General features: G+C 38.5%; 8 protein-coding genes and 1 non-coding gene across 19 annotated transcripts; 5 read left to right on the top strand and 4 right to left on the bottom strand.

The window, feature by feature from the left end:
* Nucleotides 1–28,024: 28,024 nt before the first annotated feature.
* Nucleotides 28,025–35,764, bottom strand: PRDM13 (PR/SET domain 13). The gene is made up of 4 exons (NM_001193010.1): nucleotides 35,621–35,764; nucleotides 33,958–34,089; nucleotides 33,578–33,698; nucleotides 28,025–29,751 (listed from the first exon to the last, which is right to left on the bottom strand). Exons 1-4 carry the CDS (start codon nucleotides 35,762–35,764, stop codon nucleotides 28,025–28,027), a joined length of 2,124 nt encoding a protein of 707 aa, NP_001179939.1.
* A 24,357-nt stretch (nucleotides 35,765–60,121) lies between these two features.
* LOC132346172 (cytochrome c oxidase subunit 7A2, mitochondrial-like) lies at nucleotides 60,122–60,703 on the bottom strand. The gene has a single exon (XM_059890021.1). The coding sequence runs from the start codon at nucleotides 60,552–60,554 to the stop codon at nucleotides 60,303–60,305; it is 252 nt and encodes an 83-aa protein (XP_059746004.1). The 5' UTR covers nucleotides 60,555–60,703; the 3' UTR covers nucleotides 60,122–60,302.
* Nucleotides 60,704–61,989: 1,286 nt separating this feature from the next.
* Nucleotides 61,990–62,093, bottom strand: LOC112448197 (U6 spliceosomal RNA). The gene has a single exon (XR_003036585.1). It is a non-coding gene; the product is annotated as a U6 spliceosomal RNA (small nuclear RNA).
* Nucleotides 62,094–74,668: 12,575 nt separating this feature from the next.
* Nucleotides 74,669–100,439, top strand: CCNC (cyclin C). 2 transcript variants are annotated; one of them, XM_005210847.5, is made up of 12 exons: nucleotides 74,669–74,836; nucleotides 81,492–81,598; nucleotides 82,410–82,494; nucleotides 82,684–82,753; nucleotides 84,763–84,814; nucleotides 90,241–90,296; nucleotides 91,019–91,054; nucleotides 91,762–91,853; nucleotides 92,519–92,586; nucleotides 96,528–96,607; nucleotides 97,676–97,794; nucleotides 98,621–99,065. In XM_005210847.5, exons 1-12 carry the CDS (start codon nucleotides 74,805–74,807, stop codon nucleotides 98,673–98,675), a joined length of 852 nt encoding a protein of 283 aa, XP_005210904.1. In that variant the 5' UTR covers nucleotides 74,669–74,804; the 3' UTR covers nucleotides 98,676–99,065.
* TSTD3 (thiosulfate sulfurtransferase like domain containing 3) lies at nucleotides 76,555–108,635 on the bottom strand. 3 transcript variants are annotated; one of them, XM_059889859.1, is made up of 5 exons: nucleotides 108,525–108,635; nucleotides 105,986–106,159; nucleotides 105,729–105,888; nucleotides 88,598–88,687; nucleotides 76,555–82,829 (listed from the first exon to the last, which is right to left on the bottom strand). In XM_059889859.1, exons 1-5 carry the CDS (start codon nucleotides 108,595–108,597, stop codon nucleotides 82,826–82,828), a joined length of 501 nt encoding a protein of 166 aa, XP_059745842.1. In that variant the 5' UTR covers nucleotides 108,598–108,635; the 3' UTR covers nucleotides 76,555–82,825.
* A 4,586-nt stretch (nucleotides 108,636–113,221) lies between these two features.
* Nucleotides 113,222–186,227, top strand: USP45 (ubiquitin specific peptidase 45). 7 transcript variants are annotated; one of them, XM_059889818.1, is made up of 19 exons: nucleotides 113,222–113,253; nucleotides 117,835–117,944; nucleotides 121,302–121,474; nucleotides 123,573–123,676; nucleotides 124,683–124,783; nucleotides 137,197–137,339; nucleotides 137,955–138,050; nucleotides 140,471–140,601; nucleotides 141,876–141,963; nucleotides 151,389–151,470; nucleotides 153,356–153,447; nucleotides 155,223–155,279; nucleotides 155,611–155,754; nucleotides 157,056–157,728; nucleotides 159,518–159,615; nucleotides 162,837–162,923; nucleotides 166,644–166,797; nucleotides 167,650–176,996; nucleotides 186,147–186,227. In XM_059889818.1, exons 2-18 carry the CDS (start codon nucleotides 117,845–117,847, stop codon nucleotides 167,778–167,780), a joined length of 2,454 nt encoding a protein of 817 aa, XP_059745801.1. In that variant the 5' UTR covers nucleotides 113,222–113,253; nucleotides 117,835–117,844; the 3' UTR covers nucleotides 167,781–176,996; nucleotides 186,147–186,227. The 7 variants fall into 7 exon arrangements, with proteins under 7 accessions (XP_059745801.1, XP_024852573.1, XP_024852574.1 ...); XM_024996805.2 differs by having other exon boundaries at nucleotides 121,305–121,474; XM_024996806.2 differs by lacking the exons at nucleotides 167,650–176,996; nucleotides 186,147–186,227 and adding an exon at nucleotides 166,905–167,641.
* SFRS18 (arginine/serine-rich protein PNISR) lies at nucleotides 176,896–193,550 on the top strand. 2 transcript variants are annotated; one of them, XM_059889872.1, is made up of 6 exons: nucleotides 176,896–176,996; nucleotides 186,147–186,227; nucleotides 188,370–188,488; nucleotides 190,136–190,324; nucleotides 191,683–191,906; nucleotides 193,437–193,550. In XM_059889872.1, the coding sequence occupies exons 3-6, from the start codon at nucleotides 188,401–188,403 to the stop codon at nucleotides 193,527–193,529; spliced, it is 594 nt and encodes a 197-aa protein (XP_059745855.1). In that variant the 5' UTR covers nucleotides 176,896–176,996; nucleotides 186,147–186,227; nucleotides 188,370–188,400; the 3' UTR covers nucleotides 193,530–193,550. The 2 variants fall into 2 exon arrangements, with proteins under 2 accessions (XP_059745855.1, XP_024852736.1); XM_024996968.2 differs by lacking the exon at nucleotides 193,437–193,550 and having other exon boundaries at nucleotides 190,556–192,248.
* Nucleotides 193,551–200,587: 7,037 nt separating this feature from the next.
* Nucleotides 200,588–205,739, top strand: PNISR (PNN interacting serine and arginine rich protein). Its single transcript, NM_001078097.1, is given in 2 exon segments — nucleotides 200,588–200,883; nucleotides 202,154–205,739. Coding segments are annotated over 2 exon segments (1,299 nt in total). The 5' UTR covers nucleotides 200,588–200,675; the 3' UTR covers nucleotides 203,245–205,739.
* A 2,166-nt stretch (nucleotides 205,740–207,905) lies between these two features.
* Nucleotides 207,906–231,955, top strand: COQ3 (coenzyme Q3, methyltransferase). The gene is given in 7 exon segments (NM_001076210.2): nucleotides 207,906–208,031; nucleotides 217,771–217,897; nucleotides 219,436–219,588; nucleotides 221,885–221,984; nucleotides 226,728–226,970; nucleotides 230,166–230,325; nucleotides 231,602–231,955. Coding segments are annotated over 7 exon segments (1,113 nt in total). The 5' UTR covers nucleotides 207,906–207,922; the 3' UTR covers nucleotides 231,823–231,955.
* Nucleotides 231,956–244,328: the final 12,373 nt, after the last annotated feature.

The following is a 244,328-nucleotide window of genomic DNA, read 5'->3' on the forward strand; positions in this document are numbered from 1 at the left end:
TCCCTGAGCTGTTAAAAGATGTTCCTGAAAGAAATGGCTCCATGATCAAAAAAAAAAAAAAAAATTGGAAAATGATGCTACTCCTTCCTCTTAGAAAGTCATATTTCAAGTAAGAATTCTATTTAACTAAGTTTAATTCAGTGTTTCCCAAAAATATTTAACCATGTAAACATTTTTTTTTCAAATAACACCTATTAACATCCCATGAAATCTTGGATATACAGACTAAACCAATTTCCCCTTCTTTTAGTAAATGACAAAGGTTAAATGACCTTTGTCACTTACTAAATTCTGTTTTAAGTCTGTAAAGCACAATTCAAGTAAGGAGCTATGTGCAAATAATTGAGTCACCAGAGTTAGGGGGGAAAAAATTATAGACCTAACTCAAAACTTATTCACCAGGTCAAGGCACTCAGGGAAATTGACTTAGCTGCTGAATAAGCCAGTGAAACACCAGGTCAAATTGTGAGAGGCAGAAGGGAATCTAGACCCCAGGTAACATTTGTGAAGAGAAAAATGCACAGCTGACCTCAAGTGACTCTCCTTGTACCTTGGATAATAATTAGGTCAGATACGAAGGAATTTCCAAGCCTGAAAGACCACTGATGCCAAAAGGACAACAGGGCCCCTGTCACCAGGCTAAGCTTTAATGCTGAATTACAATTCTACACGGGAAATCATGGTACTCATTAGAAATCATGATCCACACTGGGTAAAAGAGAACTTCATCTAAAAGGCAAAATTGGCACTCAAAACTCATGCCTAGGATACCAAGTCATAACGATGATCAGCAAAGTAGTCACTCCAGGAAGGTGGCTCAGTTCTAATCTTCACAGAAGGTCATGGCCACGTTGTTGACTGACATTCCTCGTCTCTGGGAGAACAAGCTCAAGTGATTAAGACACAGTATAAAACCGAGAGGCATCAGTGGTCCTAGCTCTGAGAACACCAAAAGGCAGAAGCAAGAAAAATGAAGTACAGGCTGATATCTTTGAGATGTCACTCATTTCTTAGAAAGAAAAGGGGGGAAAGTTGCTATGATTCAGAAAAGATTGACAACCCTGTTCTTTTCTTCTTTTCTTTCTAAACCATTTCTATTCTTCCATCTCTGTTGTTCCCATTCTGCTCTCAGAAGACAATGAAAATGTGAACTAAAACATAACCTTCTCCCAAATTATCCATACAAGGGGATAAAACATCCCAGAGGCAGTCTGGCATGTGTCATTCTAGTAGAAAACCTATTCTGTAGAATCACTGGCCTCTCATGCTTACCAGGTCACCACTCTCTTTCATTTAATTTAGAAGTCATTTATTGGCTGCTTACCATGACCCCAGCACTGTAAAAGGCAAAAAAAGGAGAACCAAGGCAAATGTAGGCTCTGGAAATGTAGAGACTAGTTAGAGTCAAGAATTTATGAAAGATAACATACAATCAAGTCCTAAAACGTCTCATTATCATTAACTGTGAAGAGGTGAGGAACTCCTTCCTATGAAGTAAACATATTAATAGAAACCATAGAAGTTACACTGAAAACCCATTTATCTTCTGCTGGTACACCTAGTTTTATGAAAACATTGATATGTTTCTCCACATTCTATAATCCAGGTTGCAAATGTGGAAGAAATTCAAAAAGCAGACAATAAGTCTAAGCTGGAACAATAGGAAAGAGCTTCAAAAAAGGTATTATTTGAGCTAAGAGCAGAAGACATTCCTGTGTGGCAGGTGCAAGGGAGAGAGAAGATAATAGCAGAGGTTTCATTTGAGGGATCATGAAGACAATAGTGTGTACTGTGCTTAGTCCCTCAGTGGTGTCCGACTCTGCAACACCATGGACTCTAGCCCGCCAGGCTGTATGTCCATGGGGATTCTCCAAGCAGGAATCCTGGAGTGGGTTGCCATGCCCTCCTCCAGGGGACCTTCCCAACCCAGAGATTGAACCCAGGTCTCCCAGGTGGATTCTCTACCATCTGAGCCAGCAGGGAAGCCCAAGAATACTAGAGTGAGTAGCCTATCCCTTCTCCAGGGGAACTTCCTGGCCCAGGAATCAAACCAGGGTCTCCTACATTGCAGGCAGATTCTTTACCAGCTGAGCTATCAGGGAAGCCCAGAAACAATAGATGAGACTAAATTAGGAAGAAACAGGCATAGGAGAATGGGATGTTGGGAAGTAAGAGGCAGTACAATCATAAGTTCTTAAGGATAAACTCACAGAACCATTGAATTAGGGAACCTCAGGGTTATAAAGGACTTCAGAAATCATCTAATATAATTTTCTTTTTTTTTAATTTTTTTATTTTTAATTGGAAGATAATTGCTTTACAACGTGGTGCTGATTTCTGCCATACAACAATGTGAATTAACCATAAGTATACATATGTCCCTTCCCTCCTGAACCTCACTCCCACCCTCTACTCCATTACACTCCTTCTAAGTTGTTATAGAGCTCCAGATTGAACACCCTGTGTTATACAGCCATTTCCCGCTAGCTATCTACTTTACCTATGGTACTTTGGCCACCTCATGTGAAGAGTTGACTCATTGGAAAAGACTCTGGTGCTGGGAGGGATTGGGGGCAGGAGGAGAAGGGGATGACAGAGGATGAGATGGCTGGATGGCATCACTGACTCGATGGATGTGAGTCTGAGTGAACTCCGGGAGTTGGTGATGGACAGGGAGGCCTGGCGTGCTGCGATTCATGGGGTTGCAAAGAGTCGGACACGACTGAGCAACTGAACTGAACTGAACTGAATGCATGTTTCGGTGCTACTCTCTCAATTCATCCCGCCCTCTCCTTCCCCCACTTAACACAATTTTCAACTCAGTGCAACAATAAAATTCATATGTGATCATATAGCCACTGCCAGGTAATTTCTAGTGAGAGAAACCAAATTCTCCATCTCTGAAGAGAAAGAGCTTGTAAAGCAATTATCCTCCAATTAAAAAAGAGAAAGAGAGTTCAAACTGTTAGAAATGTCTTCTTTATGGAGTTACCATTGTTCTCTTAAGTTGATCTATGAAGATACATAAATATTTTTAAATATGTCATCCATTTTCTCATGCCTGGAAAGTTGCCGAGAATTAGTTGATGTTTATGGCACTGGTCAGCAGAATATATTGGATAGTGACTGTCAGTTCCAAAGCGATCTTAGCACTTATCTCCAGCTCCTCCTCCGTCCAAAAGACCTCTAGAAATTGGATCTATTCATACAAACTCATCATTATTATCATGAAATAAATTCATATCTGAACCTCTCCAAGTTGCTCAGAATTAGACTGAGTTTGGTATCACACAAACTATTAGCATTTTCCCCAAATAGACTCTAATCTCAAGAAGTAAAAGATGCAAGCAGTCTTTGGTCAAAATATATTTAGTTACAACAGTCATGGACCATGTGATTTCTCCCTGCTGATGGAAGAATGTAGATCTATTAAGGAATTTTTGGTGATTCTGAAGCATGTCAGAGGTTAGCATATTGCTTCCATTACACTTCTACAACAGTAGACAAATAAACTAGTTCCTAGTCTACAGAACAGGGTTTTTTTTTTTTTTTTTTTCCATTTTTATTCTTTATTTCTTATCTATGAAGAATTCCCATAACAGGGCAGGAAAAAAATCCATTCTCTTTGTAATTCCAATTTTCCCACTGAATCAACTATTTTCCAAACCATATGCATATTAGACTGTTAAGGAAGGAAAGGATTAACTATGCCACAGTAGTCCCTTCATAATCATACGGAGTACAATTTCTCAGCCATGGCACTATCAACATTTGGGGCCAAATAGTTCTTCGTTGCGGAGAAGGCAATGGCACCCCACTCCAGTACTCTTGCCTGGAAAATCCCATGGATGAAGAAGCCTGGAAGGCTGCAGTCCATGGGGTCGCTGAGGGTCTGACACGACTGAGCAACTTCCCTTTCACTTTTCACTTTCATGCATTGGAGACGGAAATGGCAACCCACTCCAGTGTTCTTGCCTGGAGAATCCCAGGGACGGGGGAGCCTGGTGGGCTGCCGTCTATGGGGTCGCACAGAGTTGGACATGACTGAAGCGACTTAGCAGTAGCAGCAATTCTTCGTTGTGAAGGATTGCCCCACACATTGCAGGATGCTTAGCAACACCCCTTACCCCTGCCTACTGAATGCTTGTAGCACCTTTCCTCTCTAGTCATGAAAATCACGGGTATCACCAAGCCTTGCCAAATATCCTCTGGGAGTCAAAACTGTCCCTGGTTGAGAAGCACTAAGATAAAGATATGGTTTTGGTTAAAACCTATTCTGGGCTCCACATTCCAGACACATTTCGAAAGTGATGGTGGCTGCCATTCTTGGCTCACATCCACCATCCACATAAAATCTGCTGTTTATTTCAACCCCTTCATGGAAGAGTGTGAACACTCTGTTTCTTGACAAATGACTTTGATTATTAGATTGTGCTACAATGTGCATCGAAGTACAAGGACAGAGCTTCAGCTCCGCTGTCAAGACAACCGCCGCCTCTTCAAGTAAAAGCAAAATCAAAGACTTGTAGAATGCCAGTTGAGTCAGAACCTTGAGCCAAAGTGCGATGGCCACGAGTGAGCACCTGGCACTTCCCTATGAGAGCTGAATACTCAAGAAAATTGAGCCTTCAAATGAGCTTCCACCTAACAAGCTGCAATTTTTATTTCATTGAGGGGAGAATCGGGGATGAGTTAGAGGAAGAAACCTGAGGAAAATTCAACATGACAGTCCATTTGCTAATTCAGTGAGGAGGAGTCCAAGACAAGCTTCAGAATTCAACAAGACAAAAGCATGATTATCTATAATTACTGCTTACCAGTAGCATGGACTGATAACAAGCTTCCTCCGCCAATCTTATTCTGCCATTATGAGAAGAGGCGATTAAACTAATTAACAAATCAACTTTTCTGTGCAACAGTGGGTTCAATAGCAGAAAATAATGAGAAAAAGCTAGTTATTTGAAGGGATGAAATGACATAGAAATCTGAAGTTAACAACAATATGGATAGGGAGCTTGAATAATGGACAAATGTATACATTTTGACATTAGAAAATCTGATTGCACATTAGGAAATATTGGACTATTAGTTTAAATCCACAGTTTAAATAGTGCTTTATTTGAACACGAAAAGTATTAATTATTACAATCATGCACAGCCCTGTAAATGTGACATGTACAAATATAAAATAATACCTCACTATTAAGAAGTCAGACTGTCAGGAACCTCAGTCATCTTGGTCATGGATAACAACTAAGTCAAAAAGAATCCAAAAAGTACTTTCAGCTATAAAGTCACACTAATGTATAGGAAGAGACAAAGAAGGTACTCTCAGACCATTACTGTAATTTGTACTCCTCTCAACTCCCTCACAGGCAGGCAAGAGCACCATGTCGTATAGCCTGTCTCTAGCCTTTTAAATGCCACAAGGGCTCCGTAAGCATCCTAAGCCATGTTGACCTATCTGACAGTACAACCACATATGGTTACTGAGTCCCTGAAATATGGCTAATGAGACTGAAGAACTGAATTTTCACTTTTTAAAACTAATTTTGATTTAAAAACTGATAATTAATTTGCCCATTGGGAAACTTTTAAATATGTTTGTTTGAATTACTATAAATTTTATGAAATCTAAGTAAAGAACAAGTATCTAATAAAAATTTAGCATTGGAATTGAGATGCACTATGATGGTTAGATGGCATCACCAACTCGATGGACATGAGTTTGAGCAAGCTCCAAGAGTTGGTGATGGACAGGGAAGCCTGGTGTCCTGCAGTCCATGGGGTCACAAAGAGTCGGACATGACTGAGCGACTGAACTGAACTGAAAAGAGTAAAATATACACCAGATTTCAAAGATCTGGTATTTAAAAACTAATATAAAAAACACCATAATATTTGTGTATTGATTACAGGTTGAAATGATCATATTTTTTATATTGTGTTAAACAAAATAAATCACTAGAGATAATTTCACCTGCTTCTTTTTACTTTCTTTAACATGACTATTAGAAAATTTTAAATTACATATTTGGCTACTGGATAGAACTAGTCTATAGAGTGAATGAATGATATATAACATACAGCAGCACAGCAGAAGCAGTAAGAGAGCACTGACAGCAACCAAAAATGACATCTACAACTAGAGGGAGACCAAAAAATCAACACAGCACAGTTACCTGGAGCCATTTAAAGCTTGATATATATTTCAACCTATTTCAGAGATTCCTAAGGGTATCACAGTTATTTATTTTAACTCAACCACAAAAGGTGGGGGGGACTCTTACTGCCTACTGTGTTTAAGAAGACATGATGATTCATCTTGTAAATATTTTAATATTTAACAATAAGCTTCATTTATCTATTTCATCACAAACATTTAATAACTCATTTCATTCCCCACAAAAACCTTATGAGATAGGTATTATTATCAACTTTCTCATTTTGTGGGTAACAAAACTGGGATTTAGGGTAAGTCACTTGTCAAGGTTATATATGTTTACTACAATATTCTATTATCTCTATTAAAATTATTTCCCAATATTTACATATTTATGTGATTGACCAAAGTGCTGTTCCCCTCTATCTTCGTCTATTGTCATCCTTTACGGCCTGGGGAGGTTTAGCCAAATCAACCCTGGGGATGAAATTTCTGCCAGATGTCTCATGTAGACCTCCATCACATCCTTAAACATTACTAAATTAATTCCTATTGATGGAGCGTTCATAAAGAGACTGCCTTATAAAGCCTCTCTCTTAATTTCTGGCTAAGAGTTGCAAAATTTCTAAAATTCTCTGTGCTTCTTCCACACTGAGAATAATATCCTAGCAAAGACTTAACAACGACCCATGAAATTTGTGAATGTAATAGTATTCATATTGCATTACCTGGTGATGATATACCAATTTTTTTTTCAGTTAAGTAGAAACTATCCTTAATCTCTGTGGCTTCAGCTAAAGGTTCCACTCAATAAAAGGTTAGTGAGAAGAATTAAGATGTGTCGCGTATATGCCAAGTTGCTTCAGTCATATACAACTCTCCGTGACCCTATGGACTGTAACCCGCCAGGTTCCTCTGTCCAGGGAATTCTCTGTCCTTGGAATTCTCTAGGCAGGAATACTGGAATAGGTTGTCATTTCCTACTTCAGGGGACCTTCCCAAACCAAAGATTGAACCCAGATTTCCTGCACTGCAGGCAGATTCTTTACCATTTGAGCCACCAGGGAAGCCCTTCTTTTTCTAAACAAAAACAAATCAATATATTCAGAGTTCAGTAATACAATTTCAAGACATGAAAATTAAGCATTTGGAATCAAGATCCTCAGTTTTCATAAAAGGCACATCAGAGCATCGTCTTTTATTCAATGGCTATTTTTAACCTATTTGGCAATATGAAGACTGGGAAGAGTTATTCAAAATGTTTGTGGACTACTGAATAACCAGGATTCTGTAGACTACTGAAAAGCTAGGATTCTGCCTTTTTCTATTGAGTGCCTTGGGAAACATTATACTACATATCTTTAATTTTCTTCTGATAACTTCAGGATCACTTCTGGGGAATGAGCCTTTGTCAGGAGGGAGAAAGGAATCAAATTTCCCTTTAATCTCATTAGGTCCCCACAGTGCAGGCAGACTTTCCCAGAAACTGTTTAGTGATTTTTACTTGCTGTATTTTTCCACCAGGAGATGCTTTAAAGGAAAGGTGCAGCGGTAGCCGATCAATTCTGGACACTCCACCACAAGTTTATCCTGCCATGAGTTCATCACGGGAGTTTATCCAGCTTGCTCTGCAGGGCAAGAAACCTAACAAAAGTCACAAAAAGACACATCTGAGAGTCCAGCAAACACCGTGACCCAGAGCAAAACCTAGTATGAACAACAACTCATGCTCTTGACATAAAAGGCAGGAATCAGAAATAATTACTTTATAGGAAATTTACTGTAAAGGACTTTTAAGCCTTTAACTGAAATTTTCTTATCTCAAAATGGTATATTTCTGAAGGTTCTTTTTATTACATAACTGTCACAGATCTCCTTATGGTTTAGTCCCCTAGGAAATAACAAGTATCTTTAATATTGTATTATTTTTTCAAATCTGTTGGGTTTAAATTCAAAGAACAAGTTATTAAAGACTCATGACAGCAAATGTAATTCCAAACAACCTTAACAAAATAAATCCACATTTAGAGATACGTTTGCATTTGATTATATTCTAACTCCTTTTCATCTCGTTTCCTTTAAATTAGCTTTTGGACCTTCAAAGAGAATATACTTCTTTTGCATTCATTTGAACATCTTTTCTGGTTTAGAACTTGCCTCAAGGGAAAGCCTTGAAAGAAAATTAAAACTTCATTTTTAAAGCCCACATCAATTTATTAATATTTTAAAGCTTTTCAACACAGTTGTATTCACAAATTGGATTTGCACTGTTTGATATACAACAATTGTTTTATCCCCACTTCAAGTGCTCCACTGTTTTCAAGCTTGTTAATTAAATGTTTTATTAAAAAAAACTGCACAAGTTTCTCAAAACTTCATCTGCACCTGCTCCATAAATGAAAAGACGTCCTTGGAACAACTCCAGTTTATTAAGTGGGAAGCCATTTATTTCACACTAGAATTCAGTCTTTTACCTGTAAGCTTTGACATGAGTTACTATGAATTGTTATCTTTCACCTTTTATCTGCTGTCAATTAATACAAGCATTTTCAGTGTATAGAGGGGGGAAAAGACATGTCATTTGGAATGTCACTTCCATTGCCTGATGCTCCTATGTGTGTGCTCAACTGACATCTCTGTAAAGCTATTTGGTGGTTTTATCTTTCAGTCTGCCCCTTTTGGTCTTTCCCATCATCCTCTTCCCAACAAAATTGTGAAGTGTGATCTGAGGAGATGAAATATATGGTGGAGCAGATCTACTGCTCCAACTTCCTAGAAATTTTCACAGCAAAGCCCAAATTAATAAACTACTTTTAATAGCATAGAAAAGTAATGAGAAAGCTGGCATAATTTCTTTACAGATTGGACCTAGGGCTTGAGAGAAAGAAAGGCATTAAGGATAGCCCCCCAGTATAGACTTGAGTAACTGAAAGAAACGTCTTTTACTAAGGAAAAACACAAGAGGAGGAGCACCTTTGAGGGGAGAAAATCAGGACTTTTGGAAAGGAGAGAGAAAAGAAATGAAACACAGAGAATCCTATAGGACCACTAAGACTTTATTCATTCTTGCCACAAGCATTTGAAATTAGTAAGATTAAACACCACTAAAGGCAAGTCCTCAGGGAATGGATTCTGGTCACAGGTCAATTTAAGATGCCTGAGTATCACAATTTCAATACCCATCTACCTTTACTTAGCAAAGAAAGTTCATAGCTTCTGCTAAAAGAACTGCCAGGACTCAAAAATATCAGCAATATACAATTGCCCCTTGGTGTCTATGAAGGATTGGTTCCAAATCCCTTATAGAAAATGATAAAATATTTGTGTATAAATTGTGACCATTCCCCCCATACGCTGTAACCTCTAGATTACTTATAATACCTAATACAATGTAAATAACTGGCAGTGTGCAGAAAATTCAGGTTTTGCTTTTTGAAACTTTCTAGAATTTTTTTTCAAATACTTTTTATCTTAGGTTTTTAAATCCACAGATGTGAAACCCTCAGAAACAGAGGGCTCAACACTATTGTCAAGTTTTTACAAAGTAGATTACAAAATTACATGATGTCTATTTTTATGTAAAAAACCACATTTGTCCATATACATGAACAGAGAAGAGTCAGGAAAGCAATAGATCAAAGCATTAACATCGTTTTTCACCAGGTAAAGTGACACTATGGGCATTTTTAAATTTTTTCTTTTTGCTTGTTTGAACTTTCTGGGTTTTCTGCAATGAATATGTACTTCATTTCTGACTTAAAAGAATGAATTTTTCAAAAATATTTTTAAAGATGTTTTAGATTGTTTTATATGGAATACAAGCAGTAAATAGTAGGAAAAAAGTTTTCTATATCATTAACTGAATCAGTAAAATAAATCAAGGAATATTTTAGAAGATATGTATAGTATTTAATAAATATCTTAAAGATATTTGATAATCATAAGAAACTGTATTATAAAGTTTTTAAGGATATGAAAATATCCATATCTCAGGTATTTTCCTTTTTTTCTGATGTCATAAGCAACTGACATTGTTTTAAAACTAACTTTTTTTTATACATAACTTGCTAAGCTAGACACCTGAGGACTTCCTTGGTGGCTCAGTGGTAAAAAATCCACCTGCCTATTTTTCAGAGAACAAGAACAAATAATTTCACAATTTGTATGTAAATACAAAAAAAAACCTCAAATAGCCAAAGCAATCTTGAGAAAGAAGAATGGAACTGGAGGAATCAACCTGCCTGACTTCAGACTATACTACAAAGCTACAGTCATCAAAACAGTATGGTACTGGCACAAAGACAGAAATATAGATCAATGGAACAAAATAGAAAGCCCAGAGATAAATCCATGCACCTACGGACACCTTACCTTTGACAAAGGAAGCAAGAATATATACAATGGAGAAAAGATAATCTCTTTAACAAGTGGTGCTGGGAAAACTGGTCAACCACTTGTAAAAGAATGAAACTAGAATACTTTCTAACACCATACACAAAAATAAACTCAAAATGGATTAAAGACCTAAATGTAAAAGCAGAAACTATAAAACTCCTAGAGGAAAACATAGGCAAAACAGTCTCTAATGTAAATCATAGCAGGATCCTCTATGACCCACCTCCCAGAGTAATGGAAATAAAAGCAAAAATAAACAAATGGGACCTAATTAAACTTAAAAGCTTTTCACAACGAAGGAAACTATAAGAAGGTGAAAAGACAGCCTACAGAATGGGAGAAAATAATATCAAACGAAGCAACTGACAAAGAATTAATCTCAAAAATAGACAAGTAGCTCATGTAGCTCAATTCCAGAAAAATAAGCAACCCAATCAAAAAATAGGCCAAAGAACTAAACAGACATTTCTCCAATGAAGACATACAGATGGCTAACAAACACATGAAAAGATGCTCACCATTACTCATTATCAGAGAAACACACATCAAAACCACAATGAGGTACTATCTCATGCCAGTCAGAATGGCTGCTATCAAAAAGTTTACAAATAATAATGCTGGAGAGGGTGCGGAGAAAAGGGAACCCTCTTACACTGTTGATGGGAATGCAAACTAGTACAGCCACTATGGAGAACAGTGTGGAGATTCCTTAAAAAACTGGAAATAGAACTGCCATATGACCCAGAAATCCCATTGCTGGGCATACACTCTGAGGAAACCAGAATTGAAAGAGACACATGTACCCCAATGTTCATCATAGCACTGTTTACAATAGCTAGAACATGGAAGCAACCTAGATATCCATCATAGACGAATGGATAAGAAAGCTGTGGTACATATTCACAATGGAATATTACTCAGCTGTTAAAAAGAATGCATTTGAATCAGTTCTAATGAGGTAGATGAAACTGGAGCCTATTATACAGAGTGAAGCAAGTCAGAAAGAAAAACACCAATACAGTATATTAACGCATATATATGGAATTTAGAAAGATGGCAATGATGACCCTATATGCAAGATAGCAAAAGAGACACAGATGTAAAGAACAGACTTTGGACTCTGTGGGAGAAGGCGAGGGTGGGATGATTTGAGAGAATAGCATTGAAACATGTATATTACCATATGGGAAATATATTGCCAGTCCAGGTTTGATGCATGAGACTGGGCACTCAAGGCCGGTGCACTGGGATGACCCTGAGGGATGGGATGGGGAGGGAGGTGGGAGGAGGGTTCAGGATGGGGGACACATGTACACCCAGGGCTGATTCACATGATTTGATTCACAAAAACCTTACATGTGTAATTAGCCTCCAATTAAAATAAATAATTTGCAAAAAAAAAAAAAAGAATCCACCTGCCAATGCAGGAGACCCCAGGTTCAATCCCTGGGATGGGAAGATCCCCTGAAGAAGAAAATGGCAACCCACTGCAGTATTCTTCCCTGAGAAATCCCGTGGACAGAGGAGCTTGGGGGGCTGCAGTCCACTTGGTCACAAAAGAGTTGGATACGACTTAGTAACTAACAACAACAATCCAGACATTTGAATCCACCCTGGACTCCCTAATATCTCTTCATTTTCTCTACCATTACATACTGTTTTTAAAAAAAAATCATTAAGGTATAGTTGCTTTACAGTGCTGTGCTAGTTTTTGAAGCTGGTAGGTATGGGCTGCTCTAACTCCCAAGCACTGTCAAGCCTGCTGGACCTCTGGGATCCATCCTGCCATCTGATACACATGGAACAAGTAAAAGCTCCCCTCATCTCACTCTGAAAGTAAATCATCATCAACTTTGAGTTAAAAACTGGTTAATCACGCCTTCTCTTGGATTCCCATGGGACTTCGTATTTCTGAAATCCTTGTTTACCTGCCTGAATCCTTTCCCAAACTGTGTACCCCTTAACAGCCTCCCACATAGCCTTTCTGATTTCACTCTTGCCTCATTCCACAATACTTTCTCCACTTATCAGCCAAAGTGGTCTTTTGACCATCCACATGTTTGTAGCCTTTGTGACTGCATAGCATCTGGCATTAACCAGGCATTCAATAAATATTTCAGGAACAAGTGAATCAAAGAGTGAACAAAAGAACCCACAAATGAATGAATGCTGGACTTTATAATACAAGTACACGTTTTTGGTTTTTATAAATAATATATATGCAAAGATATTTTAATCTATATAATATCCCACATATCAATATTATTTCACATGAAGAGTTAGAAAATACTAAAAAGCATTTTCAATAGATATTATATGATATCTGAACATACTCAATAAAAAATAAATTATGTTAGCTATCCAGCTATAGATAAAAAATCTATGAAAGAAGAAAAAGCTGTAAGTTTACTTTTAATTAGAAGGAAAATGATTATTCTATTATTGCTCTTGCGATGTATAGACAGCAGACATAAAACCACTTGATACCATCACTAAACAGAAAAAAAAAAACTGCTTTATTTTGTGTCTTCTACCTTGCTTTCATAGGACAAAGCCAAAGTTCATGGGAAAAAATGTACATGTTCATACAGGATGTATTATTACCTGCCAGTCAGAGGAGTTGCAGGTAATTAGTTGTTGGCTTAAAGATACCGTTTGTTTTATTTTTTGTTTGTTGGTTTGGTTTGTTTTCGCACAGGGTTTTTTTTTTTTCCTCGTTTTTATTTGTATAAAGACACCATGTTTTTTGATCAAGAGCCACTTCCCCCATATAGATTTCCACTGGTTTGCCCATATTCTGTTTTCCTGCTCTAGGTCTGAAGGGCAGAGAACACAGGCAGCTGGTTTCCAGAGCACTGTGCTCCCCATCTGAGGAAGGCCTGGGCGACGACATGTCACAGAACAGCTGCCTCTAGTCTCCCCAACCAGCCAGGAGTAAGCTGAGCAGAACAAACCCAGGAAAAAAAAAACCTCGACTTTTCATGCAAGGACAAAAGGTGGTTATTAGGCATACCAGGAAGCTTCTTTTATAGCTGGTAATTACATATAAATTGGGGACATATAACAAGAAAAAATCATTTCCCTCTTCATTTACTTAAAAATGTGATTTCTGCAGTCATTATATAATTACTGGTATTTTTCAGTAACATTATTAGGAATAAACGGGCTACTGTTTCTGAAATTATCATAAAGATAAAAATACTGAAACTTCCTTATGAAAACTGGTTGTTGAGTAGGTGGAAAGCAGAAAATGGTCCAGTTCTCTAAAACAGAAAACTGAACTTTCTTCTATGACAAAAGGGATCAATCTGCCATTTTTCATCTTTAAAAAAGCAATTCCTCCTATTTCTCACATATTCACCCAAGCCCTCCATCTTGCCTAATTCCACCCACAAACTTCCTATTCTCTTTTACTGCTGATCTGTTAGAAAAACTTCCCTAGGCCTTAGCATCCCTCTGTTTCATGCTTTCTGGACTACATGGTAGTCAAGAAAATAGGAAACAGGGCTTCCCTAGTGGCTCAGTGGTAAAGAATCCGCCTATCAATGAGGGAGACGTAGGTTTGGTCCCTGGTCCAGGAAGGCCACAGAGCAAGTAAGCCCATGTGCCACAACTACCAAGTCTGTGCTCTAGAGCCCAGGAACCACAATTGAATGCACGTGCCGCAACTACTGAAGCCCCCGCACCCTAGAGCCTGTGCTTCACAACAAGAAAAGCCACAGAAACGAGAAGCCCATGCATAACTAGAGAACAGTATACCTCCTCCCTTGCTGGAGGTATCAGACACTAAGGCCAGAAAAGGGGAGAATATTTTCATTGAGTCAACCTTTCAGCTCTTCTCAAATCACACCACACAAACATAAAAAGTATGCCAAGGCATAAAGCATGACACTGTTTATAGCTGTCATTACTTCAAAAGTTTACAGCTTTCCAGGAGAAAGGAAGAAGGGGGGAAATCTCCCTCTGGGTCCAGGCTATTTCTCAAAGCAGAATCAGGATTACAACAGCCAGCTTACAGCTGTGCCAAGAATTAAGCCATAGCTCCTAGGAGAAGTGTGAGTGAATTGACTAATGCTACAGAGACCAGAGGTTGAAAAGGTAACACAACAAATACCAAATGCAGAAGTAACGATAGAACTAGAAAACCACAATTCTGCACCCCCAATGAAGGAACAGATCTAAGCAAGTTTCATCAATGGCTGCTAAAACCATTAGCTGAGATGACCACATCTAAATCCAATCATCAATTTTCACATCACTAGAAATGGGACACACATACTCCACAATTCCTTAATAAAATAAGATGTAGCATCACCTATGAATTATTCTTGCTCCCTTCCCCAAATAAAAACCCTGAGCCCTAATCTAATCATTCCTCTAGCTGTAACCTCCAGAAAATGTGAAGGGTAAAGGAATGTGTTAAATCACATCGTGGGGAAACAATCTGAAGAAGGCAAATTGAGAATGTGGGCAAAGGACAAATGACCTGATTTCTTCAACAAATGAAAGTGGTAGGGTGGGTGTGAGAAAGAGAGAGGGAGAGCTGTTATAATAGGACTTTAAAAACATACGTCAGTGCAATGAGTAGACCTGTTCAGATCCCAGTTCAAATATTGGTTTTCATTGTTAAGTCTTTAAGTAGTGTCTGACTCTTTTGTGACCCATGGACTAGGGGATACTCCTCACCCAGGAATCAAACCCACATCGTCTGCATTGGCAAGTGGATTCTTTACCACTGGGAAGCCCAATTCAAACATACTCAAATATATTCAACCTTAAAAAGACATCTTTCAGAAAACTTGATAAATTTGAACATGGACTGGGTATTAGATGATACTATGGGAAAACTGAAAATTCTGGTGGGTGCTGAGTATTAATGGGCTTTCTAGATGGCGCTAGTGGTAAAAAAAATCCACCTGCCAATGCAGGAGACCCAGTAGACACGCATTCAGTTCATGGGTTGGGAGGATCCCTTGGAGAAGGAAATGGCAACCCACTCCAGTATTCTTGCCTGGAAAATCCCATAGAGAGAGGAGCCTAGCGGGCTATAGCCCATGAGGTCAAAAAAGTGTCGGACACGACTGAGCGACTAAACAACAATGACAGAGTATTAACAGGTGAGATGACACAATGCTTGGAATTTAAAATAGTAAAAGCAAAAGCAAATGAAACAAGGTTGGTAAAACACTGGTGGGGGGTGCTCAATTTTCTGTTCTCTCAACTTTGGGAATATTTAGAAAACTTCCATAGTAAAATGTTTTTTGGTTGTTTGGTGTTTTTTAAGTTAATGAGCATTCATGTACAGTAGTCATAATAGGTAGTCGTATCCCTCCTCCTCATTTTTTTAAGGCCTGATTTAATTCAGAAGATCCAGATAAGCAAAGGAAGAGACAGTTCTTTGCACAAATCATAAAGAAGGTAAATTGGCAGCTCAGCCAGGTGTTTAGAAGCCAGCAGCAGCAAGCAGAATAGGGAGGGTTGTGTGAAACTTTGGGATCTTCCACAACTGGCTTGACAAAGACAATGTTCCCAAGTTCCCCACCCTGAGCACAGACCTGCTGGCCGGTTTCCCACTCCTCAATGCCAGCTGGCTGCAAGGGTCTCAGAGCCTGTGCCCCCGGCTCCCAGGAGCAGAGGGCAGGAAAAAAGAGGCGGCTCTACTTGCAGATGGAGTCGACCATCTCTGAGCCAGCTGGCCTCCTCCTAGAGCTCCACACAGAGAGGCCCTAGGGGCTGATGCTCCTCACCCCAAGCCCGCCAGCCTGCAGACACTCACTGCCACGGTACCAGGGGCCTGGGACCCAGCCACTCTCCGCCCACAGTGAACAATTCTACGGAATGGAGCAGACTGATCAAGTTATTTATTCCTAAAAAAGAAAATGTAAATTGGGAAAATGAATGTGTCTAAGTACTAGATATTAAGGAATAGTTAAATTTGCTTGATATGATAGTACAACTATGGAGGAAAATAATCTTGGTGCCCACTAAACTATGAAGGGGTAATATGTCATGATAACTCTAATGGACTTTAAAATACTTCAGCAATGAAAAATGCCAACATGTTAACAATTACTAAATATTAATAACATCATAGAACTAGACTTAAAGTAAAATTATGAAAGGCAGCATGGTGCATGTGAGAATATGCGAAAGCCTACCACAACTACTTTCACATTTTATGTATTACTTCCAGTCTTTAATCTAAAAAAATGTATATTCTGGAATAACTGCAATCATAATTGTATTCAGCTTTTTCCAGTTAATATTTTCATAGAGTTTTCCACTGTGTTATCTTAATAATTATTTTTAACATCACTTCATAATGTGCCATAATACTGATATTCCCCTAAATAAAACTATACCTTGTTTACGGCCATATCACCCTGAACCTGCCAGGTCTCATCTAAATAGCCATATCTTAATTTTTAATACTTCACTGTTTTTTTCTATAGGATTTATTGCTGCAGTGAAAAACCATGTGCATACAGCTTTATGCTTTTGTTAAAATGTTTCTCTAGAATAAATCCTCAGAAATGTGAGTTCTGAGCCTATATATATATATAGCCCTGGAAAATTATCCATGTTGCTGGACAGATGACTTTAGACCATTCGGCAAAATGTATTTGCATCGATTTCAGAAGATTACTATTGTTTTCTTAAATTTAAGGATCTTTTCATGTGCATGTCTTTGATTTCTATGAAAAAGAATATGTTCGTACATCTCTGTTTACCAGAAGCTTGGTTAATATATGCCATTTAGCCATTGGAACCATGAAGCTTTCTCATAAATTTCAATGAGCTATTTATATACTGCTATTACCCTTTGTTATTGGGAAAACTAATATCTTCCTTGGATGACAGCTGTGTTCTTTATTTAATTTTGATATTCAAATGCATCAGGCTTTATTTCTCAACAAAACAGAGTATCTCTAAGATCATCTTGACCTAAACTGCATTTGCCAAAAGCCCACTGACAGTGTGATACTACTGAACACTTTGTAACTGACCTACCAGGAGTACACTTGACTCTCACTCTTGCTTACAAAATCCTCCCAATGGTACCTCCTAACTATTCAACGCGATCCTCTCCTCTCCATCCCTGTAACCAAAGTACCACATCATATGTCACCTGAAATGTTGACTACAACTGCCTCCTAGCTGGTCTCTCTGCCTCCAACACAAATAAATGTCTTGCAATACAAACTGTTTGTCCACATGGCTTACATCTTCCAGAGACCCTCCCTTTATGGCCCCTGCACAACTGTTGGATCTCTCAAAAACAATTAGTAAATATTCTTTGAATATTTACCCGTGCTAAGCACTTTGCAAACAGTACTTCAATTAACATTCACAAGAATGCCTTAAATACAATACCATTGTTCCCATTTTACAGATGAGTATGCCAAGGCATATAGAAGTAACATCATTTGACTAAGTTCCCACAATTGGGAAGATGCAGAGCCAGTATTATAAACGGTGGTGGTGGTGGAGGTCAGTCGCTCAGTTGTGTCCTGCTCTTGGCGACCCCATGGACAGCAGCACACCAAGTTTCCCTGTCCTTCACCAACTCCCGGAGTTTACTCAAACTCATGTTCATTGAGTCGGTGATGTCATCCAACCATCTTGCCCTCTGTCATCCCCTTCTCCTCCTGCCTTCAATCTTTCCCAGCATCAGGGTCTTTTCTAGAGTCTGCTCTTCGCTGACTCATATGCTGAGACATATAGAAGTGACATCATTTGACCAAGTTTGCACAACTGGGAAGATGCAGAGCCAGGATTATAAACATAGCTCTGCCTAACTCCCAAGCCCAGAAATATCGTCTTAACCACTGTGCCACACTTCCTCAGAGATAGATCCTCACCTTTCAGCAGACTGTGTGCTTGCCACTCTGCCCACCAGCAGCACAGAACTGCCTCGAATTTCTCTCATACATCTGTGCTGCTTCTCCACTCAGTCTCTTCCCTCAAGCTATCCTGTCTGCTGGAAATGTCCTTCCATCTCTCTTGACACTTGCCCTGTATGACTCCTACCCATCTTTTAAGACTCAGTTCAGATGTCACCTCCTCTGAGCAGCTTTTCCCTATTTTAACTCCTTCCCCACCCTTCCCCTCTTCTTTATCTGACCAAAGAGGTATCCTTCTTCTGTGCTTATCTCCATCATTACACCCAGCACATTGTGTTGTCAATATCTGTTCCCATGTTTGCTTCCTCCACTAGACCACAAGCAGCTGGAGACCATCTGAACCATCCTGCGACCCCAGCCAGTACAATGCCCGGCATGTAGCAGGCCCTCGGTGCTTCAGCACAGTGTCCAGAAGACTGAGAAATTCAAAGAGCATTTAATCAATTAGTTCTTGAATTCTTGCTGAATATCTAAGTATTGTACCAGGGATATTATAAATGCAAATAACATATTTCATGTGCAATATGACAAAATAACTAAGTGACCAAAAAGTCCCACAAACTATCTGCTGTGGAAATTCAAGGAGGAAAAGACCACCTTGGGAGGGGACAGTCAGAGAAAACTACAGAGAACAAGAGAGATTTTAAATGAGGGCTGAAAGATGAATGAGGCTCAGAAAGCAAAGCCACAGAGCAATCATCTAAGTCTAATGTTTGAGGAAATGTCTAGGCTGAGGACCATGGCAAGCGATGAGAGTCAAAGATGAGTAGATGCTCTTCTTCCTCTTGATCTTGTAAATTCATCTTTGTAAATTCAGCCATTCCCTTATCTAAGTGCAAGATGCCAGATTTAAGTTTTATTCCCAAGCACTTAGCCTTCCAATGATAAGCATCTCAGAACTCTCGGATTACATCCTAGGACAGAAAATCATGGAAATGTTTCTATATAAATTAAAAACCTAGAGACTGTTAGATCATGAAATGCATAATAATGATAAAATGTCAGAAACATGTGCAATCCCAGGTAATGAATTCAATGACTATCCTAAGGTCACAGAGGTCTTCCTACAAAATTCATGTCATTCTGTTTACATCAAACACAGAAAACTCATTTACAAGTGAATGTCATTTTTATCTTTGTTCCATGGCCAAGTGCATCTCATTTGCATTCGTTTGTTTCCTTGCTGGAGTGCCTGCCACTGTTCCACAGCTGGTACGGGTTGTGCTCTGTACCTGCTACTTACCATAGACCCACACTCCAATCACCCAGTTACAGATCTGAGTCATAATCCCAAAGCTGGTTCTGCATAAGGTATTTTTAAGTAATACATATCATAGGGAAATCAAAACTTGATGTAGTATAGATAGAAAAGAACTTTAAAGATTCAAATACATGCACCCACAAACATATGCTTCCATGTTAGTCTAGGATTAGGATTTCCCTGTTGCCTGGCCTAAAGAAGTACAGTCCTATAGCTGAGTCTCCCTAAGGATTCTTTGCCAAGTTCCCAAGAGAACACAAGAATGGGGTGGAGGCCCCATTTTTATCTCCCTTTGCACAATATGGTCAAGAGGTAAAAGTGCTCTGAGTTTTCTAACCACAGAGAAAGGGAACAAGCTGAGCAGTCAGCCAGTCATCCATATCCTAGTGGTTGGTCTGGTTCAGATACTATCCTGGCCAGCTCAGTCTTCACTGACGGCCTCCCCACTATAATCAGAGTAGTGACACCTTCTGAAAAATAATCTGGTCCCACCTACAGAATCACTTAGTACAAGTTATTCATTGAATCATTCTTTATAGAAAACAACGCATTTGTCCATCAACAGAACAACGGTTAAATAATCTATGTATGTTTACATTCTAGAATACTACACAGTAGAAAAGGAAAGAGAATGAGGAAGCTCTCTTTGGACTGTTATGGAACTACATCCAGAGTATATTCTTAGAGGAAAAAAAAATCCAAAAGGTACACGGGAAAAAACTCCAGCTTAAGAAAGGGAGGAAAATAAAAATACATCCATTTTTGGGTGTTTATATTTATAAAATAAACACTGGAAGTATACAAGAAACTAAAATAAATGTTTATGTAGTAAAGATCCAGAATTTGTACTTTCTGAAACTCACAGTCTTTTTTTTTTTTTTTTGTCGGGGGACCACTTTAAGAAAAGACAAAATTAGATACAAGTCTTAGAACAAGCTTGCTCCAGGGAGCTTCATAATAAATCTTCCCCTGAAATGACTTCTAGAACTGGAGTGTACAGAAATGAGGGAGGACTAAGAGGTCTAAATATAAACCTGTTTATACCTATTTATCTTTGAACATGTGAACATATCATCCATTTAAAAAGCAAAATTAACATTTTAAAAAATACCTATATCCAGGCTTCAGTCATTCAAAGTCTCACTCCTTCTTCACCTCCTTCATTATTTCCCAATCTTCTTGTTCTAGTTTGGCTTCATTGTGCTGCCTTGCATCTACTGAGATTCTGCCTCAGCCTGGCCCTTTCCAGATGGTAACGTACCTGGCATTCTATTTTGATTGCGCCCTTGTGTTTCTCTCTTTCTGATCACCCTTGGCTCTACCATCAGTAGAGCAGCTTCAAGGAAGCCCAGTTCCACCCCTGCACCCTGCATGGTGGCCCAAACTCCCAGGAATCCAGCCTGCTGCTCATGAAAAGAGTTTGAAAATTGACTGAACTACACCACAGGTAATCAGTCCCAAGGGATGCTATGACACTGGGGGAAATTTTTAGGTATTTACTCAGGAATTGGGTGCTTCTCTGGCAGTACACAATTTGTCCTGAAATACTCAACAGAATAAACTATCATATCTTCCTTTTTAGGGTCCTCAGGATAACAGGTGGGCCACTCTACACTCATCCCTAGACACACATCTTTGTGTTTAATAAGACAAAGTCAGGCTAGACTAAACTGAGCCCAGACTTATATTTGCCAAAATTCAAATAATTTCAAGTATATAATGAGGCAAAGATGGTCACTAACTTAACTCTGGTTCCAGCTTAAAAAGTCTAGGAACCATTGTTCTTTCAGTCCACCTCATCACTGTCCTGTAAAACATTCACTTGATCCAGTTATAAAGTATTCAGACTGAATTTCTGAACACTTCCTATGGCAGATGATAGTGTTTTAAAGAGGATATATAGTATGTTAAGAGTCAGGCTTGGATTTGACAAGCCTAGGAATGAATTCTGGAACTATTTCTAGCTGGCTAGCTGGCTGAGCAACATAAACTTCATTTCCCTTATCTGTAAAGTAGGTTGTTACAAAGATTAGATGAGACAGTGAAGATTTAATAAACTGAGTTATGTCCCAAAAATACACTCAAGGCAAAGCTAATTTTTTTCTCACTTTATAAGAACATTGGCCAGTATGTGTAACAGGACGTTCCAAACTATCAAGTTACATCAATATCAGTAATATACACTTTGATTTTGGAAACAAACCCAAGATGCAATATATATACAAGCACCTATAGATGCAAAGTTAGTACCCTGAATTCATGCTGAATTCACATTTCAGCATGTTAGCTTTAAATAATTAAGAAAGCCTACCCTATGAAACCCCTCATGGATTTTCTTTTCTCTGTGTCTTCTTGGTTGTTAGGGCCTTTCTTTCTCCAGCTTTCTGAAAATCACAAATAAACTTATAAAATACGACATCCTGTATTGACTCATTTCTCATTGGACTGACTTTTAGCATACCTGAAAGCATTTTGTTGCTCACAGATGTGTTCTGCTATGGTTCAATGCACTCAAGTAAGCTTAAACCTGACCTGGTCATGTCTCATTTTACCTTAAGGTGATAATTCAGGAATCAACTGCTCAGTGTCAAGTACAGAATCTTATCTTTCTGCCTGTTGTCAGGGATATTAAAAAAAAAAAAGATTAAAAATTATCTTTGACCTTCACCATGTTTTTATGTAAAGCCATCTGCTATTGCATCTCTCCTCACTGTATCTCCTGTCACATAAAACATTTCCACCTAAGGCTTTCTACTCAAATCACTGGAATTGAGTGCCTCCCATTCAAATACAACTTGCCATGGAACATTGGATCTTATATCATTCTCTACTTAAACTAACCTCCAGGAACATTACTGTACTGCCAACATCAAAAATAGGAAATAGTATAGGAAACCATCTCCTACAATACTGAATTATGCACAAGTGTATGTGGATAACAAAAAGAGAGAGAGAGAGAATATTCATGATATTTAGATATTGACTATATTTTATTTTTAATAAAGTTTCCTCTATGTGAAAACGTTCCTTTCAATCTATTTCATTCGAATCACCAAAAAAAAAAAAAAACAAAACCCTCTTTTATGCTATCACATATTCTTTAACCAATTTGTGCTTTAATTTTTATTTACATGAAACGCTTAAAACGGAAATCATTAAAACATATTAAAATAAAATCGGTGTCTTTAAAAGGTTTACACGCATACACAGAATCTACCCCCTCTTGATCCCTTTTTGAAGGGCCCTCGTATCGTTTGCAAGCCAAAGGCATTGACAAGTTGTCTGTCGTACAACGGTTACACCTAATTTGAATTAAACTACAGTCGCAGATGACAGAAGCGCTCCTTTCATCTTTTGTAGGAAGGTCACCCAGCGCAGAACGAGCGCCACGCTCCTTCTGGAACTAAACACGTTGGCCCCGCCGTCTGTTGAGTCCTCCCTTCACAACCCACACCTGGGTGGCCAAGGGTCACGTCTGACCTCCCAATGGCGCCAACGCCTCTGCACTCTTCCCTTTGAGGAAGCAGCAGATGGCAAGGGCGCGCAGCGCTGGTGCCGCAGCTCTCAGCCACAGCGGGCCAGGACCACCGAAACAAGGACTAGTCCGGCGCCTGGAACTCTCTCGGTCGCCTGCTGGATGCCACGGGGGTGCCTCATCTCTCTGGCTTCCGGGCTCTCGAAATGTACACCGAAACGTGGCGAGACTCCCACACTTCTGCCCGGAACCCAGCCCCGGAAACCCTCGTTTCCAGGGAAAACTAAGCTGCAAGCAACACACGCAGAATGACGCCTCGACACTCACCCAAGTGATACGGTCCCTGGGCCTGGGGTTCTCGCGAGGCAGCCCCTACCCCGAGCTTCGCGCGCGATCAGCCCGCCACCAATAGCGACCCCAGCTCCAAGGGATGAGCCAATGGGAGCGCTCGAACTCAACGGGAGTAGCCAATCACCGCCCTCTCGGCTCTGGAACCCCGCAGCCAGTTCTACTACTGTTCCTCCAGCTCCCCGGAACTGCAGTTCTAAACTGGAAGACCACCGCCGTCCACCTTCCTCCATCAGAGTCTGCTGCTGCTGCTGCTAAGTCGCTTCAGGCGTGCCCGACTCTGTGCGACCCCATAGACGGCAGCCCACCAGGATCCCCCGTCCCTGGGATTCTCCAGGCAAGAACACTGGAGTGGATTGCCATTTCCTTCTCCTCCATCAGAGTCTAGTCAGTAAATAAACTTTCCCTAGAGTAGGGCCTTAGGAAGTTGCAGCTCCTGCTGTATGCTCCGTATAGGCAGGACCTCATCTCTTGTGCATTCTTCTGCTAAAATTCATGGCTCACCTCAAGCACAACCAAGCTTTCCAAAAATTAGTGAAAAATGAGCATTCTTCTTCCCGTTCACGTAACCGCTATGAACCATTTAAACCGGTGTCTGAATTCAAAATAGAAAGATGAATTAATAAGGAGCTTGAAGAAATTTCTCTTCAGCAAAAGTGTGAAAGGCCTTTATTTACTGAAGTTGGCAAGTATTTGTCTGGGGCTAGAAGTGAACCCAAGAGAGCGAGTGCCCTGCAGAAAAATGCTGATGAAAGGGCGTCTCCCCTTATCTCATTCGTTGATGTCTTCGAAATGAAACCACGAAGAGTTGTTGCTGCTGCTGCTGCTAAGTCACTTCAGTCGTGTCCGACTCTGTGCAACCCCATAGATGGCTAGAGGTTTGTCAATACTGTTTGAGAGCTCACTGCGTGTCAGCCTTGATTCTAAAAGCAGTTTACCTAAATTAACTCTCATTCAGTCTTCACAACGACTTTATTGCTTATTTCAACCTGTTTTACAGATGAGGAAATTGAGAAAGATTGGCCCAAGATGTCCAGCAAGTGAGAAGCGGCAGCAAGCCTACAACCTATGTATGGATGATTTATTCAGTTAGCAAAACATTTTAATGTCCAAATTAACTAGGCCTAAACAACCCAGAGTCTTTCACTTCTAAGAGGTATGAATTCTATTTTAAAAAATCTTTTGGTACAAAACATTCAGTTAAAATCTCAGAAACTTCCAGTGTCCTTAGTGTAATTTTCACAGTTAGCTGCGGTCATCAGGATGAGGATTGAGGGTTGGGGTGGTGAGAGTGGAGAGAAAGAGATAAAAGACTGAAAGAAGTAACCTGAGAAACACTAAGACGACTAAGCCACTTAAAATTAGTAGTGGCTTTACTGATTGGATGTCACCAATTTGATTTCATCATTAAAATAAATAATTGCATTAATTATGTATGATAGTGTGCACACATATGGACAGATATATAGGTTATCTGAGGTAACCTATGGAGAATTACGAATGATCTATGATTAAGAGTTTTTTTAATCTATGTTCAATTTTCATTTTTATATTGGAATTTATTTTAATAACATCAGTTAGTAAAGAGGAAAGTGGAAGTCTGGAAATTGTTTTATTAAATATTTATCAATTCTAAAATGTGTTTCCTTTCCAAACTATTTTTTTTAAGGCTATTTCACACAGAACAAGTTGTAGAACTTAGTAATGAGCTAGGTAATTGGTGAAGGAAACATGGCTTTTATAGCAGATAAAAATTCCTATGTCTCAAATCTGGGCAACCTTTCTCAATTTCCTTGAGGACTTACACAACCTGATTTCAGAAAATTTTGCAGTATTTCTGTATAAGTGTGGATTTGGTTTTAAGCTTTGCTTCAGAGGGCAGGACCACCAAGTAGGCAGTGATAAGCAGATGAACTAGCAGATGCTTGGGTTCACTTCCAGTTCTGTGTGGCAGGGCCATCACTAAACCTGGTAGCTCTGCAGAAAAGAAAGAATTTGCAAATAGCATAAGAATCCTTAATAAATAGTAGTATCATTGCCACCATATGTAAATGTTAATCCACGCATTTTTTTGGTTCCTCTTTGGGCTTTCTTTTACAAAGCAAAACATTTTCAGGTCAGCTGACACTTAAGTGAGATAGTGTGAAACTTAAGTGAAAATCACTTAAGTGAAAGTCACTTAAGCTGACACTTAAGTGAAAGTTCAGTGTGTCTGACTCTGTGACCTCATGGACTATACAGACTATGGCATTCTCTAGGCCAGAATACTGGAGTGGGTAGCCTTTCCCTTCTCCAGGGGATCTTCCCAACCCAGGGATTGAACCCAGGTCTCCCACATTGTGGCAGATTCTATACCATCTGAGCCATAAGGGAAGCCCAAGAATATTGGAGTGGGTAGCCTATCCCTTCTCCAGCGGATCTTTTTGACCCAGGGATTGAACCAGGGTTTCCTGCATTGCAGGCAGATTCTTTACCAACTGAGCTATCAGGGAAGCCCAGCTGACACTAAAAAAAAGCTTGTAATTCGAAGCATAAATTTTCCCATAGAAGAATTTTTTTTTGCTGATCACAACGCGCAGAACTTATATGCCCTTCATCTCCCAGCCATGCCTCCTGCTGTGATGGGTTAGAAAAAGTCCCTGCCAGCCACCCAGTGATTGAGGCTGCGTTCCCAAATGGAAGACTGCAGGTTGAAGACTGCCAAAGTACTAGGATGCAGAAAATAAAGCACATTTTTAACTGAGTTAAATCATCAAGGTCATATCCAAGACCCTTTGGTGACCCACTAGAATTTTCCTGCCAATCTCAGGGAGGAGCGCTGCAGACCGGGGCTCTTAGGGTACCTACCCTTAGCCAAGGGGTGTGACTAATCCTCCTCTTCCTACATAACTGCAGTGAAACCCCAGAGAGCATGTGGAGAAAGGAATGGGAGGTAGGGGAGAAGGTGTTTTCCAGTTTTAGCCCACAAAATTATATTCTTTATGATATCCTTCCATTAGTTAGCATTAATTTTGTATAACCATAAATAAAGTCACTGCTCCAAGTTTGCCTAATTATGGGCCTCCCAGTAGTGACCTTGAAGAGTATTATTTCCTCTTCTGTAAAATGGGACCCATTCAGACAGCAGGAGATTGTTGAAAGATGTACTTCGGATAGGGGGAACCTGGGAACCTACATAAAACAAATAGATCAGCCCTTCCAATAAAATAGATCCTTCTTTAATATTTGTTGAATGAATATGAAAATGTACGAATCATAAAAAGCACTATTCAAGTTTCCTTTTTTTGCTTTTGAGGTTCTGTCAAAATGGTACATAACAAAAAATAGTGATTCTAAGGTTGCACAGTTCTTTTTGATGAGGAATATTGTGTGTGGGTGTGTTTTTTCTTGAAGGTCATTAGCTTCTTTCCATAAAGATGAAAACACAGCATGATTAACAATGGTTTCAGCAAACAATTATTTTGCCTGCTATCTGGGAGCCTGTGAAATGCACGTATTGAAAATGATGTTTCCCTATTATAACAGTACTTATAATTTATTTCATGAATAATCAAAGTATTCATGTCCCCTGATTTATTGTATTATGGAGTCGCCTCAAAAACCACTTTCAAATTAAATTATTTCATTAAAAGATCTGCTGAACCTGCCAAGTGAACAAACTCTTGTTTTTAATCTTTATTTTTATTAAAGATTGCACAAACTGGAACCAAGACCAAAATACTGAATCCACTTTACATCATTCATTATAAAACAACATACATCACATTTGTTCTCTACCAAATAGGGCATTTTCTTTAAAATTATATATTGCGTGCTCTCAAGACTCATGCTTTAGATATTTTACATTTGTCATCATTCTCTTATAAATAATTGCAACTTGACCAATTTGTACACCTGCTACCACTATATATTCATTGCGTCAAGGCGGAGTCTTTGACACGAGAACAGATGAAATGGAAACAAGTGTTTGGATGTCACATCTACCGAATTGCGGCTACTATTTTGCCTATGCAGTGAAATGCTAATGTAAAATACACACAAAAAAACGTCGTTTCAAAAGGCACAATTTTCTTCACAAAAAAAGAACAATTTAAAAATACGCGGCAGTTAAAATCGACGCCCTCGAGGGCGCTGTGGCTTCCCATTCATGTGATCTTAAACCTGGAGAGCCAACCACCTGGGTTGGCGAAAGGGTAGCCTATTCGCGGTGCTCAGGGGCCTGGAGTGTGCTGGAACCCGCCGCCCTGGGGATGCTCGAAAGGCAAAATTTCTTTAAGACGCCTCTAAACCTTTGCTCAGACTTTCAGCTTCTGACCTGGGACCGCTCACTGTTCCAAATCTGGCGGGCGACCAAAACCAAACCGGTTTTGTCCGCCGGGTCTTTCTCACCACCAGCAGCTCCTCTTCTCCCACAGCAGAAGCCCCTCTTCTCTCTGTCCACGCCCCCACACTCCCCGCCTTCCCTGAAAGACACGTTACTAGTCGCGCTCGCCACCGCCCCCGGCCTCGGGGTCGCTCTGGTCGTCGGTGAAGCAGACGTCCACGTCGCTGTCGTTGTCGCTCTTGGGCTCTCCCGGCTCCGGGGGATAGTGAGGCTCGGCGCCCGGGCCGTCGGACGCCTTGGGGAGCAGGTTCTGGCCGGGGTGGCGAGACTTGACGTGGCGCTCCAGGTCCCGGCGGCGCACCAGCACCTTGCCGCAGAACTCGCAGCGGTATGGCGTGTTGCCCTCGGCATGCAGCCGGATGTGCTTGTTGAGATTGCTGGGGTCGCCGAAGGGCCGCAGGCACACTTTGCACTTGAGCGGCTTGTAGCCCGTGTGCGTCCGCATGTGGATCTTGAGCCCGTACTTGCGCGAGTACAGCTTGCCGCAGTAGAGGCACAGGTGACCCGTCTTGGGCTTGCCCGCGCCGCTGCCGCCCCCGCTGCCGCCTCCCCCGGCGCCGCCAGCGGCCACGACGGCCGGGGGCAGCGTCCCCGCGTCCAGGCGGCTGCGGCCTTTCCCGGCTGCCATCTCCGACAACTGCTGCGTGTGCATGGCGATCTCTCGGTCAATGCTAGCCAGGGAGCCCAGCTCGGCCGGGCTCAGAGCGGCCGCCGCCGCGGGCCCACTGAAGTAAGAGATGGACTCCGGATACTTGAGCAGCCCGCCGAAGTGCAGTTTGAGCGGGTAATAAGCGGCGGCGGCTGGTGAGCCGTACAGGAGCTCCCCGTTGTAGACGGTAAAGGCCGGCATGACGGCCGGCAGGTGGCTGCACTCGCCACCCGGGTAGCCTTTGAGGCCGCCCGCGTCGAGGGGTGGCAGCGAGCAGCGCTCGAGGGGCAGCCCGGCTGCCGGGGGCAGCTGCGCGTAACGCACTCCTGGTACGTCGGCGGCGGCGGGCGGGGCGCGCTCCACGTGCTTGAAGGCGGACGCCTCTTCCGGGGGCCCGGAGAGCAGAGGGAAGCCGCGCAGAGCGCCAGAGCAGGGCAGGCCAGGAGGCGGCGGCGGGTCCCCCGCGAGTAGGCACTTGGGATGGTGATGGTGGTGCGCATGGTGGTGATGGTGGTGGCCAGCGCCGCCAGCCGCCGGGTTCTCCCCGCTTCTCGGGTGTCCGCCTGCCCGTCCCCCACCCAGCAGCCTGCTTAAAGCCAGGCCGGCCCCGGGTTTGCCGCCGCCCTCGTCCCGGTAGGGGTCGCCGTGCGCGGCGGCGGCTGCCCTGGCCAAGCCAGTAGGCTTGAAAGCCGAGCGCACGCCCGGGTAGAAAGCGAGGCCGCCGCCCCCCGCTGGGGAACCGCCCACGATGCCAAGGAAGTGGCCGTGTCCTCGGGCGGGACCACTCATGTCCAGAGCGCGGTCCGGCTGCTCCTTTCCCTTCTTGGACGGCCCCCACTTGGCCAGGGTCGGTGACGTGGCGGAGGGCGCGGAGGAGGCCTCGCGCTTGATGCTCTCCCGCGCTCCGCAAGCCTGAGGGGCCGGTGGGACCTGCGGGTGCGGTCGAAGAGTGCTCGCCGGGGCGGCCGCAGCGAAATCTGATGCCGGGGGTTTCGGGGAAAGGCGAAGGCCATCCGCGGCCGGGGCAGCGCCTTGGCGAGCCGCGTGCTCGTGGTGCAGGTAGGCGCGGCCCCCGCCGCTGCTGAGCACGCAGTGGAAACGTAGATGTGCTTTAAGGCTGTTGGGATATCTAAACGTCCTCCAGCAGTACCAGCAAATGTAGCGCTCCTCCCCTGGGCGAGAAACAGTGAAAAGGAGACCCGGTGAGAAGCAAACAAGCGAGAGAAAGAAAGCGCCAGCGCGCCGAAGGCAGAGCCCAGGTTTTGACCAGAGGTATGGGGTGAAGCATAAGTTTTCTTGGGTACCGGCGAATAAGTGAGTTCGGTAGACCCATTGTAGCAAGGACGCCGAGAAGCCCCAAAAGGCCAACTTTGTCAGCATCTGCATTCTCTGGGACTACTCAGAGACCGAGAGGTGTGACCTGGGCCTTTCCAACGAAGACTTTCTCCGGGCCATCCGAGCATATCTTCATTGGAAGGGCAGTGCTCAGGGAGGCTGGCTTGAAAGAGCCGGGGAAGAGCCGAGAGCAGCTGTTGCTTTAAATCAAGTGTGGGGCTGTGCTTTGCCTGCGCCCATCTGTTGGTGTTTGCAGAATAGGTGGCGTATGTCAAGGAGTTTGGATAAACTGAACAAAGGCCAATCTAATGGTCGTGAGCGCCTCATTACCAGGCGAGACAATATCCTGTATGTATGGGCCATATGTAATCATTCCTTTTCACAGAACAATGTCTTTTATGTCCACTACCCACCCTCCCCAACGCCTCCCAGTCTTAAACACTTTGCTTGAGATTTTCCTGGAGCGTGACCAACTGAAGGACCACATCGGGACTATGATTTGCTATTCTTCAAAATTATTTGCATCTTTATTTCCTCTTTAACCCCATTTAATTTGATGGGAGAAAAGAAAAAGTCTTAGGTCTTCATATTCTAAAAACAGAAGGATTATATGCATTGTCTTGTCATTTGTTCCACCTGGTTATTAATTAACTCTTAGATAGCTGCACAAATCCAAGCTTAGTAAAATTCTTGGAAAATATCAATGTATGTGCGTGTGTGTGTGTGTGTGAGAGAGAGAGAATAATATAGATACTCAGCTTTCGAAAAGTACACGGTTCTCTGTCAGGGACTACACACATGCTTTTGGCATCAAACCTTGTGTGTTTAATACTATTAACATTAGTTGTTTAATTTTGCTAGGGTCTGGGAACACAGTCAAAAGACATGTGTATGAAACAGATTTTGATCACATGGTAGAAGTTAATTTTCACTTTAAAACGTCATGTTATATCGCTTCCGAGAAAGCAAGCTTGTAGTGGGGTTTCTTCTTAAATGTTGTGGTTGATTGATAATACTTGGATTATTGATTATTGGTTTATTAATAACCAATTATTATTGATAATAATTGGTTGATTGAAGGGAAGGATGTCCATAAGAAAGAAGTTAGTTGAGCCACAAGAAAGTGTACAAAGTAAACATCAGTTTCATTAAATGTAATGGGAAAGTTAAATTTTTCCTCCTTGCACACCAGCAGCTTAAACTTCTGAAACATTACTACAGAAACAACAATGGGAGAAATTTTCAGATATGCCTCTCTTCATGTATTTCACTCCTGAATCTGGATAAAGCAAGTCATCCTTCCTTCCAGATAACTAAGGTGGAAGTTCAAGGAGCAGATTATTGTAGCTGAAGTTAAGGTACAGCAGAAAGAAAACGGAGAAAGGAAGATGATTTGCCTATGTGACCTATCCTCATTGTTTATGGAAGACAGATAAAAGTCATTCCAATGATTTCAATGATAAAAATCATGTCTGTTGTACTGAACAGCCATGTAAAATAAGTCTTCATAGAGAGGGAAGACTTTCTCAGTTCTCTTGGTGGGTGTGTTGATTTAATATCTTAAGTAACCTCCTTTCTGCTAAGTTCAGAACCTCCCTCTCGTCACCCCTTTTTAAAGAGGGCGTTTTCAGAGGCTACCCCAAAGTGACTCAGCTCTGTTCCTAAAACAAAGAGTCAGTATTTTCCTTAATCTTACTATGGAATTGAAACCCACTAGGGTTAGCCAATATTGGAAGAATTGCAGCCATCTCTACTTATTTCTTCCTCTTTTCAGGGTTTAAGCCAATGTATGTTTTGTTTCATTATGTGTTTTTAGTTTATCCTAATGAGTTGATCTGTTCTCTTGATTCTGAAATCCAACCTGTGCCAAACATATCAACACACCTTGTAAGTGATTTTGCCTCCTCTCTCAGATGCATCTCCAAGGTTATCAAGATTTCAAGCATCTGAAAGCTGGAGAAATCAGGGTTCAAAATAACCTACAGATTCCCCAAAAGGGAAATGGTGTCTGTTCTGACATCTGTGACCATATGATGTTTATAGGCTCTATTGACTGAAATGAAAACATGAGGGCCACCACTCAAACAAATTGCTTTTGTACTATTTGAGAGTGTCTAAGAAAGGGTGTCCTTTGCAAAAATTCCTGGCCCCCAAAGGCCAGTAGTCCTTGGAATTGTTCTATAGTGACAGATTTGAGAGTTCTCCACTATGGGGCTTTTGTCATGTTTCTCTCTTACTGGAAGAAGTTGACAAGAGAATGTAATATAATGTGATAGAAGGAAAAATCTAGGGAAACTTTTATGAATACTGTACATACAGGCGATGGCACCCCCACTCCAGTACTCTTGCCTGGAAAATCCCATGGACTGAGGAGCTTGGTGGGCTGCAGTCCATGGGGTCGCTAAGAATCGGACACGACTGAGCGACTTCACTTTCACTTTTCACTTTCATGCATTGGAGAAGGAAATGGCAACCCACTCCAGTGTTCTTGCCTGGAGAATCCCAGGGACGGGGGAGCCTGGTGGGCTGCCATCTATGGAGTCGCACAGAGTTGGACACAACTGAAGCGACTTAGCAGCAGACTTAGCAGCAACAGTACATACAGGTCTACCCACAAAATCAATAGAATTAATTTACAGAGGACAAGGATACTCTGAAGTGAAGTGATTCATCATTTTGAATTAATTTCATTCTGTCTTATTCATGAAGTGTTTCTTAAATCCCACACTTGTATTAAGTTCTTTAACTCTGTTTCTAAAGGAATGAGATTAAGCAGGTGATTCAGGAGAATGTGTCAAAATATTTCACAGCATCTGTGATGTTGACTTTAAATATAACTATGTCTTTAGAAGAAATTACAAACTAAAACAACTGGTGAAGAAAAAAGAAAATCACAGAAGCATTGTGCAATAAAAGGGAGTCTGGAGATCTTAACTATTTTAGCACCTTCCAGCTTTTTTCCACAGAAAGTGTTTCTCAGTGTCCTAGAGGAGGTTTGAAACTGTTTCTTTCTTTAGTTACTTGCTGCACCTTAATTTGCATGAATCCTCTCTGGGCTTTGGAAGGGATCAAATAAATCTGAGAAGAAACTGGGATACATCCCAGTTTCGATTCAAGTAGGGAGAGGGAAATGAATAAATACCATTTAAACGGAAGGGCCTCAGTACCTGCCAACTGACCAGCTGTAAGTACCATAATGCTTCTAAAACTCTGTAGAAATACATTACTCTCCTCCAAACCCGATGAAGAGATCCCCATCACCTTCTAAAAGCATTCCAGGTTTGAGTTACATTTTTTGGAGCTCATGATGTAGTTACCCTTATAATATGTTAAGGCATCTTTATGGATTCTTAAGTAAGTAAATAATTGTCTCTTTGGATATGCTATCGGAAAGGACGACCCGCATGAAATTTATGAGTATTTTTTCCCTGACATCAAGAGCGAGATTACTATGGTCTGTTAGCATTTACTGTTGATTTAAAGGCAGTAGTGGTGACGTCGCCTCTGCCCATTCCGACTGGGAGTATGAATTCAGTTTTACACAGAGCAAGAAAAAGGCCTTTCAGGTCTAGGGTTGCCCGCCCCCCCGCCCAAAGACCAGAGGAGGAGGACTGGACTCTCACCCACCCGCGCTGGCCCTGGGGGCTCTCTTAGCGGCGGTACCTTTCTCGTCGTGCGTTGGAGTAGCAATGATGGGTATGTCGAACCACTGCGCCAAGGAGTTGGAATACCACACGGTCAGCTCCTCCCCTGGCTGGACGTCTCGCAGTGCTCGATAGAAGATCTGGGACGCAAGGAACAGGACAGCTTGCAGTCATTTCCTGGGTAACTGGTCAAAAAACAACTGAGAAGAAAGACTGCATTCCCAGCCCCGACGCTGTGTGACGCTGGAAAAACTATTATGGGGAAAATAATAGTATCTACCTTATAGGGTTGTTGGGATGTTTAAACGAGACCTCTAGCTGAAGTGCTTTGCTCTTAACATCAGTGACAGTTTGGTAGATAGAATTGGCGGTGGGGTGGGGGGGGGGAGCCCACAGTACCTGTCCTCCGGGTAAGTCTGCAATAGCTTCCAGAGTCTGTTCCTGGGGGTTCCTGGCTGCTCGGATTAACCCTATCCACTCCAGGGGGGAGCCCCCCGACTCGTCCACCAGCTCCCCTCTCACCATGCGCACCTGCAACACAAGCAGTGGTCGTTCTCCCCGGTGCCACGGCCGGACCCGCAACTGGAGGGAAAGGGTATCCCCCCACCACCCGACGTAGGAATGGTTGCGTTCGCTTTGGCCAGACCGCCGTGCACTGCTGGGAGGAGGGTTAAGTCCTTAGGACCCTTGCTTGGGGGAGGGAGGAAAAGGGGAGGCTGGCTAGTATAGCAGTTCCCCGTCTTGTTCCACCTTGACAGCGCGAGTGAAAGCATTCCGCCCGAGCGAGTCACATATACCCTGGGCGCACCTCGTACCCAGAAGTTTCTCACCCCGACCCTAGCTCTACTGAGAGCAGTCCTGATGCCAGGCAAGAGACGTTTCACAATCAATCCCTGGACACAGGGCATCCCGGGCCTCCTTTCGTGTCTCCTCATTCCCGCGGCACCGCACCCAAGTGCGGAGATGCCTGCAAGCCCCGCGGCGAAAGTGTCTGAACAAAGCGGCCGCGGGCTGACTGGTCATTTAAAAGCAATTAAAGCGCGTTTAAAGCAGAAGGCGTGGTTGGCGACGAGCTAGGCTTTACTCCGCCGGGAAGAGGATGATTGCGAGAAGAACCAGGTACTGGTCCGGCCGGCGAGCCCCCGAGCAGCGCCCTTCAAGAAAGCTGTAGTCCCGGGTCCTCTTCCCAGTTCCCCCTCCCCAAGTCACCGGACTTCTGTCTTCATTCCCGGTCGCAGTTGACCGACCGTCCCGCTGGGACGCCTCAGGGCGGCCGGCCGGGCGGGAGCCTGTTAGTACCCCTCTCAGGTCAGGGGTCGCGACGCTGTTTGGGAAGTCGGAGCTGGCAGGTTGACCCTGAAGCCTCCCATCTGCGATCCTAGCCCCTCCGAGCCCGGCTACAATCGCCGGGCCCAGGTGACCCCTGGGTGGACGTTCCTGGTCCTCGGAACCGGCGTCAGAGTCACTGCCTGGCGCATCCTCTCTCTACCCGCCCCAAATCCACAAGCAGACATCCGCAGAAGGAAACACCTGGGGAGGTTCTAGGAACTAAGAGTGTCCAAGGATAAAATTTTCGGAGACGATGAGATTAAATTATCTGAAGCTAAATTTAAGCCTCAAATTAGCTTATTGAAGGGCAGAAGATTAAAAAAAGAAAAAGTCCTCAACGCATGTGTGTTGTATAAAAGAGAAAAGGCACGTTTGCCAAGAGAGGCTGGATAGGGCGGGGAGGAGGGTTGGGGGGGTTGCGCCTCTGCGACAGAGACCCCAGCGCTCCGGGGAAATCGGGAGTTCCTAGTGGTCCCAGCACGTAAAGACCCTACTGCACCCCACCCAGGGGCTGTCCCCTCTCAGCCATATCTTCTCCCCTAGCCTGGCCCAAGTCCAGCTCTTGGTTAACGCGACTTGTGGGAAATGATCGGAGTCCCCTTCCACCTGGCAGAATTGGCAGGTAACGGCTCAGTCACCCGTTTCCTCCCCTAACCCTATCCACCCCTTTCCTAGGCTGGAAAGAAGGGGAGACGAACGAGCGGCAGAGAGCGGAGGTCGGACTGGCTAATACCTTTTTCTTGGGCCCGGGTTCCCTGCGATCTGACAGGTACTTGCCCAGCTTGAAGGTTCCGGGCACCGGCCCGAGGCGCAGGCCGGCTGGGATGCAGCAGTCGGCACTCACGCTGGTGGCCGGAGCGCGGGCAGCTCCGTGCATTGCTGCCGCCGCCCCCAGGCAGGCGCTCGGGTGCGCGGGGTCCTCGGCAGGGCACGAGTGACAGAGCCGGAGCCGCGCGCGAGCGGGCGAGCTGCGCCCCGACGTGCGTCCTGCACCCGCAGAGTGACGCGGCCGGGCATGCACTGCGCCTTTTCAATCTGGGCGTGCGCCTTTTGGCACCGCGAGCGGAAGGGCGCGGAGTTTGGTGAGAGAGTTGCGCTGCGGAGCAGCTGCAGAGTCCCACCCGAGAGGGTCACATGGAGTGGTTCCCTCAGCCCCCTGCATAATCGAGGCCTCTGAATGGCTGGCGCACAATGGTCCAGGCGACCTTCCCATTCCTAAAAATCCAATTTGTCAAGGGCGAAGAAAAGGCGCTGGTGAATCAAAGGTCCGGCGGGACCATTAATCCTCAGCATGGGGTATTGTCCTCGAGACAGTTACGATATTTTAAGTGACAAATCCACTGTATAATTTCTCCATAAATTTTACTTCCTTTTATTGTTCGCCGACAAACCAGTTTTGGGAAATAAGTGACTACTTTAAGTCTACTTGGCTGATTCCTTTGAGCCTTGGTCTACTTCAAAGATTTTTAATTCTCTACCCTTTGGCTTTATTGTAAAGGAGATTAAACAAAGAGATGGGGACTGTTTGGAGGACTTGTTAACTTCTATTGATTTCTGGCGTGTGCCATACAGAAATTAGGCAGGTACTTGATGGGAAAACACCAGAAAATACCTACACTTTTTAAATAACGGCCATATTACCATTTCAGGGGATTGGGTTCAGGCCAGTCGTCTATTTAGAACCACTTTATCGTTCCCTCTGTCCAGTTTGAAGAGTCCGAACTAGTTTTGGGAGACGACGTCAGTTGCACCTTTGCTCCCCGGTGGCCCCCAGGCTTGCCCTTTCTCTGGAGAATGGGAAGAGGCCGTGGGACTAGACGTGGGGATCGCGTGCCCTGACTACACCCGAGGATTGAAGAAGGGTTCTGCTGGCTGGGTTTTTAATCATTTCTCCCCTGCAGGCCAAACGAAGACTCAAGCCCTGAACGCTTTTAAGTTTAAAACGAGGACGAATTTCTTGGGGCGAATTTCCCCAGAACCAACAAGCCAGACATTTCTTTTAAAGGCACTCTAGCAAAGGTCACAGGAAAGGGGCGCGAGGTGGGCGTTAATAACAGTGCATGCGGGCTCAGTCGCTTGGTCGTGTCTGACTCTTTGCAATCCCATGGACCATAGCCTCCAACCCACCCCCAACCCAGGCTCCTCTGTCCATGGAATTCTCCAGGCAAGAATACTGGAGTAGATAGCCATTCACTTCTCCAGGAGATCTTCCTCACCCAGGGATCGAACCCGCCTCTCCTGCATTACTTCGCAGTTCAACCAGAATGTTCCTCCTTTTCTTTTAGAGAAGCCTCCGATTTGTGTGGGGACAATTACCGTATTATTGTCGAATGATAGCCGAGTGATTGAGCTCATTAGATATTTGTGACAGTTCTGCCGGCACCTGCGGGGTGCTAATCATCCTGAGCACTGCTCCCCGAACGCAATGCCCAGGAGTCGGTATTCCAAAGAGGAACCTGAGTGACTCTGTGCTCCGGCCTGCTGTTGGAGGCCCAACCTCTGCGCAGATGCAGGAGGACTCCCCGCTGTCGCCACGCCGAAATCTCCACTCGGCTCTGCCGGCCGAACATGTGTTTCTTAGGCCACTGGTGGGGATATTTGTGATTAACAGCAGCAGCAGGACGCAAGGTGGCGACACCTGTAACTTAGCAGTTCGTCCCACCAGGCCCTACCTGCGGGACCCTTCGTTGGAGATCTGCGTTCGCAGTACTGGACAAGGTCAAGAGACTCAGGCTCATGCAGTCTGTGCTCCGTCACTCAAGGTTCGAGGAAACTTCGGGAAGTTGCTTCAGAGCCTCAGTCTCGTAATCCGTAAAATGGGAATAATGATGCAGCCTCTTGGTTTCCATTCTGCAATTCACTAGGGTTTATGTGAAGGTCAACAGCAGTGATCTGTAGAGTGAATAAATTTAGGGCGTTCCAAAATTCGCGGCTCCAAGCCAAGTCAAGGGTCTTAAGTGTAAGTATCACAAGTCTGGAGAGGTGGTGAAACACGGATGACCGCTAGGTGGCAACCCCAAGGCCAGTGTAGACGCTGCAGCTGGGACGGAAAAGAGGCAGTAGGCGGATCCGAGCGACCATACGCTGCGGTTCCTCTATCCCTGCAGCCACACGGTGCCCAGGGCTCCTTTCTAAGGGAACTGCCGCTGATTTTTTATTCTTAACCCTCCAATTGCCCCCTCTTCGGGCCGCGAAGGCTGGCCGCGACAGAGAGGAGGGAGCCTTTGATCCAGGGGCCCATGAATGGCAAAAGTCAGGGGAGGGGAGGAGAAGAGGAAGCGGCTCCGAAGAGCGGAGGGCAATAAATTTAAGCCATGAACATGTCCCTCTAACCTCTGGCCTGGCGACTCCGGGATGACACCCAGTTTAAATTACCAGTACTGTGAGCGGGAAGGGGCGAGCGCGGGGCCTGGGTTCGGGGCTCCTCCCCGGCCCTCCTTAATGAGTGAAAAAGCGTGAACGACACGCGAACAATTTTATCAATAGAACCATGTAAAGGCCGACTGTGAGGAAAGTTATTTATTAATATAGCCAATTGTGGCTGGTTCCCAGCCCCGCGAGAAGAAAGAGACTGCGCCAGAGGCATTCAAACCCGCTCGCCCAGTTTTATTCTGTCCTGTGGCTCAGAGTTGAAGTTCCCCAAGTGAAATAAATTGTCCACAAAGGAGGAAAGGAACACATTTTCTTTTATTTTTCCTCCCCTAAAAAGCAAGGGTGAAACCAATCTAATGTGCCCAGTGGAGCAAGATGGGCCGTGAAAGGCTGGGTGTTAAAAGTAAAAGCGGGCTGTGCAGCAAATGGGATGGAAAATTAAATGAAATTAAATAGCTTGAACGGCCGTATTGTCCCTTATTAAAAAGACACATTAATTACATGGTCTCAGCCTTATTCAAAGACAATGTTGAGACTCAATCAAAACATTCCACTCGGCTTTTTTATGGACTGAAAATGGGCGTCCAGAGGCCCCGTTAAAGCGAAATTCCTTCTACGCCGAGGTGCGGGACCAGGCAGGTTTGTGGGCGGCCCCGCTCGCTGCCCACCGCGGAACTGCGCGGCCAACACCTTAGTCCCGGTAACAGGTTGCCCCTAATCAGGCGTGGGCGCCGGAGAGCAGCGGCCCTCCAGCCACGGCACCAGCCCACCCCGAACCGAGCCCCACCGCGCCGCGGTGCTCTGCCGGGCAGCACTAGGGGGCGGCCCCGCCCGCGCCTGGTGGCGTCGGAGCGCCGGGCTGGATACGCTGCCCGCGCCGCGCACGTGTAACCCGGCTCCACTCCGCTTCTAGGGAAAGAGCCCCAGCAAGACTTCGCGCTGAGCTGGGGTCTCCGCAGCTCAAAGCCCTGGTGCCTCAGATCCTAGTGGGGCCCAGGTGGCTACTCCCCGTTCACCGCGGGCCTTGACCTTGAGGCCCCGGGTGGTGGGGAGTCACCAACGCCACCACCCTTTCGGTGCGCAGAGTCCCGAAACCCCGGGATGGAGGGAGGGGCGCGGGGTCCAGGATCGCTGGCGAGACCGCGGCGAGGCAGAGGCCTGGGGACTCCGCCGAGCTGGGGCCAGAGGTGACACGGGGCGCGGCCCCCGAGGGTGTCCGCACCGGCCGGGTGGGCGGGTCAGTGCGGACCAGCTGCGCTGCCCCCGAGGCGCGGGTGGGACATTAAGGCCGGGTCTGAATAGCGCGGCGGAGACGGGCTCTGGGAACGCCACCAGATGACACGCCAGCGACTGGGCCATTTTCCCCTAATTGCGAGGCCGGTGGGTGCGCAGCGGCCGGAGACTCCAAACGCGCGCCGAGGACGCAGCCCGGACGCCGCTGGTGGGTTTTGTGGTGCCTTTTTTGTTGTGTTTTAAGTCCTTCATTGGAAGCGGCTCAATAAAAGTATTCAGAGTTCCTCTCAAGTTGCCTTTTAACCGGAGTTCCCCCAACTTATTTCTTGGTTCTTTCGGTTGACATGGTGCAAAGAAAAGTCAGCGAGCGTGTTGCTGAATTGCAATGTCTCGGGGCACCTCCACATTCAACGCTCCTCTGCCGGCCGCTGCCGAATGAGCCCGCACTCAATTCGATTTTCCTTGCTGTTGGACACATTTAGGAGCGCCTCTATTTGTGAAGTTCATTTCTAGGCAAATGTATTCAAGAGCTGATGGGAATGAATAGGACCGTGTGTCAGCCGCCCCTAATTGGGATTAAAGCACTTAGGAGCATATGCAGAGAGTGACAGAAATTCTCAGGTTGCATTGTGTTCAGACTTCCACCCGCTTGGACACTCCTCCTCCAAGGGAGATTTATAAAGCTTGCAGGGAGAAACTGAGGAAAGAAAAGCGAAACGGAAAAGAGACGGGCTAATGGCTCAGGATGGGGCTGTGGTTCAGCAAGTGGTGGTGACAGCTTCTGAGAAAAGATGTTGGGGATAATTGAACGCGGGCGGGGGAGCGGGTCTGAACTCTTTAATCAGAAAGGCGGAGAGTTAAAAGGCGAAATAAAGATGTTCTTGAGATTCCCAGACGGTTTTTCTCCCCCTCCCCACCCCCCTTGAAGAGCTCGGCTTTCTTTCTCTTAATTTCTGCCTCCCATCCCCACCGCCAAAGAACATACCCTCTCTTGGGGCAATAACAAGAACAATTTGGTATTTGAATTGGGGAGAAAAAGTCAAAAGAAACAAAAGTATCTTCTTGTGTATGTTAAAGAGAACTTCACACCCAAATAACTTCACACACACTCCTTCCCTGAGGAGCAGGGAAGCCAGAAATGACATATGAAAACTGAAGAATAGTAAGGGGAACACAGATTATCTGGATTTCCTTGTTTGTTTCTAAGCTTGGGGCCAAATGGAGACGTCTCACTTTTGGTGTCATTTTGGTACCATAAGAATGTATTTCCCACCTCCCTTCAATTGGAATGTATTTTGAGATTTAATTCTGTTTTAAAATCTACATGCAGCAAGAGAAAAAAGAGGAAGAGAAAAGGCAGTTGATGTGTGGATCTGGAGAAGGAATAATATAACCAGTGTTTTTTGTAGTAAATTTCTATTCAAAATTGGTTCCCAGACTGAGTGTATCTAGAGACACTTCCCCCTCCTTGCCTGATGGGAAGGTGAGTTCTCCAATGACAAGGAGGATTTTAGGTCAGAGAAGATGACCATGTGACAGATGGACAATCCCCATTGGTGAGCCATGAGTCAAACATTTTTTTCTCTCTTCAGTTCCTCCACGGGCCTAAAGCCTTCCTTTCTTCCCAATCAAGCCTACCTCCTGAAGAAAAAAACATGTAAATCTATATTCAGGAAGCACAGAATTTTCCTTTAACCCATGATCCAGTTGTGCATATGGGGCGGGGCGGGGGTGGGGGGAGGGGGGAAGCTGCATAGCAGGCACTGTGTAATTCCTAGGACAACCTGTGAGCATGGAAGTTCATTAAATGGCCATTATGATAGCAATAGAAATAGAACAATTAAAAAAGAAACACCCAGCTGAATGTCACAACTAAGAATCAAGTTCAGGTTCATAACCAGCATCTCTGAATAACAATTAGTAGATTCACTAGTAGGAGTAGCATCCTGTGTACTCTCCTAATTCACCAGTAGGTATGTGTTTGTCCAGTTGAAAAGTCAATTTCATCACTCATCTTATTCATGCTTGTGCTATTATGTCCATGACCAAATGATGATATGTTTTAGCTTCCTGAAAGCATGTTTGAATTTTATAGTAGGGACTTTACATTCAGAAAAGCTTTCCAAATAGATATATGATCACAACATAAAAAATTAGGTGCAGTTACAAAAGTACGTTTTTATACATACATACACAATATTTTCTTAAACAGTTTTATTGAGGTATAATTTACTTACCATACAATTCACCCATTTTAAACTGTACAATTCAATGTTGATAGGTTTTATTTATTTATTTTTAGTATATTCACAGGATTTTGCAGCCATCACCAACAGTCTGATTTTAGAATATTTTTATCTCCTTTCCCCAGAAGAAAGCCTATACCCACTTGCTATCACTCCCCATATGTTCCCAAACTCCCTAGTTATAGGCAAGCATCAGTGCATTTTCTATCTCTAAAAGTTTGCTTACACTGCACATTATATATAGATTGAACCATACAATACATGGTCTTTTGCAACTGAATTCTTTCACTTAGCATAATTTATCAAGGTTCATCCATGCTGTAGCATATGTCAGTATCTCATTTATTATTGTGGATGGATAATCTTTTATTGCATAGATATCATATTTTGTTTATCCATTTATCAGCTAATAGACCTTTAGTTTGCTTCTACCTTGCTATTATGTATAATGCCACTGGGAACATTTGCACACAACTTTCTGTGTGCATATATATTTTCACTTATTTTGGATGCATACTCATGAGTGAAATTGCTGGGTCTGTATTAAACTGTTTGAACAACAGTCAAACTGCTTTCCAAAGTGCTGCACCATTTTACATCCTACCAGTGGTTTACGAGTGTTTAAGTTTCTTCATTTCCTCCAACATTTCTTATTATCTGCCTTTTTTTCTTCGTTTTTTACTATACCCATCTTAGCAGGGGTGAGAATCTCATTGTAATCTTATCTACATTTATCTAATGACTAAATGGCTAATGCCCAAGCATCTTTTCCTGCCCTTCCTGCAATTTGTTTATCTTCTTTGGAGAAATGTTTATTCAAATCTTTTCCACATTGTTAACTTTCCTGTCTTTTTATTATTGAGCACAGATACATTTTTATAACTTTTAAAATACTCAACAAAAAAACAAGCTATTAAGTTTAACCATCATAACACCACTATGAGGTAGATTTTATTATTTATCTTTTACCAATGAGAAATGTTCAGAGGGGTTAGTAAGCTTGCTTAGAGTCACACAGCAAATAATAGAATTCCTCTCACACCTTCTGAGAACCAAGCCCAGGCTATTTTCACCTGACCACATTATATTCAGAACTTTTAACTGACTTCACATATCTTCACATGCTCCTTTTGTGAGATGTCCTAGTGGTTGAGAGAGTGGGCTCTAGAGGCAGACTGCCTGGATTCAAATCCTACCTCTGATAGTTACTACCCATGTGACCTTTAGCAAAGGTAACCTTTCTATTCTTCAGTTTCTTCATCTGTAAAATATGCATAATAAGCAGACCTTCTTCATAGGATTGTTGAGAGGATTATGAGATGTTGATGAAAAGTGTTTAGCATTAGAACTCAGGACAGAGGATATACTCAAGAATGTGAGTTATTAATATTTTTGATACCTATGCTTACCATTCACTGAGTCCTATGATAATGTATTGTACTACTAGGCTGGAAATTGTACATGATAAGTTAAATGGAGCAGGATTTTTGACACCAAGGACCACTTGCTAAGGCAGTCACATAAGATATAGTCATGTGTGTCTCAGAGCAACAAATAATTCATGAGGGGAAGCCTCATTTTATAGACACATTCTAGCTAACAAATGAAGGAAGAGTTCAAGAATTCAAATATTATGGCAACCCTTCATAGAATAATAGATGAAGTCAGTGATCTTCAGTGATGACTAGCATCACAAAGAGCAAGCCTCTGAATGGAAATACACAACACTGCCCATGAAATAGACTTGTCAAAACAAGCAAGCAAACAAAACTGAACCTGAATCTGATTCCTCCGATAATAGGAAATAGGACAGATGAACTTGATAAACAAACCCATGAGGATACAGTCAGAGAAACAGACAGACTGTGGAACCCTCTACTGGACAAACAACCTGTGTCACAAGTAGGTTGCAGGGGGGAGTAGGAAAGAGAGGGGAAAGCAAAAGATTTAAAGAGGCTTAAAGGATGTCGTGGTTTTAAAATATGTGCACAGATTCTTTGACAATCCTCCCCTCTAAAGGTGGAGCCTTGAGTGTGAGTCAGACTTAGTGATTGGTCACGAAGTTGCAAATGTGTGATTTTTGAGACTAGGCCATAAAAGGCATCGAAGAGTCCACCCTGATAATTCTAGAACTGATTAGATATTTAATGATAATTAAATAATGTTAACTACAAGAGGAATAATTGTGATTATTAATAATATAATTGTAATTGTAGTATAATTTTTAATCCTTATCTTTCAGAAATACACGCTGAAATATTTAAAGATTTAACACGACGTCTAGGGTTTGCTTCAAGTAATTCTAAGGTGGGGGGCCGCGGGTACAGGTATAGATCAGGGTTTCTCAGCCTCAGAGCTATTGACCTTCTACATGACAATTCTTTGCTGTGGGAGCCATCCTGTGCATTGTAGGACATTTAGCATCATCCCTGACCTCTACCCACTAGACGACCAATAGAACCCCTCCCCTAATTATGACACCAGACATTGCCAAAATGTCTGACAATGTCTAAGGGTAAAAATCACCTCCAGTGGAGAACCACTGAGTATGTTGAAACAAAATTGGCCATAAACTGATAGTTGTTGGATTTGAGTGATAGAAGCATGGAGTTGATTACACTATTCTCTCTACTTTTCTATGTGCTGAAAATTTACCAAATGTTATTTTAAAATAAGACTAGGACTTCCCTGGTGGTCCAGTGGTTAAGACTCCGCACTTCCATTGCAGGTTTGATCCCTGATTAGAGAACTAAGATCCCACATGTCGCCTGGCTCAGCCAAAAAATAAGCAAATAAATGAGTAATAAAATAAGATTTAACTTTTAAAAAATAGTAGGGCAGAATAGATCTGAAGCAAGCAATAGGTATGAATATGTTGCTTATATCCCACTGAAATGCATGAAAAAAAAATAGATTCTTCTGTGACTTTTCAAGAAGCTATATGAGGCTTGCTTCTTCTTAAAAGGTCACAGAACAAAGAACCTTTTTTTTTTTTTCATGGATTTCAGTGGGATATAACAAAGGATGGAGAAGGCAATGGCACCCCACTCCAGTACTCTTGCCTGGAAAATCCCGTGGATGGAGGAGCCTGGTAGGCTGCAGTCCATGGGGTCTCTAAGAGTCGGACACGACTGAGCGACTTCACTTTCACTTTTCACTTTCATGCATTGGAGAAGGAAATGGCAACCCACTCCAGTGTTCTTGCCTGGAGAATCCCAGGGACGGCAGAGCCTGGTGGGCTCACATCTATGGGGTCACACAGAGTCGGACACGACTGAAGTGAGTTAGCATAGCATAGCATAGCATAACAAGGGATGGGGCTTCCCTGGTGGCTCAGACAGTAAAGAATCCACCTGCAATCTGGGAGAGCTGGATTCAGTCCCTGGGTTGGCAAGATCCCATGGAGGAGGGCATGACAACCCACTCCCGTATTCTTGCCTGGAGAATCCCCATAGACAGAGGAGCCTGGTGGGCTAGCTACAGTCCATGGGATCGCAAAGAGTCAGACACGACTAAGCAACTAAGCACAGCACAGCACAAGGGACATGTCAGAGGGAATGTGTTGAGTTACAGAGTCTGTGATCTAAACGGCCATTTGGAATCTTCACAGCTACAGTGGTACCCCACCAGGCCTAAGGAGTCCACAGGCACAGCGTCCAAAGCTCTCACAATCAGAAATGCTAATCCGGTGGCATTAAATAAAGCTTGCTCTCCTTTTCTCAGTTGTAAACAGAAACCACCAAACATGCTCTGCTCTTAAGTCAGTTATAAATGGCCTACATTTATTGCATTTGTACAAATAGCTTCCTTTAAAAGAAATCAGTAAAGTTAGTCTACATCCATCCTTGACATTTCAAATCCTGCAGTTCTGTTTTGGAGACCAATAGAAGAGGAGGCAGCAGTGAGGAGCAGAGTCTTCTGTATTACTGCTGAGTTTGGGGTTCTGTGCCCCTGACTTGATGCCCCTGACTTAAGACATACATTCCTCAGGGAGGGTTCTTATGTATTGTTATGTGTTAAATTGTGCCTGTCAAAGTTCATACATTGAAGTTCTAACCCCTAGTACCTTATCTGGAGATAGGGAATTTACAGAAATAATCAAGTTAAAATGAGGCCATTAGGGTGGGCTCTAACCCAATATGACTAGTGTCCTTATAAGAAAATGAAATTTGGTCACAGACAGAAATATAGGGAAAACATATGAACATAAAGACAACTGTCTATTAACACAAGCCAAAGAATTAAGACCTGAAAAAAGAATGGAGCCACAAAGTAGGATATTCCCATCACAGGTCTTAATAGATTCTGGTAGCCAAAAATTGTAATAATAATATGCAATTTCACTATATTACCTTATTTATTGTAGTAAAGTTTCCTATTTGCCTCCCAAGTATCAATTTTCTCCATCTTCTAACAGAACTCTAATTATATCACATTTCAGTTGGTTACATTGCTATGGCAGCAAGGCTGTGTATCCCAGCTTTTTTGTAGCTGCTGCTGCTGCTGCTAAGTCACTTCAGTCGTGTCCGACTCTGTGTAACCCCATAGACGGTAGCCCACTAGGCTCCCCCATCTCTGGGATTCTCCAGGCAAGAACACTAGAGTGGGTTGCCAGTTCCTTCTCCAATGCGTGAAGGTGAAAAGTGAAAGTGAAGTCGCTCAGTCGTGTCCGACTCTTTGACACCCCATGGACTGCAGCCTACCAGGCTCCTCTGTCCATGGGATTTTCCAGGCAAGAGTACTGGAGTAGGGTGCCATTGCCTTCTCCGTTTTTGTAGCTAGATCTGGTTAATGTGATACAAGCAGAGTGCTGTCTGAGACTAAGAAGACAACTCAGTTCCCTTTGCCTTTCTCCATTCCTGAGTGCAGACGCGATGGCTGGCACTACAATAGGCTTTTTGTCTATGAAATGACCCTGGGTATGGAAGCCATATTAAAAAGCAAAGACATCACTTTGCGGACAACAGTTCATTTAGTCAAAGCTATGGTTTTTGCAGTAGTCATGCAGGGATGTGAGTTAGACCATAAGATGACCGATTGCCAAATTGATGCTTTCCAACTGTGGTGCTGGAGAAAACTCTTGAGAATCTCTTGGACAGCAAGAAGATCAAACCAGTCAATCTTAAAGGAAATCAACCCTGAATATTCATTGGAAGGACTGATGCTGAAGTTGAGGCTCCAATACTTCGGCCACCTGATGCCAAGAGCTGCCTCACTGGAAAAGACCCTGATGCTGGGAAAGACTGAATGCAAGAGGAGAAGTGGGTGGCAGAGGATGAGATGGTTAGAAAGCATCACTGGACATGAATTTGGGCAAACTCTGGGAGATAATGAAGGACAGGGAAGCCTGGTGTGCTGAAGTTCATGGGGATGCAAAGAGTTGGACACAACTTAGCAATTGGACAACAATGGCAACTTTTAGTTTTTTAAGAAACCTCCGTACTGATTTTCATAGTGGCTGCACCAATGTTGATTCCCACCAACAGTGGAGGAGGGTTCCCTTTTATCTGCACCCTCTCCAGCATTTATTGTTTGTAGACTTTTTAATGATGGCCACTCTGATTGGTGTGAAGTGGTACCTCATGGTAGTTTTGAACTGCATTTCTCTAATAATTAGTGATCTTGAGCATATTTTCATGTGCCTATTGATCATCTGTATGTCTTCTCTGGAGAAATATCTATTTAGGTCTTCTGACCTTTTTCATTGGGTTGTTTGTTTTTTGTGTATTGAGTTGTATGTGCTGTTTGAAGATTCTGGCGATTAAGCCCTTGTCAGTTGCATTGTTTGTAAATATTTTCTCCCAGTCCCTATGTTGTCCTTTCTTTTTGTTTAGTTTCCTTTCTGTGCAAACACTTGTCAGTTTGATTAGGCCCAATTTGTTTCTTTTTGCTTTTATTTCTATTGCCTTGTGAGACCCAGTGGTCAAGTTCTTTGGAGAATGCTAATCCCTCCAAATCCCAGGAACTGGAATTTGTTTATACCAAATCTTTATGTGAGTCGAGATTAGCTTAAAACAAATATGAGAGTTTGTTTTCTCTTACTGGGATTGGTTTAGAACTGTGCATGTGAAACAATTCTGGCCAAAATTACATGAGGGTAAGTTTTCTAGAGATATACAGGAAAGGTTTATATTGATCTCGGAAAGGGTGTACAAAAGGAAAGTAAGAGTGAGAATGTTAGTTGCTCAGTCGTGTCTGACTTTTGTCACCCCATGGACTGTAGGTTGCCAGGCTCCTCTGTCTATGGGATTTCCCAGGCAAGAATACTGGAGTGGGTTGCAATTTCCTTCTCCAGGGGATCTTCCTGACCCAGGCACTGAACCCAGGTCTGCACTGCAGGCAGACTCTTCACCATCTGAGCCACTAGGGAAGCCCCCCATTAATTCTGTCTTTGAATATGCAAGGATGAGATTCTCACATATTCTAGATTGTTACTAGAATAGTAACAATCAATCATGAGGAACAAACCAGAGGACAGAAATCAACATACTAATGAGACTAGACACTTGTCATTGAGCCATTCTGAGGCATTGAATTAACCAATCTTACAGTGGCTCAGATAGTAAAAAATCTGCTGGCAGTGCAGAAGACCCGGGTTCAATCCCTGGGTCAAGAAGATTACATGGAAAAGGGAATGGTAACCCACTCCAGTATTCTTGCCTGGAGAATGTCATGGACAGAAGAGCCTGGCAGGCTACAGTCTATGGTGTCACAAAGAGTTGGACACAACTGAACAACTAACACTTTCACTTTCACAGCAGTTCTGTCTTTAGATAAATAAATCATATCTGAAATTATAAGTGCTATGAAAGAAAATAAAGCAAAGCAAATGGTAAAAAGATTTATGAAGGAAGATGCTGCTGCTGTGTTGCTTCAGTCGTGTCCGACTCTGTGCAACCCCATAGATGGCAGCCCACCAGGCTCCCCGTCCCTGGGATTCTCCAGGCAAGAACACTGGAGTGGGTTGCCATTTCTTTCTCCAATGCATGAAAGTGAAAAGTGAAAGTGAAGTCGCTCACTTGTGTCCAACCCTTAGCGACCGCATGGACTGCAGCCCACCAGGCTCCTCCGTCCATGGGATTTTCCAGGCAAGATAATGGAGTGGAGTGCCATTGCCTTCTCCAAGGAAGATGCTAGTTTATATGAAATGGCTAGGAAAGGTCTGTCGGATAAGATGATTTTTGAGACTCAAAGGAAGTAACAGAGAAGGCCATGTGAGATATCTGGGGGATGTGCAAAGGCCCTGAGGTAGAGGTGTGCCTAGTAATCTGTAGGTACAGTGAGGAGGGCAGCGTGACTGGAACACAGTGTGTGAGGAGAAGGTGGTAGGAGATGAGATTAGAGAGAAAATAATGGGGCCTATTCATCGAGGGCCTTTTGAATCATTTTAAGGACTGTGTTTTTTTTCCTTCTGATGATATGGGTAATCATTATAGAATTTTGAACAGGGGTGTGACACAATTGGAATTTTACTTTAGAAGAATCACACTGGCTACAATATGGACAACAAAGTAAAGGGGAAAAGGTAAAGTAGAGACCATTTATGAGACTAACAATATCCGGGGAGAGATGATGGTGGTTTGGACCGGGATGGTAGTGATGATAAGGAAAGGCAAACTTAGGGAGATGTTTCCAAGGCACAGCCACCCAGATTGGATTGGGATGTGAAAGAAAAAGAAATCAAGGGTATCTCCTAGGTTTGGGGCATAATCAAATGGTTAGGATGGATTTGTTATTTACTAAGATGACAAAGACTGAAGAAGCAGCAACTAGGGGAAACACAAGTTTGTATTAAATTTGAGACATCTATTAGCATCCAAATGGAGAAATTCATAAGAAAGTTGAAATATATGAATTTACAATTTAGAGAAGCAGTCAAGCTGGAGATGTAAATTGGGAAGTCATCAGTATATGTATGTATACATGTATGTATACTCTGTCATGACTATATATATAGCCATGATAATGGACGAGCTTATTAAAGGAATGAGTATATACAGAGATGAAAATCCAAAGACTGATCAATGGGGCATTTCAACTTCAGAAGTCAAAGAGGTGAGGAGGAAACAGCAGAGAAAACTGAAGGAGCAACCCATGAAATAGGAGAACTAAAAGAGAAGTGTCCTGGAAGTCAAGTGAAGTTTCTAGAAAATGGAATTATGATCTCTGTCAAATACTGCTGAGAGATCAGGTAAGCTAAGGATTTAGAAGTTGACCACTAGATGTGGCAACATGGTGGTCAGTGCTGACTTTTCCAGGAAAAGTTTCCATTGGACTGATGAGGGTGAAAATCTGATGGGGTGGGGTTCAAAAAAGGATGGGAGAAGAGGAAGTAGGGACAGCAACTATAAGCTACTTTTAGAATGATTCTTGCTATAAAGGGAATCAGAGAAATATGGTAGTAACTGGAAGAGAATATGGGATCAAAGACTTTTTAATGGTTGGAAGATACTAGAGTCGGAGAAGGCAATGGCACCCCACTCCAGTACTCTTGCCTGGAAAATCCCATGGATGGAGGAGCCTGGTGGGCTGCAGTCCATGGGGTCGCTAAGGGTTGGACACGACTGAACGACTTCACTTTCACTTTTCACTTTCATGCATTGGAGAAGGAAATGGCAACCCACTCCAGTGTTCTTGCCTGAAGAATCCCAGGGACAGGGGAGCCTGGTGGGCTGCCATCTATGGGGTCACACAGAGTCGGACATGACTGAAGTGACTTAGCAGCAGTAGCAGCAGATACGATGCTAATAATTTGCAAATGAGGAAATATTAATGGTGCAAGAAAAAGGAGGGGACAACTGCTGAGTTAATTGAGTTAAATCAGAATGGTTGATAATATATCCCTGAAAACTTGTAGTGTATTGGGAGATAGGCTCAACAATTCAATCTCTAATGCTATTCTACCTCACCAGGCTTCTTTTTATGCTTGTGCTCAGTTGCTCAGTCTTGTCTGATTCTTTGTGTCCCTGTGGACTATAGCTCATCAGGCTCCACTGTCCATGGGATTTTCCAGGCAAGAATACTGGAGTGGGTTGCCATTTCTAGTGTAGGTTAAAAGGGAAAAGGTGACAGAAGCAATGTCCCCCTTTCATCTTGGTCCTCTCAGGCCTCTTCTTGGAAGTCAGAGGGGTTGACCCTATCACCTGTAGTCCCTCTGCTGCAGGCAGGGAGGCCTGCAGGACCGGCTTGGCCCACCAGCTCTCCTGCAAGCAGCCTTGGGGGCCCAGAAATTGGGGAAACCAGGATCTAAATGGGGTTTTAGATGTATTCATATAATGAGTTTTTTTAAATATTTATTTCTTTGGCTGCACTGGGTCATAGTCGGGGCACTCAGGATCTTCAATCTTCGTTGTGGTTTGACGGCTCTTAGCTGTGGCATGTGGGATCTAGTTTTCTAACCAGGGATCAAACTCAGGCCCCCTGCCTGGGGAGCTCAGAATCTTAGACAATGGACCACCAGGGAAGTCCCAATATAAAGAGTTTGATTCTGGGTCTGAAACCAAGATAGTTTATGGTCTAGTTTGAATTCATCATTTCCTCTGAGTAATCATTAATTTTTCTCCCAAATCTTGCTGAATTCCCAACCTTTAACACAGCTTTACAAAAACACTGCCATTACTTAGTTATTAGGCAACTCCTAAAAACCATTTGTATTGTGGTTCATGAAGCCGAGGATCTCAGAACCAAAAAGACATCTAGGGCTTCCAGGTCCCAATCTTCATATACCTTTATAAAGTAAAATCTGTGCGTGCGTGTGTGTGTGTGTGTGTGTGTAATGAAACAAATAGGTCTCTTCTAGGTTCTAGGTTACTGAATTAAATAAAATCCCACAAGATATCTTGAATTTATACTTACTGGAACAGGTGGCCATCTGAGACATACAGATTCTTACTTATGTTCCCTTCTTCATTTCTCTACTCTCAGTTCAGTTCAGCTCAGTCACTCAGTTGTGTCCGACTCTTTGCGACCCCATGAACAGCAGCACACCAGGCCTCCCTGTCCATCACCAACTGCCGGAGTCCACCCAAACCCATGTCCATTGAGTCAGTGATGCCATCCAACCATCTCATCCTCTGTCATCCCCTTCTCCTCCTGCCCTCAATCTTTCCCAGCATCACGGTCTTTTCAAATGAGTCAGCGGTGGCCAAAGTAGTGGAGTTTCAGGTTCAACGTCAGTCTTTCCAATGAACACCCAGGACTGATCTCCTTTAGGATGAACTGGTTGGATCTCCTTGCAGTCCAAGGGACTCTCAAGAGTCTTCTCCAACACCACAGTTCAAAAGCATCAATTCTTTGGCACTCAGCTTTCTTTATAGTCCAACTCTCACATCCATACATGACCACTGGAAAAAACCATAGCCTTGACTAGATGGACCTTTGTTGACAAAGTAATGTCTCTACTATATGCTGTCTAGGTTGGTCATAACTTTCCTTCCAAGGGGCAAGCGTCTTTTAATTTCATGGCTGCAGTCACCATCTGCAGTGATTTTGGAGCCCAGAAAAATAAAACCAGCCACTGTTTCTACTGTTTACCCATCTATTTGCCATGAAGTGATGGGACCAGAGGCCATGATCTTAGTTTTCAGAATGTTGAGCCAACATCTTTAAGCCAACTTTTTCACTCTCCTCTTTCACTTTCATCAAGAGGCTTTTTAATTCTTCTTCACTTTCTGCCCTAAGGGTGGTGTCATCTGCATATCTGAGGTTATTGATATTTCTCCCAGTAATCTTGATTCCAGCTTGTGCTTCTTCCAGCCCAGCATTTCTCATGATGTTCCTCTACTCTAGTTACATCTAATCTTCTTTGGTCTCAATATTTTATGGTCCAAAAGAGATACTTCCTTTCTCATTATAACATATAAATTATACCAAAAATGGGGGAACCCCATGCAAAGTCACTTTAAAGTCATGAAGGAGTAGGCATAAATTCAGGGAAGGTTATTATATCCAATAATATCCTTCTGTAGAAACACCTCAAAATCTTGGCATGTTTAAGAGAAAAAAAAAAAGGCTTAACTTGAAAACAACTGAAATATCTAAAGAGTTATAAAAAGTGAGCAAATGTTTATTTAATAATAAGAATACTGAAGATACAAGCTACATTTTCTTGAATTTTATTCCATTTTAAGGAACCATAGCTACTCAGTCAAGACTAAATGACCCAGATATCCAAAATTGTTTTTTGAATTATTCTTGTTTAATGGCTGGATAGTATTACCCTCAAAATTCTAATTCTGAATATTTTACATAATGAAGATGATGAGGATGGAGAATTTACTAAACTCCATATATTTACAGAGAAAGTAAATTCAGTATGTGTATACTGAATTTGACCTCTGAAACCATTCTTACCTCTTTCATACTGTCTATATAATGAAGAATGAATTTTCAAGGCTTCTTTGTTATTAGAATGGAAGGCCAAGGAGATAACATATGAAAAAGAAGAGTAAATATTGTTTGATCTCAGGAAGAAAGTTATACCCTCTTCCCAGCTGAAAAAAAAATCTGTGAACTAAGGATGGTTGTGATTTATTCAAAGTACTAACCTATTCTCAGCACCCAAGACAATAAACATGGGAGAAAATGAAAATTAAGAATGTTATCAATTTATTAATAAGTTTATTACCAAATAAACTTAAGACTAAAGATATTTGGATCTGTCTAACTGAAATATTCATTTTAAAAGAAGGTATTTGCAGAACATGGTGTTACTTAGAAGAGGAAAGACCTTTTATTCTCAGCATGGTAAACTTATTCTTTCAAAACACATTTTGGGTTAGGCAGTACTTTCTGTTTTGCTTGGTAGAATTGTTCCATGTGAAATCAAGGAAGGTTTAGCTTAAATATATAAATTTTAAAGAACCCATGTTTCAACTATTGAAAAGTCCCACCCTAAGGAAAGTTTCTGCCCAGCTTTTTAAGCATAGGCAGTTAGACTCCATATCAAATGATAAAGAAATGTGGGGTGTTTGAATAAGTTAACAATATCTGTAATCTAAATGTGAGATGTGGGTATTTTGCTTTGCTGCTTCTTCTTGCAATTTGGGCAAGATATTTGAAATAGAAGAAAGAAAATTGCTGGGAGAAGATATATGAAGGGGGACCAGTTTCTATTTGCTGTTTTAACTAATTTTTCTAACTAATATTTCCCCTCCTGTGCTTGCAACTAATTTACCTTTAAGCATTGGTTGGTCTTTTAAAAACTGGTTACAAACTGTGACAAAATTGCAAGTCTTAGAAAATATTAATACATTCAGTCAATTCTACATTCTGGGGATAACAAACGTTGCAGTGAATGCTGGAATCTTAAAAAGATTTTTCTTTCTGGAGCAATGCATTTAGCCGGATTTCCGGTGACTAAATGGGTCATCTCCAACAAGAAATGATTGATTGCTCGGGGCATGAGATTCTATTCTATTCCATCAAAGTGACGTTCAGGTGCAGAAAGCTCCACACATGTGACAAACAGAAATGAGAAAGGAATGAAATGTGAGACACCATCGATCTCCCCATGTGGTCCTTCAGCCCCCTGGAAAAACTGACCTCCGGCGTCGCAGAAGCCCAGCAGAGAGAGCAACATTGGGGATCTTTGAGGGTTCGGCCGAGGCCTGCCCCCTGCCGCCGAGGAAGGACGTCCCAAGCGCTGGTGACCCGAAGAGCTCCACGGGACAGCCGGACTCAGGCGCAGAAGAGCGCGAGGTCTGGCCTCTGCCCTACGGCCGGCGCCCCGGGGATAAGGAGGGCCCGCGTCTCCTGAGGGCTTGGAAGCGTCGGGACACTGGATTCCTTTGGCTCTCCTCCTGGGATTGGACCCACTGGCGAGCCAGGCTGTTTTCCTGTGCAGACGGAGAGAAAAGGCTCCCCCTAGACCTCGTGGGACCTATACCTCTCTTTTCCCGTGGATGTCTCATGCCGCCCTCACACCTTCTTAGTGGTGGGCTTGCGTCGCGGTGGCCCGGGAACTACGAGCTCTTGGAAAGCAGGACGCGTGACCACGAAGTGCGGGGTTCCTGGAGCTGCGGGTAGAGGGCGGGCGGAGCAGGGCGGCTGGTCTAGCTGGCCGATTCTCTCCCTGCGTGAACTTCTCCAGATGCTCGCGCCCCACGTCCTGCTCCGCGCCGGGGCCCCACCTTCTCCCTAGCCTCGAGCGCCGCTAACCTGCAGAATGCAGGGCAAAGCTAGCCGGGCCTTGGGGCCCCAAGGCCGTGCAGCTCAAGGAAAGCTCAAAGAGGTTAGGGGCTGGGGCGGGGGAGGGTACGTGGGTACCAAAATCGGAGCGAGGCCGGGGCAGCCATGACTGTACTGGGCTGGCATGGGACTCCCAAGGCAGGAAGCCTTTTATAATAATTCCTTTAAATGCTTTTTACTGATAAAGACATACATGATAATAAAAGAGAAGGAGGAGCTCACATTTGTCAGCCAAAGTTAGAGTAACCAGCCTTTTGGCCTGAGCATCCTAGGTTAAGTCTTGCATCATCGTCCATGACAGGTAATGAGCACTTACTGTGCGGCAGCTCTACTGATGCTTGACACGCATCATGCTAAGCCCACGCAGGCCCTTCAAAGGTGATCTTTCCCCCACGTTTTCAGGAACACTGCAAGGTAACTGTTACATAGATGGTTTTCAAAAAGTCTGGAGAGCTTAGTGACCATTACAAAGGCATGATCTCGCACAGAAAAAGGTTATACAATTCCACCTGCATGTCTGGAGTCAGATCTAGGTTTTGAAACTTAGGGAAAAAATGGACCAAAGTCAAAGGCTTGGTGCTGCCTGTGGAAAGACCAGGAAGACTCCAAAGGCCATTTCTATCATGATTATTGTTCACTTAAAAAAAAAAAAAAAAAGCTTGAAAATTATTTCCATTTAGTCAAAGAATTACAACTACAGCTGAATAAACCCGTAGTTTATTTCATATCCTAAGGAAAAATACAGAAAATCCGTCAAACAGTGATTGTGAAAGGTAATGAGTGGTTTCCTGTGCCGGTAGTGAGTAGCCAGCATGGGTCTGTGTATTGGAAAGCACAAGAAAGCATGCTTAACAAGAAGGAAGACTTTACTTTCGGAAATGTTTGTAGGTGAAAATGTTGAAATTGTGAGATGAAGTCTAGCATTATCCTCAAGGAAGACACGGAACAAGAGGATACAGATGCAATAATATTCCCCGTGTAAGTTTAACTCTTCTTCTAGTAATCCTGCCTCCCACCCCCACCCCCAAATTCACTACACTACAGTGGCAGCTGACAGTGTTTGGGGTTGTCAGGCAGAGGTAATCGAGCTTCAGAGCTCTTTGCTTAAATAAAAATTGATTAGTAGATTCCCGAGGGTCCGAGGATGGGCACCTTGGCAAAAAGCTGGGAGGAGAGGGAGACTCGCACACTACCCAGCTTTCCGCTGCTTCTACTGCTTTTACTGTCGCCCTGCCAGCTCCAACGCGGCAGCCGCACTCCCATCTCCAGAGCTCCTGCAGCTGTTGCAGGGTTTAAGACAGGAGGAATTTCAAGTCCCTGAGCACTGAGAGTTTCCCTGGCTCCAGCTAAACCTGGCTGGGAGAGAAACAACACAGCCGCAATTTGACCCTGCCCGAACCGAAGTGAAAGCACATCTTGCAACCACCACCACCCCCATCCCCCTCCCCCAACACACACACACGGTTCTCGTTAGGGGAAGATGCAGGAGCTGCCCTACAGGCTGCGCCCCACACACTTCCCCCGGCTGGGGCAGGTGAAGTCTCAGTGAAGAATTTGGAGATTGTTGCGACCCCGCTGCTGTTCTGGCCCGCAGCCGGCGGATGGGGGCGTATCGCTCCCTGGAGTCCCGCAGGCCTGAGCCGCAGCTGGGCCGACGCTGGGAAGACAGGTGTGTGCTGTCCAACCCCGGAGCACCGGGAAGCGTCTGGGAACGAGATAGGAATGCCCGGGGGCTAGTCCGTCGGGAGGAATCATCTGGCATTCAAACAGCTCCCGGGTCTGTTGCTGCAGATTGGTCCGCGCCGCGGGACCCAGAGGAGAGCCAGGCCAGACCCGGCAGACGGGCAGGCCACCCAGCGCCGCCTGGCGCAGGTCTCAGCCCGGCGTTCCTTCCCTCTACTAGGCAGAACACTTAGCGCGTCTGTTTTTGTTCTCTAGTGTGGGCCTCCCCAGGAACCGCAATGCGGTCCTTACCTCCCTTTTCTCAGCTCCTGGAGCGGTACCCGGCACACAGAAGTTCAGTAAAATAATGGTTCATTCATTTAACAAGTATTTGTTGAGCGCCCACTATGTGTCGATGTGCCAATTAAGGATACAGAAGTGAACAACACAGACAAGGCATCTGGCCTTAGCAAGGTTATTTCCAGTTGGTCGAATTAATGAAAAAAGGATCAAGTATCAAGAGCAGCTGCAGCAAAGATTCTGCCTCTGAACAGCCTTTCCATTGATCACCTCAAAAAGGACAGGAAAGGAAAACAGGACAAAAGAGATAAAACTAGAACCATCCCCTCCCTCTTAGGGTGTCTAGGGATGATTGAAGAGATCTTCTTGAATGTATTCTGTGGGCAAATTAACCTACTTTCTTGTATTTAGTGCTAAGGTCTTTATCTTTGCCTCCTCCAGAACTTATATATTGAAACCTAATGACCAATGTGATGGGTGGAGCCTTAAGAAAGTGGTAGGTCATAAGGGTGGAGCTCTCCTGAATGGGGTTGGTGCTCTTATAAAAGACACTCCAGAGACCACCTTCCCCTTCTGCCATGTGAAGACAGAGAAAAACTGCCTATGACCCAAGAAAAGGGTTCTCAACAGACATAATTCTGTCTGTAGTCTTGATCATGGACTTCTCAGTTTCTAGAACTGCAAGAAGTAAATGTTCTGTTTTTAGGCCACCCAGTTTATGGTATTTTGTTACAGCAGCCCAAATGGACTAAGAATTTCAGTATATTTTCCATACTGAAGACAGAGCTCTGTCTTTAAGTTTTAAACAAAATCTATCATTTTAGTCTCAAGGAAGAAAACTCAAAGAAGACAAAGAATAAATAAGGTGAATAAAAAGGGAGATGAGTATTCAAGCAGTCCAATGATTAGAAACAAACAAAAAGAATGGTGGGGTTAATTTACACCAAGTCTCATTTTCCCTTCTCACAAAGAAATATTTTGAATTTAAGTCATGTGAACTAGGGGCTTCCCTGGTGGCTCAGACAGTAAAAAATCTGCCTGCAGTGCAGGAAACCAGGGTTCAATCCCTGGGTCTGGAAGATCTGGAGAAAGGAATGGCTACCCACTCCAGTATTCTTGCTTGGAGAATTCCATGGACAGAGGAGTCTGGCGGGCTACAGTCCATGGGCTCGCAGAGTCGGATGCAACTGAGCAACTAACACACACATGTGAACTATCCACTGTTTGTTTTTTTTTAAACATAAATCAAGATCTGCCAAGTAAAGGAATTAGAATCATAAAATAAGTACATCCTGATAAGCTTGCCCTGAAGGGCAAGTCATTATTTAATAATACTCAGTACTCTTCTCCCTCTTAAGCTTCTTTAGCTTTGAAAAGACTTGCTGGTCTGTGTTCTGTGTGTAAGTCTTATTTATAAAGGAGACTGAGTGACAACACGGAGAGGTCAGTGCCACTGTAAGAAAAGTTTAACGTTTCTCACAATTCCCCTAGAAACAAAAGGGACAGCTCATCACACAGCCACAGAACAAACACCAGATTTTGATCATGAAGCAAAGGCAGGAGTGTGCAATATATTTAGGCCAGACTTTTTATTAGGGTTCCTATGGGAAAGGTAAGGCCGGGCAGCATGAACAATTTAGGAATGGCTAGTTTGAAGAGTGTCCTTGAGTTTTAGGCTATAGCTGAAACGGGAGAAAGCATTTCAGGACACAGCCAAGCATAGGCTTTTCTGTGTTGGCACAGAAAGAATTCAGCAAGAGGCAGTGACAGGTAAGGAAAAAGTTTAGTAGTGTAGGGAAGCATGTGAGATTTACAAGCAGGCAGGTGAGGGAGTGCTGCCCAAGAGCTTAGTGGGCTACAGTTTTACAGTCAAAGGAAAAATGAGGAGGTGGAGAAGACCAGCTTGCTCATTCTTAAGTAGATATCACGCTCCATCATTAGTTCCCCCTCCACATCAGGTGGGGAAGTGTTCTTGTCCCTACATGGTCAAAATGGGGACTGTCATGGCACAATCAAAATAAGCAAAAAAGTGGTGACATATACTAAAATATGGTAAGTCATCTCAGGTTTCCATATAATGTCACCTTTTCCTTGTATTTTTGTTTTTAGTGTATGCAGAGGAGCACGTCCTAGGAATCATTAACTTACTGCCCTTGCTGGGCAGGATATGGGTCTCATTCCACCATTGTTTTATTGCTTTGGGCCATAACTTATGGTTCCCTGGCATGGTTTTGTTAAGCAAACATGCTTTCTTGAGTGATCCTTAACTTACGGGGGTCTATCATACATTTTTTTCTTTTTCAAAAATAATATTTACTTATTTACCTATTTGGCTGTGCTGGGTCTTAGTTCCAGCACGTATTATAGATCTTCAGTTGCAGCATGTGGAATCTTTAGTTGCAGCATGCAAACTCTTAGTGATGGCATGTAAGATCTACTTCCCTGAACAGGGATCAAACCTAGGCTTTCTGCTTTGGGAATTCAGAGTCTTAGCCACTGGACCACCAGGGAAGTCCCATCCCATACTTTTTTCTTTACTTATGTTTCCCCAGTGGGATTACTTATTGAATTGCTGTACTTTGTCCCTTTATTCTGTTCCTATGATGTGGTGGTCCTTATTGCCTGGCACCTAACCCTGTGGTGATTAAGGCAGAGGAATATGGGCCAGATAGCAAAGGTATGATGGCTCTGGATTCATCAGTTTATATATCAAGGGCATACATCTTGTTGGATCCTTTGCACTCCCTAAGAATTAGCTAGCCCTGATGGAACAGTCTTTCCACAGCCACAAAGATTATGTAAGATGTCAAAATGTCATACAGAAAAATTTTAAATATGATTAACGCAACTGGGGTAAGAAGAAGGGGCAGAAGTTTCCTGTGGTCTTTTGAACAGTTTGCCCCTGTGATCTGGGCAGCATACTTTCTTCTCTTTGGTGCCAGAAAATTACTTTGGAAACTGATTGGTTTGGGTGAAGGAGAGATGCAATCAAATGATAAATGCCAAAGAATAGGTTCAGAGAAGTAGAATCCAATGAAAGGATGAAATTATCAGCCAGACTTATGGTGGGCTGTTGAGCTAGGTTTACACCATAATCAATTCAGTCAGTATAGCAGAGGTTAAATGGACTTCTTGAGCTTAGAATTTGAGACTGTAAAGCCTTTCATTTGTTCAACAAATCATGTTTTCCAAAGATCACCTCCATATGTTGTCCGACATTGGAAAGCAGGCCCAGCTGGTATTGTTGTTCTGACTTTACTTGTATTTTTCATGGTAAAGACTGCTTTATTGATGGCAGTTAGTTCAAGTCAATAAATACTGATCCCCAAAGAACCCAGTTGTGTATCAGATTTACTGGTCCACAGACAGCTAAATGGAATTGAACCAAATGATTGCTGCGAAGATAAACTGAAGTCAATCCTGCTTTTTGGGAAGTGAAACCACAGCCAGCTGATATATGGCACATGCTGTTCCACCAACTGTAAGAACCATGGTGGCTCTATACAGGAGGGCATCAGCTATCCTACCCTTCAGATGCACTGGAATTCCATTATCCTCCTGAAACAGCTTTTGTTTTGCTGGAACCTTATTTTCAAACTGCCTGCGTAAAGCAGTACTTATGGTCCTCTTAGTAATCTGATGGGGAGACAGAAGATTCCATAGCATCTTGGCTCAGCTACTACTCACCAACCGTGACAACTGACCACCGAGAACCATTATTCTGACTTTGAAGCTGAGCCTCAGACAAGTAATTTGTCCAAGGCCACGTAGTAACTAGTGAATAGAAGAGCCCTTGTTAACATCTGGGTCTATTGCTCTATTCAGTGCTCTGCCCACTATTCATGAACAGTATAGTTCTGTTTCAACAAGGTCATTTAAAAATTAATCATAAGTATTTATTGAGGAATCATTAGTAAAGTGTTCAGTACTGTGTGAGGGCCTGTGGGAGTGTGATATTTGGTGGTCCTTAGATTGCCGGGAGAAATATCAATAACCTCAGATATGCAGATGACACCACCCTTATGGCAGAAAATGAAGAGAAACTAAAAAGCCTCTTGATGAAAGTGAAAGTGGAGAGTGAAAAAGTTGGCTTAAAGCTCAACATTCAGAAAATGAAGATTATGGCATCCAGTCCCATCACTTCATGGCAAATAGATGGGGAACCAGTGTCAGACTTTATTTTTCTGGGCTCCAAAATCACTGCAGATGGTCACTGCAGCCATGAAATTAAAAGATGCTTACTCCTTGGAAGGAAAGTTATGACCAACCTAGATAGCATAATCAAAAGCAGAGACATTACTTTGCCAACAAAGGTCCGTCTGGTCAAGGCTATGGTTTTTCCAGTGGTCATGTATGGATATGAGTGTTGGACTGTGAAGAAGGCTGAGCGCCAAAGAATTGATGCTTTTGAACTGTGGTGTTAGACTCTTGAGAGTCCCTTGGACTGCAAGGAGATCCAACCAATCCATTCTGAAGGAGATCAGCCCTGGGATTTCTTTGGAAGGAATGATGCTGAGGCTGAAACTCCAGTACTTTGGCCACCTCATGCGAAGAGTTGACTCATTGGAAAAGACTCTGATGCTGGGAGGGATTGGGGGCAGGAGGAGAAGGGGACGACAGAGGATGAGATAGCTGGATGGCATCACTGACTCGATGGACGTGAGTCTGAGTGAACTCCGGGAGTTGGTGAAGGACAGGGAGGCCTGGCGTGCTGCAATTCATGGGGTCACAAAGAGTCGGACACGACTGAGCAACTGAATTGAACTGAACTGAATATGTTCAATGTTGACAAGTACTTGGTTTGTCCCTTCATGGCACTATTGATACAATACAGAAGTCATACCCACTCCAGACATGCAGACTGGTGTTGCCTTCTGGCTCCACCATACTACATTTATAGACCTGAGCTGGTTGTTTAACTTTTCAGCCTATTTATTTATCCATAAAAAGAGCCTAATAATACCACTTAATAGTCATGTCAATAGGATTAGGTAAAATATATACATGTAATTATTATTAACTATAGTTTTGGGTAGCTGAATTTGATTTCACGAGATAGAAGATCAAGAATTGATTACCCAGCAGTTGAATGGGATTTTTTTTTAAAATGTGAATATTCACAAATTTTCATGTTATCCTTGCACAGGGACCATGCTAATCTCTATATCATTCCAATTTTAGTATATGTGCTGCTGAAGCAAGCACTAAATAAGGATTTCTGTATTAAAAATTGTGCATTTAGAAGACTGCTCATATTAAAAATGTTTCTAATCATTATTAAATGTACAATGTGTAATGAGAGAGCATTAGAGTATGAACTCACCAAATTCAAGTATTTTACAATATTGTGTTAATTTCTACTGAACAAAAACAACACATGTATATATATGTGTGTCTTAGTCGCTCAGTTGTGTCTGACTTTTTGCGACCCCATGGACTGTAGCCCACCAGGTTCCTCTGTCCATGGCATTCTCCAGACAAGAATACTGGAGTTCATAGCCATTCCCTTCTCCAGGGGATCTTTCTGACCCAGGTATCGAACTTGGGTCTCCTGCATTGCAGGTAGATTCTTTCTTGTCTGAGCCACCAAGGAAGCCCTATATACATACACCTATATATATTATTTTAAAATATTTGTTTATATTTTTATTTATTTATATAAATATATTTTATATTCTTTTCCACTATGATTTATCACAAGGAAAACTTTTAAATCAGATTATACAAGGCATTTTTCTTACTGGCCATGGATCCCTGAATCTCTTGCCCCCAGTGTTGCCTTAATCATCTCTTATTAAATAAATAGCTCCCATAAGATCATTTAAAGTTTTTCACTATGCTCTGTATTCCATGATTTCCTCCCTTGTATCACATTAGAGAGGAAAAAGAAAAAGTAAAATACAGTAATGTTTTTCTTTCTCCATTTTTTCCTATCCCCATTTATCCATTGGTTTATAATTAACATAAAAATCATTTTTCAAGTTCAGTTCCAGAGGATGAGATGATTGGATGGCATCAGCAACTCAATGGACATAAGTTTGAGCAAACTCCAGGAGACAGTGAATGACAGGGAAGCCTGGCATGCTGTAGTCCATGAGGTCATAAAAAAGTCAGACACGACTTAGCGACTGAATAACAACAAAGTTCAGTTCCAACCATTTTTCTAAGTTGCAAATTTAAAGAGATCATGCTATTTCCCCCCTTTTCAGCATTTTAAAGTCTTTGAAAAGTTTTGAGGCTGTTTCCTCAAAGAATATATAAAAAGTATAATTTATGCTTCCTGATTTCAACTCACAGATAGTTTTTATTCAATTTTCTGAGAAGAACAAATAAAATCAGTGTGGTTTAATGTGATGGAAGTGTCTAGCTGAGAATTTCAACAACAGAACTTATTTTGGAGAGCTTCCCAGAGCAAATAACACTTCAGAGAGTCAGTACCAGATTGGCCATTTCCTCTTGCCCTGGGACACCCTGTGCTTATAGAGCATGCTTACCATATTTTGTCCTAATCCTTCTTCTCTCTCCTTTTCAGTTAGGATGATCTTGTCCGTGGGTATTAGAAGTGGCAACTGAAAGTTATTTAAACAATAAAGGGACATTATTTCCACATAACAGGAAGTCTGGAGGCAGTTTTTTGAGGGTGGGTTAATTCCACAATGAACCAGTTTTTTCCCCGTCTTTTAGTTTTGTCATCCTTGTCCTTATAATCATAACACACCCCTCTCACCACATATATCACAGACAGAAGTTTCTCAGACTTGGCACTGTTGGCACTTTGGGATGGATAATTCAGTGTTTTTGCATGTACAGCATCGCAGGATATTTAACAGCATCCCTGGCCTCTACCTAATAGATGCCCTTAGCACCCACCTCATAGTTGTGACAAGCAAAAACGTCTGCTGTTGCTGCTAAGTCGCTTCAGTCGTGTCCGACTCTGTGCGACCCCATAGATGGCAGCCCACCAGGCTCCTCCGTCCACGGGATTTCCTAGTTAAGAGTGCTGGAGTGTTTGCTGTGGGTTTGTCATATATAGCTTTTATTATGTTGAGGTATGTTCCTTCTATTCCTGCTTTCTGGAGAGTTTTTATCATAAATGGATGTTGAATTTTGTCAAAGGCTTTCTCTGCATCTATTGAGATAATCATATGGTTTTTATTTTTCAATTTGTTAATGTGGTGTATTACATTGATTGATTTGCGGATATTGAAGAATCCTTGCATCCCTGGGATAAAGCCCACTTGGTCATGGTGTATGATCTTTTTAATGTGTTGTTGGATTCTGATTGCTAGAATTTTGTTAAGGATTTTTGCATCTATGTTCATCAGTGATATTGGCCTGTAGTTTTCTTTTTTTGTGGGATCTTTGTCAGGTTTTGGTTATTAGGGTGATGGTGGCCTCATAGAATGAGTTTGGAAATTTACCTTCCTCTGCAATTTTCTGGAAGAGTTTGAGTAGGATAGGTGTTAGCTCTTCTCTAAATTTTTGGTAGAATTCAGCTGTGAAGCCGTCTGGACCTGGGCTTTTGTTTGCTGGAAGATTTTTTATTACAGTTTCAATTTCCGTGCTTGTGATGGGTCTATTAAGATTTTCTATTTCTTCCTGGTCCAGTTTTGGAAAGTTGTACTTTTCTAAGAATTTGTCCATTTCTTCCATGTTGTCCATTTTATTGGCATATAATTGCTGTTAGTAGTCTCTTATGATCCTTGGTATTTCTGTGTTGTCTGTTGTGATCTCTCCATTTTCATTTCTAATTTTATTGATTTGATTTTTCTCCCTTTGTTTCTTGATGAGTCTGGCTAATGGTTTGTCAATTTTATGTATCCTTTCAAAGAACTAGCTTTTGGCTTTGTTGATTTTTGCTATGGTCTCTTTTGTTTCTTTTGCATTTATTTCTGCTCTAATTTTTAAGATTTCTTTCCTTCTACTAACCCTGGGGTTCTTCATTTCTTCCTTTTCTAGTTGCTTTAGGTGTAGAGCTAGGTTATTTATTTGACTTTTTTCTTGTTTCTTGAGGTATGCCTGTATTGCTATGAACTTTCCCCTGAGGACTGCTTTTACAGTGTCCCACGGGTTTTGGGTTGTTGTGTTTTCATTTTCATTTGTTTCTATGCAAATTTTGATTTCTTTTTTGATTTCTTCTGTGATTTGTTGGTTATTCAGCAGCGTGTTGTTCAGCCTCCATATGTTGGAATTTTTAATAGTTTTTCTCCTGTTATTGAGATCTAATCTTACTGCATTGTGGTCAGAAAAGATGCTTGGATGATTTCAATTTTTTTGAATTTACCAAGGCTAGATTATGACCCAGGATGTGATCTATCCTGGAGAAGGTTCCATGTGCACTTGAAAAAAGGTGAAATTCATTGGAAAAGAAGAAGTAAAACTCTCACTGTTTGCAGATGACATGATCCTCTACATAGAAAACCCTAAAGACTCCACCAGAAAATTACTAGAACTAATCAATGATTATAGTAAAGTTGCAGGATATAAAATCAACACACAGAAATCCCTTGCATTCCTATACACTAATAATGAGAAAACAGAGAAATTAAGGAAACAATTCCATTCACCATTGCAACTAAAAGAATAAAATACTTAGCAATATATCTACCTAAAGAAACTAAAGACCTATGTATAGAAAACTATAAAACACTGGTGAAAGAAATCAAAGAGGACACTAATAGATGGAGAAATATACCATGTTCATGGATTGGAAGAATCAATATAGTGAAAATTAATATACTACCCAAAGCAATTTATAGATTCAATGCAATCCCTATCAAGCTACCAACGGTATTCTTCACAGAGCTAGAACAAATAATTTCACAATTTGTATGGAAATACAAAAAACCTCGAATAGCCAAAGCGATCTTGAGAAAGAAGAATGGAACTGGAGGAATCAACCTGCCTGACTTCAGGCTCTACTACAAAGCCACAGTCATCAAGACAGTATGGTACTGGCACAAAGACAGAAATATAGATCAATGGAACAAAATAGAAAGCCCAGAGATAAATCCACGCACATATGGACACCTTATCTTTGACAAAGGAGGCGAGAATATACAATGGATTAAAGACAATCTCTTTAACAAGTGGTGCTGGGAAAGCTGGTCAACCACTTGTAAAAGAATGAAACTAGACCACTTTCTAACACCATACACAAAAATAAACTCAAAATGGATTAAAGATCTAAATGTAAGACCAGAAACTATAAAACTCCTAGAGGAGAACATGGGCAAAACACTCTCCGACATACATCACAGCAGGATCTTCTATGACCCACCTCCAAGAATATTGGAAACAAAAGCAAAAATAAACAATTGGGACCTAATTAAACTTAAAAGCTTCAGCACAACAAAGGAAACTATAAGCAAGGTGAAAAGACAGCCTTCATAATGGGAGAAAATAATAGCAAATGAAGCAACTGACAAACAACTAATCTCAAAAATATACAAGCAACCCCTACAGCTCAATTCCAGAAAAATAAATGACCCAATCAAAAAATGGGCCAAAGAACTAAATAGACATTTCTCCAAAGAAGACATACAGATGGCTAACAAACACATGAAAAGATGCTCAACACACTCATTATCAGAGAAATGCAAATCAAAACCACTATGAGGTACCATTTCACGCCAGTCAGAATGGCTGCGATCCAAAAGTCTACAAGTAATAAATGCTGGAGAGGATGTGGAGAAAAGGGAACCCTCTTACACTGTTGGTGGGAATGCAAACTAGTACAGCCACTATGGAGAACAGTGTGGAGATTCCTTAAAAAACTGGAAATAGAACTGCCTTATGATCCAGCAATCCCACTGCTGGGCACACACACTGAGGAAACCAAAATTGAAAGAGACATGTGTACCCCAATGTTCATCACAGCACTGTTTATAATAGCCAGGACATGGAAGCAACCTAGATGTCCATCAGCAGATGAATGGATAAGAAAGCTATGGTACATATACACAATGGAGTATTACTCAGCCATTAAAAAGAATACATTTGAATCGGTTCTAATGAGGTGGATGAAACTGGAGCCTATTATACAGAGTGAAGTAAGCCAGAAAGAAAGACACCGATACAGTATACTAACGCATATATATGGAATTTAGAAAGATGCTAACAATAACCCTGTATATGAGACACCAAAAGAGACACTGATGTATAGAACAGTCTTTTGGACTCTGTGGGAGAGGGAGAGGGTGAGATGATTTGGGAGAATGGCATTGAAATATGTATAATATCATATATGAAACGAGTCGCCAGTCCAGGTTCGATGCACAATACTGGATGCTTGGGGCTGGTGCACTGGGATGACCCAGAGGGATGGTATGGGGAGGGAGGAGGGAGGAAGGTTCAGGATGAGGAACACATGTATGCCTGTGGCGGATTCATGTCGATATATGGCAGAACCAATACAATATTGTAAAGTTTAAAAATAAAATAAAATTAAATTAAAAAAAAAAGAGTGCTGGAGTGGGGTGCCATTGCCTTCTCCGATATAATGAGCTAAACAGAGTTAAACAGAGTTAATTCTCTGATCTCTAACTCTAATTCATTACCATAGAGTTCAGTCTATCCTTTCTCTGTTGATTATCTGTAACTTCTTTATTTGATAGTAAGAAATCTGGCTCCTATTAGCTACTATCCATTTACTTATTTGTTCAACCTCAGCATACATGCAAAGCATATTCAGAATTGTTAGCCAATATTCTTATGAAAAATGAATGTACAAACCAGAGTACAATGTTTCTACAGTTCTTTTTGGTTTTAACTTTACCGTCTCCAGTGGAGTACATTTTTAGTCAGAATGTTAATACAGAAAGAGAGCCCACAAAAATTTTTGCCCAAGAATCCATATCTTAGCAGTAGCCTTGTTCTATCTCACTAATCCCATTACAACTTTGTGTGCATATTCTTCCAGTATTTCCTTGTTCGAACTTAAATACATATACAGTCATATAAATACATGTATATGTACATTAGTTCTACAGAAGATTTTGGTCTGGAAGTAAAGCTTGAGAAATACAATGTTTTAGGAACCCTCCTGATCCCAATCCCAGCCACAAGTAAACTCTAAAACAGTCAAGGTTAAGGATCATCCCCTTAGCCAGTCATGGTAATTCTAATCAGAACTGCCCCTAGCTGTATGGTGTGGAATCCCTGAAAAATATTTTTTGTGTGTGTGACCTGTACATATATGAATAAACCAGAATAGCAATGATGAATGAAATAGAGTGGAAGCTAAATTCAAAGTTCATGATGTGAAGAAAAGCTGAAGAGCACAAAAATTACAGTGAGCAGAGACTATGAAGTAGACACAGAATGGGCGGAACTACACAGGCTAGCCAAAAACAAGAAAACATACAGAAAGAAGTATGCCTCCATGAAAAGATGCTCAAGTTTGCTAATTATTAGAGAAACTACTGCAATGAAGTACCACCTCACACCAATCAGAATGGCCATCATTAAAATGTCTACAAATAAAATATGCTGGAGAGGGTGTGAAGAAAAGGGAACCCTCCTACACTGTTGGTGGGAATGTACGTTGGTGAAGCCATGATGGAAAACAGTACAGAGGGTCCTCAGAAAACTGAAAATAGAATTACCATATGACCCAGCAATCCCACTCCTTGGCATATATCCAGACAAAATTTTAAAAGATACAATTTAAAAAATTTAAAAAGATACAGGCACTCCTATGTTCATAGCAGCACTATTCACAACAGCCAAGATGCGGAAACAACCTAAATGTCCATCAACAGATAAATGGATGAAGAAGATGTGGTCCATATTTACAATGGAGTACTACTCAGCCATAAAAAGAATAAAATATCTGCAGCAACATGGTTGCAACTAGAGACTGTCATGTTAAGTGATGTAAGTCAGAGAAAGACAAACACTATATGATATCACTTATATGTGGAATCTAAAATATAACACAAATGAACCTATCTATGAAACAGAAACAGATTCTGTTGCCAAGGGGGATGGAGCTGGGGAGGAGGATTTAGTGGGAGGTTGGGGTTAGCAGATGAAAGCTATTACATATAGAGTGGACAAATAACATGGTCCTACTGTATAGCAGAGGGAAATATATTCAATATCCTATAATAAACCATAATGGAAAAGTATTTTTTAAAAAAGAAGGTATGTATATGTATAACTAAATCACTCTGCTGTACAGCAGAAATTAACATAAATTGTAAATCACCTATATTTCAACTTTTTAAGCAAGTCTAAAATGAAACCTAGTTCAAAAAGATAATTAAAAAAAGAAGTATGCCTCAATCTTGCATAGTTTTCTAGTTACAGTTATATTGTCAATTCATGTGTCTTTGTATTGTGAACTGTACATTTCTGAAAGGAACATTAGCAATCAAAAGAGTCTAATTAAAACACACAAATTTGAAAAAAGAATGAATGAAAAGATTCATTCATTGAAGGAAATTAGCCAGTGTTCCAGGAGTAAAGGATGTGATGGGAGCAATTAGGAGAGCCTTTCAGTCCACAGCCAGACTGTGAGATCCATTCTGAGTATGAGTTTGGAAAATATATTAAAGTCAGATTTCAATCATTTGGGAAGATTACTGAGACAGATGGATTTCTTCAGAGTCTTACAATCTGGTTTTTATTCTCACAGATTCAAAAACCTGAGCTGCCAGTCTACCAAGTCTAGACCATCTCTTAGGTGTGGAAACACATTAACCAAACACACAGGAATTCATATGTTAAAAAGCCAGTATAAATTTGTTAATCTATGAGGATAATAATAATTGCCAAATTGACTAAATACTTTTGTTCATTATTCAGAGCATTATGTTTCTATAGGCAAATCCATGTGAAAAGCCAAATTATTACTGGAGGATTACTTAGTAAGTACACAGTTAAAAATCAGTAGGAGCCAGGGCTATTAAGCTATATCACTCTGAAGCATCACTTGCATTCTAAGACCATATCTGTTGAAGAGCCTCAATACTTAAGTCCGTGAGCCAGAGCCATTGAATAATTGGAAGGCATTACAGAAGTCAGAATAGCGCACCCCATCCAAAGATGTCCACATCCTAATCCTCAACACCTGTGAATAAGTTAGGTCTAGGGTCCTCCACCCCATGTTATGAACCAGGCACACAATAGGAGGTGAGTGGGTGGGCCAGCGATCAAATCTTGAGTTTCAGGGCAAAGGAAAATTGAGTCTGAAGATGGAGTTGAGGTTGCTAATAGGTTGAAATTAAAATAAAGAATCCAGCTTATTCAGCTGCACCCAACGTAGTAATCACAGAGTATTTTAAATGCAGAAAAGGGAGGCAGAAGAGTCACTGTCAGAGTGATGCTATGTGAGTTAATTGGCCATTGCTGGCTTTGAAAATGAAAGGGGGCTGTAAGCCAAGGGATGTGGGCAACCTTTAGAAGTTGGAAAAGACAAGAAAAAATTCTCCTCTAGAGCTTTTTAGGCAGGAACACAGTCCTGGGGACTCTGTGACTTTAGCCTCAGTGAGAGACCCATGAATTCAGGACTTCTGACCATCAGAACTGTAAAATAGTAAATGTGTGCTGTTTCACATCACCAAATTTATGGTCATTTGTTATAGCAATAGTAAACTCAAACACACACCTTGCCAAATTTGATCTTTCTGATCTCCATTTATATATTTCAGAAATTTCCCTTCCTTAAATACCGTCTTTCTTAAGCAAAATAATACAGTAACTTGGTGTAAACTTTTAGTTAAAATCACAGTTCAGACAGGCTTCTGTAATTGGTTCACGCTGCCTAGGCTTAGGATGTTTATTATTTAGACATTTTTTTGTTCTGGAGGATATTCTTGGGAATGTTCTGTTTCTTGGTCCTGGGTGTAGGGTAAGGGAGTTAGAGAAGGGGAGGTTCGGAAAAAGGAGACCAGCACTTTACAGGAACAGATCACCTTTAATAAGGCGAGAAGGGGCAGCAGTCAGATTAGTGAGCTACTGTACTAACCCAAGAAAAGAGTAAATGTATACAGGCTGCTGCTGCTGCTAAGTCACTTCAGTTGTGTCCGACTCTGTGCAACCCCACAGATAGCAGCCCACCAGGCTCCTCCATCCCAGGGATTCTCCAGGCAAGAACACTGGAGTGGGTTGCCATTTCCTTCTCCAGTGCATGAAAGTGAAAATTGAAAGTGAAGTTGGACACGCTCAGTCGTGTCCAACTCTTCGTGACCACATGGACTGCAGCCTACCAGGCTCCTCTATCCATGGGATTTTCCAGGCAAGAACACTGGAGTGGGTTGCCATTTCCTTCTCCAATATACAGGCATATATGTGGAAATCTACTGTCTTAAGGGGGCCTGTTCTTCTCCAAGGTTGTTCAGAGTTCTCTCTTAAATGTCTGGGGCAAGGAATTCTGGAGATTGGCCAGAGGCTGGTACCAGCTGGGAGCTGGGCATAATCAACCTTTCTGTAAATTTTTTTTCTTTTGGTGTGAGAGTTCTTTGTTTTGCATAGAATGGTGGGGAGGACCCAGAGGGGAGTTTTGAGCTGTGTAACTTTCCTTCACTGGGAATCTTCAGACTGATTTAATATCAGTGAGTTCAAATTATATGTGTAGTAAGGACTGAGAAAGAATATTCCTAAACTTATAAAGGAAGTTTAAGTATCAGAGGAAAAAAAAATGCCAGCAAACTACATGGCTCATTACCTTTTGCATCCAGATAAGCTGAGGTATTTAGACATTTTAACAGCTTTTGAAATTTGCTGCATTCCACCAGAGATATCCTAAACTAGTTTTTCAATTCAGTTCAGTTCAGTTCAGTCGCTCAGTCGTGTCCAACTCCTTGCAACCCCATGAATCACAGCACACCAGGCCTCCCTGTCCATCACCAACTCCTGGAGTTCACTCAAACTCATGTCCATTGAGTCAGTGATGCCATCCAGCCATCTCATCCTCTGTCATCCCCTTCTCCTCCTGCCCTCAATCCCTCCCAGCATCAGGGTCTTTTCCAATGAGTCAACTCTTCGCATGAGGTGGCCAAAGTATTGGAGTTTCAGCTTCAGCATCAGTCCTTCCAATGAACACCCAGGACTGATCTCCTTTAGGATGGACTGGTTGGATCTCCTTGCAGTCCAAGGGACTCTCAAGAGTCTTCTCCAACACCACAGTTCAAAAGCATCAATTCTTTGGTGCTCAGCTTTCTTCACAGTCCAACTTTCACATCCATACGTGACCACTGGAAAAACCATAGGCTTGACTAGATGGACCTTTGTTGGCAAAGTAATATCTCTGCTTTTCAATATACTACCTAGGTTGGTCATAACTTTCCTTTCAAGGAGTAAGCGTCTTTTAATTTCATGGCTGCAATCACCATCTGCACCATTTGATTTTGACCAAAATCAAATCCCTTATGATTATACAGTGGAAGTGAAAATATAGATTTAAGGGACTATATCTGATAGACAGAGTGCCTGATGAACTATGGACAGAGGTTCGTGACATTGTACAGGAGACAGGGATCAAGACCGTCCCCATGGAAAAGAAATGCAAAAAAGCAAAATGGCTGTCTGGGGAGGCCTTACAAATAGCTGTGAAAAGAAGAGAAGCGAAAAGCAAAGGAGAAAAGGAAAGATATATGCATCTGAATGCAGAGTTCTAAAGAATAGCAAGGAGAGATAAGAAAGCCTTAGCAATCAATGCAAAGAAATAGAGGAAAACAACAGAATGGGAAAGACTAGAGATCTCTTCAAGAAAATTAGAGATACCAAGGGAACATTTCATGCAAAGATGGGCTCGATAAAGGACAGAAATGGTATGGACCTAACAGAAGCAGAAGATATTAAGAAGAGGTGCCAAGAAAACACAGAAGAACTGTACAAAAAAGATCTTCACGACTCAGATAATCACGATGGTGTGATCACTCACCTAGAGCCAGACATCCTGGAATGTGAAGTCAAGTGGGTCTTAGAAAGCATCTCTACAAACAAAGCTAGCGGAGGTGATGGAATTCCAGTTGAGCTCTTTCAGATCCTGAAAGATGATGCTATGAAAGTGCTGCACTCAATATGCCAGCAAATTTGGAAAACTCAGCAGTGGTCACAGGACTGGAAAAGGTCAGTTTTCATTCCAATCCCTAAGAAATGCAATGCCAAAGAATGCTCAAACTACTGCACAATTGCACTCATCTCACATGCTAGTAAAGTAATGCTCAAAATTCTCCAAGCCAGGCTTCAGCAGTACATGAACTGTGAACTTCCAGATGTTCAAGCTGGTTTTAGAAAGGCAGAGGAACCAGAGATCAAATTGCCAACATCCGCTGGATCATGGAAAAAGCAAGAGAGTTCCAGAGAAACAACTATTTCTGCTTTATTGACTATGCCAAAGCCTTTGACTGTGTGGATCACCACAAACTGTGGAAAATTCTGAAAGAGATGGGAATACCAGATCACCTGACCTACCTGTCTCTTGAGAAACCTATATGCAGGTCAGGAAGCAACAGTTAGAACTGGACATGGAACAACAGACTGGTTCCAAATAGGAAAATGAGTATGTCAAGGCTGTATATTGTCACCTTGCTTATTTAACTTCTATGCAGAGTACATCATGAGAAACGCTGGGCTGGAAGAAGCACAGGCTGGAATCAAGATTGCACGGAGAAATATCAATAACCTCAGATATGCAGATGATACCACCCTTATGGCAGAAAGTGAAGAAGAACTAAAGAGCCTCTTGATTAAAGTGAAAGAGGAGAGTGAAAAAGTTGGTTTAAAGCTCAACATTCAGAAAACGAAAATCATGGCATCTGGTCCCATCACTTCATGGCAAATAGATGGGGAAAGAGTGGAAACTAGTTTTTGGTTCAAGCCAATTCAATTTAACCTACATTTATGGGGTCCCTCAAAGATGATTTACCCTTGAACTAATGAAGCCTAAGCTGTATGCCCCTTACTTGCATGGCCACTGAGAAAACTGAGGGATGCTGGACATTTAGACGCTGGAGTTCTGGGTAGGAAGCAGAAACCAGGTTGCACACAGCAAGTATTTCTATGTGGTATTCTGGTAAACTGCCTAAAAGTTCACAGAAGGAAGGGACCTGAGTCTCCTAGCCTCTAATCGTACCTCTTTTTGCATTGTTTCGCAGTCACTTCATTCCAAAAGAACTCCATTAAGAACCTATTTGGCTTGGTAGGTTTTGAGGCCAAGTGAAACTGTCGTGTCCGACTCCTTGCGATCCCGTGGACTATACAGTCCATAGAATTCTCCGGGCCAGAATACTGGAGTGGGTAGCCTTTCCCTTCTCCAGGGGATCTTCCAAACACAGGGATCGAACCCAGGTCTCCCGCATTGCGGCTGGCTCCGTTACCAGCTGAGTCACAAGGGAAGCCCTTTGAGGCCAAAATTAACTTTATTTCTCTTTCCAAACACAGAAGAAAGAACAGAAGTCAGGAAGTCGTATACTTTAATACAAAGCCACTGTGCTGCTTCGGAAGCCTGTAAGATGGAGTAACGTTAACCCGAACAAGGCACGGTTTCGCTATCCCAACCCTTCTCCGTCAGTCGGAATTACCACAGACGCCCGAGCCGCGCGGGCTCTAGGCCGGAAATGACGAAAAACTCTCGCGATACTCTCCCAACTGCCGCGAGACTTCGTGAGAGTCAGTTCCCGTCTTCTTTCTCAGTGTGCGCAAGAGCTATCTCCTCCCCGCCTCCTTCCTCCGCTACGGCGGGGCGGGCCGGAACTTTTGTCCGTAGGAACTGGTTTATACTGCACAGTGTTGCCGGCCGGCGTCAAGGAGAATAGGGTGCTATCTTCTTCCTCTCACCGTCGCCGCCGCGGAGCGGAGCTGAGTCCATCAGATCAAGGAGCGCGGTGACCGGGAGTGTTGGGTCTATGGTCGCTCCTCGCGCCGCTCCGCCGGCTGGTGCTTTTTTATCAGGGCAAGCTGTGTTCCATGGCAGGGAACTTTTGGCAGAGCTCCCACTAGTAAGTGACTTTCCTTTTTCTCCGGTCCTGGCTCTTGGAGGTGCTGGGTGTACGGGGCCTGCGACTCCTTTTGGCCTGGATCTCGGCCCCTGTCCGGAGCGCTGCGGAGGCTCCCGGGAGGCGGCGGCCGGAGGCGGGATGTGCTTTTTCTTCGGCGACTCCCGTCACCGCGCCCCCTTGGCCGGGTTTCGGAGTGGTAGAAATTTTCTTGGCGGCGGTGGGTAAAGAGGGATTGCGTCTCCGGGGAAAGAAGGTTCGAGAGTTTTAGCTTCTGATTTTTGGTTTAGCTAGGCCGAGGTTGGGGGCAGGGGAGAGGCGGGGCTGGAGAGGGTTGGGATATGGGATGGGCACAGGTATGGGAAATGTGACACAGTTCAGAACTGTGAGGCTGGCTTCTCAGGACAGTTGTGGTTCGCTCTCGCCTGATATTTGTAAAGTAGGTTGGCATCAGTAGTCTTGTCATTTTTCTTCTGTGTTGAGCGGATTAATATTACTCCAGGGAAAGGAGGGAGTCAGGCTTGTTTCTGCTCATGAACCGCATTCTGCCACTGTCTTTAAGCCTATATGGTATTTATGTTTGTAAGATATAGATCAAGTGCTCTCAACATTTGTCCATTTTGTTAGTCTGTGTCTCTTGTTTTGTTTTAAAAGTGTATTTTCTAGAGACTTTACCAATATCTTTAACGTGTTTTCATGAATAAGTTTTTGTTGACGTCTGTACCGTGGAATAACTAGAGTAATATTGAAAACATTTCTCCCTAAATACATTTGTGTAAGCAGATAGGACGATAGTGGTGGGACTAATTGAACTTTGGGTAGGCTATACAGTGTATAGTTGAAAGACGAACAGAACCTGATGGTATCTTAGTGTAAATAGTTTTTCATGCCAAGAGAGCATAAGTAACTAAATTTTGAGTGTGAGGATGGATTCCTATATTATTCAATTGGTATTTTAGCAGTTTGCACTAGAAAAAAGAAACAATGGGCTTTAAAACCTACTTTCAGAAAAGCAGGTTTTCTTGCTATAAGTGGTTCTCTGGAGATGAAAGGCTATAGAAGCTTTACGATCATATTTAATTTGCACTGTGTTCACTGACTGAAATATTTGCTTGGGCAAAATTAAAATTTGGGAAATTTCGGTAGTGAAGCAGTAGTATTCTGGTAAACTTTGAAAGAAGCTGAAAAACTTGACAGATAGCCAGCTCTTGTTTATCAGAAGTTACAGCCCTTTTTCAACTTAAAAAAAAAAGAAGTTCGACCCTTTGATAAGTCTTTTCATTATGCTTTCATTTACTGTTGGCTTATTAAAAGGGGGGCAGGATCTATTTTATAAAATCAATTCACTTTTTCACTTTTCAAATATAAAATTATTATAATGTTAAATGTGCTGTTTTGAAAACTATCCTTGCCTCCCTATTCAAATAGTCCTGAAGGAAGGGGCCACTTTATCTTACTCAGATCCCTTGGGAATCATGGAGTCCCTGATCTTTATCTTACTCAGATCCCTTGGGAATCATGGAGTCCCTGATCTGCAAAAGGTAACAAATATGAAAGACAAGACAGTCAATTCAGGAAAAACAAAAACATGAAAGCCACTGTTTTAGGTGATTTTGGTGAAAGAGGAAGATTGATATGAGTTTTCATGGCTTTAAATTGCCCTTTAACGTTAACTGCTGCCAGCAGCAGTTAAAAAATGGATAACATTGCTGCTATCAGCATGGCAGTTTTTTTTTTTCCTTAGTAACACAGGAAATAATGGTGAATCATGTGTAATTTTAAATTTGAGAATATGTGGTGTTAACTGGTGAAGAAAAACTTGAAAATAGTTGTTTGTGGAATTTATCTTTTTAAATATTTGAAATGACTGTGGAGAAGAAATTGATGATTTTGAAACAGAGACACTGGTAGTATTTTTCAGGAAGTTAAGTAGAACATGATACATTCTTTGACCATGGTGCAGTAAAACTAGAAGGACACTAGACATTTGCTGGTTGACTGAAATAATGAACAGGTAACAAAAAATAAAAGTACAAAACCAACTCTGGATATTTTATTGTATCAAAGAGAACATTTAAAATACAGTTACATATTATCTAGGAAATGGTATAACGAGATTAATATATATTCGTGTCTATGGAATGTGGCCAAAGCCAAATTTATAAGAAAGTTAACATCTTGAATAACTGAAAAAGAATAAAAATTATATATTTTACTTCAGAATATTAAAAAGGAAACAGTGAAATAAATCTAAGAAAAAACAGGCATAATAAAGGTAACACTGATATTGAAAAGGAAAAAACAGTCAAATTATAAAAGCTGCCTCTTTGGAAGGGAAAACCAAAACAGTAGACTAAACTATGCTACTGAATTTAGGGGAAAAGGAATGATCAGTTCAGTCCCTCAGTCGTGTCCGACTCTTTGTGACCCCATGGGCTATAGCACTACTAGGGTTCCCTGTCCATCACCAACTCCTGGAGCTTGCTCAAACTCATGTCCATCTAGTCGGTGATGCAGAAATACAGAATTATGTATGAGAAAAGTAAGTAATCACAGATGTACCTTTGGGTTATCTCCATTTTCAAAGTAAATTGTAAAGCCAGAACAAAGTTATCAGAGAGCTACTTCTTTAAAAATTGCTCCAGGCCCACATTATTTCATAGGTAAATTTTTACCCACTTTCAAGAGGATCTGCCATTAAAGTTGTTCCAATTCACATGAAAAGTTTTCCAGTTCTCTTGAGGCCATGGTAACACAGATAAAAATCTAGCAAATGTAGCACCAACAATGGTCACTTTCAAATATTGATATAAATGTAAATTACTATCAGAGTCCCACATTACATTACAAGTATAAAAAATGACACTGGTTTTATTGTAGAAATTAGTCAATATTAGGAAATCTGTTAGTAAACAGTGAAGGCATTAAAAAGACACCTAATAAAATTCATTCTTTTCTTTTTCCAACATTCATTCTTGAGTAAAGCTCTTACTAAAAGAGAAATGGGATGGTAATGTCGTGAATACATATCAGAGCATTAATGGTGAAACATTAGGAGATATATAATGGTGAAACATTAGGAAAATTAGGATGCCTCTTTAAGGTTGGTCTGAATATGCTACTACTAATGTAATTAGTAGGATGCTCGTGCTTGTACGTAGTGACTTCAGTCGTGACTCTTTGCGACCCCATGGACTGTAGCCTGCCAAGCTTCTCTGTCCATGAGATTGTCCATGGACAGTTCATTCATTCTTCAAGAATACTGGAATGGGTTGCCATGCCCTTCTCCAGGGGATCTTCCGCCACTCAGGGATGGAACCTGGGTCTCCTGAGTGTTCTGCATTGCAGGTGGATTCTTTACTCCTGAGCCACTGGGGAGGCCCAATTAGTAGGATAATGAAACATGACAAAATTATAAATACAAGGAGATAAAATTAACCAGAAAATTTAATTAATTGAAACATTATTAGAAATAATAAAGGTTTGATAAAATGACCAGTTAACAAAATTTAAAAATTGAAAACTTTTTTTAATGTTGATGGAAAAAAATAATTTACAGTGTAACAAAGTATAAACTATTCAAAAATAAATTTAAATGTGGAAGACCTATAGAAGTAGAACATAAAGATTTTAATAAATGAAGTTTGAATGCTATCATTGTAAGGGTATAATTTCTCCCTAATTGACCTTTAAATATAATGCAGTCCCAAACAAAATTTTGTATGAATTTCCTTTTTGGGGACGTGATATAATGATTCTAAAGTTTGTGTTTTAGAATAATATATAATTATAATAGAACTGCCAGAAATTTTCTAAAGAATAGTAGCAAGAGGTTTTTTCCATACCAGATTTTAATTACTTGATTTTGTATGTTTTAAATTTGGAGAAGTGACTGACAACCCATTCCAGTATTCTTGCGTGGAGAGCCCCATGGACAGAGGAGCCTGGTGGGCTACACAGTCCATGGGGTTGCAAAGAGTCAGACATGACTGGGCAACTAAGCATATATGTTTTAAAATAACATGGCTTCCCCTGTGGCTCAGAGGGTAAAGAATCCACCAGCAATGCAGGAGACAGGAGATGCGGGTTCAATCCCTGAGTTGGGAAGATCCTTTGGAGGAGGAAATGGCATCCCACTCCAGTATTCTTGCCTGAAAAATCCCATGGACAGAGGAGCCTATCAGGCTAAAATCCATGGATTGCAAAGTCAGAAATGACTGAATGACTAAGCACAATGCATAAGAACAAGAAAAACAAATTAAAAATAAGAAATTATAAAGAAGATCCAAATATGATGATAGAATTATACACTGTGAAATTCTGATGACATTTGAATAACCATTTAACAAAACATTTAGTGGGATCCTTGCTTTATACCCCATATCAGTTTCCAGATGGATCACAAAAACTGAAAGAAAAAAGCCTTAGGGATATTAGAAAATATGTGGAAATGATGTTGAAGCTGAAACTCCAGTACTTTGGCCACCTGATGCGAAGGGGTGACTCATTTGAAAAGACCTGGATCCTGGGAAAGATTGAGGGTGGGAAGAGAAGGGGACGACAGAAGATGAGATGGTTGGATGGCATCACCGACTCAGTGGACATGAGTTTGGGTAAACTCTGGGAGTTGGTGATGGACAGGGAGGCCTGGTGTTCTACAGTTCACGGGGTTGCAAAGAGTTGGACATGACTGAGCGACTGAACTGAACTGGAAATTTTTTTGTAAGTCATTTTGTGTCAGGGAAGGCCTTCCCATGTGTGACAAACATAAAATCAAAGTAAAATGTAAATAAATTTGAATAAATACATGATTCAAATTTCTGTATCACAAATCATTAAATACTGAGAAATCATGTATTGGGGAATGTATAGAGCATATTTGACAAAGAAATGATTTTTTAATCCATAATATACAAATTTTAGATCATAAGACTATCTGAATCATAAAAAAGATGACCATACTATTAGAAAAATGGTCATGTAAGAATTCAGTTCAGTTCAGTCGCTCAGTTTTAGAATTACAGTGTACCAAAGAACTTTATTAAAACAATAAAGGTTTTACCTTAAAAGTAAATTTAAATAAAATAGTGAAATGCTAATTTGCCTTAAAATTGTAAATTATTTAAAACATAGGTAGTGGGAAGAAAGGACAACAGAAGACTGTCTAAAGGATGCCTGGACTCCTTATTATCTCAGGACTCTAATACTCTTAACAGCCATCCAGTGCTGGGGATTCCAGTGGACTGTATCTCTGTGAAAAACACAATTTTGCCTTTTTGTAATTGTTTGAGAAAGTTGGAAGTTTAATTAGCTTTCCAACCAAACAAATTTCTGCATTTGAGTCTTAACCATATTTAAGTGTTAATGTGGCTTCAAAGAAGTTATTGATTCTGAAGTAGTGGGTTTTGATTGAGTTGACTGTTTTAAAAAAACTGTTTGGATTTTAATTGTGATGCAAACATTTGGTTTGGTACAGACATTATTTCCACTCTGGTGGATAAGCTCAAGAAAGGTCATATCCCAAACTAGTTGTGTATAAAATTTGCTTGATTATAGTAGGAACAGCTTGTTTTGAATAGGTATCTTACCTAGCAATATCTTAAGCACATTTCTTCCCTTAAAATTAACTGTTAATTCTCTCTGTAGATCAACAAAGTTAAAAGGCCCAAGTATTTTTTTTTTTAAATACTGTGTAATGAACTATTAAAAGATTTTAAAACTTAAAAAAAAAAAAAAAGGTAGTAACCTGTTGGGTCAAGTATTTCATGACACACTCATGTCACTCGTGTGAATGGAAACTGCTGTGGGAGGCAAGCCGACAACGCATATCAAAATTACCAGCAAAACTGACCCATTAGTTCTACTTTTAAGAAGTTGTTCCATATATTAATCAGATATACAAGGGTGAATTACAGATGTTCATTAAAGCATTACTTGTAATAGTGAAAAAAATAACTTACATGCCTATCAATAAGGATTAACAAAATAATGATCCATCATAATAACATGCATCAGTTTAAAGGGATGCTGAATAACAAATTCACTGACATAAAACTTTCAAGACACACTGAGTGACAAAAGCATGTTGTAGAGTATTTTGTGGGATCATGTCAATTGCCTTGTCTATTTAAAAATAGACTAGGCAGGAGGAGGAGACTACTGGTAAAATAAATTCTGAAGCAGCTTTTAACATGAATGGAATTTGTGAAGTAGGATACTCTAGTTACTCATGAACAACTGAGAAAAGATATACTTCAAATCTTAGGCACCATCAATTGGTATCAAATAATTTCTGTGTCACTAAGAAAGTGTAAATATTACTGCCTATTAAAATGCTAGGCATCACTGAAGATGCATCTTGATCTCAGTCTTAGGATCAATGAAACACACCAGAATAGTGACGAGGTTGGGGTGGGGAGAGACAGATCAATAGACTGAGAAGGAAGGAATAAAACAGCCGATTTTTTTAGGGCATATTTACATTTATTAGTGAGATCATTCTCAGTGTCAATGTTCCGAGAAATGTGAAAAACTGTATTTAAAGGTTACATGTATTCTGTACTTCTCACAATATTAGCAGCCTGTTCAATCTTAGAATATTTTATATAACTTTGTTAGTGAATTTTCTATAGAATGTCTGAATCTTTGCCTTTTTTAGCTTACAATGGATTTTGGATAAACAAGATCTGTTGAAGGAACGCCAGAAAGATTTAAAGTTTCTCTCGGAAGAAGAGTATTGGAAATTACAGATATTTTTTACAAATGGTAAACTTTTCTTTTAATTGGTTGAAATGGTGTGGTTGGTTACCTCTGAATTAAATGTTTTTCTGTAGTAATTTGTGATGTACTGTTTTAGTCCCTATTTTATACTTTTATTTGCATGTATGTTCTTTTTTTATAATTTATATATCATTTTAAAAGTGATTTAAAGTCTTTTGTGAATTTTACATGTTAGAGACCCTCAAGACAGCCCAAAAGTATTAATTTCCCAAAGCTTTTATAATGTATCATTAAACTTAAGATTGGCTAAATCATTTGAGGATAAATGATTATTTGGATTGGCATCCTGTATTGGTCATTCCTATCTTACAGGTGTGCTTTAGGATTTAGAGTCAGAAGATCCTTGTTCTGCCACATGATAGCTTTGTCACAGAATCTTTATTACTCTCTGTCCACTTTCATTGCAATACTACCTCTCTGTTGTTTTGAGGATTCATTTTGGGTTTTTTATCAGCTTTATTAAGTAGTTGTTATAATGCTGATCGGTGTCTAATAATATGAAAAGCATTGAAAATGCTTAGCAGGTAGAAGGGAAATAATCATTCAGTCTCCTTGATTCAAGAATAGTTTTTACTGTGAGACAATTTCTGTTTTTTTGTTATTGTTTATGTGGATCTATGTATTTTTAAACAAATTTGCAGCCCTAGTACTAGACCACTGTGATCCAAGTAGAGCTGTACAGCATGTATAGGTTTTTCTCTGTGTTAAAATGAATATAGTCATCATTTAACCGCATAGAAACTATTGTTAAATGTTAATTATATCAGAAATACATTTAACTTTATTTCTCTTTTAGTTATCCAAGCATTAGGTGAACATCTTAAATTAAGACAACAAGTTATTGCCACTGCTACGGTCTATTTCAAGAGATTCTATGCAAGGTAGGGATGTGTTATTTTGGAAATATTTTATGCGTATTTTAAACCCTTATCTAATGTTGATGACCTTGTATAAGTGAATCATGTGTTTGCCAGAGTTATTCTTTTTTCTCATATAAATATTTTCTATATGAAATGTTTTCGTATATGTTTTCTGTATGAATGACATTTAACTATTTAATCATATTTTAGGTATTCTCTGAAAAGTATAGATCCTGTATTAATGGCTCCTACATGTGTGTTTTTGGCATCCAAAGTAGAGGTATGAATTCCTTTTCTGTTCTTCATCAAAGTACAGTCAACGTATATTGGTTCATCTGTTCCAGTTTTCACATTACCTGTGTAAAAATAATAACAGATGGCGATTTATATAAAATATTGAAATTTGTACAGGATCAAAGAAATATCTTTGGCCTCTAAGACATTTGTTGTTTGGCACTAAGGAGTATTGCATAGATGGTACAGCTTGTCCACTGTAAGCTGAGAATGTTTTCCCTTTTCCTCTGCATGCTTCCTGTGTTCTGCTGGCTTCCCTTCTTGCCTCCTGATTGGTTGCCTGTGGGAAAAGCAAGTGGGAAAGCAAGCACTGGGGAGGTTATAGCTATTATATGCTTTCCAGCAAAGAATGGTTTGGGTGAGGGAAAGAGAAAGATGGGAACTTTCAGCTAAGACCAAATCTCTGTTTACCTTACTTAACCTTTACAGTATTTTTGAGAGAGCTCAGCTAAAATCCAGACAACAAAGCAGATATAATTAACTGGTCTTTATAATAATCCATTGTAATCTTTAGTAATATGAATCCTTTATATTATGTTTCTATTTTTAGATGCTGTGTTTAGAATAGTAATTGTATTTCTGAATACTGAATGGAATTTAATTGTAAGTGGTAATTTAAGGAGGTAGAACCAACTTTGTTTTTAAGTTCTTTAATGGAAAAGAAGGTGTTTATAAAAGGCCTGTGTTATGGGGTGGCTTGTCCAAATATTACCATGTAATTGTATGTATCTGAAGGACAACCAGTATGGGAAACCAAGACAAAAATCTTTATAAACTTCTTGTAGATTAACTTAGAGTTTTAATTTGTCTTCTTTGTTAGATATCTTTTGTTACATGATTTACTGAATAGAACTCTTATAATTTACTAAGTGAAAGTATTTGCTTGAAGAATTTTGGGTAGAATTATCCTGGAAGATGATGTATTCTTTCATATTTGGTTATAGCATTTTAAAAAAATCTTTTAACTTTGACCAAATCTTTCTGTGTTTTATCCAGTTGTGTGAAAACTATATTGAAATGTCATTTAAGAAAATGTCTGAGCCGTTTAAATTTCAGTTTCATTTATTATGGCTTGAAGTTTATATGAAATATAAATATATACTACAGGCATACATGGGTTCAAACACAATTAGATAAGGATGTAGGTTGAAGGTTTTTGGACAGGCTCTAGTAATTAGTTTCTTTTTTTGACTAAGGAACCAATTCTTGATTTTTCAGTTTTAAAATGAAGCTTTGGGAAAATCCCTGGTGGTCCAGTGGTTTGGACTCCATACTGTCACTGCCGAGGGCCTGGGTTGGATCCCTGGTCAGGGAACTAAGATCCCGCAGGCTGTACTGTGCAGCCAGAAAAAAAAAGAATACAACCTTTTAACTTTATAAGGTTAGCTACAAATTAATTAAGACTATGTAAGGTAGATCACCTCATAAATTTGTTATTTTTACAGCAGTGGTATGTTAAGTTCAAAGAAGAAATAGGAACTGATGTCCAAAGCCTTAATGCCATACCATGGAAATGAATTTGAGTACAGAAAACTGGCACTGTCACTTGAGGGCTTGGTTTCTACTTTGGTGGTGTGGTGGTTTATTTGCTAAGTCCTGTCTGCCTCTTGCAACCTCGTGGACTGTAGCCTGTCAGGCTCCTCCGTCCATAGGATTCTCCAGGCAAGAATCCTGGAGTGGGTTGCCATTTCCTTCTCCACGGGATCTTCCCGACCCAGGAATCGAACCCGGGTCTCCTGCATTGCAGGCAGATGATTTACCAACTGAGCTATCTACTTTGGTACCTTCCAATAATAATAAATTATAAAATTACTTAAGCATTTGTGTTTACAGTAATTTTAAGGAAAGGTCATAAATTTAGATATTTAAGAACATCATTCTTTTGCAAACATCGGAGAAACATAGGAAATACTCTGTTTTAATAGACTTCAGATATACTTAGGTTCATTGGGTTACTGTGTACTTATTTAGTCTCATTTACTTTTCTTTGTCTAGGAATTTGGAGTAGTTTCAAATACAAGATTGATTGCTGCTGCTACTTCTGTATGTAAGTGCAAAAATTATATCCTGCTTTCAAATTGTAATTCTGAAGAAGGCTCCATAGGACATAGATGTTTTGCAGTTTATGAGAGCTATGAGAGATTAGTTTGGTCTGTTAAATCTCTTGAGGTGAGGTTATTACTTTGACTACTAAAAATGGATAGTTAACTATTGATCAAAAAACATCAGTTCTATGGCTCTTAATTTTGTAATTAGGGTAAAGAAAATTTTTGTTTTTCAATTTTATTATACTTTATTGCTCCATAATGACTAGCTATTGTGTTACTCTTGTGGGTGAAGTAAACTATTTCTTCAGCAATTGTAATTACGTCTTTGATGGAGATATGTATTTTTCCTCCATATGGAAAAATACGGTGCAGGAAAATATGCTGACTCTTTAGTCCTAGAGCTGATTCTAAGCACCAGTTTGGGTCTAGGCAGCAGCTATGTAACTTTGAGCAAGTTGTTTTACCTTTTGGACTTAGTCTTTTATCTAAAAAGATGGGGTTTATCTACCTGTGAATGATGGAATTAAAGGAAATAACACTGTAAAGTACTGTACACAAGGTAATAACAATATTATCTTATGCTCCGTCTTCCTAGGTTAAGCCAAAAGATATCGCCTAACAAAAGAATTTTTTTTTTTCCTCCTGTGATCTTACACAGAAGAGACAGAAGGTGTTTTAAGTTTATGAGCCAAGGTTTCATATTATGGGGTCATTCCCCTTTCTGAAAAGAGTGTATTAATAAAATTGAATCTTTATCATGTCATGTCTTATTTTGAGGATAGAAGAGTAATAATCAGTGTTTTGCCATAGAATTTAATATACCAAATGTATCCCAGTGATGAAGTATTAAATTGTCATCTGGAAAATCAGTATTATTAAAAAATTGAAAAATGACTACAAGGAAATCTACCAGAATATTAGCAGTGCTCATCTCTGAGAAGATTATAGGTGCCTTATTTTCTTCTTACTTTAGTTAGTCTCTGTTATCCAGATTTTTTAGAAGGTGTATATTTTAAAAAATGTAAAATACCTGTTTTGAAGCTTTTTTTTTTATAGTGTATTATATGGCCCAGACAGCTTAGGTTTCAGATTTCAGCTCCAGTGCTTTTGACATGCAAATTAAGCAAAATTAACCTCTCTGTTATATGAGTATATTAACATCTATGTCATAGGGTTGTTGAGAGGATCAAATAAGTTAATATTAATAAAGCTCTTAGAACCATGCTTTGCTCAGTGTGTTATTAGCAATTTGCTAGGGCAGACATAACAAAATGCCAGAGCCTGCACAGTTTAAATATTTATTTATTTTCTCAGGATTTTGGAAGCTGGAAATCTAAGATGAGGGTGTCAACAAGTTAGTTTCTGTTAAGGCCTCTTCCTGGCTGGGAGATGCCTACGTTATTGCAGTGTCCTCACATGCCCCTTTCTCTGTGTGTGTACATCCCTAGTATTTCTTCCTTTGTAAGGATACCGCTCTTATAGAATTAAGGCCCCATGCTTATGATCTCATTTAACCTTAATTGCCTCTTTAAATGCCCTGTCTCAACATCTAGTCAGACTGAGGGTTAGGGATTCAAAATGTAATTTGGGGGGAAGGGACATTATTCACCCCATAGTACTCAGTAAACTTGTGACTATCATCAAGTTCATCAGTAGCAGCATCAGTTATCACTGGAAAACACTATACTGGATGCAGTGGTGGATAGAAAAATAAGTACAAAGAATTAAAGGACAAGAAAATAAGACATCAATATAGAGATACTAATACAGAAGAAAGTAAGTGGCATAAAAGAGTAATAGAGGATGCAGTGAATGTTTTACACGGGCAAAGATGATTTGTTAGATGAATCCAAAAAGACTTAAATAGAATTTGATAAAGAATTTGTACCCAAAGGAAATGCAGGGGAAAGACACCCTAGGAACATTGAACAGTTCAGTTAATAAATATATGGAAAAGCTAATGAGTTACATTCGGCAAATGGTGAGTAAAGAAATAGTGGGAAAATAGCACTACCTGACTAAGGCCAGATAATAGATGGCCTTCAGTGAGGAATCTGTAGCTTGTTCTGTTGTCAGTGGTGGTACCTTTCATAGCTTTTTTTCAACATGAGGGTGATTCCAGAATTGTGTGTTGGGAAGTGATTCTGGCAGAATTACGTAAGATGAATTGGAGGAGAGTTTGAGTGTAAGTCGATGGACAAATTTTGAAGTTTTTTATGTGATACGGCATGGATGAACCTTGAGGATACTATGATAGGTGAAATAAGCCAGTCACAAAAATGTAAATCTGTGTGATTCCACTTCAGTTCAGTTCAGTTCAGTCGAGTCGCTTAGTCGTGTCCGACTCTTTGTGACCCCATGAATCGCAGCACGCCAGGCCTCCCTGTACATCACCAACTCCCGGAGTTCACCCAGACTCACGTCCATCGAGTCAGTGATGCCATCCAGCCATCTCATCCTCTGTTGTCCCCTTCTCCTCCTGCCCCCAATCCCTCCCAGCATCAGAGTCTTTTCCAGTGAGTCAACTCTTCTCATGAGGTGGCCAAAGTACTGGAGTTTCAGCTTTAGCATCATTCCTTCCAAAGAAATCCCAGGGCTGATCTCCTTCAGAATGGACTGGTTGGATCTCCTTGCAGTCCAGGGGACTCTCAAGAGTCTTCTCCAACACCACAGTTCAAAAGCATCAATTGTTTGGTGCTCAGCCTTCTTCACAGTCCAACTCTCAGGAAAAACCATAGCCTTGACTAGACGGACCTTAGTTGGCAAAGTAATGTCTGCTTTTGAATATGCTATCTAGGTTGGTCATAACTTTCCTTCCAAGGAGCAAGTGTCTTTTAATTTCATGGCTGCAGTCACCATCTTCAGTGATTTTGGAGCCCAAAAAAATAAAGTCTGACACTGTTTCCCCACCTATTTCCCATGAAGTGATGGGACCAGATGCCATGATCTTCGTTTTCTGAATGTTGAGCTTTAAGCCAACTTTTTCACTCTCCACTTTCACTTTCATCAAGAGGTTCTTTAGTTCCTCTTCCCTTTCTGCCATAAGGGTGGTGTCATCTGCATCTCTGAGGTTATTGAGATTTCTCCCGGCAATCTTGATTCCAGCTTGTGTTTCTTCCAGTCCAGCGTTTCTCATGATGTACTCTGCATGTAAGTTAAATAAGCAGGGTGACAATATCCAGCCTTGACGTACTCCTTTTCCTTTGGAACCAGTCTGTTGTTCCGTGTCCAGTTCTAACTGTTGCTTCCTGACCTGCATACACATTTCTCAAGAGGCAGGTCAGGTGGTCTGGTATTCCCATCTCTTTCAGAATTTTCCACAGTTTATTGTGAGCCACACAGTCAAAGGCTTTGGCATAGTCAATAAAGCAGAAATAGATGTTTTTCTGGAACTCTCTTGCTTTGTCCATGATCCAGCGGATGTTGGCAATTTGATCTCTGGTTCCTCTGCCTTTTCTAAAACCAGCTTGAACGTCAGGAAGTTCACGGTTCACATATTGCTGAAGCCTGACTTGGAGAATTTTGAGCATTACTTTACTAGCGTGTGAGATGAGTGCAATTGTGCGGTAGTTTGAGCATTCTTTGGCATTGCCTTTTTTGGGATTGGAGTGAAAACTGATCTTTTCCAGTCCTGTGGCCACTGCTGAGTTACATGAGGTAATTATAATAATCAAATTAATAGAGATGGAAAGTAGAATAGTGGCTGCCAGGGACTGGAGGGAGGGAGAGAAAGGGGGCATTTTCAGTTTTGCAGGAGAAAGAATTTTGGAGATGAAGTGTACCTGCATGCATGCTCAGTCACTTCAGTCATGTCCAACTCTTTGTGACTCTGTTGACTGTAGCCTGCCAGGCTCCTCTGTCCGTGGGATTCTCTAGGCAAGAATACTGGAGTGGGTTGCCATGTCCTCCAGGGGATCTTCCCAACCCAGGGATTGAACCCTTGTCTCTTATGTCTCTGGTCCTGGGAGACAGTTTCTTTACCACTAGCGCCACTGGGGAAGCCCATACACTATTGCAAATGTAATTAATACTACTGAACTATATACTTAAAAAGAGTTAAAGATGATAAATTTTATGTAATGTATATTTTATCATAATTCAAAAGCCACCAGGAGTTTCCTGGAGGACCAGTGGTTAGGACTTGGAGCTTTCACTGCTGGGGCCCAGGTTCAGTCCCTGGTCAGGGAAGTACGATTCCACATGGCATGCAGCCTGGCCAAAAAATTTATTTAAAAACAAAAAAAGCAGAGGGAGATTTATAAATCTTAGAAACTTTAATAGGTGATCATTTTTAAGTTACTAATAACTAAAAGGAGAGGAATGGAAAGGTTAAGTAGACAGTTCCTAATGTCAAGTTTAAGTGGTTTAAGATTTCAAATCTTGACAGATGTTACCTATCTAAATGAGCTGTTAGAATACTCAATTCCTACCTTTTTTGAGGAGATAAGAGGATTGATTAACAGTGTTTTCATTTGTACTTTTTTGGTGACTAAGTAGTAACTGTGTGTATGTGTGTGTGTAGTTTTGAAGAAAATCCTAGAGCCCTTTGCATGTATATTCATGATTTTATTAAAATGTATCATTTGATAAAAAAAATACATATTATAAAATGTTTAGAATGTTCAGATCAGTAAAAACCCTTAAATCTCAGAGATAACCACTGTTAACATTTTTTGGTTGTATTATCCTTCTAATATTTATATATATAGTTTACCTTGAATAACACAGGATCGGGACACCAACTCTGCTAAGTTGAGAAATCTGCATATAGAACTTTGGCTCATATAGTACTTACTTATTGGGAAAATCCATGTATGTGTAGACACAGTTCATATCTGTGTTGTTCAAGGATCAGCTGTGCTTTGCTTAGTTGCTCAGTTGTATCCAACTCTTTGTGACTCCATGGACTGTAGCCCACCAGGCTCCTCTGTCCATGAGGATTCTCCAGGGCCCTCCTCCAAGGGATCTTCCCAATTCAGGGATTAAACCCATGTCTCCCACATTGCAGGCAGATTCTTTACCGTCTGAACCACCAGGGAAGCCCAAGGTCAAATGTGTATATTTACAAATAGATAGATACTTGTAAACACATATATAACCCGTGTTCCTTTTAAGCTAAATTACTAAAGAATAAAGCAATACCATTCTAGAGCTGAACAGATTTTAGAAATGATAAAAGCCATTGATTTTTTTCCCATTTCCTGTATTTTTTAAGCAGCAGAATCCTGTCTTAATATATTAAATATATCATTGAAACTCTCCCATTGCCTGAGAAAGGAAGAAAAATCTTCATCTCTAAGCTTCCTCAAGAGTTCTTACTAAAAATGATTTAGCTTTACCATGAATATTTTACACTGTATTAAAAAAGTTTCTGTTAATGATCTCCCCATTTTCTCAGTTTAAGTTTTTTTGTTTGTTTTCTCAGTGAAAACTAGATTTTCATATGCCTTTCCAAAGGAATTTCCTTATAAGATGAACCATGTAAGTATATTGTATAAAATAAAACTACTTGTCAAAGCTGTGTATATAAACTATATCTCCATTTTATATTAAAATAAACTGAATAGTCTCCTAGAAATGGCAATTTAAAATTGTACAAGAATGTGGACTTTATTTCTAAATTAAAGGTAACCTGCTTCTATCATAAAAAAAAATAATTTATAGCTGTGGTTATTAACCCTGGGTGCCCATTAAATCACATTGGGAGCTTTTTTAATAATACTGATGTCAGGGGCGCTCTGGAAAAGATGAATTTCTATTGCCATTTTAATAGACATATTCTTTTTCCACCTTGCAAGGGTTTTTTTTTTTCTCTTTAAATTGTATTTTTGTTTCATTTTAGTACTCTTCTATTATTGATTTGTAACAAGAATGATATTTAAGTGGAGATAATTGTGTTTTTGCATTTGTTGAGTGGAAAGTGTATTGTAAAATCTGAAGTTTATACAGGATATTTTAAATAAAAACAAGTAATAAGAATGCTTATATGAGACGGGCTTTTCCTTACAAGAATTAAAATGTCTCATAATCACAGTTGCATGCATTGTGTAAAATAGCATACGTTCATTTTGACATAAGCTGTTGTTTTCTTGATTTAAAAACATTTTAGAACTTTTGATAAATAGCTATATATTCTTATGTTAACCTAAGTAGACTCAATTTAATTTGCTTTCATGTTGACATTTATAATCTTTTTAAAACAGGTATTAGAATGTGAATTCTATCTTTTAGAATTAATGGTAAGTATATTTCTTCCTTATGGTTAATAGAGTAAAACTTACTTTCAAATTTAGTGAAGTCATAAATTTAAAGAAATAATTGTAGGGAGGTGCATTTTAAAACCATCCGAGTAATATGTGATGGTAAACCATAGTTCGTAGTGGCATCATCACCTGTATGCTCTTGGAAGCCTGTAAAATTGTATATCTTACTTAGGATGGGAAGTGTTTTCTGTTCTATAGTAACTATAATAGGATTACAATCAAACCAGTCAGGACAGTAAACCACTGTAAATTATTTGCACAATTTGTGTATATGTGTGGGATTATTTAAAGATAGATTATGTCTTTGGCAGAATTCTGCTCCACCAGTTGGGAATTACGGATTTATAGGCTAATAAGAGGTTTCAGTGTGTTGCAGATGTGACACTTTGAGTCTCTAAGGGAATGGATGCTGACTGACTGCCAACCGATTTACCAAGGTATATTCCAGAGAGAGCACTGCCTTCACTGTTACAGTAGAGTTTAGGGCTGCCATGCTGCTTGCTTAAGAGAACAAGAGGGAAGCAAGCATGAGTTAGAAAAAAAATACATTTTGAAATACACTATTAAAAATAGAAAAAAATACATTTTGAAATATACAATTAAAAATCAGTTGGGTAATGATAAGGTTTTTGTGCTATAATAAATCTGTTTTTATACATACACATTTTTTAAACTGTTTCTAGGATTGTTGCTTGATAGTGTATCATCCTTATAGACCTTTGCTCCAGTATGTGCAGGACATGGGCCAAGAAGACATGTTGCTTCCCCTTGCATGGTAATTAGAACAGAAGTTATTCATAGTGTGACATGTTATTAGTTAGGAAGGTTGACAATTAAATATGAAGTTTAGCATTTTTAAAGTAAACAGTGCCCCAAGATATTTTATGTTCAGTGAAATATCTGCTTATTGAATTTTAATAACTATATGGGAATAAATGCTAAAATGATAAAGATCTATTTGATGGATATTTCCATTAAAATTTGATTCTTATGAAAAACAGTTTACATGAAAATTAAGATTTTATCTTTAAACAATAATGGAATGTATAACTGAATCACTGTGCTGTAAGCAGAAATGAACACTGATTTCAACTACAGTAAAATAAATTTAAAAATGTTATCTTTATTAATATTTTGTATAATTTCTAGTTTCCTAACTGATTTTCTAATTTTAGAAAAAACTTTCTTATATTAAAATATATTATGAAGTTTTAAAAATTTAAATATATTTAGCTGTAATTTTATTCAATAAATTGGCTTATTGTCACATTCATGTATCCATCTTTTTCCTTTGATGTTTTCACCTTTATGTCTGTTAAAGTAATATAAAAGAGATATAAATATATACAGATAGGGAAAATCTGGCCCTCTCTGGAGGGAAATGTACAATCATATGAAGTAGTTCTGCTTTCAGTAATAACATGATTTACATTTCTATAGGAGGATAGTGAATGATACCTACAGAACGGATCTTTGCCTACTGTATCCTCCTTTCATGATAGCTTTAGGTATGTAAATGTGGTGTATCTTTATTAGCTAAATTATTATAAACCTATTTAGCTCATCCTAAAAGAAATTTCACCCTATTGTGCTTTATGTTTTTATGTTCCTTGAAGTAATAGACTATTCCTTGCATGTGAACTTTCAATAATATGAACTGCAACTGTCACAAATCAGGATTATTTCCCCCCCACCCCCCTTTTTTGGTAAGTTTTTTTTTTTAATCGCTTAAAATAATTTTAACCAGTATCTGAGTTTTTTGGCAGAGAAGTTTGGAATTAAGACTTTTAACATTAGTTGATATTTATATAAAATTAAGTCTTTCATTTCCTGAGCCCAGTTAAGTCCTCAGAGGTCAAATAAAGGAGCCTTTTGTGGTCCTTAGTGCCTTGCTGGAGGGAAAGTTAGCCACTATTCTGTCAGTTTTATCTGTGAAAGGCAGTACTGTCATGAATTACTAATAGAACAGATGGTTTTAGGTTTAAACTTCCTTTAATTTACATTTGTGGGAAAATTACCTAACCCTTTTTGAGTTTGTTTCCTTAATTATAAAATGTGGGCGGTACTAAAACTCTGTATAAATTTGTTACAGGAATTAAGCTTTCTTTTAAATAATGCCTGCCATATATTAGGCACTTGTTAGTTTCTGTTTCCTTTCTGTCTTCATTTCCATAACTCTTGTCTTCTTGATTTCCTCCGTATTCTTTTACCAGTTCAGACTTATTTTCATTGGTTTCTCTGTATTCAGTTACCCCTTTAATGTTTATGTTTCTCAGCCTTCTTACATGAGGGATGGCAAATAGGTTATACTTTTATAGTACTGGAGGCTCGCTGGAGTCCTGTGTTTGGAAGGATTCTGAAGTGGCATCTGGGTTCAGTGGGGAGGAATGCTGAGATCTGCATGGGTAGGAAGGCTGTGTGCCACATCTCTGTCATCCATGCTGTTTTTGTTCTTCCCCTGGCAGGCTCATCGATTCTGCTGTCTCTATGTGTTGAAACATTTAAATTTCTTTATTCAACCAAGATGTGCTCCTGAACTGGTCTTTATATCAATCTGTGCCTTTTGGATAGCTTCCTTTGGCATCTCACTGGCCCTCAGACTCTTAATTAGGACGGAACTCAACAGTTTGCTCCAAAATATACTTTTAAATGTCTTTGTTATGTTGATGAATAGGACTAGTTAGTTGGAAACCCAGTAGTTAGGCTCTTTTATCTCCCTTGATAACCTACTTCTAGCTGGTAACCAACACCTGTTGTATCTCTCTTTAGTAATCTCATAGCTATCTTCTCATTTTTATCCAGATTATTACAGCTATCTCCTTCCTGACTAATTGGCTTCCAGCATCCCTGTTCTCGTGAGCCAGTCTGTCCTCCACACTTGAGCAGGGCTAGAGGTTCTCAACCAGGGATGATGTTTCTCCCCACAGGATGTGTGGCAGTGTCTGGAGATGGTTTTGGTCATGACAGCTGGGATGGGATGCTCCTGGCTTCTAGTGAATAGAAGCCAGGGATGCCGCTAAGCATCCTGCACTGCATAGTGCAGTCTTAAAGAATTGTCCAGTTCATAATGTCAGTAGTGCTGAGATTTAGAATCTGAGCTGGAAAGAACTTTTTAAAATGCAGAATTTGTGCCCCAATTAAATCTTTAAGTGCTTCTCCCAGTTCAATTCAGTTCAGTCGCTTAGTTGTGTCTGACTCTTTGCGACCCCATGGACTGTAGCACGCCAGCCCTGCCTGTCGATTGCCAACTCCCAGAGTTTACTCAAATTCATGTCCATTGAGTTGGTGATGCCATCCAACCATCTCATCCTCTGTCATCCCCTTCTCCTCCTGCCCTCAATCTTTCCCAGCATCAGAGTCTTTTCGAATGAGTCAGTTCTTTGCATCAGGTGGCCAAAGTATTGGAGTTTCAGCTTCATCATCAGTCCTTCCAATGAATATTCAGGACTGATTTCCTTTAGGATGGACTGGTTGGATCTCCTTGCAGTCCAAGGGACTCTCAAGAGTCTTCTCCAACACCACAGTTTAAAAGCATCAGTTCTTCAGTGCTCAGCTTTCTTTGTAGACCCAACTCTCATCCATACATGACTACTGGAAAAACCATAGCTTTGACTAGACGGACCTTTGTTGTCAAAGTAATGTCTGCTTATTAATATGCTGTCTAGGTTGGTCATAACTTTTCTTCCAAGGAGCAAGTATCTTTTAATTTCATGGCTGCAGTCACCATCTGCAGTGATTTTGGAGCCCAAAAATATAAAGTCTGTCATTGTTTCTACTGTTTTCCCATCTATTTGCCATGAAGTGATGGGACCAGATGCCATGATCTTAGTTTTCTGAATGTTGTTTTAAGCCAACTTTTTCACTCTCCTCTTTTCACTTTCATCAAGAGGTTCTTTAGTTCTTCACTTTCTGCCATAAGGGTGGTATCATCTGCATATCTGAGGTTATTGATATTTCTCCTGACAAATTTGATTCCAGCTTGTGCTTCATCCAGCCCAGTGTTTCTCATGATGTACTCTGCATATAAGTTCAGTAAGCAGGGTGACAGTATACAGCCTTGATGTACTCCTTTCCCTATTCGGAACCAGTCTGTTGTTCCTTGTCCAGTTCTAACTGCTGCTTCCTGACCTGCATATAGGTTTCTCAAGAGGCAGTTCAGGTGGTCTGGTATTCCCATTTCTTTCAGAATTTTCCACAGTTTGTTGTGATCCACACAGTCAAAGGCTTTGGCATAGTCAATAAAGCAGAAATAGATGTTTTTCTAGAACTCTCTTGCTTTTTCGATGATCCAGTGGATGTTGGTAGTTTGATCCCAATTTCTGGATAAAATCCATAGCTTTGTTTTAGCATTTATATACCTGTCACTGTCTGCTCCACTTCTACCTTTTGTAAAAACTCAGCTTAGATATCATCTCTTTAGTGACATGCTCCTCAACTTCGTACTCCCTGAATCACCTGAGTCTTTGTTTAGGATGTCTCTGTCCCTAGTATACTCTGTGTATGCCCTGAAATGGCATTTTCCACTGTATTTTTATTACCTATTTTTATAATTCTGACCTTTGGCCTTTCAGTTCATCTTGGACAAGCCCTACTTTGTAACTTTGTTTAACTTGGGGCAACCAGTATGTTGTTTCACATTTGAGTTACTCTTTGCCTAGAATGTCACTCTTAACAAAGTCATATGGTCACATTCCCTGACCAGGGAATATAATATTTAATAAGCCTGTGGGATCAGGGTAGGCAGGCTGCTTGGGAAAAATTATAGTAGGCAAAGTTAAGATGTAGATTGTCATCCTTGGGCTCTTTCATTATCTTTGTTAGTTTGTATTGTAAGTAATGTATATAAATACATTGTTATAGTTCATTACATTTTTTTTTCTTCCGCTCTGTTGGATTACAACACTAAATTCTGTATAGAATGCCCAGTTTTCACCTAACTTGATCATATGCTAATGACTTGAAAAAGCAGAAGCAACACTGCTTTTAATTGAAATACCAAAACAGAGTAGTGTTGAAATTTATCATTGCATAGATTGGCTGGTTTTTCTGGTTTGTTTTTTTGTCACTCTGACTTTTGGGTGCATTTTGACCACTACTTTGTACTGCTGTTCAGGGATTCTTCCCCTGTGCTAATTTTCTCAGTGGACTTTTTCCTCTCTGACATGCCCTAACCCTTAAGGCAGCTGCACCATGACTAGCTCACCTCATGCTCACCATGAGGAGCAGATGTCAAAAACCTTAAAAAAAAAATTATATATATATCACCCAGTAATTTTTCCTCCCTGTAAGATTAAATTGATGGGATGGTCATATAATTCATAAATTATATGAATCTGTATAATTTTTAAAAAGAATATAATAAAATACACATAAGTGAATGAATATCTTTGTGACTCCATAAATTCCATGTGCAATTAAACATGTAATTTGTGTCTCATTTTCTCTCCAGCTTGCCTGCATGTAGCCTGTGTTGTACAGCAGAAAGATGCCAGACAGTGGTTTGCTGAGCTTTCTGTGGATATGGAGAAGGTAATCTTTAGAATTCCCTTAACTGAATATAAACTTGAACATTTTGAAGTTAATGTCGTATTTATTTACCATGTGCCTAAAATTTCATGATGTCAGCCAGGCAGTGAGTACTTCTTGGTTAAAAAAAAAATGTTAAGAAATACGTTGGCAAGAAGAATTGATTTTGACCATTTAGGTTATATTTCTCTTCAGTTTAGGATTACATACAATGGTAAACTTAGAGGTTGCAAAGCAGTCTCTAATTGCCAAAATTGTTTTAAAAGCTACCTAGTGACTACTGTAATACTACTCTGAACTCCAGTAACACAACCTATCTCCTGACATTGGATTGTTGCCCTTTTTTCTACCTTTTTTTGCTGAAGTGTTCTAGAATCAGTCCAGGGATAGATTTACTCAGGGGAAAAAAAAAAGATCTAATTTGGAAACTGGACTTGATAGATTTGTAGCTGCTGGTTTTTGAGTACCTTAATTCATGTATAGAGTAGTTAGTAGAGAATCAAAATCTTTTGTGCACTACCTCTCATTAAATTTTTTGAAACAATGATTTTAGAGGAGTGTACTTTGTAGTGGTAGCACTTCCCAGGTGGCTCAGTAGTAAGAAATCTGCCTGCCAATGCAGGAGACACTGGTTCGATCCCTGGGTCAGGAAGATCCCCTGGAGAAGGAAATGGCAACCCACTCCAGTATGCTTGCTTGGAGAATCCCATGGACATAGGAGCCTGGCAGGTTACAGTCCATTGGGTGGCAAAGAATTGGATATGACGGAGAACACACATGCTCTATAGTGGTATTCTTTTTAATGATTTAGACTTTTGTTCCTCGTACCTCACTGTTTTGTTTTGGTTTAAGATATCAGTAGATAGAAGGAAACCAACTGCAGAGATGGATAAGGATAAGACCTAGCATACATGTGCTTTCACATTTACTGGGATTGACTAACCTAATCTGAAGGATAGAGACTGTCTTTTCACTGTTTCCTAAATGATGTCTAGGATGTGATGTGTGGTCTTTATATACCAAATGTTGCTTGATATTGCCACTGAGAACTTTTCAAATATTTTCTTCTAGATTTTGGAAATAATCAGGGTTATTTTAAAGTTGTATGAGCAATGGAAAAATTTTGATGAGAGAAAAGAGATGGCAACTATTCTTAGTAAGATGCCGAAACCAAAACCTCCTCCAAACAGGTACTTTGTAGAGTTTAATTATTGCTTTTATTTAATTATATATATCATAGGCATTATCATATTTTTAATAAGAGTATGCTATTTTGTTTTTATAAAATGTCTTCTAAAACTTCATGATACATGTTTTTTTGTGACTTAATATTTTGAAGACATCTCATTTTAAAAAATACATTAATCTGATCATCTGTTAAGTAACTTTTCTTGATATAATGGCAGGTCTATTACAGGTATCCCTCAACATATGGCTATATACTTACATAAGTTTAAACAGAACAGAGATAGGCAAGTCCATCTAAAATTCAGGGATAAAGAATTTTGTAGTAGTTCCATGTCAGTTTCACTCTGTGTCATCTTTTTTCCCCCCAGTAGTGGCTGTTACCCTGTTGATAAAGTTCAGTATCATTTTTCAAAAACTTAGATGATTGATCTGATACTGTAAAGATAAATAATTTTGACTTTCGAGTGACTCAGAGATCCATTGCACATAATAACATAATTTTGCTAAGTATGAGTTACTTGTGCTAAAAGGGTTTTTTTGTTGTGGGGTTTTTTATGTGTTTTATTGTTTTTTAACTGGATCTATTCATTTACGTTCAGTGGTTCTCAGCTGTCAATGTACATCAGATCATTTCGTTTAGGGGGAAAAGGTCAGAAGGGAAACTACCCATCTTAATCATTTATCAAGAAAAATAAATAAGTTATATAACGTTAAGATTGATTTGTAGATCTGGTATGTTAAGGTTACCATTTGGAAAAATTAATACTTTTACAAGGAGCTGTTTAAAGCAGCCATTCAAACAGCTGCCTTTGGATGCATTTTTTGCAGAAATTCCCTGAGTGATTCTTCACTAGTTGCAGGGCCTGAAGCTGCAAGATGCTGATGGACAAGATAAGGCAGTTATCCTATTGCCACAGTTACTGGTATTTTCAGTTTCAGTGTTTAAATATTCAGTGCTTTCCAGGAAATTACCATATTTCTTTCTGACTTTTAAAGGTTTGCTGTATTCACGTATGGTTTTATTATGCTTTTGGACAATGATTTTTTGGAAGAACACTTCTTGATTTTTATTATTAGTAGGAATAAGATTTTCCATGTATAATTTAATTTCATAGGAAATTTGTCTAGAAGAATCTCTATGTTGAGTGATACCTGTAATGACAACAAAATACCCTAATTTAAATTTTTGAGTGTGTATGGACACTAACTTCCAGAATGCTTGCTATATGTATGAGGGCACCAAGTTACATAAGAATAAAAACATAAAACCAAATGTAGTCTTCTGGATTTTAATTTTTCCACATCTGTATCTTATGATTGGAAATGTCTTTGTTTTGTAGAGCCTATAGCAAAGAATAACTTTAAAAATTAGTAGCCTTACTAGGGTTTTGAAAATGAGTCTTTTAATTGGTGTAAAATCTCTTTCTTCCCCACTTGAACAGTGAAGGAGAGCAGGGTCCAAATGGAAGTCAGAACTCTAGCTACAGCCAATCTTAAAACATTCCGAAGAATTTCATAGTGGACCAGTTGGAAATAAACCATTGGACAGATTTCAGTAATGTCTTCAGTGGAACACAAATGAAAATGAATAGCTTGTTTCTGTCAAGCATATTGGGAAGTGATTTTATTTTTGCAAAATGTTTTCCTTACCTAATTTGATTCTAATACATAATTGATTAAAATCTATTGTTTATGAAAGTTTGGAAAGGTTCTAAGAGGACCTACAGACAGACATACAGACTTTTGAAAATTAATAGCTTCTGATTAGTATAATTTTTCTTAATTTGGATAATAGAAATTTTAACTTTTTATTAAGCCAGAAAACATGAAACATAATTTGTTTAAAATTCTCTTTGGTCACTGAATGACCAAAAAAAGGAAATAAGTCAAATATATGAGGGTCTTTTTTTTTTTCCCTCCTTAAGTTAAACTTTAAAATTGTATTTAAGGAATCAAATCTTACAAAATCCTGGAAGGTGTTGGTGATGATGATGATTTCAGGGAAATGAATCAATTACCTATGATTTTAAAGTGTATTTTATTCAGTAGTTTTGGTATCTTGCCATGGAGGATACTAGCCCAGCCTAGCAGAAGAGTGCAATATGTACAGCATACTTTGACATTTTAAAAGTTATACTCCATAACCATTTTGAAATGCTGGGCAAACATTTAAAAAACGTGCATTTAATTCAGTTAATCAGGCATTTTGAAAGCTAATTGGATGAAAACTGTAATATGGTTGAAATTTGGTAACATTTTTGTTATTTTTACTGTGAAGTTTTTATATGATGTACACACTCTAGTTTATTTTTGTGTCTTAGTGTGGACTTACAGATTTACTACAGGAATCCTGAGCCAGGAACACAGTCAGGTTTCAGGCCAGTTAGATACTGGCTGTTCTTAATTCTTATCTGAGTGTAGGACTTCAGACTAAATGTTATATCAGTGGGACTTTGCTGTCTGTAGAAGTTACTAAATTACATGATCGTTTTCTTCAGACTTGAAGGAGAGTGATAAAATTTGGAGTCATAGGATATTGATGTACAATTTAAGGATTAAAAATTTTTATAATTCAGTTGTGAATAATGGATTATTAAATGTTGACTTCCTAGTATAAACCTACAAGAATAAAAATACATTCTCCAGCTATATTGGCTAGTGTCTTGAATTTATCTTTTTTGACTCTTCTTTCTGTTGTTTTTGGAGTCTTTCTTCCTTTGGATAAGTATTAAAGCCTTCTATGGTTTATCAAGTAGTAATTTCATATAGTTTATAAACAGACTTAGAATTCTGCTTCCTTGTGGAGAGTATCACATAAGCTGGAAAAAGATTATAAAGTCAGTACCATTGATAAACATTGGTCTCCTAGGATTATGAAATAAGAAAAAAAAGCTCTCCTCAGGTCTGAAGGAATTAAGATTGGGCTTGGGTTGGAAGGGCAGAATGATTATATATATCACAATCATTGATTTAACCCTAATTTTTTTTAAGCCTACCTATATTTCTAAAAAGTTTTTAGTTTGAAAATACATATGCCTGGTACTTTTATTTTCAACCTCTTAAGTAGAAAATGTAAAAAACATAAATAAGAGTAGATAAAATGTTATAATGAGCCTCAATACCTGTCAACTCATGGCCAATTTCATTTTAAACTCCCACCACTTCCTTCAATATGCATATTATTTTGAAGCAAATCCAAAATATTTTGTCCATAGTTTTCTTAGTATGTAACCCTAAGAGTAAAATACCTAGAAGAGAATGTCAAAATAATTTTGTAATAATCAAATATCTAGCGTTTATATTTTTAGTTGTTTCCTTAATATCATAAAAATTATTAAATAATTCTACTTAGGATCTAAATATAGACCATATGTGTAATTCATTGATAAATCTTTTAAAATTCTTGGATTCTTCCTTTATTTCATTTCAGAAGTTCCCCATTTTGGTTTGCTTGTTCACTAAGAATTTCCCACCATATGTACTTTGCTGATTGTATCTTTGAGGTGCTACTTAACATGTTCTTTTCTCTGTATTTCTATATATTGGTAATGGAATGCAAAAGCTTGATCAGGTTCAGGCTCAATTTTTCTTTTTTTTCTTTATAAACTACTGTATAAAGTATGGATATTTTCCCTCAGGAGGCATATAATGGCTGGTTGTCTCTTCCTTTATTTAGCAGCCATTGAGGATGTGTATTGTTAAGTATTAGCGTAGGCTGCATTATTTAGTAAGACAGCCGCTAGCCACGTGTGGCTACTGAACACTCAAAATGTGGCTAGTCTGAATTGAAATGTGCTATATATGTTGAATTTTAATACTCGGTACAAAAGAATGTAAGATATCAACTTTGTTTATAATGATTATATGTTTTAAATGATTTTTTAGATACCTAGGAGTAAATACAAATATTAAGATTAATTTCACCTCTTTTATCTCTTTTTAAATGTAAGCAAATTAAAAATCACATAATGGCTTGCATCATAATTCTTTTGGACAGTGTTGCTATAAGACATAAGGAAAATGTCAGATCCAGTTCCATTTTCTCTGCTTTTTATTCCTGCTCTCAGAGCAACTTATAGTCATTTCTTTGCTGTTGTGTTACTTCCACATTTTCAAGTAACATGCTTATCGCATTTATTGAGCACTTACTTACTATGTAACAAGTATATTCTAAGCTCTCTACCTTATGAAGTCATTTAATTCTCAGGCAGTCTTTTCAGAGATGTTCTTGTCCTCAGGAACAGAAAGTTAAATAATTTACCTAATCACAAGTCAAGAGCTTGGATTTAGTTCAGTTCAGGTCCTCACTCGTGTCCAACTCTTTGCGACCCCATGGACTGCAGCATGCTAGGCCTCCCTGTCCATCGCCACTTCCAGAGTTTACTCAAACTCATGTCCCCAAAAATTGAGTAGGTGATGCCATCCAGCCATCTCATCCTCTGTCGTCCCCTTCTCTCGCCTTCAGTCTTTCCTAGCATCAGGGCCTTTTCCAGTGAGTCACTTTTCAAATCAGGTGGCCAAATACTGGAGTTTCAGCTTCATCATCAATCCTTCCAGTGAATATTCAGGACTGATTTCCTTTAGGATGGACTGGTTGGATCTCCTTGCAGTCCAAGGGACATTGAAGAGTCTTCTCCAACACCACAGTTCAAAAGCATCAGTTCTTCAGCACTCAGCTTTCTTTGTAGTCCAACTCTCACATCCATGCATGACTACTGGAAAAACCATAGCTTTGACTAGATGGACTTTTGTTGGCAAAGTAATGTCTCTGCTTATTAATATGCTGTCTAGGTTGGTCATAACTTTCCTCCCAAGGAGTAAGCATCTTTTAATTTCATGGCTGCAATCACCATCTGTGGTGATTTTGGAGCCCCAAAAGTTAAGTGTATAACTGTTTTTATTGTTTTCCCATCTATTTGCCATGAAGTGATGGGACCAGATGCCATGATCCTAGTTTTCTGAATGTTGAGTTTTAAGCCAACTTTTTCACACTCCTCTTTCACTTTCATCAAGGAGCTCTTTAGTTCTTCTTTGCTTTCTGCCATAAGGGTGGTATCATCTGCATATCTGAGGTTATTGATATTTCTCCCAGCGAGCTTGGATTAGATTTTTATTAAAATTTGGGCAGTGGACTCCAAGGCCCAGGCTCTTAAACACTTCACTTTACTGCCTGCTCTGCTTACCCTCCAGTTTCTTTTAATTTTTTTCAGTTGTAAATATCATTGCAACTTCCTACTATTGAAGATTTAATTTTTCCTGCATACCTCCTATTCTCCATTCCAACTCCCATCTACCCCACCACCACCCTGCCTGGGACTTCTACTCCCATCATCCTCCCAGGTAAACTGCATAATTGTTGTTAAACTTATATTCAGTATATATTAAGTATACACAGATAATTTTGTGTTCTGTAGTATTTCCTTTCTATTTGAATATTTTTTGCCTTCTGGGAGTAGGGGTTTTAACTAAAAGCCTGGTATGTTTATGCAGACTCTTTACCCTGACGTATTTACCTATTCCTTGTTGGGTCAAGTAGTTCAACTGCAGTTCACTCTCTATAGTTTTTCTTCTCTGTGAGCTTGTGGCTCTTAATATCCTCACTTTGTTAATATATATGCCCTAGTAATATTTGTTTATATAATTTGCTTAAAGGCAGCAAGGATTTGAAGAGTCATGATCTGGGGAGAAGGAAAGCTGAGGAGGATGAGCCAACATTGAAAAGTGTATCTGTGTGTGTGTGTATTACATGTATTTTCCATCTTTTCTAGTTCTTGTAGGGAGTTTGCTCTGCTAGAAACTAGACTGATGTGTCAGAAATAGAAGTTCAAGGTGATAACATCACATCTCTACCCCAGATTCTCCAATAGCTTAATAAATTATTTAGGACAAAAACCAGGTCTTTACAGTTTACTTTCCAGGCCTTGCATGTTCTGAGTGACTATATAAATGAGACTAAAAACAGATGGGTCTGAAGAGACAGATGGAAGAAAGCACAAAGTTGTTTTACCACTCACCAGTATATGAACAAGTATAAGACCTAACATTCTAAAGGAATATACTCATGCTAGTGGGAATCATTTGCATTTAAACTTTCTTCTAATATTTTCATTATTTTTAATTGAGATATAATTACAGATAGTTATAGTTTAAAAATGTTTGCTTCAGTGAGTTTTGGCAAATGATTATACCTGTGTCCCAGCACCTCAATCAAGATAGAAAGTGCTTCCATCACCCTAGAAATTTTCCTCCTTGTTTTTCTAGTTAATCTCTTATCCTCAATGGAGGCAACCACTGTTCTGATTACTATCTCTATAGATCATATTACCTTTTTAGATTCCAAATTGTATCACTACCATGTTGGTCATAGTGCCATAAGTCTTTGCATATTGTTAATATATTTTCATTGTTCATATTTCACCTAGTTTTCATCCCAGATTCTTGGTATTTTAAGGTTAAGTCTGTTTGGTAATCTACTGGTCTAGCTCATAGCCTCTTTGATGAAGAGTATAGAAGCTATGCTGAACACCTGGTCACACATTATGATTAAGTAATACAAGTAACCGGGTATTTTGGAATATACTTAAAGCTCAACATTCAGAAAACGAAGATCATGGCATCTGGTCCCATCACTTCATGGGAAATAGATGGGGAAACAGTGTCAGACTTTATTTTTTTGGTCTCCAAAATCACGGCAGATTGTGACTGCAGCCATGAAATTAAAAGACGCTTACTCCTTGGAAGGAAAGTTATGACCAACCTAGAAAGCATATTCAAAAGCAGAGACATTACTTTGCCAACAAAGGTCCGTCTCATCAAGGCAATGGTTTTTCCAGTGGTCGTGTATGGATGTGAGAGTTGGACTGTGAAGAAAGCTGAGCACCAAACAATTGATGCTTTTGAACTGTGGTGTTGGAGAAGACTCTTGAGAGTCCCTTGGACTGCAAGGAGATCCAACCAGTCCATTCTGAAGGAGATCAGCCCTGGGATTTCTTTGGAAGGAATGATGCTAAAGCTGAAACTCCAGTACTTTGGCCACCTCATGCGAAGAGTTGACTCATTGGAAAAGACTCTGATGCTGGGAGGGATTGGGGGCAGGAGGAGAAGGGGACGACAGAGGATGAGATGGCTGGATGGCATCATTGACTCAATGGACGTGAGTCTGAGTGAACTCCAGGAGTTGGTGATGGACAGGGAGGCCTGGCGTGCTGCGATTCATGGGGTCACAAAGAGTCGGACACGACTGAGCGACTGAACTGATTGAATACTACTAAAATATTTAAAAATTAATTTTAGAATCCCTTTACTTTAGAAGCCTTTATGTTTACATGGTGAGTCACATACATTACCTTAATCATCATTAGCCTTTGGAAATAGGCTGGGGGAGGTGGTATTCCCCATTTATAGGTGAGAAAAAGATTCAACAAAAAATAATTGACATATACAAACTCCCTTTCCCATTAACCAGTGGTTCCAGGGCTACATTTTTATTCTTTTGCCTATTCCACTATTCTGGGCTGCATGTACACAAGGAAAGGGTCAGCTTATATTCCAAAAATCAATTTCCTTGTTTCTTCTCTGAAATTTCATAGGTTGCCCATTCCTTCCATCCTCCAGCATAGTGTTGAGCACTAAAAACATACATCAAATAATTAGTGCTGTAACCATTTTTCCTGCTTTACAGCACAAGGTTCACAGGAACTTTAGAGATAAGATGACTTTAGAGATTTAGCAGTGCATTGACTTTTCACCATAATATTTACACTTGAAGCATATTTAAAGGATCATAGAATGAAAAGTACAGCCAGTCAATAATAATCTGTACTCTATACTTCTGTTAATATAGTAAGTATAAAATTCTTCAGTAGACCAATAAAAATATGCCTATGAAACACTGCAGTACATATCCTAAACCCATTTTTATCCTTAAGCTACTTACTTGTTAAAGCCCAGAGATATTGCTGTGACCATAGCCACCTTGCTTCTCACTCCAGCTAAACAAGAAAACACTAGACTGTCAGATTTGGATGGCTTTACTTCTTTGTACTTCTCTTTGAAGTCCTTTGGGTTCATCTGTAGAGCTTCACCTACATCATCCACTGAAAGAAAATGTTAAGAATTTCATTTAAATTTTAGATACAGTCAATTAGTGGATGTATGTTTTCCTAACAAATCAGGTTAAAACACATCACTTACATGGTATATTGACAGACCCAGGGATTTTTCCAGACTCATAAATTTCCCATGGCTCTCTAACATCAATTAACATAATTTTTTTAGACTTCAGGAGGTTTTTAAGTTCCTTATAAGTGACACCTTCACAAATAGCAGTACAAAAATTGAGGCAGCTTCTTTTTATTGACTTCAAACCTGGAAAGAATAAAATAAATTAGCTATCTTCAAAATGACACTGTTATTATCTGGAAAGAGTAAGTCAAAGGAGTTTTCCTCATGTTCAAGTCAGCTCACCATATCAATCTTTTGACTTCTTATATAAAGTTTCATTTTCATAGTGGAAAGAACAGGGGTTTTAGAGTCAGATAAATCAAGGTTCAAATCCTGGCCTGCCCATTTAGCTCTGTGACCCTGGGCAGATTACTTAAACTCTCTGGGAGAGTAAAATCAAATAATATTATTTAACTTTTAGAGTTGCTGTGAGGTTTAAATAATCTATACAGTACACAATAATCTCTTTTCACCTTTCCTTCATGATTTATGCACATTGTTCCCTTCTGAAGGGAACACCTTTCTCTCTCGTCTCTACCAGGCACTCTAAGCCTCCTTTACAACCCTGTTAAATGTCACTTACCACTTCCCCTTTGATCAAACACTTCCACTTCTACGTATCCATTTCCGTAAAATACTTATACACAAAGAAGGGTGTACATATACAAAAAGAAGCGTGTACAATGATAATTTTTGAAGAACTTTTAATAATAGCAAAGAAATTGGAAACTAAAATATCCATCAATAAGGGACTAGCTTTAGGGTAATTCATAGTTATGGGATATATGCAGTGGTTAAAAGTTTTATGTACTGCCATGAATACCTAAGCTTCTGAATACCTAAGTGAGAAAAAAAATTACAGAAGAGTAAGTGCAGAAGATCACACTATATATTAAATATTCCCCAGTGGCTCAGCTGGTAAAGAACCTGCCTGCCAATGCAGGACATGCAAGAGACACATGATCCCTGGGTTGGGAAGATTCCTGGAGAAGGAAATGGCCACCCACTCCAGTATTCTTGTGTAGAAAATTCCATGGACAGAGGAGACTAGTGAGTTACAGTCCATGGTGTCACAAAAAGTCAGGCATAACTGAGTGTGCACACACACAGATTTGTTGTTTAGTTGCTAAGTCATATCCGAGTCTTGTGACCCCATTGACTGTAGCCCACCAGGCTACTCAGTCCGTGGGATTTCCCAGGCAAGAATACCCAGATTAACATTTCCTACTCTGGGGGATCTTCCAGACCCAGGGATTTAACCCTTATCTCTTGCTTGGCAGGCAGATTTTTTTTACTGCTGAGCCACCTGGGAAGCACATACATTTATATAGGTATACTCCTATCTGGGGAGAGTATATAAAGGAGTGTGCTTTATTTGTTTTAATATAATTTTTGCTTTATTGTTTAATGAATATAATCATGTATTACAAGTATTTTTAAAAAAATGAAACAGGCACCTTTTCTCTAACACCTCCAACTCCATCCTTTCCAATGCAGTCTCACTTGACTGGGTTGTGTATGGTGATGGTTTATTTGTGTCTGTCTTACCCCCAAATGGGCTTCCCTGGTGGCTCAGATGGTAAAGAATTTTCCTGCAATGCTAGAGACCTAGGTTTAATCCCTGGGTTGGGAAGATCCCCTGGACAAGGGAAAGGTACCTACTCCAGTATTCTGGCCTGGAGAATTCCATGGACCCATGGGGTCACAGAGTCAGACATGACTGAGCTACTTTCACCTTCACCCCCAACTGGTGAAGTAAACTGTATCCCAGAAGGATGTCTGTCAGATTAGGAGCTCAATAAATGATTGCAGACTAAAGGTAAAACCAAATAACAGAATTTGTATGAATGACACATCTTCAACTACACAGGCTGTACCGAGTTACAAGGGAATAACTGGGGCGGGGAAGTGTTACACTGGCGCCCCTGTATCTTTATCCACAAAAGTTGTTGCTAAAGGAGAGGCAGCATATTAAACAGAGATAAGGGACAGGAGGTCTGCTCTGAGTTCTAGACCACCTCTTCCACTAACCACCTTCGCTTCTCTGGCTTCTGTTCGGCCAGTTGTGGTACTATTACAGGCCGAACGAGGTATCTGGGTTTGATCAACCCGTGAGTGCTGCTCTCTAGTGGGTCACAAGTAAAACTCGCAAGACGGCTTCTCATTGCCACTCTCCAAGGCAGGAACTGGCCACTCAGCTCATTTCCCTGAGTCGCGAATTGACCTTCATTGCTCAAGTCAAGCACCAAAGCTTTCTAACTGTTCCCACGAGAGCCCCCTGAAGTCATGTTTACCTCTCTGCGTCTGCCGAGAGCAACCCCAGACCCCAGTAGCCCGGAATCTGAAGAAACAAGGACTGTAAGTGGGTGTTACATTCCCAGGGCTCAAGTGTACTGGGTCTGACTTTTAACTGGAAGCCTTAAAGAAGCAAACACGGTCACGAACGCCATCCTTTCCCAGGGGCTCGTGGTTAGGCGTCCTCCCTTTCCTCGGGGACCACTGAACTCACCCCAGAGCACAGCCTCCGCAGACCCGAAGATCGTCCGGCAAGTACTCCAGGGCAGCAGGCGCTGCAGCACCATCGCTGCTAACCACTTCGTTCTCCTGCTCCTTCACTTCCGGCCGCGCGGCGAGCGGTGCCGGGCTCTCGAGCGCCCTCCAACTAGGCGCTGGCCGAACCCGGTAGTGCCACTAGGAGTAATCGCGAACAGAAACGTGCCCTGTTTTAAAATTTAAAATATTAATGGGAAAGAAATTTAGGGTTGGGAAGAAACTGAGGTATGGGCTTTTTTTTAATTTTTTAATTATTTTTTTTTAAGGAGAGGCAAAGTTTAAAAGTGAAAAGAAAATAGAAGGCAATATTTAAAGGTATAAAGTAAGAAATTCCTCCGGTTTACTTCAAAACAAGGATTCTTATGTATTGGATTAAAGCAAACTTTAATACATGGACACTTTGCTAAGAATCACTCTTAACTCCCATAGCTGACTCCAACTGATGTCAGTATTAAGATAATCTCATCTTTTCCTCACTCATGATGATAGTTGACTATATTTGATGATAACATGAATGTGTTGGATGGTTGGATTGCATCACCGACTTGATGGACGTTGGTTTGAGCAAACTCTGGGAGTTGGTGATGGCCAGGGAAGCCTGGTGTGCTGCAGTCCTTGGGATTGCAAAGAGTAGGACAAGACTGAGTGACTGAACTGAACTAAGTGTGTTAGTTTGCAATTGCTAATGTAACAATTATCAAATTTATTGACTAAACACAATTTTATTATGTACAGTTTTATAGGTCAGAAGTCACTTGGTGAAAATTAAGGTGTCAGCAAGTCTGTGGTCCTTCTGAAGGTCCTTCTGAAGGTCCTTCTGAAGGTCTGAAGGTGTCAGCAAATCTGAAGGTCCTGAAGGGGAGCATTTCTGTACTTAACTTTTACATCTACTGAAGGTTGCCTGAATTCCTTGGCTATTTTTCCCTTTCTCCATCTTCAAAGCCAGCAGTTTGTCATCTCCACATCTCTCTCTGACTCTGATCTCTGCTTTTGTTGTCACGTCCACTTCTCCTAACCTTTTTGCCTCTCTTTCACAAGGAACTTTGATTACAGTGAGACCATTGGGATAATCTTAATCATATGTGCAAAATCTTTTTGCCGTGTAAGCTAATATAATAATAGGTTCTTGGAATTAGAACACATTGTATGTAGTTGTGGGGAGAGCATATTAAGCCTGTTAGATAAAGTTTATTACCTTGTTTTAAATTTGTTTTCAACTTGGTTTATTACCTTATTTTTATTCTCAATTTTGTTTCCCAAGGATAATGAAAGCCATATTAACTGCAAATTGATTCACAGTGAAAATTTTAAAAATAAGCTTCCAACTGGCATTATTAAAGTATGAATCCAATGAATAATTTCATGAAGGGTGTAGTTTTAAATTATTCAGTTTTAATATTTTAATAATAAAACCACTTCAGATTTCTATACCAATGACATCAGTTACAATTATGTTTTTTCCAAGTCATTTGGAGTTTAACCGTAGTCTCTGTGAAATCTACTTTGTGGACTAACTTTGAACTAAGATATCATTAAATACTGTAGATTCAAGTACTCTCTGTAGGATCCCCATCATAAACCACAAGTAGAATGGACACAAATATGAAAACGATGTACTTCAATGAGTCACATTTAATCTAATTTATACTTTTGCAAGAGCATTTATTACTAAACAATTCTTTTTCAAGTGTTCATGGCTACTTATTTGAGAAATATTTTTCTGTGTTTTTTTTATTTTTTTCCTGAAGAGATGAATTTGTCCTTCTGTAACCAGCAGAATGCCAAACTTAGTTTATTTAAGAGGCTTAGAGCAAAAAGATCTTGTCAAACAGAAGTACTGATCATTGCTCCTTGAATAAATGTCCCAAGTTCTTCGTTCAGAGTTAGTTTGAGGGAAGGAAATAAGGCTTAAAGTGGGATGCAAGGGAGAGAAATCACGTAACTTTTCTGGGAGAGGTCTACTAGTGCTGAGTTGATATCAATCATTCATTCTCAAACAACTCATTCTATTTTTTGCCACAATGCAGGTGAAAGACAATTGGAAAGGAGGGGATTCTTAAGAGACTTAGCACTTTTTCCATTTCTTTCTAAATCCACATCAAGCCCCCACATTTTAGATAATTCAATGAAAAATTAGGAAATTTATTGCCTTTCATGCAACATTTTTTTCAAGAGTTTCTGTCAAAACTTCTTTTGATGCAGCATTTTCACTGCCAATCACTTATTGAAAATACCTGCACAAGTACTCACAGATAAATGTACACCAAGAGGGGGCTGATTGGGAAAAAAAGATGCATCCAGTGGAATTTTAAACAACCAGTGAAAAGAATAAGGTTAGTATGGTGATAAGTTCAAAATATATAATCAAGTGAAAAAGAAAAATCAAGTTGTAGAATAGAAGGTAGACCGTAATCTAACCTGACCATGATCTCTTTTAACAAATGGTAATCATATAAAAATGTAGTACAAATGCATATCATGTGCAAAGACAATTCCTGAAACTATACACAAGAAACAGCAAATAGAGGAGAGGAAATGTTACCTCTGAGGAAGAGAATGGGAATGTGGAAAGGCAGAAAAGATGAGGAACGTTATACCAAACTCTCATGTATTACTTTTATAATAAAGGATGTACCTCTTAAAACACATGATAAAAGCTTAATATATGTATAGCCTATAGCTTAGCAAAGTACTCCATACATTTCCAGACAACAGTGATGGTAATATTAAGATATTTAACATTATTTGAAATGTATATACAGCTGACCTTAAGCACACTTATATTTCTGTTTGATGTTTTGTCATAATGTCTTTTTTTTTTTCCATAATGTCTTGACAATAGCAATAAAAGTATACTTACTAGGTATTATTGAAAAATAATTTCCCTCCTTTGAAGCATCCATCGAATAATAAATTTCACTTTAACTGAAAAGATAAATAATTTGAAGAACATCAGAAACAAAATCTGTTAGACAATTTCCCTTAACTCATGTAAATTTTGAAATGGAAATTGCAGTCTCTGGAGATTTGGGTACATCTGCTGGAAATCAAAATAACTTTGGAAATTCATCATTTTCAAGAAAAATTTAAGTATTGTATCATGATTTGCATAATTCATAAGTTTCTTTTTATGAGAGAGAACTTAAAATTTCATATTCTGATTCAGTCCCCTCCTTTTTTCCTGGTAAATTGGATTCCAGTACATGATATATTTAAAAAACTCCTTTGATTATAGTGTCCTTTATTTATTTATTTTTAATTTTGGCTGTGCTGAGTCTTTGTTGCTGTGGCTTTTCTCTTGCAGTGAGCCAGGGCTACTCTTTAGTTGGGGTTAGTGGGTTTCTCATTGAGGTGTCTTCTCTTGCTGCCAAGCAGGGGCTCTAGGGCACATGGGGTTCTGGTTCAAGCTGCTCCTGGTTAAAAAGCACAGGTTCAATAGTTGTGGTTAGTTGTGGTTAGTTCAAGGTGCTTAGTTGCTCTGTGGCACGTTGGAGCTTCTCTGATCAGGGATAGAACCAATATCTCTTTTATTGGCAGGCAGATTCTTTACCACTGAGCTATCAGGGAAGCCCCTATAATGCAATTTAGTATTCAAATTATTTAGATTTGCTCATTTTCATGTCCTTTTTTCCTCCATGTTCTGTTTCCAATCCAATGTTAAATCATTTATGAAGCAGACATTTTTTACTTTAAAATTACAACACAACCTGGGCTTATTTGTGGAGTATTTTCTTTTTCCCTAGGGGAATACATGATTCCCTACCCTAATACATGATTATGTACCCCAATACTTAGCACAATGACTCACATATTTGTATTCAGTTGTATTTGTTGAATGAATGGTTTCCATACACAGAATGCCAAAGTCTAATAACTTCCTTTGCCAAGTTCTCTATGTGTAAATAATTGTAAATAATTTAAACTATTTCTTAAGAAATGAACCAAAGTTTTTAAAAGAGAAAATCAGTTTTGGGGGGGTTTATTTGTAGTAACTTTTGACTCGTAATCCAAAACTCTCTCCATAAGCCCACATCTGTCCCTTGTCTTAAGAACTGCTAAAGATTACGAATCTAAAGACATTACGAAATGTCTCGTAGCATTTATCCATAACTAGGGTGGATGTTTGCTATATCATTCAAACAAAATATTTTTCAACCAACTACTTTTACTAAACATATGCAAAGTGCAAACACTTTGAATAATCGAGCTTCAAAGAGGTTTAGGTATAGGTCAGGAAATTTTCAAATAAAGAAGAACGGCAGGTAAAGCAACAATAATGAAAAAAGGCAAGAAAACGTATGATGTCAGATGTGACTTAACAGCACGGAAGTCGGAGGCAGTCTGGGCAGGGTGTCCAGCCACAAGTGGGACTTAAACCCCACTCCGAGAACTCGGGAGGTGGGCAAACTCCAAGCTCTATCGGGATCCAATGAGGAGTCTATTTAGGTTACCCTAAGATTAGCTGGGGTCTACCTACTCCTGTGTAAGTACGGGAAGCAGTTGCGACTGCAGCCAGCAGAGCCGGGTGTCCACGCCCAACTCCGGGTAAGCCGCCACGCGAGGGGCGGTCCCAACTTGTCCGGACATTGGGGCGGGCACACGAGGCCCTGCCCCTGCCGACGGGAGGGGCAGCTGCGCAGGCGCAGTCTGATGGGGTTGTGGACGCGGCTGCTCGGCCTGTCAGGGTGAGTTGCGGGTCCGGTGCTGGATTGCCTCATTTTGTCCAACTTCGTTTATGTAACCCTGGCCCTTTGTGGCTTGAAGGGCTTGGGAGAGAACCCTCTCCCCGCCTTTCTCGGTCCTTGGGGGCTCCAGGCGGTCACCGAGGGCCACGAAAGAGTGGCGGAACCGGCAGGGTGTCGGGGCGGCAGCGGGAGGAGCCGGGGAGGCGGGACGGGGCCGCCTCACCTTGACCTAGCGGGGCGGCGACCCAGCAACCTTCCGGCCGCCCTTCCGCGTTCAGCCTCGCGGCGCATTTTCTTTTCGGGAATTTGGGATGTTTTTGTTAGAGACCAGAGAAAGCGTGTCTTACCAAGGTCTTCTGGAAGCATCGTGTAGTATTAGGAACCCTGGAGATGGACTGCCTGGGTCCAGATCACCATCCACCACTTACTGGCTCTTGGCCTGTGCTAATCACCTAACGCCTGGCTGTCTTTCTTCAAGTGTAAAATGGGGGAAATAATAGCAACCTACCTCATAAAGTGATTGGTGGTTGGGAGAATGAAGTGGGTTAATATCATTGAAGTCCTTAGAACCGAGTGTGATGCACGAAAAAGTGAGTGCTGGTCATCTTTTTGAGCCTGGTACCCTTTTAAACCTCTGAAAGAATTTTTGTCCCTTTCTTCTCTCCCCTCGCACCCTTGCAGAAAATAATGGCCCAAGCGTAGGAAAATAATTTTTTTTTTCTTTCTTGAGAATATGGGCTTCTACATGCATGGCCTTAAAAAAAAAAAAAACAACTTATAAACAGTTTAGTTGCACATCCTACATTATGGACAGATATTAGGGTAATGCAGAAGTTGGAAGTTGGAAAGTTTTATTAGGAAACCACCTGAGAAAAATGGCCATAATTTATTTGTGCTGAAAAGACTTAACATAGCAGGCCTGAGACTGCTGTCCTTAAAAAGGTCTGCTTGCAAGGTTAGCCCTTGCTTGGCTTGCCTGGGAACAATATGGTTTATTCTGTAAGACATGGTTTATCCAGAAGTTACTAGCCCCATAAAAATCCTGCACCCGTGAGTGTGTAATGGGCTTCTGTGAGCAGAAACGTTGCACAGACATTACTTATTGGGGGAAGGATGTAGGGTATTTGACCAGTCTTGGGAGGGAGAGAATGGTAAGGAAGCCTGCATTTGGATTGCTCTAGACTTCACCTGTGTGTTTTTCATTATGCTAGTCTGTGTGTTCACACTACATTGCTGCAATAAACGTTAGCCGTGAGTACACCTCTATGCTAGGTCTTGTGAGTCCTTGCAGTAAACCTCCACATGTGAGAGTGATCTCGAACTCCCCAGACACATTATTGATGATATGCAATGTGTGAAGCTCTAATAATTGGAATTTTTTGTAATAATTGGACTTTAATTTTGTCTCTTTTTACGTGAACGGGGAATTGAAAAAGAAAGCTATACAGATGAGTGACTGCTTAATAGTAGGTTACTGTCCAAAATGACTCTATGTTTAGACATATTGCATGTGTCAGAAAAATCACTGGAAATTGACTACATTGCCACATTTGAGTCAGTGTTTTTGAGAAAAGGCATAAGTCTTTTATAGATTCTAAGTATCTGGTTCTTTTGGTTCCTCTGCCAGGATTAGCTATGTATTAATGCTCGTCTTTATCAAGAGTTTACCAGTGTGTGCACATGTTAGTTGCTCAGTCATGTCTGACTCTGCAATCCCAAGGACAGTAGTCTGCCAGACTCCTCTGTCCGTGGGATTCTCCAGGCAGAAATACTGGAGTGGGTTGCCATTTCCTTCTCCAGGAGATCTTCCCCACTCAGGGATTGAACCTGGGTCTCTTAAATTGCAGGCAGATTCTTTACCATCTGAGCCACCATTGGAAGTTTCAAGTTTAGCTGTGTGGGGGGTGTAAAAATATGACCAGTTTCTTATGGACCATATTTCTTGGATGCTCTTAGTCATGCCCATCTCTTTTTCAGGACATCAAGTTACAATAGTTGTAACAATAGTTACAATGGTAAGTGTGTAAGTTTAAGGGTGGAAATATCTGATTTGCAATCTCTTTTGTGTCCTTTCTGTCAGTAAAGTAGAAGACCAGATGATATTTGAAAGAGTAGGGAGAGGAGTTGGAGATTGGGAGAGTGAAAACAATTTCAGATTGCTGTGTAATAAGTTGACCAGAAGTTGTAGTAGATAATGGGATGTCTTGATCTGTTTGCAGTTGTGGTTGTTAATTTAGTAGACCCAGTCGCCTTTCGTACAAGACTTTTTCTCCAGCCTCTTTGGATACTGTCATGGAGAACGTGGTTAATTGGCTCATCTAGGATTGAGATTGTTAGTGGGGTGACATAGTAGCCATTAGGCTGTGTACACGTATTCTGTTCTTGCTAGGTACATGATAAGGTTGTACTCTTTGTACACCTGCCCTTACCCTCACCCCTCCCTTTCCCCACGATGTCTATTTGAAATTAAATGTGGCTATATGACTTGCCCGTAAAACATAAGCAGACTTGCACCATTTGCAAGTAAAGCTTGAAGAACCAGCGCTAGATTTTCTGCTTCTCTTCCTCCCTTCCCTGCTAAGGGCTTGTTGAGATGTAGCCTCTTCTCAACCTGGGCATTAAAAGAGAATAGGAGTGGCTGATCAAGCAAGCTGGCAGAATTTGAAGTTGTGGTCAGAGAATGGAATACTTGAATTAGTGATTTTGTGAGGTTGAAATGTAGCCATAAGTTAATGAAGTAGTCTGGAGGGTGAAGGCAGAAAGAAATGAAGTGGTCAGAAACTTGGAGGCCTTCTTCATCTCTGTAACCTTGAAGGCATTAATTTATTGCAGTGTTGTTCAATAGTGATGACCCTTGGGCCTAAGGAAATGGCTTTTAAAATGGTAAACTCAAAAGCTTCCTTATGTGGAACTTGGTACAACTAAATCAGGATTCAGAATTTATTATTGAATTGAGTGATTGTTCTACCTTGATCAACCAAAGCATATACACAACCACAAAAATTACAGTATAGCTTAGCCAGGTAGCACCATGATATTAGGTAGGATTTAGGATATGTGTGTGCTTAGTTGCTCAGTTTTGTCCAACTCTGCGATCCCCGTGGACTGTAGCCCTCCAGACTCCCTCTGTCCTTGGGGATTCTCCAGGCAAGAATACTGGAGTGGGTTGCTGTGCCCTCCTGCAGGGGATCTTCCCAATCCAGGGATTGAACCCAGGTCTCTAGCATTGCAGGTGGATTCCCATCAGGGAAGCCCATGAATACTGGAGTGGGTAGCCTCTTCCTTCTCCAGGGGAACTTCCTGACCCAAGAATCGAACTGGGGTCTCTTGCATTGCAGACAGATTCTTTACCAGCTGAGCTACCAGGGATATAGTGGTTTTTAAAAAATGCATTAACTTCTATCTAAAACCTTTAGAATTAACTTTGAATTTTTATGAAATATAAGAGATTTCTTAAAAATATATTTAGAGGTAAATAACAGCATGAACAAAAAATTAAATTCTGTGTGAGACATTATACAACTTTGCTGTTGAAAGTGTGGTCTGTGGACCCAGCAGTGGCTTCCTGCTGGGAACTTTTTAGACAGGCAGACTCTCAGGTCCTGTGCTAGACTTGAATCAAAATCCACACTTTGAGAGGCTCTCCAATGTGACTCATATGCACTGTCCTGATCTCTTAAAAAAGCCAGGGTCTTAGGGAGGTGAAACACTATTCTCCCATTTCTTGCAGGAAGAACAGCTGTCGATTTAAGATACTGCTGTAACCAATTGAATCATTATTCAAAAAAGCAGATGTTTTGGGTTAGCTGAAGAAATTAGAATATGATAAGATATGATATTAGGGAATTACTCTTAATTTTCTTAGAAATAATGATGTGACTGTATAGGAGAATCTCCTTAAGGAATATATGTTGTCTGCAACTTCTAAATAGTTCAGCAAAAAAGGATGTACTCACATACATGTGTAGATATGTCTATATACACATTGATATTTAGATAAAACAGATATGGCAGAATGTTCCAGATGTGGACTCTAGATAGTCTATGGTGTTCGTTATACTGCTGTTTCAACTTGTGTGATAGTTTTAAATTTTTCATAACTAAAAAATGGGGAAAAAACACACAAAAAAGGCAAGAGCTTAAAAAGTTGGAAATGTATTTCTCTCTCTGTAGTCCACTGGGTCGTACAGTGCAGGAAGGGTGTCTGTACTGTGCTTGGCACTTGGCATCCATCCCTGGCTTGTTGAGGCTTTTCCAGCTCCCACTGTTTCGTAGCTGGTGAAAAAAGAGAAAGGGCGAGGCGAGCACAGGAATCAGAGGTGGCATAAAGTTTATTTTTTTTAATTCACCTGGACATCATACATGTAGGGAACTGTTGGTTAAAGTCAGATGTAATGTGGCCTTTGTGTGTTGGTATAATAAAAATTTCTTTAGTTTCAGCTGATGTTTCCCTCTTTCTCCTCTGTTAATTTACGAGGCTCGTTAAACTTGAAGTCATTTTAATATGCATTAAGTCAAATACATACAATTTTTAATTTTGAGGATTAATGTGTATTTCCCCCCAACCCCCAATCTTTTCAGTAAATAACAGATGCGGGTGAAAGAGCCATCCAAAGCTTCACCTGAGAAAGCTAAGAGAAGTAAAAGGCCTCCTATACCTCACGATGAAGACTCGTCAGATGACGTTGCTGGTAAGTTATGATGTCTCGCATCCTGAACAGTGTTGCAGAGGACGAATCATATGTGCTTTTAATGAATAAATCCTTTGCTCTTTATTTTAGCCATTTTCTGCATTACTTCAAAATCAGCTTGTCGATTTCCAAAATACCCTGTTGGCATTTTTGCTGAGATTTTGTTTATTTTATAAAGTAACTTAGAACTGGCATCTTCTCTTGTTGTTTCTCATGACTATTAGAACCGAGCCCTCAAGCCAGTGAGGTTGGTTGATGACCTTGAGGGGCTTCCTGGTTTGTCTTTCTCTTTAGCCTCATGCCTTGGGTTTTAGCCTCTGAGGATTTTCCTTACTGACTTTACCAGTTCAGTTCTCCATTTAAAAAAGATGTTTTTAATCTGTTATTTCCATTTTGAGTGTTTTTAACTTGGACAGTGTTTCAGGACAGATTGTTGAATTGAGGGAAGTCTGAACTATGTCTTTAAATATTTGTTCTGTTAATACGGTGTTCTTCAGGGGTTTGATTATTCTTATAACTCTTTTGCCTATCTACCCTAGTTACCGTATTTTCTTAAAGCCTCTAAAACTCCTGTTTTCCTTTTCTTTTTGTCTGCTGTTCATTTTTATTTTTTTTTTAGTGTGTTCAGCAGTGTCTCTTTCATCTTCTTTTTGGTTTTACCTTCATTTTATTTATTTTTCCTGAACTCTCTGGTCCCTTCCCTTTGTGTTGCCACTTGAGCCTCAAGTGTTCACTTTTTTGTGTGTGTTTTCCTCTCATGGCAGTGATAGTGCTGCCATTTTTGCTTTTCCTTCCTTCCTTTTTCTTACTATCTTAGCACACAAGCTTTGATTTTCTTTGATTACCTATTCTTTCATGTAGAGTTGCCTTTCTTGGGCCAGTTTGGTTTAGAATATTTGTGTAAGAAGGAGGGCCAGAGCACTGTTGAGACCTAACTGTTGAGTTTGAGCCCAGTTAGCCTTTACTTCTTTCCAACTACCAGGATTATTCAGTCCTGGGCTTTTTCAGAACCCAAATTCTCTCGCTTCTTTCCAACTGCCGTAGGAATAAGGCTGTTCTCTGCCGTTATGGCTTGCTTTTTTATTTTCACTTAGTGAATGAGAAATCCCCTTCTTTCATTTCTTCTGAAAACAAAATTGGATAAAGGGGAGCTCCTGCCACTGTTGTTGCAGCACAGAGATGTAGGTTTTGTTCTGTAAGCGCAAAGCACGCGTGGTTCTCTGAATCCACTGCTGTGGTGTTCTCTGCACTTCCTTCTGTGCGCACTCCTGTTTGATCTCCACTGCTTTGAGGTGGACGTCTTCCCATTTAATTTGTGACTTTGGGCTTCAGCTATGTCCTGGTTGCTCTGAGAATGAACTTTGCATTTCTGCTTTCTGTTCTTTTTGCCCTTGGATAGTTTTGGGGAGGAGAAAGGGGAAGTGTTGATTTTATGTCACCATTCGCACGCTGGAAGCCCTCCTTGTAAAATTTTTATTAATATTTTTAAAATGTGAAGATTTTGATTATTGCTTTTGATTTATGAATGTGAAACAACTATTTGCTTTTAATACATTTTTATATTTTTATTCAGGAATCTCTAGAGGACCTGTTTGTCAAATGAAAATTTGACAATTATATGATTAAACAAATTGCAGGAAACTGAGGAAATTTACTTATTAATGTAGAAGGATATTTTTCACGTTTCCCCTCCTCACAGAAGGTAGTAAATACTGTTTAAACACTTATAGGAAAACCTCAGACTTTTAAATTTGTTTATACTTATAAAAAGTATATACAGTTGAGATATTTAAAAGCTAGTAAGTTTAATTGAAGAACCTGGAACCTTTTTATCTTGCATTCACTTATCTCTGAATTCATTAACAATTTCAGTTTTGTATGTCTGAATTGTAGAGTCAGAGACGGTTAAGTTGTACCTTGGCTACATTTTATGCTAGAGATGATTCAAAAGGAGTGTGGAATGATTTTTCCCTTAGAATTTTAAAATATAAAAACTCAAAAAGTGATGACTTTTGGTAAACCATTTCTAGTTCTTGTGTGGTCATTTTTATCAGTCTTTGTCTAAACAGAGAGAGATGCATTTTTTCAATGGCATGCATCTTTGCTGTTCAACCAAAGGACTTCAGAATTACTTCTTTTATGCCAATTCTTACAACTTGCTCTTGGTGTAAAATTAGAAGTTTTAATCTTTTATCAGATTTACATTTTACTTTTGTTGAAATTATGTATTTTAATTTGTCACATTCTTTGTCTTCAGAATGAAATGGAAGTAATATTTAGTCTCATTAACCAGTAGATAAAAAGGAATGCTTTATGTTCAGAAAGGAAAGTAGAGAAAATTGAAATGTACGTACTCCTGTTTCCCTCTTCAAGGTATTCAGTCTCTGCCTTTGTTGTTTGATTTTGGCAGATAGCTGTAGGTTTGGTATTTTGGACATTTGAGGTGGAGAAATTGAAGAGTTCGGTTATTTAGGAAAAATGGAAGTGTACTGAGCCCTTGGGAGACAAATATGGTTATTTGAAGAATTAAGAACATATTTGCTCATTTTGGCCTTTTGTCTCCACACAGTGCACATAGTTGGAATCTGTTATAAAGGACAATTAATGGCCATGCAAAATATATTCATTATTCGGGAATATTCATTGAGAAGAATTCTTGTTCCTGCAAACTATGCCGTTGTTTGTTCCTCTCTTTTCTTTCTTTCAGCAGTGGTGAAAATAGTATCACAGCAGGGCTAGCCCATGGGAAAAATTTTTACTTGTGTATCTTAGTGGAAAGAAAATATGTTCAAAATGCTTGAGGCATAGTAGCTGCTCAATAAATAATCTTCTTAATTTATTTATTAAACTTTAATTTTTGAACTAATTTTAGATTCACAGGAAGGTACGAAACATATGCAAGGAGGCCCCATTCACTCTTCATCCAATCTCTTCTGATTTAATATCTTGTATTTCTATCGCACAGCATCAAAACCGGGAAACTGAAATGGGTACAGTGCTTAGAGCTAATTCAGGTTTCACCAGTTGTACATACATGTGTATGTATGTGTGTGTATAGCTTAATAACACGTATAGCTTTCTATAACCAGCAGTGTCAAGATACTTGACTACACTCTGGCCACTCCGAGTTCTGCTTATGTATAGCCACACCACTGCTCTCCATCGAAAGTCCCTGGCAACTGCTAATGTGTTCTCCAACTCTATAATTATGTTATTTCACAGATGTTTTATAAATGGAATCATTTGTATTCTTTTAAGTTATTTTGTCTTTTGAATCTTTGTGCTTTTTAGTTAATAGTATTTTAATATTGTTGACTTTTGCTTGCTGATGTTCAAATTTTGTTTTGCCTCTTTCAGTAGGTTTCACTTGCCAACATATAAGTCATGCTGTCAGTGTGCACCATGTAAAAAAAGCAATAGCTGAGAACCTGTGGTCAGTTTGCTTGGAATGTGTAAAAGAAAGAAGATTCTGTGATGGACAGCCAGTACTTCTTCCTGATATCTGGTTGTGCCTCAAGTGTGGTTTTCAGGTGAGAAAAGTCTCTTTTCTGTGACAGTTTGTCTTAAATATTTTCCTTAATTGCTCGCTGTGAGTTGGACTGTTGGTAGTGCTTAGAATTTAAGATAAATTTATTCTGTGTTTAGATAGAACTCTCCAAGGCCAAGCTTAGAAATGTTTAAGGTAAAGTAAAATGTACATTGTGTTCAGAAAGTTATAGTGCATGGTTTATAAGTATTTTGAAAGGGAATCCAACCTACTTGCAGTAGTTCTCATATGTGGACCCTCCTTTACCTATTTGTATTTACTTAGGAAATGGATCCAAGCCTTTTTAAGAAATCTTTTGGGATTCATTTTCTTTTCTACGTGAAGTGGTTTTTCTTTTTTTTTTTTGCAGAGTATCTTCTCTTAAGAGCTTAGACGCAACTGATATTATTAACAAGGAAATTTTTAAAGAAAATTAAAAGTATATATGTATATTTTTCAATAAGAGTTATCTTTATTATCTCATATAGAAAGCCAGAAGTAGGGTCACTCTTGAGTCAGTTACTTCAGTGGAAAAAACATTAAAAACTGAGATGTCTTCCATTTTTCTGCTGTGCTATCCTATTCCACGGTTTCAGGATGGTCGAAGATGTTTCATGCATTATGTATCATACAGCAATCCCCAAAGGTCAGAAGGAGGGCAAAAAGTACATCCCTTCCCATATGTAAAACTTTTTCAGAAACATACATTAGACTGCCCCTCATGGCACATTGACAGAAATTGAATCTCATTTCTTTACTTACCTGGTGATGGGAGTTACTGTGATTGGTCTGAGTCTCAGTAGTTTTCAGTGGAGTTGGGTGAGGTGTGTAGAGTATTAGAAGTGTGTGTACAGGGGACGGGCACTGCTGCCCTGTGAAGATGCTCAGTGTTCCACTGTGCATCAGAGAAATGGTATGGAAATTAACTTGGCTCATGCCTGTTTTTACTGTATGACAAGAAGTAAATTAAATTAGCCTCTCTGCAAGAAGTTGAGTTTAATGAGAATCTAAATTGCTTTCTGAAACTTTTTTAAAAAGTTTAAAACAAAACTCCCCCCCCTGCCAAATTTCAGCCATTTGTTTTTTTTTTAATCTTTTAATTCCTGTGGGGTTCATTAGTTGTGTATCAGTTAACATTCTTATTTACAAAGACCAATTTACATTCAGTTCAGTTCAGTTCAGTCGCTCGGTTGTGTCCGACTCTTTGTGACCCCATGAATCGCAGCACGCCAGGCCTCCCTGTCCATCACCAACTCCTGGAGTTCACCCAGACTCACGTCCATTGAGTCAGTGATGCCATCCAGCCATCTCATCCTCTGTCGTCCCCTTCTCCTCCTGCCCCCAATCCCTCCCAGCATCAGAGTCTTTTCCAATGAGTCAACTCTTCGCATGAGGTGGCCAAAGTACTGGAGTTTCAGCTTTAGCATCATTCCTTCCAAAGAAATCCCAGGGCTGATCTCCTTCAGAATGGACTGGTTGGATCTCCTTGCAGTCCAGGGGACTCTCAAGAGTCTAACACCACAGTTCAAAAGCATCAATTCTTCGGCACTCAGCCTTCTTCACAGTCCAACTCATATCCATACATGACCACAGGAAAAACCATAGCCTTGACTAGGTGAACCTTTGTTGGCAAAGTAATGTCTCTGCTTTTGAATATGCTATCTAGGTTGGTCATAACTTTCCTTCCAAGGAATAAGCGTCTTTTAATTTCATGGCTGCAGTCACCATCTGCAGTGATTTTGGAGCCCAAAAAAATAAAGTCTGACACTGTTTCCACTGTTTCCCCATCTATTTCCCATGAAGTGATGGGACAGGATGCCATGATCTTCGTTTTCTGAACGTTGAGCTTTAAGCCAACTTTTTCACTCTCCACTTTCACTTTCGTATCTGACATATCAAGAGTGTGCTGCGTGCTGCTGCATGCTCAGTCCTGTCCAACTGTTCGTGACCCCACGGACTGTAGCCTGCCACGCTCTTTTGTCTGTGGGAGTTCCCAGGTGAGAATACTGGAGTGGGTTGCCATTTAAGGATAATTTAGGTTTTGATTAATTTGAAATGAACTTATATGGAAGTCATACAAAGAGTGTTCTATTTATCTTTAGGGATGTGGTAAAAACTCAGAAGGCCAGCATTCATTGAAGCATTTCAAGAGTTGGAGAGCAGAGCTTCACTGTATTATAATTAATCTGAGCACATGGATCATATGGTAAGTTAGATTTGGTTAGTACTTGTGTCTACTATAAAAAGTATCTGAGTTTTATAAGGTAATATATCTAAAGCTATTATATCAGCTTGTGCTTTTAAGCCTGAACACAATCTGTAAAATAAGAAAATTAACATCCATGAATATAAAATTTAAGTAAGAAAGAAATTTAGTCATACCTCTAGTTTTCTTTAACATTTTCTCTGTACATTAAAGAAAAATTCTTGCTAGTTGATTTTGCTAAATTAGAATTCCAGAGGAGGAAAGTATCAGTTCTTCAATAGTCAACTGGTTTGGTAATTCTCTACAGGGGATAGCCTAAGCATATATGGTTTGTGAAAACTTAAGGATCTCTCAGTTTCAGTACTGTTGTCATTTGGGTTGATAATTCTTCATTGTGAAGGGGCCTGTCTCATGAGAGGACAGAGTTAGCCCTGGCCTCTAACCACTGGGTGCCAAGAGCAGCTCTGCCAGTTGTGATAATCAAAACTGTCTCACAGCTTTGCCAAATGTCCCCAGGGGTGTGGGTGGGGCAGAATTGCTCCTGTTCGAGAGTCACTTGACATACCCACATCAGCTTCTCCCTTGTCTCTTTCATGTCCAGTTCGTTCCTGCCTGTACCTGAAAGTATATAAATCTGTTCATTTCTCTCTCGAGCCATTGCATCTACCCTGATCTCCGGCTATTCCTGATGCCATCCAATCTGCCATTACACAGAGTGATGTTTTTAAAATGTAAATCGGATCATGGCAACCCTTGCTTAAAAACTTCTCATGGCACTCCATTACACTTAGGATAAGTGACCCAAACTCTTAAATTTGAATACTAGGCTCTGTATGAACTGTCCCCAGTTTTGTCTGTAGATGTATCTCATTGCTTTTGCCTCACCCTATGTATTTCCCTTACCCCTTAATTTAAAGACAAAAGTGGATAAATACTAACTATTTCTTGATGTGCAAAACTACTGAACATGTTTTCATAATATTTGCTTAAATTTATTTCTTTTTAGGTGTTATGAGTGTGATGAAAAATTATCAACACATTGTAATAAGAAGGTTTTGGCTCAGATAGTTGATTTTCTCCAGAAACATGTTTCTAAAACACAAACAAGTAAGTTCACAGCAGTTGCTAAAGAAATTTGTATTAAGGTATAATATTTTATAATTCTTATAAAGAAATGATACATTTATAAAGAGTACTTTGAGTTTTAGTGTGACCTCTCAGTATGAGTGCTGTGAATTCTTAGGTAGCGATTTTGTGATGTTATCTTACATAACTAATAATGAGAAGATGGAAAGGATAAGTTACTGGATTGTGGGCTTTGGAGTCAGATGGTGCTGAATTTGAATTTCGGTTCCACCTAAATAATTTAATTATCTATGTGACTTTAACTTCTTATTTATATGATACTTCTATCAAGTGGGATTGTTGTAACGCTTAGACATGTTCTCTAAAGATTAGGAAGTAATGTGTATAAAAATACTTACATAAACCTTGACACATATTTATGAAATGACGTCTGTTATTTGTTATCATTGTAATGCCATCCTGACATTCACTACCTGGAGTTAGGCTAACCTGCCAGATTAAGGGCTCAGTTCCCAAAAGATTGCCCTCACATCAGACACCATTCTCAGGCTAGGAGTTCTCAGGCCCCCTGCATTTCTGACCAACTGGCTATCAGGGTGCCCACTATCTTCTTAGTTCAATAATTTATTGGAATGACCCAGAACATAGGAAAGTGCTATACTTAAAATTATAGTTTCAATATAGCAGCAACAACAAAAAAAAACACAAATCAGGACCCGCCAAAAGAAAAGATATAGGCTGAGATGTGGGAAGGTACCAGACATGAAGCTTTGTATCTTCTTCCTGTGGGATCAGGATGCATCACCTTCCCAGTGCAGTGATGTGTCAGTACACCCAGGGTATTGTTAACCAGGGAAGCTCACTGGAGCTTTGGTGTCTGGAGTTTTTAGTAGGGTTTCATTGTATAGGCGTGGTTGATTGAATCACTGGCCACAGGATTTAACTGAGCCTCCAGTATCCCAACCCTCTAATCACACGTTTGCTCTTTCTGGTATGGCTGGCCCCCATCCCGAGTCATCTCATTAGTGTACACCCTCTAAAGTCCCACATGAATAAAAAAGATACTTTGCTAACATAAACTATCAAGAGTGATGTGAGGGGCCCACCATAAGTAGAATAGATTCTCCAGTCACTCTGGTAATCCAAGGATTTAGAGAGGTCTTCTCAGGAACTTGGAACAAAGAGCAGCCAAATTCTTTATTATGGAAGTGATGTATATGTTGTATTTTCTTATCTAACATACAAGTAATATGTAATACATGTTAATATATATTAAGAATACATAGAGAAGCAGTTTATTCAATCAAAAATGTTAAGTGCCTACCACTTAATACTTTATTTGATATGAAGTGGTAAAACAAAAGCAGGTTTAACTTGTCCTCATGGAGTTTAGAGCATAGGGAGAGAGACAAACGTAACACACATGTAACTTCTGATAAGTGCTACAAAGGAAAGGAACAGATTGCCATGATAGGTGGTCTCATGGTCATAGTGATCAAGAAAGGCTTACGTGGCTGGAGTGTGGTTTGCTGGCAGAGAGCAGAATGTGATGAAGTTAAGATACGGTTATCAGGTTATGAAGAATACCATAGGGAATTCCATGGTAAAGAATTTTTATTTTATTGGAAAAGTCATGGAAACTGTTGAAGTGCTTTAAGTAGAAATGTAGTAGTCATTCCATCTTTTTTAAAAATAAAGATTACTCTGCCAAATGGAGAATGGACTGTTGTGCGTGAAGAGTGGAGGTGGGGAGATCCTTAAGGAGGTTATTGGGGTAGAGCAGGTAAGAGATGAGGAGGGGTTCTGGTGGAGAGTGGTGGACTAGGTGTAATGAGTGAGGGAGAGTAGGAGGCATCAAGTACGGATCTCAGGATTTTGGTTAACAAGGCAAATGGGGATAAATGGCCGTGATAATTTTGAAATGCCTTTGGAGCAGGAATTGAACTGCTTAGTAGGTGGCATCAGAAACTGAAAAATTATGTAAAAGTATAGTTTTCAGCTGTGTTTTCTGTAGCCCAGTAGAGAATGATTTTTATTAGCTATTGCTCTGAGACAGTAATGGTGAAAACACTAGAGGAGGAGCTAGAGGAGGTAAACTCAGGTTCTTGGACAGCAGAAGAAACGATTAATTTTATCACTCACTCATTGGAAAATATGGTGGTTGTAGATATTTAATACTTAGAGAGCAGATGTTGGTCTTGATGGCTGTCTCCTGAAGGCTGCACATTACTTTCGTTGGCCAAAAGAAGAAATGCAGGGACAGGATGGCATGGGTGCCAAAAATACAGTTGTAGAAATTATTCCCTCTGGATTTTTTACATTAGAGTTTCCTTGAGGTTAAGAATAAAGACAGTCTGATTCCATTGAATTTTACAGATTTCTTGTATATTTATTATCACAAAGGATATTGTAAGGTAGGGAGTGTAGAATGGGACAAAAATCGTGGGGGGATTTGACATTCAATTCTGACTCTTTTCAGTCACTAGCTCTGTGACCTGGAACAGATTATTGTTTATCTGAGTCTCAGGTTCTTTTATTTCTTTTCTTTTTTTTTTAAATATTAAATTTATTTATTTATTTGGCTGTGCCAGGTCTTAGTTGCTACATGTGGGGTCTTTAGTTGCAGCATATGAAGTCTAGTTCCCTGACCAAGGATCAAACCCAGGCCCCCTGCATTGAGAGTGTGGAGTCTTAACCACTGGGCCACCAGGGAAGTCTTGTCTGAGCCTCATTTTCCTCAGCACTTTATCCATCTTTCCCATGAGAATAGAGGTTGACAAGACCTTTCTTAAGGTTTAAGGTGTGAAATAAAAAATATAATGATGTAATTCGAATAGAATTTATATTTTGAGTGATATTCACATAGAGTCCTTCAGAAATTCAAAGAGGAATACAGTGTTCAATTGAGCTCAGTAGGAATCACGCATGAGTGGATGAGCTGGCTTCCAAGTTGGTCCTTAAAGGATAAACTTTGGACAGGTAGAAGACATCATTTCAGGTGGTGAGAAGGAAGTGCTAATGTAAGCTTTAACTGTTTATGAAACCAGGGTAGCACTTGGAATGGGGAAACAGGTTCTTGAAGGAGTTTGAGAGTGTGTAGAACCTTTAAAGTCAGGGAGGGACATAGTTCTGAATTCAGGGTTTCCAGAAGGTCTAGGTCAAAATGTTATTATCTCTGTGTTCCAAGTTTCAGTAGCTCTTGGGCAAGTTTGATTCAAAATAAGATCCCATGGTATTCTAGAAGTAAGTTTTTTGGGATAGTAATATTATTATAAAATGCTTTACAGATCAAATATGGAAGTTGCTATTGAGGTTTGTAAGAATGCTGGATATGATTATATAGTTATTTTAAATGATAATCATGAAGATTGTGGAAATATAAAAACGTCTGTATATGGGAACTCAAAAAGACTATTAAACCGTATTCACTGTGTTCAAGTGAAAGGATAAGAGTGACTTAAAAGGAGCCTTTTTATATGTTAAGTAAAAATAACTACTGAGAGGAAAGCCTGTACCTGTACGTTAAACATGTTTTTAAGTTACATGATGCCTGGTCTCATTTCACATCTGATGCATCTAGTTTAGCCTCTCTGCTCAGTGAATCTCAACTTTTGTTCCCAGTAGCTCTTTAGACTCTATCAATATTTCTCATATTAGATATTAAAACTAAAAAAATTAGAATGTTTTTTAATTTTACTGGAAAATAGTAGTAATTCCATGACATGTTAACACAAGTATCATATTTTTAGGACAGAGAACTGTTTCCAGAACAACACAAACCTAATCAGTGGCATTGTTTTACATTTTTACAACTCTCTTGAATGTCTGGCTTAATAGAAACAGCTGGATTCTCATAGCTACTTATGCATCCAGTCTGTTCTGATATCACATGGCATGTAGCTGCTGGAAAACTGCTTCGTATAATTGAGAATGAATGAAAGTTAAAAAACCAAATAACATCTTGGGCTTGTTACGAAAATACTGTTGAGCTTAAGGACGCTCAAGAGATGGAGGTCATCTTCAGATCCACTTTGAGAACTGCTGAACTAGCACATTTCTATCCTTGTAGTTTCTGTCTTCCATCTTTCTTGCCTGAAGGCTCGGCTTATATCCTACTTCAGTGACACTTTCCCAGTCCTTTGTTTTATCTCTCTGTGTAACCTACATTATAATCTTAACACTCGGATTTGTGGTGTTCAGCTTTTGTGTGTATCTGTGTCTGATTTATACAACTGTACGTGTCTTGAGGAATGTACCCTGGCTTATGTTCTTTCTGATTCTCATAGAACTAGGCAGTAAATACTGTTGAACTGAATTGCATTTTCACCAAAACACCCCTGAATATTACCAAATTATTTGTTCATTCAGTCTTCTAATATAGCTGAGTTTCTACCTTGCGCCAGAAACTGCTAGATGTTGGAGATACAGTAGTGCATGAGACAGATCTGTTTCTCAGTTCCTGCCATTATTGATCTTTTAGTCAGTGAGGGATATTGACAAGTCATAATTATAATTGCTGCTTAAATAGTGCTGTGATGGAGCAAGTACAGTGGACTATGAGAACAGTTTGGAGTGGTATCTAACCTAGAGGATCCAGGAAATTTTTATTTAGAGTAAGAGATTTCTAAGCTGGGAGCTGAAGGACAGCTAAATATTAGCTAAGCAGGGAGCTGAAGGACAGCTAAATATTAGCTAAGCAGAAAGGGAAGGGGAGATAGCTTAGTGATGAAGGATCTGTTTAGGGATTGTATAGCTGCAAGATTGAGTTTTGTGATGATGGCCATGGTGAGAGGTGAGAATCTGGAGGTAAGTGGAAGTACCAATTGAAGGGCCTTGTAAGTTTAGAGTTTATCTTGCAGGCAGTATTGAGCCACTTATAGGTTCTAAGCAGAGAAGTGGATGATCAGTTACGTAGTTTAGAAAGACCACTTACTGTGTAATGGAGTTAGATAGGAATGCCCTTGTATGTATACCTGCCCACTCATATGGCAGTGTCATTTTATTATATGACTCAATCCAGACTTCTAAGGACAGTGGTTAGCCAGGAGGTAGAGGAATGTGGAGAACAAACAGGTGAAGTCATTGTTATTTGATTCCAAGGTAGAGGAATAGTGGGATAGCAAGTTTTTCCTTTTTATTCTTTAAAGATTAATCTTTTCAGCTGTAGAAATGGGCAAATTACATTAATACTACATGACTGGTTTAGGTAATTGCATTAAGCAGTTGAGGGAACCCTAGTGCTGGTTCCCAGAAGAATGCTTACAGCTGTGTAGATCTCACATCTGATGCTAGGATTTGCTTTAAAAAAAAAAAAAAAAACTCTCCACAATCTCCACCTCAAACACATATCAGAAAACTAAAAACAACAAATAAAATCTCCTTATAATGAAAAGGTCATATATAACACAAGATTGGAAAAAGAGCAAGAAAACTTTCTTGTGAGACCCACCCAGAAAACCAGAAATATGTGGGCCAGTTTTCTCAGAGGGCTTATTGCTCATTTTGGTAGTCTTGTAAATGTCACAGAAGTATTCTACAAACACAGGAATTCCCGTCGAAATTGTGTCATTGCATATATGTGAACTAGGCAGATGATAGAGAACCCCACATTCTTTTCTAAACCAGTAAATTTGAGTAATATTGATGGGATGCCATTTTCAAAGAACTTAAAGAGAGCATGAAATATTATATTCTGTTCAATTCATCAAGCTTATGCTCCTGATGTTAAAAGACATGTTGGTTCTTTGGTTTTATTAAGTTTGTTGTACCTGTTTTTGAAATAAGAAAGTATATACATTTGGAATCTGAAATAATATATCTGAGTATAAATAATATTGTACCCTTTTACAATAACAATATATAATGTAATACTTTTTAAAATAAATAATACAGTTCTGCTATAAAGTGACAGTCGTATGCCTAAAATTTGCGTTTTCAAAAAATAAGTACTAAAAATAGTTATTCCCATATATGAACGGGGTTAGGGACAAAAAAAATGTTGAACATTTAAAAAAACAACTTATTACCTGTAGGGATTTAAATCTGGAGTTCCTCTTCCGAATTACAGAACACAGAAAACCACTTGAATGAATTTACTCAGTTCTCCCCAAAATGGTGCTAACTTGTACCCTTCTGGGTATAGAGGAAGATGTTAAATTGCATACAGTGGGTACGTAGAGTATTAGGGCTTAATATTTTTTGATGAACCCTTTGAGAAGGGCTGCTATAACTTTAATAAAGGTATAAATTCATACACCAAAGACAACCAGCAATTGATTATATACAACTTTTGCTTGAAAGCAGTAGTCTTTTCTATCACCACTAGCATTTCATCAGTGTCTCAAGTTGTTACACTTAGAAACCTTATCATCCATTGTTAGACAGATAGAAGATCATAATGGATGTGTGGATTCTGAACCCAGATTGCCCAGGTTTGAATCTGCTCTGTACAATTAGCTGTGTGCCTTCGTTTGATCATGATCTTTACAATGAGGAAAGTTAACAGAGGAGATGATGCTTTCAGATTCTTTCTTTAAATAAGCAAACTGCAAAATAAGTTTGCTTTCCTCATGCCTATGGGACACTCAGGATGCACTAGTGTTCCAGCTCTGGTTTAACCAAGACAGTTCACAAATATTTATGCCTTTGCGAAAAGAGCGACGTTTGATATTATTTGGCAACAAATCCACTGTTGGTTGTTTTCAGTTTTCTCCTGCTAAGTCACTTCAGTCGTGTCCGACTCTGTGTGACCCCATAGACGGCAGCCCACCAGGCTCCCCCGTCCCTGGAATTCTCCAGGCAAGAACACTGGAGTGGGTTGCCGTTTCCTTCTCCAATGCATGAAAGTGAAAAGTGAAAGTGAAGTCGCTCAGTCATGTCCTACTCTTAGCGACCCCATGAACTGCAGCCTGCCAGGCTCCCCAGTCCATGGGATTTTCCAGGCAAGAGTACTGGAGTAGGTTGCCATTGCCTTCTCCCATGATGAACAAAACTGCATCTTTGGTCCTGTGATGAGCAAAACTGCATCTCTGTATTTGCTTCTCTGTTTCTGTAGGTTAAATTTTTTGGAATTTCTGGCCAATTTATAAGCACATCTTGAATTTTGATTACTGTTGTTAAGCTGCCCTCTAGAAAGACTATGCAAAGGATATAGTTGGCAAGAATACTCTTTTTTCTGTGTCTAACTTTCTTTATAGTTTTTAGCGATTTTTTTGGTTTTGTTTTTGGGGGTTTGGAGGGAGCAGTAATGAAATTTTTAGTCATTGTTACTAAGTCCACCAGTCTTTTCTGTAACGGTTTTTTAGCCTTTGAGATCATGCTTTGAAAGTCTTTTTATTCTAAGGTTATAAACATATTCACTCACAATTTTCTGGTACATTAAGGATTTTTTAAAGTTTATAATTTAATATCTGCTGCTGCTACGTCGCTTCAGTCGTGTCCGACTCTGTGTGACCCCAGAGACGGCAGCCCACCAGGCTCCCCTGTCCCTGGGATTCTCCAGGCAAGAACACTGGAGTGGGTTGCCATTTCCTTCTCCAATGCATGAGAGTGAAAAGTGAAAGTGAAGTCGCTCAGTCGTGTCCGACTCTTCGCGACCCCATGGACTGCAGCCTACCAGGCTCCTCCGACCATGGGTTTTCCAGGCAAGAGTACTGGAGTGGGGTGCAGTTGCCTTCTTCTGATTTAATATCTAGAGTTGGTTTAAACGGTAGGGAATCTTTGTGTTGGACTCATTTTTATTGTAGCAAAATTTGAGGTGCTTAAGATTACTTTTTAGACAATCTTAGCCAAATTTTGAAAACATTTTCTTTTCTCTTTATTTTGGCTCTGCTGGTGCTTCAGCCAGAAAGTGAAGACTTTGTCTGGTTTATTTTTTTGTTGTTGTTGTAGCAGCTTTGTCCTTTTAATTATACCATCCTTCAAAACATCTTGAAGTTCAGCCCTTAGTTGCATTCATTCTGTGTTCATAAAGGAAGAGTTCTTAAAGTGAATATGATCTAAAATTGCTGCCAGATTGAGAAAGCTTTGTTGTCTCTAAAAGCAAAATGATCAGTAATTATTCTACGTTGGAAGTAACAAATTGCATTTTATTAAAATGCATACCTGTCTGTAGGTCAGATAACTGTGAGACTGATTCAAACACCCTTGTTTTCAACTAGAAACTTAAACTCGCAGCTGACAGTTTCAGTAAGCAAATGTACATGAATACTTAGTTTCTAAAAGTTTTACTATGATGTAATCATGAATTTCAGGCTAAATTTCTCTATGCTATTCACTGTGTGTCAATTCCTTATACTCCAGTCATAAATCATAGGCAATTATAAATAATTATAGATAGTGGTACATACAGTATCTGGTACACAGTGGACATTTAATAAAGCAATTTTATTTGAACTGTTACCTTTTACATTTATAGTTTACATATATTTATATAAACTATTTCATATATAACTGTTTCATTGTAACCATGCTGCTTAGTAAAATGAAAAACGTGCACTTTAAATAAGATACATATAAATAGTTCTTAGAAAATGTCAGTCCATTTTCTAGTCCTATTATTGGATCTATTTAATATTCAAGCCTAATAACATAATTAATTTTGAACGTGTTCTCACAGAGTTACATGTATAAGTCAACAAAACAGACTCTTGCCACTTATGTGAAGTAGCTATTTAACCATGAAATAAACTATTTTTATTGCCATTGCCCCGTGGATATGTTCTTCCTGGCAGTGCTGTCCATATTTGGTGGCTCTGCATGGAGAGCCAGGTGGTGCTGAAAAGCATCGCACAGTGAAGCGTGGATATATCTAGGTTTGACATTTGTCATCCCTTACTGCTGAAGGGAAGGGTAAAATCTGGTTTTCCATATGCTTATGCTTTTTTTTGCCTGCAGTTTTGACCAGATGGTCTTATGAACATTGTTTACTTTAAGATGCTATCCCAGATGTTTTGAAAACTGATGGGTAAATGTGATATACAGATACATAAATCATTTGCACTGTATGGTTTAACAAATACTATTTGGCCTTATAAGATTAAAATATAAGTTACTTCTGGAAGTATTTTCCCAAGTGAATAATAAATATAATTTATAGATATATAGTATATATTTATATGGAGTTAATAGTTTATTTCCCCCAGCCACTCTGTTTTCATAATAAGCTAAAACATGGCAACATTTATTAAGAACGTTAACTAAAGGGAATACTTGTGAGAAGTCATATTTGTTAGGGGTTGAGAACAGTCAAATCTGTACGAATCTTGCCTGCTATTTTTTTGTAATTCTTCTCATTGAGCATAAATCACTGAAGAGAAATTACCTGGCAAAATGACAATGGATTTATAATCAAAAGATTATCATTTTTATTCTGGGCAAATCACTTAACCAGTTGGAGAATGAGTTTTGTAAAATCACAGCAACAACCTTGCCCCAAAAGACGAGACACTGCTTGGATTTAATTATTCTTTTGTCCTAAATCTCTTAAAAATCACTGTGAAGCCATCCAGTGGCAATAGCTACAATGAGAGCCTGAAATCTGCCAATTCTGGACTTCAGTTGGAATATCAGATGTAATTAAGAGGTGGACTGCTCCCGTTTGCAAGCCAGGATCAGCATGGGGCTTCCTCTTGTTTGTGCAGTGCTTCTTCAGCACTGGCTGGCTTTTTTCATTTGCTTTTGCATTTCCTTGCAAGTTTGAATACTGTCTGGCCTTTTCCCGCTTTTCCTTTTCTCTACGCCTGGCCTCTGTACTTCAGTGACCCTCTCCATTGATTGTACCGAGCTTTGTCTCCAGGCTCTAGTATGGGGTATAATTCTTATCATTTATTTTTAATATCTGGAGGACAGGAGGAGAGGTCTATTTTTCTAGTTCTTTTCTGTGTTAATTCAGAATTCTAGGGTTGGGATTTAAAAACAACTCCTCGTTATCTGGATAACAAATATCCAGTAACAACCAATAGTGTTTAACGTAGGAATAAAGGGGGGAAAACAGGTAATAGAGTTAATGATAAAATGTTGTGTCACAGGGTAAAAGTTGAGTTGAAGGAAAAATCTTTTCTTTGTAATAGATTTGGTTAGTGAAAGAAACATCTGAGAATCCACAGATCTATTTTTCTCCCTAAGATGTTTCCACATGAGGAAAAAAAGCAGGATCACAAAAACCATGAAGTCAATGTAAAAGGCAAAACTCACATTAGCAATTTAGGAAATCCAGTTAGAAATGAGATAAACTTGAGGGGAAAATCCCCAGAAAATACCGGAAATGATTAAAGAGAAGAAAGTGAGAGCAGACAAACAATGGACATGACAAACAGCTCATGAAGATGTGGATGTTGGCATGAATAGCAATTTCGGGGGGCTCTCTGGGCTGTTTTTCACACACTTACAAAGTGCTTAGCATGCCCGATACTTTGCAAAGCAAGTTTAGCTCATTTAATCCTTATAAAAACTATATAAGAAAATATGTTAATCATCCCACTTGATTGATAGTGGAACCCTATGGCTAGAAGCCTTTCCTTTGGCAAAAGTCACAGGTCGTTCCTTTGACCAACAAGGTGTGCATGATATCAGTCTGCCAGTACCTGAGACTGAGGTTTCTCTTGATGGTGTTTGTTTTCCACTCCTGTCCATGAGAAAAGGGCCACCTCAGCGCCTTTATATCTCCCATAATGCTTTTGTACAGAAGGCTGGGGAGGAGATGTCTTAATTTATTTCCTCTTAAGAAGTCATTGGAAGCATATAAAGCTAAAATTTGACAGTATTTGCTGTTTAATGTTGTTGGTTTTAATTTATATTGAGCTTTTAAAATATGTATGTTCTCTTCAACATCACACCCCTGTGGAGGATAGAGCAGTCATAAGAGACATTCTCTTATCTCCATGAATCTGGTTGGAGAAGCAGACAGCCACTTAAAAGTTAATTAGCAATGCAGGACAGCATGTCAGTATTGCATGCGTGCATGCTAAGTCACTTCAGCTGTATCCAACTCTTTGAAACTCCCAATGGACCACAGCCTGCCAGGCTCCTCTGTCCATGGGATTCTCCAGGCAAGATACTGGAAGGTGTTGGTTGCCATTTCCCTCTCCATTGTCAGTATTAAGTAAATAAAAATATAATTGTAAATACTGTAAAATCTGAGAGTTGAAAGGAATATAAAAGAACATCCCTTTAAAATCAGAAGATTTGAGAACTTCGCAGTTTCATGTCAAACTTCAAATTATAATGATTTAGAAATCTGTTAAATAGATAATAATCAATAATACCAGTTCATAAATGTTAGAAATTTTTCTTCATTTTCATAGTTATTAAACATGATGAATTGATATAATTTGCAAATCAGTGTTAATTATGCAAGTCAGTAAGCCCAAAACATGCACTTTACCATACTCTTAAGTATTAGATATTTTACTTTTTATATTATGCTGTGGGATTCCCCACCCCCTAGCCCCAGGTTCTGCATCCTTGGATTCAGCCAACCACAGATCAGAAATATTCCCCCCAAAATTCCAGATACTTCCTAAAAGGAAAACCTGAATTTGCTGTTCACTGGCAACTATTTATTTACATAGCATTTTTATTGTATTAGGTATTATAAGTGATCTAGAGATGATTTAAAGTATATGGGTGGATGTGTGTATGTTACATACAAATACTGTGCCATTTTATATAAGAGACTTGAGCATCCATGGATTTTATTTTGACAGTTTCTAATTTATAGAAAGTAAGAACTATACCATCCCCAAATTACTACTGTATGGTGTTTTTAAAATTCCATCACATTTCTTCTGTTTATTAATTGGCATTCTTTTGTCAGGAAACGTTTTTTCTTTTATCCTCATTTAAAAAGTCTATTATCAATTCAGACCCATTCTCATTTTGTTCATTGAGTAATACTCTTATCAGTACTCTTCTTTATTTTGATATACAAATTGTTCCAAATTGGACCACTGGAAACCTGTTCAAAATGATGCCTGTGTATTTTGACATACTCATCTTTTTTTCTTCTTTGGAGCACTTATTTTCTGGAATAACAAAAATGGTAGAGGCTCATTTTGCCTCTTTTGCTGCCCCAGGTTTAGAATCAGCCTTTTCTTCAAAGAGTCTTCATTTGTTTTAATGGACAATGGTATTTAGAAACCAAGATCTTTTCTACTTGCTTGTTTAAAATTCATTTTAAACTACTTTATTTTTAAATTCACCTGGAATTCTACAGGGAGGTTTGAAGAATGGATGTGTATGTATTAGGATGAATTAAAATGAATTACTTTAGCTGTAAGATACAAAACAAGAACTACTTATTTCCATTTGTATTCTTGCCTCTCAGAAACACTGATTCAGAGGAAAAATCTTATTTAATTTTAAATAATATATTTAAATTGTATCAAATGATATGTATTTAAAATCTCATATCCATTGTGTTTTCTCTAACTTAGGTGCATTTTCTAGAATCATAAAACTTTGTGAAGAAAAATGTGAAACAGGTGAAAAAAATAAGGGAAGAAAAGGTGGCAGTGTAACATCTGTAAAGGGAATTACAAATTTAGGAAATACTTGCTTCTTTAATGCGGTCATGCAGGTAAGAGCCATGAGAAAGCTTTGTAAAATGTAAAAGTTTGTTTTAATTAATTTGTGTTTTTTGGCACACCTTGGACGTCAAATAGCAAGCACACCTTGGACTGCTAAATGTTCATCTAGAAGTTTATCTGTTTTCTTTTTGATTGTTTTTGGCTGTTTTTAGCCATTGGGCTTCCCTTGTGGCTCAGCTGGTAAAGAATCCGCCTGCCATGTGTGAGACCTGGGTTCGATCCCTGGGTTGCGAAGATCCCCTGGTGAAGGGAAAGGCTACTCACTCCAGTATTCTCCCTGGAGAATTCCATGGACTGTATAGGCCATGGGGTTGCAAAAAGTCAGATATGACTGAGCGACTTTCATTTTCACTTTAGCCATTGTCATATAGTACATATGCCTTCTTTTTCCACATTGATTCTGAAAGACCTCTGTATTTTACCATGGCTCTGTCAGTAATAGTGATATTTATTAAATGTAAAATGTATTTAGTTAAATTTTCTTAAAACCTAAAGACATTTTTGCTATATCAGATGATATTTGAAACTTGGAGAGAGTATTTATTCTGTGAAATTGGAGGCATATTATAACTGAATCAGAAGATAATACTTTTATTTTCTTTCAGAACTTGGCACAGTCTTACATTCTTACTGAATTGATGAATGAAATCAAAGAACATGGTACAAAACTCAAGATTGTTCCTTCCTCTGACTCTCAACTGGTAAGAATTATAATTATCTGGATCATAGCTCTTTTTAGATAAGCTGGTGATGTTGCCAAAATCTATTTTTCTTACTTCTCAGAGCTATCCATTGAGATGGTAGTCAGAGAATTTGAAAAAATAATTCAAAAGCATTTTGTGAAAATAAATAATAAGACTTAAAACTTCTAAGATCAGAGCTTTAAGATATGTTATGCTTCAAACATCTCATAAGTCAAACAACAGAAAAAATACTGACGCAGCTTTTGAGTAGACATACTAGAAAAGACTAAAGCATTTTGATTTTTGTTGAATGAAACATCTAGGATTCTTGTTCTATATTATAAAATCTGTATTATAAAATTGATAGTTAATGGTAACATTTACTTAAATACAGCATTTTTATCCTTTAAAGGTAGATTTAATTTTAATAGTGATCATCTGAAGGTTTTCTGGAGCCTAGTTTGATATTGAGTTTTTAAACTAGTGAGAAAGGGGAAAAGGCAGCCTCTGACATTTGGAAGCTATCCTGATACCCACTGTTAGGCCATGTTGTTCACGTAACCTCACAGAATACCAGCCTCAAGCAAGGTTACTCCAAGACTGTTAAATGAGACAAAACAAGTCCGCTTAATACTTTTGTCTAAACCAAGATTACTCTTCCAGTGAGAAAATCCCAGTCACCTTCTCTTGGCCAAAAGGAGTCACTGTGACTTTTTTTTTCACTTGTTACAGCTTTATCTTCATTCTAGTTTCCTTTTATTGAGATATTTCATCGTAGAAATACCCCCACTTTATTACAGCATCCAACTGAGAACAGACCTTTTCTAAAATTATTTTCCTTAATTTCTTCCCTAAACCACCCACCTGAAACCCAAATCCTCCATTGGTTCTTTTGAATACCTCTGATTGAGACACTCCATGGTTCCCTGTTGTGTGTGTTCCCCCTCAAACCAACAAGTAATGAACCCATCTTGTTCTGCTCCAAGTGTGTTCCTGGTGGTCTTGGAGGGTATTACACTAATAATTAAGAGTCCAGTTAGAAATTGATTTGGAGAAGGTGATGGCACCCCACTCCAGTACTCTTGCCGGGAAAATCCCATGGACAGAGGAGCCTGGTAGGCTGCAGTCCATGGGGTCGCGAAGAGTCGGACACGACTGAGTGACTTCCTTTTCACTTTTCACTTTCATGCATTGGAGAAGGAAATGGCAACCCACTCCAGTGTTCTTGCCTGGAGAATCCCAGGGATAGGGGAGCCTGGTGGGCTGCCGTCTATGGGGTCACACAGAGTCGGACACAACTGAAGTGACTTAGCAGCAGCAGCAGAAATTGATTTGTCTATGTGTGTTTTAGAGGAACAAAGAGTGAAGGTATAGCTCATAATCTGGCTGTTGAAATTCTTAAAAAAGAGGAATTCTAAAACTTCTTAGCCCAATGTAGTAACCTTAGATTTTTCTTCGAAGGAAGCAATTTTGAAAGACACTATGGTTGTATTTTTTGTTAAAAAGTCAATCTGTAAACTCACTGCCCTTTCATTCTCTTGAGATTTTTATGGTGAAGCCCAGTTGCCACCTTGGGAGCTAGTGAAGACTGCTTTACAAAATAATGATAGGGTTTGAAAAGATTTCTGACTAACTGTGATCTGATGTTAGATTTAAGTATTTCACACTTGAAGCTGTGAAATTAGTATATGGCAATCAGATATTATAGCTGATCACTGTAGGTTTGTCATTCTAAGAGGGAAATTTTCAATCTTAGGTCTTAGTTTTTTAGGACATAATAGTTGACCTGAGTTGTGGGACTATCAGTATAGATCACTGCTCTTTCACCACCTGTTTTCTTTGGGCCTTTGTAATCTGTATGCCTTTTCTTTCTTTTCCGTACCTTATTGTGGTTCAAACCACCAGTAATATGTTGAACAGAAGTGATAAATGTTTTAGTCCCCGAATTAGGGAGAAAACACTCAGTACTTCATTATTAATATGAGTAGGTATAAAATAAGTACAAGGTAATGTATTTTGTGACATAATTCCCATTCCTTATTTTATTAGTAAAATATTTGGAAAAAAGAAGAATATGGGGTTTTGCTAATAAATGTTTATGATTATTTGTGAATATGTACAAATAACAAGTCAATGAATAATTTTAGGAGAGTACATGAAGGGACAGTTAAAAGCAATGAAATATTGGTTTTTCACTCTTGAGCTAATAGTTATATAAAATAAAGGGCAGAAGATATGAGAATACCTATATTTTTCAAGGTAAGGCATTTAATTTCATTTTTTATATAGTTTTCTTGTATATGAGGGAATAAAGCTTTTTAATACACTTGAGATGGTTTAGTCATCATTTAAACAATATAACTCTCTCTTAGATTTTTTAATGACATTTTATTTTAAAATTGTTTATTTCTGACAAAGAATTGATCCTGTTTTTAAAGGACCCGTTAGTGGTGGAACTTTCAAGCCCAGGACCATTGACCTCAGCCTTGTTCCTGTTTCTTCACAGCATGAAGGAGACTGAAAGAGGACCACTTTCTCCCAAAGTTCTTTTTAATCAGCTTTGTCAGAAGTGGGTACATCTACTGTCTTAATATGAATGATCATGAGTTACGAAGCACTAATATGCTTGTCTGGCCTTCCCTGGTGGCTCTGACAGTTAAGAGTCTGCCTATGATGCAGGAGACCTGGTTCGATTCCTGGGTAGGGAAGATCTCCTAGAGCTTAATATGAGTAGTTTGACACTTACTGTGACTTTGCTGTTATGTCTTGGACTACCAAGAGAAAGGGACTTTCCAGGTGTCAGTAGTGGTAAAGAACCCACCTGCCAATGCAGAAGACATAAGAGACGCAGGTTTGATCCCCAGGTTGGGAAGATCCCCTGGAGAAGGGAATGGCAACCCACACCAGTATTCTTGCCTGGAGAATCCCATGGACAAGAAGAGCCTGGTGGGCTATAGTCCATAGGGTCAGCGAAGAGTTGGACACGACTGAAAGCTACTTAGCACACATGCAGAGAAGGAACTAACGTTTGTTTAGTTGCAGCTGTGTGCTGTATGTAAATTGTGTCTCATAATGCTCTGAAGACGTGATTGTTTTCCCCCATTTTATGTATAAGAAAACTGAGACTGCCAGAAGTTGAGTAGCTTCCCGTGTTTCATGAGAACAAGGCAGGGTTTAAATAGATGTCTGTCCTGACTCAGAAGCCCATTATGTAATACCATAAAGTAAGAAAATTATAGAATTGTAAAATCTAAAAGTGCCGTTATAGATCATCTAGCTTAGTTTTCTTATTTTTTAAGATGAGTTTTGAGGCATGCAGAGTTTAAGTAAATTTCCCAAGATATTGCCAATATGGTTAAAAACAAAACCCTTATGTGCCTAGAAATAAACACGTTCATAAAGGACCTGGCTTAACTTTAAAGCATTCATTTATTCTTTCATAGAAATTTGGAAAAAAAAATGTGTGTGTGTGTGTGTATATATATATATATTCCTAGTTTTGTGATATTCTGTGGTGTATCATGTACCTTAAGGGTGTCCCCAAATTCTCAAAAGTTCAGTGTACTGTACTGTGAAGCTTGACACATTTACAGTACTTGATGTGTAGTCATTGCTTAATAAATGTTAGCTATATTGTTTTCAGTGTCCTGAAGATCTCATCCTCATGTGAACAGTAACCATATTTTGTGCTTCTATTTATAGAAAAAAGAGTAAATTGAACCTTGGAATATATGAATATTGAATATATGTTATTTCGAGGTGATTTTAAATAATAGTAATATATTATTGATATAATTACTTTATTTCTTTATTTTTCTTTCCTGTTTTGTTTTTAAATCATAGGGCCCCTGCATTTAAAAGTTTTCAACAACAGGACAGTCAGGAACTTCTTCATTATTTGCTGGATGCAGTGAGGACAGAAGAAACAAAGGTCAGATTTCTCAATGTTTATCACATATACTCTTTAAGAAGAAGGTACAAAATTGAAGGAATTTTACCAAAATTTTAACGTACAGTTGAAAGTAATTTGACTTTTCTTTAAACTATTCTGTTTATCCTCCTCCTCTTTTTTGCCCTGCCTACCACAAGATTATTTTTTTTATCACTTTACAGCTCTATTATCCTTTATTAGTTTATATACTTTGACTATAAATAACAAATTAATTAAAACTAGCTTAAATAAAGAAAAAGGAATCTAATATTCCAGATAAATGGGGATACAGGACAGGAAGTTTTTCAGAAATCCAGAAAGTATTCTCCTTTTCCTCCTGGTCTCTCTGGCTCTGTAGATTTTCTTTATGCATGTCTCTGCAGACTGAGTAGCTTCTTTGCTTCCCTGTCTAAATGGTAGCTCCTAACTGCCATGGCTTGCATGTTGGAGTTCCACGGCTTGCATGTTGCAGTTCCACATGTATAAAGATGAACTGGCTGCTTGTGAATCCTAATTTTAAATTCCCAAAAGAGAGAAACCTCATTGTCCCATGTTGGATTACAATTCACTCAGGGATTAGAGGACTGGGGTCCCAGCCTCCTGAGTCAGGGTCTATTGAGTAAAGAAGATCTAGATAGATTTCCCAAACAGTATTTACTATAACCCTGTCCCTTAATTTAGTGGCTGTTCATTGACTCTAATATTAAATTAGTTATTTACACCTTTTTTGGTGGGGTCCTATGCAAACAGGATACAGTTTTTCGGAAAAAATGCCAGACATTAAAGATGTCCAGTATAAAGCACATATCCCCCACTTCCTCCTTTCTCACTTGGAGCAGACCCTGCTAATCATTTCATCGCCGTTCCACTGAGTCAGGATTCAGTCTCAGAATCGTTCTTGACATAGCACTCTGGACAGCCCCTGCCAATCCTAATTGTCGTAACAGGTGAAAACCCTGTTTCCTGTTCAAGGTGAATATATTTCTTAATCTATATGTTAATATTCAGTAGAACAACCAGGTGCAAGTGAAGTGCTGATGTGCTTGTGGTAGGTGTTTCTTTTGTTACTATGAAGGGTGGTATCTTTTCTTTTTTAATTCGGTTTTTTTGAACTGTACATGGCATTGTAGTGTTTCTTTATTCTGTATGGCCAGTTTTCAGTGAAGAGACAGTAATGGTTCTAATAATTTCTCATAAATTATCTTAAAGAATGAGTCAGTTACCAAACAGTGTTTATTACAGTTCTATCCTTAATTGGCTGTTTATAGGGTATCATATTAAATGAGTTGAATTTCCACTTCATTTTAATGGGGCTTCCCTGGTGGTTCAGATGGTAAAGCATCTGTCTGCGATGCTGGAGACCTGGGGTTCGATCCCTGGGTCGGGAAAATCCCCTGGAGAAGGCAATGGCAACCCGCTCCAGTACTCTTGCCTGGAAAATCCCATGAACAGAGGAGCCTGGTAGGCTACAGTCCAGGGGTCGCAAAGAGTCAGACACGACTGAGCGACTTTACTTTTTACTCACCTACTGTTTAAAATCAGGTCTGTTGTCTCTGAACAGATTGTGATCTCCTCAAGGAATGGTATTCTATGTGCCTTGCACTTAGTAGGTGCTCATTTAATGTTTGTTCAATATGTTGTCTGTGTTTACTCTAAATGGACAATTTCATTTACGTATTGAATTGGGAAGAAAACAGTTTCTTAAATGAATAAACTAACTAGTTTTGGGGGGCATTTGCACTTATTTTGAATATGTTATAATTTGAATAAACTGTTAAATTGAAGGGTAGTTCGCATTATATTTTATCTGTAATTTGTTTTGAAGAAATCAGTTAAGAGTAAGTTTTGGGAACATTAGCACAGTCCCCCTGAGCTAATAATTCATTACATTTTCTTAGATCTAGAAACTGATACCAAGAATGGAGATACGAACTTAAGTGTTTCAGACTACCAAACTAATGATCTAATTCTATACAATACTGCTGATTAAACTTTAATTTTAGGGACTTCCCCTGCAGTTCCATTGCAAGGGATACGAGTTTGATCCCTAGTTGGGAGGCTAAGATCCCACATGCTGCACAGTGTGGCCAAAAAAAAAGTTTAATATTAAGGCTTGATCATCAGTGACTAGTATGAATATACATTTTAAAGCTTGCTATTTAAAATGTAACCATAATTATTTCACTATTTGAAAAAGTATTGAATCTGATTTACTAATTGATATTCTTATTGAAGGGATTGATACAATAAGAATTGATATTCTTATTGAAGGGATTGATACAAGGTAGCAAAGTAGAAAGAGATGCTCTGTGTTAGGAATAGTAAATGCATTTTGACCTTCTGAGCCTACAGATGACACAGTAGTTACTTTAGGATTAATTGAAGCCATCAGTTGCTAGAAAGATTTTTTTTCTTTTCCCCTGAGATTTACAGGAATATGTTTACTACATGGTGGTCATGTATCATTGTAAATGGAATTAAAAGTCACCTTTTTACAATATTTTTCTCTGTTGATATTACAAGTAAAACAATAAAATCTATCGTAATTTTTTTTCCGATTTTGCTTTCATTGATGGCATTCTTTGTTGTAATTATTCTTTTGTCGTAATGATGCATTGGGATTCACAGTATCTTGAAAACTCAGGCAGTACAGCAGGAAACATTAGTTTTTGAAAGCTCTTATCTTTCTTCCTCTACGTGAGGCTTTTAGATGGAGTGGCAGAATTAAAATGTCAAGTCTTGGATCTCTTCTGTCTCGTAAGCAAGGACAGTCATGCTGGTTGGGTACAGTGAGTACCCGGGCAGGAGCTGCATTGTCTGGCCTGGGAACTCCACAGCTGTTAGTCTGGCTGCTGTTGTGGTTTGTCAGCGCCATGTGTTCTTTGATTGAAGGAAGGCTACAGCGGTATGTCTGCCACCAGACCCTTCTAGTGATGGTTAAAAAATGGCTGACCTCCTTTCATCTTGTTTCACTAAGGTCTTTTTCTTATGACTATGAAGTTGAGGAATATGACTCCTTCTTGCTAAGTAGAGAGATAAAAGGGATCATTTGTGGAAAATTTGTAAATTTTTTATATGTGAAATAAAGTCAAATTCACAATAAGGGCTTCTTTTATAGGCAGTCTTTTCAGCTTAGAAATATATGCTTCTTGACTTTTTTTCCTTTTAGTTTGAGCTATCACTAAATTAATGGTATTATTACATTTTTATTATCAAAGATTTATCACTTTAATCCATTATTAGGTAACATGATTTTAAAGGTAGAATAGCTCTGCTAACTTAAATTATGTGTTTTGCATTCTTATTTTTAAAAAGAGTTTAACAAGGAGGTTTGAACTGGTTGAACCTTGATACTGTGAATTGATTAATGTGCTGCAGTTGTTAGTAGCTCTCTGACCAGTCTTTTTTTAAAATCTAAATGGCTCAAAGCACAACTCTTAACAATGAAGGTTGTAGATGGACCTAAACCCATTTATTTTATTCAACTTGATGAACTACCTTTTAACTAAGTTTAACAGTTTAGAGCAGAGAATGTAAATTTGTGGCTAGGATACAATGAAAAAAGCAAATATCTAATAGTTTAATAAAAGTTAAGAATTTAAACAGCTTCATTGTTTTTACTCTTTTAAAAAAGAGTGATATTGCAGCTTACATATCAGAGTATGGTAAAGGCTCATTAAAAGTCATGTCTGAAATGGTAAAATGTTCAAATTGTAGAATAAATTTGTAGACTTGTAAGTTGAATTAGAGGTCTTTAGTTGCTGGATAGACTTTTTACAGTTTTATCTATAGATGATATTTATAGGTGAACATGGGTATTTATTGGCATCTTTCATTTAAGTCCATTGACTATTTCTCTTGCATGGAATTTGCACCGTTCTAATTTGCTTCTTTTTTCAGTGTTCAGTGTTCTCTTTTCAAGGTAAAAAAGTCAAGTTTTTACCTCAGTATCAAAATTATATCAATTTTCAAGTTTATTGAGTCTGAATTAGAGATTATTTCAATATTTAATAGCTTCTGGGACACATATTTCAATTTCTTTCACATGTAAGTATATTTTAGGAGTGAGTAACATGGTATGAATTGTTGTATGTTTACTTTTATATCCTACTTTGTATATATTTAAATTTTTGAATCTTGCATTAACTTTCAAAATAAAGAGAATAGCGAGCAGTTCTAGGAAATATAATGTGCTGATCATAGGCTAGTTAATAAATAGAGCCTACTTTCATAATTATTGGGGAGGAATATTAAAAACTAATTATAAAACATATCATCATATAAAAGAACATGTACAGATATAGTTTAAAGCATACTATAAATACTATTAGCACTCCTCCCTACCACCACCCCCAGAGTTAAAAAATAGATTATTAGTACCATAAAAGCTACCTGTTTCTTTTTTTCAAATACTTCTTCCTCAGCACAGGTAACCACTATTTTGACTTTTACAGAAATCATTCCATAGTTTTGAGAGCTACTTCTATATGCTTAAACAATATGTTGTTTAGTTTTATTGGGTAGCAAGCACAAACTTAACTGCCTTTATTGGATGGTTCCCAAAAGATGAGTTGAGAGAATCTCTGGAACGTAGTCTGGCTTTGGCTCCCCAATTTAGAAGACCTCTTTCTGGGAAAGTCAGTAGGCAAGGTCATGAATGTGTTCTGAGTCACACCTGTCAAAATCAAGGTCAATTGACAGAGATTAGAAGAGACCAGGTACTAGTTCTCATCCCAGAAGGTTGGAGACTGCTCCATGTTTTCTGCTTCTGAGTTCATCATGGCCCACTTCATGACTCCCGGGAATAGGCCCAAGCAGAACAATTCTGGGGTGGTAGTTTGTTTCCTCTCCTGATCAAGGTAGCAGAGCAGAGAGGGGAGATGTAACATTAGCAGCTCATTCCCTGTACATTCTGTTCTCAGAGAAAAACATGGTAGAATGGCAGAAGGGATCTTGGTGTCAACAATATATCCTTCTTGTAAGTCTCACTGCCCCAGTCTAGATTGGTTGCCTCCCACATTAGATGTGTAAGCATCATTGTGAAATTCTTCCTAACTGTCCTCCTGGGCATTCCCTTACATGATGCCCCTGCTGTTGCCTGTAAACCACTTTGTTGTCTTTGTTTGTGTTCTCATTTGGTGGTGTGTGTGTATACATATGTATGTTTTTCCTTTTGATTAAGGTAACATATTATAGCAACTTTCCATAGCAGAAGATAAAAAGTTTCCTTTTTTTAAAAAAACAAACTTGTTCCTTTATAACCAATTCTAACCATTTCCTTATTGATTGTTCCTTATATGTGGTTTCCAGTGTTTTTGCCTTTATGAACAATGCTCTGATGAATAATGTATGTGTGTTATTTCACATGTCTGTAAGAATATCTATATAAATACAGAAGTGAGCTTTCTGGGTCAAATGATGCACGCATTTGGAATTTTGATAACTGTTACCAAATTGTCCTCCATAGGCATACAGTTTTCACTCTGTCAGCAACATAACATATATGGAGAGGGTTTTTCCATAACCTCACCAAAAGACTGTTATACCAAACTTTAAAATTTTTGTCAATCTGATAGGTAGCAAATGGTATCTCAGAGTAATTTTAGTGTATGTTTTTCTCTTTTTGAATAAAGCCCAGTATCTTTTCATTTGTTCTTATTTTTTTGCCCATTTTTCTACTGGGTTTTGATCTTTTGCTGATTTCTAAAAGCTTTTTGTGTACTAGAGAGGAAATATGTTACCAAGTTTATCATTTGTGATGTGATTTTGCCTATAATGTGACAATAGCTTTTTTTTTAAATGTAATGCTAAACATTTTTTTGTTTTTGAATTTAAAAATCTTAAATTTTTTTTTATTTTTATATGGCTTCTGGATATTGAGTCTTGGTTGAAAAGGCAAATTTTTTAATTTACTTCAAGGTTATAAAAGAATTTCCCCATGTTTTCTTCTGGTACTTTTATGATTGACTTTTATCTAAAGCTTGATCTATTGAAATTTACCCTGTTCCATGATATTTTCATTTTTCCCATTTGGCTATCCTATAGTTACCCAAACTATATAGTATGTTTTCCCCACTAAATTGGTAGCACTCTAATTATACTAACTTTTCATATTATTTGGGTTTTTTCTCAACTTGCCCTTGGTTGTGTTTGCTTATATGTTTAAGTACTAGATTTAACCTTTCAGTTATGAAGATTTTAATGCATTTAGTCAGTCATCTCTTACTACACTTTGCTCTCTGCCCCCAGGTTTTCATTGCTATTCTTATTTATTTTTTCCATACCTGGGTAGAACCTACCTCTCCCTTCAACCTCTCACATTAAAAAGAGAAAAAGAAAACTCTAAAATCTATATACTATTGCCATTCTCACTGGAATTATGTTAAATAAATAAATTGGGTGGAAGGTGAATTGAAATGTTCATAATGATAGGACTTATCCAAGAACGTGCTGTGTATTTCCATTTGATCAAATTTTCTTTTGTATCTTTCAGTAGTGTTCCTTTTTTAGATGTTACACATTTGTTTAGTTTATTCCTAGTTATTTTATATTTTCAGTTGCGATTATTGTTTATTTTCTTCTATATCTTCTAACAGTTCTGTTTGTGTGAAGGCGATTGACTTCATTATCTTTATATACTCCCTATTAAATTCTCATTATTATAGTAGCTTTTTATCTCATTTAGTTCCTCTGGCTTTTTGAAGTAAAAAGTCATGTCATCTGCAAATAATTTTCTCTCTTTTATACTTTTATATCTCTGAGATTTATTTTTTGTCAAATACATCAGTAAAACTTTACAGTGTTAAATAGTAGTAGTGAATGGGGGTATCGAGGGATTTGATCTTATTTTTTCTCAGTGTATATGATGGCTTATATTAATTAATGTTATTAGAGTTCCCTAATATCCCTGTACTACTAGAATAAAGGCCTCTTGGTCATACTATAATCTTTGTGGGGTTTTTTTTTACTGTGCAGCTAGCTCTATTCTGTCGCTGATATTTTATTTAGAATTTTTTTAGGTAATATTATATCTGTGTGTACACTCTTGTCAGCTTTTGGTACCAATATTATGCTTCATGAAGATAATTTGATAGCTTTCCTTTTTCTGTGCCCTGGGACATAGGTTTACTGTTTCTGTGAAATTATTAGGTACTGGAGGTTTGTGTAGGGATTATGTAATTCAGTGACTTTAATGATATTTTTTTCCTTCCTTGAAAGCTGGAAAATTTTCTAATTTTTTGAAAAATTATCTGGTTTTCTTTTTCCTGAAATTTCAAATATAATTACCTAAGAGTTGAGCAAAGTAGTCTCTCATGATTATTTGCAATATCTTTCATTTAGGTAGTGATTCTCCATCTTTGTTATATGTGATGTTATGCTTTTCATGCTTATCTTTTTTTTTCACGCTTGTCTTGATTTAGGTTAGTTGGTGGGTTTATTCCCTGCTGCCCAGAAAATCAGCTTTTGATTCATTTATTTATTCTCGTCAATTTCTACTTCTATCCTCTTAACTCTTTCCTTATACTTGTGTTCAGTTTAATGTCCTTTTCTAAATGTATAAGTTAGCTGCTTAATTTGTTTTTAATTCTTTTCAATCGATTTACATATATAAAGCTGTTCTGAAGAGTGAAAAGTATCTTGGATTCTGACATATAGAGTTTTCTTACTCTCTGAGAAGATTGCAATTCTGCTTAATTTCTCTTTGACATGATAATTTTTTGACAAAAGATTTATGTATCATTTTCATACCAAGAAATCTAAGTCAAACAGTGGTTTCACATATATGAAAACCTGTAATTAAGACTTTGCTTACTACCTTTCCCCTCACCCCACTGTTAAAATGTGAATTAGAGAAGATTAAATTTATCCACTAAAAGGGCTGCAATTAGTGTAAAAGATGATAATTTATTAGCTTAAATAAATCTTTATTTTTGGAATATATGTAGTTTTATTCTGAGAGTTTTTCGTGAGGTTAGATCTTTTCTAAGCCATATGTAAGAGGTGTAGAACCATAAAACTTATTTACTAAGAGCTGCTGAGGACTTGAACACATGATTTTCATTGACAACTAAATTCAAATAAAATAACAATTAAGTTCTGAAGTTGTCTTCTTGTTGTGGACAATATTCTGGACTTTAGTCATGTGTATGTGTATATATATATACACATATATGTTTATGGGAAATAGATGGGGAAACAGTGGAAACAGTGTCAGGCTTTTTCTGGGCTCCAAAATCACTGCAGATGGTGACTGCAGCTATGAAATTAAAAGACGCTTACTCCTTGGAAGGAAAGTTATGACCAACCTAGATAGCATATTCAAAAGCAGAGACATTACTTTGCCAGCAAAGGTTCGTCTAGTCAAGGCTATGGTTTTCCCTGTGGTCATGTATGGATGTGAGAGTTGGACTGTGAAGAAGACTGAGCGCCGAAGAATTGATGCTTTTGAACTGTGGTGTTGGAGAAGACTCTTGAGAGTCCTTTGGACTGCAAGGAGATCCAACCAGTCCATTCTGAAGGAGATCAGCCCTGGGATTTCTTTGGAAGGAATGATGCTAAAGCTGAAACTCCAGTACTTTGGCCACCTCATGAGAAGAGTTGACTCATTGGAAAAGACTCTGATGCTGGGAGGGATTGGGGGCAGGAGGAGAAGGGAACAACGGAGGATGAGATGGCTGGATGGCATCACTGACTCGATAGACGTGAGTCTGGGCGAACTCCGGGAGTTGGTGATGGACAGGGAGGCCCGGCGTGCTGCGATTCATGGGGTCGCAAAGAGTCGGACACGATTGAGCGACTAATCTGATCTGATCTGATACATGTGTGTGTGTATATATATCTATATGGAGGTCATAGTGACCAGTTTAATAGCTGCTTATGTATTACTACTTTCTTCGTAGATAAGAAATTTCATATGATCTACTTGTTACTTTTTGTCCTGGTTAAGGAGTAAATCATCTTAGGGACAGAGTTGGCGAGAGGGAGGGAGGAAGCAAGAGATGGGGAAAGATGGGGGATAGAAGAAAAAAGGAGAACTTATTCTAAACCTGTAAAAAAAAAAAAATGGGACTAGGCTGCTTGCTTTTTGTTGACTGTGAAAAATACTTTAAACACAAGAGAACCTGTATGTAGGAACCTTGACTTATTTGGGGGAGAATCTGGCAACACAAAATTATTCATGCATGGAGTTTTAGAACTGGACTAAAGGACACATTTAACTTTCTAAAAATTCAGTCATTTTAATTTACAGACTAGGGAACTGAGATCCAGTGTATGTTGCTGTTTGAAAATCCTCTTTTAAGAGGATGAAGTTTGAGTCAGTTGTCACTGAAACCAGATTCTAGTCACGGGAACACAGAATAATGCTTTGAAAGGATACATTCTAGTATACATTCTTAAGAAATTCTTATTGTTTTGTTTTATAGCGAATACAAGCTGGCATTCTAAAAGCATTCAACAACCCAACTACTAAAACTGCTGATGATGAAACTAGAAAAAAAGTCAAAGGTATGTTGACAGTTTCACTGTTAAAAGTTTTTTCTAGAAGAAAATATTGTAAATTTCTTTTTAGCGGGGAAGTGGGAGAGGAACTGAACATTATGTAAACTAATTCTCTGAAGTAATGCTGCTGCTGCTGCTAAGAGTTTACTTATTCCTGTGGTGGCAAGACAGTCTAATGGGTCATAGAAAAATATTAGAATCTATGTGAATTAAAAAAAAAACTAATATCAAATATACAGTTTGACTGATGCACTTAAGAGAAGTATCCTGTGGGAGATTTGAAAGGTTGTTAAAAGTAGCAACCTCACTTGGAAGTTCACTTTTATCATACTGTGTCATTTTTCATTTGAAGTGTGCTTATTAGATAGTGGGTTTATGGATATTGTCTAGTCTTAGCTAGACAAAATGCTTCAGTGTTCCAGAGATTCCTACAAGGAAATCATTATTTAAGAGGGTACTGTTACGTCAATCATACATGTCTACTCCTAGTGTTGACTCTTGATCAGCCAAAATATGAGGCAGAAACAATGATTAACTAACTGATCAAAGCTGATAATTTATAATGATCAGTATTTAAATGTAGGTTTATATCCCATGTTATTAACAATTTACTGTGTCCTATAAATATATTCTTCCTTGAGGTAGTAACTCATTTTTAGAAAATGTTTAAAAATATTATTTATTTTATTTATTCTCTTTTCTAATTCTGTTTTTATAGCATTATATATAAAGGGTGTCTATATAAACAAATATAAATACATTAAGCTTGTATATAACAAAACTGTGTGCAGTTGAAGGTTCAAGATTTTAAAAAATAATAGGGTCTCAAGTATGCTCTGTTTTGTTTTGAGATAGTGCCATCTAGTGCATGTTTAGAATAACTGTTCGTTTTTTCTTTCACTCCTTTTCAGTTTTGTAATCTTACTTACTTTCAATCCCTTATACAGTTTTCCTTAATGAAACATCTTAGTTAAACATAACTTCTAAATAGTTACCATCGTAATTAAAAGGTATTTCTTGATATGTCCAGATAAAAATCTGCTCTGTCATTCAGTGCTTCAAGTAATGTTTTAAAATGATTTCAATTGTTTGCATGAAATTTGAGGATAGAGATCCAAAAAGGATGGAAGAGAAATTTGAAAGAGGAGTGAGTAGGTTTGAGAAAAAATTTTTTAATATATTTTCCCCCGTGGTTTACTGTGAGAAATTTCAAACTTCCATTAGAATAGTGTGAAGCCCATGTGCCTGTGTGCCCATAATCATGCTTAAATTACACTTGATTCATGTTTCATCTGTTCTCCCCCAATTCCATATTATTTTGAATCAAACCATAGGCATCATTTTCTTTTACTTATAAATATATAAATATGTAGTATATAATATAGAAATAGAAATAGAATGATTTTAACATTTTTATGTAACAGGAATTAAATATATAGCTAAGTTATTAATTTCCATGTTAGTTCGTATGCTTTGCAGTGTTTACTTGTCTTTTACTGCCCTGTTGTGTCCATAGTTATGGTCCTGGCATTTGTAGCCCTAAATCATAATCTCTTTTTCCATCCCTCTGTCTACCTCTAGGTTAGGCACAGAGGCTTTTTAAAGGGTTTAGTGGGAGCAGTTGAGTGTGGTATGAATAGTGGTGATTACTCTACTTATTTTACTTCTTAAAGTTTAAGAATTATCAGTTTGTTATTTGAGACTACAGTAGTTGATAGTCACATTTTCTCTATAGAATTGTAAAGAAAATTATAAGATCATATAGTAAAATATAGTATTAAATATGGTCCCAGATTATTCAGATTTCTTTTGATTCAACAGGAAAAAAGCCTGTTACATTGTTAGGTTGATGGTTGATATGTTTTTTTCATTAAAAGTATTATTTTTACAGCATATGGAAGAGAAGGTGTGAAAATGAACTTCATAGATCGTATCTTTATTGGTGAATTAACTAGCACGGTCATGTGTGAAGAATGTTCAAATGTAGGTACTTTGTAATTCTCTTCAACATGGACTAGATTATAGTCATATTGTTTTTATTGTTTTCTTTCACATGTAATCATTAGCAGTCATTTTTATTTGTGACAGATGACTATGTAGTAGTTTTTGAAAGTCTTTAAAAAATATATCCTTCACTGTTAGAAAATAAACATAATGTATAATTTTTTTAAGTAAATGTTATCTAAATTTTCCTCTTGACACACCTGTGAAGTTCATTTAGCCTATTTTAGTATAATCCTATGTGCTAGCTACTCATTTGGATTGAAAATGAAAGAGAAACTTCTGTGAAGAGAGTAACTACGTTAATATCATTATGCATTGCCCTAAATTGTAATCCCAAAAGAAATAATTCAATAACATAATTTAGGCTGATCTTCTTTAAAAATTTATATTTATATTACTTGTTCAATTTTTTTTAAAAAAGCAGACTTGACTCATTTTTGAATTTAGTGATAATTTCATTTTGAATGCCATCTGTACTGTAACAGCTTCTTAAGTGAAGTAGCTCAGTCGTGTCCGACTCCGTGGACTGTAGCCTACCAGGCTCCTCCGTCCCTGGGATTCTCCAGGCAAGAATACTGGAGTGGGTTGCCATTCCTTCTCCAGGGGATCTTTCCAGCCCAGGGATTGAACCCAGGTCTCCCGCATTGTGGGCAGACGCTTTAACCTCTAAGCCACCAGGAAAGCACAATAGCTTCTTAAGGACTGTATAAATTTTTACAGGTTTTTCAATTGCTTGGTAAGGAATATTTCTGGAACTGTATGGCATATAATAGGTTTAAATTTCTGTCAGATTTTAATCATAAAAGAGAGAGTCTTTATATCTGTCTTCCTATCCCAGATTATAGAGTATCTTTCCTCTCTAATCTTATAAAATCAGGATTATATATTGTATCTCCTTCAAGCCTATCATAGTGAAGCACAGAATGTGTCATCATGATATTATGATTGACCCTTGAACAGCATGGGTTTGAATTGCATGGGTTTGAACTGCAAGGGCTCCCTTATACACAAATTTTTTCAGTAAATACTGCTAAAGTCCTACACAATCTCTGCATTTGGTTGAATCTGCAGACACAGAATCCCAGATACAAAGCGCCAACTGTGAAGTTATGCTCTAATTTTTGACTATTCAGTGGGATGGGGGTCAGCATTTTTAACCCCCACATTGTTCAATAGTCAGCTCCACTTAGGTTTCTAATATATTCAACATAGAAGTTGATTTCTTTTTTCACAAACTATAGAGTATCTTTTAAAATAGAATTATCCTGAAGAATCTTCAAAACACCGTCAAGTTCTTTAGCTTTTCTCATGGCTTTTTCTTAACATTTCATATTTTATTTATGTTATGTCATAACGTATGTCATATGTTATGGCCCCAATTTCACCAAAAATATGCTTATATAGTTAATCAGTTTTATTAAACACAGTTTATTTTAAAAGTTACTTTAAATATTCCACATTAGTCATATTAACAGTATTATAAAATTCAACTGTGTTGCATTTACTTAAGCTTTGGATTATCTTATTTTGATTAACCGCATATGTGTTGCCATGGGGTCACAAAGAGTTGGATACGACTGAGCGACTGAACAAATGTGTTGCTATACCCAATTAAATTACTGTTTCTTCCAAGAATGCTTTTTAACTTAAGATTTTAAGTTTCCTGGGAAGTTTGATTTCTTTAAGGAGTTTACAAAACTACATTGTCTACATTAGAATTCTAACTGAAGTTTTCAATGTGTTTTCTTTTTAAGATCTCCACGGTGAAAGATCCTTTTATTGATATTTCACTTCCTATAATAGAAGAAAGGGTAAGGAGAAAAACCTTAAGTCTTTTTGTGAAGGACATTTATAAATTCAAAACGTAGGCATTTTTGAGTATATTATCAAGTATCTGAGAGTCATTACTCTTTATATACAGTAATTGAGTTTGTGCAGTGTATTTGATATTGGAGTTTGTATATGGATGAGTGAAGGACGATATAGTTCCTAATCTCAAGGAATTTAAATGCTTATGCTTTATATTTTGAGAATTATCATTTAGGAAATTATATTTCAAGTGTTACAAATATTAAAAAGTAGATGATATCCAGAATTCATTTCCTAAAGAAATTTTGTATTATGTACATGTTATCTATATAGGTTTCAAAACCTGTACTTTTGGGAAGAATAAGTAAATATGGACGTTTACAAGAGACAGATAATGGTCAATACAGTGGCACTGTTCCTGTAGAAAATACTCATCAACCCAGAGCAATCAGGAAGCATTCTTTATCTAAAGATATGGTAAGATTATATGCATTTGTGAAACATCCTGCTTTTTGAAACATTTTAGTAAGAAAAATTTTTTAAAGTATACAAAAATCGAGAAAAAGGTATAATAACCCCCCAGGTACCCTCAGTGTCATAGTTGTCATCTCACAACTGGTCATGTTTTATCTGTCTGTCTCACATTTTCCTCCTCCTCATCCTAGATTATTCTGAAATAAATCCCAACATATATCTAAATGTATTTCTCTAAAAGATGCTTTTTAAAGACATAACCATTGTATCATTATTGTACCTAAAAATATTTAAAACTTAATAGGACAAACATCTAGTCATAATTTTAATTTCTGTAATTGTCTCATAAAATATTTGTTTTTGCTTTTTCAAGCATATTTGAATTTAGCATCTTAAAAAGATCTATAGCTTCCCACGTGTCTTAAATGTCTTTTAATCCACAGATTCCACCTTTTGTTTTCTTTGCAATTTATTTGTTGAAGACATGAAATCTTTTTTTTCAGCAGTCTCACCTTCCTATATCAATAGTAATTCATTTTGCATATTGTGGTAGTTCGTTTTGCAAGCAGTAATTCATCTACATGTTCTTAAGAGATGCCTCTGTTCCCTTTGTTTCCTCTTTAAGGCAGTTAGAACTAAAGGCCTAAATAGGTTTAAGTTTGATTATTTAATTTTTTGCAAGAAAACTTTTTCAAGTGATGGTATGTATTTCTATCAGGAGGTACATATTATGTTTGATATTTCTTTTCCTGTGATGTTATCAGTAATTGATGACCATTATCAGATCCACTGTTTCCCCAGGGACTCACTAGGGAGGGTGACCATGGTGATTGATGAATAAAGCCAGATTAATTTAAAGACATCCATTTGAATTTGCACCTTGTTAAAAAACAAAAAGCAAAAAACAATTTTTTTACATGATATGATTTATACTAACTTGGCAAATTGATGTATTACCAGATTTAACTTACTCTGTTCAAAAGTCCTTTAAGGGACAAAACTACATAAATTGTGCAGAGGTTTACACTTGAAAAGCCTCCAGCATAGCACTGTTCCACAAAAGTGCTGTTCCCCACCCATAAATAGGTAACCATTAAGTTGGTTCCTTGTGTAAACGTTTATTTTTAAATTAGAGCTTTTTGTTAGCATACTGTTCATTGTAGTTTGGGTAGATTTAGTAAATGGATTTCAGAGGTACTAGAAATATTATTTTAATAATTGTGAAATGTTTAAGTAAGACTTACTAGCATTTGTTTTCAGTAAGGTCACAGATTCTTTTCTCTGAAAACACTATCAACTTACAGAATCAGCTAATTCATGGCAGAAAATGTACAAGAAAATCATCATCTGGAGAAGATAAAGCTGCTGTCATATACCAGGAAAATGAAAGCCTTGAGGTGAATAGAGACTCTTCATTGTTTGCAAGCATCATGAACACTGAGTTGACTCTGACTGAAAGCCCCACCGATGGCAGTGAGAAAGAAGACAGCCTTTCTGAAAGTAGCGTTGATGCTGACAGCGAGGCTTCGGAGTCTGAGAGTGCTCCGAAACAGACTTTGTTGTTGAGATCCAGAAGCGGATACTACACGCACACAAATGGACACCCTCACTACCCGTCCAAGAGTGAACCACTCACTAGGGAGGGCGACCATGGTGATGAGGGAGTGGCGGAAGCTATTTCTGAACTTCATTTGAGCAGCACTATAATTCGAGCTAGGGATTTTGACAGAGAAAATCAGCCACTAAGTGTTTCAAATAATTTGTGTTTTTCAGAGGACAAGCATATGGTGTCTCAGAGCCCCCAAAATGCTTTTCAGACCCTTTCTCAGAGCTATATAACCACTTCTAAAGAATGTTCAGTTCAGTCTTGTCTCTATCAGTTTACATCTATGGAATTGCTAATGGGGAATAACAAGCTTCTGTGTGAGAACTGTACTGAGAAGAAACAGAAGTACCAAAAGGAAACCACTTCTGCAGGTAAGTATTTAGCTTAACTTTTTTTTTTAAGTATTCATGGATTATCTGATAATCAGTGACTAGTGGGTAATAGATCCCACATGGAGGAACCTAAGAACCTGTCACCATACATTAGCTGCTTGGAGTCAGGGCTTGTCTTATTCATATCTGTACCTTAGCATTGAAGACACTGACTGGGCAGAGGAAATTTTCAATAGAATTTTGTCCAAATAAGTTGAAGAATAGGAAGTATCCATCTTTGCCTTGAAAATGCAAATTCACATAATCTTATTTCAGGGAACTAGCTATCTGAAGTCTTTCCAGAAATAATTTCTGTAAAACTTAATTGCAACACCAGTGAGATTAATGTCCTTCACAAAAGTCATATCATGAGATATAAATTTGAAGATTTTAAGTAATTGTATATTATAAAGCTAGCTATATACTAACTGTGTTTTGTTGACAAGAGAAAAGTAGAAAAGGTTGATTTGTCAAGTAGGAAATTTTTGGTGTACCTCTAGCCTTGATTAAATGAATAAAAAATTCTGATTCTTAATGACTGTTTTAAAATGTACGTTTTATTATTCAGGTATAATGAGCCTAACAGATGAGATGATTGCCACTGAAAAGGTAGTTTATTACTTAAGTGAAGTTCCCAAGAGGAGGAGACACACTAAGACATGCCGCCCAGGGCCACAAGGGAAGCACCAGGGTTGGTCAGGAGACGGGGAGCAAGGGGGAAAGTGCAGTCAAGTGCGTTTATTGTGGTTGCCGAGGGAAGGAATGAATGAAGGAGGGCAGAAAGGTTTAGAAGTGAATAATCTGAGGTATAGAGGCTGTCTCTAGAGGTCTGGTACCTGGCTCTGGTGTGAGTAGGGCAGGTGAATAGTGACCTAGAGTATCTGAGCCCAGTAAAGGAGGTGGTTGGGTAAGGGCTTTGGAAATACATATGAAAGGCACGCTTAATTTATTTACTATCTAGGAATTAGGCTCTGGAAAAGGCCCTTTCCAGTGTCAGCAAGGCCCCAGATGTCAAAGCATCAGAATGAAAATATGATTAATACATTAAAATTAATGTCTAGATGGGAGAGGAAGAAATGCCAGCTTATACTAATCCAAGTTAAGTATGCAATTGGCCATATTCAAATCCTATCACAAGTCATTTCTAACAACCTCTTATTTTTTTATTAATTTAATTGGAAGATAATTGCTTTATAATGTTGTGTTGGTTTCTGCCATGCATCAACATGAGTCAGACATAGATATACATATGTCCCTTCCCTCTTAAACCTCCCTCCCACCTCCTACCCTGCCCCACCCCTCTATATTGTCACAGAACCCCAGGTTGAGTTCCCTGCATCAAAGAGCAAATTCCCACTGGCTATCTATTTTACATATGTAACAACCTTTTATGGAAATATCCCATCGTTCCCATGATAGGTGATCTTCTTTCACTGCAGTGAGTAATGACCCAGTTTTTTCAATTACAGGTATGTTTCTGGTGGTGTTTGACTGGAAGGCATTGACATAAGTCACTTCTGGTCTATCAGCTTTCCAGCTTCCAGAGTTGTGTTGCAAGTGTCACCTCTCCTATTCTTTGTCCTTATAACTGTATGCCTTAAAAAAAAAATCCCTTTCATATTGTTGGAGTTTTAGGGTTGAGTTGAGGCTCCCAGTAATCAGAAATCTAATTTCTTTTCTAACATTTTCAAAAATGTGGTATAATGATTCTATTTAAATGTTTACTATACTATATGGGCAATAATGTATAAGATGTAATTTATAAATAAATTTATTGTATCTTATGCAGAAAAGAAAGCAGAGGGGGTTTATACTAATGCCAGGAAGCAATTGCTCATTTCTGCTGTTCCAGCTATCCTGATTCTCCATCTTAAAAGATTTCATCAGGTAAAATTCTCTTTAGTAGCACTACACATATTTTCATCATATGTTTTGCGGAGCCTTAGTCTTGTAAGGCTTCCCAGGTGGTGCAGTGGTAAGGTATCCACCTGCTAATGCAGGAGATGCAAGAGACACGGGTTTGATCCCTGGGTCAAGAAGATCCCCGGAGGAGGAAATGGAAGCCCCCTCCAGTATTCTTGCCTAGAAAATTCCATAGACAGAGGAGTCTGGCAGGTTACAGTTGATGGGTTGCAAAGAGCTGGACACAACTGAGCAACTAAGCATACACACACAAGTCTTGTACTGTCAAGGATTAGACAGTAATTTATTGAATTTAAAAATTTTCTCATGAGATTTACTGCTTTTTCAGCCATGATAGCTTATAAGACTTTTCTAAATAAGATTGTCTAATTCACAATATTTGAACATTTAGTTGGTATGATAGGAACCTCAGTGGTGTGTGTCTGTGAGAGAGAGAGTGTGGTGTGTGTAGGTTTGTGTCAGTGGAAAATAGAATTTTTAAGGAACCCTTAGAAGCAGGGAAATAACAAGGTACACATAGCTTTCTAAGGTTTTATCCCAATGGAGAAGAGTGCTTGGGCTGAGTGTGATTGGCTGGGACTAATTGCAAAAAGGGCTACAAGGCAGGCCTCACTTTTTTAGGACTCTAATGGGAAAGAACCTATTTTTAAACGTTTTTCTCCAGTTGGTTATACTTTAATGTCCTATCTCTCTCTCTCTCTCTCTTTTTTTTTTTTTTTTGCATTTGATAAAATGATTTTAAAGTTTCTCCTGAAGAAACTTTAGTAATTAAATACTATGGTCAGAATTGTCAGTGAATTTAGTACAATTTAAAGTCTGTTGTTATGATATAGGATGAATCTCAAATCAGTTGGGAAGGAGGCTAGGTTATTCTCTAAAGGACTTAAGAAAGATGTTTGAAATAAAAATTTAGAGCTTCCTTCTAGACCAGATATGTTGATATCAGTACTGTTTTCAGACAGATTTTTTTAATTCTATGAAACATTATTGAAAGACTAGAAGAAAACTTCAGGAAAATTACTAACCTGATCCTTGTGTGAACAATTTTCTAAATATAAAACCTTTGAAAGAAATCTCAAGAGATGGAAAGCTTTGATGATATATCTGCAACATTTCAGGTGGGCCACAGATGGCCTGGAAGAGATTTTTCTCTGTATCTCCATCCCTACCCACAGAAATTAGATGAAGTTCTTGATTTTCTATAGCCAACATTACAGAAACTCTGTGGAAATGGCCATGGAAAGCAGAAGCAGATGTGTTGTGTCTCATTACAGTACATCAGAATGCTAAATGGAAGGTGTATATCTGCAGGGACTTGGTGTGAACTTGCTAGGGTCATGCCGGACTTGAGAATGATATACCACGGTTATTTTGTATTCGATACTTGCATCCCTTTTAGGAATAACCTACAGAAGGAGTTCATGCCCTTACAGGGAAATTTTTATAGATGTCTAGGCCCCTTCTTGATCTCAGGCTAGATGTAATGTCTGCAAAGCCACATTCTCATTCCCTGGAACTGAAATAAAGGGATCAGAATCTCTAAGCAGTGTCTCTGCTTCTGGCTTTCTTGTGTCCCTGAAAACCTATTTCCCCATACTAATTTTAGAGTTCTATTAGAAACATCCACAGTACCTGAGAGATCTCAACAAGATAGAGCTCTTTGTCATAAATATAGCAAGTGATTAATATTGAAAATAAATAAAGAGCCCTTAAAGACTTGATGGACATGAGTTTGAGTGAACTCCGGGAGTTGATGATGGACAGGGAGGCCTGGCGTGCTGTGATTCAGTGGGTCACAAGGAGTCAGACACGACTGAGCGACTGAACTGAACTGAACTGAAAGATCAATAATAAAAAGATCAAGACTCTAATAGTAAAAGGGTAAAGAACATGAATTGACAGTTCATAGAAGTAAAGAATTCAAAGAAAATGTGAAAGGAAGTTCCATTCTTTCTAGCAAAACAAATACAAAATACAATGACAGTGAGATTCCTCTTTTAGCCTGTCCAAAATGGCAAAGATTATAACAGTGCTGATAGAAGTCTCTTCTCTTAAGGGGTAATTTTTCAACAGCAAAGTACTGTTTGGGGAGGACACATAAGCCTGACATGATCTCAGACATTGCTGGTATCAGCTGCTTTGTAGATGTCACCTGATAAGAAAAAAAGGAGGCAAACAAATTGAATACAGATTAATTTTTCCTGATATGACTTCATAATTTCATGTCTGATATCAGGTTAAGACTCCTAAAGATTACTTGAAAATACAAATCACTGGCAATATTTTGGTCAAAAAATAAGTTGTTTTTTTTTCTTTAAAGAAAGATAAGAAATAGGCAACGATCTGTAGTGTTATGTGATTAGTATGCAAATAAAAAGACTAGTCATTGAAGTAAGTCATGAAAGCTTTTCATGGAAGGTTGCATCTATATTAATTTTGTCTACCCAAACATCTCAGATTCAAGTATCTTCTTATTCTAAAAAGAGTCCATTTTTATTTTTGAGTTTCCTATCCAATATATTTGATGGTCTGTCAATAAATTTTTATTATTACTTAATGTAAATATATGTTTTTCAAGGCCTGCCTTTGGATACTAAAAATAGAGAAAGAAGTAGAGTTTCTTAACATGAAGATTCATTTTGATTTATATAATATGTAATGTTTACTTTTATTGATAAAATGATTTGGGTGTTCAGGCTTTTTTCTTTTTAATGAATGAATATCACTGAATTTTAGAACTGAAAATGACCTAATCTAACCCATTTATACCCATTTTCTGCCTTGATCTAGATAAGGTTGTCTAGAGTCAAGTTAACTGTTAACCAGTCACTGAGTCAGGCCTGTAACACCAGACTCCTGACTCTTCAGTTGAGTACATTTTTAGGTAGCATATGTATCAGTAGCTTAGCTTCAATCACATTGAGTTTGTTTTTCAGTGTTGTAATGCACAGTGAAAGTAATTATTTTCATATTGTCTGTGGTAAAAATACCCATGTAAATGAATGATCTTTGCAATAAGTTTATGAAACCTAATTGAGAACTTAGTCATATATCAGTTTTGGATTGTTGATGTTTTAATAGCTATGAAGAAACGAACCTTTTGTATTTCTCTTTTGGTTTTAATTAAAATTAACAAACCCATTGATCTATAAATTAAGTTTGTTACTTTTTTTTTTTTTTTTGAGGCTGGTTTGAGTCTTCGCAAAGTAAACAGACATGTAGATTTTCCACTTATGCTTGACTTAGCACCATTCTGTTCTGCTACTTGTAAGGTATAGTATATTATTAAGATATTTAATTGTCTTGCAAATAATATGCTTTAGAATATCCTATGTATTGTTTATTAGACCATGTCTTTCTCCCTACCTCCTACCCTCTGTCTCTCATGTCCCCTTCCTCCCTTTCTTCTTCCATCCAGCATTTAACACAGAAAATGACTTTTGTCCTTTGGGAGACAGAATAAGTTGAAAAGATGCATAAAGCATAAGTGAGGCATGATGTTCATGATCAAAGCTGCTTGTAAATGCTGCTAGCGTCGGATAGTTGCTGAGAGAAATAAGCAGATTTTGTGCCCTCTCCTGTTTCTTGTGAATGATGTGCTTAATTGGCAGTGGTTTTAGCATTTGGAGAGTTTTCTCCTCTTTTGTGAGCAACTGATCTGATCTGATCTCCTCTTTTGTAAACCAGTGTACTAGTGCGTTGTCTTTCATGCCATTTCACGTACGTAACTGAGACTAGTATACTTGCCAGCTGAGCACAAACTTAAAATTACTAATATTTTAATAATCAGGCATAGAAAGCAAGCTGGTTTATAATTGCTTGTGCTTATATGTGAGAACTAACTGTAGGTGAAATTGATGACTTTGCTTTCCATGTGGACACCACACAGTTCTGGGGTAACTCACATATTGTCCTGCTCGCCATTTCTGGTTAGCAGTCTAGGTTTTGTGGTACATAAACTTACTGAACTTAATAATTTCAATACATTGATCAGTCAAGACAAAAATATCTTAAATGCAGTTTTTCAGTGAATCCAGTTCATCTACTGTGGAATACCAGCACTTTCTGCCAGATGTTTACATTCAGTCTTCATAGAATTTGATATATTCATAGAATTTGATAATGTGGCAAACAAAATGTCTAGCAAGCTGTGTATTAAACTTACAGAAACATATTTTTTAAAAGTACCTATTATGGAGAATTTCCAACAAACACCAAAGAGAACAGTACAAATAAACCTCTTGCCCCCAGACCCTACATATATGGCCAGTCCCACCCCATCCACATACTCATCTACCTCTTCCTTCTATATTAATTTTTTTTCTTACATTATTTTGAAGCAAGTATTAGGTATCCTTTCATTCATAAATCTTTTCCTCTATGTGTCTCTAAAAGATAAGAATTACCCGCCCCCCCTGCCCTTTTAAACATAACCACAATACCACTTTCACGCTAAAAGAATTAGCATTACTTTTTAAATCTTTTGGGCTTCCCTAGTGGCTCAGATGGTAGAGTCTGCCTGCAGTACGGGAGACCTGGGTTCAATCCCTGGGTTGGGAAGATCCCCTGGAAAACGAAATGGCAATCCATTCCAGTATTCTTGCCTGGAAAATCCCATGGACAGAGGAGCCTGGCAGGCTACAGTCCATGGGGTCGCAAAGAGTCAGACATGACTGAGGGACTTCACTTCCACTTTCTATCCTCTAGCATACATATTTCCAATTGTCTAATAAATTTTTAAATGAATTAATATCCAAGTAAGGACTACATGTCATGATTGAAAAATATCTCTCTTAATACATAGTTTCCCTCTCCCATCTCTGCTTCTTGGAATTTATTTGTTGAAGAAACTGGATCATCTTTCTGGTAGTTTCACAGAGTTTAGATTTTGATGATTATTCCTTTATCCTCTTGATTTCCTACAAATAGGTAGTTGGATCAACAGAAGCTTGAATAGATCCTCACCCCACCCCCCAACTCCCATCCCAACCCCTGATAAGGCTGTTTCATAGGGAGTGTTCTGTTGTTTCATCAGGTGGCACATAATGCGAGTTTCTTTTCCGTGATGTTAGCAACCAGTGTTGCTCAATGAGTTCATTAACAGTTACAGAATGGTGGTATCCTGTTCTTCTTTCTTCATTTATTTACTGGAATACTTCTATATAAAGAGAAATTCCTTTCATCTCTTTAGGTATTTTACATTATAGTTCTTTTAGAAAAGGCAGGATAAATGCTCAGTTCTTTCCCCATCCCCCTTTTAAGCCAGTTTTCAGAATAATGAATTTACTATCATTCTCAAACTGTGATCAGTAAATTTATCATTATGATTTCATGGATTTTAACACACTAAATATGTTTGAATTTACTACACTCTTCTTTTAATTCATAGTCTAATATGTCTAGTGGGTCCATTGTTAGCCACTGAGAGCCTCTTCAGGTTGGCTCCTCGGTTCTTTTGATATGACCCCTGTGGTTGCTCACAGAATGATTATGCCACCAACTGGATGTTCATTTGCTTATTTTAAATTTTCATTTTTAGGGATTGTTACTTAAATTTTGTTGTTGTTGTTTAATAATTACATAAAGTATTTATGTAGTTTTAAAGTCAAATGTATAAATCAAGGTAAATTCAAACAAGTGTAGGTTTTCTCCATGTCTGTTCTACCTGTTTCCTTCCTTTAGAGATAACCATTTTTTCAAATTATTATTTATTCATCTATAATTTTCCCCCTTTGTTTTTATTTTATTTCTTTTTTTTAATATAAATTTATTTAATTGGAGGCCAATTACAATATTGTATTGGTTTTGCCATACATCAACATGAATCCACCACAGGTATATACGTGTTCCCCGTCCTGAACCGCCTTCCCTCGTCCCTCCCCGTACCATCCCTCTGGGTCATCCCAGTGTACCAGCCCCAAGCATCCAGTATCATGCATCGAACCTGGACTGGCAATTCATTTCATATATGATAGTATACATGTTTCAATGCCATTCTCCCTAATCATCCCACCCTCTCCCTCTCAGATGTATAGAACAGTATAGACATCTGTGTCTCTTTTGCTGTCTCGCATACAGGGTTATCATTACCATCTTTCTAAATTCTATATATATGTGTTAGTATACTGTATTGGTGTTTTTCTTTCTGGCTTACTTCACTCTGTATAATAGGCTCCAGTTTCATCCACCTCATTAGAACTGATTCAAATGTAGTCTTTTTAATGGCTGGGTAATACTCCATTGTGTATATTTACCACAGCTTTCTTATCCATTCATCTGCTGATGGACATCTAGGTTGCTTCCATGTCCTGGCTATTATAAACAGTGCTGCGATGAACATTGGGGTACACGTGTAATTTTTAAAAATATAAACAAATAAATACATATCTATTTTATATATATATATAATATCTCACCTCTTTAATAATCATAGCTTATAAGATGTATCCTTTTTTTCTACCGTATTAACATTGTATCCTGGAGAATATTTCATAGCAGTGTTTAGAGATAATCTGCACTCCATTTTTCAAGCAGCATAATACTGTATTCTATGGATGCATTATAGCTTATTCAAGCCGTCCCCAGTTTATGTGCACTTTTGAGTCTATGGTTTTTTGGTATTACAAATAATCCTTCAATCACTTGTCTGGTGCATGTGTTTTTACATATTGCTCATGGTACCTATGAGAAATAGTCCTAGAAAAGGGATTGATAAACCCAAGAGTAATGCACGTATAGCTTAGCTAAATAACATGAAATTTTTCTGAATAGAGCTACCCTTTTTCATTCCCATATGTGAGCACTCTTTTTCCTGACAGGCTAGGCAACAGAAAAGGTCAAGTTTTTGCATTTTGCTAGTCTAGTACAGGTGGGCAGGTACCCCAGTGTAGTGTTAATTGCCCTTATTTTAAGTAGGATGTGCATTTAATTTTCCGTATAATAAGATTTCACTAAATATTACTAATTGACTTTTTTTTTTCTTTGTGTAAAAGAATGTAAGTGTGGGAGGTAAAGTTCTCTATGGTCTCTATGGCGTAGTGGAACATAGCGGCTCAATGAAAGGAGGTCACTACACCGCTTACGTGAAAGTGAGAACACCCTCCAGGAAATTACTGGAATACATCACTGGAAAGAAAAATGTACCTGGTATGCCACCCTAAGTTTATTTTATTCTTAGAAACAAATGAATTTATTCTTTTTCTGGAAGAAGTAAGTTTTTTAATGGGTACTTTGTGTGGATTCACTTTGTTAAGTGAGAAATACCTTAAAGAGTACCTGTTGCTGCTGCTGCTAAGTCGCTTCAGTCGTGTCCGACTCTGTTCGACCCCATAGACGGCAGCCCACCAGGCTCCCCCGTCCCTGGGATTCTCCAGGCAAGAACACTGGAGTGGGTTGCCATTTCCTTCTCCAATGCAAGAAAGTGAAAAGTGAAAAGTGAAAGTGAAGTCGCTCAGTCATGTCTAACTCTAGCGACCCCATGGACTGCAGCCTACCAGGCTCCTCCATCCATGGGATTTTCCAGACAAGAGTACTGGAGTGGGGTGCCATTGCCTTCTCCGAAGGAGTACCTAGATAATCTTAAATATCATAAAACTGTACCCTTCACATCATGTGAAGTGGCACCCAGTTTTTCAAGGTATTAAGTCATCGTGTATTGCAGTGGAATAGCATTTTATTTAACAGTATCAGTAGTTTTTGAAGATATACCAGGTCCTCAGAATAGAGCTGGAGTTAAAAATTTGCTTCAGTCGTCTATGTATTTCTTTCTTTCTCTTTTAGTGTAAATGCACTTTTCCTTAAATAAGGCTATCTGGTATTCTACTAGATATTTAAATGCTCTTAATATTAATGCTTTGAAAGAGTTCATTTTGGAAGATGTTTAACTCCAAACAGCCTTATGCAATAAAGTCTAACATTAGATACGTGTAGTTAATGATAACTTTGGTGTAAAGTCAGAACATACTTCTTGTAAAATTATACTTCTTTTTGTTTTGTTAGGTTTGAAAGAACCTGATAGTGAATCAGCAAGCCAGTGGGTCCATGTTAGTGACACTTATGTGCAGGTGGTTCCAGAATCAAGAGCGCTTAGTGCACAAGCGTACCTTCTTTTTTATGAAAGAATATTATAACTATTTGTTAATTAGTAGTGATAATGATTATAGAGGTCACTTTTATTTACATGCTGCAGTGTTAACCACAATATGCAATGTGCCTTTGTAGTCTTTTCTGTAGGAATAGCATGTCCCTCAAATGTTCCTGAACATTGTTACCATTTTGGCGAATCCTTTTAAAGTAAATTTACTAAATGCTTTCAGGGACTTCCCCAGTGGTTCAGTGGATAAGACTCAGCTTCCACTGCAGGGTTGGGTCCCTGGGTAAAGGAACTTAAAATTCTGCATACCTTGTGGGATGCAGCCAAAAAGGAAACAAAGTAAAACAAAACTAAATGCTTTCAAACTTATATCCTTAAAATAAACATAAACACATGTTTTTAAAAACTTATTTGTCCTGGGGAAAAATAAGAGAATTCACAATAGTTAACTCCTTTATAATGTGACTTATTGCAGGCATTCAGAAATGATGCTGGCTAAGTCAAATCATTCCTTAGACAGTGTTTCCCAAATGTGAGTTACATACCACTTTACTGTTTTCATGTGTGTGTGTATATTTCTCTTATGCCATTGTTTATTATTCTTAACCTTATTTTTTAGCCTTTTTAAACCATAGTGTTATTTTGATCATATTCCACATTTTATGTGCTAGTTATATTTTTTCTAATAAGTATTAAAATAAATGTATAACTATTAAAGAAAGACTGTTCACTCATGTAGCACTCCACTTAAAATCATCTCAGGGTTATCCAGTGGTGTATTACCTGGCTGTGTGGGAAACATTGCTATAACATGTGCTGTGCTGTGCTTAGTCACTCAGTTGAGTCCAGCTCTTTGTGAACCCCATGAACTGTAGCCTGCCAGGCCCCTCAGTCCATAGGTATTCTCCAGGCAAGAATACTAGAGTGGGTTGCCATGCCCTTCTTCAGAGATCTTCCCAACCCAGGGATCGAACCCAGGTCTCTCGCATTGTAGGTGGATTTCTTTACTGTCTGAGCCACCAGGGAAGCCCAAGAATACCAGAGTGGGTAGCCTAACCCTTATCCAGGGGATCTCCCTGACCCAGGAATTGAACCAGGATCTCCTGCATTGCAAGGGATTCTTTACCAGCTGAGCTATCAGGGAAAGAAGCCCTTTTTGTAACATATACTTACACAATTGGCATAGTGACTTTATCATTTTTTATATGACAACTATATAAAAAAGTAACACTGTAACTTCAGTAATATGGATTTACAAATAACATTGATTAGCTTATTGCTTTGAGGTTTTGAGAACTAGAAAAATACTAAAATATTTTATCAACATACTATTTTCAGCCTATTCATGATGGAGTTGAGAATAATTTACAGGTGATTAACCAAGATCAAAATGTATTTATAGATAAATGTTACATGCAGAATTGGTAAATAGAAGTTGTTAATTCATATGGAACCATAGGATACTTTTGAAATGTAAATTACCAAATCATATTTGTAAATGATAGAGAATTATATTCTTATACTTAACAGGAAAATATAATGCATTTTCTAGTTTTGTAGAGCAATAAATATTATGATTTTGGGGTTTTGAGATCACTTTTTGTCTTTAGTAAGCATCATTAGTAAGTTCAGCTAGGTTTTGTTTTTATTTTAATGGACCGTTAAGTTGGCATTTCTGATTTTCTTTTAAAATAATTAATATCAAAATGATGGTATTTTCCCCTTACTCCTAGAAAACAAATTATTAAGCTGTCAAAACTTGCCATGAAAATGTTACTATTCCTTAGGCTTAAATGTTTAAAAAATGACTACTTTGGTGTTACATTATTAAATCAAAACATAACTGCATGGTTCAAGCATCCTCATCATTAGTGCTCACAAATGATAGTACAGGCAGGTGCTGGATAAGTGCCTGGTCCTAGTTCATTATCCTCTTGTTAAGGAAGTGGCTATAGATAATGTGTGGAAATATTTACCCAAGATTCTGACCCTTCTTAATATTTAAGTGTATATAATATTATCAAGGTTATTAGTGCTGCCTTTTGCTATATGGATGAATGGAATTGTGATGAGTGTTAAAGACAGTAATATATGAAATTCAGAGCTTTAAAAAGTTATTGCATAAACTCTATTTTTTTTTCATAAATTCTATTTTTAAGCTGTCAAAATTTCAGTAGTTGTGATTTCCTTGATTTTTAACAGTGAAATGATGGAAAAATATATCTTTATATAAGTTAACCTGTAAACTCAGGTTGTATCCTGTAAAAGGTAAACAGTGTTTAAAGGTTTTCTCTTTAACTTTAATCCATTAACATTGAAGAGTTCAGCACCAGAGCAGTGAAATTTTTTGGAAAACTATTAGTTAAATCTCTTTATTCAAGTCAGCCATCTAGGTCATGACAGTTACCAAGATGTAATTGTCACTCGCCCAAATGTAAATGTTAAGTTGCCTCATTTTTCTTCTAGAAAAGATACCATTAAGAGGCATGCAGATTTCATTGGATGTCACCTGCTTCTTATTTCATTGATAGGTAGATGGATAGATGAAAAAGAGAAGGAAAGAAACAGGGAAAGGAAAGAAAAGAAGAAAGAAGGGGAAGACATGAGCATTCTTTTCTGTTTCCTCTTAGCTTACCCATTACACAGTTAAGTAGAGATGGTGAATAATTCCTGAGGACAAGCATCAAGGAAAGTGCCTAGTTCCTATTTTCATTGATAGCATGCTAGGACATGAACTAGGGCTATATTTGTTAATTAGGAAATCTGTTAAACTTTATTCTGAATACCAGTTAAGAGTGACTTTTCATTGAGTGATACATTGTAGCTTCAGAATATTAACTCAGTACTCAAGTACTACAGTAGTTTTTATGCTTAACTTCATGTTTATTCATTAAGTATATATTTTATTTAACATCATCCAGGAGTCAGGCACTGGACTGGCACTATTTTAGCATGTTTTAAAATGAGGCCTGTGTAAATTTTAGACATTATTCTAGAGGTAATGAGATACTTTTATTTTCATTTCCACAGTGTTAAATGAGTTAATTCTGAAATTTTTTTTAATGGCCTGAAGTTTATGAATGCTTTATTTTTCCAGGTCTGCTAGTAATGGAATAAATTTAATTTTGAGATCTAAGAATTGACTAAAAATAGCTTTTGTAATAGAGAAAGTATGTTAAGTTACACATGGACCTACATTTAAATTTTTGCTTTTATTTTGAATATTTTCAAAGCACATTTGCAGGGGTATTAAATTGTGAAGCTAATTTAGTAACAGTAGCTTCCAGATGACCTCAGGAAATAGTACAAATCAGTGAGAATGTTTACAGATCCTCAAAACAACTACCATAGTGTTTGGCCAGATGAATTTAAGAAATAAGACGAGAGTTTAGCTTTATTTAGAAACTGGCTTACAGTGTATATATAACCTCGGTTTTCCATTGTTATTCCATATTTAAAATGATAAATTTTTGACTATATATAAATTATGTGAATATTTTTGACATAACCAAAGTATGTTTATATTTAAGATTTTGTCATGTAATGTTTTTAAAACTGATGTAAAGGCCACTGTTTTGAATGGCCATGGAGAGTGGTGTCAGTTCAAAGAGTAGGTGATACCTGTTTTCTTACTGTAAATATGCCAACAAAGCTATTTTACTATGATATATTTAAGAGCTCTTAGTTCGCATGTGTGACTTTAGTCAATGATTTTATATGGCATCTGAATAAAATTTCCTGAGGATTAAGCTGTGAAATGTATCAACTTCACCTTATTTTTGAGGTATAAAATAGTATCTTGCCTACTTTTATTAAATTCATCCTCATAATTTGTCTGCATGTTACCTGAAGAAATAAGGCTAAGCCAGATGTGTACAATAAATGTGATTCTTTATTATCTATTGCATTAAGAAAGACTATTTTTAGATATTTAAAATACTCTGTTTCATGTAGAAATGCATCAATTCAAATCTATTTAAAAGATAGATAACTATATTTTTAATTTTGAGTAATAATGATTATATATCATTCCTACTATTTTATCTTTTTCCGCAGTGTTTTTGGAAAATAGCTATGTAACTTATGGAACATTATTTTGATGTTACTATATAAACATGCAAAATAAATATTAAATTCATATTTATGTTTAAAGACTGGTTCTGGAGTCTTTTCAATGCACATTATTGACAGAATATTTTGTGTATCAACACTGTATCAGCTTACTTAGCTATATTTAAAATATCCTTCATATTTCAGAAGTTTATTATTTCAAAATAAAATATCTCAGGGGCCTCTTTCATTTTGACTGCAGTATGTAACAAGTGTAAGTCTGCATCCTTTCAAGTGTTTCTCAAACTGTTTGAGTTATTTAGGCAGAATAATTCATTAGGAAATATTTTGTCTACCTTTTTTCATTTAACTGTTTTTAGGACACGAAGCTCTTTGAGATTATATTGAATGTTATAGACCATCCTTCATAAGTATTGAATATCTGTTGTGTGGTAGGCATTGGGGATACAGTACTGACCACAGGAGATAGAAATCTCTTCAAAAAGTGAGGAAATAGACATTCTAAGGAGTGAAAATTAAGGAAAAGAATTTCCAATGTTAAATGATACAGAGAACAATCAAGCAGCGTTACCCACAGAGCCATATGGGAATTGAGTTCCATGGGACGAAGGATGTTCTAGGGATAAAAGATGGATGATATTAGTTCTGATAGTCCCAAAGAGAAGCAATGAGTGTTGGAGGAAGTGGAAGGTTTTAATTCTGGGGCCATTTCTTCACTCCTGCTGATGGCAATAGAGAGGGTAGGAAGGGAAATTTGACGTTTATATTTTATTAGAAAAATATATGCCCCAGATTTTTGAATGTAATTTCTGAGGTTCGTGGACCCCATGAAGCCATTTTAAAACCATTTTTTATATGAGATGTTTAATTAATTAAACATTGGCTATGCCACACGGCTTGTGGGATCTTAGTCCCCAGGGATTGAACCCACATCCTCAGCAGTGAAAGTGTGGAGTCCTCACCATGGCACCACCAGGGAATTCCCTGAAGCCATTTTCATACATTTTTAAAGTTGTACTCAAGCAGAAATATCTAAAACTTCTGCATCCCCATATGTATTAGAATAGACTGGGTTATGCTGTAGTAACAATGACATCACAATAAAAGTTTATTTCTAACTTAATAAATCCAGGTGCACTGAGGGGGGGAAAATAGTTATCATCCAAAGTCCACTTGAGAGTCTGAGAGTCTGGACAATCTGCAGAAGCAACTGTTTGCCAACTGGTGACTATCATCCTCACTCACTGCGTTCTGGCTCTGTCATTTGAACACCAGGCCTCTTCACTGTGGCAGGGGAAGAGAACACCAAAGCTCTTGCACCAGCAATTAAATTCTTCACTTTAGATGTGTTTCACACACCCCGGTGACCAGAAAGGAGTAGTCACATAGCCCTGTCTGATCGCAAGGAAGAATGGGAAGAGAAGAGTTAAGTCTCCAGGGCTCTGAAGAAAAGGAGAATGGGATTGTGAGTGCACTAAAAGTCTCTCAGAATCTGCCCTCTGGTCACCAAATACTCCGCTCTTTCTGCATGTGGAGCACAGTGACTGTCTTTTCAAGAGATAAGCCCCAGAGTACCATCTACCTTTCCAAAACCAGGCTCTTTGGAAGTGCTATGTCAGGTCTGAACGCTGCTCCCACTGGTCAGGCTGGAGACCCAGGAAACGAGTATATTCTGTTTTCCACACACTTACTGTACAGTGGTGAAACCAGTGGAACTAGTACCACAATAAACATCCTCGTTCAGAAAGGGGAAGAAGAAGAATGGAGACATTGTCATTACCCTGGGTATGGGAAATGTTCATTATCAGCCCTTTCCTCTATTCTCTTAAGAATTCCCTTCTCCATTGTTCTCTGTGACTCAGACGTCACCGTTTGGCTACATTTGAATGGCTGTTGAGGAGTATGACATCCTTGGAAGTTGCGCGGCTTTTTTTCCAGTCTTTTCCTAGATAATTGGGAGCTGAAGTTTTAAAGTTTGGAATAGTCACAAGTTCTGTTAGCTAAGGTTTTTGGTTTCTTTTTTCACTACAACTCTTAAAAGCTTAGTAAACCTCTTTGTTCCTGGTCAGATTTATATGCCAATACCACTTTTTTTTTTTTTTTTTTTTTTGAGACAAGTAGTTCTTGGGTTGGGTGTATTTCTTTGATTTCCTACCTCCATACATCTCTCCTGACATTATGGCAGGTACCTTCTGTCTATAAGCTTTGATGGAAGAGCCATCCTCTTAACCACATTTTCATCCTTAGGTATTTTTTTTCCCAAGTGAGAAAAAAAAATTAGATTACCCTAATTAACCCATTGAAAATTTCTAAAATAACTATGATGTTTACACCCTCAGGTATGATCTTTGCTGCAAGGCTGAGTTTTAATGATCCTTTGTCATTTAACAGGCTTACTAAAGTTTATCTCCTGCTTGGAGTTGAAAATCATAAACATATAAGGCTCAAATTCTGGTTGCCTCTGTTCCCTCATTTCAGCTTTAGAAATTAAGCATTGCTCTCTGAGCTCCACTCGTTTTTAATAATAGCTTGCCAAATGCATCCAGTAGTACCCAACATACACTTATTTTTCAACTTCTTCTGTTCAGTTCACCCTGCTCAAATTTCAGTAAGTATATTTTCTGCCTCCCAGGTTACTGTGTGTGATAGTTACATTAAATGTTTTACCATTGCATAAAAATCCCATGTTTCTAGTCTCCAATATTAGTTTCCTATGTATACCAAATAACCTGTAAGCTGATGTCCCATATTTTCAATATGCCTGTTGTCTTCTTCAGATCATAAAATGACAGGGAAATCCTCGATGAAACTGGTGAGGGAAATGTAAAACTCATTTCCTGGTCTGGCAAACTGTTTGCATAGGGTGCCTCATTAAACTGGCAGAAGGCCATGAGGTATTTAATAATTCTCTCATTGGACAAATGGAGAACTTTCTATATGCTAAGCAGTATGTTGGCCAATTGGAGAACAGAATTCAAAGGAAACAACAAAAACCTACCAGAAAATTGTTTTAGCGTTACGGAAAACAAGCAAACAAATATAATTACAGAAAGTAGGAACTTAAGAAAGTTTCTCTAGGGCAATCAGGTTTCACATGGAAGATAGGATGTTTCTCTGATTAGAATGTTTCTCAGAGAAATAAACCTGAAAATCAGGGCCTAGGCAAAAAACTTGGAAAATGATCAGAGAGCAAAATCAGAGACAACCACTGATAATATGTGGTACATATGCTTCTAGTTTTTATTTCATAAAGTGGTTTTAAAAATCACACTAAGGGGACCTCCCTGTGGTACAGTGGATAAGAATTTGCCTGCCAGCACAGGGGACATGGGTTGGATCCTTGGTCCAAGAAGATTCCACATGCCTGTGGAACAACAAAGTCTGTGCACTGCTATTAGTGAACCTTCAGTGCGGCAACTCCTGAAGCCCACGACCTAAAGCCTGTGCTCCTCTCAAGAAGAGAAGCCACTGCAATAGCTGTTCACCACAATGAAGATCCAGCACAGCCAAAAATAATATTTTTTAGAATAAAATATTTTTTTAAATAAAATATTTTTTAAAATTCTCTTAAAAAATCACACCAGGGAAGCTTCAGGGCAGTCCAGTGATTAGGATTCTGTGCTTTCCCGGCCCAGGGCTGGAGTTCAAGCCCTGGTGAGGGAACTAAGATCCCACAGGACACAACCAAAACAACATAATCACACTAAACTGTTGTGTAGTCTTTTTGTGTGTGTGAAATTAGGGCAAGGATCAAAGGAACCACATTTTCCTTTTGCCTCCAGTAATATTATGTACTCACTTCATGGTGTTGGTAGGTGTACTTAGTGAATGTTTCTCCCAGGATGAAGTTGTATTTTGTGGCTGGTTTTGATTTGAGGACCAAGCAGATCTTTACTTATTGAGGACTTTGTTCTAACACTGATTCAGGAACATCTGGGTGTCAAGTATTTTCACAAGAAGGCTGAATTTCATGCAAACGATATCTATTCACCTGTCTGATCTTTATCATTTTTTTTATCCTTCTAGGTATATTCTTAACATTTATTTTACTGTTAGTTGCTATTTCTTTTGCACAATTCCCAGTGAAACAATTTAGATACTTGGTGCACTCTGTTCAGTCATACAAAAGTTTACTCTCTAGAAAGACACTTTCCAACATTTAGTTGAGAAATACTGTATCTTATCTTCAGAACATTTTTGTTTTCTTTGTAGTTCCTAGTCTAGAAATGGGTACTTTTGATACCTGAACGTAATTCCTATTAAAAACATCATGGAATCAAAGTATTCCATTTGAAGAATCGCATTGCATAAGTCCTTTCGGGAGGCCATCTTGTGGTTGAAATAAAGGAGCAGCGGGACGGAAACTGGACTTCGCTGCCGCTTTTCCCTAAAGGTCGCGGAGAAGGAACGAAACATCGGGACTAGCCGAGTGAGGAAGAGCTAAGCAAGTGTCCCCCGGAAGGGGGCGCGATGTTTTCGAGGTTAACAAAGCTGCGGGGTCAGCTAAGGTCTCCGCTCTCTCTCCATCCAGACCAGTCATTTCACCAACGTCCGGTCTCCCTGGAGGCGGAGCCCTTGGAGGCGCTCGGTGAGACACAAGCTGGGAGTATTGTGGAAGTTCGGGCTAGACTCTGGTGGCCCTAAAATACGGCTCAGGGTGCACCGAGCAACCCGCCAGTTGGTTCATTTGACCCTGGGGCCCCTCCGTAGTCTGAAAAGTAGTGCCGCGAACTCAACCTTTATGGAATCCAACACACATCCCCTTGAAATAGGATCACGCTGCTAAAGTAAAAATTTTGAGCGCACTCTGTCCAGGATACTTAAAGTCTTGGTTTTCTGTTCACTGTGAAGATAAAAATGGGTCAGGCATGGCGCTGGATACTTCAAACGGTAAAGTACAAGAACGTCCAGATATTTGCATTGTGTTCTTTACAAAGTCGAGGTGGTTTTGCCCATAACAAAAATGGCGTCGCAACTTGTTAACCTGGTACAGTCATGTGCCCAAAGACCTGGATGGGGGACAGTATGGCTTCAGGTGACTAACGGATGTTATTATTATTCACTTCCGGGTGAGACTAATCGGGCGCCATCTTGTCTTGTTCGTGGAGAAGTAGAAGCATCGAAAGGGTTGGAGAGGTATTACAGGAACGGTGGCGACAGCGGTGTTCCGGAAACAGAGTGGGTAAGTGGTGCTGAACGATTAGGCGTGGGGACTTGCCAGGCCATTACAGCTTTCTTGGTTTCTGTGGCGAAGGTAGCATAACTTAAACACGTAGCCTGCGTACGCTGCTTGGCGCGACCGCTGGAACCTCTTCTCCCTTAAAGCGGTGGCGTCCGCCTGACTTGATGAATCACGGCGATGCTCCCGGTGAAAAGGAAATGTTCTTAAGTTGAAAGAGAGTGCTCACGAGCTCCCCTTCTAACTACGAGAGTTCCCTCTCCGATGAGAAGGGAGTGATTGTTGGGCTCCCGACCGGCCGTTAAGCACTGCGCGTGCGCAATGGGAACCCTCTTATGGGGAGGGGGTGCAGAGCGGAGGAGGCGGGGGCTAGGCCCTGGACCTTCTCTGTCTCGTAGCTGAGACTACGCAGGCGCAGCCAAGGGCAACTGTGTTCTTTTAAGAACAGTTAGGGCACAGAGTCGGACACGACTGAAGCGACTTAGCAGCAGCAGCAGCAGGTTCCTTATAGTTTGTATTATCCTTGTATTTTTAAAGTCATAGAGACTATGTGTTAAACTTCGGGCAAGAAAGGTAGCATCCAACATTTCAGTTTCATTATCCTGTAGAGGATACTATTGTCGTCTGAACCTCGCGGGTCCTCTACAGATTCTGATTGTTGGTGGTTAATTTATAGAACAGCAAAATAAACTTGGAGTTTCTGGTTGGGGTGCAGCAAGGCAAAGGCAACAAAAACGGTTTTGCAAGGTGTTGTGGGCTGTGGGTAAAGTAAATCTGTTCTTTTAAGGTGTTCTTGAGACTTTAGAACAGTTTTTGATTTACAGAAAAATTGAGCAGGTAGTACAGTTACCGTATAAACTACTCCCTCTCCCCAACCCCGCACACACAGTTTCTCCTGTTAACTTTAGTGTGGTACGTTTGTTACATTGAATGGACCAATATTGGTACATTATTACATAAAGTCCCTAGTTTATTCACATTGCCTAAGTTTAAACCTAATATCCTTTTTCCAGCTCAGGATTCTATTTAGAATATCATATAAATTTAATGGTTATATGTCCTTAGTTTTCTTTGGTTGTGACAGTTTTTTAGGCCTGCTTTGTTTTCTCTGGCTTTTACAGGCTGAAAATTCATACAGTGATGTCCTAACTTCAGTGCCTCAAAATATGACTATATTTGGAGATAGGATCTTTAAAGAAGTAAAATGAGGTCATTAACATGGGCCCTACATGTTATAATGAAACTTCCCTCTGTGTACTGCTCTTTTGGAAAAAGAAAAACTTAGCCTCCAGAACAATGAGAAAATAAATTTCTGTTGTTTGATTATCCAGTCTTTGGTACTTTGTTATGGCAGCCCTAGCAAAGTAACACAGTGATCTTGACAATTTCTAGGGGTACTGGCCAGATATTTTGTAGGGTGACCTGCTATTGGAATTTGTTGTTTTTCTCACGATAAGACTGGTATTAGGGTTTTTTGAGGAGGAAGATCACAGAGGTTCAGTGCCTTTTTCATCACATTGCATCTAGGCTACATACTATGAACATGACTTACCATGTTGATATTGACCTTGATCACCTGCTTGAGGTAGTGTTTGTCAAATTGCTCTGGAGTATACTCTCCCCTGTCCACTTTCTCCTTTCCATACTGTACTCTTTGGGAGTCCCTTTGCACAGTCCATACTTAAGGAGAAGAGAGTTAAGTTCTCCCTCCTTTATGATCTACATAATTTATTTGGAATGCCTCTGCATAGAAGATTTGTCTCTTCCCCTCCAATTTATTTTAATCATTTATTTATGTCAGGATTCATAAATTTTTATGTCATATTTGTGTTGTAATCCAGTACTACTTTATTTTAGTCCCCAAATTATTCCACCTTTGGACATGGGTAGCTCTTTGAGTTGTCTACTCTGCACCTTTGACATCCTCCCATCTTCCCCACCCCTTTTTGAGCAATCATCATACTTCCTGGCACTGCAAGATGCTCCAGACTCATTTTGTATATTTCTTGCCCCAGTTCTAAGAATCAGCTATTGCTTTACCAATCCCTGATTACTTTCCTTAATTGGAGAATAGTAGTAGAACAAAGGTAAGTGTTTTTGTTGCTACTGGGGGTTGTTTCCTTTAGATTTTCTACAATTTTTTTCTTCCAAATTTATTTTTCAATGATGACTTGTTTTTGTTGTCTATAATCAAGGGATTCAATTCTCCAGTATTTAAGTAGCAAAAAAAGTTTACCACATTTCAAATGATTACAAGGTTAACTTTGTTAGTGCCATTTCTAAATAATCTGACTTGATCTAAATATATTCTTTTTGACTTTGAGGTCAGTTACCATGAGTGTAAGACTGAAATGGCAGGGGATAAGAAGGTTGTTGCATTTTGTGGTTTGTGTTTGATATGAGGAACTTCATTATACACACCAAAGGATGGGTATATTTCTATATTTCTTTGATTTTCCAATTGGTGCATTAAGGGCTTTAAAACAAACACTACATTTTCATTCTCATTCATCTGTAATACAGTCTATAAGATGATTTTTGCAAATATTAATGATTGTCATTTAAACGAGTAATTTTAAGAACCTCATAGCAATGATTGTTCTAATATAGAGTCATCTAAGAAATAAATAAGATAATTTATGGTCATTTCTGGTTGTGTTAGTTTCATAGAGATACTGTACCAAATTGCCGCAGACTGACTTTAAAGCAACAGAAATTTGTTTTTACAGTTCTCCAGCCTACAAGTGTGTGACTGAAATTAAAGGTTTTGACAGGGTCATGCATGTGTGTTCAAGAGTCCTCCCTACCAGTCTCCTCCTTTTCTTTCTTCTCTTTCTCTCTGCTCTAGGGGAGGATGTTTTCTTGCCTCTTCCAAGTCTATTGGTTCCCAGCAGTCTTTGGCTTTCCTTGGCTGTAGACAATTTACTCCAGTCTCTGCTGCTGTGATCACATGACATTTTCCCAATGTCTGTCTCTCTTTTTTCTTAAGACGCCAGTCATACTGGCTTAGGACCCACTTTAATCCAGTATGACATCATTTTAATATGTTTGCCAAGACCCTATTTTCAAATAAGGCCATGTTCACAGTGAATGGAAGTGGGGGTAGGACTTCAACGTATCTTCTCAGTTCAGTTCAGTCGCTCAGTTGTGTCTGACTCTTTGCGACCCCATGAATCGCAGCATGCCAGGCCTCCCTGTCCATCACCAACTCTTGGAGTTTACCCAGACTCATGTCCATCGAGTCAGTGATGCCGTCCAGCCATCTCATCCTCTGTCGTCCCCTTCTCCTCCTGCCCCCAATCCCTCCCAGCATCAGAATCTTTTCCAATGAGTCAACTCTTCGCATGAGGTAGCCAAAGTATTGGACCTTCAGCTTCAGCATCAGTCCTTCCAATGAACACCCAGGACTGATCTCCTTTAGGATGGACTGGTTGGATCTCCTTGCAGTCCAAGGGACTCTCAAGAGTCTTCTCCAACACCACAGTTCCAAAGCATCAATTCTTCGGTGCTCAGCTTTCTTTTAGTCCAACTCTCATATCCATACATGACTACTAGAAAAACCATAGCCTTGACTAGACGGACCTTTGTTGGCAAAGTACTGTCTCTGCTTTTGAATATGCCATCTAGGTTGGTCATAACTTTCCTTCCAAGGAATAATATATCTTCTAGCAGAACACAATTCAGTCCATAACACTGGGCATATCCATAAACTAGATTTTTGTAGCTGTGTGTGATAATGTGCATGATCTGATGCAAACCATGGTTGTTGATCTTTCTGGTCTTTCCAAATCCCAGTTGTTTCCAAGGAAATAGCAGTTAATTTAATCCTGTGAAGGGAAAGTCTTGCAGCCCAGCTCATCAATGATCACATTTCTCTAAACTTGAGAAATTGAGCTTATGGATCTTTAAAATTAAAGCTAAGCGAAGAATGAATAGATTGAAATTGATTTTTGATGTTACAAAGTCAGAGACGTAGTACTAGAATGTCATCCTCATCAATGAATATTAATATATTTACTTGATAATAAATATCAGTGACTGAGTAAAATATTTTACCAGTAAATATGGGCAAAGCACTTTGGAGAATTCAGAATAATTATAAGATATTTCCTATGCCCTCAAGATTCTTGAGTCAAGGCAAAACACATAAAAATTTTGATGCTCAGCTTCTTGGTTCTTTGTATCTTAAAAAATCTATAGTAGCTTTGTTTTTTAAGATGCATCCTCATAATTAAATAATTCAAAGAATACAGAAAGAAAATAAAAAAATTAACTGATACCTCTTTTCCCTCTCCAGAGCTTACCAGTTTTAAGAACTTTTTGGTAATTTAGGAATTTTCTATACTAAATTGCATCCTTAAAAAAAAAAAAAAACTTTGAGTGGCATCATTATTGATCCTGTATCATAATTTTTTCCTCTATACAATTCATAATACAATTTGTACATCAGTGTATGTCAGCATATAAAAATCTGCCTTATTCATTTTAATGGCTAAATAGCAGTCCACTGTATGGTTCACTCTTAACTCACCTATTGCCTTTTGAGTGTTACTGAAAGCAGATGTTCGCTGTTACAGACACGCTACAGGTTTTTGAGTTAGATGGTGAGTGTACTCATCCATGGTTCTAAGTCCCTGAAGTGGAATTGCTGGCTCAAAGGGATGAGCATTTAAAATTGTGATAAAATACTCTACTGTTAACTTGCCTTCCAAAAAGACTGAAACTTTGGTGTTCTACCAGCATGCTTGTTCAACATTCATTTTCTGTAGCCAAGTAAAGTTTCTCAACTGCAGGTTTAACTGAAGCATTTTATTATTGTTGTTCAGTCACTCAGTCATGTCCGACTCTTTGTGACCCCATGGACTGCAGCATTCTAGGCTTTCCTGTCCTTCACCATCTCTTGGAGCTTGCTCAAACTCATGTCCATTGAGTTGGTGATACTTTCTAACCATCTCGTCTTCTGTCATCTCCTTCTCCTGCCTTCGATCTTTCCCATCATCAAGGTCTTTTCTAATGAGTCAGTTCTTCACATCAGGTGGCCAAAGTATTGGAGCTTTAGCATCAGTCATTCCAATGACTATTCAGGATTGATTTCCTTTAGGATTGACTGGTTTGATCTCCTTGCAGTCCAAGGGACCCTCAAGAGTCTTCTCCAAAAACACCACAGTTCAGAAACATCAATTCTTCAGCACTCAGCTTTCGTTATATATAGTCTAACTCTCATGTCCGTGCATGACTACTGGAAAAACCATAGCTTTGGCTATACGGACCTTTGCTGGCAAAGTAATGTCTCTGCTTTTTAATACGCTGTCTAGGTTTGTCATAGCTTTCCTTCCAAGGAGCAAGTGTCTTTCAATTTCATGGCTACACTCACCATCTCCAGTGATTTTGGAACAAAAGAAAATAAGGTCTCTCACTGTTTCCATTTTTTCCTCATGTATTTTCAATGAAGTGATGGGACCAGAGGCCATGATCTTCGTTTTTTGAATGTTGAGTTTTAAGCCAGCTTTTTCTCTACTATTTCAATTTCATCAGGAGGCTCTTTAGTTCCTCTTCACTTTCTGCCATAATGGTGGTAACATCTACATATCTGAGTTTATTGACATGGGATTTAGCATGATGTACTCTGCACATAAGTTAAATAAACAGGGTGACAAGATACAGCCTTGATGTACTCCTTTCCCAAATTGGAACCAGTCCGTTGTTCCTTGTCCAATTCTAACTTGTTTCTTGATCTGTGTACAGAATTCTCAGGAGGCAGGTAAGGTGGTCTGGTATTCCCATCTCTTTAAGAATTTTTCCACAGTTTGTTGTGATCCATACAATCAAAGGCTTTAGTGTAGTCAGTGAAGCAGAAGTAGATGTTTTTGTACTGCTCTTGTCACAATTTCACATTGTTTCCATATTTTTCTCAGCCTAAGTGTATCAAACACTGTATTTGAATAATAGCTTTTACAAAAACTTGGGAGGGAACAAAGCTTTGGAAAGTATAGTAAAAATAGAAATGATTGGTTTTAACGAACAGAAATGGTACAAGTAATACAAATCACTTTTGAAAATATGCACATAAAATCTGTTTATAGGAAAACTTGAAAAATTTTGCTTTGTTTTGTTTTAATAGAAGCTTCAGCTTATGATATTGTGAGAAATGGGAGCAAAAAGTCCCCCCCTCCCAAAGATAAAATGAAATCTGGGTAACTCTTAGATTGCTTTAAGGTAAGAAAATGGAATTGAGGAGAAATGGATTGGCTTGATCACCCCTCCCTGTCCCCAGTTGTAAACTTGAGTGCTATCAGAAACATCATGAGAAAGTCTTGGTGGTGATATTAACTACTACTAATTGAAGCTTTTTGTGCCCAGTTTTTATATATTTCCCACTTAATCTTCACAATAACTCTATGAGGTAGACATTTATTATGTCTACCATTTTAGAGTTGAGAAAACCAAGGATTAGAGAATAGTTAATTTCCCCATATTCACACAGCTCGTGAGTGGTGTAGATAGGCATCATCAGCTTGTGTTCTGAAGTCTAGGTGACAAGTGATAATCAGAAAACTTAAAAAGCGGAATTGAAAAAATTGGCCGTGACAACCATTAAACATGTGTAAGTAAAAGAAACTTTTTAGAGCGGTTTCCAGAAAAGTAAACGTGTGTATTGGCAATGATGATAGTCAACATGCATCACTGATATGTTAAAGTGATTTTATTATTTGCACATCTATTTGCAACCCCAGCAGACACTGCTGCTGCTGCTGCTACTAAGTTGCTTCAGTCGTGTCTGACTCTGTGCGACCCCATAGACGGTAGCCCACCAGGCTCCCCCGTCCCTGGGATTCTCCAGGCAAGAACACTGGAGTGGGTTGCCATTTCCTTCTCCAATGCATGAAAGTGAGACGTGAAAGTGAAGTCGCTCAGTCGTGTCCGACTCTTAGCGACCCCATGGACTGCAGCCCACCAGGCTCCTCCATCCATGGGATTTTCCAGGCAGCAGTACTGAAGTGGGGTGCCAATGCCTTCTCCGCAGCAGGCACTATATAGAGCTTATTATAGTCCCTGCAATGTATGAGTTTACAACCTACCACCGAAAAATCTATGCATTAACTCTGATGTGCTGTTAGAGCTTTGTAAAACATAGCAAGCTGTGCTTAAACACCAGCCTTTTGGTTCTCATGTATGTTAAGTCAACAATTTTCTTATCATTAAGAGGGTAAACAATAAAAGTAAACACAGGGAAAGAAGAAGCTATAGACTTATTTATTCATTTGTTGTTTAGTGACTGCAGGGTAATAGGCTTTAGGACAGCAAGAAGATGTCTGGAACCTTTGGAAGGTCTATCAGCTTTAAAAAGGTATTAATGTAATGGGAAGAAGATGAAACTATTTGAAGGACAAATTGTTCTCACCTTGCTGATGTAATTTTTAAACTTAGAATTCCATGGAAGACTGAATTTATTACCTTATTTGTATCATTAAGTTCATATCAGATAGACGAGATCTTTTAAAATGTTCCTTTTTTTTTCTTGGCATATATGACAGTTGCAGCTTTCATTACAATCCCAAAGGATGACAATGCCAAAATGTTCAAACTGCCATACAGCTGCACTCATTTCACATGCTAGCAAGGTACTGCTCGTAATCTTTTAAGCTAGGCTTCAGCAATATGTGAACAGAACTTCCAGATGTACAAGCTGAATTTAGAAGAGGCAGAGGAAACAGAGATCAAATTGCCAACATCCATTGGATTGTAGAAAAAGCAAGAGAATTCCAGAAAAATACCTACTTCTGCTTCATTGACTACACTAAAGCCTTCTACTGTGTGGATCACAACAAACTGGAAAATTCTTCAAGAGATAGGAATATCAGACCACCTGACCTGTCTCCTGAGAAACCTGGAGGCAAGTCAAGAAGCAACAGTTAGAACCGGACAAGGAACAACAGACTCGTTCCAAATTGGGAAAGGAGTACGTCAAGGCTGTATCTTGGCATCCTGCTTATTTAACTTGTATGCAAAATGCATCATGTGAAATGCTGGGCTGGGTGAAGCACAAGCTGGAATCAGGATTGCCAGGAGAAATAACAACCTCAGATATGCAGATGAAGCCACCTTATGGCAGAAAATGGAGAGGAACTAAAGAGCCTCTTGATGAAAGTGAAATAGTAGAGAGAAAAAACTGGCTTAAAACTCAACATTCAGAAAACGAAGAGCATGGCCTCCAGTCCCATCACTTCATGGAAAATAGATGGGAAAAAATTTGAAACTGTGACAGATTTTGCTTTCTTGGGCTCCAGAATCACTGCAGACAATGACTGTAGCCAAGCAATTGAAAGATGCTTGCTCCTTGGAAGGAAAGCTATGGCAAACTTAGTGTGTTAAAAAGCACTTTGCGGACAAAAGGCCATATAGTCAAAGCTGTGGTTTTTCCAGTAGTCATGTATGGATGTGAGAGTTGGGCCATAAAGAAGGCTGAGTGCCAAAGAATTGATGCTTTCGAGTTGTGGCACTGGAGAAGACTCTTAAGAGTCCCTTGGACAGCAAGGAGATCAAACCAGTCAATCCTAAAGGAAATCAACCCTGAATAGTCATTGGAAGGACTGATGCTGAGGCTGAAGCGCCAATCCTTTGGCCACCTGATGGAAAGAGCCGACTGGTTGGAAAAGACTCTGATGCTGGGAAAGATTGAGGGCAAAGAGGAGAAGGGGGTGACAGAGAATGAGATAATTGGATAGCATCATTGACTCAATATATGTGAGTTTGAGCAAAGTGTGGAAAATAGTGAAGCACAGGGAAGCCTAGCCTACTGCAGCCCATGGGATGGAAAAGAGCCAGACACCACTTAGTGACTGAACAACAACGAATGACAGTTCCTAAATTGCTTGACATGTTTTATATTGTTAGTGAGTTGTTCAAGTAAATAAAGAAATTTTGAAAGAAAAATGTTTTAAAAGCTTTGCTTTCTCATTTTTGATGTACTGGTTTCCTTTAAATTTACAATGGTAAATCTTTTCTCATAAAATTAATGGAAGAAAAAGTTTCAGATTAATTTGGAGATGATCACACTTTTGTGTTGCATCTCTAGAATTGATTTTTATTAATTCTAATAGCTCTTTATTATTTAAGTGCAAACATTCACTTTTTTTTTTTTTTTTTTTCCAGGACATAAGTAATCTTGCTGCTATGCTTCCAAGTTGTAGTTCTGAATCATCCTAAATTTTAAACAGAAGGTGAACCTCTGAGGTTAGTCCAAATAGCAGTTGGTGTTTCTTCTGGCTGTTCCTCTATTTATTTGTTTCCTTTTAGCTAAAGTTATTTAAAGTTTTCAAGAGTGCTAATGAGTCATTAGCTTTTAAAGAACTTTAAAGGTATAGTTGGAAAAGAGGAAATTGGAAGAAAGATCAGAAAAAGAAATTTGGAATTGATACCCGGTCCAGTTATTGGCCTCAAGTGCAGTACTATTTAGTGCCTGTTTTGCCTTATTCTAATAACACCATTATAATATAACATGTAATACAATTAGAAGACAAGTAAGTGCACTTGACTCATGAGTAAATAAGGTATAACAAAGGAATGCATCTTCCCTAATTCAGTGTTCAACTGAGAGGTCAGGATCTGCCACTGATAGAAGGATTTAACATTCTGAGAATGCAGCAAAGACTAGTTGCAAGTTCTAAAAGCCTGGATTGTAATAGCCCATTGTTGTATTTAAGTTGGTGTCTATTGCTTCCATAGTATCTGGCTTTCATACTTTTTGTGATCCTGCAATACTAAGAAATAGTTTTGTTCTTGGAATAGAGGAAAGGGTCTGAAAGGATGCATTTAGTAAACATTTATTTAATGCCTGCTATATGCTAAGGCCCTGGGGTACAAAAATGAAGAAACATCTGCCAACTATGCGTGTCATTGATTCTTGAACAGGGTTGTATATCTGAGTTGGAGAAAGTATAAAAATGACTTGTAGGCGTTTAAAACTTTTTACTGTGAAAGTTTTCAAGCTAGTTTATAGTTGACTAAACTGTCCCCATACCCATCACCTAGATTTAATAGTTATTAACATTTGTCTTTTCCCCCTACTTTTCCATCTTAATTATATATTAAGAAACCTGGTCTTAGGGGATTCCAGGTGACCTAGTGGTTAGGATTCTAGGCTACATCGGTTCAGTCCCTGGTCAGGGAACTGAGATCCCGCAAGCTGCGTGATGTGGCAAAAAAAAAAAAGAAACCTTGTCTTGTGGGCTATCTCTCTCACCTTGTAGATTTGTCTGATTGTTTCTTTTGATACTGTTTGGCCAATACCTTTGTCCCATTGTAATTCCTTCACACTGGAAAGTGAAAGTCGCTTAGTCGTGTCCAACTCTTTGCAACCCCAATGGACTGTACAGTCCATGGAATCTCTAGGCCAGAATACTGGAGTGGGTAGCCTTTTCCTTCTTCAGGGGATCTTCCCAACCCAGGAATTGAACCCAGGTCTTCCACATTCCAGGGTTGGGAAGATCCCCTGGAGGAGGGAAAGGCTACCCACTCCCAATATTTTGGGCTTCCCTTGTGGCTCATCTGGTAAAGAATCCGCCTGCAATGTGGGAGACCTGGGTTCGATTCCTGGGTTGGAAAGATCCCCTGGAGAAGGGAAAGGCTACCCACTCCAGTATTCTGACCTGGAGAATGCCATGGACTGCATAGGCCATGGGGTCACAAAGAGTCAGACACAACTGAATGACTTTTACTTTCGCACTGCAAGTGAGAGCCAAAAGCTCAGTTGGATTCAGGTAAACATTTTTGGTGAAAATAGTAATTATAGGGACATAATATTGTGTCTCATAAGACATTTAATAATTTGTGGGGGTGATATTTTGGTAACCTTTGAATTTTTGATTTCCCATGAACTTTTCTTCTAAGGTTGCGTGAATCAGCTGTTTTTATTAGGTTTGACAATATGACAGTTTTCTAAATCTATTCTACCTTCTGCGCCCATGATTTTCTTTCATTAACTAGAGCTATTTGATTACCCTCTTCAGTAAGTCTTGGATTATGGGAGGCTAAATAGAAAACTTTTTTTCTTATAATCTTCAAAATAATTACATTCCACAGGTTTATATGAGATTTTACATTAAATTAGAATTAGAAAAAATTGGAAAATTAGATTTTTCCCCCTTTGAGAAGTTGATTAGAGCTATGCTTTCCTCCAAACTCTTGACACCAGCATTAACATGAAATTTTCTATTCTTGCTTGCTAACCAAAAAATTCCAGTTGCTTCTGGCAACCTTTTGAGCAGAATTTTAAAGCTCTGATGACATAAATGTAAAATCATGTAATAATTTCTGGTGTGTGAGCTTTTTTAACATTAACACTCATTCTCTCTTTTTTAAACTATTTTTTTGAAGACAGAAAAACAGATATATTTTAAAAGTCAGGATGTGGGATCAAGGAGGACAACCTTGGCAGCAGTGGCCTTTGAACCAACAACAATGGATGCAGTCATTCCAGCACCAGCAGGATCCAAGTAAGGAAACAAATTGAATTTTGGGGAGTGGAGTTTGGAAGTATATAGAAATGGGTGGAAGATAGGCACAAGGATTAAGGGAGGTAGAATTGAGATTGGTTTATTGGATCATTTTATGGTTGAATTTTAATTTTTTCTCTTGAATCATCTTACCTAGGATATATAGCAGGGAGTGGATTTCCCTTTGGAATATTGCTTCAAAGGGTAGAAAGTTTTGTATAGATTTTATATTTCTAAAACTGATTTAGTTCTTGTTTTCTGAAGAAAGTCTTTCTTAAATGTGTTGCTTAAATTAATCATATTTCTGCTGTTAATTCTGAGTCTTAAGATTCTATGTAGATCATAATCAACTGATGGTATACTATATAATTTTAAAACCTCTCTTTAATATGGAGTATCTCAAGCTTACATAGATGCATAAAAGGGTATAGGGATCCCCCATTTATTACTGAGTTCTACTGCTGCTACTACTGAGTTCTAACAGTGGTTAATTAATAGCCAATTTTGCTTAATTGGTATGACCCCTTCTACTGCCCTGTGTTTACTGAGTTAATGCTTTCCTATTTCTTTTTTTTTAATAGCTACATATCATTCTGTTATAGACTGTACTGTAATAAATCCACTTTTAGATGATTGATTGTCTGACTTGACTTTTTGAAGACATTCCCCTAATTTTGTACACATACCATTATTACTTGTCCAATTATTTTCTTAGGAAAAAAAGCTAAGAAATAGGTTTGATAGCTCACAGTTGTGCATTTAAAGTTTTAGATACACATTACCAAGTTTAACTTCACCTTCGTCAAAATGTATGAGAATATTTAATCTCAGCTAAACTGAGATGTAAAAACCTGTGTCTTAGTCTACATTGTTTACTTTATTAATACTGTTAGATCTTAAAATGTTAGCTATAGTTTTTTTTATGATTTTTAAACCTTTTATTATGAAATTATAAATTTATAGGAAGTTGCAAAGGGATTACAGGGAATCTCATGTAATCTTTATCTTGTTTCCTTGAGTGGTTACATTTTACATGTTTATGTTATAACACGAAAACCAGGAAATGGACGTGGGTAGTACCGCATGTATGTACAGTTCCAGTCACTTTAATCACATGAATAAAAGCTATAGATTTTTGATGGAGATAGAGGAAACAATGAATTTTGAATAAAAATAAGAAGTTGTTGAGATATATTTTGACTAGAGAAAGGAGTTAAAGATGCTAAACAAACGTGACTGAGAAGGAACAGAAATAGCTAGCTATACTCACCTGAGGTGTATAGGATCCAGTGTAGACCTGAATGGGACCTGTCTGAGAAAGAGTGAGTTTAATCATTTGTTCTTATAGTGATTTTTTAAAAAGAGTAAGAGTTTTTAAAAATTCAATGAACCTAAGGTACAGGGAATACATTTTCTTATGAGTAATACTAGAAATTGGTTATTTTGTAAAGTCCTTTTCTGAATGTCTTAAGTCATTTATTTTGTAACCTGCATATGCATTATTTTTAAGCATTTTTTCCACTATAACATTCTATAATATTTAAAATCTCTAGTAAGGATTAACTGAAATGCTTGTTTTACATAGAAGCACATTCTTTTAGCTCCTACATTCTGAATGTTAAATTCTGCTATGTTAAATTTTGTTAGGCCAGATTGACTGGGCTGCATTGGCTCAAGCTTGGATTGCCCAAAGAGAAGCTTCAGGACAGCAAAGCATGGTAGAACAACCACCAGGAATGATGCCAAATGGACAGGATATGTCTACAATGGAGTCTGGTCCAAATAATCATGGGAATTTCCAAGGGGATTCAAACTTTAACAGAATGTGGCAACCAGGTTTGTTGTTTATGTTTTCCAAATTTTAGGACTCAATTTTAAAATGAAATGAGGATTAAAATTAAACTTTAATTTGCTTAGTTTTATGACTACTTGAAGTTAATGCTTCTTGAAGACTAGGCAGTTTCAGTTAGATTTGACCTTGAAATTTTATGGTTAAAATTATTCTGTACTCATTCTCCTAGCATTGTGGCACTCAGTTTGATTCTTTTCTTGGTTCTTCATTCCTAGGCTGACAGGGGCTGGGAACACTGGAAACCTCACTTGGCATCTAGGGAAGAGAGCATTCTATGTCTCTCTGTTGCAACCTCTGGCCTTTCAGCAGCAGCACTGGCAGAGCAAAACATGTCTAGTCTCTAATTAAAGAAAAATTGTGTCATTTTGTGACAGATTAGTCTGTCAAATATACTCTGCCCCTACCATCTGCTCATTTTTCTCTTCCCTTTTTTTCAGATAGTAAAGATCTTCCATAAGTTTTTATCTGTATATTTTTTTTGTTTGTTTGCTTTTTTTACTTTATAGTGTGATTTAGGTTCCTTGATGCTAGTTCACTTCTGACTTGTGTTATTTTTAACAGTCACTTCAAATTATTTATAGACAAATCTTACATTTGAGTATGCTAACAGTGAAGTCATAGCTCCATTTTCTTACTAATACTTATTGTTTCTCAGTGTGAGAATGGAAAACTCAAGAAGTAATCCTCTGATATCACTTTAAAAATAATAATGAATATTCTAATCTTTAATATTGAGAGAGAGTTCATTTCTAGTTTTCTTGAGTGTGTGCCAAATTTTCTCACATTTGAAAATGTTTTGGTTCCTAAGTTTATTGATGATTGATCTTGGCATCCTCATTCCCCAACTTTACTGTGCTGGCTTTGTGTCCCAGGCAAGTGATTTAAAAACCTCTATGTGCCTCAGTTTCCCCTCCTGAAATTGGCAAAAATAGTACCTGATTTCTCCCTACCTCACAGGGATGTTGTGAGGATAAATGTGTTCATGGAAGAAAGAAATTATATAAAAATCTGAAGGTATTATTTTTATGGTATTGTTACTGAACACAAATAGAAAAATTGAACAAAAATTTGCTTTGGATTTTGTTATGTTCATTAAAAGTAATTTGGGGTATTTGGTTTCCATTTGTTTAGAATATAAATTAGAGTAGTAGTTAGCACGTTTGAATTATTTATTAGATTCATTGCTTATTTTTAAGATATACAAAAGGAATTTGACCAAGAAGTCATAGATTTTTTAATCTGTTTCTTTACTGAAAAATCTAGCTTTCTTGAGATCTTAAAAATTTGTGTTGATTTTGTTATAACCCCCTGTTGAATGTTTTTATGCCTGAATCCTAAATAGAATGGGGAATGCATCAGCAGCCCCCACACCCCCCTCCAGATCAGCCATGGATGCCACCAACACCAGGCCCAATGGACATTGTTCCTCCTTCCGAAGACAGCAACAGTCAGGACAGTGGGGAATTTGCCCCTGACAACAGGCATATATTTAACCAGAACAATCACAACTTTGGTGGACCACCCGATAATTTTGCAGTGGGGCCAGTGAACCAGTTTGACTATCAGGTGAAAGATATTTTGTTGCTTTAATATTGTAGATGTGCACGTAATCCATTCTTTGGAAGTGTCTCATCAAGAGTATCTAAGATATGCGTTTCACTTTTCAGTCTTGTACAGATAAGCACGTATGTGTCAAAAAGGTTACGAGTTTTTGAGTATTAAAATCATTAGGTTTTTGTTTTCTGGTTTTTGATTTGCTTAGGAAAATGGTATAAAGGACTGTTAGGGAAAAAATTGGATAAAATGAGAAATGTGTAAGTGCAATAGCTATATGATGTTTTGTTTTCTAATTTATAATTTCAAGATGGTACCTTTAAATATTAAATAAAGTTTAGAAAATGCACAGTAGTTGAATATATTATTTATCAAAAGTAGATTATGGTTAAGACATGAATAAAATACATGAAGAACATAGATCATCTTCCTAAATGCAATTCCTTCTGCTGTGTAGAGTAAGACTTTTTCTAGTGTTGTCATTTTTTTTTCCCATTCTAACATGACATGTTAATGGAATTGTACATACTTCCTTTGTAGCATCTGATTCATTCCTAGGGACATAGAACTCTATGGGGAATAGTGTCATGTGGGGTTTTATTTTCTCTAATCACTTTGCCAGAGTCTACCCTAAATTATAGTGCTAGGTGTTATTGTGAAATAATTGATTGCCATTTGTTATCTTTAAGCTATCATTTAAAATTTTGGAAAAAAACCCATATGTTGTTTCACGAATTATATGGATAATGGGCATAAACGTGAACAATATTAACCTTGAGACAGTACTCCCTTATTCGTACATACTTAGATACCTTTTGTATAAGAATATTTGATATACAGATATGACAGCTTTTGTTTGTTTTGAAAAAATGTAGTCATGGGGAGCTTCTCCTCACACAGCATTTGCTCATAGATCCCCATGCTAACAAGATAAAAAGCTCTGTTGGCATCTGGCTTAGAAAAGCCTCTGAAAATGGCAAAATTGCAACAACAAAAAAATTAATAGAATGATTCAGTAGCTTTTATCTTTGATTAAAATAGTTATTTCTTGCAAAATTATAGAAATAACAAGTTCATAATTAGGAAGTTGTAGTTGATATAAATTTTTTTTCCTGTAATTTTCTAGTTACAGAAAAATTGACATTTATTTGATTTCTTGGTAGTGGAAGTAGTAGTTGATAAATGGATTCAGAATGAAAAAGCTCATATTAATTTATATCCTTTTCTATACTTCTTGAATGTAGTATATTAAAAGCTGGATTTTATATGGCTCTTTGATTTACATAGGCAGAAAATCTTTATCTTTCTTAAGAAAAGTAGGCCTAGGTTCTTAGGGCTACAGAAATATCGGTGGATATTAGAACCATGGAAATCTTGGATTTGCTGCACACATGGATTTCTACTGTCCCAGTTCATAACACACGTGTGTCCCAGAGAGTATATTGTATTAATGTGAAGAAAAATAAACTGCAATACTCTTTCAGCATGGGGCTGCTTTTGGTCCACCGCAAGGTGGATTTCATCCTCCTTATTGGCAACCAGGACCTCCAGGACCTCCGGCGCCTCCCCAGAATCGAAGAGAAAGACCATCGTCATTCAGGGATCGGCAGCGTTCACCTATTGCACTTCCTGTGAAGCAGGAGCCGCCACAAATTGGTAGCTATTTAAGTTTAGGGAACCACAATTGGCATGATTTCTTGATGATGTAAAAAGGATGCTTGTTTTCTTAAATTGTTCTAATACTCTTATATGTTAGGAATTGATACTTTAAAGTCCTATCATTTTATAGTCATAAATCTTAAAATTATAAAAAGGATACTAACTGAAATACTTAGTTTTCAATAATTTTCTTTAAATCTTTTGTTATAAAATTTAAATTTATCATAAGCATAACATGTTGATATTTCTTTGATGTTGATAGATACATTTTGCCAATATATGATCAGTTCCCCCTTTTAAAACCTATTCATTCTCTCTTTATGGACTCTTTCCACTCTCAGTTCATTGGATATACTGCTGTCAGATCGATTTCTTTGATTTATTTCATTCACTTTCCATAGTATTTTGGCAAAATTAATTTTTAAATAACATAATAGAACTATTTTATGCCATCAGGAAGTTACATATATATGTTCCTTTTTATCTGGAAATCCAAATCCAGCACTTAATGGACATTTAAGTCTTTGTTTTTTTAATCACAAAGTAGACATTTTATTAATAGAAAGATTCTAACTTTTTTAACTTAAGGAATAATACTCAAATGAATTCTTAAAGTGAAGGCTTATGGTTTTGTAATTCTTTCAATATTTTAGGAAACCGCATAGTGTAACAGTTGGCTCTGAATTAGCCCACATCACTACTTACTGTCTTTATAAACTGGAACACAACACTTAATCTCTTTGAGCATCAGTTGCATCACTTAAAAAAGATGAAGTGCTCTTGTAGGGCTTTTGTAGTATGTGAGATGATGGACTCTCCCAGTGCCCTGGCACATTATAAGTGTTAAAGCCATATTTACTTTTGCTATTAAAAGTGATGATTTTAAAGAAAAGCATAATGTTTAGTGAATTGTTTTTATTACCACTGCCTTGCTAAAGAATGATAGTATTTTCCACAAGCACTTAAAGGGCACCAACATGTTTTTTTTTAACCTACAAGGATTATAGAAATTTAAGAATAAAGAACTCATGCATTTATGATTTTTACTTAACTGACACGAATATTTTGTCCCATGTGAAACAGATGCAGTAAAACGCAGGACTCTTCCAGCTTGGATTCGAGAAGGTCTTGAAAAAATGGAACGTGAAAAGCAGAAGAAGTTGGAGAAAGAAAGAATGGAGCAACAACGTTCACAATTGTCCAAAAAAGAAAAGAAGGCCACAGATGATGCTGAAGGAGGAGATGGCCCTCGTTTACCTCAGAGAAGTAAATTTGTAAGTAGACATTCTTGATCTGAAACTCCTTGTGACATCTATGTGAAAAAGTTAACTGACTATCTGACTTAATTCATTTGGTATGATAATCTCTAGGTCCATCCATGTTACTGTAAATGGCATTATTTCATTCCTTTTTATAGCTGAGTAATATTCCTTTGTATGTATATATGTATATACACACACATACCACATCGTTATCCATTCGTCTGTCAATGGACCTTTAGGTTGCTTCCACATCTTGGGTATTGTAGATGGTTTCCACAGTGGCTGCACCAGTTTACCATTTACAAATACCATATATCATTTGTATGTGGAAATGATATATGAAATAAAAGAATACGTATGGAGAATTTAAAAAGATACAAATGAACGTACTTATAAAACAGAATAGACTCACAGACATAGAAAACAAACTTATGTTTACCAAAGGGAAAAGATAGAGGGAGGGATAAATTGGGAATTTGGGATTAACAGATGTACACTACTATATATAAAATTAAAAAACAAAGACCTATTGTGTAGCACAGAAACTGTGTTCAGTATCAGTAACCTATAATGGAAAAGAATCTGAAAAAAAAATGTCTACTAAAGCACTTGCTGTATACCTGAAACATTGTAAATCAAATATATTTCAATTTTAAAAAGTTTATAAAAATAAATAGGTACTAATTTAGTCTTTGAAAAAGTACTGGAGTAGTATCCTTGAGATTAACTTTCAGTTAAGTATACTGGACTTTATTTTTATATATGTGTTACTGAGGGTAGTAAGGAGAAAAGAGGGCAGCAAATATATAAAATGTTTCATTTCAGAGAGAAATTACTCAGATGCTAGATAACGGGTTTTATCTTGACAAACAAATCTCTGTTCCTTTATTGTAGTACAGTGAACTCCCCAGTGATGGCCTATAAAACAGCTATACTTACACTCGAGGATATAATAACGTAGTTTTTGATACTGAAAGTTTTAGGTACTGAAAGTAACATAAGCTTTTAACTCTTTAAATCTCTATCAGTTAGATGGCATGAATGGCTTGAGAATTTTTTTGTCTTTAGCAGCAGTATGCTTCTAGCTAGTATGACAGCCACAGCAGTGGCCAGTGTGCAATTCAGGAAATAATTCTTCCTCCCAAGGCCATTTTTTTCCTTCAGAAGTAAGTTTCAAGGACAGCCAATTAACTGTTGGCTCAGCTGGTAAAAAATCCACCTGCAATGTGGGAGACCTGGGTTTGATCCCTGGGTTGGGAAGATCGCCTAGAGAAGGGAAAGACTACCCACTCCAGTGTTCTGGCCTAGAGAATTCCATGGACTGTTATAGTCCTTGGGGTCGCAAAGAGTCGGACACGACTGACCGACTTTCACTTCACTTCAAGCAGGTACTGGCTTTGCTTCAATTCCATGAGTGCCATAAGCTACTTTTTTTTTTTTTAACAAAATAACAATACCAAAGATGTGATTTTGTTCTGGGTGTTATGCAGATAAGAAACAACAGGCTGCCACTTTTAAATTTTATCTTTAAAAAGATAAAAAATTTTTAAAATCTCTACATTAAATAGTAGATTTCCCAGTTTGATTTTTTTTTTTAAGTGTCCCCCCCCCCCCCAAAAAAAATCGCAAAACTGGAGATTGTCCTCCCTTTTCTCCCAGATGCTTTGGACTTGTTTTTACGTGTAGTCTTCCTTTGGTTCGAACAGTCTTTCCATAGTATTTTTTAGGTGATCACCTTGGCTTTTACTTAGTATGGTTGCTAAGAGTGACTATGGAGTATTTCTTTGCCTAAAGAAGAATCTACCTTTTAAGGTGTGCCATCTGAATACTGAAAACCTAACGCTATACAGAGACAAAACTGGTATTTCTTCTATCTGAAGTAAGCCTCATTTCTTGCTTATCTGTCCATTTTGTAGCTAAAAAAAAAAAAGCAAATTTCAGTAACCAGTTTAGATCTGGAAACTGACTTTAGTTTTTTTTTTTTTTTAAGTCAAATGATTTTAGGTAAAAAGCTTAAATTTACAGCTATGAAAGTTATACTGAGTATATGAGTGTGGCCCATTTATCCAAAATTCTACATACCACTCATCTCAGGACCATTAATATAATGTATATTAATTAAATCAATCTCTGGGCATGATGTGCTTCTAGTTATTTATCTTAGGAAAACTTAACTAAGGGAAAAAATTGAAATTGATTCTCAAAAGCCATCTTGTAATCTTGTATTTCCTCTCTTTAAATTACCAAATGAGATCTGTAGCACAAAAGTGTTATTTAGAGAGAAATTTCATTTTTCTGTATCTGTTTCATAGACTTTAATTTGGGGTTTTAAAATAGAATATTTAAGATAATTATTTTATGACATAAACATGAATTTGGGTGGCCCAAAAAGTGCTGTTACTTTTTTTTAGGATAGTGATGAGGAAGATGAAGACACTGAAAATGTTGAGGCTGCAAGCAGTGGAAAAGTCACCAGAAGTCCATCTCCAGTTCCTCAAGAAGAGCAAAGTGAACCAGAGATGACTGAAGAAGAGAAAGAGTATCAAATGGTAGAATGTTAAATTTCTTCCCTTTACCATGTACAGGCTTAAAAAATTTTTATTTGAGATATAATGACATTCAGCATTATATTATAGGATTTATCTTGTTAATAATTCAAAAAAATTTTTTGGTTGGCTATCTTAAACTTGAGAACTTGTAAAACAATTATAAGATGTATATTTGCTAGGTACTATTGTCTGCAAAATCCAAGTAACTCATAATATATGAAATCACAGCTTATAAAGCAGTTATTAAGCACATTTTCTAATATCGACAGCTTGATTAAATAGTGTTTTATTAATACTACATGAGACCCAAGAGAACATTTCCCTGGTGGCTCAGATGGTAACGAATTTGTCTGCAATGTAGGAGACCTAGGTTCGGTCCTTGGGTTGAGAAGATCACCTGGAGGGGAGGGCATGGCAACCTACTCCAGTATTCTTGCCTGGAAAATCCCCATGGATAGAGGAGTCTGGTGGACTACAGTCCATGGATGGGGTCACAGAGAGTCAGACATGACTGAGTGACTAAGCACAACATTATTTTCTAAAGTGTGTTTTTTGTATACTGTAGAAGATTAAAAGAATGTATAGAAAAATTTAGGAAGCTCTAGGTTTAACACAGTTAAAGATATTTCATTGAAAGATTTCACAGCCTTCAGTGTCTATAATGTGTACTGTACATTTCTGAGATTGGGTATATAATATGCTGTGTTTCTCATGTTGGTTGGTCAGTGATCTTTGGAATGTCCTTAGATGATGCTGATTCGATGTACTCTTATTTTAGTAGATGAGTAATCTGGATCCCAGAGAGGTCCACATTTGAAACAGCTGTGGGTAGCCAAACAAGTGCTAGAATGCAGCTCTTACTTCAAGTCTATTGTATGCTATACGATGGTAATAAAGAAAAAAAGGATTTCATTTCACAAAATGCAGTAATTGCCGTTTCCTTATTTTCCTTGTTTTTTCCCCTTAGATTTTACTTTGAGCTGAGGGTTAATGTAAATTCCAAAGTGACATAAGAAACTAGTATTTTGGTGCTTACTAATAATATTATTAAGTGAAAGGATATTCCTCTCAATTTAAAACACTTCTGGAAACTTTTATTAATAGGGACTTAAAAAAAAATGTTTGTCTCCAGAATTAGACTTCAGTGTTTCTGCTTTACAGATAAATTCTTATATATATTTTAATCCATATGATTTAAAATGTTTTTAAAGTTCTGATAATTTACAATAATTTTCAAGATACTCTGTTCCTTAGAATAGCTAATCTGATCTTTAAAAATGTTTTATAAAATGGCTTTGCCTTTTAATTTTTTTGAAAATTTCAAACTGTGTTAGTAACTGTAATAATTAGGAATAAAAAACAAACGTATAAAATATCCTTCCTTAGATGTTGCTGACAAAAATGCTTCTGACTGAAATTCTACTAGATGTCACAGATGAAGAAATTTATTACATAGCCAAAGATGCACACCGGAAAGCAACGAAAGGTATATTGTGGGTGTTCTTGGTTTTCTTTTTCTGGGGCTCTTTGGTTTTGGTGGCTACTCTGGACTTTTTTGTTGTCCTTGTTGAATTACTAGCAGATTATGGATCCTCTTGCATGTTCTAACTCTTTGGGAAATATTAGATTTGTAGACACCATATTAAAACTATACATATATTTTTGTTTTATCCAGCCTACCTAAGCACAAATTAGCAATTTTGCTATTGTTCTATAACATGTACTGTGGAAAATTCTTGATGTTCAATTTTACCTGATTTTTTTTTTTTTTACTATATAGATACCATGGTATTAGGTGTATGATTTCTAATGCATTTAGTTTGACTACTGAATTATGAACCTTCAGAATTTTCACAGTTACCACTTTTAATTCTTACAGAAGCAAGTAATATGTCCCACCCCCCCCATAATTTTAGTAACACTTAAAAAGTATATTGAAAGAATATTTTAGTTATGGTCCATACCTCAAAAATAAAAATACCGGTGTATTGGTCAACATTTTCCCTCATTATCAACCAGTTTCAGCTCACATCAGAGTTATAGTTTCAAGGCCAGACATACTACTGGTTTAAAATGAATGTTATGTTTTTAATGTTTCTTCTCTCCCCAAAAAGCAGCAATAGTAGTAGATTTAACAATACCGTAGACTCTCATGACTATGAAATCGTGGCTATTTGTGTTAACATGTTGTTCCTGTTGTTGATGTGATACAAAGCTCCTGCAAAACAGCTGGCACAGTCCAGTGCACTGGCTTCCCTCACTGGACTCGGTAAGTATTCTCCTTACTTGTGAGAGGGCCTTAAAGGGAAAATCACACTTACCTTGTCTCTCTACATGTTCTGTTTAGAAACTGTACTGGGCCTACTCAGTGTATAAAATTTAGGTCTTAGGGTTATATCAGTCTCTAGAAGGTTTGCTTTTTTTTTTTTTTTTAAACTAAAGCATTCACAGTGAGATTATTACAAATGTGGTGACTAATTCATAGTTTATTAGTACAAGTTGTAATAGTACATAATTTAGCCATGATAGCATTTAAGCTCACTTTCATAATTATTGAATACGTGCCTTAGGGAAGAACCTATCCATAAATGCTTTTAAGGACCTTTATTTAGATTGTATTGTAGCAAGTCAAGTTTTACCATAGAGGAAAGGGTTTATCTTAGAGCGTGATAGTAGTGATGTTCATAATTTGCCATTTGCATGATACAGTATCAAGTGTATAAAAGCTTGAACTTGCCTTTTCCGAATCTGCATTTCAAATTAATATTTGTGAGGATCAGCAGAAATGGGTAAAACCAAACGCCCATATGATTTTGTTACGACTACTATCTAGATCACTTCAGGGTGGGGAGCAGTTATATAGCACCTTGCCATTTCTGTACCATTGAGAATTACAGTATTCTAATATTGTTAGGAAAAAAAAATATTTAGCATCCCTTGGATTTTTGAACTTTGAACAATGAAAGAGTTAATTTTAGAAATATTTTCAGGATCATCATAAATTTGTGTAAGGTAGTTTGAATTGATTATGCTTTAGTAAGGCTTTGTTACTGCCCTATTAAATAGTTTTGTTGGTTAGCAGGGACAATAAGACAGTCATTTTCAAGATTCCCTATGGTGAGCAATATATGAAATATTCTTGAAAGAATAAGATATTAAGTATCAGTTTTCTTGAGGATTCTGTATACTCCTTAAGCATTGTAATTTATACTCCTCCCCACCCCGAATAAGCATATTCTTCCAAGAAAAGGCAATGAAAAAAGAAATGAACTTTCTTCTCGGACCTTAAAAAGTTTTTAGTGCATAGAATAATGTTTACATGTGATAGACTGGGCTTTATGCACACAGGTGGACTGGGTGGTTATGGATCAGGAGACAGTGAAGATGAGAGGAGCAACCGAGGTTCTGAATCATCTGACACTGATGATGAGGAATTACGGCATCGAATCCGGCAAAAACAGGAAGCTTTTTGGAGAAAAGAAAAAGAACAGCAGCTGTTACATGATAAACAGATGGAAGGTATATCTTTTAGACTCACTTAGTGTTTGTACAGTTCAGTTTGTATTTCTTTTTATTATTTTTTAATGAACCTAAAAATAACAGGATAGAATCAAAGCTAGATTATAAATACTATATGATGTAATTGAAACTAAGGTTTTTGACTCATTTTCAATTTTTATCAAACTTAAAAGTCAAAATTAATTATATTATTCAAAGTATGTAGTTTCTAAAAATTAAACTTTTTTTGTTTTGGGAGACATTAATTCTATTGACTGTAAGTTAAACTATTTGGTGTCTTTTTATTTCTCATTGAAGTTCCTAAAATGAAAAGACCTTTGAAAGGAATACATTATAAACTATTGAAGAGTAATTTGTAGCTAACATATTTAAGGACAGTAGAGGACTTTTTAGAATTCAGTTGAGCTTCCCTGGTGGCTCAGAGGGTCTGCCTGCAATGTGGGAGACCCAGGTTCAATCCCCAGGTCAGGATGATCCCCTGGAGAAGGAAACGGCAACCCACTCCAGTATTCTTGTCTGGAAAATTTCGTGGACAGAGGAGCCTGGTAAGCTACAGTCCATGGAATCGCAAAGAGTCACACACATCTCAGCAACTTCACTGTAGAATTTAATTATGTAAAATGTTATTCATGTGTACAGCTCTTAGTTTATATAATGATACTAGGAATAGTGAAAGAATATTTACATAGACTTTATTGTTTGAAAAATCTTACTGGACACTTTCAGAAGTAATTATTGAGCTAACAACCAAAAATTTCCTATAAATAACTAATTACCTTCAGGTTGCTTTACTGTGTAAGAGGGAAATGTTTTCTTACCTGCTTTACTGTACCTCTGCACTTTGGTGCTCCATTGTTGTACTGTCCAGACAGGTAACTAACTGCATGTAGCTACTGAGCATTTCAGATGGAGCCAGCTTAAACTGAAATGTGCTGTAGGTATAAAATACACACTAGACTTCAAAGACTTCACAATACACAAAAAAAGAGCAGAATATTTTGATTTTCTTTTTAACTCATTGGATGTTGAAATGATTTTTTATATATTGGGTTAATAAAATATGAAGATTAATTTCAAACCTGTTTCTTTTTAGTAGCTGTTAAAAAACTGTTTAGTAGCTGTTAAAAAACCCTGAATTGCTTACTGCATTTTATTTCTGTTGAACAGTGCTGCTCTATTTTTATAGTCTTACGGCTTGAAATTTGCTAGTATGGAAGTTTTTTCATTGTATGTTTGCCTGTCTTACTATTTTTGTCTTTTTCTGTTTCAGAAGAAAAGCAACAATCAGAAAGGGTTACAAAAGAGATGAATGAATTTATCCATAAAGAGCAAAATAGTTTATCACTACTAGAAGCAAGAGAAGCAGATGGTGATGTGGTTAATGAAAAGAAAAGAACTTCAAATGAAACTACGTCAGTTTTAGAACCAAAAAGAGAACATAAAGAAAAAGAGAAACAAGGAAGGAGTAGATCAGGAAGTTCTAGTAGTGGTAGTTCCAGTAGCAATAGCCGAAGTAGTAGTACTAGTAGTTCTGTCTCTAGCTCTTCATACAGTTCTAGCTCAGGTAGTAGTCGCACTTCTTCCCGATCTTCTTCTCCTAAAAGAAAAAAGAGACATAGTAGGAGTAGATCTCCAACAATTAAAGCTAGGCGTAGTAGGAGTAGAAGTTACTCTCGAAGAATTAAAATAGAGAGCAATAGGGCTAGAGTGAAGATTAGAGATAGGAGGAGATCTAACAGAAATAGCATTGAAAGGGAAAGACGACGAAATCGAAGTCCTTCCCGAGAGAGACGTAGAAGTAGAAGTCGCTCAAGGGATAGGCGAACCAATCGGTCCAGTCGTAGTAGGAGTCGAGATAGACGTAAAATTGATGATCTACGTGGAAGTCTTAGTGGAAGCAGTCATAAGCATAAAGGTGAGGTTAAAGAACAAGAGAGGAGAAAGGAGAGGAGTCGAAGTATAGATAAAGATAGAAAAAAGAAAGACAAAGAAAGGGAACGTGAACAGGATAAAAGAAAAGAGAAACAAAAAAGGGAAGAAAAAGACTTTAAGTTCAGTAGTCAGGATGATAGGTTAAAAAGGAAACGAGAAAGTGAAAGAACGTTCTCTAGGAGTGGTTCTATATCTGTTAAAATCATAAGACATGATTCTAGACAGGATAGTAAGAAAAGCACTACCAAAGATAGTAAAAAACATTCAGGCTCTGATTCTAGTGGAAGGAGCAGTTCTGAATCTCCAGGAAGTAGCAAAGAAAAGAAGGTTAAGAAGCCTAAACATAGTCGATCGAGATCCATGGAGAAATCTCAAAGGTCTGGTAAGAAGGCAAGCCGCAAACACAAGTCTAAGTCCCGATCAAGGTAGTATACTTTTTAAAGTATTTTGTCTGATTTTTAAAAAAAAAAATTTGACTGAATTTATTCAAAGTTGAAAGTGTCCTTTCTCTCTCTCTCTTTAATAAACTCAGTTTGGTACTTGATAAATGATCATAATCATAAGTAATTTTAGAAATCCTATATAATAATATTTATTTGAAAATTGCAGATTCTTTAGTATAAAATACATTTTTATTTTTAAATTTTATCTTTTCCCTTTCTTTTTTTCAGATCAACAACCCCTCCCCGTCGTAAACGCTGAGGAATGATGTGGCAACAATGCCATGATGTTTAAAAAATTCCATGAGTTTTAAGGGCTTGTCTCATTATAGAGGCATATTGTGGCTGTGTAGGTGAAACCAGAATTTTTTTTTTTAATCTGTAAATAGGTGTACTTTTTTCAAATGCTGCTCCAAGTTACTTAATAGGATTTCTTTCTATTACATTTTTTTCAAAACATAGTGCATAATAAGACTATAAACATGCCATTCTCTTTCAGCTGTAATGTTCTTAAAATTATTCTTGAATGTACTGTGATGTCAATAAAGCTCTTTAGTTCATTTTTGTTAAACTCTTGCACCTTAATTTTATGATTTTAGTCTAAGGAACGTACTTTTATAAAAAGGCAGCTGGAATTTTGTATAACAGGTTTTAAAGGTACTTCCTCTCATCTCCCCCAAAGAAAATGGTTTTAACTTAATAGTTTGTCAAAGTTTGTAAATTGTACCCGTGGATTTTTGTCAGATTCCAACTATAAAGATGTAGAAGAGGGCCAGAAACAGATCTTTACTTTTCATTTGGAGGCATTTGACAGCTTTCTAAATTTTTCCTGTTTGGGGGATTTTCAAGTAATATATTCTCTGTGTATAAAATATGGTTCACTCCTGTTAATGAAATTGCTAGAATCAATCAGACCAGTGCACCACTAGAATTATTTATAAGGAATGATTGTGTTTGACACTAATAGCAATTCAAGTCCGGAACTATATCCTGTAGTTACCACTTCTATTTTAAAGTGTATTTTAAACACTTAGGGATTACTATAGAACTAAAATTCATAATTGAATATGTTTGTTTATATTTTTAAAGTATAATATAACCTCAGCACAGTGGAAGAATACTGTGTTATGCAGGTTTGTGTCAATTTCATAACATTAAAATGATTTGGTTTTGTCACTTTCTTAAAATTATGATCAGTGAGTGGTCTAGCAACTTAAGGCAGTCATAACTTAGGAATAAAATGAGGCTCTGCAGGCACTGAAATGCTGAACTGCTTCTAGGGTCCATTTTATATGATTACTCACTTGTGCCACAATAGATAAACCTCTGGAAACCAATGCTTTTACATCTTAATTTAAAAAGGAAAGAGCAGGTGCAGATCACAGAAAAGTTTTAAAGTATGCCTTCTTACCAGCAATAGTTCATTTGAAAGTAAGCCAGGTTTTTGCCAAGATCAGTGTTTCCTCAAAATGAAGGTAGAAATAGACTTGTAATAGTGTGCTCTTGTACCTCTACATAGGTTCTTAAATAATTTTGAGCAGTTATGCATTTATCTTGAAGAAACAAGTCAACTGTGAATAAATGCATGTTTACCAAAATGATTGTTTTACAGTGCAGTTCTGATATTTATAAAGTTGACATTTCACACAGTAACTTTTAAATAGTTTGGAATTCTATATAGTTTAGACATCAGTCACATCTGGAGACAAAATAAAGGAAAATGTGCAATATTTTTTATGTAGATGAGCTTAACACCGTGTACCTAATTACAGAACTAATTATCTGATTAATTTGTAATAAATAAGTTGTATAACATTTTCATATCTTAAAATGTTTTTTAGAACAATCTTCAAGTGAAATAATATTTTCAAAATAAAATTCTACAGAAAAATTCTGGCTACGATATGCACATTTTTGTTCATTTAAGATATGAACTAGAGCCAAAAGTAGTATTTGACAGTTTGGTTTACTCTGCCATAATATACCAGCTTATCATTTAAAATCTGTAGATAGTTTTAAAAGCATAGTCTTAATGTATATGATTACTAGTAAATATATCAGTGTTAGATATTTGGGTTTTCAGTTTAGAAAATTCATCATTTCATTGACATGTAATGAAGTATGTTTACCTTGAGTCGTAAGATTTTATAAAAAATAGGGCTTCCATGATTTGGGATGTGAATGCTAAAACTTATATATAAATTAATTAGATGTGTAATTTGGTTATGAAATCTTTTCTAAAATGACACCACCAGAAAATTAATAGATTAATTTTTTGAGATAATTATTTGTCTGGATTGGTTAATAAAAATCTGTCTTAAGAGGTTTTCTTTTAAAATATTTCTAGTGTATTAATAATCATACTTGTTTTTGTGTAATGGGGATAAACCACACCATTAAGAGAATAAAATGTAATTTGGAAGAGGTAATTATAAGATTTGTTTCAGGCCCCTAAGTATAAATAAAGACTGGTGTGGAATTTCAGTGTACATGTTTCCTACCCTTGTAAAATGTCTTTTTTTAAAAGCATCTATTTCTAATGGTATAATACATAATAGTTAAACTTTCCAAAAATTATCTATTTTTTAATGTCTGAGTTACTCTTTTTCTTCGAAGAAAGACATGAACTATAAATAGTAGTTATAAATTATTAAAGTTTCTAACCTGTACAAAGCATGGTGTAGTGGAAATAGATTCATTTGGATTGTCCTGGCTCTGCTTCTTGATGGTTTTGGGCAAATCACTTAATCACTGTGGAACTCATTTTTTTAAACTATATAAGGTCTTAAACACTTCTAGTCCTTAAGTTCTTCAGTTTTAAGTAGAATTTGTAATATCTAAACCTAAAGGAGAAGATGGGCTTAAAATAACTTAATAGCCCTTAAAATAACTTATGTGTGATGAGTTACATTTATACCCTAAAGGTTTATTAGGTGTCACCCACAGGGTTTTCCTATTTCCTATTTTGATTTTGGTAATATGAAGATAAAATTACCCTGAGTTACCAATTTGTATGGAAATTTATAAATACAGAAATTTACCAATTAAACCTGAGTGGATGTAGTAGAGTTATTTCAAAGAGATAAAGCTGTTCCCTGTAAGGGAGAACTTTACCCTTAACTTGAGTTTTAAAAGTTTATATAAAGTTATAAAATTGAATTTCAAAATATTAAATAGATTTTTAGTTTTATAGCAAAATAAACTGTAGATTCTAGTTTACAGTATGGGTGAGACCATGGAGATGATCTGGGAAATAACTCCAAGGACAACCATACATCACATAGCTGCTAGTCCTTCCAGCACAACTTGTGTTTAAGCATCATTGGAAAAGCCTTTTGTTGATACTTGTAGAGGAAAATTCTGTAAGCTAGTTTTGCTTAACTGAAGCAAACCAGTGGGTGTTCAAGAGACTTTGTTTCCTCTTGGTATTAAGGCAAATCACTGCCTTTGTTGTCGAACTGATGTGAAAGCAAACTCACTTTACTTTTTCCTGGGATCTCACTCCAGCAAATAAAACACATGCTAATAAATGTTCTTTTGTGCAGAGCTTTCTGCCTTCAGTTGGGAGAGAGATTGAGAAGGGAGCTCTGAAGACAACTGATAAATTTGCAACCACTTAGGAGGTAGTCAATATTTTAGTAAGAAGCCATAAGGAAAAGGCCATTACTGAGCAGTAGATTTCACTAATTCACCAATCTGACTCTGTCGGTAAAAAATGTGCAGTGATTTTTTTTTTTGCCTTTAATGTTGGAAATTTAGCATTGTTCTTACCCAAGGAAAGGCTGTTGCTGCTGCTGCTAAGTCGCTTCAGTCGTGTCTGACTCTCTGCGACCCCATAGACGGCAGCCCACCAGGCTCCCCCGTCCCTGGGATTCTCCAGGCAAGAACACTGGAGTGGGTTGTCATTTCCTTTTCCAATGCATGAAAGTGAAAAGTGAAAGTGAAGTCGCTCAGTCGTGTCCGACTCTTAGCGACCCCATGGACTGCAGCCCACCAGGCTCCTCCATCCATGGGATTTTCCAGGCAAGAGTACTGGAGTGGGGTGCCATTGCCTCCTCCGAGGAAAGGCTGTTACACAGAAGTAAAATGTAAATGATTGCCTGTTCTAATTCTTAAGTGAAGTTGCCTAGCCTGAGTGACTTAACCGTTCCCTGCTACATACTGTGTGCCCTGTCTGGAATATTATCAGGTCACTCACGGAAAATAAAATTTTCAATTTAGATTTCGGGCCCTCTGACATTTGAGTGCCTTGAAAGGGGGAACAATATTCCCCTTAAGAAAGAAATGCTTCGGACCTTTTGTGATTCTCTTAGGGTCAGTGTCTTCTAGATAGGAGTATAAATGTCCTTGGGAGACATCTGTTAAGTATGAAATAATTAGAGCTATACAGGAATAAAAGCTAGCTCATGCAGCTCTAAGTGGCTGCTTGAAGGTGGTCTGATGGCTGCTTTGAGAGGTCATATAGGATTAGGCATAGTGAAACATGAGAATGCAAGCGTTCTATAGTCTAACTGAAAGCCTAGTTTGACATTGAACGTGAACACTAATTACAGCCACACATCTATAATATCCACCACAGTGACCATGACTAAGATGCCTCTCGGAACCTTTCTGTTGAGGATCTTTTGTGGGAGGGACCGGAAGAGAGGCGGATCCGTTCTGTCGTGATGTGGGGAGGAAGCAAGCTAAGCTCCTCCGGGAGTCGATTTTTAGGAGCACTTCGATCGGGATTCCAGAGCACACAGGTTGACTCTTCTCGCTTAACTACGTCGGCGGGTGAGTGTGTGTATGTTTGTGTGTGTGTCGCGCTCACGAAGCCCTTGGAGCGGACAGATTGTTCTGCGCAGACGCGGTAGAGGACGGCCCGCTGGGTTCCACACGGGTTGCGCCAAAAATCTGTGTCTTCGGTGGTAGTCCTTCTTGTGTGTTGAACGCCCGGCCTAGGCTCTTACCCTCCCTTTCCCAGAGGCTGGGAAAAGTAGCTGAAGACTAGTGGTCCTGGCGGAGGCGAGCAAAGGCCACGCGGTCTGCCGCCGTATATTCAGTGACCTTTGTCTTATTTTCATTGAGCTCCTTCCCTAGTAGCCGGCGACAACTGTGTTGCTGGAGTCGCAGGGTCTTTTGCTTTTTTTCTTTTGCCTCAGCGGGAAAGGACACCAACTGTGTTATAGTTATTGATCGTCTTGTATTTGTGTTTTATTTGCACATATCTTGCCCCTCCCCCTTTTTTCCCAGAGTATAAGGCAGCTATTCTGTTTTTTGATGAATAGGTTAATTCAACAAACTGCGAAAATAAGATAAAAAAAATAACTCACTGAACCTGATGCTTGTAGAAGACAGTTTGATTATTTAACTCCCAGTATTAACCAGAAGGTTAAGTTCATCCTTTGCATGAAACTCATTTAACAAATAGCCTATGCGAGGCCCTGAATTTTAAAGAAGTGATAGCTAAAGGTCATTTTAATAAAATGTTAGTTGGAGCTAAGATCAGGTTATAAAGAACAAAAACTGGGAAACTTAAAGGCCTCCAGCAGAATTGAGAAGTTGTGGGAGTTCTCTGGTGGCCTAGTGATTAGGATCCCAGTGTTTCACTGCCGTGGACAGGGTTCAATCCCTGGTAGAGGACTGAAATTCCACAAGCTGTGACCCAAGCAGTTTAAAAAAAAAAAAGAAAAGGTGTTACTGTCAATACAGTGAAAAGTAATGCTGCCTCAATAAAAATCATAGTTTAAATCAAAGTGAAGCCACGTGGTAAATGATTAAATGTAGTGTTAAAAAGGTGAAGACCTAAATAGATGTTTCTCTGAGGAAGACATTTGGGTGACCCACCATATGAAAAGCTCAGTATTGCTAATTATTCAGTTCAGTTCTATCGCTCAGTTGTGTGCGGCTCTTCCCGACCCCATGAACCACAGCACACCCCGCCTCCCTGTCCATCACCAACTCCTGGAGTTCACCCAAACTCATGTCCATTGAGTTGGTGATGCCATCCAACCATCTCATCCTCTGTCGTCCCCTTCTCCTCCTGCCCTCCATCTTTCCCAGCATCAGGGTCTTTTCCAGTGAATCAGCTCTTCACATCAGGTGGACAAAGTGTTGGAGTTTCAGCTTCAGCATCAGTCCTTCCAATCAATATTCAGGACTGATTTTCTTTAGGATGGACTGGTTGGATCTTGCAGTCCAAGGGACTCTAAACAACACCACAGTTCAAAAGCAACAATTCTTCAGTGCTCAGCTTTTTTTATAGTCCAACTATCACATCCATACATGACCACTGGAAAAACCATAACCTTGACTAGACAGACCTTTGTTGGCAAAGTAATGTCTCTGCTTTTTAATATGCTGTCTAGGTTGGTCATAACTTTCCTTCCAAGGAGTAAACGTCTTTTAATTTCATGGCTGCAGTCACTATCTGCAGTGATTTGGGGACCCTAAAAAATAAGATCAGCCACTGTTTCCACTGTTTCCTCATCTATCTGCCATAAAGTGATGGGACTGGATGCCATGATCTTCGTTTTCTGAATGTTGAGCTTTAAGCCAACTTTTTCACTCTCCTCTTTCACTTTCATCAAGAGGCTCTTTAGTTCTTCACTTTCTGCCCTAAGGGTGGTGTCATCTGCATATCTGAGGTTATTAATATTTCTCCCAGCAATCTTGATTCCAGCTTGTGCTTATTCCAGCCCAGCGTTTCTCATGATGTACTCTGCATATAAGTTAAATAAACAGGGTGACAACATACAGCCTTGACGTACTCCTTTTCCTATTTGGAACCAGTCTGTTGTTCCATATGATCTTGCATATGGGTTGAGGGGTTTCAGTGTCAGCAGGATGATCAGGGATGAAATGATGTACTTGAACGTGGACGAGATGAAGGAGTGAGGTGTGTTGATAACCTGGAAAAGATATGCGACAGCAGCAGTTGTAAAGACCCTGAGGTGGAGGCATGTCTGTTGTGTTCAAAGAGCAACAAGGACCCTGCAATTCCACTTCTGGGCATTTATATGGAGAAAAACTTGATCTGAAAAGAAACATGCACCCTATTTTTCATAGCAGCACTGTTTCAATAGCTAAGATGTGGAAACAGACTAAGTGTCCTTTGACAGATGAACAGAAAAAGATGTGGTATATATACACAATGCAGTGTTATTCAGCCTTTAAAAAAATAATGCCATTTGCAGAAACATAGATGGACCTAGAGATTGTCAAACAGTGAAGTAAGTCAGACAGAGAGACAAACATCACATGATACTATTTATATGTGGAATCTGAAAAATTATATAAATGAAACTTATTTACAATACAGAAATAGACTCACAGACATAGAAAACAAACTTACAGTTACCAAAAGGGATAGCAGGAGTGGGGTAGGAGGGAATCAGTAATGAGTTTGGAATTAACATATACACACTAATATATGTTTTATATATATATATAAAATAGAAAAACAATAGGAACCTACTATATACCACAGAGAACTATATTCAGTATCTTGTAATAACCTATAATGGAAAAGAATCTGTAAAAGAATGTGTATATGTTCATATGTGTGTATATATACATACATCTGAGTCACTGTCTGTACACCTGAAACGAAGACAATATGGTAAATTAACTACATGTCAATTTTAAAAACAGTAAAAAAAAAAACAACTACAAATCAGCTTGTATTATGAACTTGGAGATATACAGCAAGAATAGAGATATATTAAAATTTTAGCAGTGATTATGTGAAGTGGAGTTGGTGATCTATGATTTTATCATTCTTTATATACTTTTTGTAATTTTTCAGTAAGTATGTCTTTTATAATCAGAAATTTAAAAAACATACAGTGTAAACATTTCCAATTTTGGGGATTGGACATAAAAGAAATAGATATTTGGGGTCAGGGAAACTTCTTAAACGAGGTATTTAAGAAGCTGTCTTAAAGTTGTCCAGTTGTAGGAGTTGGAGTGGCCAGAAGACCAGCTTGACTATCTGTGAGGAGGTTTCTCAGAAACTGCAAGGTGTTGCTTGAGAAGTATGGTGTGGATAAAGGGCTACAAGTGAGGGCAGAGAATGGCCAGGGATAAGACAGGAGACATTGTAGGTCATGACAAGTACATGAAAGACCACACACACCTCCTGGGATTGACTTTATCTTGAAGAAGTGGGAAATTACTAAAGGAATAACATAATCAGACTTGTTTCTAAGAAATAACACTTGGCATCTGTGTAGAAAGTGGAGTGGAGGCTCAGGGAGGCCTAAGAGTAATCTAGACAGTGACGAATGCTGGGACTACAGCATTGGCAGGTAAAGGGCTTCTGCACTGTTAGCTAAGTACCCGAGAAGTGCTGATAAATGACTTTTTGAATAAATAAAATAAAAATTTCCCTATTCCTTTGAAATTTCAAATACCAGAATGTCACAGTTTCAAGATAAAGAAGGAATTGATATGGGACTTCCCTGGTGGTCCAATGGCCAAGACTCCAAGCTCCTAGTGCAGGGGGCCTGGGTTTGATCCCTGGTCAAGGAACTAGATCCTGCAGGCTGCAACTAAAGATTACTCATGCCATGATTAAGACTCAGCACAGCCAAATAACTTTTTTTTTTAAAGAAGGAATTGTTAGCATCTGTTAATACAAACTTGATTAGTTTCTCTCAGTTATGGCTAAGCAATTTTTAAGGCTGTTAAGAATTCTGGCCATACTGATGACTGAAGGCCTAATTATCTAGAAATGAGATGGGGTGAGAGGGAGATAGGGGTCATCACTGGCTAGAGAGCAAGGACTACATTAAAGTCTTTGAGGCTCAGTTTCATGATAATACCTTATACAGTTGACCCTTGAACAATACAAGTTTGAATTGCACCAGTTTTCTTAAATGCAGATTTTTTTCCCAATAAATATGTACTCCAGTTACCACACTGTCTGAGGTTGGTTAAATTCAGGCATGTAGGATGGCAGATACAGAAGGCTGTCAACAAAGTTATACCTGGGTTTTTGACTGCGTGCATGCCTTGGCACCCATAACCCCCAAGTTGTTCAAGGGTCAACTGGAAATTCTTATCTATGTATCACAGTTTACATAATTCTCTTCTTTTTTAAAAATATTTTTGTGATGTGGACCACTTTTAAAGTCTTTATTGAATTTGTTACAATGTTGCTGCTGCTTTTTTTTTTTTTTTTTTAACATTTTGGTTTTTTGGCATTCCTTCCCCAACCAGGGATTGAACCCACGCCCCCTACATTGGAAGGCAAAGTCTTAACCTCTGGACCATCAGGAAAGTTCCACTTAATTCTCTAATAGCTCATTTACCTACCTAAAGAAATAAAGGAGTTGATAGTTGACCTGGGTCTTAAAAAGTAATACAGCTAGCAATGATGGAAGAGAGAATAACATGAGCAAAAGCCTAGAAACACAAACTTTTTTTTTGAGAACATTGAAGTTAATTTGGGCCAGACTGTAAAGTCCTATAAGACAAAATTTGAAAAACATAAAAATCTCAGGAGAAGAATGTTCGAGACTATGAAAAGGCAAGACATGAAATATAAATAACCATTTGTCTTAGTTCCACTACTACAACAAAATACCACAAACTAGGCGACTTATAAACAACAATATTATTTTTCACAGCCCTGGGGACGGCAGAGTCCAAAGTTTGGTGTCTGGTGAGTGCTCGCACCCCTGGTTCATAGGTAGATCCTTTTTACTCTTTGCAGTCTTTTTATATAAGGGCACTAAATCTAGTCATGAAAGTTCCATCCTTAAGACCTAATCCTGCCCAAAGACCACCACCTAATACCATCACCTTGGGGGTCAGGATTTCAACATATGTATTTGGAGGGGCTATTCAGCCTGTAGCACTACTGGGGGCTTCCCTGGTGGCTCAGATGGTAAAGAATCTACCTGCAATGTAGAAGACCCAGGTTCAATCCCTGCGTCGGGGAGATCTCCTGGAGAAGGGAATGGCAACCTACACTAGTATTCTTACCTGGAGAATGCTATGGACAGAGGAACATGGCAAGCTATAGAGCCAGCACAACTAAGTGACTAACCCTTTGCCTGTAGCACCATTAAACTTAAAAAAAAGACACTTAACTTCACTCATGATAAAATGAAACTCTACTGAGATACCATTTTCACCTATTGGATTAGCAGAGATAAAAAAGTTTGATAATACATTGCATAGGTGGCTATCAACATATAATCAGTGTGGGAAAACCATCCCTAGAATCTCATATTACCCATGCAATTGCATTGGTTCAACATCTGTGAAGGAAATTACAAATTTATAAATACACATGCCAGTTGACACAACAATTCTTGGGGTTTTATATGCAGGTAGTCTCAAAAATGTATGAAGTTACCTGTGTAATTCAATCTTATGTTTTTGGAGTAGCACAAAATTAGAAATAGCCTGAACAAACATCCATTAGTAGAGCACTGCTTAAATACATGATGAAATATAGCCATACAGTGGATTACTGTGTAACTCTAAAAAAAGGAAGTTCTTATATGCTATTGTATAAAAAATCTTCAAGATACATCAGTACCTGAAAAGAGCAAGGTACAGAAGAATGAGTATACTGTGCTACAGTATTTTGTATAAAAGGAGAGAAGTTGGTATACAAAGATAAACTATGTATAGAATATCTGGATGCTTACAAGCAAATCTAGTAACATTGGTTGCCTCTGGAGAGGAAAATTGGATAGATATATAGTCAGGAGTAGGAGAGTCATTTTGTAGCTTTTTAATTAAATTTTATTTTGAAATAATTAGACTCATAAGAAGTTACAAAAATAATACAGAGAATTTCCGTATGCCCTTCACCCATTTCCTCAGTGATAACATCTTACACAACCATATTACTGGGCTGGCAAAAAAAGTTTGTTAGGACTTCTACTACATTGTATGGAAAAATCCAAATGAACTTTTTGGCCAATACAATACGTTGTCAGAGCCAGGAAATTGACATTGGTATGATATCATTAACTAAACTACAGTCCTTATTTGGATTTCACCACCTTAACATGTGCTCCTTGGGTCTGTGTGTGTTTGTGTCACTACGCATAGAGATTTGTGTAATAATCACCACAATCAGGATATGGAACTGTCCCATAATCACAACAAAAGTCCTGGTACTGCTACATTATAGTCAGATCCTACCAGCAGCCTTAAACCTTGATCTGTTTTCTGTTACATTATATTATTTCTATTATAATTTAGCCATTTCAAGAGTTTTATATGAATGGAATCATACAATATATGCATTTGGAAAAAATTGTTCTGTACTCAGCATAAATACCCTTGAAATCCATCCAACTTTCTGCATATATCTATAGTTAACTCCTCTTGATTTCTTAGTAGTATTTCATGATATGAATATGCCACAGTTTGTTTAACCATTCACCTACTATATGATATTTTGATTGTTTCCAGTTTGGGGCTGTTATGGATTAAGTTTGGAGAAGGCAATGGCACCCCACTCCAGTACTCCTGCCTGGAAAATCTCATGGACGGAGGAGCCTGGTAGGCTGCAGTCCATGGGGTCGCTAAGAGTCGGACACGACTGCTTGACTTCACTTTCACTTTTCACTTCCATGCATTGGAGAAGGAAATGGCAACTCACTCCAGTGTTCTTGCCTGGAGAATCACAGGGACGGGTGGGCTGCCGTCTCTGGGGTCGCACAGAGTCGGACACGACTGAAGTGACTTAGCAGCAGCAGCAGCATGGATTAAGTTGCTATGAAAATTGATGTACAGGTTTTTGTGTGGATTAAATTTTTACTTCTCTGGGATAAATGCACAGGAATGCAATTGCTAAGCTGCAAGATAAATATGTTTAACTTTATTGAAAACTGCTAAACTCCTTTTCATGGTGTCTGTACCATTTTACATTCCTACTAGCAATATATAAGAGATCCAGTTTTTCATATCTTTGTCCACACCTGGTCATATCAAGGATGGTTAAATTTTAGCCAATTTGAGAGGTATGTAGTGGCTTTCATTTGTATTCTTCTAATGGCTATTGATACTTACTATCTCTTTATGTGCTTATTTGCATCTGTATATCCTCTTCTAAGCAAAGAAGAATTGATGCTTTTGAACTGTGGTGTTGGAGAAGACTCTTGAGAGTCCCTTGGACTGCAAGGAGATCCAGCCAGTCCATCCTAAAGGAGATCAGTCCTGGGTGTTCATTGGAGGGACTGATGTTAAAGCTGAAACTCCAATACTTTCGCCACCTGATGCGGAGAGCTGACTCATTTGAAAAGACCCTGATGCTGGGAAAGACTGAGGGCAGGAGGAGAAGGGGATGACACAGGATGAGATGGTTGGATGGCATCACGGACTCAATGGACATGAGTTTGAGTAAACTATGGGAGTTGGTGATGTACAGGGAGGCCTGGTGTGCTGCAGTCCATGGGGTCACAAAGAGTTGGACATGACTGAGCTACTGAACTAACTGACTGATCCTCTTTAATGAAATGTCTTTTTATACCCATTTTATAATACCCACACCCATTTTTTAACTGTATTGCTTATTGTGTTTTGTTTTTTCTGTGGGAGATTTTTGTTTGTTGTTTTTGTTGCATTTTACTGTTTACTGTTGAGTTTAGAGTATATATTCCAGATACCAGTTCTTTATGAGATATATGTTTTGCAAATATTTTCTCCCATTCTGTTGACTTGACTTTTCTTTTTCTTAACAAGGTGTTTTGCAGAGCATAAGTTTTGAATTCTGCTTAAATCCAATTTAATCAATATTTTCTTTTATGGATTGTGATTTTGGTGCGAGATATGAGAACTCTGTGTGTAACTCTAAGTCATGAAGATCTTAAAAGTTTTATAATTTTGCATTTATATCATTTTGAGTTCAGGTTTGTGTAAGATGTGAGATTTAGGTCAAAATTTTCTTTTTTGTTGAGGACATCTAATTGTTTCAACATCATTTATTGAAAAGACCATTCTTCCTCCTTTAAACTGCTTTTGCACTGTTGTAAAAAAATCAGTTGGGTAAACTTTTTTGGGGGGTGGGTCTGTCTTTGGACATTCTTTTCTTGCACTGATATTTGAGTCTGTGTCTCCTCCAATACCTCACTTCCTTGGTTACTGTAGCTCTATGATAAGTCCTAAAATTAGGTATTTGATTCTTGCAATTTTATTCACCTTTTCCAATATTGTTTTAGTTATTCTGTCTCTTTTGTCTTTTTATATAAATTTTAGAATCAGCTTGTTTATAACTACAAAAAAAAGACTGTTGGAATTATGATAGAAATTGTGTTGAACATATAGATGAATTTGGGGAGGATTTATGTTGAATCTTCCACTCCATGAACATTGTATGTTTCATCATTTATTAGGTTATCTTTGGTTACAGACCTCTGAACATGTTTTGCTGGATTTATACAGCAATGGAAGTATTCTTTTTTGGACTGATTTTAAATGAAAGAACATTTTGAATTGTGCTTTCCAGTTGTTCATTGTTAATGTGTAGAAACCATTGACTTTTTTTGTTAAATTTGTAATGTCCTAGTAGTTTTCTTTGCTCTAAGGTCTATTTTGTTTAAATGTTTATTGAACAACTGAATGTTTTGCTGCAGAGTAATTCATGAAGTAGGCTCTTGTGTAAATTGGAACTTGTAAACTGGATAACTATTTATTTTCAGATATATATATATACATTATACATTATGTATATATTATATATATAATATGTATACATTATATATATATATATGCACATTTTTTTCCTCTGTAAAGAGTATTGAGCATATGTATAAATCAATTTCATGTAGCTAATGTGAAAGTGAGAGAATTTGAATTAGTTTTGATAAATAATCTCAAAATTAATATTGGGGCTTCCCTGGTGGCTCAGAGGTTAAAGAGTCTGCCTGCAATGCAGGAGACCTGGGTTCGATCCCTGGGTCAGGAAGATCCCCTGGAGAAGGAAATGGCAAACCACTCCAGTATTCTTGCCTGGAGAATCCCATGGACGGAGGAGCCTGGTGGGCCACAATCCACGGGGTTGCAAAGAGTTGGACATGACTGAGCGACTATATATACATATCTATACATTATATATATGTGCACATTTTTTTCCTCTGTAAAGAGTATTGAGCATATGTATAAATCAATTTCATGTAGCTAACATGAAAGTGAGATAATTTGAACTAGTTTTATAAATAATCTCAAAATTAATATTACTCTAGCTTAAAAGGTAATGTAGTTTTAATTTGAATGTAATTTTTAATAATTTTTTACAGCATTATGTGGATATAAAAGCAAATGCATGAAAAACTTTAACACAAGCATTACTTATTTTTGCTAATTATAATTTCAGGAATGTCTGATTAGAGTTAGATAGCAGACTGCAAGATTTTTTTTTATATAATTTAGAATAAAATACAAAATTAAGAAAAAACCCCTTTTGTTTGTCAATTGTAATACAAGATTGCCATATAAAATAGTTTCTTCAGTTACACACATATCAGGGATTCACACTGTACAATGACATATAGTTTTCTTTTTTCAGTTTATCCAAAGAATCAGCTCAGTTGGATTCTACAAATCAAACCATGGGTTTTCAATGAAAACAGAATCATGTGGTTCAAATCCTATAGCATAACTTTTGCCTGCCTGAATTGGATGAAAAGTTATAGGTAAGTTTATTCATTACTGTGGCAAATATTTACACAATTATGTATAATAATAGTTTTGTATTGATTGTGTTTAATAAACTGTCAGTATAGCTCATGTGGTTTGATTAAGGTTGATTAAGATGCTTAGTCACTCAGAGGTGTCCAACCCTTTGCAACCCTATGGACTTAGCCCACCAGGCTCCTCCGTCCGTGGGATTCTCCAGGCAAGAATACTGGAGTGGGTTGTCACGTCCTTCTCCAAGGGATCTTCCCAACCCAGGGATCGAACCCAGGTCTCCCGCGTTGCAGGTGGATTCTTTACCATCTGAGCCACCAGGAAAGGCCTTAAGGTAGCTTTTGTTTATTTAAATATTCTTATTTTTCCAACAAATTTTAAATTTGAAAAATTTCAAACCTGCAGAAAATTTGGATATAGTATAAATCCATTGCTCACTTTTCATCCATATTCAGTGATAGCTTTCATTTTTAATTTAAGACTATATTACTTGGAGAACTACTTTTACTTCCTCGTAATATCCTTATGACAAGACACAAATAACACATTGCTTAAATCATAAATGTTTTGGGTGCAACATAAATATATAGTGGTTAAGTATACATTCTAGATAGTAAGATTGAATCAAAGTAATACCTTCATGTATTCATATATTATAAACCAGTTTCTAACCTTGTGAAAAATATTGCTTAGAGTTAAGGTATGAGCTCTGTTTTCCAAATGCATGCTTCTACTTCTCATAAATGAATGAGTTCCTTTGAGATTGGATGTCTGTAAAATCATTCTTGATCAACTGAGCAACCACCTGCTGTTCTCTATTGTAAGTTAGTCCTTCACTACCCAGGCTTTGCATGAAGCATGAAAAAGAGGGTAATATTCATAAGATAATGTTAAAGAAAAGTGACATTTAATTCTTAAAAGGATAGTGAGTAATCAGTATAGAATGTACTCTGTATAGCTAAGAAAAACAAAGTACAAATTTAAATGTCATTACCAATGCTAACCTAACAACCTATTCTGTTACCCAAGAACCTCTGGGGGATTTTTCTATCATGTGCTTTGATATGGGACCTGGTGTAGTGTCTGTGTGATCCCTATTTAGTCCCTATTTGATCCCATTTGATTTAAAAAAAATTTAGGTGAACTGTATATTCTTCTAGCCCTTCCCCTTCAGATTATTTATTTGACAGATGTTTCCTGAGCACCCACTATGTTTCAGAAACTGTGATCAGTAAATAGTTACTACTACTACTCCACTACTACAGCTGCTACTATTATGTGACCCAAAAGTCCAAGTTTTATAAAGTTTCATTTTTGTTGTAACTTACTTTGAAAGCAAATTAATTTGTTTTATATATATATATATATATATATATATGCACTGTAATTATAAGAAAACTTGTTTTGAAATATCAGAAAATGAACAATATATGTGTTTAGAATCTAATAAATTATAAATTAGAGTATCTTTCTACTTAATATATCCCATGCTGCATCTTTTTAAATGGTAATTTTTGCCTGGCTCTTCTTAATGACCTCTTAGGCTCCCTTGGACAAGACCATACAGTACTTCACGGACCACTGTAGACAGGAATGAGGTGAAGACCTTCCTGGCCCTGGCTCACAGGTGGTGGGACGAGCAAGGAGTATATGCACCTCTTCATTCTATGAATGACCTGAGGGTGCCGTTCATTAGGTAACAATCCAGAAATTCTAGGCCTTTTAAAATACAGCTCTTTTCAATAATTCATTTTCTTTCAAGTTCATTTTTCTCTTGGTTTATGCCTAGGTTCAAAGAACATTGCATTTTACGTTTGCTTTGGAAATTAGGGATTCTCTTCAGTGTCCATTATTCAAAACTATTAATTTTTTTTATAACACCACTTAAATTCTAGACTACTTTCATAAATTAACTAAAAGTATTTTTGGTTATTATCAAATTAATTAGAATTAAATCCATATGAAAAGGAATTATGATCCTATGGCATCAAGGTCATTTTATAGCATCTTTGACATTTAGGAAGTTTGATAAAAGGAATGCTACTTAGAAAGTTCAATTCAACAAATTTTTTGAGAACTTAACCTTGTACAGAGCTTGGGGTCTAGACTCTGTAAGAGTGTAAGAGCTGCTGAGGTATTCATCATTCAAAACATAGTTCATGTATTTCAGGAACTTAGAGTTTGCTAGGGCAAGGGTTCATCAGAACCCACCTATCACAAAATTGCTTATTCGTTCTTCTGTCCATGTCTTTATTCATTCATTAAACATTTTTCAGTAGCCGATAGGGCAAAGCTCTGTGATCGACCCAGAATATCAGATCAGACTGCCCTTAAGGAACTTCCTGACTGGTTTTGCTGGTTGATATTAGTGCAGCAAGAAGGAAACTACTGGCGTGTTTTTGCTACCACTGAATTAGCGGATCCAGAAACACTAAGGCAGAGAAAAGCAGAAATGTCATTCTGTTAAGCTCAATCAGTGGTTCTCAAGATTAGCCCTGGACTAGCAACATCAGTATCACCTGTGATTTTGTTACAAATACAAAATTCTCAGGTCTCATGAGGGACCTACTGCTTTGGGGGTCAGCAGTCTGTGTTTTTGGAGAAGGCAGTGGCACCCCACTCCAGTACTCTTGCCTGGAAAATCCCATGGACGGAGGAGCCTGGTGGGCTGCAGTCCATGGGGTCGCTAAGAGTAGGACACAACTGAGCGACTTCACTTTGACTTTTCATTTTCATGCATTGGAAAAGGAAATGGCAACCCACTCCAGTATTCTTGCCTAGAGAATCCTAGGGACGGGGCAGCCTGGTGGGCTGCTGTCTGTGGGGTCACACAGAGTCGGACATGACTGAGGTGACTTAGCAGCAGCAGTAGTCTGTGTTTTAGGAAACTTTCCAGATGATTCTGATGCATACTTAGCTTGAGAACCACTCTATTCCAACCACTGTGACTCTCTTAGTGAAGACATCACACTAAATAAGACCATCCAGGGCAGTCCAAATTATGGTTAGAAGTGTATCTTTTGTTCTAATCATAATTAAAACCATTGAAAGGGAGCAGTATGATTTGAATTATGATGTAAAGAAGTCATTTTGTCCAATGTGTGAAGAATAGATTGGACTTCATTTGAAATGGGTCCTTTCTTTTCTAACATTCCGGAGTTATCTCCTTAACCACTATGTAGGTTTTTCTTAGAAATCAACTAATTTGAATAGCAATAAAAGATATCCTAAGATGTCCTTATTACATAAAATATTTATTTTAATATAAGTATAATTAGAATTCCAACTATAATTAGAATTCCAAGTGTAATTAGTAGTCCAACTTAAAAGTTTAGTTTATGATATTTTGGCTATATGTATCTGTGTGTGTGTATGGGTGTATATATGTGTCTGCTTACATTTGTGTATATGGGAAAGTATTATTATGATTATCTTAGAATTAAGTTTACTTGATTTGGATGCCTGTTTATGTGATCATAAAAACACCACTAACTTAGAAGATTAAAGGAGACTCAATTTAGAAGAGAATATAGACAAATTCTGAAAATACCTATCTCCAGTCTGCTGCTTCTCAGCCCTGTAAAAATAGCCTATTTGTTGCTAATATGAAATGAATCTAGCAAATACTAACAGTGTAGCTAATAAATGTCTCAGGTGACATGATATCTCAAGTGAATAAAATTAGGTTAATCTAAATGAGATTGTTTTTAAAGGTTTTCTTTAGATTATTACTAAAGTAATAATTGAGTCATAATTATTACTAGATTATTTCAAGAGCTTTACTTTAAACCTCCTGCTTTTGATTACTAAAAATGTTTTATAAATTAAGCATAATATCATTTTATGCTGAAAATAAAAGATTTTTTACCCCCCAAATCAATAGTCTTAAATAGATTAAAAACAGTTTAATATTTCTTTGAAAATTATACACTTTTAAGACTTTATTGATAAAATTAATAATCTGTTTTTATGTATTTTGAATTTTTTTAAAGAGACAATCTTTTAAGAACAGTTGCTACTCACCAGCCAGGAAAACCTTTGTCTGGGATGAAGATTCTTGATGTTGGTTGTGGTGGTGGATTGTTAACAGAAGTAAGTGATTTACGGCTTTCTTGCCATTTTTAACTGGGAAAAAAATTGAGATGTGGGTTTATGCCTCTTTTATCCTTTTTTTTTCCCACTTACTTTATTTATTCATTTTTGGCTGCACTGGGTCTTCACTGCTGCATGGGTTTTTCTCTAGTCGTGGCGAGCAGGGGCTACTCTCTAGTGCTGTGCAGGCTTCTCCCTGTGGTGGCTTCTCTTGTTGCAGAGCACGGGCTCTAGGGCATGCGGGCCTCAGTAGTTGTGGCATGGGGGCTCCGTAGCTGCAACTCCCTGGCTCTAGAGCACAGGTTATGGCCCTCAGGCTTAGTCGTTCCAGGCCATGTGGGATTTTCCCAGATCAGGGATTGAACCCATGTCTCTTGCATTGGCAGGTAGATTCTTTCCCACTTAGCCACCAGGAAAGCCCCTCTTTTATCCTTTTAAGAAATAATACTGTTCATTTTTTAAAAATGGAAAAGTATAATGTTTTTAATATTTTTATGATTATAAAAGTAATACATGCTTTTTTTTTTTTTTAATACATGCTTTTTACTTCCTTAAAAGTATATAAATATTTCAGAAAAGTGTAGTGAGGAATTTTTTTTTTACACAAAAATGAAGCACTGATGAAAATAAATAAATGGGACCTAATTAAACTTAAAAGGTTTTTTACAACAAGGGAAACTATCATCAAGGCAAAAAGATAACCTACTTAACCTACTAAATGGGAGAAAGTATTTGCAAATGATATGATTGATATGGGTTTAGTATCTGGTCCCATCACTTCATGGCAAATAGTTGGGGAAACAGTGGCTGACTTTTTTTTTTCTGGGCTCCAAAATCACTGCAGATGGTGATTACAGCCATGAAATTAAAAGACGCTTACTCCTTGGAAGGAAAGTTATGACCAACCTAGACAGCATATTAAAGAGCAGAGACATTACTGTGCCAACAACGGTCTGTCTAGTCAAGGCTATGGTTTTTCCAGTGGTCATGTATGGATGTGAGAGTTGGACTATAAAGAAAGCTGAGCACTGAAGAATTGATGCTTTTGAACTGTGGTGTTGGAGAAGACTCTTGAGGGTCCCTTGGACTGCAAGGAGATCCAGCCAGTCCATCCTAAAGGAGATCAGTCCTGGGTGTTCATTGGAGGGACTGATGTTGAAGCTGAAACTCCAATACTTTGGCCACCTGATGCGAAGAGCTGACTCATTTGAAAAGACCCTGATGCTGGGAAAGATTGAGGGCAGGAGGAGAAAGGGATGACAGAGGATGAGATGGTTTCATGGCATCACCGACTCAATGGACATGGGTTTGGGTGGACTCCAGGAGTTGGTGATGGACAAGGAGCCTGGCATGCTGCAGTTCATGGGGTCGCAGAGAGTTGGACACAACTGAGCGACTGAACTGAACTGAACCAAAATACATTAAAGCTCATACACCTCAACATCAACAAATAAACAACTTGACTGAAAAACTAGCAGAAGACCTGATAGACATTTTCCCAAAGAAGACATTCAGATGGCCAACAGGCACATGAGAAGATGCTCAACATCCCTAATCTTCAGAGAAATGCAAATCAAGACCACATTGACATATCACCTCAAACCAGTCTGAATGGCTATCATTAAAAAGTCTACAAATAACAGATGTTGGTGAGGATATGGGAAAAGGGAAACCCTAGGACACTGCTGGTGGGAATGTAAATTGATGCGACCAATACAGGAAACAGTGGGGAAGTTCCTCAAAACACTAAAAATAGAACTGCCAAATGACTGAGCAGCTCTCCTCCTGGGCATACATCTGAAGAAATGGAAAACTAATTAGAAAGGATACAGACAGACCAGTGTTCAGAGCAACATTGTTTACAAGAGCCAAGATACGGAAGCAACCTAAGTATCCATCAACAGATGAATGGATAAAGAAGGTGTGATACACAACACACATAAACACACACACTGTAGTATTATTCAGCCATAAAAAAGAATGAAAATTTTGCCATTTACAACAACATGGATGGACCTAGAGGTTATTACACTTAGTAAAATAAGTCAGAGACAAATACTGTATGTGGAGTCTTAAAAATAAACAAATGCATATAACAAGACAGAAACAGATTCACAGATATAGAGAACTAGTAGTTGCCAGTGAGAAAAAGGAAGTGGGGAGGGGCGAGATAGGTATAAGAGGATTAAGAGGTACAAACTAGTGGATATAAAGCAAATAAACAACAAGGATATATTATATAGCACAGGAAAATATAGCTACTATTTTATAATAACCTTAAATGGAGTGTACTCTATAAAACTATTGAATCACTGTATGATTATATACCTGAAATTAATATAATATTGTAAATCAACTATACTTCAATTTATAAAGAAAGAAAGAAAAAAAGCCCTGGTCATTCAAATAGTTTTGAAAATTTTGTTGTCTCTTTCTTCCCAGGATATTAGGCAGTTTCCACTGGTTTAAATGTACTGATAAGCTGTCCTTTTGCACTTGCTTCAGTATCAAAATGTTTGAGTCTTGCAGGCTTTGGGGGCTCTCCCCTTTTTAGGTGCTCTAGAATTCTTGGAAGAATACTTATTCTCCCTGTGAACAATATTTGCTTTCAGTTCAGTTCAGTTCAGTCGCTCAGTCGTGTCCGACTCTTTGCGACCCCATGAATCGCAGCACGCCAGGCCTCCCTGTCCATCACCAACTCCCGGAGTTCACTCAAACTCATGTCCATTGAGTCATTGATGCCATCCAGCCATCTCATCCTCTGTCGTCCCCTTCTCCTCCTGCCCCCAATCCCTCCCAGCGTCAGAGTCTTTTCCAATGAGTCAACTCTTCGCATGAGGTGGCCAGAGTACTGGAATTTCAGCTTTAGCATCATTCCTTCCAAAGAAATCCCAGGGCTGATCTCCTTCAGAATAGACTGGTTGGATCTCCTTGCAGTCCAAGGGACTCTCAAGAGTCTTCTCCAACACCACAGTTCAAAAGCATCAATTCTTCGGCACTCAGCTTTCTTCACAGTCCAACTCTCACATCCATACATGACCACTGGAAAAACCATAGCCTTGACTAGACGGACCTTTGTTGGCAAAGTAATGTCTCTGCTTTTCAATACGCTGTCTAGGTTGGTCATAACTTTCCTTCCAAGGAGTAAGTGTCTTAATTTCCTGGCTGCAGTCACCATCTGCAGTGATTTTGGAGCCCAAAAAAATAAAGTCTGACACTGTTTCCCCATCTATTTCCCATGAAGTGATGGGACCAGATGCCATGATCTTCGTTTTCTGAATGTTGAGTTTCAAGCCAACTTTTTCACTCTCCTCTTTCACCCTCATCAAGAGGCTTTTTAGTTCCTCTTCACTGTCTGCCATAATGGTGGTGTCATCTGCATATCTGATGTTATTGATATTTCTCCCGGCAATCTTGATTCCAGCTTGTGCTTCTTCCAGCCCGGCGTTTCTCATAATGTACTCTGCATAGAAGTTAAATAAGCAGGGTGACTATACACAGCCTTGACGTACTCCTTTTCCTGTTTGGAACCAGTCTGTTGTTCCATGTCCACTTCTAACTGTTGCTTCCTGACCTGCATACAAATTTCTCAAGAGGCAGGTCAGGTGGTCTGGAATTCCCATCTCTTCCAGAATTTTCCACAGTTTATTGTGATCCACACAGTCAAAGGCTTTGGCATAGTCAATAAAACAGAAATAGATGTTTTTCTGGAACTCTCTTGCTTTTTCGATTAGCTTAGAGTAAATTTTGTAATCTTCTATTAGCACAATAACTTTTTGTTTCAATGCTGCATGGTAAGCAGACCTTTGAAAGATATTTTAAGTAACAGTGTAGGTAGGAGTCAAATATCAGTGAAGATCTAGGGGTGTGTCTTACTGTCAAGGTCATAACAGGCAAGTTGACAGTGAGGTTAACAGAGACCTTTGATGCATAACTAGGTTTCCATATGCATAGAACATGTGTTCTTCATATGGCAGTGGGCTGGTTTCTTTTGACATCAATTATAAAATTTCAGGAAATGTAAAATACGTGAAAATACATCCCTTAGAATCAAGAATATGAGGTGTATCAAATGGTAAGTGAGTACACTTTTACTGTATGTGTTCTATGGCTTTTTCAGTGTATTATTACAGATCTTAACGTCTCCAAGTTAAAATAATTTGATTTTCACTTTTAATTTGTTAACTAAGGAGTTATAAAATAAATGCTGTGCAGTGTTTTGGTCAAAATTAAGGCTGTGTTTAAAAACTTAGGCATGTCATGGACGTGATCAAATGTCCATGGTTGAAAGAGGTTGAAAGAAGAATTGGCTGTGAAGAGTCGTTTCTAGTCAGTCACAGGAGAAACTATGGAGAGAAAATGTTCCTTAGAGAATTTGAATATTACAAAATTTTGCTCTTTTTACAATGACATGTTTCATTTATTGCACTTCGTAAATATTTTAATGTTGTACTATATGCCTATAAATGTATCTAGAGAATGTAGACAAAAATTTCCTTACTATTCGTAAGTAGTTCTTAATAAGTTTTTTGTTGTTGAGATTATTGTTCTCACTTTTAAGCTTTTTATTATGGAAATTATCAAACATATAAACTAGAGAAAATGGTATATTGAACTTCCACATACCCATAAACGATCTCCAATAATTCCCCTCATGCTTAATCTTGTCTCCTTTTTGAGAAGGTTTTTATTGCTAACGTGTTCTGTTTTCTTCCTGAGGGTAACGGTTTTTTATGCCATTAGCCTCTAGGGCGGCTTGGGGCTTCAGTCATTGGAATCGATCCTGTGGATGAGAACATTAAAACAGCACAGCACCATAAATCATTCGACCCAGTCCTGGATAAGAGGATAGAATACAGAACGTGTTCCCTGGAGGAGATTGTGAAAGACACTGTAGAAACGTTTGATGCTGTCGTAGCTTCTGAAGTTGTAGAACATGTGATTGATCTAGAAACATTTATACAGTGCTGCTTTCAAGTGTTAAAGGTAAGACTTGCAGAGTTTACTTGTTTGTTTTTTCTTTTGAGTATATGTATGTATCCATAGCAATAAATGTTTTATAATACTTGAAGCCAGGAAGACAGAATTTGGGGACAACATCTCTACTAGAGATTATTTCTGCCTCTCAGCTTGCCCTGAGTCCTGGGGTTTTCCAGATTCAGTATCTTGATGTCCAGGGATCCTGAAAACTCATGGTATTGAACACTGTAATACAAACAATAGATTTACAGTGGTATTTTTCCCTTGGTATAATTTGGATTAAATACCTAATAGGCATTGAATGACAATTACTAAGAAACTAATTTGGATTAATACTTTAAAATAAAAAACATAATTAGCATAAACTGGTTAGCCAGCATTTGTTAAGTCACTCTATATACATGACATGTGTAATAGTTACCAGCTTTAAAAGAAGGAAAGAAAAGTGAAAGTGTTAGTCGCTCAGTTGTCTCTGACTCTCTGTCATGGACTATACCCTGCCAAGCTCCTCTGTCCATGGAATTCTCTAGGCAGGAATACTAGAGTGGGTAGCCTCTCATTTCTCCAGGGGATTTTCCTGACCCAGGGATGGAACCTCAGTCAATTGCATTGCAGGCAGATTCTTTACCATCTGAGCCACCAGGGAAGCACTTGATACAAATAATCTCATTTGATCTTACCTACAACCAGGTGAAGAGGGTAAGGCAGGCATTCTGAACTCCTTTGACCTGGAGAAGATCAGAATTCGAGAGATGTCAAAGGTCACATGGTCTTTAAGTCAAAGTCACTAGGCACTTACGTGGGACATAAGGCTACATCTTTTTATTTCAAGTCTGGTTCTTTCCATTACATTATTTTGCTTATGTAACTTGCCACAGACTTAGTCCTCTGAAGGTGGTTCCAGTTCTGTTGTTTATATATTCAAGAGGTAACCCCCTAAGTTCAAGAGCTCAAAGGATTAAATGCTTAGCCTTTATCTAAATTTGTTGCTATTGTTGTTCAGTCTCTAAGTTGTGTCTGACTGTAGTGACCCCATGGAAGGCAGCACGCCAGGCTTCTCTGTCCTCCACTGTATCCATGATTTTGTTCAAATTCATGTCCATTGAGTTGGTGATACTATCTACTGTGTCATCCTCTGCTGCCCCCTTCTCTAAACAGAGCTTTTAAAATATACTTTTCCTTTTAAAATAATTTTACATTTATAGATGTTGCAAAGACAGTACACAGGGTTCCTATTCCCATGTGTCCTACTGTTAGCATCCTACATAGTAAGGGTAGGAATTGGTAAGAGCAAGTGTGGTACCCAGGGCATGATGTCCGGGGCAGCACTCACTAGTCAGTGCCAATCCTGCATTTGACACCCCGGAGAGGGAGCACCCCCTTGGGTTTTGTGCTCTAGGCGTCTCACTTGCCTCACCACAGTCCTAGCCCTGAATATAGCCCATGGTATATTTTTCAAAGCTACAAAATTAATATTGATGTTATACTATTAACTACACTACAGACCCTGTTCAATTTCATTCATGTTTGCACTAATGTCGTTTTTCTGTTGCAGGGTCCAATCCAGGATTCTGTGTTGCATTTAGTTACCATGTATCCGTAGTCTCCTTCAGTGTGTGTTGTTTCTTGATGGTGTTCCCTCTTAAATGAGCCTTATTAGGCATAGGTCCTATTTTCCAAGCAAAACTCCTGAATTATTTCTTTTTGTGTAGTGCCTCAGTCAGTATGTATGGATGGAGAGTCTTTCACATATACTAGGAATACTGGCAATGTGGAATTTCAAACTAATTTTTGCTTTAATGGAAAGCTTATTTTTTAAAAAAAATAAATAACCAATACCACTGTTTCCTTAGAATAAGATTTTATGAAACACAGATTGCTACTGCTAAGTCGCTTCAGTCGTGTCCAACTCTGTGCGACCCCATAGACGGCAGCCCACCTGTCCCTGGGATTGCCGTCCCTGGGATTCTCCAGGCAAGAACACTGGAGTGGGTTGCCATTTCCTTCTCCAATGCATGAAAGGGAAAAGTGAAAGTGAAGTCGCTCAGTTATGTCCGACTCAACGACCCCATGGACTGTAGCCCACCAGGCTCCTCCGTCCATGGGATTTCTGGAGTGGGGTGCCATCTCCTTCTCCAGAAACACAGATTAGATATTTATAATTGATTTTTCCCTTAGCTCTATTGAGATATAATTGACATATAAGTGATTTTGAATGATATTTTAGAATACTAAAGTTTTACAGAGAAGTGTTACAATGTGTCATGAAATAGTGTCTGATATTTTAGTTTTAAGGGTACATCCCAATATTTCAGGGCCTTTTCTCATCATTTTTATTTTTGGTTTGGAGTGGTATTTGAGATATTTTCATATATATATATATATATATATATGTATCTTAATATGATTATCTTGGAGGGGCATTTTATCTCCATCAGATGCTAATTAGAATGTTTAAAAGAGCCATTAATGTTTTTGCCATTTGTGGGAGTAAATATGCACGTGTGCGTGCTAAGTATGAACTATAGCCTGCCAGGCTCCTCTGTCCCTGGGATTTCCCAGCCAAGAATCCTGGAGATGGTTCCCATTTCCTTCTCCAGGGGATCTTCTGGACCAGAGATTGAACTCTTCTCTTGTTTGGCAGGTGGATTCTTTACCACTGAGCCACTTGGGAAGCCCAAACACTTTTCATACCTTAATCATTAATGCTTTTGTCAGAGAACACTCACCGGCCTTGCTGGCCTGCTCAAGCTGTGGGGCTGTGTGCTGTGCCAAACAGTTCAGGCAGGCTTGGCTTCCCCCGAAGAGAAGGCAGTGTTGACACGTTAAAGCATCAGTGTGGACATGTAACAAGGACGAGCAGCCTCATCTCATTTCTGTACTTTTATTATAAAGTGCTTGGTATGTACAAAAGAGTGTATTTAATATAAACATAAGTCATAGTAACATATGATTTTAGGACTTAGTTGTAAGCACTGTTGCATAAACTCAGTAAGTGCATCTATAGAGGACTGCCTATAACAACGAATTTCCCAAGAGGAAAATAAATATTATTTTGGTAAATTATATTTTATTTACACTTGTGTATCTTAACTGCACTTAAATTATTTGGAAGGGAGGAGGAGGGCGAGGGAAGCCAAGCTTTTATCTAGCTGATACTCCTGACATATAAAATTTTACTTCTGTTCATATTGTTTTTAGCCTGATGGTTCTTTATTCATTACTACAATCAACAAAACCCAGCTGTCCTATGCCTTGGGAATTGTTTTTTCAGAGCAAATTGCAGGTATTGTACCAAAAGGTACTCATACCTGGGAGAAGTTTGTTTCACCTGAAAAGCTAGAGAGCATTCTGGAATCAAGTAAGTATTAAAAATATTTCCAATTTTCAAGGCCTAACTGTACTTTTGAAAGTGAAAGTCACTCAGTTGTGTCCAACTCTCTGTAACCCCATGGACTATACAGTCCATGGAATTCTCCAGGCCAGAATACTGGAGTGCATAGCCATTACCGTCTCCAGGGGATCTTTCTGACCCATGAATCAAATCGAGGTCTCCTGCATGGCAGGTGGATTCTTTACCAGCTGAGCTCCCAGGGAAGCCTTTTAATGTGCCAATGATTATTAATCACAGAACCTAGTACTGAATGAACTAGGCCACTCTTCTTTGGATGTTGGTTATCTCTCCTCAACTAGATCATAATTCCTTAAAGTTAGGATTAGGTATTACATACCTCTTCTCTCTCACCTGTGGCACCTAACCCAGGGTCAAGCAAATCATAGACGATCAATGAATCCTTTTTGGCTATTTAGCTCTCTCTTGTTTAAGGATTAGGTACAAATGTCTTTTATTTACATATCCTCAGTTTGTCCTGTTGAGGTCATTCTTGAATCAGCTTACCTTACATATTATCTGTCCTGATTCCTTCCAGTGTGTGCGTGCAGGTGTGCGCGCGTCAGTCGCTCAGTCGCATCCAACTCTTTGCCATGTCAGTTATATTTTGAACTTGTCCCTTTTTATGTAGTGTTTCATACCAGTTACAACATGCCTTGTAGCATGGTTATTTTGGTATCTGTAATATCTTTCTGGCTATAAGCTCCTTGAAGACAAGACTGTGAATCCATTTTTGTGCTCCCTGTAATTCCTAGCCCTACTTTACACCTCCTGAGGACTTGATTTATCTGTTGAATTCCTGTCAAGTAACAACATTGGTCTGTTCATTTATTTGGCATTTAGTATTCCTCTGGAGTATTTAGACTCATGTGTGTTTCATGCTTTTTGTTCATATAACAGTATATCAATAAACTTGATTTTACTATTTGTTCAATGAAATGTAGTAATTTCTGCAAGTTAACATTGTTGGAAATGAAGCTGAAAAAATATTTTAAAGGTGCTTGATTGGAATAGTCACTTGTTGGCAAGTATTTTCTAATAACAGCCAACATTTATCGAGCACTTACCCAATTCCAAATATCATGTTCTGTTGCAGTAAAGAATGAGCTGTAATGGTTACAAAATATTTGTGTCTGTTGAGTTAGAAATCCCCCCTTTTTTTTTAATATGGAGAGTTGTATGAAACTCTTGGCATGTAGAAGGTAAATATTTGTTAAATATACTCTGTTTGATATATATTTTTTAGATGGTCTGTCAGTTCAAACTGTGGTGGGAATGCTCTACAACCCCTTCTCAGGTTACTGGCATTGGAGTGAAAACACTAGCCTTAACTATGCAGCTCATGCCCTGAAATCCAGCCTTCAGGAACAACCAGCACCTGCCGAGTTTGCTTTAAAGGGGGAAGCAGAAGAGCTCCAAGCTGAAGCCTCCACCAACTCAGGTGTGCAGGAAGACCTGAAGAAATGAAGTGTTTCTAAGGACTATAGTATAATGGCTTGAAAGTCTGATGTTTACAAATACACAGAATATATACTGTTTGTTTTTTGAGACAGGATCATAAAGAAAAAGTCAATAAAAAGGGCTAAAACCTTGGATAAAAGCTTTTGCTGTTTCATCTAATAACTACCTTCAAGGGATTATTCTGTGGATAAAAAAATGTTTTGATGAGGTGTTATGTGATCTAGAAGTTTAAGTTCCTCACCCTTTGTTACATGATGATTATTTAGTTGCTAAGTTGTGTCCGACTCTTGCGACTCCATGGACTGTAGCCCTCCAGGCTCCTCTTGTCCATGGGATTTCCCAGGCAAGAATACTGGAGTAGGTTGCCATTTCCTTTTCCAGGGGATCTTCCTAATCCAGGATTCAAACCTGTCTCCTGCATTGCAAGCAGATTCTTTACTGCTGAGCAACCCTGGGAAGGCTTTGTCATATAATTAGGGTATACATGTTTCACTTCATCTTACAGATTATATAACATCTTTCCCACATGTATACACACACACACATATATATATATATATATATATACTGTAATATGTTTTAATTTAACCAATCTGTATCATCTATATTCTTCTTTATTTTGTTTTAGTTAAAGGCAGTTATGCTTCTGACCGGTGAAAACCAAATATCATTTATACCACTAATATTTGGGAAGATAAAATGTATTTTTTCTTATAAATTTTTGTTTTTTGAAAAACAAATTGTTAAATATATACTGAGTTTTATCAAACATTAGAATCAGGAAATTCAGATTATGCTGGGCATATTTCTCTGTACAGTTCTATAAATGTGTCGTGGTGCCTTTTTTTTTTAAGTAGAAAGGAATTTTAAACAATTTAAAAGTTCATTTATAGGATTTTCTTCTTCAGCTAACATTTTATAATTAAAGTTACTGACTTGAAATATATTTTTATGCTCCTTGAAGTATGATTCTTTGGCTTTTTCTGAAAGCCCAGAATGTATAAGGACTTTGACCAAAAATGACGTAGACCGAGTGCATGCTACTCATGTAGGAAGTCAGCTTTTACTTTCTAGCCTTTTTCATGTTCTTTTTTTTGGTGTATGTGTTTTATTTATTTATTGGCTGCACTGCACAGCTTTCAGGAATCTTAATTCCCTGAATAGGGTTTAAACCTGGGCCCCATGAGTGAAAGTGCAAAGTCCTAACTGCTGGACCACCAGGCAATTCCCTAGCCTTTCTCACTTTTAAGCTCATATGTCTTCTGTAATTCTTTGTCAATGCCTGTTGTATTGGGCTTACCAGACAAACACTTCCCAGTCACCTTAGCTTATCATTTGCTTGTTCTCAGTGGCGTTTCAGGGAGGAAACTGAAACTTAAAGTGTTAAAAGGAATTTTAACTTCAATTTCTAATGTCTAATTAGGATACTAAAAATCAGGAGTGCCCATTGGATTTCATTTAAAAGTTTGACTCCTACTCTGAATTCTACTAGTTTTATTACTAAACAAAGTCTCCTCATTCTGTGTGTCGGGGGAGAAAAAGTATGGGTATTAGAGATTAATTTAAATATAAAATCAATAACCCTGGAAGAAAACATAGGTGGAATACTCTTTGACATAAATTACAGCAGTGTTTTTCTTTTTTTTTTTTTTTGGGGGGGGGGTCTCCTAAAACAAAGAAAGCGAAAGCAAAACTGAATGAAACCCAATTAAACTTAAAAACTTTTGTGCAACAAAACAAACCAACAACAAAACAAAAAGACAGTATACAGAATAGGAGAAAGTATTTGCAAATGATATGACTGATAAGGGGTTAATATCCAAAATATATAAATAACTCATACACCTCAACATCAAAAAAACAACCAGGTTAAAAGATAGGCAGATGACCCGAACAGACATTTTTCCAAAGAAGGTATGTAAATAGCCAACAGACACATGAAAACATGCTCAACATCACTAATTACCAGGGAAAAGAAATCAAAACTACTTGAGATACCATCTGACATCAGTCAGAATGGCTATCATCAAAAAGTCTACAAAGAAATGTTGGCAAGGATGTGGAGAAAAGGGAACCCTAGTATACTGTTGGTGGGAATGTGAATTGGTACAGTCAATATGGAAAATGGAATGGAGAGTCCTCAAAAAACTAGAAATAGAACTACCATGTGACCCAGTAGTTTTATGCCTGGGCATATATCCAGAGAAAATGAGAACACTCATTAAGGTACAGGCCCCCCAGTGTCAGAACAGCATTATTTACAATAGATATGGAAGCCTCTAAGTGTCCATCAACAGATGAGTGGACAAAGATGTTTTTATACACACACACACATGCACACACACAGAAATACTACTCAGCCATAAAAAAGAATGAAAATTTGCCATTTGCAACACCATGGATGGTCTAGGTGAAATAAGTAAGAAAGGCAAATACTATACATCATATGTAGAATCTAAAAAATAAAATTATTGAATATAAGAACCATTTCCGATTCTAACTGTTGCTTCTTGACCTAAATATAGGTTTCTCAGGACACAGGTAAGGTGGTCTGATATTCCTATCTCTTTAAGAATTTTCCACAGTTTGTTGTGATCCACACAGTCAAAGGCTTTGGCATAGTCAATAAAGCAGAAATAGATGTTTTTCTGGAATTCCTTTACTTTTTCTATGATCCAACGAATGTTGGCAACTTGATCTCTGGTTCTTCTGCCTTTTCTAAATCCAGCTTGTACATAAATGGAGTATAACCTGTAAAAACTGAATCACTGTGTTGTACACCTGAAAATTAGGTGATTTAATATACTGTTATAATTAATATATATAATATAGTAGATCAACTATACCTCAATAAAGTTTTTAAAAAAGATTAACCTAAAAGGCTAAAATCGATTAAAAAGCCGCCCCCAGAGGCTTCCCTGGTTGCCCAGTGGTTAAAGACTCTGTGCTCCCAATACAGGGGCACAATTGAAGTCCTGGTCAGTGAACTAAAAATCCCTTAGGCCATATGGCAGGGACTATGGGGTAAAAAAAAAACAGCCCCCAAACAAAATATATTTATTTTGGAAAAAACACTCTAACTTTCAGATATTGAAAATATACATTGCAAAGTGATGGAAATTCAGGATGACTCAGTTAGCCCTGTGAGGTAGGGACCATCGTCCCCACTCCATTTCACAGAGATATCAAGTGTGCTGAGCCTCACACAAGTAGTAAGACGCAGGTCCAGGCAGTCTGATCGCTGAGCCTGTGCACTTCACCACTTTGATACTTACACCTGTGCCATTGTATGGTCATCGTAGCATAATCACACATGACTGGACTATTATCACTTATTTGAATTGTCTGTATGCAAGGTAATACCTTCAGAAACATGTAAATCAACAGTGTCACAAAGTCTAGAGTCTCGGTTATTTGCTTAGAGCTTCAGTGCCTTTCTGTGAGTAAAACAACTACATGCCATTGATGGGAACTTAATGAAATGCTTTAATGACACAATAAATTTATAACCTTATTTTGTATAATATAGTTACATGTTTTACTATTGTATTAATGATAAATTGAAGAAAAGTGTTGATTTAAAGTACTACACAACAAAAATAGTCAAGCAAAAACGTTAAAAATTTTGACATTATTTGAAATGTCTTTTTGATGTGTGCCAGGGACACACACACGGGTTTCTATGCTACTCTTGACCTGGAAAACACAATGTTGCTGCTGCTGCTAAGTCGCTTCAGTCCTGTCTGACTCTGTGCGACCCCAGAGACGGCAGCCCACCAAGCTCCCCGCTCCCTGGGATTCTCCAGGCAAGAATACTGGAGTGGGTTGCCATTTCCTTCTCCAAAACACAATGTTACGAGGCACCAAGTAAAGATTTAGAGAGACTGCTCAGTAACCAGGCACAGGGGTAAGTCATGCTTGCTGGAAATATTTTTAAAATCTGGATTGTCAAGAGTCCCTGCAATTCCTTAAAATGTATTTGCATCGTTACAGACTTACAGATGTAAATACAAAAATCTAAGAATCCTGAGAAAATGTCAGTGGAGAAATAATAAAGATGGAAACAAAACCAAATGAAAGTGTTAGTATAGCCAAAACATAATTGCTTTTATTAACTTACAATGTGACTCTATTAGAAGGGAGATTCTTACTTGACTATTAGAGATGCAAATGACATGCAAGCCTTCTCTGTATCAAAAAAAACCATCCTGACACTGATGGTTTGTACGCAAATCAAACAAGAGAATGTATTGTGAGATCAATAAACCTCTTGTATCTCTCAGCAAGAAAAGGATGCAGTTCATATAATGAACCACTGTATAGGAGCTAAAAGACACCAGTTGAAGCCAAATTTTAAAATATGTTCTCGAGATGATGTGAGCAGAGCTGAGAATTGGGGTGGAGAGTTACAAGGTAAGTATGGACACAAAATGTTTCCGCTCTGATAGATTTCAAGCTTTGTTTCCTGTTGACAGGTGGGATGTAAGGATCATTAAAGTCACTGACATCACGTAAGATCTCCACTTGTTTTTCTGACTCTGAAACTGGCTCTGTATCTGGGGTCCTAATATAGGCTTCTGAGGTTCCAGGAACCCCCTGAAATAGGGAAAAAAATTGTGAGTGTGTGTGTATTTTTCTGCTGAGAATGTTCCATAGCTTTCATCAGAGTCTCAAGAGCATTCACTTCAGTTCAGTCACTCAGTCGTGTCTGACTCTTTGCAACCCCATGAACTGCAGCACACCAGGCCTCCCTGTCCATCACCAACTCCTGGAGTTCACTCAAACTCACGTCCATCGAGTCAGTGATGCCATCCAGCCATCTCATCCTCTGTCGTCCCCCTCTCCTCCTGCCCCCAATCCCTCCCAGCATCAGAATCTTTTCCAATGAGTCAACTCTTTGCATGAGGTTGCCAAAGTACTGGAGTTTTAGCATCATTCCTTCTAAAGAACACCCAGGACTGATCTCCTTCAGAATGGACTGGTTGGATCTCCTTGTAGTCCAAGGGACTCTAAAGAGTCTTCTCCAACACCACACTTCAAAAGCATCAATTCTTTGGCGCTCAGCTTTCTTGACAGTCCAACTCTCACATCCGTACATGACTACTGGAAAAACTATAGCCTTGACTAGATGGACCTTTGTTGGCAAAGTAATGTCTCTGCTTTTGAATATGCTATCTAGGCTGGTCATAACCTTCCTTCTAAGGAGTAAGCGTCTTTTAATTTCATGGCTGCAATCACCATCTGCAGTGATTTTGGAGCCCAAAAATATAAAGTCTGACACTGTTTCCCCATCTATTTCCCATGAAGTGATGGGACCAGATGCCATGATCTTCGTTTTCTGAATGTTGAGCTTTAAGTCAACTTTTTCACTCTCCACTTTCACTTTCATCAAAAGACTCTTTAGTTTCTCTTCGCTTTCTGCCATAATGGTGGTGTCATCTGCATATCTGATGTTATTGATATTTCTCCCAGCAATCTGGATTCCAGCTTGTGCTTCTTCCAGCCCAGTGTTTCTCATGATGTACTCTGCATATAAGTTAAATAAGCGGGATGACAATATATATTCTTGACGTACTCCTTTTCCTATTTGGAACCAGTCTGTTGTTCCATGTCCAGTTCTAACTGTTGCTTCCTGACCTGATATAGGTTTCTCAAGAGGCAGGTCAAGTAGTCTGGTATTCCCATCTCTTTCAGAATTTTCCACAGTTTATTGTGATCCACACAGTCAAAGGCTTTGGCGTAGTCAATAAAGCAGAAATAGATGTTTTTCTGGAACTCTCTTGATTTTTAGATGATCCAGCAGATGTTGGCAATTTGACCTCTGGTTCCTCTGCCTTTTCTAAAACCAGCTTGACCATCTGGAAGTTCACGGTTCATGTACTGCTGAAGCCTAGCTTGGAGAATTTTGAGCATTACTTTACTAGCGTGTGAGATGAGTGTAATTGTGCGGTAGTTTGAGCATTCTTTGGCATTGCCTTTCTTTGGGATTGGAATGAAAACTGACCTTTTCCAGTCCTGTGGCCACTGCTGATTTTCCCAAATTTGCTGGCATATTGAGTGTAGCACTTTCACAGCATCATCCTTCAGAATTTGAAATAGCTCAGCTGGAATTCCATCACCTCCACTAGCTTTGTTCGTAGTGATGCTTTGTAAGGCTCACTTGACTTCATATTCCAGGGTGTCTGGCTGTAGGTGAGTGATCAAGAGCATTCATGACCCCCCCAAAAGGTTAAAGATGACTGTGCTAACATACTGCAGTAGGGAAATACATCCTTTGCTTGACAAAGTATGTCAGGAAAAGAAATAAATGATCATTCTATCTTTTGCTTATATTTTGTAAAAATGAACATGAAGGCTGTCAATAGTTGTGAAAGGTGAAAACTGGAATATGATTTAAGTTGTCTTTTTCTGGTCATTCTTTTGATATTAAATTGAAAAGACATTCTGAGATTGTTTTTAGACTTAGTTTGTCAGGATGAGATGGTAGAAGACCAGACTGGATTAATTAACAATCAGATTTATCCAGTGGTTAAAGAATTTCAACTCACAAGAAAAAAGATTTATTTTATTTATTTGTTTTTGGCCGTGCCATGCATCTTGCGGGATCTTAGTTCCCCAACCAGGGATTGAACCTGGGGCCTAAGCAATGAAACACAAAGTCCTAACCATTGGACTGCCAGGGTATTCCTAAAAGATTAATTTTTAAATAGAGATAAATAGTTGGATTAGTCACCTAAGTGGATGGCTAGGTGAATGAACAGAAATGGATGGATGAGAAATACTCAACCCAATGTTACTAGAGAGCCTATGGGAACTACAGTGGGCTATCCCAGCAGCTCTCCCCCTCACCCCATCCTCACACACGCCACCATGTGGCACCCAGACCCACCACACGTAACCAGGGCTTTGCCCTTTCAGGCCTCTGCTTATTTCCCTGAGCACCCATAGACCTGGCGGTTTTGTGCCTGTTTTTCCCTGAGAACCAATCAGTGGATGCTCTCTGTGTTCTTGAGATGACATCTTCCTCTGAGATCAATCACGCTAGTAAAGTAATGCTCAAAATTCTCCAAGCCAGGCTTCAGCAATACACGAACCGTGAACTTCCAGATGGTCAAGCTGGTTTTAGAAAAGGCAGAGGAACCAGAGGTCAAATTGCCAACATCCACTGGATCATCGAAAAAACAAGAGAGTTCCAGAAAAACATCTATTTCTGCTTTATTGACTATGCCAAAGCCTTTGACTGTGTGGATCACAATAAACTGTGGAAAATTCTGAAAGAGATGGGAATACCAGACCACTTGACCTGTCTCTTGAGAAACCTGTGTGCAGGTCAGGAAGCAACAGTTAGAACTGGACATGGAACAACAGACTGGTTCCAAATAGGAAAAGGAGTACGTCAAGGCTATATATTGTCATCCCGCTTATTTAACTTATATGCAGAGTACATCATGAGAAACACTGGGCTGGAAGAAGCACAAGCTGGAATCAAGATTGCCAGGAGAAATATCAATAACCTCAGATATGCAGATGACACCATCCTTATGGCAGAAAGTGAAGAGGAACTAAAAAGCCTCTTGATGAAAGTGAAAGTGGAGAGTGAAAAAGTTGGCTTAAAGCTCAACATTCAGAAAACTAAGAACATGGCATCTGGTCCCATCACTTCATGGGAAATAGATGGGGAAACAGTGGAAACAGTGTCAGACTTTATATTTTTGGGCTCCAAAATCACTGCAGATGGTGATTGCAGCCATGAAATTAAAAGACACTTACTCCTTGGAAGGAAAGTTATGACCAACCTAGACAGCATATTCGTAGAAGGCAATGGCACCCCACTCCAGTACTCTTGCCTAGAAAATCCCATGGACGGAGGAGCCTGGTAGGCTGCAGTCCATGAGTTCGCTAAGAGTCGGGCATGACTGAGCGACTTCACTTTTCACTTTCATGCATTGGAGAAGGAAATGGCAACCCACTCCAGTGTTCTTGCCTGGAGAATCCCAGGGACAAAGGAGCCTGGTAGGAGGCCATCTATGGGGTTGCACAGAGTTGGACACGACTGAAGCGACTTAGCAGCAGCAGCAGACAGCATATTGAAAAGCAGAGACATTACTTTGTCAGCAAGGTCCGTCTAGTCAAGACTATGGTTTTTCCAGTGGTCATGTATGGATGTGAGAGTTGGACTATAAAGAAAGCTGAGCGCTGAAGAATTGTTGCTTTTGAACTGTGGTGTTGGAGAAGACTCTTGAGTCTTCTTGGACTGCAAGGAGATCCAACCAGTCCATCCTAAAGGAGATCAGTCCTGGGTGTTCATTGGAGGGACTGATGTTGAAGCTGAAACTCCAATACTTTATCCACTTAATGTGAAGAACTGACTCATTGGAAAAGACTCTGATGCTGGGAAAGATTGAGGGCAGGAGGAGAAGGGGATGACAGAGGATGAGATGGTTGGATGGCATCACCAACTCAATGGACATGGCTTTGGGTAGACTCTCAGAGTTGGTGATGGACAGGGAGGTCTGGCATGCTGCAGTTCATGGGGTTGCAAAGAATCAGACACAACTGAGCAACTGAACTGAACTGAACTCTGAGATCAATCAGCTCAGGCCTCAGTGACTGGCACTCCAGGGATCTGCTGTGGCCAAATGTTTCTGCCACTCTTGTAGCCTGAGAAGACCCTCACAACCCTGAATCGTTGCCCAAGATTCAGACACCTCATACCATTTCTTTTCTACAATCTCTCCATGAGACTCTTCCTTGAATTGGTCTTCCCTGACTTTACCTTCCTCCGCTCCCTTCTACACTTTTCTGTTGCATTTCATTATCTGTCAGTTCCCTACTTCTGAAGTCTGTGTCCAAGTTTCCTTTGCTTCCTACCTTACTTGAAACCTGGCTTTCCTCTGAGGATATGGTTTCACCTGGAGCCATTTTGAGAGGAAGTTTCACATTTTCTATGAACCTCAGTGTTGGGAGATGAAATTTGGGTCCCTTTCACTCACCATCATTACTCTTGAACAAAAGCTCGGTGTCTCCAAGCCTCAAGTCCAGCTCTGCTGTCTTCTACTTCCCCTTTATTGCCAAGCCTTGCTTCTGGCCACTCCCCTCAATCATAGGGTCTTTATTCTTCCCTACATCCTCCCAGCTTCCCAAGTAACTCCACCGTCTATGTGGATGGCGTGTGTCCTACATCATTTGCAGCTGGACCTTGTCTAAAGAGGCCTCTACCTTTATGGTCATCACTTGGAGTCACCTAACATCTGAAGCCATAGGCTGGAACATCCCACTCAGAAGAGAAGCCCTCTCTGAAACCACCATAGAGAACTAAGGAGCCATAGAAGAAAACATTGAAAAATAGCAAGCTGGGGAAATACCTGCAAGTTAATTTACAGAAAAAGAATTACTTTCCTCAATTAGGACCTCATATAAATCAATAAGGGCTTCCCTGGTGGCTCAGACGGTAATGTAATTAATGCAGGAGACACAAGTTCAATCCCTTGGTCAGGGAGATCCCACATGCCGTGGAGCAACTAAGCCAGTCCACAACTATTGAGCCTGTGCTCTAGAGCCCGAGAGCAACAACTCCTGAGCCCTCACACTGCAGCTACTAAAGCCTGTGTGCCCTAGAGCCTGTGCTCTGCAACAAGAGAAGCTGCAGCAATGAGAAGCCCTCGCACCACGACTAGAGAAAGCCCGAGTACAGCAATGAAGACCCAGCACAGCCAAAAAGAAAGAAAGAAAGAAAACTACAACGAGACCCTGCTTTCTCACTGACAATTAGGAAAGATCAAAATACTTAAGAATATGTGTGATTAGGCTAAGTATGAGGAAAGAGACACTTTCAAAACTATGGAGAGTGTGTATTGCCCCTTATGGAGAGCAATATGGCAACATCTATCACAGTTACAATGCATGGCTCTTTTGACCTAGAAATTCCACTGTAAATATGTACATATTTTTAATATATATATATTTATATATGTATACATATGGTATTCCATGAAGAATAACAGAAAACAAGAGGGACTTCTTTGGTGGTCCAGTGATTAAGACTGTGCTCCCACTGCAGGGTTTGATTCCTGGTTGGGGAAATAAGATCCTGCATGCAAAAAAAAGAAGAAAGATGCAGGACAGGCAGTTAAACAATACAATTTGTATAAAAATAACATAAAACAATATATATGCCCATATATATTAATACAAGTCCATGTATATATAGAAGATGCTTTTATAATACATAGAATATCTCTGGGAATAAACACAGAAGCTGACAGTTGTATTTGTCCCTGGGGAGGGGGCTAGGAGCAGAGTTTGGAGGAGACGGTATCCTTTAGAATCCCAGCAGGAAACTGAAGGCACATGCAAAGCAGATATTTTGAGGACCATTTAATAAAACGACTATTTACAAAAGTGCAGAACCTTAGGGTTAGCAATGGCAGAAAGCCATTACCAGCCCTCCTGCAGAAGGAGAAATGTGAGCTTAGCTTCTGAAACCCACAAAGGGAGCCATGTAGAGAGAGACACAGTGTGGGTGGACTCGGCAGGAAAAGATACTGAGGGTTTGTCATTCCTTCCTTTCTCCCTCTGGTCCTCCCCTCTCCGTCACCAGCAAGCCTCATGGGCAACTTGGGTGCCCACAGCCACCGCTGTCCTTCAGGCAGGTCAGCCTCTGGGGCAGGGAGGAGGGGTGTATCTGGATGTGAGGAAACTGAGTAGAGACTGACTTTTCATTGTACTCTCCTCTGTAACTTTTGAACTTTGTACTATGTTTGTCTATTGAACTGAAAATGAGACTTCCAAAATAGGAAAAAAAAAAAAAAGGACTTCCCTGGCGGTCTAGTAATAAGACTCTGCTTCCAGTGCAGGGTGTGCCAGTTTGATCCTACTTGGGAACTAAGATCCCACATGCCTCCCAGCATGGCCAAAAAAAAAATTACATATATGTGTGAGATATATATATATATATATATATATATATATATATATTACATGTAATCCCTTTTTAAAAAAGATTCAAGAAATATTTATTCCCCTCTTCAACTATAAATAAATAAATAAAATGATCAACTTTTACTTCCTTCTTTCACACCCAAATTCATTTTGGGTGTTTTCTACTATCGTGACTTCAGTTTTCAAGCCTCACTTCTGATCCCCTGACACTTGAATGTGCTTGTCTGCCAAGGTCACTAATGTCTGTGCTCTGAGCTGCTGCTAATTTACTTGACTTGTTGGGAGCAGATGATGCAATTGATTCCATCTCATTCTTTCTTGAGACACCCTCTTCCCCTGGCTCCTCTGGCCCTCCCCTCTGGCTCCTCTTTCCTTCTCAGTTTCCTGGAAGGGCCTCTCTTCCTCTGGCCATCCTCTCACTGTGGTGTTCTCAGGGCTCTGTCCTTGGCCCCATCTCTTCTCTCACTTAGCGTTCACCCTCATCTTCTCATGTCTACCCCTTTCAACACCTTTAGTGATCCCCACCCATCTCAATCCCAGGCCCAAAACTCTTTTCTAAACTCACACATTCAGTCACCACTGGTCATCTCCACTTAGACATTCAATAGGCCATCTGACTCAATCGACATGGGTTTGGGTGGACTCTGGGAGTTGGTGATGGATAGGGAGGCCTGGCGTGCTGCAGTCCATGGGGTCACAAAGAGTCAGACACTACTGAGCGACTGAACTGAATTGAGGCCATCTGTTAGAGTCTGCATTGTGTCCCTCTAAAATCCGTATGAGTTGAAGTCCTAATGTCTAGTGGGCAAAAACGTGACTGTATTTGGAGGCAGTGCTTGCAAAGGGTAAAAAGAGGTCACTAGAGTGGTTGCAGTCTAATGCCCTGATGAGAAGAGGAGATTTTGGAAAGACCATGTAAAGACACAGGGAGAAGCTGGCCATTAATAAGCTAAGGAGAGAGGCCTCAGAAGAAATCAACCCTCCCAACAACTTGATCTCAGATATCTAGCCTCCAAATACTGTTAGGAAATAAATTTCTATCGTTTAAGCCACTCAGTCTGTGGTGCTTTGTTAGAGTACCCCCAGCACACTAATGCACCGCCCAAGCTAAAAACCTTCCAAACCCTTTCATGACCCATCTTCTCAATTGCCCCTCACTTATCTGAGCCTGGTTGTTATTTGCATATCCTTTCTCAGTATCAAGTCAATCTTGTAGGAAATGTTTTCTTAGAGTTACATACTGAGTAATAAAATGCCCAAGTCCAGTGGATCCGAAAGTAGACAGGTAAAGTCAACTTGTGGTGACAAGTGGCTTCCAGCTATAATGTTGGATACCTGGGTAGGGGAGTATTAGACCTCTTCTCCACAGGTCGAGCCAAGAAAGCAGAAGCTTTCTTGTTCTGTACCTGTCCCTCCTCAAGATTGAGGAGTATCAAAGAAAAGGGGGGGATTGAAACAGAGCAGGACCATATGGTCCTTGCCCCCCTCCTCCGCCACCCCACCATGTCCTCTACCTGTCTGCTGCCTGAGGAAAACTTTAGTCAAAAAATAAGTTTAATCTGAGAAGTGAG

This window comes from Bos taurus, chromosome 9 (genome assembly GCF_002263795.3).
Source record: "Bos taurus isolate L1 Dominette 01449 registration number 42190680 breed Hereford chromosome 9, ARS-UCD2.0, whole genome shotgun sequence".
In the NCBI taxonomy this organism is placed as follows: Eukaryota; Metazoa; Chordata; class Mammalia; order Artiodactyla; family Bovidae; genus Bos; species Bos taurus.

Bases quoted from the DNA above. Each gene is read 5' to 3' on its own strand.
- CCNC (XM_005210847.5), top strand. From the start codon at position 74,805: ATGGCAGGGAACTTTTGGCAGAGCTCCCACTA. The intron at 90,297-91,018 runs GTAAGTATATTG...TTTTTAAAACAG, and splicing joins TTCCTTATAAGATGAACCAT to GTATTAGAATGTGAATTCTA. The intron at 96,608-97,675 runs GTAATCTTTAGA...ATTTTCTTCTAG, and splicing joins TTTCTGTGGATATGGAGAAG to ATTTTGGAAATAATCAGGGT.
- USP45 (XM_059889818.1), top strand. From the start codon at position 117,845: ATGCGGGTGAAAGAGCCATCCAAAGCTTCACCTGAGAAAGCTAAGAGA. The intron at 137,340-137,954 runs GTAAGAGCCATG...ATTTTCTTTCAG, and splicing joins TCTTTAATGCGGTCATGCAG to AACTTGGCACAGTCTTACAT. The intron at 162,924-166,643 runs GTATAGTATATT...TTTGTGTAAAAG, and splicing joins TCTGTTCTGCTACTTGTAAG to AATGTAAGTGTGGGAGGTAA.
- PRDM13 (NM_001193010.1), bottom strand. From the start codon at position 35,764: ATGCACGGAGCTGCCCGCGCTCCGGCCACCAGCGTGAGTGCCGACTGC. The intron at 33,699-33,957 runs GTACTGTGGGCT...CTTGCGTCCCAG, and splicing joins CAGACTTACCCGGAGGACAG to ATCTTCTATCGAGCACTGCG. The intron at 29,752-33,577 runs GTACCGCCGCTA...TTTCTCGCCCAG, and splicing joins TCCAACGCACGACGAGAAAG to GGGAGGAGCGCTACATTTGC.
- SFRS18 (XM_059889872.1), top strand. From the start codon at position 188,401: ATGTGGGATCAAGGAGGACAACCTTGGCAGCAGTGGCCTTTGAACCAA. The intron at 190,325-191,682 runs GTTTGTTGTTTA...AATCCTAAATAG, and splicing joins TAACAGAATGTGGCAACCAG to AATGGGGAATGCATCAGCAG. The intron at 191,907-193,436 runs GTGAAAGATATT...ATTGGCAACCAG, and splicing joins TGAACCAGTTTGACTATCAG to GACCTCCAGGACCTCCGGCG.
- TSTD3 (XM_059889859.1), bottom strand. From the start codon at position 108,597: ATGGTGCTGCAGCGCCTGCTGCCCTGGAGTACTTGCCGGACGATCTTC. The intron at 106,160-108,524 runs GTGAGTTCAGTG...TATTCTTTCCAG, and splicing joins TGCGGAGGCTGTGCTCTGGG to GTTTGAAGTCAATAAAAAGA. The intron at 88,688-105,728 runs GTAAGTAGCTTA...ATTCTTGCCTAG, and splicing joins ATATCTCTGGGCTTTAACAA to AGAATCCCACGGACAGAGGA.
- LOC132346172 (XM_059890021.1), bottom strand. From the start codon at position 60,554: ATGCTATGGAATCTTCTGTCTCCCCATCAGATTACTAAGAGGACCATA.